At 44.3% G+C, this 288,358-nt stretch overlaps 1 protein-coding gene and 1 pseudogene across 4 annotated transcripts; both read left to right on the top strand.

The window, feature by feature from the left end:
* Window positions 1–76,437: 76,437 nt before the first annotated feature.
* Window positions 76,438–76,677, top strand: LOC132435431 (CDC42 small effector protein 1 pseudogene; annotated as a pseudogene).
* Window positions 76,678–89,168: 12,491 nt separating this feature from the next.
* Window positions 89,169–288,100, top strand: SPTBN1 (spectrin beta, non-erythrocytic 1). 4 transcript variants are annotated; one of them, XM_060026609.1, is made up of 36 exons: window positions 89,169–89,383; window positions 146,096–146,290; window positions 218,996–219,147; window positions 230,647–230,820; window positions 234,589–234,680; window positions 235,918–235,998; window positions 236,377–236,492; window positions 240,207–240,319; window positions 241,121–241,308; window positions 242,356–242,473; window positions 243,939–244,097; window positions 244,751–245,053; window positions 246,889–247,042; window positions 247,740–248,610; window positions 248,701–248,838; window positions 249,666–250,422; window positions 251,379–251,581; window positions 256,395–256,485; window positions 261,317–261,463; window positions 262,175–262,438; window positions 263,613–263,837; window positions 264,464–264,553; window positions 264,728–265,006; window positions 265,665–265,795; window positions 266,993–267,197; window positions 267,581–267,955; window positions 271,602–271,846; window positions 272,977–273,115; window positions 274,102–274,186; window positions 275,998–276,194; window positions 277,307–277,419; window positions 278,137–278,200; window positions 282,504–282,742; window positions 284,202–284,375; window positions 285,893–285,935; window positions 286,762–288,100. In XM_060026609.1, exons 2-36 carry the CDS (start codon window positions 146,143–146,145, stop codon window positions 286,978–286,980), a joined length of 7,092 nt encoding a protein of 2,363 aa, XP_059882592.1. In that variant the 5' UTR covers window positions 89,169–89,383; window positions 146,096–146,142; the 3' UTR covers window positions 286,981–288,100. The 4 variants fall into 4 exon arrangements, with proteins under 4 accessions (XP_059882592.1, XP_059882593.1, XP_059882594.1 ...); XM_060026610.1 differs by lacking the exon at window positions 89,169–89,383 and adding an exon at window positions 89,625–90,094; XM_060026611.1 differs by lacking the exon at window positions 89,169–89,383 and adding an exon at window positions 92,006–92,262.
* Window positions 288,101–288,358: the final 258 nt, after the last annotated feature.

Raw genomic sequence — 288,358 nt, 5'->3', positions numbered from 1 at the left:
CACATCCCCTGCACTAGAAGGCAGATTCTTAACTACTGGACCACCAGGGAAGTCCCAAGAAGGTATTTTTAAAAGTTAAGCTGTAAAGGAAAAAGTCCTTTGAAAGTCCGTCATGTAGCCCAGGATGTCTAGTATACAAAATTTTGTGTATAGTAATTCTTATATACACTAAAGTATCACTGAGCTATAAGGACAAAAGGAAAATCCCTATCAGATGTCTGCCTGCCTTAAGGGTTTCCTTCATTCTGTTTTTTTAAATTAGGATTCTATAACCCTACATGTTTGTGTAGTGAAGGATTAACCTTGCCTAAAAATAGGACTGGGCTCTCCTGTAAGGTCACTTCTAAGTGACCTTGGAATATCCTGCCTGGTAAGAGTATCTTTGTTGACCTGGGAACCTTGGGCCATGCCAGATGGTCTATGCAACAGTGTGATTTATTGAGGGGTGTCTTGGGCTATGCAATATTAGTTTGACCTCTGGAGGGGCTGGAGACTAAGGTCAGCCATGCAGGCAGTCAACAATGGCTATATGACCAAGCTCAATAAAATCTCTGGACACCAAAACTCAGGTAAGCATCCTAGGTGGCAATATTTCATATGTCTATCATGCAGTACTGATAGAAGTTAACACTATCCACAACTGCACAAGGAGACGACAACTGGAAGCTCATTCTTGGATCTCTCCTGGACACTGTCCTATGTGCCTCTTTTCTCTGCTGATTTTAATGTGTGTCTTTTCACTGCAATAAACTATAACTGTGAGTATAAGAGCTTTTAGTGAGTTCTGTGACTCCTAGCAAATTATTGAACCTAAAGGTGATCTTGGGGACCACTGAACTTGCACTTAGTGTCAGAAGGGAAAGTGGTCTTGGGGGCTCTCAAACATTGCATTGCTGATTTATTTGTTGTGAGGATTAAACAAGGTAAGTCTATAGTGAAACTTCTTGGTAATGTAGAACCTCTCACTACATTAGGTGGAGCTGGAATGATTGATAGAAGAAGTTAATAATAAATTGCATTTGTTTAGCTCTAAAAATATTCCCAAGCATTTTCAACCAAGAAATTCTGAAATTTTAAAGGACAAAGTATTGATATTACTACAACTAACCTCCGTTATGGTATAAGAAATGGCAAAACGAAGAAGAACTCTACATGAGTCGATAAAACTCATTTCTTTAATCAATCCTATCAAAGGTCCTTTTGGCCTTGAAGTAGGAGTCACTATTTCTGGCTATGATACAGCATATGTATCATATTGACTTCTTTCAACTTACTGACTTCTTTCAACTCTGCCCACAGCTTCCTAAATAATCCCCTTATTCTCCACATTCACCCTGTTTGAGTGGCCATTATTATCTAGCTGGACCAGACTGATACAGTGATTGGCACTATCACATATGATCACAGAATCTTCTCAGCACTGAGCTCCAGGTTGTAACTATGCATTGATTAAAGTTGACATTTGAAATGCATTTGTCATTCTTAGATTTGGGATGATATTCCTCTTGGTTTGAGCCTCCACAAGAAACATGAAAACCATGCCTTATTACTGGACACTTGATGGCTCTCTCAATTTCAGTTCACTGAGGAACAACTTCTAGTTAAACCACGTCTCAGGTACACCACTCTATCTGTGGCCTCAGTAATAGGAATTTTAGCCCAATATATCTGTCTGTTAATATAACCTTGACAACCACCAAGATGCCCTGTGACTCAATGAACTTCTGCATCATACCTCTTTGTTTGAGTCACCTGCCTCTATACCTCAAATGTCCTCAGAGACCAGGCAGGTAAACCAAAATAAGGCAGTGGTATAAATAAGAGACAGTTCTGATTTCTGGTATGTCAGAGAAAAGACTTCAGAAAATCTATTCCTCTATGAAAGAAATGAGAACACTGGCAAAAGTGGTTAAAATCAACTATTTCAAAACTCTGAAAATTAATCAAAGGCTTACAATAACTGGAAGAGCAGTCATTCAATAAAAATGACTGAATCTCTGTGAGAACAGTGAGCTTTGTGGTGTTTTAACTCACTCTATTTCCATCCCACTCTCAAAAAGAATAAAACACTTAGGAATAAGTGTATCAAAAAATTGCAAGTCTTTTAAACTGAAAACAATAAAATATTGTTGAAAGAAATTAGAGGATCTAAATAAGTGGAAAGAATGTGCATGTTCATGGATTGGTACAACTGATATTGTTAAAATGCAACACTCCCCAGACTGGTTTACAGAGTCAACACAGTACCTTTCAAAATCCCAGGTGCCTTCTTTTGCAGAAATCTAAGCTGATCCCAAAATTCATATGGAAATGCAAGGGGCCCAGAATAGCCAAACAATCTTGAAAAACAAGAACAAAGTAAGTACTCACACTTCCTAGTTTCAAAACTTACCACAAAGCTACAGTAAATCAAGACGGTGTGGTACTAGGATAAGGATAGACATATAGACCCATGGAATAGAATTGAGATTCCAGAAATAAACTTACACATCTATGGTCAATTGATTTTCAAGAAGGATGCCAAGACAATTCAAAGGGGAAAGAATAGTCTTTTCAACAAATGGTGCTAGACAGCTGGATAACCAAACGCAAAAGAATGAAGCTGGACCTCTTTTTTACACCTAACAAAAATCAGTTCAAAATGGATCACTGATCTAACTGTAAGAGCAAAAACTATAAAACTTGTAAAAATACAACATAGGTATAAATCTTTATCGCCTTGGATTAGTCAATGGTTTCTTAGATATGACACCAAAAACACAAGGAACAAAAGAAAACATAGACAAGTCAGACTTTATCAAAATTTAAAGCATCTGTGCTTCAGAGAACACCATCAAGAAGGTAAAAAGTCAACCCACTGGAGAAAATATTTGCAAATCATATGAGAGACTTTCATCCAAAACATAAACAATTTGTAAACTCAACAATAAAAAAAAAAGGCCCATTTAAAAAATGGGCAAAGGATTTGAATAACTATTTCTCCAAGAAAGCTATATAAATGGCCAATAAACACATGAAAAGATTCTTAACATCTTGGGTCATTAGGGAAATGCAAATCAAAACCACAATGAAAAGCCACTCCATAGCCCCTAGGATGGTAAAATCAAAAAGAAGACAAGTGCTGTTGAGAATGTGGAGAAATTGGAACCTTCATTCATTGCCAGTGGGTTTATAAAATGGTGCAGCCACTGTAAAAAATTTGGCAGTTCGTCAAAAAGTTAAGCACAGAGTTATCATACAACCCAGCAATCCCACTCGTAGGTATATACCCAAGAAAACTGAAAACATGGCCACACAAAAACGTGTACACAAATGTTCCTGGCAGTGTTATTCATGAGGCAGAAGACAGAAACAACCCAAATACCCATCAATTTTTGAATAAACGAAACGCCGTACAGATCTTCCTTGACTTACAGTGGTGTTAAGTCTCAATAAACCCATCTTAAGTTGAAAATAAAAGTCGAAATGCATTTAATAAACCTAACCTACCGAATATCATAGCCCAGTCTACCTTAAAGGTGCTCAGAACATTTACATTAGCCTACAATTGGGCAAAATCATCTAACAGAGCCTATTTTATAATAAAGTGTTGAATATCTCATGTACTTTATTGAATGCTGTACTGAAAGTAAAAAAAGAATGGGTGTATGGGTACAGAATGGTTGTACATGCATTGGTTGTCTACCCTTGTGATCCTGTGGCTGATGGTTTCTGCTGAATGTGTATCACTTTCACACCACCTAAAGTCAAAAAACGCTTAAGCTGGGGGCCATCTGTATATGCACCCAATGGAAGATTTATCAGCCGTAAAAAGAAATGAAGTACAGATACATGTTACGGCATGGACAAATGTTGAAAATATTATGCTAAGTGAAAGAAGCCAGACAGAAAAGGCCACAAGTTATTTGATTCCATTTGTAGGCAATGTCCCAAATAGGCAAATCCACAGAGACAAAGAGGAGATTAGTGGTTGCCAGGGGCTGGGGCTGGGAGAGAGGGAGTGAGGACTGACTGCAAGGTAAGAGGTTTTTTCTGAGGTAATGAAAACGTTCTGCAATTAGATAGTGGTGATCAACGCACAGCACTGATTTCTACACTTTAACATGGTGAATTGGGGGTGGGGGGGATAAATTAGGAGTTTGGGTTTAACATATACACACTATTATATATAAAATAGATAACCAACAAGGACCTACTGTGCAGCACAGGGAACTATACTCCATATTTTGTAATAACGTATAAGGAAAAAGAATCTGGAAAAGCATATACACACATATATATATGAATCACTGTGGTGTACTTCTGAAACTAATACAACATTGTAAATCAACTATACTTCAGTTTTAAAAAGGTGCATTTTTATTGCATGTGAATTATATCTCAATGAAGTTGTTATTACAAAAAAGACAATAGGCAGTGCTTAAATCTACAGAAAGCTCTGGAGTTCAGGTCCCTTCTAAAGATATAATTCAGAGACATTAAATATACAGGGCTCGTTAAATAAAATACAGACTCATACTTGAGCCCCAAGTAAGCATCCTCTAAGAAGGTCTTTATCTCATCACACCAGCCCTCTTAGAGATTCTGGCCTCTCAACTGGGAAGGGGAGAGGGAGGGGTTTCCCTCTGAAGTGAGTCATCACCTCTTGGCTGTCATCCCCTTTGTCTCCCACACGTGGGACCTGGTCAGGAGAGCACCAAGAGTGAGCCTGAGGTGTCTCCCTGTCACGTTACTCCCTTCTTTGCTGCCCCCTTGCCCACCTGGGATTACTGATTCCAGCTCCAATAGGGTGGCTCAATCAAATCTAGCCCAACCGTCCTTCTAATCTTCTGGGAAACCTTGAACCTTCTCAAAACCAAGTCCCAGCTTCCTCAGGAGCTACCCAATCACTCTCAGGTTCCTTATTGGCCTGTGGAGCCTCGTACCTCAGGCACGTGAAGCACAACTGGCCACGAGAAACTTCAACTGCCATACCAGCTCGCGGAATAATGCTCCTCTCATAATAAGCACTTACATCCTCAGTTTACCAAAAACTAGAATTAAATTGACACAGGCAAAATGTTCAAGAATTTGTGTGCTGTGTGTCTGAAGTGAAATGATCCTAGACTTACAGACACTTTGACTAGAATCATCTGACAGTAATCCCTTCTCAGAACGCTAAAAAAAAAAAATCCTGAACATTTCTGGGGAGGCAGCTTGGACCAAACCTGAACCAAATGCCGAAAAACCTGATTTCTAACCAAGGCAGGTCTTGGAGCAGGTTATCTCATCTATATAAACATCAGTTTTCTATTCCATGAAGTGAGAACAATTATATTCAGCTCTGCCTAAGTCACAGGTGATCTTGCGGATGAAACTGGAAACAAAAATTGATTGGAAAGTGCTTTAAAATTCATAAAGCGGGCTTCCCTGGTGGCTCAGTGATTGAGAGTCCGCCTGCTGATGCAGGGGACACGGGTTCGCGCCCCGGTCCGGGAAGATACCGCATGCCGCGGAGCGGCTAAGCCCGTGAGCCATGGCCGCTGAGCTTGCGCGTCGGGAGCCTGTGCTCCGCAATGGGAGAGATCACAACAGTGAGAGGCCCGCCTACCGCAAAAAAAAAAAAAAAAAAAATTCGTAAAGCATCAGACAGATGTGAGGTTTCATGACATCTTTGAAGTCATGATTCTATGAAAATTTTAATAGGCAAATAAAAATGGTTGTTTAAATAACTAGGACAATTCCTTGGTTACAGTGAAGCACTGTTTTAAAAGGAGAAAAAAGAATACTACTGAATGCACTTATTTTCATATATATATGAAATACATTCCTTCCTAGGCCACAGGGTAGTTTGTAAGTCAGTGTCATGCTGACATTTCTCATCACACCAATCACACCTAAGTTGCTAGAGTCTAAAAGAATTCAGTGACAGCAACGAAGGGTGTCCCGCTGCCGGATGGTCGAGTGGGAAGTTCCTTTCTTCATCCTGCTTCTAACATTATAACCAGTAAATTCACACAGTACAAAAACACCTGGTAATTCTCTGCTCCTTTAGTCCTATATTATAATTCAGTGCTGCCAGCTATCAAAAAAAGTCAAAATTACATTTTCAGAGAAGGGAGAGGGAAAGGAGGTAAAATTTCCTACTACCTGTACAAAAATGTTGTAGAAATCATGAGAGGTTAATTATTAAAATAACTTTGCATAGTCCTTTAAAAGTACATATTTCTTTTCAAAATATTAGTTGTTATTTTAGTGCTTTGTAAAAAAAAAACCATGTAAAGAAGAGCAGCAATTTATTAACTCAGACCTGTTGCTGCACAGCTGATGTTTTCTGGGTTTGCCATCCAGGATTCCACCTCTCAGAATCTGAAGTGGGCTGGAACCCAAGTAACTTGTTGGAAACACACAATCTGTGAGAGAGTTCTGCCTGGTGACCCCTCCTAGGCAGCTTAAACTGTGGGGAAAGGTGAAGTAGCCCCACTGGGCTTTAGAAGAAAAAAAGTTCTGTTTCAAAGGCCCTTTCCCTTGTGATGTGGGTGGAGAGGAAGCCTGGGTGGAGGTTGGGCTGGGACTCAGCAAGACCAGACAGGGTTCCTGACGTTCTTGGGAACTTCCTGAAAGCCTTGAGAGGTGAGGCCCAATCCCTAGAGGGACAGTCCACCGGTCAGCTCTGGCCGTACCCAGGGCCGCCTGCCAAGGGAACTGTTTTTATTGTTACCAAATGTCACTCCACCCAAGGCAGGATTTTCAAAGATTCCTTAGATGAATGGAAACTTCTGGTTGCTCCTTGTTTTCCAAAGTGTGTTATGACAGGCATTTGATCTGTTCCTCCTTTGTAATTCAGGAAAAATTCCTCAGGGCCTAGAGGGTGACCTTTAACAGAAAGCAGCGGACATTGTTATTCCTTTCCCCACGGTTTCAGGGTCTCTGCTGGGCTGAAAGATTCATTTTCTCACAGATGCATCCATGTTTTAGGCTATTCAAGGAGGAAGAGAAAACCCCTCACTGTTCTGAATATTTCCTTGTCCGATTTTGAGCCCTCCGAATAGGAAGATGGGGTGGGTGGAGACTGGGAGAAGTATAAGCTGGGCCGCAGCCCCCAGGGAGTGAGAGGTACCACCCCGCTGCGACCACCACTGGGGGCTGCCAGCCTTCCCCAGGGTGCTGGCTTCTGTTGGGTTTTTAGGGGAAAGGCAGGCCTATCTTATTCAGCACCCCTAACCTCCATAGCCATCTATGCTTGGAAAGGGGTCAGGGACACCTGGGCCTGGCATCTGCTCTGGTGCTGGGTCCGGAGGGAGCAGAGAGTACGTGGATGCGTCCAATCCCCAGTTCCTATTGGCTTCACCCCACCCCCATGCCAGAGCAAATGCGACAGTCTGGGAGTTTCAAGCAGGGAGGCCCGGTGCCTGCAGGAGCCACACCTGCTGTCACAGTTGTCAGCTTCTCGCCTCTAGTAAATTTCAGACATGCCGGTGGTGGGCGAGGGCCGAGGTAGCCACGGCGGCGTCTCCCGGGAGGACGACATCAGTGCCAGAAACACAGTGGCTTTGCCAGGAAGTTAATCCCACAGTGTGGGTGGGCGCGGGAGTGAGCTCTTACTTGGGGAGCAGCTGTGCTGGCTGCCGTGGGAAGAGCTGAGTCTAGGGAAGCAGCAGAGCAGGTTTCCGAGTTCCAGCTCAGTCACCTTCCAGCTGTGTGACCTTGAGAATGTCACCTAACCTCTCATGCCTTCATCTGTTAGATGATGATAACCAAACAGCTACATCAGATGGTCCTAGTGAGGAATAAATGAGATGATGCATGTGGAATGCTTCAGGCTTCTAAGGCTAGGTCATGAAAGGCCACTGTCCACAGTAAGCCACCATGTAAGAAGTCTGACTTCCCCAAGGCTGCTGTGCAGGGAAGGCTGCATGCGGGTATTCCACCAGCCTGGGCTGAGCCCAGCCTTCCAGTCTTCTCCACTGAGGTGCCAGATACATGAATGAAAAACTCAACTTGGAAGCGGCTCCTGCCACTCTAGCTCTTCCTGTCCCAGCCATCTGGAGGGCGTCCCAGCCTTCCTGTCCTGAGTCATCCCCAGTCTCCAGCGGAGGCCCCAGATAGGGAACAGACATGAGCCATGTCCACAGTATAATAAAATGATCACTATCGTTTGCCACTAAGTTTGGAGTCATTTATTGTGCTGCGATAGATAACTGGAACACTCATCATGTCCCAGATCAGACTCATCCCTGCCTCCTATGTTCCCCCTCCCTTATTTCTGCCTTTAAGTTAATGGATCATAGGTTACCCAATGGGTCAGAAACTTTCATGTTCCATCTCTAGTTAGTCACCAAGTTCTATTTCATCCATCTGTTTCCTGTTTTCTATTTCCATTACCTCTGCCTTACTTAGCTCAGGACTTAGCACTCACTCATCTACAGGCAATGCTTTCTTAACTGACCTGCCTGCCTTTAAATTCTCATACCCCGTGCACTCTCTGCACTCTGGCCAGATTTGGTCTTTGCAGATTCACCTAAGTCTGAGCAGTCTCAGCCTTGCTGAAAACCCTCTAAAAGCTCCCCACTGCTGCCAGAAGGCCTTACAGGATCTTCGCAGCCAGGCCGCCTCTCTCCAGCCACCTAGGCCCCAGCCCAATGCCCTGTGCTCACACCTGGAGCTACTCACTCTTTCCAGCATATGCCAGGCATGTTCATGCTTCTGTGCCTTTATCCACACTGTTCCCTCTGCCTGGACCGCCCACACCTTCACACCTCCCCCACGTCTGTAACATTTTTTTATTCTTCCAAGGCCTAGCTCAGATATCACCCTCTCTGAAGCGGCCCCTCAACCAGCCCCCAGCAGAACAAACTGTTCCTTCCTGTACATCCCATTGTTTCCCAGTTTGCATGTCACTTTGTAGCACGCACTTGATGTTTGTCTCTACACTCTGCATCTCCAGGGCCCACTGTGCAGCCTGCCTGGCATACAATATGTATGTATCAATGCTTCTAGGATATCCACTGCTGCTGCCCTAGTTCAGAGAATAATCTCCACCCTGTCTTCTTAAAATATAACCCCCAACAGGCCACCTTCCCCTCAAAAATTTAGGTGGTTCTCCACCGAGTAGAGACAGAACTCCTTAGTATGGCATCTGCGACCTACACCTATGTCTATGGGCTGGAGGAGACTCAGTATAATGGTCAAACAGTTCAGGTTGCCCAATAAGTTGGGTGGGTGGTGCCCACCTCTGGGCTGTTTCTGACCCTCTCTCCCCTTGTCTATACCCAGATATTCTCCAGCACGGTCCTGACCTCAGTTTTTGAATTTCTACTCATATATTTATCTTCCTAATAGTCTCTGTCTCTTGGACAACGTTTATCCTTCCATTCCTATCATCGAGTCTCCACATCAAGTCTCAGGAATGCCCATGAGGTCATACTTAACTCTGGGTGCCAGACAGCAAGTTCACTTTCTTTATTGCCCATTGTCTAGGCAATGGCATATAGACACCTGGCATCAGAAGTATTGGTTTTTTTGCTTCCTGTCCAATTATCTTAACTTGTATTTTACTATGCAGCCTGCCTCCTGCAATGCTCTTTTTTTCTTACCCTCAATACTCTCCGTAGTAACTGCTTTTACAGTCTTGTCTGAGCATTCGTTGCTCTACACTGTAATTCTTACAGATGGGATCCTAAAATGTTGAAAATGAATGTTTTTTTCTTTTCTTTTTTCTCGTTCTATTATGAGATATTTCAAGCAATTATATACCCATGTACTGGGAGTCCTATTTAAAACAAGGTATTCTGAATAATTAGATTTGAGTTATCTGGTTGAGGAACGATAGTTAATAATTGCTGGTACATTCACGGTTGCTTTGGTCATTGATGGGAGTTCAAGTAAAAAGAAAAACTATCTCAGGGCAAAAGGAGCATACGGATTTAAATATTTTAAGTAAAGACAAAATAATGCTTAGAGAACCAATAAACATGCCCTAGGTTTCTCAGAGAATGACTAATTCCTTCCAGAAAAACAGCATTGTTTGTTTCCATTTAAAGAACTTAAGCCGCAACCAGCTCCCATTTTGGTCCCTTTAGAGGAATGTTGTACACATTATTCTAAACGTGTGTTAGAAAGGGAAAACTGGGATAGACCTGGCCTTAAATATAGTGGCCACTTTTCAAACACAGAGCACTTGACAGATTTCTAATTCTCTTTCTTTTCTTTTTACGTGGCAAATAAAGGCAGAGTAAGCCAGTGCTAAATTTTGGCTCCAGAGCGAATGATGAAACGCGTACATCAAGGCACCCTTTCCGTTTCCCATTTACCTCCCTTACTCCATTCCCATACATGTTTACAGCAGCTTTCTACCCTGCATCATTTTCTTTCCTGATCTGTGAAAATACATTTCTTAATCTTACTGGAAAATCATTTTTTGAGGTTTTGCTTCTGCATATAATAGAATATCTAGTAAAGTATTAAGTAAATGCTAGTTATTATTTTTTGACATTAATTAGTCAGACTTTCAAGGCTTCTCCTTAAGGCTTTCCCTTACCTTATCAGCCTTTAAAAAATATCCAAAACAAGACCCCCAAACCCAGAAGCCAGAAGGAACAGATCAGATTTTTCTACAAAAGAATGTTAACATGGCCAAAAATATAGCTCTAATAAAGTTAAAAGATAAACGGAAGAGAGAAAATATTTGTAACATATAATGAAATATTAATATATTCCCTAATATATAAAGATCTAAAAAGTTCTATATAAAGAACTCATACAAATCAGTAAAATAAAGTCATTCAAATAAAGAGGAAAATGGGCAAAGGGCATGAACAGGAAATTCAAAGAAGAAATACAAAAAAATGTGAAAACAATGTCAAATAATTATAAAATAAGTACAAGATACAAGTTTTCACCTGAGTTGGGCCAAAATTTAAGATTGTTCATATAAAGTGTTGGTAAGGATGGGGGAGGAAAGGTACTTTACTATAAGGTTGTGGGAGTATAAACAGGTACAACTCTTTGGAAGGGCAATTTGACAGAATCGAAAGTGTAGATGCACATACTGTTTGACCCTACAATTTTGTTCCTTGGTAGCTGTCCTACAGACATAGCTACACAAGTTAACAGGAGCGTATTATAAGGATGCTTATTTACTATATTATTTTAGTTGCAAATCATTGAAGAAAACGTCAATGTTCTTCAATGGAGAGCTGTTTAAATACATTATGGTACGTTGACACAATTGAATTCTCTAATGTACACCCAAAGCATGGGTTAGATCTCTAAGATATGTTGTGAACTGAACAAGGCACCGAACTATTTATACAGATAGTATGATCCAAATTTTTACCTAAAAATTTTCAAATCATGTAGATGAGTTTGTGTGTGTGTGTGTGTGTGTGTGCGTGCGTGTGCATGTGTGTGTGTGTGTGTGTATGTAGATAAAGTTCTGGAAGGATACACATCATTGTGATTATCCCAGGAAAGTTGGGATAAAGAGGCAACTCCCTTTTTAGCTTTATAATCTTGAATATTGTTTAAAATTTTTACAGTGACATGAGTCACTTTCTAATATTTTTTTTTTACAAAAATAATTGAAGAATACAAATAATATCCAAAGAAATCTTACCTATATTCCTGTCATGGGTATTGACCCACCAAGTTTGAGATTCCCTAAGACCATATTTACCTTAAAATTTCAAACTTACTTTATGGTTCCTTCTCTTGGCACTAGAGTAGAGGAATGATTTTACATTTGAGGCCATGAGTTTTGTTTCTGAACCTCTTCCCAATTATTCTGAATTACTCATTTCCAGATACCTTATTCCCATGAAGGTAAATCTGACCTTTTGTGAAGGTTGCCTAGAATAAAACAGTGTACACACCCTGGGGCAATGGGCTGGCAGAGCTCAGAATCAGGAATCATACAGAGTGAGTTAAAGAAAGCCAGCCAGATACCATGTTCCACAACCTGCTGTGTGTGTGTGTCCACACACCTCACCAGCCCGGGCTGCCCTCCCTTGGCCATTAGCACTGAGGCCCAGGAAGAAGAGTATTCTGGAAAAAGCATTAGACACATTCCAGGGCTTCTGTCACTGTAAGCACAAGAAATTAGGCTTGGTTTTCCTTGAGGGCAAAGGCTGTACCTTTCAGGGTCACTGTCAAGCTCACACAAGAGGCTTTGTGCCACAATTTTGTGAAAGAACAAGTCTTTACTACTCAGCCCACCAACATTCCAACAGACTTTCTGTTTTTTCTGACTTCCCAACCAAGTCTCTATTGAGTGGCTGGCACTAGTGGGCTTACGGAAGATATTCATTAGTCCTTGCAGATTGTTTATTTCATGACAACATCTGTATGGGGACTGCCCAGCGGTGTGTTGGTGAACGTATAACAACTGGAGAAACTATGCCCTGGTTGGTAATATTTACTGATTTCCACAGTGTGGCTACAATTCCCATGGCCAAACTCAAACTACCAACAAAATGTCACTGAATGTCAGTTGGAAGGCAGTGTACACAGCAGCATACTGTTATACAGTATTTCTACCTCAAAGTGTAAAGTAAAGTGTAATAAAATATTAGGAAGCACTGAGTTGTAAGAATGACATTTGTTTTAATAAAATTTAATTAATTGTAAGTTTATATATTTCTAATAATGGCTGGGCTTAACAACAAGCTCACAAAATTCCTGAAAATTTAACAACCGACGCTTGCAAGCCAGTACAAGAAGGCTCCAGCACATTCCTGAGACCACCACATTGCAAGATTTTATGCATATTCTTTCTGGAAAACTCAGTCATTATTTCCTTAATGAGAGCTCAGATCTCCCAGTGTTTTGGACAATACATATGTCTGTTTGTATGTAGACAGGTGTTTGTACACTGATGCGTGTCTGTATTTGTGCCTTCTTGGGCTTGGTGTTGGGGCTGAATAGTGCAGTAGATGAAGAAAGGCATAGACATTGGAGTCAAATAGATCAGTGACTGCTCTGTGCCAATGTGCAATTTAATTAACCTTTAACTCTTAATTTAATAATATGTATTACCTGTGGGATTGTTGGAAGAAGAAAGAGGAAAAGGAGGTAGAGAGTATACCTAAACACAGAGCAGCTGTGAGGTTTAAAGACTGACATTTGTAAAACACTTGGCACATAACAGGAGCTAAATACATGTCAGTCCTTTTTCTCTTTAACAAGTGTCTCCACGGATACCCAGGTAATTGACCAGAGCACTTTCGGGAGACCTGCAGAGCCAGGCAGCCTCAGGACACAGACAGGCTGAACTTGGCTCTCTTTTTCTTTTTACCTGATTTGAGAATCAGGCTGGGAGACACACTTTATCATTCTGGTGCCTGGTAACAGTCCGTAGTTTAATCCTGTCAATTAGGGTTGTCATTGTGGGGCAGAAAGTTCTAGAGATAGAACTCTCCTGGCTTTGTGGTGATAATATTCCTCTGGGTCACCAAGGTTGGATAAACAGTGCGACTCATTCTTGAGAAAAATCTCAGCCTCACATGCTTTGTGGCTGCACAAGCTTATCCAGCAGGCTAGGCCTGTACCTAGCCAAGCCTGAAAGCAGTTTAAAAAGTTTTTAAACAGGAAAACTATGTATTAGAGCAATTTTAATTCTTCCTTAATTAATTGATCACATCAGATGCTTCATACATGCTAATGGATTTTTTTTTTAGAACATCAGAAATTCATTCTGAAATGTACTTGGGAAAATATGCAGGTGAAATTACCAAAAAAATTGTCTAGAAAGAAGAAATAAAGGAGTGCCCAGCTTTCCCCCAAAATAGAATAGATTATAATTAACAATAAAGTTTGAATAACAACAAAATGTAGTAACACGTCTAAAAACAGACTAAAGGATATGTGATAACTCACAAAACAATACACAAAAAAGAGGTACTCAATGAAAGGAGAAAGCTGGAATGCCCTCCTCCTGCTCTGTCAATTCAAATCAAACCCCCTTTTCAAGTCCCAACCTGGTTGCCAAGGGCTCCAGTAAACCTTTCTGGACCCACATCTCCTGTATTCCTGCAGCTATAGAACTTGTTACTTCTACTGCCCAGTTTATACTTTCCTCGCATTCTGTACTGTTATCCTTTGTAGAGATTCAAATTGTTACATTTAACATCTGTTTTTGAGTGCAGAGAACACGTACATGATGTAAGCTTCATGTAACAGGCAATTCATTTCATGAATGAATACATGAACCAATCAAGCAACAAATGAAGGAACATCTATGGATTTGGGTAAAGCACAATTTCCATGGCCCTCAGTTTCCTTGGCCTTACACAAGAAGATTACATTGATTCATCTGAAAAAGCAGGCTTTTGCTATAAATGTGGTTTACTGGCCTCAGGCCACTGTGACCGACATCTCTGGAAAGTAGTCTGGCTGCTCCTAACAACCCCTCCTCATCCACCTGGATAATAAAATAGCCAGAAAAAGACCCCTGCTATTCATCTGAGATCTTATCCTTTGACTTCTATTTTCTTCTCTAGTTCAATGTCCTCCAGGACAATGTTTTTCAATGTGTGGTTGTCCGATCAACTCATCAGATCACCTGTGGCCCTATTTAAATATGCTGATTTCTGGGTCCTGTTTGCAGGCTCCTGGCTCAGATTCTTGCCGGTAAGGCAAGGCCTGCATCTCCCAGGCGGCTTGTATGTTACTCTAAAGTTTGAGACTCTCTTATTGACAAGAGAAGAGAGGGAAGGGAAATAAATGTGCTGTCTCCCACATGCCAGATGCTTCCTTTGATTCTCGCAACACCACTAAAGGTAGATTTTAGCATTTCTTTTGGTGATGAATCTCAGACACTAATGTATTGACGAGACAAATGGCCAAAGGCCCCACAGTGAGTTAGTACTAAGGCTGGATTCCAAAGTCCATCTGACCCCATGTCCTCAGTTCCTTCCATGACAACACACTGCCTACCCCATCCCCACCCAGGACACCTTCCATACGCACACATTCAAGATCCCAGAGTCCAGCTATTTCCTATATTGACCCAAAATGACCTCTGAGATGCTACTCCACAGCTCATTTGCCATAAGAGATAAAGCTCAAAAAGCTCCTCAGTTTAGTCCCAACCATCAGCACTGTTTATACATCCTGACCATGGCTTAGAGAGTACAATTCAATTCAGTTCATTAGGTCATTGTTAGGCCTGCCAAGCACTGGAATCCAAAAGAAGCAGGATTCCACTAGGCCTTGCGGATGTGAGGAGAGAAGACCTTGGCAGGGCGTGGCGCACCTCAGAAGGATCAGAGCAGTCACCACCAAGCCTGCTCCAACAGTGGTAGACATTGTGGGCAGCCTCTGAGATGGCCCCCAAATGTGGAATCCCCTTTCCCTGAATGTGGTCTGGGTTTAATGACTCACTTCTAACAAATCGAACACAGCAGAAGGGATGGTATGTCACCTCTGAGATTAGGTTATAAAAGGACTGCTGCTTCCATCCAGGGTATGAGAACACAGGACTTGGTGAAGCAGAAGGAGGAACATAAACAATGTCCAGGTTTTTAGACTGAACACCTGAATGGATGTGGTGTCATTTACTAAGATGCTGAAGATTCGATTAAAAATCGGTTTAAACTCAGTCATAAAAAAGAACGAAATTATGCCATTTGCAGCAACAAGGATGCAACTAGAGATTATCATACTAAGTGAAGTCAGAAAGAGAAAAACAAATATCATATGATATCACTTACATGTGGAATCTAAAATATGACACAAATGAACCTATTTATGAAACAGAAAGAGAATCACAGACTTAGAGAACAGCCTCGTGGTTGCCAAGGGGAAGGTGGTTAGGAGAGGGGTGGAGTGGGAGGTTGGGATTAGCAGATGTAAGCTATTATATATAGAATGGATAAACAACAAGGTCCTACTGTATAGCACAGGGAACTATATTCAATATCCTATGATAAACCATAATGGAAAAGAATATTTAAAAAGTGTATATATATGTATAACTGAATCACCTTGCTGCACAGCAGTAATTAATACAACACTGTAAATCAACTATACTTCAATAAAAAATAAAAATTAAAAAAATCAGTTTAAGAAGGAAAATGTTCTTAATCATGATTTGGGATTTGGATGTGAAGTTTGAGGTGTCTGTGTGACATCCAAATAAAAATGTCTGCTAAGCAGGTCAGATTTAGATCTGGAGCTCAGAAAAGAAGTGTGGGCTTGTGTGTAAATTTGGGAGTTTTTCAGAAGAAAAAGAAAGCCCCTGGGGAGTCCTCATCCACCTGTGGATACTACATGGGGCCATGTTCTTATACTCTCCCTCCCAACTGCAACATCATATGAACTAGGTGTGGGTCGTCCACACCTGCCCCCCCCAACACGATTATGCCCATGCCTCTGGGTGTAATCACCCCTATAGACATGTGCTGCCATGGGAACGCGGGCACAGAATACGTAGCTGGTTCCCCTCTTTCCCTTATAGATATTTTCAAAACAGTGTTTCTTTGGTGATATCTTTTTTAGTCTCCTTGTTTCCCTGACTACAGATTGAGAACGATGAAAATCCTCGGGTGCTTTTTAGTAGATCTCTCTCCACTGAGCATGGTGGCTGAATGACCGTATTCCTAGTCCTGATTCAAAGTCTATTGTATTAATCATTCACCTATTTGCAACCAAATCTCAGAATACGTTTGCATAAACCACCACGCTGCCCGAGAATTAAGGCGCTTCGATCTCAAGCTCCTCTCCTGCTTTCAAGGGCTGCTATTGCCCCACCCTGCTCTGCCCAAACCCTCCTCTGCCACCTCTGGTCCAGGCCCAGGTGATATTTCTGACCTCTATGCCTTTGTTCATGTGAGGTTCTTTATATTTATCTATCTATTTATTTGCGGCTGTGTTGGGTCTTCGTTGCTGTGCACAGGCTTTCTCTAGTTGCGGCAAGCAGGGGCTACTCTTCGTTGCAGTGCATGGGCTTCTCATTGTGGTGGCTTCTCGTTGCAGAGCACGGGCTCTAGGCATGTGGGCTTCAGTAGTTGTGGCATATGGACTTCAGTAGTTGTGGCTCGGAGACTCTAGAGCGCCAGCTCAGTAGTTGTGGCTCACGGGCTTAGTTGCTCCACGGCATATGGGATCTCCCTGGACCAGGGCTTGAACCCATGTCCCCTGCATTGGCAGATGGATTCTTAACCACTGCACCACCAGGGAAGCCCCTGTGAGGTTCTAATGTGAGTTTCTAATCCATTTCCTAACTATTGGGTTGGCTGAAAATTTCATTTGAGTTTTTCCATAACATCTTCACGGAAGAACCCAAACGAACTTTTTGGCCAATCCAATAATTTCCTATGTTATTTTGAGCAAGTTGTTAAAAACTCTCTCAGCCTGTTTCTTCCTTCACCATAAAGAGGCTCCATTGATCCTTGGAGCTACCGTTTGCTGCCCTAAATATTTTATGCATGTTTTCTCAAATCCTCCTAATACCCGTTCAAAGGGATATAATTGTTCCCACTATACAGATGAAGAAACTGAGACTGAAAGGGATTAAGTAAATTGCCTGAAGATACACAACTACTGAGGAGCAAAGAAGGAATTAGAAGCTTGTTTAGAATTAGAAAACTTGTTTTCCTCTACTTTACTCACAGCTGCGACCATGTGTGTGGGTTTTATCCCCACACCAACCAATTCTCCAACACAGCTGGGCATCGTGCAATTTGACCAGTTCTGACACCATCCACCTGGAGTTAGCATTCAGTCCCACAGACTGCCCTCTTACTTCAGATACCAATTGCATGTCCCCAGTTATCACCTGCATTTCTGATGGACTGGCTATAAATTGGGGTTCTCATGACCTCCTCCTCGGGTTTGATAATTTGCTAGAATGCTTCATAGAACTCAGGGAAACACTTACTTACATTTACCAGTTTATTATATTATAAATGAAATAGATGAATAGACAGATCAAGAGATACATAGAGCAAGGTCTGGAAGGGTCCCAAGCATAAGAGTTTCTGTCCCCATGGAGTTGGGCAGTACCACCCTCCTAGTACATGGATGTGTTCACCAATCAGGAAGCTCTCTGAACCCCATACTTTAGGGACTTTTATGGAGGCTTCTATCATATAGGCATGACTGGTGATTAACGCAACCTCTAGCCCTTCTCCCTTAACTGGAGGTTGTAAGGAATGGGGCTGAAAGTTGGTTCCCCTGGCAACCAACCCCTCATCCTTAGTGGCTTTCAAAAAAACACCACATTAAAAATTAAAATAAGCTCAGGTGTGGTTGAAAGGGGTTTCTTATAAATAACAAAAGACACTCCTTTCACTTTTCTCTGCTCTCATCACTTAGGAAATTCCAAGCGTTTCAGGAGCTCTGTGCTCTATATATATTTGGTCCACAAATTCTTCAATACTCCTCCTTTCAAGAACTGGAGCTTAATTCCTCTCCCCTTGAGTGTGGGTTGGACGGAGTGATTCTCTTCTAGTGAACAAATATAGCAAAAATGGCAGCATGAGACTCCTGTGACTAGATCATAACAAGCATTAGGGCTTCCTTTTGTTCTCTCTCAGATCCCTGGCTCTGGGGGAAGCCAGCAGCCATGTTGTAAGAACACTCTGACAGCCCAATGGAAAGGTCCACATGGCAAGGAACTGAGACATTCTGCCAACAGCCATGTGAGTAAGCTGTCTCGGAACAGGATCCTCCAACCTCATTCAAGTCTTCTGATGACTGCAGCCCAGACAAATCTTGACTGCAGCCTCATGAGAGACCCAAAGCTAGAACCACCCAGGTAAGCTGCTCTAGAATTCCTGACCAATGAGATTATGAGTTGTTTTAAGCTGTTTAAGTTTGGAGCAATTTGTCACACAACAATAGATAACTAATAGACAAGCCTAGCTACAAAACATCCCAAGCAGTATTTCACACACACATCCTCCTTTTTCCTACTCACCTTCCTACTTTCTTTGTCCTTTTTCCTACATACTTTGAAGTGAATGATACTGAAGCTCTAGAAGGCTACAAGATGGAAGGAGCAAGGATCCCTGAGGCACTTGGAGGAAAGGTAAACTCAAAAGTCATCCCTACCATGTTAAACCACAGGCTTGGGGCTTGTGTGTTACAATAGCTAGCATTACTTATTCTGCGGATACACCCTCCTTTCTACTTCTCCTAGCATGTGTGGCTCTTTACCACCTATGATATAATTATGAGCATAAATGTCTTTTTTCCATTCTGGTCTACAAATTGCTTTCTTTTTTAAATGAACATCAAATGAGCAATGAGAAGATGCTTATGCTTGGTAGTATGTGCTTTGCCAGCATATCTCAACTAATTCTCACAATAGCCCCATAAAGTAGATTCTGTTATTATTCTGATTTTTCAGATGTGGACTCTGAGGCTGGGAGAGGCTAACTGACTTGCTGAAGATCACATAGCCCAGAAGGGCAAAGCGGACAAGTGTTCGGATTGCCAAATTTGAACTCTTAGCCACTCTGATCTCCCTCCCAGGGACCCCTGGATCTCACACTGTGCCCAACAAAGTCTCTTGCATACCGTTGTTGCTTAGTTAATGTCTGCAGCTGCATGAGTAAGTCAATAAAAAATTGGTAATATGTTAAGAGGGGAAATGTCATGCAAGTTCACAAATAATAAAAAATTCTGCTGTCCTGAAATATTTTGTTCCTCATACAAATGTCTCTTTTTGCTTGTATGCCTCTGAACTTCAGGGTGTTAGTGGCTGGGACACATAAAGAGATTCATTCACTGGATGAAAAGTATGCTTTAGAGAATGATAAGAAATTCTTTGTAATGTCTACATTTTCAGATAAAGAGCCACAAGTGCTCAGGACATCAAAGACATTCAGGACTTTTCTGAAGAGCAGACTCATTAAGGAAAGTGGCTGAAATCCACAGGCACGTCTTAAGGAGAGGACAGGAACTACTGAACAGCTGGGCCCCCATTTCACCAGAAACCCGCGTCCATTCACGGACCTCAGCAGCAGGACAAAGTCCGGATTGTTCTCTCCAGAACAACCCGATAGTGCAGTGGAAGAGTGGGCGCCCTGTGTACTGAGGAAAAAGGCAGTAAATGAGCCCCTGGCACTGCCACAGCAGGTCAGCCTTGACAAAGACGGGACAGAGCCCTTCGCCAACAATCCCATCTCAGCTAGCTCGCTCTCTGAGAGAAGACTTGATCAGATTTAAACTAAAACCAGCTGAATTTCCAAACTCTGCAGCCAGTGCACCATGAGAAAAAGAAGACTATCCATTCCTAGGGAGGGTAAGTAATAAATAGCCTCAAACTCTTTTAATGAAAGCAAAGCCCAGGCCTTCCTTTCTGATTTGTTCGGAAGTGGCTTTAGCTTCAAGTCACCCCCCGCTGTTTCCACTACTAGTTGAAACTTTTGTCTATTCCAATTCTCCCAAAGCAAAGCTTAAATTTTCCTACTGTAAACTTTTTTTTTCCTGAAATGAAAAATCTTGAAAGTGGTAGGCTCTGGGAGGAGAAAGGGAGAGGGGAACAGAAAGAGGGAGATATTTGTTTTCTATTTTTACCTTCTGGTATTCCTTTCTTTATGGTATTAATTATTTATTTTATTACTGTTAGACTTCATCAGAGTTAGGATTATGACCTTTTGGGTCTTCATTTTTTTATTACTTTGTTTCAAAAGAAGTCAAATAGGCTTTCGTGTAAGTTTTATAACCACAAACCTCTGCCCAAAAACAACACTTATTATACCCATAAACAGAAGCCTTGCTTCTCAGAGAAAAGTCCCTTCAGTCTGTGTTTCTTGCAGCAGAATGTTACAGAACACCTTCACTGAACAACAACAACAAAAAGTGGTTATTGGGTTTTCTGTCATTTTAGTATTGCTTAAGGTGGCATAAATATATATTACTCTTTTATACAGATTCATGGTTTCCAACTCAGCGTGATTTTTCCCCAGAGGACATTTGGCAATCTAGAAACAGTTTTTGTTGTTGTAACTAGGGAAGTGTGTCCTACCGGCAGCTGGTAGATAGAGGCCAGGGAGGCTGCTAATATCCCACAGTGCTCTGGACAGTCCTCACAACTGAGAACCATCTGGTCCAATATGTCAATCGTGCCCAGGTTGAGAAACCCTGATATAGGTATGATGACTCCACTGTTTAATATGTAGAAATTCACCCTAACGTTGTGCTCACAGAATAACTGATTAGATTGGGGTGGGGAGGATGGTGATCTCCTGTTTGGATGACACACCAAGTGTGAGGTTGAGACTGACCAGAGTTAGGGGCAGCTGTTTGTGTCTGATAAAGGCACTCAGTAAATGCACATACAAGCCACTTGATAAATTCTTCAAAACAGAACTGAATCTATCCTTTGTTCTTTATTCATTTATTTAACAAATATTTGTTGAATCTCTGCTATGCTATCAGGTAGACACAGCTTATAAGGGAAATCACACTCCAACTAGGAGTGCATCTGTTCTTAATAAAATCTAGAAGTACCCAGGCCATGTCAAAATATTACAATCAATATTTTGGCCAAGATATGTCTTTGAAGAACTGAAATGAAATGAGAATGAAACTGACATGCTTAAATATCTTATATATTAAACGTGCATACGATTAATTTCCAGCACGGCTGATTTTGTCTTGCAGTCATTAAAAATAAACTCCTATTCCTTTAGAAAAGCCAGAGCCTCAAAAGGCACCAATTCAGGGAGGCTAAAATAGGCTGAACAAGCCAAGTAAGAATTTAAGCCTGAGACATGGATGGCAGGAGCTTCTGGTACTTTCGCTTTGTATTTCTGACTGGTCCCCACCCTAACCAGTTGTACAGGCGGTGCTCCTGGACTGCCCTCCGCAGCTAGAAGAGCCAGAAGGACATGACCGTGTGGTCCCAGGGGCTGGACTTGTCTCCTCACTCTGAATGGAGTCATTAGGAAAGTTCCTGAACTATGCCTCCCTAAGCAATCATAAATCCACACTTATTTCTCCCCCATCAAAGTAAGCCTCATAGGGCTTCCCTGGTGGCGCAGTGGTTGAGAGTCCGCCTGCTGATGCAGAGGACACGGGTTCGTGCCCCGGTCCGGGAAGATCTCACATGCCACGGAGTGGCTGGGCCCGTGAGCCATGGCCGCTGAGCCTGCGTGTCCGGAGCCTGTGCTCCACAACGGGAAAGGCCACAACAGTGAGAGGCCCGCGTACCACACACACAAACAAGTAAGCCTCATAAAAATATTCTCCCTTAAAGAAACCCCAGCAGGATGAATTCTCTCAGAAGTCGTAATAGTTGTAGCATTATTGATCCATGAACAATTGAATTCTTTGAATTTGTGCCTAAGAACACAAAAGACGACGCTGTATTTTTTCACAAGTCCCTGTAGCATTTCTCATTCCAATAAAAGCAAGTTACACTTTTTTTGTTAATTTAGCAAGCACTATTTCCAACCCAAGTAACCACTTAATATAGGTTTTTGGCTACTTACAATTCAGAAATGTTTTATAATAAAAAAGAAATGCAGCTAAAAGGTATTAAGATCAGAAAAAATCTATTTGCAAAGTATATATTGCAAATACAATTTTATCCTATTTTTGGTTACCTTTAAGGAAAACTTTAAGATAGAAGAGCAGCAGCGACACCAATTCAACTGGGTCAAAACAATAGCTGACCCAGAGTCGGGTGAGCCCACCAAGCTGAGGGCAGAGCAGGTCCAGCCTGACCTCCCTGCTGGGCAGGAGTCTGAGTAGGATTCTCTCTGTCTCAGATCACCTCGCCTGTTACTGCTTCTGATTAACCCTGCCTCCCACCCCCAATGGATCTTAGCTTGGAGCCCAACTCTAGTTCTGTACACGACCAAAGCTCTGGTCAGGGTCCAAAGCCTACTGTCATTCTCAAAGTTCAGGATGTCCCGGTCTGGCCTGGAAGTAGCCTAGATCGTTTGGGGCCACAGCAGTGGATGCTGGGTCCAGGATGAGCCAAGCAGTCCTGGATGAACCTCATAGCTACTCAAATCCAAGCATTTTGACTGGAACCAGAAAAAATATGGGGAATGCAGCAAACCATCTGTCTGGCTGCATTCAGCCCTCTGGGTCAGTCACGATAGGTGTTCAGAACCCCCAGTCCCGTGTAATCAATCAAAGACAGACAACTTCCACTAAGAACTAAAAACCTGGGCAGGCTGTCTGGCTTTAAATCATGGCTTGTGTCACTTTGGAACTATGGAATGAGTTAAACCTCAGCATGCTCCTGTGACTTTTAACTCATTCCAGTTTCTCAAATGAGAACAAAGAAAACATGAGAATGTATCCATCAGCAGCACGATAGGCTCCACACTGGGCTAAGCACTGTATTTTCACCCCTAACTCAGAATTTCCTTTCACTCACAGATTTAATGCAAACCCTTTGTTTTGTTAAACGGTGGCACACGTATTTGTTTTTATTTACTGTGTGCTCAGAGGTGTCCTAAGTGCTTTATAAACATGAACATATTTATATGTATTTATATATGTACATGTACATTTATCATAAAATGTACATATCGTGGGGTTGCATAAATTCCAACAAAGGATGCACTTTTTAAAGTTTTATTTGTGACTGAATTTATTTTTTAAATATTTTTAATTGCTGAAGCAATATGTGCCCATTTTAAGACAGTAAAGATAAGAAAGTTTTATGAAGAAAAAGTGAAAAATCTTGTTGTCCCCTTCTAGATCCATCCTTCCGAGATAACACCAATGGTTAGAGTGGGATAAGCCTTCCAAAAGGGGTACGAGAAAGAGCTTTTGAAGGAAACCCAAGTCTCAAAGCAAACAATTAGCATGAGATAAAGAATGACATTTTTTTAAGTTAAGAAAAGAATTAAGAGATGAAGTGGAACACAAGGTAAAGGAAAATGCTCCCAGCATGGAAAGAGGCTCAATAGCGTAGCTGAGACAAATGGATAAAGAAGATGTGGCACATGTATACAGTGGAATATTACTCAGCCATGAAAAGGAATGAAATTGGGTCATTTGTAGAGACATGGGTGGATATAGAGACTGTCATACAGAGTGAAGTAAGTCAGAAAGAGCAAAACAAATATCGTATATTAACACATATATGTGGAACCTAGAAAATGGTACAGATGAGCCAGTCTGCAGGGCAGAAATAGAGACACACATGTAGAGAATAAACATATGGACACCAAGGGGGGAAGTGGTGGGGGTGGAGTGGGGTGGTGGTGGGATGAATTGGGAGATTGGGATTGACATATATACACTAATATGTATAAAATGGATAACTAGTAAGAACCTGCTGTATAAAAAAATAAAATAAAATTCAAAAAAAAAAGAAATTTTAAATTAATGCTGTTGAGGGAGGAATAGTGAAGAATGGACCATAAGTCAGCAGACCTGGGAGGTGGGTGGAGGGGACAATGCAGGCCTCCCATAATTGATCCGGGAGCTTCTAATGGTACAGAGAGAGTGCCTAGTAGTCCCTTTCAGCAGATATTTCCTTTCAAGAGTTTAGGCACGTGTCCTTTTCAAAACAATCCAGTTACCCCAAGGAGCCCTGGGTTTGCATTTGAACAGTATGGCAATGCAAAAAGGAAATCTCGTCCCTCTTCCCTGGAAAGAGGAATGCAAAGGCCTAAAAGGCAAATCTGGAAAAGTTTGTGCACTTAGACCCAGCATCTCCCAAGAGCCCTCCTTCTCCCCTGTGATGTGTGCAGAAGGCATCTTGGCCTGACCTTCAAAAAGGCTTTGCAGCTGAGGGAAGTTCACAGGTGCCCTGGAGAATGGGATCTCAAGTGGTCAGAGCCAAAGAATCCTTTGTGGAACCAAAACATAGCACAACATAGTGGAGAGGATTTTGAGTCCAGGGATCAACTGGAAAATACAGAAGGTAGCAATCAGGACAGAAAAACACTGTAAATCCTTCGGGGTCACGATTGCAAACCTCAGAATAAAATGAAGGCTTCAGGCTCCAGGGACCACCCTTTCAGCTGCAAAAATGTTACAGACTGAGCATCTTTGTCTTTCAAGAAGACCAAAACAAACATCAAATAATGGAGGGAGTGGGGAGTGAGAATACAGACCCCGGCAGCTCGCTGACCTTGACACTGCATGTGATTTGGAAGCTTTGTTGGATCACATAATAATCGGTCTCTTAGGCCTTTTAAAAATGCATGTGTTAGGGCTTCCCCGGTGGCGCAGTGTTTGAGAGTCCACCTGCCGATGCAGGGGAAGCGGGTTTGTGCCCCGGTCCGGGAAGATCCCACATGCCTCAGAGCGGCTGGGCCCGTGAGCCATGGCCGCTGTGCCTGCGCGTCCGGAGCCTGTGCTCCGCAACGGGAGAGGCCACAACAGTGAGAGGCCCGCGTACCGCAAAAAAAAAAAAAAAAAAAAGTGTTAATAGTTATTCCAAATCTGCATAGAGAACTCCTCTCCCCATAGCTAATTAATAATTCTTAATGAGGTCAGGTGTCTCGATTTTAACTTCAAAGTGTTGGAAATACTCATGGGACATGGTGTAGATGGTATTTGTCCAAGGCCATGGTTCAGCACCCTGGCTGCACGTTAGAATCACATGGAGAGTTTTAAAACGTTGATTCCTGGAATCTACCCTCAGAAATTCTGATTTAATTGTTCTGTGGTAAGGCCAGGTTATCTATATTATTTTTAGAACCTCCCCAGGTGATTTGAATACGCAGGAAGCCATGAAAAACAGGTGTAGGATCATTGGGATCCTAAGCTCTTCTAAACAACGCTCCCCTTCCTATGAGGTACACAGAGAAAAAAACAAACCAAGTAACCCTTTACCAGCAGCTTGGGCCCCAAATCTCACTGCAGCACTGCAGTGAGCTGGGCTGGAGCTAGTGAAGAATGCTGTGGCACACACCTGAACAGCCAGAAACCAAAGCCAGATGAAAAGCTAACTCCTGCTCTCCATCCCCACATCCAAACCCAAGTCTGAGTTGTTACCACTACAACAAGACGGACAGCCACATCCACCAGCAAGAAGCAAAATAAGCACAGCATATTTCCAACTCATATCTTCCATGAAGAAAGGATTCGTATCTCGAAATAGAAGGAAATACAAATCAATAAGAAAAAGGCAACAGCCCAATGGAAAAGTGAGCAACGGGTATACACAGCTAATAAAAGAGGAGCCTTGAAAAACTAATAAATATATGAAAAGATCTTCAATCTCATTAGTAATCAGGGAAATGCCAATGATAATAACAAATGAGATCGATACCACTTTACACTTACCAGAATGACTAAAATGCAAACGTTTGGTAATACCAAAGGTTAGCAGGCATGATGAGGAACAAGAGCTCTGCTATATTACTTGTTGGGGTATAAATCTGCACAACTTAGAAGAGCAGTTTTTCAATATCTGCTAAATAACAATGTAGAAGATGCTCATACCCTTCAAGAAATCAACTTCCCTTTCAGGTATTTGCTGCTCAGACAGATGCAGAAGGAGATACAGCATAAGGTGTCCATTGCAGCATTCTTTGTAAAGTGAATACGTTGGAAGGGTTAATACCCTCCAAGAGTGGAACAGACAACTGTGGTTTCATCATTATACGATGAAATAGTATACTCAGTTACAATGAATAAATAACATTTACATATTCCAACACAGATTAATCTAAAAAGTAATGTTGAATGAAAAGTACAAGCTACACAAAGTAATTTTCAGTGTGACACCCTTTATGTAAAATATTAAAACACAGAAACAATAATATATCTACTCATGAACAAGTATGTAGAAAGAGTATAAAAGCATGAGCAGGAAAAATGTGCATGAAAAATAAATAAGAAAAGTTATTACCTTTGGGGGCTTCCCTGGTGGCGCAGTGGTTGAGAGTCCGCCTGCTGATGCAGCGGACACGGGTTCATGTCTCGGTCTGGGAAGATCCCACATGCCACGGACCGGCTGGGCCCGTGAGCCATGGCCGCTGAGCCTGCGCGTCCAGAGCCTGTGTTCCGCAACGGGAGAGGCCGCAACAGTGAGAGGCCCGCGTACCGCAAACAAAAAAACAGTTATTATCTTTGGGGAGAGGTAATATCTCCTCCCTTGAGATTGGCAAGGCATTTCAACTGCCACTAAGATGTTTCCCTTCTCTTTCTTCCTTCCTTCCTTCTCTCCCTCCCTCCCTTCCTGCCTGCGTTTTCTTATTGTTGTTTTTTAATTTGAAGCAAATGTGGCCAAATGTTAATTCAAAAACCTGGGTATAGGTAAATGTGTGCTGTTATAGTTTTATTTCTATCTTAATATACATTTGAAATATATAATTATTAACTTAAATTTTTTTCTTTCTTATTAGTTTTCTTCTAATAATTAACTTTTAAAAGACTTTCTAAGGGGAAGATAAAGAAGCCATGAATATCTCCTTCAATAGGAGTTTTGGTGTGTTTACTCTCTCTTCTTTTAGTGAGATGGCAAAACAGCTGTGGTAAGGAACCTGCAGCTGGCTGCCAGGACCCATTGGCTGGTGGGGACAGAGACTTCAGGGCTCCCAGGTGGCCCACTCCATAGTCACCCCACCAGGCTCTTGCTGCATCGTCAATGTCCCTTCAGTAACTCCACTTTGGAACGCGGGAGAGATTTAATCTGACTTCTAGAGGGACTCACAAACCCTGGAGCGAAGGACCCTCCTTACTTACATAATTGGTGTTTTATGAGGGGAAACTGTCTTGTATTTAACCTACGTGTGATGTGTTTCAAATACCCTGGTCCCTACAAAGATCAGGTTATGAGTTATTGATGAGCAATTTGAGGGGGTATTGGGAGCAGCTGAGGCACCAGTGCTGCGGAGCATCGGATGGACAAGGGAACCGAGACTAGAGAAACAGTGGGGCTTCGCAGAGCCTGCAGCTGTGCCACTGCTGCAGCCAAGGCCCCCGGGTCCATGACCCCCTGCACAGTGCTCTGAGACCCCAGGCTGAGAAGCTGTCCTTTTTATGGACAGGTGAGACATCCTCAGATGAGAAAACTAGAAAAAGTTGAAACTTCTTGCCTGTTTCTTTTTCTCTGCGTGGTGTTATTTTATTTCTACACTTAAAATTTACAGAAACCATGTGCTAAACGTTTTAGGTAACCAGTTTATTTGAAGAGCCTTAAACTGAAGAAGGATATATAAGAAAGTGGCTTTATACATACTTCTATCATTGCTTTCAACTGTGTCCTGTCAAACCGTCCTTTCTATCACTTAGTGTCATTGTAGGCAGATTTGGTATCTCTCAGGTCACTTTTAGTTATTAAAATTCGTCCAAACTAATCTCATAAGGGATTCAAAGTTCTTCTCTCCTTCCCCAGGGTAGGCTTGGAGTGTGTGTGTGCTTGTGTGTGTGTATGTGTACGTACTGGGCCTGGGGGATAGGACTTGGCTCTGACACTGCCAGCCCCTTGCTTCTCAGGCCCTAGCTTACTTGTTGGGGGCTTTTGAGAGGGACAGGGGAAGCTTAAGAAACGTGCTTCTGTGGCTACTTGTCCTCTGTTGGGGATGGGGGCTGCTGGTGTCACACTGTTTTGTTGTGAATCTCTCTGAAACTAGAGGCCTCTGGTAATTTCAGGGCCACCAAGAATCCATATGGTGCCTAAGCCAATGAGAAACAGGTGCCCCCAGGAAACCTTCTGGGGTGGTGGGGATGTTTTATTCCCACCATCTCTAAGGCAGCCACAGGAATAGTCCAGGGTCTTCAGTCAAGCCCTTCAAGGCCAAGGGTAGCTCAGAGAGCAGATTGCTGGAGAATACCAGCTATACATGCATGGATTTTCTGGGCTCCACGGCCATCCAAGCCCACAGAGGCATCAAGATGCCTTTCCTGATTCAGTGTAGCTGCCAGAAAGAGGCTGAGTCCCTCTCAAACTCAGAAAAGGCCTTGCTTTTACCCTGAGAGGAGTCTGTTCTAATCTGTTAAACTAAGGACTGGCCATTGAATCCTCATGAGTAATTTATCAGCACCTGTATCAATGTTTTTTCAGTGAGGAGTTAGGAAAAGAGGGGAAGAACAATGGGCCTCATCCATCCAGGTGGTAATGTCTAACGGGGAGAGAGGAAGTGTTCAAAGCCTTCATTCCAATAGCTTTTTTTTTTTTTTTTTAGCGGTACGCGCGCCTGTCACCGTGTGGCCTCTCCCGTTGCGGATCACAGGCTCCAGACGCGCAGGCCCAGCGGCCATGGCTCACGGGTCCAGCCGCTCCGCGGCATGTGGGATCTTCCCAGACCGGGGCACGAACCCGTGTCCCCTGCATCAGCAGGTGGACTCTCAACCACTGCGCCACCAGGGAAGCCCTCCAATAGCTTTTTTGTTGTTTGGTTGTAGGGAGGAAGGACAAGAGTGGAGGGGAAGGAAGAACGTGCCTGTTCTAATAAAAAAAAATTTTTTTAAGAAAGAAGTTCACCAGCAAGTTACCTCTGGAGAAAGGGTAATCCCCTCATCTGACCATGTCCGCTCCCTACAGCCTTTACCTGTCCCCCTATCCACTGACTTACTTTAATGAAGCCTTTGGGTAGTGATTCTTTCTGAAGCTGACCTGTGTTTTAGGCTCCTCCATACCACGGGGGCTGTGAGCATTCGACTCCTGAAAGGAAGCTGTCCTTAAAGAGAGGGCCGTCCATACCAAACGGCAGGTCTTCTGGCTCTTTGGACCTTGTCAGGGACCTTTCATTTTGGATGAAATGCACCACATTTTAATCCCTTTCAATTTAGAAACCTTAAGCAGTTAAGGCTCTGTTTCTTATGAGCTCTTATTTAAAATTCTATTTTTAGTGTCAAAACTTTTAAACCTTAGAAGGGTCACTATATGTGTCTCTGGGTAGAAATTGATTTGAACTATATAGATCCTGAAATAATCCATGGAATACTTTGGTTAAGCACTACAATCCATATATTCATGTTATTTCAATATTTTTTCTGTAACTGGGATGTTCCATAATCAATACATGTTCTGTGCTCAAAAGATGTTTCCAGTTCACAGGGGTCAGAAGTTACAGAACTCACAGTCAGTATAAGTTGCACTTACACCTTATAAGTGTAGAGGCCTAGCTTCTATCAAACATTAAAAATAACATTCTGGGTCTTCCCTGGTGGCGCAGTGGTTGAGAGTCCGCCTGCCGATGCAGGGGACACGGGTTCATGCCCCGGTCCGGGAGGATCCCACATGCCGCGGAGCGGCTGGGCCCGTGAGCCATGGCCACTGAGCCTGCGCATCCGGAGCCTGTGCTCCACAACGGCAGAGGCCGCAATGGTGAGAGGCCCGCGTACCGCAAAAAAACAAAAACAAAAAAAAACATTCTGAAGGTAATGCACGATATCCAGGGAGAGATTTTGTTTCTTTATAGGGTCAACAAGAGTCCTTTTTACCAATTAAAACATGTATTTCTTTATTTTTTTCCTCTTAGTTTAAATTTTCAAGACATTAATTTCCCTTTCAAATGTGTAGTCATTATTTATATTTTATGTCATTCGTGTTAGTTAACATTCTCCTCCCCTTAAAATATTATCAGATATAATGCTCTCTGGCTTTCTGTTCAATTTGTGAGGAGCAACCTGGTGTGCAATTCAGGGAGGAGAGGATGAATCATAGTCATCTCAGACGAGAAGAGCGTATGGATCTCAAATACTTACAACGTGGGCAGGTAAAGGGTAAATGCACTTGAGGGTGATTGTATGTATGCAGTTAGCAGGATGCACAGCCTAATGATATATAGAAAAAGTGACAGTTACAAATAACATAAGCCTCTCTAGCTAAATATACATCTTCCAAATGTCTCTAAAACATTTCAGAATGTCTGTCATTAGCAGTGATCACAGTGATGGTTTTAAAGAACTGCCACATCTCTTTGCACGAGTGGCTGGATGTGACTCAAGGCTGTAGTTTCCCATTAGAGAAAATCATGGGGTTGAAAAATGTGTGTGTGAGAGAGAGAGAGGCAGACAAGAATTCCAGGAACCCAATCATAAACCCACCATTGGGACCCCCAAGTTGCTAATACTGGCAGGTCACATATCATGGTGTATTACTTCCCCTGACCCCTTAGGATGATTCAGCAGAGGCACCTTCTCTAGAGATATTGAGAACTGACCCAGGACTGCTTATCAATAGGGAACTTTCCTTCAGCAGGAGTTTTAAAGCAGAGGAACTCCTTGGTTTTCTGTCCTGCACATCCCTGCTCCTCACTCGGAAAGAAGTCAGTGAAGACCTAAGTGTCCTTTCAGCTGCAGCTCTTATTGCTCTTGGCCCCTGAAGGAAACTTCTTTTTCCCCTCAGGCAGTTCATATGCCTTTAGCACTCTTATTCTACTCAAGGTGTCTATTAATTTTCTCTATATCTTTTTATATTTCAAAAAACTTATGCTGGGCTTTTAGTTTTTATATGCTCCATCTCAGACTCTTTTTATCATGTGATGTGAAAATGCTCACATTTTCCCACCATCAATTAATTGATCTGACTACTTGACTGTAAAGCACCTTCAGTGTTCCATTCAGAAACACAAGCGAGATGCTAATATTTTTAGTCTACCCAGCTGCCTTTTTCTTCTCTGTGGTGAACGTGTATTGTGTCAATTTAGCTAAGCTTGGACTACATTTCCCAGAATTCTCCTCCTTACACAGCTGGCTTGGGTCGGAGGAGAAATTTTGTTTGTGATTCAGAAGGCAGGAATGAAGCAGCCATATTCTTTCTGTGCTCAGCAGATTGATGCTGGTGTGGGGTGTGGACGCCCCTCACAGGTGTCATCGCGGATTTGCTGGTTCCACTGGTTGGTGTGGGGCAGCAGCCTGGCCCACAGCTCCTCCAGATCCCACTAAGTCTCCTGGTTCAACTTCTCTGACTCCAGGGCCAGGTCCACGCTTCTTTGTGGGAGAGAGGTACCAACCTATCCTGCAGGTCCCCTGTATCCTAGAGTTGGAGCCTTGTAGGTAGTTGAGAGTCCAATTCGAGGTCCAGCCATTCTCATGGTTTCTGCCTCATGCTCACATGTTCCAGTGTGTCTGTGCTTCCCTTACTTCACACCCCTATTTCCTTCCCGAACTTCAAGTTCTAGTAGCCCCGAAGTAAAGCCTCACAGAGACATTTTAACCAGCTTCCACAACTGAATAAAGTCAAATCCCTAAAATGAATCCCTTATTATTATGCCACCCCTAGTTGTTGTGCTTCTCTGATAAAACCTTGATGTATACACTAACTTTACTTGCTTGGGTGTATTTTGGCGAATAAAGGAAAAAGGACTCAGACTACAGCTCTTAAGGACAAGGTTACCCGTCCCTTAGCCTCACCTGGTTGGGAAATCCCCAGTCACACTTAAACATTTCTATTTGGGTCAAACACCTGGAATTTGAACCAACAGTGCCATCAGCTTCCATTCTAGTACTCAGAGCATTTTAAGGTTTTTGTCAGCAGCTTTACTTTAGGTTCTCTGACATGAACAACCCCAGGATGGGTAAGTGGAGTACTGAGTGGCCAGGGTATAATCTTCACCTTTGGAAGCGTCCTGCTGCCAATCTTCCACCGAGGCTGGGCAGTTCAGGGCACCCTGAGGTCCTCTGATCTGCCCAGTCAGCCTCCCCACATTACAGGATGTGTTAAGAAGAGGACTTCTTAGGGAAAAAAGTAATCTTCTTGGGTAGCCAAGCCGTGAGAATTTATTTGACTCTTCTACATGGGTGGGTCTGTTGATTTTAAAGGATATGTTTTAAATTATGAGACTTACCCCAAAGCCACAAAAATACATTTTGGTTATACGCATGTTTATGCACAGAGAGCTGGTGGGATCTGGAGAACACTTTAGGAAACTCTCAGTATTGTTCCCATGGCTGAACTTTCTTGAATATAATGCCTTTTTTTTTCTTCTTTTATAAACATGAGAGTTTCTTTTGGATCTGCTTAAGTATATGGGTCATAACTTGTACAGGATCTTAACTAATCCCAAATCTAGATGAATAAGAGCAGTTTCCAAACACAGCTGCTTGCCAATGTTCTTTTTATGAAGGGAAGGAAAAGATATTTTCAGAAATCTGTTTTCTTTCCTCCTGGAGTTTGTTTTTCACTCAATTCAAGAATGAAGACTTATTTTTTTGTTAACTCCAAATATCCATCCTTGAAGTAATTTGGGGGTGGCTTTACTGCCTTAATCATCTTTACACCTTACCTAAATTATGCTGGATTCATTTTGTACAAGTTCAAGCAAAAAGATTAAAATCATATCATGTTTAGCTAAGTAAGTCAGAAAGAGAAAGACAAATGCTGTATGATATCACTTACATGCAGAATCTAAAAAATAATGCAGATGAATTATATGCAAAACAGGAACAGACTCAAAGATACAGAAAACCCACTTGTGGTTACCAAAGGGGAGAGGGAAGTGGGGAGGGAGAAATTAGGGGTATGGGATTAACAGATACAAACTACTATGTACAAAACAGATAAGTAACAAGGATATACTGTAGAGCACAGGGAACTATAGACAGTATCTTGTAACAACCTATAATGGAGTCTAATCTGCAAAAATACTGAATCACTATGCTGTATACCTGAAACTAATATAATATTGTAAATGAACTATAATTCAATAAAAAATAAATTAAATTGTTTATGATATTGAAAAAAAAGACTAAAATCAGTCCAGCTGGGCATATACATGTTCAACTACATGATCCTGGCAGGAAAAAGGTCATAAATGGAAGTCAAACATTACCCAAACAAAGGAGACTACAGCTTTTGATGCTATCTTCCATAGTCAAGTTTACAGCGTGGATCATTAGAAACTTGAGTGTCCTCCGGCCGTACCAGGCTGAGGATACACAGGGGTTCATGCATTTAGGGATATTAGGATGTTCATACATACTACCTATCTTTACCCATCTGAGTTCAATAAAAATTAAGAGCTAGACAGAGCTGTCAGAACAATAACAATCAAAATTATCAGCTTTGTAACTGAGAAAGGCTAAGTTAGAGGACACAGCTGAGTTGTGCAACAGTAGGCTTATTCCATGCTGCCCCGGTCACAGGCACAGCTGGATAACCTCCATCCTCAAGCACAGGGTCAAGGGCTGTCCACTAAGCTTCCTGCATGATCAGGAACAGATGAGTCAGGAGACCCCAAGGGAGTGGGAGGGAGGAAAGGAATGAGCTGAGCATGCCCAGTTCCTGCCACCAAAATCCCCCACCAGAGAAATCATTACTCCTCTCATACAGAAAATGGAGTAAGGGTTGGGGAGAGAGATCAAGATGTTGTTCTGGGGAAGTTCCTCCACTTGGACATTGCTGCCCTCCCTGAGCTCTGCTGCTGTCTCCCACCAGGTTCCACCATGGCTTCTGGAGCTGTCAAGGAACCCAACAATCTTTAGCAAAGCAGGAGAGAATATATCCATACTTTTTATACTTCAGTGGCAGCATCTTGCTAACAGAATCCCAATCTTGCTCAGGTTGGCAAAGTAGCAAGATAACTATTTTCTTCCCCAGCCCCTTTGCATCAAGGGGTGGCCATGTGACACAATTTGGACCAATGACATTAACAGAAGTCTCCTAAATTTTTCTGTGAAATATTTCATATTTTAAAAATACATATAGGTAGTAGTATCCTCCCCTCCCACTCCCATCTTCCTTGGATTGGAAATGATGGATTTATAGCCATCTTGCAATCACGAAGAGTCAAGGATGAGGAGGAAAACTGGCGCATTAAGCATGGTGCAACAGATACATAGAAAGAGACTAGGTGCCTGGTGGTACTTTGATCAGCTGAGCTAAACAAGCATCAGACTACTTCTGGGTTTCTTGTTATGTGGGAAAACAAAATCAAAATAGAAAGACATTTGTATAAGATACTCTGAGATGGGTTTTCTGTTACTTGCAGATAATTGCAGTCTGAACTGATAGCAACTCTGTTTCCCCAGGCAGCTTCTTCAGGAAGGAATTCTGTGAAGCAGTAAAGGAGGAAGGAGGCTCCTCACGCTTCCCCGCTACCGCTCAGCCAGCCATAGCACCCAAACCAACACGGGAGACCACAGGGATGAAACATGTTATGGCCATTTCACCCCTACCCAATCCTCATTTAAATACACTGTGGGGCAGAGCCAATTTCTTCACTCTTATCACCCATGTGCTATTTAAATTCCACTCTCACTGCCTATACCAAGCCACCACCTCACTGACAATAATCACAGAGTCCATTCTCCTGGCTTTTTTGTTTAATCTAAAGGTCAGTTAACTTGCTAAGTCATCTACCATTTAGAAAAAATAGAAAAAAAATTAAAGAAAATATAAGTTAGAAATGTGTTTCTAATAAAGAGTCCATTTATAACAAGCTATTTTGTCACCAATGTCTCCAGCTTTTAGACAATCAATTCCTTTCTCAGCCAACCCCAAAACTTATTATCTTCAAAACCAGATTTGTACTGAGTAGAGACAGAGGCTGAGTCGAAGAGATTCCCGATACTAGATCAATAGAGAAATCATATCTCATCCCCTAGATGGTACATCCTCAAATCCCAGGGAGCTCCATCTTACACAGTTGAGTAGTATTCTATGCTAGTCAAAGAGGTCGGAGTATATAGGGAGGGAGAAAAACCACCACCATATCATACCCTCATAGGCTGCTTCCTGACACATACAAACTTGAAAAAGATTACAAGCCAAAAGTGTCTGGATGCTTGTTTTATTTTAGTCAGAAATATAAAGTAATATTTTTTTCTACCAGGAAACATTAACAGATCCAAGGAGCCGTGCAACAAATAAATTCTTACTGGGTTATTGGTTTTTCACTTTCTTCTGTAAAACACTTTTCAAATTAATCTGTGTATTTGTTGTGATGTTTCCTGTCACTTTGTGGTTTCTATACATTAGATAGGTCTTGTGTGCCAATAAGTTTTGGGTTTGTTTTGTTTTGTTTATGAATTTATTTTATTTATTTATTTATTTTTAGCTGTATTGGGTCCTCGCTGCTGAACGTGGGCTTTCTCTAGTTGCAGCGAGCGGGGGCTACTCTTCGTTGCGGTGCACAGGCTTCTCATTGCAGTGGCTTCCCTTGTTGCGGAGCACGGGCTCTAGGCACACAGGCTTCAGTAGTTGTAGTACGCAGCCTCAGTAGTTGTGGCTCGCGGGACCTAGAGTGCAGGCTCAGTAGTTGTGGCGCATGGGCTTAGTTGCTCTGCAGCATGTGGGATCTTCCCGGACCACGGATTGAACCTGTGTCCCCTGCATTGGCAGGTGGATTCTTAACCACTGTGCCGCCAGGGAAGCTCCAATAAGTTTTATTTTTGTCTGGCTGCATCAGTTAGAATGCGCCGAGCTTCAAGTAACAGAAAACCTAATAGTGGTGCAAACCACAAGGACATTTACTGTTTACTTATCAAAAAGTCTTGAGACAGTCTGTCCTGGAGTTCGTCCAGTGACTCGGTGACGTTGTAGACAACATCATGCACTAAGGCTCCTTCTATCATCCAACTCCGCCCTCCTCAAAGAGCTGGTGATGACTCAAAATGGCTGCCACAGCTTCCAGAATCAGTCCTCACAAGCAAAAAGACAGAGCAAAAAGACAAAGGCAAAAAGGATTTTCTTTACGGGTCTCACTTCTTTATCAAGGAGGAAACTTCACAACAGCACCCCAACAGGCTTGCTATTGGATTTCACTGGCCAGGAATGGGTCACATGGCAAACACTGGCTGCAAAGGGGGCGGGGAAATCCAATATGGCATTTTCAACCTTGTGCGTAGGAGACAGGCAAAGTGGAAGGGCGTTGGGAAGAGCTGCTGAGTAGGCCATGAATATCTACCACAGATATAAACTTTTAGAGATCACCAATTCCATATTTTTATTTGCTCTCTGTGTCCTTTTGTAAAAACAAAAAAAAATCAAAACAATAATAACAGTGAATATATTCAAACGGTACTGTGAAAACAGAAAAAAAATCACCTGTAATTCCACCCCATTACAAAGATTTCTTTTTTGTGTATTGTTTTCTATTCACTGTCCGTAGTCCATATTCATAAACACTTTTTACCTATTTACAAATTAATTTTATATTTTTTCACTTAACGTCACATAATTATTTTCCTATTTTTTCTATATATTTTTCATAATTATAACTTTTAATGTAAAAATAATTTTTTATTAAGATTTATATATCACAATTTAATTAACCATTTCCCTATTATTAGGGAACTCAGTTGATTTTCCATTTTTTGGCTAAAATAGATTATACTACAATAACATCTTTGTGTGTGGAAGTTTTCTGTGCAAGTAGATTAAGTGCAAAAAAAACTATGAAGTCATAGGGATGTAAGGTACGGCATGGTGACTATAGTTAATAACACTGTAGTGCAAATTTGAAAGCTGCTAGGAGAGTAGATCTTAAAAGTGCTCATCACATGAAGAAAAAGTTTTAACTATGTGTGGAAACAGACGTTAAGTAGACTTACTGTGGTGATTATTCTGCAGTACATACAAGTACAGAATTACTATGTTGTACACCAGAAACTAATGGTGTATGTCAGTTGTACCTCAAAAAAACTATGAATATTTTTATAACCTTTAAAATATTGTCATAATCTCACACAATCAGAATGACAGTTGCAGTTTAAACTACTACTACTCATATATATGCAAATTTCATCACAACCTCACTAGCATGGTGCCATCATTATTTAGACGCTTTTTTGTTCGTTTGTCTGCTTGTTTGCTGATTCACCAACGATATACCGTTGCATTATATTTTATTTCCATTATTTTCCTTTGTCCTGGCAAGGAGACCAGAGGACTAAACCAGCCAGGGAGGATCTTCGATGACTACAGTTGGGGCTGGATAGTTTCTTATGCAGAGCTAAGTTAAACCAAAATGCTAATAATCTTTTGAATCTTTCAGAAAAGTATGTGAGGGAGATTTTGTCTGATTTTTATTTTCTGCCTTGTTTTCTTCTAATTATATATACATATATTGAATAGGTATTACTTTGATAATGAGTCTAAAGCAATTACAATATATTATTTTACTTTCAACGAGTTGAACTTTGATAGTACTGGCATAGGTGTGTTAGTAAAGAAAAGGGTCCAAACAGGTCATCGGAACATGGAGAACCTAAGACAAGCATACACAGATGGATATACAGCCAAGGCTTGGGGAGTCCACGGAGACTGGAGTCTGGAGCAGCATGCCAACTGAGCAGTCAGGAAGCTAAAACAAGGGCTTAGGGACAGCTGCTTCTCATGAGCCCCTGAAGCAAAGCAGGAGACAGACCAGACCTTTAGACAGTGGAAAAAAGAGCAGATTGTATCTGTGATTACTGCCAAGGTGTCTTCTTACTGTTAACTGTTCTTGAGTGAATTTGTCTATTCACATCCTAAAACATGCCTTTGTAATTATAATGGTCATTCATTCCACAAATATTTATTGAGCACCCACTCAATAAATATGTTACCAAGCATTGTGGTAAGCACTGGGATGCAGCATTAAACGCAGTAGACAAAGTCCCTAACCACAGAGGAAGATTAACTGTCACAAAGAAAAGAAAAGAAGGATAAGGGTATAGAGAGTGTCTGGGAGAAGAGGGGACCTCTCTCATGTAGCAGGTCCAAGAAGACATCTCTGATGAGGTGACGTTTGAATAGGACCTGGATGAAAGGAGGAAATAAGATATGCAAATATCTGAGCAAATGGTTTTCCAGACTGAGAAAACAGAAAGTAAAGAGGTCCTAAGACCTGAGCATACTGGAAGTGTTCAAAAAAAGAACAAGTTCAGTATGGCTGGTGGGTAAAGTGAGGGAGAAAGTGTTAAGAGATGTGACTGGAGAGAAACCCAGAAGCCACATCCCAGAGGCTTTCATAGGCCAAGGTAAGAATCTGAGATTGTGTTCCCAGTATGAGAAAAGTAGCTGGGTTTGCAAAGAGTTACATTTTAAAGGAACCACACCTTGTTGTCTGGAGACTAGATTGGGGGTGGGGCATGGTGAGGGCAAGAGTGAAACCTGAGACTTATTGGGATAGTCTAGGGGTTTGGACTGAGGTGGAGGCGATGGAGCTAGTGAACAGCTGTCAGATTCTGGAGAGTTTTTCAGGATGGAGTTGCCAGAATTTGCTGATGGAGTAAATGTGGCCTGTGAGAGAAAAGGAGGAACCCAGTGTGACTTCTAGATTCTTGGCTAGGTGAATCTGTAGTCCTTTGTACTGCATTTTGGAACACTGGGGAAAGGGCTGGTTTTAGAGGAGAAAATCAGAAGTTCAGCTCTCTTAAGTTTGAGATTAGGTATTCAAGTAAAGATGCTGAGTTGGCAATTGAATATATTTATTTGGTGTCCAGGGCAGAAATTGGGATTGGAGGTTTAATTTTAGAAGCATCAGGTATAGGTGGTCTTTAAAGCCAAGAGTCTGGATGCGATCACCAAGGGAGTGATTACAGGTGGAGAAGAGAAGCAGCTCTTTGTCAGGTGGGGACTGGGAAGTTGAAGAGGATCCAGCCAAGGTCACTAAGGAGTAGCCAGAGATGTGGGATGAGAACCAGGTGGGTTCAGGGTCCTGGAAGCCAGATGAAGACATTGTTTCAAGAACTGTTTCAATTAATCATGCCAAATGCTACCAAAAAGTCTAGTAAGATGAAGACTAAGCACTGATCTGCACTTATGCTCTGGCGCTTGGTAATCTTCCACATGACCAAGGTGGATCAAAAGCATGTCAAGCAATCCCAGCAACGATCTCTCTGTGGATGCTTCCAAAGTGACACCGGCAGGATTTGGATCTGTCTTTATGTAAGGAACAGTCAGCTGGTAGCTGGAAGTTCCACAAGTTGTTGTAATTCCTTGTTGGAGATGAATGCTCGGGTATATCTGAAGTTATTCTGAGAAGATTAAATGGGCAATCAATGCAAAGTATGAGGCACAGGTCTGGCACATTGTAATTACTCAACAACAACAGCGTGAGCTCTTATTGTAACCCTAGTGAGTCTCATTTAATGTTTAGCTCTAATTTCAGGCTGTTGCTTAGCAGTGTTCCAAAGATAAACACTATGTTTTCTGTAAACAACTTAAAGTAATCACAATGCCTTACAGCTGAAAGGAGTGTATGGATTAATTGCTCCATTCTCTTCACTTGATAGATGAGAAAACAGAGATCCAGCAAGATTAGGTGACTTTCTCAAGGTCACCTACCAAATTTGTGGCAAGACTCAGACCAGAACACAGGTCTCCAAATGGCAAATCCTTGAGAATTGGAGTAAAGTTCACCATTAGAGAACTGAACATTCCATTCCAGGGAATATCTCTCAGGTAACTGAAGCTTGTTCTTTTTAACCACTGAAACTTACCAACAGTCATTAGCATGATCATTATCACTCTTAATTAAAATCTTCTACTGCCTTTGATTAAAACACTTTAGCACAATGGAGTTATTTTAGTCTAAAAGGTTTGAAATCCTGAAAGGCAGCTTTTCTTGTTACCTCATTTCTTTACCAGCTGCTTTAAGCTTTGCGCAATCCCTTTGACTTGTAAAGCAAGTGACTTCATACGATAGTGTTACAATATTGTCAGATTGATCACTTGATATTTTCTGAAAAGACAGAAATCTAAGAAGTTAAGAACAGAAAGCAGCACATGACTGCATCTAAGAGGATCCATGATTATGAGTACATTTTTAAATATTATATTCAATATATGCATGTAGAATTGTAAGTGTATTATTACGGAGATTTCAGTGCACAACACAGATCTGAAACTCAGAGAGAAATTAATCTTAAATGAGTCTGTGTTATCGTTCCTTCAGTTTTTCAGAGTACGCATGAAGCTCATATATATTTAGTTATTGAAAGAATTTGTGTCTCTGTAGCATTTTTCTGTAGAGAAATTCTGAATATCACTTCATTTAACACCTAAATACTCCTATGAGGGATGAGGAATCAGATATTACTATTCCTGTTCTAGAAATGAGAAAACTAACATCCTCAAATGTTAACAGGCCCAGAGGACCTATATGAACAAGAACAAAGTCCCTTTCTCCCTTCGCCTTCTCACCAGGCAATCTTTGAGTCTCATCCAGGAGTCTGAATTTAGCCCTCAGAATTTTCAGCTGTTCCAGGAATAGACCCTGTCAGAAAATAAAGCCCACTGATTCCTGGTGCTCACAAATCCAACCTCGACTTTCCCCATCGCTAGTGACCTCAGGCTCAGCCTCTGCCTGCCTCTGAGGTCGTGGGGTCTCTGCTGCTACAACAACCATGAATCCACCACATTTCACTATTACAGGTAAACTGCCAGTTACATTCTGTCCAGTCTTGTGAGAGCAACAGAGCTGAGCATCTCTAGAGTGGATAGCAAATAACAGACCAGCAAAGGATCCCTTCTCTGCCTATTTAGATTTTGGTGCCTGTGAGTGACGAGAGATATTGGGCATGTGGAAAGTTCTGGAGGAAGAGATGACATATGGATAATTACAAGGTGGTTGAAAGGATTAACATTAAAGGAGATAACACATGCAAAGTGCTTACTAAAGGGTCTTGCTGAAAGAAAATGTTCAACAGATGTTAACAGTTGTTACTATTAGTATTTGTAGGTTAGCTGGTAGAATTTGGGAAGAGCTGATAATCATAATCATGGTTGCCATTTATTAAAATAGACTTAAATTTCACAACAAGGTTACAAGGTGATTATCATTTTTCCCATTCCACAGATCAGAAAGTTGCAGACTTGGGATCTCACAAAGGTTTCTCTGATTTTAGCAAGCTTATTCATTCATTCATTCATTAACAAATACTAACTAAGCTACTGTGTACCAGGCTCTGAGCTAGGCAAGGAAGTGAACAAGACAGACCTGGTCCTGTCCTCACAGGACATGGAGCATAGGGAGGAGTACAGTCAGGTGAAACCCAGTGTCATCATGTCCCAATGCCCACCCCCATTCTTGCTCTGCCACCTTGAATGTAAATCTCTGCCCTTCTCTTCGTCCTATTCTATTAGGCAAGGAAGAAAAGGATGTTTTACTGAAGAATGCAAAGGGGAAGGAATTTACACTTCAAAACACATAATTTCTGGGGCTTCCCTGGTGGCGTAGTGGTTGAGAGTCCACCTGCCGATGCAGGGGACGCGGGTTCGTGCCCCGGTCCGGGAAGAACCCACGTGCCGCGGAGCGGCTGGGCCCGTGAGCCATGGCCGCTGAGCCTGCGCGTCCGGAGCCTGTGCTCTGCAATGGGAGAGGCCACAGCAGTGAGAGGCCCGCGTACCGAAAAAAAAAAAAAAAAAACCACATAATTTCTATCCATAAGTCCCCCATAAACTCTTTGTTTTTCCCACCAGCTCAATCCTTAACCTCCTCACCCAACCCTACTCTACCCCCAGGCTCCCAGCCCAGGGACAGGCCCCTGGCCCAGGGTCACCCTGCAGGCCATTCTATGGCTCTTCCTTCCTTATGCAGACTATTTGTCTTACATCTCAGGTACAAATACAGGTCCTCTCATTAGCAAGATAAACTTCCTTATAAGATGGCCAGGGCGTTACAAATACATTATTTTTTTCTGGTCCCACAAGTAAACAGGCAGATCTACTGTGGTATAATCCCCTGTGTTAGAGGATCACAAAGACGGTCTTGGAACTTGGACTTAGGAAAGCCGTTCAGGAGCCCTGGGAAAAGTAACATCTAAAGTGTGGTGGACGGGGCTTCCCTGGTGGCACAGTGGTTGGGAGTCCGCCTGCCAATGCAGGGGATGCGGGTTCGGGCCCTGGTCCGGGAGGATCCCACCTGCCATGAAGCAACTGGGCCTGTGTGCCGCGGCTGCTGAGCCTGCGCTCTGGAGCCCATGAGCCATAACTACTGAGTCCGTGTGCCACAACTGCTGAGGCCCGCATGCCTGGAGCCCGTGCTCTGCAGCGGGAGAGGCCACCGCAATGAGAAGCCCGCATCTGCTCGCAGCAACTGGAGGAAGCCCGCACGCAGCGGCTGAGACCCAGTGCAGCCAAAAATAAATAAATAAAATAAATAAATTTATAGTGTGGTGGACGTATGGTTGCCTTCTCAACATCAGTTGTTCAACCCTTGGTAACTGCTCTAATTTGGTGGTAGAAATTGGAGTGGAGGGATACTTGTACCTCCTACATGAAGCCCACAAGCCTTGGGGGGAACAATTCCAAACCCCCACCCAAGTCTAAGCTAAATAGCATAATTTCATCCCCGCCCACCCGACCTTGCCACAGTTGGTTCAGGGGCGAGCGAGGACCTAAGCTTAGCCAATAAGACTGAAAAAAGAGGTTGAGGAAAAGAGAAGGGGAGAAATGCGGGAAGGTCTAGAAAAGAAACAGTATCTTTAACGGACATAAATAAGGAAATGCATAGGCTTAATCATTACAGTTGGCCCTCTGATCACTACAAGGATCACCAGCCTCAGCAGGAAGGCTATGTGGCCCAGCAGAGTGAAGAGCTAAAAAGAGATTAAACCCTTCGTTACCTGGTAGAGCTGCCCAACTAACCTCAGTGTTGTGAGCCTCTCTTGTGTAGGGCAGTTTTGGCTTGAGTTTTCTTCTACCTGCAATCAAAGCCAGCCTAACGGACACAGCTGAGATTAGATCAACAAGTAGGCAGGCAAGTCCCAGATCTACAACTTAAAGTTCATTTCAACAAAGATTGGCAAACCTGTGAGGAAGAACTTTTTTCCTTAAAACTTTATGAGGAATGGTAAAGAAAGAAAAAGATAGATAAATTCACATATAAATTTTAAACTTCTATACAATAAAAAATAGCAAAAACATAAAAAACAAAAACAGAATATGAAAACAATCTATATCATATGTTACAGACTATTGGGTCATAAATAAAATATAAAAGGAGCTTATTTAAATTTATGAGCTGTATTTCTTCACTCTGATAGATGAATGGGCAAAGAACATGAAGCAGCAATTCCCCCAAGGAGAAAAAGAAACAGTAAATAAACACCTGAGAAAATGTTTGGCCCTGGTAGTAATCAAAGAAATGCAAATTAAAACAACCTTGAAACGTCATTTGACACCTACTAAATTAGCATTTTAAAAAATGAGGGGCTGGCAAGGTGACGGTGATATTGGCACACTCATTTATTTCAGGTGGCACGGCAAACTAGTACTGCCTTTGAGAAAGCACTAGGCAACATGGAGAAGCATTCATGCCTTTTGACCCAGTAATTCCAGTTTTTGTAATTAGCGCTAAGGAGAATAATTTGACAGAAGCAAAGAGACACAGCACCATTCTTCAGAGCCTTGGCCAATTCAATGAAATGCACTTAGCATATATTTTACACCTTCCACTGGCCAAGCAGGGGTAACAGGGACTCAGAAATTAGTAAGACACTGTATCTGACCTCAGGGGCCTCACAGTCTGGCAGAGGAGTCAGGTAGGTAAATAAACGCATTACAGAATTGTTCAGTAAGTTCAGCAAGAAAACCACAGATGCAGTCAGATGAGTTCGACTTTTATGATGGAGGGGGTGGGTAGGTGAGCCGAGAGCAGGCAGGTTGACAGGAGGCTTACGAAGGGGACAAGGTGAAACTGTAGTTGAAGAGGCACAGAGAGTTAAAACAGGGACAATGAGTGTCCGGTACTGTGGGAACAGGGATTCCAGGAGGAAGCTGTGGAAAACCAAGATTTGTGGCAGAGTGGAAAAAGAATTTTATTGCCGTTGTTTGACATCTATAATAGCAAAAAAATGGAACATTCTTAAATCACCAACATTGGAAATACCTCTTTATGAATTATGATACACAGTGGACCATTATTCTACCATAAGAATGAAAATTATGAAAAGTGTATGCTTCCCTGGTGGCACAGTGGTTAAGAATCCGCCTGCCAGTGCAGGGGACATGGGTTCGAGTCCTGGTCTGGGAAGATCGCACATGCCATGGAGCAACTAAGCCCATGTGCCACAACTACTGAGCCCACGTGTCACAACTACTGAGCCCACGTGTCACAACTACTGAAACCTGTGCCTAGAGCCGGTGCTCCATAACAAAAGAAGCCCACGCACCGTAATGAAGAGTAGCCCCCACTCGCCGCAAGCCTGCAGGAGGCAACAAAGACCCAACTCAGCCAATAAATTAATTAATTTAAAAAAACAGAATATGACACTTAAAAACATTTATGGGGCTTCCCTGGTGGCGCAGTGGTTGAGAGTCCGCCTGCCGATGCAGGGGACGCGGGTTCGTGCCCCGGTCCGGGAAGATCCCACGTGCCGCAGAGCGGCTGGGCCCGTGAGCCATGGCCGCTGAGCCTGTGCGTCTGGAGCCTGTGCTCCGCGAGGGGAGAAGCTGCAACGGTGAGAGGCCCACGTACCGCAAAAAAAAAAAAAAAAAAAAAAAAAAAAAAAATTTATGATATGCGGGCAGGATACCTGGAGGAAGAGCAGCTGACCTTAACAACCCTGAGCATTGCTCCAAAATTCCCCTTTCTCCCTTTTTCCCTCAATTTTTTTTAACTGAACTATAATTCACATGCTATAAAATTCACTCAAAGCATACAAGCCAGTGCTTTTAATAATATATTCACGAAGTTGTGCAAAACTCACCACTAATTCCAGAACATTTTCATCACCTGAAAAAAGGAACGCATTAGCAGTTACTCCTCATTCCTCCCAGACTTCGGCGACCACTAACCTACCTCCTGTGTCTGTAAACTTGCCTATACCTCACACCTTGCCCTTTGAGAAGCCTCCCAAACCTCTGCTGTCCTCCCCAGGCCTGGGTAGGTGGGGGCAACACCTATTCGATGCTCTGGCCCCAGCGTAGCTACTGGCCCTCCCCAGAGTGTAGCTGACTGAATTCAAGTAAACACCACCCATTAAAGGCTCAGAGAGAACACAAGAGAATTCAGCATAGACTCAAGTGAAACTGGAGACTCTGCTACAGAACAGGTAACTTGCTCTGTGAGGCTCTCAAAGTCATGCTAACTTGAGGCCCACCTCCCTGAGGTGAGCACTGTCTTGGCCCCCACCCCGCAGCTTCCCTCTTATATATTGAGAGCCGAGAGAGCAGGACCAGTGAAATCCAGCGTGAGGAGAAAATGAGGGCAAGGCAGGAAGCACACCGTCCTGGGCTAACACACGCAAAGGAAACCTGGGGGTGAATTTTCACTTTTCTACTATGACGCTTGCAGGAGGCGTGGTTCACGTGGTGACTTGGCCTCTGGCTGCCTTCACCAAGTTGATTAACTCTCTTCTCCAGCCTTATCTACTGCAGGACACTGTTTTATTCCTTTCTTGGGGACATTGACTGTAAAAGCTCTAGTTCTCTATGGAAATGACCGCAGGTGAGTTTCCTTGCAATTTGTGTTTGCCGCGTTTTCCTGACCAGTTAAAGAGGATACTGCACATTTGATGGTGAAGTTTGACTTTTTTGTCACCACAGCACATTTTCTTTGGTGCTCTCAGGGGTTAGAAGACCTTACTCTTCACAAACAAATAACAGTAATAATTTATCACCCCATTTCTCCCGGCCTCCTGATAACTATGAAGTGAAGATGGGATTGAACTAAAACATCGTGTCGCAAGTGCAAACACAGGCAGCCTGGTGATGTGTTAGGAGGAGCACTGACCAGGAGTCAGATGGGTTTGGGATTAACCTCTCTGCTCTTGGTTCCTTCATTGATAAAGTGAGGGTTGGAATAGAAAGAGGCCCCAGCACTTGCCACTAAATAGAAATTCCATAGTTTCTCTAAATTAGTAAGGTAAGAACCAGGTCTCATTGTTTAGGAGATGTCTAGTCTCAGGGCCTTGTGAGAGAAAAAATGGGGAAGGGAAGGAGAGTAGGGGGCAAGAAACAAGAGAGGAGGGGACCTACGGAAGGGAGGGGAAGTTCAGGAGGTGATGGAGGGGAAGGGGACAAGAGGGGATGGGGAAGGACAGAAGGGAAGGGAGGGGAGGGGAGGGAGGGAGGGAGGGAACAAAAGGAGGGGGGAAGGGAACAGGTGGGGATGAGAGGAGAAAGGAAATGAGGGAAGGGGACAGATGGACAGGAGGGGAGAGGAAGGGAATGGAGGGGAGGGAGCAGAAATATGGAGGGGACAGGAGGAGAGAAGAATGGCAAATGAATGAGACTTCGTTGGAGAGAAGATGGGAAGAACGGAACTAACATTTCTGATGTCCTATTAGATATCACTTCTCAAAATCACCTCCGAGGTAGAATGCTGACACTGCTCTTTCACTAATGAGGACCTGAAATTTCAAATTCTTCGGTACCCTCTCCTGTATGTTGGATGAGCAATACCCCTCTCCTCCAAGAGATTTCAGTGCAATTGGACAGGCTCTGCGACAAGATGGGCTAAGTAATTTGCCCAAAGTCTTACACTGATGCTGGAATTCAGACTCAGGTCTAATCCAGTTCTGAGACATTGCTCTTTCCACTCTACTAGGCTGAGAAAAGAAAACACAAAGAGAAGTGAGGAAAGGTTTCAGAGTAGATACCTCTCCATGCACGTAATAAGAAAGGAGCTAAGAAACCCTCTCAATAAAATCCACCCTCAAAAAAAAGGAGGAAGGAAAGAGTAGGCTAGTAAATTCTATTCAATTCAAGGGAACAGATTTAAGATAAAGTCTCAGAGGCATTCCTGGGACAACAGACTTTTTCCATAATTAATACGTCTCCCTCTGCACTGGGCTGGCAATAACTCTTACTGCCTATTCTTTAATAGTAATCTTGATTTAACAATAATGCTTTTCATTTTACAGCAAATTCAGAATCTTTAAAACACTTTCACATTTATTACTCCTTTTGACCCTTAACATAATAATAATTATAATAGGCAGAAGACCTATTTTTGGAATAAGACCTCAGTTTGATTGTCATCCCTGAAACTTGTGAGCTGTGTGACCATAGGCTGATTAATTAACCATTCTGTGCCTCAATCTTCTCTCCTATCATATGGAATAATAAAAGTGCCTATCTCATAGGGTTGTGGTTAGCCTCCAAAGAGATAATACATGTCAAGGGTTGCTCAGCAGTGTCAGTGCTTAAGAAACGCTAGCCAACTTTTTTTTTTTTTTTGCGGTACGCGGGCCTCTCACTGTTGTGGCCTCTCCCGTTGCGGAGCACAGGCCCCGGACGCGCAGGCTCAGCGGCCATGGCTCACGGGCCCAGCCGCTCCGCGGCATGTGGGATCTTCCCGGACTGGGGCACAAACCCGTGTCCCCTGCATCGGCAGGCGGACTCTCAACCACTACGCCACCAGGGAAGCCCCTAGCCAAGTATTATTGTTATACATGTTTGTCAGAGAAATTATCTGATATTTGAAAATAGGCAGAGAAGATTACTGGGCCTTCTTTCAGTGCAGTAATGGGATTGATTTTCTACTGTGCAGAGGCTAACTTGAAACTTTTTGTCTGGTGAAGATGCAAATAATTTCTGTTTAATAGAACAGAGAAGCACAAAGATTACAGTCTATTGTCCTGTGGGACATTAACCAGTTTTGTATTTAACTTGGCAATCTTATTTTTTTTTAATTGAATTGCATATACACACATCTCTAATGCTCTTTGGGCCAGTTTTAACATCTTGATGTTCCCCCCAATAAATAAAATCTTTGACATGTATTCATATTATATTTGCCAGAGAGATGTGATTTTACCCTTTTATATTGTAACATATTAGCTAGTACAGATAGGCTTGCCCCATTTACCTGAGGAACTCTGAAACTCAAAGAGATTTCAAGTTGCCCAGAGTTAGGAATAGAAATTGGATTTCTCAAATTCCAGTCCCATATTTTTTATTCTACCTTACGCCTTTGCGCAAATGATATACGAAAATGGAACAATAACAATAAAGAACATAAGGCCAGGGCTTCCCTGGTGGCGCAGTGGTTGAGAGTCTGCCTGCTGATGCAGGGGACGTGGGTTCGTGCCCCGGTCCGGGAGGATCCCACATGCCGCGGAGCGGCTGGGCTCATGAGCCATGGCCGCTGAGCCTGCGCGTCCGGAGCCTGTGCTCCGCAACGGGAGAGGCCACAACAGTGAGAGGCCTGCGTACCACAAAAGAAAAAACAAAAAGAATATAAGGCCTCCTCTTCTCTTAGGCTTCAGCAGTTTCCCAGCTATCTACACAGCCATCACTCAGAGAGGAATGGGAGAAACGTCACGTGGAGATGCTTTGAAAATGTTCTGCTTCTCTAAATATTTTTCAAACACATAGGGGAAACGAACCCTCTGTAAAGACAGCAATGGTCTAGAAAAGGGATGAGGTGGGGAATCCAATAGTTCACTAACCTAGTTAATGGGAAATCAAAACTATTCTATGCAAAATAAACTTAATCTATATTGATTAGGTAGAGGGAGACTGGGTTGAATCTATCTTGGAATTTGAGCAGACTCAGCATCTCTGAAAATTTTATATTCTCTTTTCTCAGCATGAGAGGAAAGTAAGCTTTCAGAATTAGGGGATAATTAATAGTGATCCCTGTTCCAGTGGGCTGAACTTGCTGTAAAGCCCTTAATGCGGAAAGTAACCAAACCTAGCATGGTGCTCAGAATCCAGCAGGACATTCTGTGAGGCAGAAGCAGCAAGCGGAGCAGAACAGTAGGCAGGTGACTGCGGAACCAGGGTTAATTTAAATGAAGCAGTGCCTGAATCGAGTGAAAGGAGCTCTCTGTACATTTACTACAACTGGGGGTTTATTTAAATTATATAAATGAAGAGGGGTTTTGGTATTTTAAAAATTCTACCAACACAGCATTTTGGCACAGTTGGCCGCTCACTTGTGCAATTCTTTTGTCTTCAAATTTCCCTGGATTTCCTCCTACCTCTCTAGCTGTTTCTTCTCAGTCTCCTGATTGTTCACCCTTAATTCCTCAATGTCAATTCACACAAGAGTCATTCCTTCCTTGGCCCTATCTTCTCATCCCTGCCTGATTTAAAAGTCATCCACAGACTGACGCTCCCCAAGTGTTATCTACAGCCTCAACCTCTTGCCTGAACTTCGAACTAATACATTCTGTTGCACATGTGAAATCCCCATCCGATGCCAATGATCAACTTAAAATTAATATGTTCAGAACAGAGTTTTGATTCTGTCCCCTAAAAGAACAAATTCCAGGTTAGGGCCTTTGCACAAGCTCTTCCCTGGGCCTGGAACACTCTTTGCCCAGTCATTTCATGGAAGGCCCCTCACTGTCATTCAGATCTTGTCCAAACAATGCTTCCTTCATGGAGCTGCCCCTGAGCCCCCATCTGAAGCAGCCTCTCCCTTCCCCAGCACCACCAGTCTTGGAGATAACCTGGAAACTGCTCCATAACCTCATATTTATCACTGTATTTATCCACTATATGGAATTCTATTACTTAAGCGTTCACCTGTTTCCTGTCACCCCCACCCCGCAGTTCTGCCCCCCACCCCAACAGAAAATGAGCCTCGCAGGAGCTGGGACCATATGTCTTAGTCTCTGCTATTCCATCAACACCTAGGCGCTCAGCAAATTGTTATTGAATGTGTACATACATGCACAAATGCATCTCTGGAGGTCTGTTTTCCTGTATAACCCAAGGGTAATTATCACAAAAAGCATGCATGATGACTGGGAAGGAAGAAGATACCAGTGCAGGCATGACCTTGAATTTCTAAATTGATTCAGGGTTAGCGAATGCCATTGGGATGGTGAGGAGAACAGAGGATGTGTGTAGGGGTTTGGAGGGGTGGGGGGAGGAGGGGGGAGCAAACAGAAGAACACAAGGAAGTGAGTTGTTTACCTTCCAGACTTTGAGATTCCAATAATTCCTAAATGTCCAGAAAAACTAAGAGGTTGACATAGAATAATCATTTTATTTTTATTTTGCCAAGTAAAAATACTAAGGGGAAAAGTTATCACCTACTGTCACCATCACCATCATAAAACAAAGAACATTTAATTTCCAAAAAGTAGAAAAGATGTAAATTTCACAGTGTTTTCAAACTGAATAAACTTGGTTTGATGTAAACTTCCTATATTGACTTTATTTCTCTCATTGCTCTATGGTCCTTTGGAAGTGTCACCACTGACACTGTGAGAAACCATTGACTTAAATGACAGTTCAAGGTCAATGGGCAATCACTGGGAAGTCTCCCAACTCTGTACTTCTCAACATGTCTATGGCCAAGTAAAGCTCTCTGATAAATATTCTCTTCTAGGGTATTGTAATGCACATGTGTCCTCAGAAACTTGACTTTGAAATGTTATTTAGAATTTTTCTCATACATTAACCAATGATAAGGCCAGGCATACAAAAAAAGGTAAGATATCTGAAATAAATAAATGAATACTTGTGCTTGCGTGCATGGGTGTGTGAGTGTGCATGTGTATGTATCATGCACTAAGGAAGAAACTGGTGGTGGATATTCAATAGAGTTGTATTATGTAAAAAAGATCGGTAGTACCTACTGAAAATAATGACCAACATATCTCGTATCATGGTTACATTACATAAAATACAAAATAGAATTTCCTTTCATTTTACTATAAATTGTTTTAAAAATAAATATTTTTTAAAAGAATAAGATTAAAAGGTACACATAACAGAGACAACTGAAAAAAAATGTGTAGTCTCTTGGGGAAACTAAGAAACAAAACCACGTGAGGTGGATGACATCAAGGGTTATTCACAGTGACTGCTGAACCGATTTCTTCAGGAATAACACCCACATGAGAAGGGGAATATATTTTGAAAATGGAAATGGGAATAATTTCCTCAGATGACTTACTTCATATGAAAAGAGAAAAATCTGCTTGCAGAGAATACGCAGAACACAAGTGACAGTGAGTAGAAACAAATTGTAAAGGGAGGAGAGAAAGATCTGGGCAGAGGAGGCATCAGCCAGCCTGTATGTGAAAGAAGCAGGGGTGGCTGAGACAGGCTTCACCGCCCATTAGATGCCACTTTAAGAAATTAATAATTCAGGGCTCAGGGGGAGCATTGGGTGACTGTAGTCATCCATATAAGTAAATAACAATAAGGACAAAGTGCTCTGGTCATTTCAGCGACCTACGGACTCCTGGAGGGCAGTAAACAGGGACTCGGTGTCTGGCTCTCTAGATAAACAACAATAATAAGAGGAACCAATAATAAGAGGAATAAAGGTTCCAATTTGGAACTCTAGCTCTGCAGGGGGCAGCCACATAATCCACTCAAGTCAAGAAGCAGGAAAACTCAATTAGCAGCTCTCTCCCCACCCCCTCTGATAAGGGAAAGGAGTAAAATTTTCTCCCACACACTCTCTAAGCTGTAGGGGTGTCTTTTGAGCTTCTGAACCACACAGGAAAAGAGGCTGTTCAGTAAGTTGATACTGTGAACCACAGGTCCCCTGAAGAGATTACGTGGAAAATAATACTAGTAGATAGATTCAAATTCCCAGTAAAACCAAAGCTATTCTTCCTACTTAGTTCTAGTAGAAATTGTCATATTTTAAATAAGCACTGCACTACATTTGTGATTTAGAATCAAATTCAAACTTACCTTTTTGGGCTTCCCTGGTGGCGCAGTGGTTGAGACTCCGCCTGCCGAGGCAGGGGACACGGGTTCGTGCCCCGATCCACGAAGATCCCACATGCCACGGAGCGGCTGGGCCCATGAGCCATGGCCGCTGAGCCTGCGCGTCCGGAGCCTGTGCTCCGCAACGGGAGAGGCCGCAGCGGTGAGAGGCCTGCGTACCGCAAAAAAAAAAAAAAAAAAAAATCTTACCTTTCGATGCAACAAGCAGGCAAGCCTTTTACTGGTACTCTGGACAAACCTGGTACCAAGTTTCCCGGACCAGACAATGTCCACCCGACACGCTCATCTTGGAACCATCTTGAAAGCAAAATGGCTCCCAGACCCTCCGGTTTCCCTTGGTTACGGCAGTCAGAGCCCTTCATGGGTGAAATCCTGCGACCTGTTGGAGATATATTCCCAAGCAGAAGAGAAGAGACCCAGGGACCCTGATTTATTTGAATATTAATAAAAAGTTTGCAAAGACTCCTATCGTTTTTTGCTTCAAGATTCATCTCAGCTGAACTCAGGTTAGTCTTTCACTCTCAGGAAGAGTCTCTGTGGGGAGGTGGGGATGGCAGGAGAGAGGAGGTGTCGCGAGACCTTCCGACCGCCAGCTGCGTGTTGGTGGTGGTCACGCGGTGGTCACTTACCTTCTCTGCACTTTCATTTCCTTGGCTGGATAATTAGGGTGTTGATGATCTTTAAGTTTCTAGTTCCAAAATAATATGATTCGATATTTATAACTCAGTGTGATTGGACACAAAGTTTGAATAGGTCTGTTGCCCAAGAATAAACTGGTGATACCATTCAGTTATTTGAAGTGACCAAGATAACTAGATTAAAATAATTGCTTGGCTAATTATTTCGGCAACCTTAACACTGACTGGCTTGACCATGAAGCAATCCTTTTGGTTGCTTAAAATAGCTTTAAAAAATAAGAATAGCCATCCATCCTTTGGTCTCTGATCTTGTTTTTGGATATCTTGAGACATACATCCCACAGGGTTATTTTGTAAACTCTCCCCTATAGCACATTTTTGCTGCATCCTGGATGCTTCTTCTTGTTCTATTTTACAACTTGTCTTTCTCTGCCCACTCCCTAAATGTTACTTCCTTAGCACTCCTCAGAAATTTTCCTCTTACTGTATTTGCCTTCTTTGGATGATTTCACCCTCAACCCACAAAAAGTGTGTGGTAAATGTTAACAAACAGCTCTTCCAGGGGGATTAAAAAGCCCAGATTTGTAGTGCTTGCTGATTTCTGTGGTGTTATGTTCTCACCACTGTTGATTTCAAGCTACCAATCCTTGTGGAGTTGGGAATTGATGCACAAAATCAGCCCTTACCAGCTGTATGAGCCCACAGCAGCACACCAGTGCACCCACCACTGCTACTACCACCTACAGGCTGAAATTCCTCCTCCCTCTCCCTCCCTCTCCCTCCCTCCCTCCCTCTCTCTTCCTCTCTCTCTCTCTCTCTCTCTCTCTCTCTCTCTTTGCACCAAACTCAAATCTACTTGAATGTCATATCTTCTCAACATCATCAAAGGCAAAATGGACACATGATCTCCCCATATACCTTTTCCTGTATTCCCAGTTTCTTACGGTAACCATGGATAAGAGTGATCTACCCAGCCTGTGGGAAATATGCTAACCTTGAACTATTGTGTGAATGCATCTTCTGAGCAATAGAATAAGACTACAGGCTGGTGGGTGGATATAGAGTTTTTCCCAGCAGAGAATGGATATTTCTGCTCTGTCGTCCTGTGATGTGGTTTCTCCTGGGACAGAAATTGGGGGGCGGAGGGAGAATGCTCTAAACAGGAGGAGGACAGAAAGATCTAGGGCCTAAGACCAACTGAGTCTGAACCTCAGATACAGAGGAGCCTAGAATCGTTCTACTAGCAGAGTAACTGCTTCTATCACATGGAGGCAGTGAATGGTAACACCAAGTTTCTGATCTAGCAGCAACGTGGTGGCTGGAAAAGCAAGGCCAAAAGAGAAAGAAAGGGTGGGGGTTAGAGTGGGGGGTGGGAAGCAGCTCTGCAGATGCCAAACTGAGGCAGCAAATGTGGACCTGGTTAGTCCCTAGAGGGCACATCCCGTTTCCGAGGCTGGAATGGGGGTCCAGAGGCAGCAATACCCGTAAGTCATCTGATCCCCAAGAGCAGGGATCTCAGATGGCATTAACAGTAGCAGCAGCAACGAAGCAGCAAGATTAGGTTAGAGGGGAAGAACCCAAGGAACTTGCTCTGTAACTCAACAGAGACGCAGGCGCTCTAAGATACAGTCAGAATTAACAAACCACACACTGACAGGAGCTGGTTTCCAGCAAGTAGTTCCAGTGCAGGCTCTGTGCTTAAGAATTTAGATAGACTAGGGAAGAATCACTTTCTGTCGTAGTCACAGGCTAGTGGGCCCAGGGTATTCCATCTGGATTACACGTATTTCCATCTAGATCAGACCATTTACCCCAATGCCTAAGCCTGAGTACGAGGAGTCATTCTGTATTACCTGACCTACCCTGGATAATCAGTCACACAGCACTGTCAGTGCCATCACCCACGTTTTCTTGAATCCATTTTTTTCTTTTCATGCTTACAGTCATTCCTTCGATTCAGGCCTTCATCCTTTCTCATGTGGATTTCTCTGAGAGCCTCCCAACTAGTCTCCCCAGTTTCTGCCTTGCTTCCTGCAACCAGCCCACCTACCACATTCCTACAGTGTGATCTTCAAACAAAAACTTGTTCAAGTCACTCCTTTGCTTAAAATCCTTCAGGATGAAATCCAGACCCCTCGGGATGGTATATGAGATCCTTCATGATCTTTCTAAGTTCAGCTCATTCTCCCCTCTTCTTACCTCCAATACACAGAGTCAGCTAGGTATGGGAGGATGCTTTGAATCTTTTCCCTACCTCTTTTTTAATCTTAATAACGTGGTTTTAAACTCTCATGCTTTTTATTGTTGGTGGGAATGCACATTGGTACAGCCACTATCGAAAATAGCATGGAGATTCTCAAAAACTTAAAAATAGAACTACCATATGATCCAGCGATCTCACTTCTGGATATTTATCCAAAGAACACAAGACACTAATACGAAAAGATATATGCACCCCTATGTTCATTGCAGCATTATTTACAATAGCCAAGATACAGAAGCAACCTAAGTGCCCATCAACACATGAATGGATAAAGATGTGGAGTATATACATATGCCATAAAAAGATGAAATCTTGCCATTTGCAACAACATGGATGGACCTTAAGGGTATTATGCTAAGCGAAATGGGTCAGTTGGAGAAAGACAAATACTATGGAATTTCACTCGTGGAATATAAAAAACAAACAAAACAAAATAAATGAACAAATCAAACCAAACAAAAACAAACATGAAGATACAGAGAACAGAGTAGTGGTTACCAGAGGGGAAGGGGTGGTGAGTGGGAGGGTGAAGGGGATCAACTGTATGGTGACAGATGGAAATGAAATTTTTGGTGGTGAGCACACTGTAGAGTATACACACCACTTACAATTTGACTTTGCAGCTTCTTCAATCAAGAGCTGGTGTGTATTTCGGAAGTAGAAATATAGTGTTGTACATGTGAAACATATAATGTTATAAACCAATGTTACCTCAATTTTAAAAAATTGAAAAAAAATGAGGGCAAAACTCTCATGCTTTCTTCCATTATACCACTCTCTCTGGCTTTCTTCTTACATCCTTGGTTGTTCCTTCTCACATTCTTCTTCCTCTACCCATCCCTTAAGTGTTGATTTTCCCCAGGTTTCTTTCCTCAGATCTTTTTTCTCTCTTCCTGGAAAATGAAACTCATTTCTGGGGCATCTGCTTCCACCTAATACTGAATTCTCTTAAATCTTTGCCTCCAGATCAGACTGTACTTCTCAACACCTCTACGCTCTGTCTCTTAGTTATATTAAACTCCACATGTCTGAAACAGAGGTCTCCCACCTTCAGATGGGCTTTCCCTCCTATATTCTCTCCCCCAGTCTATGTCTCTGTTTGGAAGTTGTATCAGTTATTTACTGCTGCCTAACAAATCACCCTCAAATAGTGGCTTAATATAACAGTCATTTTTTATTGCTCACACGTCTATGGGTCAGCTGGGCATTTCTGCTGACCTGAGCCAGACTCAGCTGATCCTGGCTGGGTGCTCTTCATGTCTGAGCCTCAGGTGGGACAACTGGGCTAACTGGGCACATATGGTCTCTCACCCTCCACCAAGTTAGCCTAGGTTTATTCACGTGGCAGAGGGGCAGAGTTCCAAGAAAGAAAGCAGAAACCATTCAAGACTTCTGGAAGACTAAGATGGGAATGAATACACTATCACTTTCATTATATTCTATTGGCCAGAAGTCACAAAGCCAGCCCAAGCTCGATGGATGGAGAAATACACACCAGCTCTTGATTGAAGAAGCTGCAAAGTCAAATTGTAAGTGGGGTGTATACGCAGGGTGATGGAGCAGTGCAGTGATTTTTGCAATCTACCACAGAAGTAGTCCCAAATACCTCCATAATGATAATGTGCTGCTGGTGGGGGTGGTGATGATGGCAGCCAAGGTTTACTGAGTGCCTAGCACGTACCTTGCTCTGAGCTAATGTCAAGGGAAAGACAAATCCTGCATTGTGTTCAAAGTTATTCATTAAAATAAACTTTCATTTTATTTATAAAAGAAAATCTCAACTTTTTTTTTCTCCCATTGCGGAGCACAGGCTCCGGACACACAAGCTCAGTGGCCATGGCTCACGGGCTTAGCCGCTCCACGGCATGTGGGATCTTCCCGGACTGGGGCACGAACCCATGTCCCCTGCATCGGCAGGTGGACTCTCAACCGCTGCGCCACCAGGGAAGCCCCAGAAAAAATCTCAACTTTATGATATGATATAGGATACACGTACATTTAGTCAAATTATTTCATAAGGATTAAATCAAAACAAAATACTTGTCATTTAATGGTACTTTTGATTTACTGATTCCTTGTCCTGGACTGGACTAACTATAGCTTTAAAGACTTTCTGGGTATTTTCACCTATACTTTTCATCAGCTAAATATGGGCAAGTAAAGCTGAAAGATGTAATCTTGTTGTCATCTTCAATAAAGTACATTTTCATATTTGCTAAAATATTACATTTAGAATAGGATGCAAAATTTATATGTATTGCACAACTATATGTATTCACAAAGAAAATAATGGAAAATAAGTGCTCAGACTTTTTTTAAATGTCCTCATTCTTGCAAGTTTAATAATAATAAATACATTTTAATAATAAAGAAATTGTAGCCTCCGGTTTCAACTTTAATCAAGGCTAAATCAAATATATTTGAGATTTATATTAAGTTTTTTCAAAATAGGTACTTTTCATTATCTCATTTCGTCCTCACAGTAACTCTAGAAGGAAGTTATTATTTTTGTCAATTCTTTAATTTATAGTTGAAGTAATAGAAGTTTATTTAGTATGGTAAAATGTGAAACTCAAGGTCACACAGCTAGTAAATGATGGGGTCAGTGTTTGAGTTCACATAGTCTGACTCCAGTGCCTCTCAGACGAAATGCTAAATTGGCACCTCCCTGTCTTTACTCCCCATTGATCTGCCAATTCTACCTCTTTCTCACTTATTGACCTAACCCCTCCTATCCAACCCACTGGCCCTGAATTTGTTCAGGCTTTCTTAAACTCTTGCCTAGATTATTCCTTTAGCTTTCTGATTAGTTTCCTTATTTCTAGTCCTGCAGCTAAAGTACAAATCTGATAACTTCCCTCTCTTATTTAAAAGACTATGAGGAATAACACACAAATTAAAACTGGAATATGATTCCACAACTCTATTAGTCAGCTTGCCCTGCCGTAACAAGATACCACAGACTGGGTGGCTTCAACAACAGACATTTGCTTCCTCCCAGTTCAGGAGACTGGAAGTTCAAGATCAAGGTTCCAGCAGTGTTTGTTTCTTATTGAGGGCTCTGTTCCTGGCTTGCAGTCAGCTGCCTTCTCACTGTGTCTTCACATGGCTTTTCCTGTGTGTGTGTGTGTGTGTGTGTGTGTGTGCAGAGAAAGAGAGAGGTCTCTGGTGTCTCTTCCTCTTCTTATATGGACACTACTCCTATTATAGATTAGGGCCCCACTCTTATGACCCAATTTAACCTTAATTACCTCTGTAAAGTTTCTAACTCCAAATACAGTCAGAATGGGGGACTAGGGCTTCAGTATATGAATTTGAGGGTGAGGCAAAATTCAGTCCATAACAATTACGTACACACACACACACACACACACACACACACTGGAACGGCTAAAATGAAAAGGACAATATCAATTGTTGGAAACTGGAACAGCTGGTACTCTTATACACTGCTGCTGGGGTTTTAAATTAGTCCAATCACTTTGTAAAACTGGCAGAATCCAATAAAGCTGAATATATACTCAGCTTATGACCCAGAGATTTCACACCTGGGTATTTTAGCCAGTGGAAATGTACACATATACTTACCAAAAGACAGGTTCAAGAATATTCACAGCAGCAGTATTCATTATAGCCTCAAACTGGGAAGAACTCAAATGTTAATACATAATAGAAAGGATAAATAAATTATGGCAAATTCATACAATGGGATATTGTACAACAGTGAGATTGAATGAGCCACATCTCCATAAGACAGAATAGACGGCGCTCAGAAACATAGTGCTGGCTGGTAGAAGACACAGAAGACTACCTGTTTTACAATTCCACTTGAATAATGTTCAAAACAGGCAAAACAAATCTATCATGTTAGAAGTCAGGCCAGTGGTTCCCCTTGGAGAGGGAAGTAGTGACTGGAAGGGAACAAGAGGGGTCTTCAGGGGTTTTTGCGGCGGGCCGCTTCCGACCAGCAGAATAACGAGCCGCCACACGCAAGATTCTTCTCGTATCACACTTTATTGGAGCACAGCTTGGTTGAAGAAAGATGGAAGGAAGACACCGCAATCCTATAGCAGTCTGCTTATATAGGGATTAAGTACATGTGTCGCTCTGTGATTGGCTTTCGCCGATGGTGCGACTTGTGAGCCAGCATCGGATAGGTCGCTACTTTAAAACCTCATTAGTATACTTAGCGCAAGCGCAGTGGCCACAGGAAGGATGATTCAGCTTACTTCAGCTTCCTGCTGCGTGGCAGTTAGCTGACCGCGCCCTACAGGTTTTGGTTACAGTATAACCTAGTTTCTAGCTACACAGCTATGATCAGGTCATAAATATTCATCCGGCTGAACACTTATCATATGTGCACATTCCTGCATATATTTTATACTTCAATAAAAATTTTTCTTAAAAAAGAAATATTCTGAAGACTCCATATCAACCCAGAATAAAGTTTCAATACTTTAGCCTGGCCTAAAGTCCTTTGTGACCTATTCCCAAGCCAACCTCTCCAGCCCTATCTGTACTACTCCTGGCCTAAACTCCAGCCAAAACAAGCCATCACCAAGACCCACAATGCATCATGCTCTTTTGCTCTTTTCATGCTCTTCCCCTGCCTGCATACCCTCCTCACTTCATCTACCTGCTTAACTCCTTTCTCAACTGTAAAAGTCTGCTCAGACCTCATTCTCCATCAGGAAGTTTCTCCTCACCCCACTCAACCCAGGCTGAGTTAGGAGTCCCTGCTCTGTCCTCCTTCAACAGTCTATGTATTGTATTTATACCCTTAGTATATCACACTATTTTTGGTTGATACATCTGTTTTCACTGCTGGACTGTGAGTGTGATAAGGACAAGGACTGTATCCTTTACCTCTGCTTTTGCATCATCTAACGTAGTGTCCAGCACATAGTACATCCCCAGTGAACAGCAAATGAATTAATAAAGGGATTAATGAAATTCAGCTTGCATCTTGATTTTGGCACAGAATTTTTCTTTAGTCATTCTAACAAAAAAAAAAGAGAGAGAGAGAGAGAGAAACTAATTTGGCAGCACAGATTATACCTTACCCAAAATTTAGTTTGCAATGAGTGTTTTGTTCCCCCTGAACATTAATGTCAGGAAAAGCAAATACACATTTCTTAAAATATGTAATAGTAATATTGCCCATTCCCTAAAGACTATCCAACTGTACAAAATGATTGCATTCCTCTGGAATATGGGTGAAGTGTTATTGTTCTTGGTTCACTTGAAACTCAAGAAATTCTTCTGACATCTAGATTGGCCATGTTTCTTGGTGAACCTGCCAAAAATTCCTCAGATATCCCAGTCTGGGATTTATGGACTGAGACGTTTATGATATTTTAGAGTGTAGAATAGGCTATTGTTTTACATATTAGACAAGTCAAGTAAATGCAGCAAAAGCTGTGATTTGGCTGGGGGCCCAAAAAATGAACCAAGTTGACAATAGTCATTTTCTGTGCAAGTTTCAAGTAGGCTTATACCAGGCAAAATGCTAAGCAGTCATCATATTGAATTCTCAACAATGTTTCTTCCTACTTTGAGTTTGGGTGACAGATATGGCTCCATAATAGAAAGCCAGAAAAGGTATTAATGATGAAAGGTGGGATGATGAGGATATTGCCATGATGATGACTCATGGTAAATAAGGGTACACAACATGCAACAGAACAAGCACAGATGTGAGACCTGACCTCAAACTGCTTATCATCCAAAAATGTTAAGGCAAAGGTAGCTGCTAAAGCTAAGGTAGTAGTCTAACTGTTTTAAATATGTGTACAACCTGGGTCGTGAACCTATGCCTACCTTTGGAACAGGGGTCCCTACCCCCTGGGCCACGGACCACTACCAGTCCGTGGCCTGTTAGGAAACGGGCTGCCCAGCAGGAGGTGAGCAGTGGGCGAGCGAGTGAAGCTTCATCTGTATTTACAGCCGCTCCCATCGTTCTCATTACCGCCTGAGCTCCACCTCCTGTCAGATCTGCAGCAGCATTAGATTCTCATCGGAGCGCGAACCTTGCTGTGAACTGCACATGCGAGGGATCTAGGTTGCGTGCTCCTTATGAGAATCTAGTGCCTGATGGTCTGAGGTGGAGCTGAGGCAGTGATGCTAGCACTGGGGAGCGGCTGCAAATACAGATTATCATTAGCAGAGAGGTCTGACTGCACAGAGACCAGTTGCTTGCAGACTCATACCAAAACCCTATCCGTGAGTGGCAACTGACAATTCAGCTGCATCTGGTGGCAGACTTTATAGTGGCAAGTGAGTTGATGTACTTCAATTGTACAGCTGCATCTGGTAGCAGGCATTAAGTCAGAATCCGACACTTATTTTAGTCTGCGAGTGGCCCGCCCATTATTTTATTTACCACTTCCATCTTTGCCTCTTTTCTGCACTGCACACTTGCCTCAGTCACAGTTTTGCTAAGCCCACATGCTAACCCTAGCCAAAATGAGTAAAAAAACAAATGTCACTTGAGAGCTTCTTTGAAAAGGAGGATAGACCCAATGATGAGGCAGCAGAAGATTCTAAGGCTGCCAACAAAAAAAGGCTGCATTTAAAAGAAAATACCAAGAGTCCTACTTAAATTACAGGTTCATTGCAACAGGTGATTCACATCCTCCAAACCCACTTTGTATAACATGTGGCTAGCGGTTATCCAATGAAACCACGAAACCTTCAAAACTGCTTTGTCACGTGGAGACACAGCACCCTGCATTAAAAGACAAGCCTCTGGAGTTCTGCAAAAGAAAAAAAATGTAAACACAAAGAACAGAAGCAATTATTGAAGGCCACCACTTCATCAAATGTGTCTGCACTGAGAGCATCATTCTTAGTGGCCAACCCCATTGCTAAAGCTAAGAAGCCCTTTACTATGGGTGAAGAGTTGATGCTGCCTGCTGCTAAGAACATTTGTCATGAACTTTTAGGAGAGGCTGCAGTTCAAAAGGTGGCACGTGTTCCTCTTTCAGCTAGCACCATAACTACATGAATTGATGAAATAGCAGAAGATATTGAGGCACAATTATTAGAGAGGATTAATGAGTCACCGTGGTACACAATCCAGGTTGACGAGTCTACCGATGTTGACAGCAAGGCAACAATGCTTGTGTTTGTGCGATATATTTTTCAGGAGGATGTGCATGAGGATATGTTACGTGCACTTTTGTTGTCAACCAACACCACAGCTGCAGAACTATTCAAGTCTTTGGATGATTACATATCAGGAAAACTGAATTGGTCATTTTATGTCGGTATATGCATGGACAGAGCAGCTGCCATGACTGGATGGCTTTCTGGTTTCACTACTCAGGTCAAAGAGGTCGTTTCTGAATGTGAGTCTATGCACTGTGTCATCCATAGAGAAATGCTGGCTAGCCGATAAGCGTCACCTGAACTTAATAACGTTTTGCGGGATGTGATTGATATAATGAACCACATTAAAGTAGATGCCCTTAACTCACATCTGTTCGTGCAGCTCTGTGAGGAGATGGACCCAGAGCACACACGTCTTCTCTCATACACAGAAGTGAGATGGCTTCTAAAGGTAGATCACTGGCCAGGGTTTTTGAGTTACGAGAGCCGCTCTAGAGATTTCTTTTAGAAAAACAGTCACCACTGACAGCACATTTCAGTAACACAGGAAGGACCGCAAAACTTGCTTACTTGTGTGACATATTCAACCTGCTCAGCGAACTCAATCTGTCACTTCAGGGGAGAACGACAACTGTGTTCAAGTCGGCAGATAAAGTGGCTGCATTCAAAGCCAAACTGGAATTATGGGGGCGACGAGTGAACATTGGGATTTTTGACATGTTTCAAACATTAGCAGAGATTTTGAAAGAGCCAGGGCCTTCTTTCTCCCAGCTGGGGCATGATCACCTGTCTCAGCTTTCAAAAGAGTTTGAGCATTACTTCCCAACCACAAAAGACCCCCAGATGGGGAAGGAATGGATCCACGACCCGTTCGTGAATAAGCCAGGTGAATCGACTTTGTCCATGCTAGAAGAGGATCAACTGCTTGAGATCACAAATGACAGTGGCCTTAAAACCATGTTTGAGACAACTTCAAATCTCCATACGTTCTGGATTAAAGTCAAGGTGGAATATCCTGAGATTGCCACAAAAGCACCGAAAAGCCTGCTTCCATTTCCAGCATCCTATCTTTGAGAAGCATGGTTTTCTGCAGTGACAGCAACCAAATCGAGATTACGGAGTAGACTGGACATAAGCAACACACTTCGGGTGTCACTGTCTCCCGTCACCCCCAGATGGGACCATCTAGTTGCAGGAAGACAAGCTCAGGCATTATGGTGAGTTGTATAATTATTTCATTATATATTACAATGTAATAATAATAGAAATAAAGTGCACAATAAATGTAATGCACTTGAATCATCCCCAAACCATTCCCCTACCCCACCCACCATCCGTAGAAAAATTGTCTTCCACGAAACCAGTCCCTGGTGCCCAAAAGGTTGGGGGCCACTACTTTAGAGCATTTGCCCACCCCCTCTTCATGAGGACTTCGCACCCACTCCACCCCAAGGATGTGACCTGCAGGTTTATTTGTACTGTCCCAGAATCTATCCATCCTCTTTAGCCACAGCCAATTGGACCAGACATGGGCGCCTGACTCAGGCTGGACCAATCAGATGCTCTGGATTTGGAACTGAGCTGCAGTTAAACCAGAGCTCCAAACCAGAGGACATGCAGTGCTGCCTGCCCAGCTATTTGGGGTGCAGAGGAGTGGGGAAGCAGAGAAAAGTGGATTGCAGGGAGAAAGAAGTGATACAATAAACTATCGTGGCGGGATAGGGGTTGGCAAGAAGAAAGATCAGTTACTGGTGCCTTTCATAATTCTGTTTCCAATCCTTTGGAAAGATCTGATACATTCCCTGTCAAGTCTGGCCTGCTCTTTATGACAAAACACCATGTTTTGTTCATGTTGCTTTGGGTGGATTTCTGAGGTTCCAGGACTAGGACACAAGGGCCCTGGTATTTGGGCACGTCTGTCTTCACTCCCCCAGTGCCTTTGGAAAAGCAGAGAGGGTGCTAATGAGCCCAGCCCTCGGATGAGTGGAAATACCCTGCAGCAATCCGAATCCACGGGCATTGCCCACTGGAGTTTCAGCTCTGAGTGCCGGGGCTTGCAAGCTGCTGGTGTGTCAGGGTGTTAAAGTGGTTCTTTAAAAAGGCAGCAAGACACCGTGAATGATGATATTTGAGTGTCAACAATACAAAATTAAGCCTGTGGAAAATTTTAATTATGATAACCAACACAGGAAATTGCTTTTATGTATGGAAACTAAATTTAGAAGCCTGGACAGATTGACAGGCTCCTTCCTAAAACCCTGTAAATAGCCCATGCCAGGTGCCAGGAAGTAACTGCAGTAGAGGGACTGGCTAGGCAAGCCTTTTGGCTGTGCTGAAGTCTGAAGAAAGAAAAAGGGCTTTCTCTAGGTAAATTATTTTTTCAGAAGTGTTATCTTCCAGGGTTAGAGAGAATTAACAGATTTTTTAAAAGAAATATTTTCGAGGCAGTGCCTAATCTTTCTTTCCCTGCTTTGTGTTCGTAAACAAGGAAGGGTGTGGTCAGGATTTGGATTTGCTCTGGGCCGTGTTTATGCAGCCTGGCCAGCTGCTAGAGGCAGGACCCAGTGGAAAAGGGAAAGTGTGAGAGTGGGTGAGGGGAAATCTCTGTGCCCCCTACTCACAGGGTTCCTTCCTTCCCACAGCATTCCTCTTCAGCTTCAATTTCCAAATTGGGGTCAGAGGCAGAGGGGTGACATTAATGGTGGTTGAGTAGGGCAAGGACATTGGAGTCAGGCAGACATGTTTGAAGCCCTGGTACTGTGACCAGTGCCACTCTCAGAGCCAGGCAACTGGGCCCTCTGCCCTGGGCCATGAGCTCCAGAGGGTCCCACTGCGGCCCTCTTCAAGGCGTGCTCCACCCCATGGAGTGAAGGTCAAAAACCAGGTCAGGGCTTCCCTAGTGGCGCAGTGGTTGAGAGTCCGCCTGCCGATGCAGGGGACACGAGTTCGTGCCCCGGTCAGGGAAGATCCCACATGCCGCGGAGCGGCTGGGCCCATGAGCCATGACCACTGAGCCTGCGCGTCCGGAGCCTGTGCTCTACAACGGGAGAGGCCACAACAGTGAGAGGCCCGCGTACCGCAAAAACAAAACAAAAACAAAACCAGGTCAAAAAACATGCCCACCAGAGCCCATATCCCTCCCCCTAGACCATAATAAGACACCAGAATTCCCCTGTCAGTAGCCCTGAGCCTGCTTCCAGGACCTGTGCAGGCCACTCCCAGGTGTGTCCTCCCCGGGATATGCATACCCTAGGTTTCAGGGTGGCTTAGGGCAGCTATTTGTAGAGAGTATGGACAGGAGTAGGTCATGCACACTAGAGTTTCTGGATGTGAGTTTCAGGGGTGAGAAGAGAAGGGTACTGGGCCAGGGACTGGGGTATGACTCTCTGTGCCCCACCTCTTCTGGCTCAGACCAAGAAGTCTGAAAATTCTAAATGTGAATCTGGTCTTCCAGGTTGTTTTGAAGGTATATTCTTCAAAACAACGGAAGAGAGCACATTTTGTTTAACTTGAGCTTGATGTAAAAGTTTTGCCATGGACTATGGGTCTCTGTACTCTTGCTCCAGCTCCCCCAAATGTTAGGGGTGGGCCATGCCACCACTTCAACACTGTGTGACCTTCGATATATTACTTGCCTCTGAGCCTCAACTTCCTTCTCTGCAAAATGAAGGTAATATCAGTAGTAGTTATTTTGAGAATTTAAAATGTAATTAATTCAATTATTGTTATATGCCCTTTGCAAGTTACTTAAACTCTCTGTGCCTCAGTTTTTTCATCTGTCAAGTGGGAGGATACAAATAGTACCTGTCTTATAGGATGTTATCAGTTAATGCATGTGCAAGTCTTAGAACAGTGTCTGGTGCATAGTAAATGCTATGTAAATGTTAGTTGTTGCTGTTGTTATTATTATCCACTGCCCACTATCACCACCTGGCCAATTGGATTAAAGGAAACAGCATATGCTATGTGTAGGTCACAGTGAAACACACCCCTGCCACATATTTTAGTTACTTTGAGACTTGTCTCATACTCCAGACTCAACCTGTGATTTCAAAATCCCTACCAGACTTCTTAGGAAACATGAAGGCTGTTCCTGCTTCCAACTGCGACTGTTGCTTTGGCCAAGTATAATCTGATGAATACAGACTAAGAGTCCTGTCCTGGGATAACCCTTATTCTTGCCTGTAAAGGGCTTTGAGATTCACTCAGAAAGGTACAAAATAAATCTTAAATCTCTGGGCAGAGACACGATGGTGGCAACGAGTTAAGAATGCAGATGGGGCATTGGCCCTTCTCTTGAGATCCACTGATTGCCATTCCTTGCTGTGGAAGGGTTTCTGCAGCCCTGTGCACTGGCAGGCTCTCAGGGGTGGGCTGGGTTTGGGAATTAACTTGAAATGTTAATTTTGTAAATATCTAGAGTGGGCTGATGTTCCATAGGAGGAGACTTGATCATATAGGAATAAGCCACAGAAAGCTACAAAAGGGTTTGCCATCCACAAGTCGCATTTCTTTCTGCTACACAACACTGCCTCTGTGGAGCAGCAGTTCTTCTTTCTGCTCAGGACCCAGGCAGCTCACTCGGTTTGCTGCAGCTTTGTACGGGGTCACCAGCAGGCAGCTTAGACACCAGTGCTCTCCATGGGAATGAAAGTTACGAGGGTTCCGAGGGCGGCCATTAGCAAAACATCAAGCATCAAGCCCTTAGCTCCTCACCTTCAGGAGCATCCTTTACCCAAGGGTTCATGGCAGGCAGGTTCTTCCTACATCTCCAAGCTCTGTGGATACTTTATCTTAGGAACATGCTATTCCTTATTCATATTAAGACACGGGTAACTAAGAACAGCATACAGTATTATACCTCTCTCAAATATTTTCATTTTAAAAAGGCGTATCAAAGCCCTAAGCCAAAGAAATAAGGCAATTTCAGACAGCATTTAGCAGTTAGAGAGGGTTTTATCAGGATGGTAGTCCCGGGAACCGTAGGCCTATTCCAAAGTCCTTCTCATCTCAGGATCCATTTACTCAGCCTAGACAATTTGCTACCTGTGCTTTTAGGTATGATATTAGGGATCAACTCCACAAGGTCACTGACATCACTGTGGTTTGGGGCCAGTCATACAACTATTCCCCAGGGCCTATGAACAGTGACCACTAAATCCATGTGGCCGTGGTTTCCAGCGAAGCCTTTGCTTTGGAGTTCCCTTCTCCTATGGTCAACAGCTTTGAGTGCTACGGACACTCATGGAATGGTGCCTGTGCCAACTTTTACTTGTGTTTTGTGGTTCTGACCACATATATGCACTCCTACATCATAGGAATGGGATTATTTTAACGTCTAGAAAAATGCTAGCGTGAGGAAAAGCAGAGCCATGGGGTTGCCAGTAAGGGTGCCTACTTTGATTGGCTTGAGCAGTGCCTTTAAGATCCTATTTGATGCTGGATGTAAATATGTAAGTTGATTTGTATGCTATGCTGAACAAGCCCAGCAATAAATTATAAACATCCTTGTGACATTTCTTAAAGGAAGTAGTTGCTATGTGTGATGTGACTAGTAACCACTTTTTCAAGAGTTAAGCATCTGAGCTATTTAAATTCCTCCGCAAAGTATGAAAAGCAAATTAAGTCATCATGGCACAATCACTCAAATCAGAAGGCTGAGGAGTGCAGTAGTTTTGTTTTGTTTTTTTTCTTTCTTCTAACTGGTGAGGTGGTAGGGAACATCAAATCTGATTGTCAAAATTGAGTCAAAATCTCTAGCAATTAAAAGTTTTTAGGAGATACATATCCCTGACAGATGACTAGCTAGGATGAATATCCTTGTGGTACATCAAATCAACATGTATAATTTTTGAATGCTAACTGTTCGCTGTGTACTACAGAGTGTGTGTAAGTCCAGGGCATGGGGAGACCATTGTATGAATGTGTTACGGGTGTGTCCATGAAGCAGCAGAAATATTTTTCTCAATGTTCTATTTATGAAGCCTAGTTCATTGGACAGCTGCTGAGGAGTCCACCCAAAGGATATGATCGTCAGTATGTTTCATCCATAAGACCTAATTTGAACGAATTTAACAGTGGTACAATAAGCCATATACTGTGCCAGCTCTTTTCTGTTCAAAAGAAAACAGAGATATCGCTAGGTTATTTCCCATGAAGGAAAAGTTTTGATTCAATCCTGAGTGTACCTTGGTTTATTTGTAGAGCAATTTCCCGTTTTTCTTATCAAAATATTTCAGCTGTAGCTTAAATTCAGAAGGTATTGGTGGCTCTATCCCAACCAAGTCAGATGAGTGTGTTTAATAACAGCTCTCAAGCAGATCCACTATGTTAGCAAGTAAAAAAAAATATAGGGAAAAATATTTTTATTCCAGTGAGTATCTCCCATGGGAAAAAAGACAGATGGAAAGAATAGCAGTGACGAGACAAAATTAATATATCCATATTATATAACAACCCAAAAAGCCGCCATGTAACATTTCTATGTTTTCTTTTACAAATAATGTGCATTTTTTTCTTTAAATACACGTTTATGCTTGAGTGGACAGCAGTCAAGCCTTAAAGGCATAGGCTAGATGATTGATTTCTGCCCCTTTAAGGAGATTTTACATATCTCTGCCCAGGGCCATTAAGCGTTGATTTCAGAGTTTATCACTCAGAAAGTATGCTTGTTTCCTTATTTCCTATTTCTTGGCTGTATGTGTTTATTTCCTATTTCGTGGCTGTTTTGGGGGCTGGGTGTTGACATCTTACTTTTGCCCTCATGAACCTCATGATTTCACATATGTGAAATCAGATTCGGCGGTAATGTCTTCTAACCCCCTCGGAGCGACATACGAAAATGTTTTATGATCAGAGACTGAATGTATTTCAGATTGCTGACAGATCCAGCTCTGAGCTATCAAAAGTTAGAGACTTTTTTCTCTCTGTTTCTTTCTATAGAGGAGTCAATAGTATTAAACAAGAAAGAACTGCATTATTTTTAGGGCAGAGGAGTGTGGGCAGCACTTAGAAGTAAGAGAGTTAATCATGCGTCCTACATGCAGCTGGCGGCCATGTACCTAGTGCATCCAGTTAACTAATCTTTCATTTTTGTACTGGGCACAGAGCCAGCACATCCAGGGACCAGGAGAGATGATTAGGGAGAACGTTGTAAAACTGCTGAACGTAATTCCCTATCACCAAATATAGACGTCTCTGAAGCTGACAATCTTATTCATAGGAAATGCAAGGACATGGTCCAAATTGTGAGAAAAGGAATCCAACTTGGTTGGGATAGGAAAGGAAAAACGAAAACAACGAAACTTTGGCCCACAAGTCCTTTCTGTTTGGAAAGATTTCTAAAGAGTGAACTTAGGCCTGCAGTACACCTAACAGCGCGATCTGCAGGCTGCTAGCGGGCCACCACGCAACCAAACCCAGCAGCTCAAGGTGGGAGAAAATTAAGTGGACAGAGTCTACCTTCCGAAGATGCTCTTTTTGTCAGAGCTTCCTGAGACCTTCCAGAGTGATGGGTTCCACATTATGTCCAGTCATTGCGGAGGGGGAGAGGGGAGATTTGGCCACCTGTAGACACTGGGTTTAATAATCTACAGCCTATTTCCAGCCTCAGAACAATTTCTGCTTCTACCTTATAACCCACCACAGCCCAATTTTCAAGAATCTTAATGTGGTTTATTTTTTTGAAAGAAAATGACCACAGAGAAAACATTTTTTAAAACAACCACTTTCAAATTATACATACAGTGTATGTATATGTATGAATACATATATTTTATTCACACTAGAGATTTAAGTCAAGCAGGTGTTCTGGCTCTTTTCCCTATATGGAAAGTTCAAAGAGGAGGATCTAAACATGGTTTCTTCCTAAGTTAGGCAGATTCTTTGGAGCACATTTCACAGGATGTTACTTAGGTGCTCTAATTAGCTGGACAAAATAATAATTACAAGTACAAAAAATAAATGGTAGGGCTACCCTGGTGGCGCAGTGGTTGAGAGTCCGCTTGCCGATGCCGGGGACACGGGTTCGTGCCCCGGTCCGGGAGGATCCCACATGCCGCGGAGCAACTAAGCCTCTGTGTCACAACTACTGAGCCTGCACTCTAGAGCCCGCGAACCACAACTACTGACCCCAGTGCCACAACTACTGAAGCCCACTCGCCTAGAGCCTGAGCTCTGCAACAAGAGAAGCCACTGCAATGAGAAGCCCACACACCGCAATGAAGAGTAGCCCCTGCTCACTGCAACTAGAGAAAGATCTTTGCAAAGATCCAATGCAGCCAAAAATAAATTAATTAATTAAAAAATTTAAAAAAATCACGAGGGGGTATTCCCTGGTGGCGTAGTGGTTGAGAGTCCACCTGCCGATGCAGGGGACGCGGGTTTGTGCCCCGGTCCGGGAGGAACCCACGTGACGCGGAGCGGCTGGGCCCGTGAGCCATGGCCGCTGAGCCTGCGCGTCCGGAGCCTGTGCTCTGCGACAGGAGAGGCCACAGCAGTGAGAGGCCCGCGTACCACAAAAAAAAAAAAGCACGAGGAGTTCAAGCCGACACTTTTTTTCTCCCTAAGAAATACAAAAGAGAAAAGTGCCCGCTTATGGAAGGTAGATAACAAGAGTCCTAAGTCCTTTACTATCCTCCTGATAAACATCTCCCTCACAATGTTCCCAGCAGGCCTCATCCCATGTGGTAGAATGGTAGGAGAGACAGTAAATCTTTTATCCTTTATAAAAGTTCTGTACCTCCTTCTTGACCAGGAGTCCAGATTTACATCCCCTATTTTATATTTCCTTCTGAGGATAACTCCTGCCCTACACGGTGAATTTAAGGAAATCAAAACCCCCTGTCTGTAAAATGATTTCTCTGACTGGTTCATGCTGATTCCTCAGGGGCCAGTAGAATGTCCTATAGTGGTGACAGTGAGAGTGTGACTTCTTGTAGTGGGGCAGGTACTGGGGGTGGGGCCGGCAAAGGGCTCTAGAGGACACAGAGCACAAAGGTGAACAAGGCTAATGTTTGCAGAGGGAAGCCCAAGTCAAATAGCTGGAAGAACACATACGATGTCAAGTCAGGAGGCTACTGAGACTGGGGTTGCTCAGTTTGGGACTGAATGGAAATGGGCTCGTAGGACAGACAGTTTAGAGCCAGGCAAGGTCTCCTGGAAAACGGTCCCAGATTCTAGCTGGCAGATACAGCTCACCATTTGTGGCTGTCAGGGCCTGGTGTCTTGAAGCAACCAGGATCATGTGAACCCAGAAGAGCCACTGGTCAGTGAACAACAGTAAGAGCACCAGGGCCTGCATTAGGGTCTGGAGTGAAAAGTGGATCCCCACGTAAAAGGAGGTCAGCAGGATGTAAAGTCAAGGATAAACGCATTGTTGCCCCAGTAATCTAATCAAGGGAGGAGCCAGAATGCAAGCATGAAGCCCAAGATAGCAGGCAGCCAAGGTCAGTCTTGGAGGAGTCCATGCAGTGCTGAGGTGGGATGGGCTGGAGTGATGCCAGGGTCAAAGGGTGGGTGGTACAGCCACTTTGCATTCTGTTCCTACTGCTCTGAATGGGATGTGTCTTGTGCCATCCAAGGTTCCATCAAAAACTTTGTTTACTCTGTTTCCTTGCAATTAACTGGGAGTATGAAGGAACAAGGAAATGTTTGCTTATGGGGAAGAGTGTGTTTATGTTGACAGGAAGTTTGTTGTTGTTGTTTTTTTTTTTGCAGTATGCGGGCCTCTCACTGTTGTGGCTTCTCCCGTTGCGGAGCACAGGCTCCGGATGTGCAGGCTCAGCGGCCATGGCTCACGGGCCCAGCTGCTCCGCGGCATGTGGGATCTTCCCGGACCGGGGCACGAACCCGTGTCCCCTGCATCGGCAGGCGGACTCTCAACCACTGTGCCACCAGGGAAGCCCAGGAAGTTTGAGTTGAAAGGAACCCCAGAATTTCAATCCTGCAGGCATTTCTACTGGAATTTGCTGGAGCAGTAGGAAGGGGGGAATATGGCCACAGGGACTGCACCATGATCAGCTACACCGAGTTCTCCAACTGACTGGTTGGGGATCCATGGGTCAGGCCAAGGTGTTCTGTTTAGAAAAACTGTGAGAATGCACTTGTTTTGGAGAGAGTGGGTAACATTAGCACACACTCAGCTAATGAAACATTTTAACAGCTCAGCTAATAGACATTTATGCTTAAGCCTGGAGAGAATGGAACGGAGGAACCTTGGGTTCTAGGGAAGGTGAGGTTCCCAGCATGGAAACCTGAGGACATAGGGCACCAGCAGGGCAGGGAACAAAGGGAGCCTGCACCCTGAGGGTGCTCCAGGGCCTGCTCAGAAGAGGGTAGAGCGTAGGGTCCAGCTGACGGGATGCCAGTGTACCTACCTTTACCACAACTTCTACCACAGTAGGCCAACCTTTATTTTGCACATAGGATTTCTGTAATTTTCTTTCACTTGGCTTTAGATCACTTGAAAACCACCACCTTATACCAACAGCACTGAGTGCTGTCCGTGTTCTCACCTCTGTGTTAGATGCTTTCTTGGTTATTCATGTAGGACCCTCTTCTCAAGGAGTTTACAGTCTCTCTGAAAATCCCAGTTTTATCTAATGGCAAAAAGGAGAGAACAGGACTTCCCTGGTGGCACTGTGGTTAAGAATCCGCCTGCCAGTGCAGGGGACATGGTTCGAGCCCTGGTCCAGGAAGATCCTACATGCTGCAGAGCAACTAAGTCCACGAGCCACAACTGCTGAGCCCGAGTGCCACAACTACTGAAGCCCGCACGCCTAGAACCTGTGCTCTGCAACAAGAGAAGCCACCACAGTGAGAAGCCCGTGCACCGCAACCAGAAGTAGCCCCCACTCGCCGCAACTAGAGAAAGCCCACATGCAGCAATGAAGACCCAACATAGCCAAAAATCAATCAATAAATATATAAATTTATTTTTTAAAAAAGGAGAGAACAATAGGGTAGCACTTAAGTGCTAAGTGTTAGGGGCTAGAAGTGAATCACAATTGCAAGGAAAGAGAGATCCCTGGGTTATGGCGGTGAGGGGCCATGTCAAAAAGGTATGGAAATTTCTACCCAAAAAAGTGGCATTTGAGTTGAACCTTAAAGGAGAAGAGGATTTGGAAAAGTGAGGAGGGTATTCTTAGCTTTGAGAACAGCATGAGCAAAGGTATAGGGCCTGTTTGGAAAGGCCTGTTTGGAAAATAGTAGATAGAGAAAACATATGGATGACTGACAGTGTTTTCCATTTTCTAAATTACTTATTCAGACTGTATCCTGAGCAACAACAATTTCCCGTGGTTTATAAATAGGTCCCAGTTATTTTAGTAGAATGTAACGCTGATGATCATTCATGGAATGTTCCACAGAGACTTCAGTTTCCCAAGGGCCAGGAGAAAATATATAAATGTGTAAGACACGGTGCAGCACGTGAAACATCATACATTACCATAGGTTCATCAAGCCTAGCACAAAATTTATGCAGAAACTTAGTGCTACTAACCAGGTAATTGTCTCTCTGTCTCATTCTCCCTCCTGGATTTGTTCCTGATTTACTATGCAAAGTGCGTAAGGCTTCAGATGACATGTACCTCTGGATACAAAAGAACGAGAATAGAAATTGGGAGATTAAAAAAAAAAAAAACAGGCACAAGAGATGAAGCCATTTGTCTGAGCTCACAGGGAGGGGGGTGCCAAGGTTACAATTCAGGATGCCCATTGCAAGTTTCCTTTCACCCAAGATCTTGAAAACAGAATTCCTACCCATCTCCATAAACTGAGAAGTCACCAGAATTGGACTGAATTCCAATTCCCATGATTCCTAAGACGAGGAGCTTTTCACAAGGCAGGCATGTTTCTTGGGGGCTGGGGATCCCAATTTCCTATACTTGAGAAACATTCCATTGCGTAAGTACACGTTATATGGTGTCCAAAAGAAAGAAGATATTTATATTGGTAATTGATTAGTTGAGGGATGGATCTGTATTTTGTTGCAATTAGCATTATCCTCAATGTTCCTATTCTATTTTCCAATATGCTTAAAAGGGATCACTACCGAACATTCCCCAGACTATGAAATAACACTACAAGTGATTCTAGAAGTTTTTGCAAAATTTGGAGGCTTCACCCACACACCGGCGCTCTAAATAAGAACAAGTGTTATTAAGTAGCCCTTTCATTCTTAAAATTAGGTCATCTTATTGAGTAATTAAAACCACCACCAATAGCATTTCTGGTCATTCCAATAATCCTCCCCCAAATTCTTAAAATACTACCAGAGTTGAAAAGGAAGTTCCACCCAACTTACCAAATGTAATAAAAACTGCCTGAGAAAAGTCCTTTGACAGGCAGAACTCGTAGCCAGTCAAAGAATATTATTTTCACACAGTGTTTAAGATTTACAGAATCCTTTCTTTTTTTAAAATTTATTTAATTTTTTGGCTGCGTTGGGTCTTCGTTGCTGCACGCGGGCTTTCTCTAGTTGCGGCGAGCAGGGGCTACTCTTCATTGCGGTGGCTTCTCTTGTTGTGGAGCTCTGGCTCTTCAGTAGGTGTGGCACGTGGGCTCAGTAGCTGTGGGTCACGGGCTTAGTTGCTCTGCGGCATGTGGGATCTTCCTGGGGCAGGGATTGAACCCGTGTCGCCTGCATTGGCAGGCAGATTCTTAACCACTGCACCACCAGGGAAGCCCCAGAATCCTTTCTTAATGCCTAAGGTTTTACTTGGTCCAGTCATGCTGGGTATAAGTTTTACACTTTATGACGATTTTTGGAAGGGAGAGGGTAAAGGTGTTCTTTTTTGGACATGCTGTCTTTTATAGTGATATGATAGCAACACTGGATTATATATTAAACCACCAGCTAAATATAAATTAAGTTCACAGGCATAATCCAATCAAGCATGACCTACATATATTTTTGGGTTTTGACATCCCGACATCTTAACCTTAGGGTATGAAAGAACTGGACTAGGAATTGGGAGATTGTACCATAGAAATCAAATCAGGTTTTTCCATTCTGATCCCTAAAACAAACGAAGACAATTTATTTGTTTTAGGGATCAAAAATTAAACAAAGACAAAAAACAAAACACACCAGCTTTCCGAGATGTGGAAGTTTAGATAACGTCTTTTCTGTGTAGTTCTCAGGAAGTAAGATTCAAGTGCCCTTTGTTTGTATTTGTAAAGAGTGGCCACACACCCAGGTGATCAGGAAACACACCTTTCCTTCCTTTCTCCAGTATGGTCTATGTAGGCTTTCCCAAACTAGTATCCTCCCAGCACTCTCTCCACTGAATGTGACTTGAACAAAGGGCTTGGGGGTGGTGGGAAAGGAGGGTATCGTGGTACAACTAGCTTTGGAAATGTGAGACGTCCACCTTATGAAGCATGGTAGCCTATTAAAGTCTGAGAAAATCTGCAATTAAATTCAGGTCTGTTTTGGATTATCTGAGCATTTCCCAAGCCAGCTTCACCACGGAACTCCATTCCCCTCTAGGCCGTGCATTCTGTGGGCTACATTTAGATAAGCAAGAACACTAGCTCAGACACAGGTCCTCAAAGGCTTTCTCTGCCACTTGACAGCTTTGAGAATTTGGGTAAGTCACTTACCCTCTCAGAGTCCTGGTTTCCTCATCTGAATTATGTAGAAAAGAAATCTAGCTCTGCCAGCCGGCCCTTGGCTTCACCACCCCACCAAGGAGCGAGCCTGAAAAACCCACACTGGTGGGCCCCAAGCGGGACACCCCCCCCCCCCACCAGCTGCCGCCAGTCGCCTCAATGCCGGAGTAGAGCAGGGTTCCAAGTCTGTGGAAGACATCATCTTGTGCCTGCCTGCCCACCCCACTCTCTGACCTTGCTAGTCTCTCAGGGTCTGAGATGCTGACCTTCACTGCTCAGCTAAGGGCTCCAGAGACTCTACTTTCTCTATACGTGTCCAGCTGAGTAAACCTAGGATGCTGTTACACCTGAAGGGAGTGAGGAGTGGGCGGTCAGGGCACCAGAGTAAGAGCCCTCTGGGGCCTCAGGCAGAGTGAAACTGTAACCAGCAGGGGATGAGTGAATTTTGGCACAAACTGGGCTGCTGCATGGTAGGGAACCCCCAGCTGAAGAAGAAGAGGAGGTGGCTTGACTGGGCCATGATTGGGGAACCAATGAATTTTGTCCACCTGACTCACATTGGCTCTAGGGAGATGGGGGTTGGAGATGGACTGGCCATGACAGGTGCAGTTCAGGAGCAGATCAGATTCAAGGGAGAGCAAGACAGGCTGTGGAGCAATTCTAGGGGCTTGTAGCTCCAATAGGAATGGTTCTGCTGTATGTCCAAGCTTCACTCTGTCCCGCCCAGAAGACATGCTGCCCCTACCAGTTTCCCTCTTAGAATCAGTGACCCCAGGGCCCCTCTTTTCCCTATCTAATAGTGCCTCAAAAGGCTTGGGCGCTGGACTCCCTCTTCTCCCTCTGGCTGTAGCCCCTCCTGGAGATGGGATCAAGGCAGCAGGACTGACCAAGTGACTACTCGTTAGCCAGAGAAGCTCAGCTGAAGCCCTGAACACTCTCAGATCTGAGGGAGGAGTTTTCTTGGACTTGGAATGTGATCCCTTCTCCTGAATGACAGCCTAGGTGCCATATGCTTTTAAACTCTTAGCCTGGAACTCCTTAAATATGGTCGGTAGGTGAGATGACCAAAGCTGAAGCTGGCTTTGCTGAGATGCTGCCTACCTCCCTGCCCTTCTCTTTCCTCCTGGAATGAACTGAAGCAGATGTCAAGCAGGGACTGGGAGGGTGACCCCTGGCTAGTTTACTTTCTCTTTAGATCTCAGACTTTAAACTCACAGTGCCTCAATATGTCTCTGCCAATACCAGGGTCTTTCTCTAGGTAGGCCTCTAACCCTATGTTTCTGTAGCATTGCTGGCTCCCTACAATCTTTCCCTTTTTTAAATTAATAAAAAATTTAATTAAAAAAAGAAAATAAATCTATCTCTCATCATATTTTGAAGACATAGTATGTACTCAGTAAAGACTTGCCTCCTTCCCTTCGCAATCCATGGTAGTATAAATCTTTCTGTGTCGCACCAAGTGTTCCAACGTCCTCTCTAATGTGACCACTTGCTTTTTCCAGTCTCATCTCCCAGTAACAGGGAGAAGTGCTAACGCTCTTTTAAAGCCAGACTCTAGAATGTAAACTTACTAGCTGTGGGACTTAAGCCCAGTTACCTACCTTCTCTGTGCCCAAGTGTTCCCACCTGGAAAATGGGGCTAATAATGGTAACTGCTTCATAGGGTTGTGAAGATTAAAGGTTAATATTGATAAAGCACTCAGAATAACATCTGGCATAGGTAAGTGCTCAATAATCTCATTAAAGCTACTAGTAGTTTTATTTTCTAATCATACACTATACTCCAGACACACTTGGCTCTTGGCTACACAAAGATACCTGATGCTTTCCCATGTCCATGTCTTTGCTCTTGCTGACCTCTTCACCTGGAGTGTCCTTCTTCACCTGTTCAACCTGGTAAAATCCTATGTATTATTCCAGGCCCAACCATGAATGCTACCTTCTTGATGAAGGTTACCTTCTTGATGAAGGCTTTCCAGATTTCCCCTAACCTGGTAGCTTCCTCTTTTATTTATTTATTTATTTTGCAGTACGCAGGCCTCTCACTGTTGTGGCCTCTCCTCTCCCGTTGCGGAGCACAGGCTCCGGACGCGCAGGCTCAGCGGCCATGGCTCACGGGCCCAGCCGCTCCGCGGCATGTGGGATCTTCCCGGACCGGGGCACGAACCCGCGTCCCCTGCATCGGCAGGCGGACTCTCAACCACTGTGCCACCAGGGAAGCCCGGTATCTTCCTCTTTGAAGGAATCCCCTCAGGGCTTTGTAGCTCTCTCCTGGCTCTTATCATGTTCAACTTTGTATCCAATGAGTTTTATACTCCTGGAGGAGCAATACACACACACACACGTGCACACACACACACACACACACACACACGCAACACCCAGCAGTGTGATCGAGCAGGGAAAACTTCAGGCTGGGAACCAGGAAACCTGGGCTCTGGTCCCAGACCAACCACTCTATAATCTTGGGTAAGTCACTTCATTGAGATTTGGTTTCCTCTTTCTTAAAACAGTGGGTTGGATTAGATGAGATCCGAAGCCTCTTCTATCTCTACCCTTCTGTAAGTCTAGTGTACACTCCTTGGACTGCCATATACATGCCTGTGGGATTTCCAGTGAATAGAGGAACAAAGTTTGATCCAGAAATATCTGGTCACAAACCCTTGATTGCATTGTTTTTAAAAGCAAAAGACTGAACAATCCAAATAAATAAAGTGTGGCATATAATGGAATAGTAAGCGGCTGTAACAGCAACAACATAGAATAAGGAAGCTTACCATGTGCTGAGAAGGAGAAAGCTTTAGGATGCATTAAGTGAAAAAAAAGGCAAGATACAGAACAGTGTTTGTAGTATGCTACGTGTTGTATAATAAAGGGAGAGAAGTAATAAAACTATGTATTTGATTTTGTTTATACATGCCTAAAGAGACACTGGACAGGTATCTCTTTTAGAGAAGTGCCCCGTTAGAGCACATAGAAATTTAAAAAGTGGTTACCTATGGGGAATGGAGGTGGGGCTATGAGGTGAGTGGGGACAGGGTGAGAGTGAGAATTTCAATGCATACCTTTCAATACCATTTTGATTATTTACGAATGTGAATGTATTGCCTACGCAAAGAAAAAGCTAAAGTTAAAAGAGAAACCTCTGATGGTGACAGTATTTTTTTTTTTTTTTTTTTTTTTTTTTGCGGTACGGGGGCCTTTCACCGTTGTGGCCTCTCCCGTCACGGAGCACAGGCTCTGGACGCACAGGCTCAGTGGCCATGGCTCACGGGCCCAGCTGCTCCGCGGCATGTGGGATCTTCCCGGACCGGGGCACGAGCCCGCGTCCCCTGCATCGGCAGGCAGACTCTCAACCACTGCGCCACCAGGGAAGCCCGGTGACAGTATTTTTAAACAAAAACATATATTTATCTTGTTGATTTTCAGTTTTCAGTGAGGCTAGGGAAGAACTAAGGAATGATTTACTAATTGATTGCTGCAGCTTTGTACTGGGGTATGAATCCCTGTGGCAATATTGTCATTGGAAAGGTGAAACTGGCAGTTGAGATATTCCTGGAGTTTTCTTCTCAAGCCAGCCACATTGATTCTCCAGTTCATACCACCTGATACAGGTGCTCAGAAACCAGAGGCCTCCATCTGTCTGGGATGTGGCCAGTGATTGTGTGAAAGGCCCCCAACTACAGCATCAGCATCCTTATTCTTTCTGGAGGATCTGGGAGAATTCAGTTGAGGAGGAGGACAGGGGCAGCCTAGCAAATTCTCAGATCCTCTTGGAGGGCAAATTAACAGAAGAATGACTGGAGAAGGCTCTGATTAGCACCTACATTGCCAACAGCTAAGACACAATTCAGAGAATGCATTCGGATAATTTTCCCAGCCTTCCCTAGAATCTACCCCTCAGATAGCATAAATCTTCCCACCAAATGGGTAAAATCCCCAGTTCTTCTCAGATTCAGTTAGCCCACTGCCTTAAGAAACTTAGACCTAAAAATATTTTTGTTCCTACCAGAGCCCTGTAGCAATTAGAAATCCAATATATGATTTTCTCGCTTGCTTTGGTCTAAGGTCCTCTTTGGAGAGAATCCTGAGAGTGTAAATTACTTGCAGCTGAGACAGGCCCATACTTACCCAGCAGGTATTGTATCAAACCCCAGCACTCCCACTCAGCTGCTCCTGGGAAGGCCTCAGAAGAGATTTTCAAAGCAGACTTCATAAAAACAAACACTCCCACCTCTACCCCCATCTCCTGTCCCTTTCGAAAAACAAACAATACTGCTCTGTTCACCAAACACAGGGGGATTTTCTGTTTAAAGTATTTTTTCTTATTCCATATTGGCAGCACTTATTAAGGAGCAGATGACTTTCAAGTTGGGTGAACTTTGAAACATAAGCACATAAGAATCCAGGTGCTTAAAATTTTTTCAAACTTAGACACATCCTTACAGCCCTGAAAAGTATCTTTTTAAAGTTTTATTAAAACTATGTCAGTTTTAAAAAAAAAGGGTGCCTTTGACCACATCTCGAGTCATTATGTTTGCTTTTAAAGCTTGTAGTAAAATGACTAAAATCCTATTTCCCTTTTCAAACTTTTGGAAACAGCTTTGGTGTCAGATGGACCTGAGTTTGAATTCTGTTTTCATCAGAATTCAAGACCTGTAAGACCTCAGGCAACTGACCCAATCTCTTTGCCTCAGTTTCCTCATCAATAAAATGGTGATAATTATGGTACATACCACACAGATTAGCTGTGAGGATTAAATAAATACATGTAAAGCACTTAGAGTGCCTGCATATATATGTAGTAAAAATAATAATATCAAAACAATAACCAAAAATTATTATACATTGCATCTCATTGGGGGAAAATGCTTATTAACTGAAATTTAGCAAATATTTCCTCATTTTTGTGAGTCTTTAAGGGCCCACATTTCAGTCTTAAACAAAGGCTTATTATTAAAATTGAACTCTTGCTTCCTCTAACCTGTGTGTAAAAGAAAGAACACAAGAGAAGAGACCAGCCTGCAAACCATGAGAAGCAAGCAAGGACAGAATTTCATCGCCTCTATGGCAAATGTTCAAATAGTCTTAGTGTTTTTGTCATCCTCTGAGAATGAGGTGTAAAGTTTTGGCTGTGACCACACATCCCCACCCACTCAGTATCTGAGGACAGAGGATGGGAAATGAGGAAACCCCAATGTCAGAAGTATGATTAGAAGACAAGATCCAATCACTCAATCCAGACAGAAGAGTTTCCCTTCAGACCAGCTACATGTTCAACTTCTCTGACCTCTGTGAGGGAGTGGTTTTTCTCTCTGTTTCTCTTTGTTCCTCACCCATCAGCCTATGAATTTTTGCAATTTCTTGAATGAATTCTAGGCATGAATCTAGCCCACTTCTGGAATCCTTTACATAGGCCAGCAAAGTATGTCAAATTGGGGTGGGTGGGTGGTTTATCTTGAGGCAATGGCAAGATGTCATTGCCAAGGTTGTCTTTGGACTTCCAAAAGAATGATACCAGTCATGAAAACATTAGCCATGCCTGCCTTCTGCTCTCAAAAAGCATCTGGCTTGCTGCCCACAGATACCGAGGCCATTGTGATGGAGGCACTATGGGAAGCCCGGGGTTGGAAATGACCTCACCTTGGAGTTCTTGCTTTGTGGCATTTTCCAAATTCTAGGTGCTTTTCTTCTGTTTTCCCAAACCTAAATAGTCAGAATGCCAATGACTGAGGTCCCCATTGACAATGTCAGAAACAGGGTTGTCCAATAGAATTGTAAGGTGAGCCACATACATAATTTTAAAATTTTGCAATAGTTTTACTTGAAAAAAATAAAATAGAAATGGTGAAAATAATTTTTAAAATGTTTTATTTAATCCATTATACCCAAGATAATATCATTGCAATGTATAATTGACATTTTACAAATTGAGGTATTTCACATTCTTTTTTTCTAAACTAAGTCTTTGAATTTGGTGTGCATATAGAGTTCATAAAATTTACAGTTAGAACAAGTAGTTTCAAATACCCAAGTTGTTCTAAACATACTTAAAAATTGTCTAATAACTAAACCAAGATCAATGTTAAAATTTGTTAATTAAAATTAAAAATTCAGGTTTTCTGTCACTCCAGCCACATTTCAACTGCTCACTACCAGATGTGGCCTGGTGGCTACTGTATTGGACAATGCAGGTTGGAACAATGAAGAAAAGTGCACGTTGTTATATGGAGAGCCATCACACTCTGAGCTTTTCCCCTCCTCATTCTCAACTGCTACTTACCAAAGGGAGATTCCAGAAAATTCTTTTAAAAAATTTCTACTTTGGTTTCAACAATAAGAACTCAAATCACTTTTATATTTCTGTAGTGGAATAATGAGAATCAAGCTGCCTGAAAATATGCAAGTGGAATAATTAGCTTATATCTGAGAGGTAAATTGTGATAAACCCTTTCGCAAGAGGAGCATGTAGGAAAGTTTTTTTTTTTTAACATTATTTTCTTTAGTTTTTTGGCCGCACTGAGTCTTGGTTACGGCACACGGGATCTTTACTGAGGCACAAGGGGTCTTTCGTTGCGGTGCACAGTCTCTTCATTGAGGCTCTGGGGCTTCTCTCTAGTTGTGGAGTGCGGGCTCCAGGACACATGGGCTCTGTAGTTTGCGGCACGTGGGCTCTCTCATTGAGGCTCGCAATCTCAGTAGTTGTGGCGCACGGGCTTAGTTGCCTCACGGCATGTGGGATCTTAGTTCCCTGAACAGGGATTGAACCCGAGTCCCCTGCATTGAAAGGCGGATTCTTTACCATTGGACCACCAGGGAAGTCCTGGAAAGTTTTAAAGAACATGCAAAAGTCCGTTTACCTGATGTGACAAGTGGTTGGTTGGTTATGAAAAAATGATGTTAAATGACAAACTAATAAAAAAAAGATTTTCAATCTTGAATTGCATTTTTAAAATTGAGATGAAATTCACATAACATAAAGTTATCCATTTTAAAGCAACCATTTCAGTGGTATTTAATATATTCAATATGTTATGCAATTACCGCCTCTATCTAAACATTTTCATGACTCCAAAATAAAACCCCATACTCATTAAGCAGTTATACCCCATTCTCACACAGCCCCTCACTCCAGCCCCTGGCAACCACAATCTGTTTTCTATCTCTATGGATCTACCCATTCTGGATACTTCATATAAATGGAATCATACAATATGTGACTTTTGTGTTTGGCTTTTTTCACATTATGCTGTGTACATATGCTAAGTGTACAATGTACTCATACATTGTAGAATGTATCAGTGCTTCGTTCCTTTCATGGCTGAGTAGTATTCCATTGTATATATCTATCACAGTTTGTTTATCCATCAATGGATGGACATTTGCGTTGTTTCCGCCTTTTGGCTATTGTGAAGAGTGCTACTATGAACATTTGTGCACGTGTTTTGAGTACCTGTTTTCAGTTCTTTTGGAAATATAGCTAGGAGTGGAATTGCTGTATTGTATGGTAATTCTATTTAACTTTTTGAAGGACTGCCAAACTGTTTTCCACAGCAGCTGTACCACTTTGTATTCCCACCAACAGTGCATGAGGATTCCAATTCCCCCACATTCTTGCCAATACTAGTTATTTTCTGCTGTTCCCCCAGTTTTGTTGACATATAATTGACATACAGCACTGTATAGGTTTAAGGTATACAGCATAATGATTTGACTTACATTTATTGTGAAATGATTACAAGTTTAGTTAACATCCATCATCTCCTATAGATACAAAATAAAAGAAAAACAATTTTTTTCCTTATGATAAGAACTCTTAGGATTTACTGTCTCAGCAACTTTCACATATATCATACAGCAGTGTTAACTGTTGTCTTTGTGTTGTACATTATTTATCTTATAACTGGAAATTTGTACCTCTTGACTATGTTGTCCACCCTCTCCTCCACCCCCAACATCTCTGGTAACCACAAATCTGATCTCTTCCATTTTCTTGTTTTACTTTTTTTTTTTTTAATTAAAGCTACCCTAGTGGGTTGCATTTCCCTAATGACTAATGATATTGAACATATTTTCACGTGTTTGTTGATCACTTGAATATCTTCTTTGGAGAAAATTCTATTCAACTCTTTTGCTTATTTTTGAATGGGGTTGTCTTTTTGTTGTTGAGTTGTGAGTTCTTTATATATTCTGAATACTAGACCCTTATCAGATGTATGATTTGCAAATATTTTCTCCTATTCTGTATATTTTTTCACTTTCTTGATACTGTCTTTTGATGGACAAAAGTTTTAAATTTTGATGAAGTCCAATTTGTCTATTTTTGTTGTTGTTGTTCATGTTTTTGGTGTCATATCTAATGATTCATTGCCTAATCCTTGGAGCACATTTCAAAAGAAAAATAAAATTATAGCTGTATATCTGGAAAAAGACAAAGTTTTGTTTTACTTGAAACATAAATTTATATTCACCTGTTAATCTGTTGAAAAACAAAGTGTTTCTCTGAACATGTTTACTGAGTGAAAGGTCACTTCTCTTTTGCAAAAGCCACAGCTATTTGATACACATTTTTGTCTTCTCTTAAGTTGATTAAGAACTTAGAGACACCTGCAAAGCAACCTGTCTCCTAATAGTTCAAGGTTTTTATAATTTCCACCCTTTCTAATTTTTTACTGTTAGCTTGGCCATGCATAATTTGATGGCAATATTTTTAGCCTTTCTTGAGACATTTCAAAAATACTCATATTTAATTGGTGTATGTAATGCTTAATTATAATAAGCATAATTATTAGGTATAATAAGTATAACTGGCATAAACAAATTTGGGGACAAACACATCTGCCTTGGGAAATATATAACACAACTGGTAGGAGCTGAAATACACAGATGTAGAAGAGTATAGTCTACCAGCAGAGTATGTTTGTTGTGCCTTAGACATCAGTGTGCTTACAACACAGAGCGAGTGAACAGTGTCATCCAACAAGTGGGCTAAGTGAAGAATCATTAAGAGAACGTCTACTCTACTATTCCAGAGGTTTACATTCAGAATTACTTTAAGAACTTTAAAAAACCTGTGGTAACATATACATAATATTTACCATTTTAACCATTTTAAAATGTACAGTTCAATGGCATTAGTTCAGTCACACTGTTGTGCAACCATCACCGCCACCCATCCCTAGAACTTTTTTTCATCTTGCAAAGAGAATTACTTTTTAATAATTAACATGCAATGCCCAGGCATACAGCTCTGATATACTAGCTTCCAAGTAGATATCATTGGCACTTAGTAGCTGTGTAAACTTGGACAACTCAACCTACCCATGTCTCAGTTTTATCGTTTGTAAAATGGGGTTGATATCTACCTCACAGAACTCACAAAAGGACAAGATAGTATGGCATTTGCTAAAGCACTTTAAAAACTGTTAAGCATTTTATAGTTGCTACTTATGATCATTATTATTGTTAACAGAAAAATTTGAAGAAACTTTATAGAAAGCTGAGACTATTCTGATCATGTTACAAATATTATTTCTAAATATTTACATTACCATATAGTCAGATTGATCATCATACATATGTTTTACTTGCTTATTGATTGACTGTACCCCCTACTACGATGGAAGATTCATGAAGGCAGTGATTTTTTACTGTTTTGCCCACTGCTCTATTTCAGAGCCTAGAACAGATTAAGGCATACATATTTCTTGAATAATGGAAAGAATGAATTATTTTATTCAGCAGTAAGTGTGTTATTGGTGCTCAAAAAGTATTCATTCATGGTAATGACAGTTTAAACATGTAAGTCTTTAGGTGTCCCCAGTGCAAAATTAATATGTGTAAATCACCAAATGGAACATTTCTAATATGAGGAGACTTCCCAGACTAGTTCAAGGTTAAAAGGAAGTCAGGTTTAAGAATATTAGAAATGAAAAACGTTATTCAAGTTTTCAAAATGTGTCCTGATTTTAAAATTTTAGAGTACTATTATTATAATAAAAGATGGGCTTTCTTTTTTTTTCTTAATTTTTATTGTGGTAAAATATATATAACTTAGCATTTATAATCTGAATTATTATTTTAGTTATAAAATATTGGCTATATTCCCCACGTTCTACAATATATCCCTAGCTTATTTTATACATAATAGTTTGTATGTATATGGGTATTAATTGTGTTAATATAACCAAGGAAATAGTTAAGGTACCATTCTCTCTTTTCTAAATAAAACAGGTAGTGGCAGACAACACTATTGCTCATTCATATCTGATTTCAAGTGTAGCCACATGACTTGCTTTGGCAAATGAAATGTGAGTGGGGAGGAAACCTTGTGTCATTTCTGGGCAGAAGTATTTAGTTGCTGGTACTTAACCCTCCATTACATTCTTCCCTTGCAATGGATATCGTGGGAGTACCCATTGACATGAAGGTACCATAGTATTAAAGTATTCTGGAATGTTGAGCTGACACTTGGAAGACAGGTTCCCTGGAGAGTCTCTTGGAACCACAGTTGCTTTGTATAAGCAACAAATTAGTTTTTGTTGATTTGGAAAGTGCATATTATACTGAGATTTGGGAACTAGGTGTTATCGTAACACAGTCTATGGTGTTATCATAACAGTCTATAGTGACTAATGCATGTTGACAAGATTTTCCCCTAAATTTTGAATGGAAAGTTAAAATAACTATTTATATCTCTAAAATTTTGTAATAAAGTATTATTTCTATGGGAGACAAAGCCATATATACTCACATGGTTTTAAAAATGGAGAGTAGAATGTTACAGACAGGAAACCAAGGAGTTTAACGTTCCTTTAAATCAACCTTGATTCTAATGTGAGGATAAACTTCAGCAAAGTTGCTTCTGAGATATTTGGGAATAATCCTCTTGAGTTACCATCATTATTGCCTAAAGTTTTTTCTTTTTCTAGATTCTTTCTTTCCACAGAGATATGTGTCTTCTCCAATAATCTCTCCAGATTTAGACTTTTTTTTTTTTTTTTTGACTTGTTAATTTTTCTTGGTCGGTGATACACTGGGGTCTCCTGGGTGATGCTTCCCCCGGCCCCCTGCTCCCCCGCCAAAAGGTAAGAATTTGAATTGCTAGTCAGGTATTTATAGTGAAACTCTGAATCCTTGTCTTTCACATGTTTGGAATACTTACTGCCACTTTACTAAAGTATCTTGCTAAAGTTATGTGTGGCTTTCCTTTTTGAAGGAAAATTTTAAAACTAAGTGGGAGTGGAATGGGGTAGGGGAGGTGACTCATGCATCAAATGCAGATTTATTCCAGTACTGTTATCTGTGATAAAGGAAGCAGTTAAGAGTCACAATTGCAGAATAACATTGAAAGAATTTAAACAGGCATTTCTCAGTACTGCCATTGTTTTCTTTGGTATTTCATTAACACTGTAGGTGGGGAGGTGCTGGGGGCTCTGGCACAAAATAAGTGAAAGGGAAACAACTTTTATTTCTAGTGGGTTTCCAGCATTACCTAACAAGGGCAGCCACATACATGTTGATTCTGTTCAACAAATATTTTTTGAGTACCTTTTAAATGCCTGCTATGTACTAGCAGTGAACAGAGAACCCTGCCTTTTGAGAGTTCACCAGGCTGTGTTGATCAACCTTGTGAGAAAAATGTTAAATCATTTGCCTTCCTCAATTTTTTTCATATAGATCAAATATAAACTTTGGTCAAACATTCAAACTGATGGCGAAAGCCTAAAAGGAAGAATCATCTTCACTTTGCGGAGACGATTTTGTTTAGTTTTATTTTAAACTATTCATGAAAAATACATACAAAAATATAAATCCATCATGTCTACTGATTTGAGACATAAGCACGATCCTAGCTATTTGACTATTATCATCATCATTATTTATTTTTTGAAAAAATTTTTATTCAGGTATTGAGGGTCAGATCTTTAGGAGAAAAGCCTTAGGGCTTTTTTTTTTTTTTTAAACAACGGAGAAGGCCCCTCTTCCCTCTGAAGGCTTACAGTGCCGCTTTGGGCACTTACAGAGCACGGAGAAAGTCAGTTTCTCCAGGCTGTTTAAAAGAGCGTTTCTATTCGTGGTCCTGGTGATGACACCATCTTTTCTCCTCAACAGTGGCAGTTCCAGAATTTCTACATAGCTTCGGGTATTGCCAGGGTAGGCAAGCTGGTTGAGAATCGGCTCTAGCACTTGCCAAGTCTCCAGGAAACGTCCCGTGTCCATCTCACGGTACATAGGTAGGGGGAGAACTCAAGCCCTCAGGCCATCGCGTCCCCACTTCCTAGGAGTGGCTCGGGAAGGGCACCCGAATCAGGCTAAAGTGAGCCGGCGTTAGGGCGAGAGAGGCAAGAGTTGCGCGAACCACTTGTAGGGCCTATTACCAGCTACCCCGAGGGAAAGGGTGAAAAATCACTCATAAAGGAGGAAAATCTTGACTTCGCCGAGGAACAACCGCCTTCCCTCCATCGCCCAGGTTTCCCATGGAGAGGTCACCACCGGTCTTCATCAGGCTGGGCAGAACCTATAAGGCATCACCACCTAGAACTAAAACTAAACCACCAAACGACTCTCCAAAGCCTCCCTCAACACGCTCCCTCCATTGCGTTCCAAACGCAAACATCGGGGGCAAAAGGAGGCTGCACGAGTCACGTAGAAAATTAGGCTGCCCTTTTCCATGGCGATAATCGAATTAGCCTCAAATTAAACATGAAATTGGCCCTTGCCGGCCGTGGGGACAAAGCCCCCATTGTCCCTTGGCTCGGACAGCGCGGCGGCGGTGCCCACCCTGCCCAGGCCAGCCCCGGCCAGTCCCCGCGGCAGGGGACAAGGTCGGCGCTGGGCCAGGGCAGAGGCTGCGCGGGGAAAGCGTGGACGCGCCCGAGGTTCGGGTCGCGCGCGGAGCAGGCGCCGGGTGGGCGGCTGCGGGACTCGCGGCGAGCGCGGAGGGCTGGCGGGAGTGGGAAACCGAGGAGGAAGGAGCGCGGCAGAGCAGAGGAGGGTGTGCGGGAGAGAGCGTGTGTGCGCGCGCGCGTGTGCGCGCACCCGGCGCCTGCCCGCGTCCGCGCGCTCCCTCTCCCCGCCCCTCGCCCCCTCCCTGCAGCTCCCTCCCCTCCTCCCCCCGCCCCGCGCTCCCGCCCAACCCCCGGAATCAGTGCAGCTGTTGCCGAGCAGGCTGCGGATTCCTCCAGTCCCTCCCTCTGCCGCCTCTCCGCCCGGAGCGAGCGCGCAGCCCCGCGCAGCAGCGCCCACCGGTCCCGTCCTGTGAGCCCCGGCCCCAGCCGCGGACAGCCCCGCGGAGTCGCCTCCCGGCCCACCCGCCCGGCCGCCGAGGAGCGGGAGGAGGACGGGACCCCGGCGCCCCCACCCCCCTATCCGCGGGAGGTAGGTAGGGGGCCTGAGGCAGGAAGATGCCAACTCACTGGGGCTGTCTCCCGGGCTGGCTCCTGGGCGGCGGGAGGAGGGGCGCGGGCCCAGGCCGGGAGGACGCGGCTGTCCCGCCTTTGCTCTGCGCCCGGGGAGCGGGGTGGGGGCGGGGAAGCTGTACAGCCCGGTCAGTGGCGTCGCGGGGAGCCGGGTCTCCAGTGGCTTCTGAGTACGCGGGCTGTGCGGGGCGGGGGGCGGCGGGCGGTGGGCTCCGCAGTGAGGCGGTCGCAGAGCAGCCGTGCGCACCGCGGCCGCCCAGCCTCATCCGTGGACGCATTGGGGCCGATTCCTTCCCCGCCTCCGCCGCCTCCTCCCTCCAGCCGGGCGCAGCGGCCCCCGGCGCGAGGGTGGTTGCGAAGTGGGCAGACGGGAGGGTGTATTTTCGGGTGCCCTCTCTCTAGCCCCGGCTGGTGGCGAGCGGGGGCGGTGTTGACAGGGCCGGGCTCTGCGCGTAACGGTACGGGGGATGCGGCCAGGCGTGGTCCCGGCTGCGCCGCGCTGCAGCTGAAACGGAGGCGGCGTCCCGGCGCCCCCACCCCCGCCCATCCTCGCGCCCGCCCCCCGCCCTCCCTGCCGTCCCTGCTCTCCCAGGGCTGGGCGGGAGCCGCCTCGGGTCGCGGAGCCGCCGCTGCGCCCGCTCTTCAGCTCCTGCCACCCTCTCTTCAACAGGTTTGTGCCAGCGCGGGGACCCTCCGGGCTTGCCTTTGGGGTAGTGGGCTGGAAGCCCCTCTGGTCATCAGCCCTCACACCACGCCCGCGGCCCTCTTTTTGGGGGGAGCCTTCCCTTTGTTTTTGTGATAGGAAAGATGCCAAGTGCCTGCCGTCAGATGGGGAGGGGGAGTGTTGTGGGCATCGGTACACAAACCGTGTCCGTTATTTTTCCAGTCAAAAGCTGGGCCAGATAGTAAGTGAGGAGAGGGCGAGTATGGGGGTGCTTCGGCGAAGGAGAAAAATGGATTCGGCGGGGTTTATCTGGACGGGGATGTGATTTTTTTGGCAAGATGGATGGCTCACGGTGCCCTCGCCGTGATGCAGCACAATGCAGCAGTATCGCAGCCTCCCCTGGTTCTCGCTGGCGGGGCTTGGCAAGGCCACTCGGCGCCTGCGGCCCCCTCCGGGCCCCACCCAGGCCCAGGGCTGCCCTTGGCCGAGACCCGGAGCTACTTCTACCTTGTCATGCAGCTTCAGCGGGATGTGGCGTCGGGAGGACCAGGTCACCTAGTTGTGAGGTGGGGGAGTCTTCTCTTTGGGTAACCCCCTCCTGCCTAGTCTGTTGGGCCCTGCTGGGATGAAGGGGTGTCCTGCAGTGCTAATGCGGGCAGAGGGAGTCGGCCTGCGGCTGCGGACCGGAATCTGATCTCCGACCGAGGGACCTGAGCCGTAGGGAGGGGCTGGCGGGAGGACCGGGCCCAGTGGTGTGCGGAGGCAGTGGTGCAGTCTGTACTGGGAGTCGCAGCGTCTTTTCACCCGTAATCCGTAAACCACAGCCCAACTCTCCATCTATTTCATCATGTGTGAAAGTTGATGTTTATTATTTGGTGCTTTACAGCTACGGCATTACGGTACCTCTGTCTTTGATCAATACTAAGAGTATGAATTTTTCCTGTAGGAAACCATTTTTTGAAATGAAACCATTGATATATTTTAGTTCATATGTCCCTGAGACATTTTAAAAAATATTAACATTCAGTAAATTGTTTTAAAAAGAACTTATATATGTTTTTGATGGCTGGTAAATGATTTCTTTAACCTGTATTTGCTTTGTTTTCATTGTTTGCGTTTTCTGTAATAGAATACAATTACATATTCGGACTCTTTATTAAGGATTATTTGGTAAATGTGTCGTGGTTGATGGTAAATTGGTATTCAGATTGGCTTTGATAGCCAAGTTAAGTCTCCAGTCATGAATAATGGGATTGTGGTGGTAACTGACTGCATTTGTTTGTTTATATGTATGTGTAGTTTTTATATACATATATTTTGCAGATGTGGCTGGGGAGGGGATTGTGAAGGGCAGACCACCAGGGCCTGTGTAGCTGGTATCTGGTCAGAAGGAGATGTTCCAACATCTTCATCTATTTAGTCTGGGGTAGTACCCGAGGAATTCCCCTTCTAAATGCCACTTCTACAATTCAATGTGGGATGGTAAATGGGATACATTTCAGATTTCACCCCAGGCTCTTCTAGAATGTATAGGTGAAAAAGGGGATTTCAGTATGTTAACTGGAAGGGAAGATCAGTGTTTCAAAGCAAGGTGTGTCTGCTTTTATTTTTTAAATCTCTAATGAGCCCAAGTTAGTGGCATTTGATTTTATGTGGCTCTGCAGGATAGAATTGGCTGCAGAGTGTGTGGTTTATGTGCATTATTTTCAGGGCCATTAAAATGTAGAATTGTTTAGATTTGGGCTAAACCTTTGTGCTGGTTGTATAAAATCATGTTGCATTCTGATGTTTGGGAGTATTCCTTCCATGGATTATCCAGACATTTTGGATTTATTGTGTTGTAAGAAAATACCCTGTGTTGATGTCACAGGAGGTTTAGCTGTTCTGACTTACCAGGTGCAGAATTCTGTTAGGTTAAGCTCTTTGTAACTCTGTTTTCTCTGGATGGACCAAAACTTTCATCAGAGAGAATGAATGAGAAGTACTGGGGCAGGGCAGAAACTGCTGTCACTTGGATGTCTTCTGATGTGCAGGCTTTCGGTAAAGAGCATCTCTCAGATGAGAGTAGTAACAACTGTCTGTGATGTTGCAGGAGCAAGCGACAAGACCTCACTCTACTAGTGACACATCCTTAGCAGAGACTTGGCATTGGCAGAGTTTCCTTGGAAGAGTATGTGAGTGGTTATTTTGTCTTGCTGTATGAAAGTATGACTTTACATGTAGAAGTACTATTTTGAGATGGGAGGATTTTACTACTTCTAAACAAACATAGGCCTGATGAGTGGAAATTATTCGGTGTGGTTTTTGTTGAGATAATAAGCTTTTCGTTTTAACAGCATATTCTTAGAATTTTAAAGCCCAACATATATATTTTTTACATGCAGTGATGGGATGCTCCTTTAATTATGTGGGCCCCCCCACCAACATCTGCATGATAATCAGGCCTTAATTAATGTTTTGTGAATATCTTAATGGTAGTCCTGGTTTCTTCCTTTGAGACTTTTGGGAATGTAAACCGTTCTTCCATAAGGAAAGGGCTAATCCCCCTGCTGGAAAAGCTATTTCTCTAGGTCTGTGCAGGTGAGTAAAACCTCTCCTGGAGTTCTCTTGTAAGTTTTCAGTCTTTGCTGTTTCTCAAAGCACCTTTTCTTTGCAAAAGACCTAGTTTAGTACTCTTGATTTTTTTCTGATAACGAGTGTCCTGTATCCAAGTTTTTATAGTGTAGGAATAACGTCATCAATCTCTACTTTGGGGGAAAATGAAACGGTCTCAATTAGATACTCTCATATTTCTATTTTTAAACATCACCAGAGAAGGCATTTTCATGATGTCTCTTGCTACCATAGTGAGGTGAGGTTCGTGGACCAGCAACATCAGGACAGGATCACTTACCAAGTGGGAGCTTGTTGTATATGTAAATTCTTAGAGGCTCAGTCCTTTCCAATCAAAATTTGCATTTTAACATGACCCCTAAGTGGTCTGTATGGACATGAAACTGAGAAACTGCTGTACTCTTTCAGCTAAAAGACCTCCATATCAAAATGTTCTTACTAGTATCTTTTGTCTTTTGCGGAAGTATCAGCATATTTTTTCCCCTTACATCACTAAGAAATTGATGCATGCATTGTAAGTTATTTAATACAGAAATATTAAATAAATATTTAATTTAAAGTTCTATAATCTTTAGGTGGAAGAGCTTTATTTACTGTGTTTATTTAGATTAATCATTTTTTTATGATCTTTGCTAAAACACCTCTAAAGTTGAAAAAACAATCTCCCCCCACCCCCCAGAAGAAGGCATTAGTTTTCAGATAGCAGAACTGGAGTCCAGGAAGCTAAACCCCTGAGCATAGGGTCCCCTCTACTACCTCTGCTCTCCTCTGGCATCTTGTTCTCTGTCATCAGCTATTTTTCCTGGTGTATTCAATATCCTGACCTTCTGGTCCCTTTTTTCCCCTTAAAGTTGTTTTTTATTAAGTGATTTGTATATACAAAACAATGCTCATAAAAGATATGTTACAGAATCACAAACCAATGAACACTCAGGCAGCCACCACTTAGTTCAAGAAGAAGAGCCTATTATACATTCAGAGTCTCCTCTGTGCCCCTCTGTCATCCCATCTGAAGCAACCACGGTCCTGAATTTTGTGTTTATCATTCCCTTGCTCTTCTTTATGGGCTATCCTTTTAAAAATTCTTATTTATTTTATATGTTTCAGAACTTTATATAAATGAAATTACACTTTACATATTTTTCTGTGACTTGTCCTTTCAGATTAACATATTCCCGAGACTCATTCATTTTGTTGCTGTAGTTCATTCATTTTCACTGCTGTGTAGTATTCCACCATGGCTCATTTATTCTTTCTACTGTAGATGGAGATTTGGATTGATTTTAGTTTTTTGTTTTTCTTTTGCTATTATAAAAGGGCTGCTATGAATGGGTCTTCTACATGTCTTTTATTATGTATGTGGGGATACATGCACATGCACACAAACATATTATTTGTTTTTCTCTCTCTCAGGAATGAAATTTGCTGGCTCATAGGGTGTATGCATCATCAACCATACTAGATAATGCCAAACCTTATAGATAATGCCAAAGAGATTGTATTGATTATATTCCTACTAGAAGTGTACAGATGTTATAGTTTTTCCACAACCTTGCCAAACTTCAAAATGTTGTCCAGTCATATTTGTGAAATGTTATCTCATTGTGCTTTTTATTTGCAATTTCCCTGATTATTGAGATTAAGTATATATTTATAGTATTGACCTTTTGGGTTCCCTCTTCTGTTAAGTCCTTGTTTAGTCTTTTGTCTGTATGTCTTTTAGATATTTTTCTTATTGATTGATTTAATGTAGATTGCCTAATAATCCCTTGTGGATTATATGTGTTGCAAAAACTACCTCCCAGTTTGTGGTTTTTTTTTTTTAAACTCTTTGTGATTTATTTTGATCAACAGTCACTCGTAATTTCAGTAGAGTCATAATCAAGTTTTTGTCCTTTAAGGTCTGTAAGGATGATTATGTTGTAGAAAATTTTTCCTTGGTTTGGAAAGAGCTTGGGTTTTAGAGTCAAACAGATCTGGGCTCAAATCCTAATGCTATTGTATACTAGCGATGTGGTCACGTCTAGGTCCTTGGGTTAGTTCATTACTCTTGGAATCATGATTTCCTCATCAGTAAAGTTGAAATAATAATACTTCCTCATACAGTTGTGAGATAGCAGTGTACAGTGCTAGGCACATAGTAGGCGTTCAGCTGATAACAGTTCCATTCCTTTCTCTTTGGACTACCCAAGCTATACAAGCCACTGACCCCTCTTGGAGTGCTTTCTTAAAACTACCTTAACATTTTTATGTCAAAAGAGCTGTTATTCTTTTATTTTTAAAAATTCTGTGTTACCAATGGAATTTTTATATTGATTAACAGAGGCTGCTCAAGACCACTTAGTGGAGACCCTTTGTCAGTTCATTTTCCCGTTCTTGAAAGTAGTATAATTATAGTTCTTTTACCAAGAAACATTTATATGAACGTTATTCCTTTGCTGCTACTCTAAGATTACTTTGCAGTATGGTTTTTAATGTAGTAAATAACTATTGGGTACCTCCTGTAGCCAAGGCTTGTCATTGGGTTAGGATGATGGTGGTGTGGGCTGGCTTAAAGCTGAATAAGAATTAGCTCCTGAATCCAAGGACTTTATACTCCTAATGTATAGAATATACTCTATATGTACACGGAAGATAAAGATCTTTTACTGACCAGGTGTGTGACTTCAGCAAGCCATTAATCTTTCTGGTCTCAGATCTAAATTTATCAAATGAAAAACTTAGATGAAACCCTAGTGGGGGTTAAAACCTGGCACATGGGCACCACTCCCTGTGTCCCTGGGAGGCATAGAAAATCAATCAGGGCACTCTTTCTGCAGAGCTGAGATGGGGCCCCAGGAACACCCTCAATACAGTGTTTGAGTCAGGAACTGCCAACTGATCGGATCTTAGGTTTCAAGATCCCGTACACCTAAAATTCTGTGGTGGTATTTGAGTAACACAGCGCTTCGGCAGTTGTTCAAAACACAGTGGAACAGGAAGAAACTAGAAGCAAGGAGACAGGAAAGAGGTGATGGTGAAGGTCCAGAGATTAAGGGAGCAAGTGATGGTGGAGGCTGAGAGAATGAGGAGGAGGGGAGAGATGGGAGAAAGGTGGTGAAGACCCAATCCTTTGCTGACAGTTTGCATGGTGACTGGATGGGAGTGGTCCTGAGTGGATGAGGAGCTAAAATAAAGGGTTCAGGTTTGAATAATGACAAAGAGCATGGTTGTCACCATGATGACGGAAGTAGACAGGTTAAGGGGAAGAGTGGATATCTGGTTGGGAAGAGAATCAGTTTTGTGTTTAAACATGTTGAATTTGAGGTTCTGGCAGAACCCTTCGTGGAGATAATACTCAAGAAGTTGAAGGAGACAGGTCAGGGCTAGGGTGGCTGAGGAGAGGCTGTTGGGTGCAGGAGTCCCGAGCCTTAGGCTCTGGAATTACTCCACCTTGTCACTCCATGCACTGGCTGATTGACCTTGGGCAAGCTGCGTTGAGCTCTCTGTGAGCCTCAGTATCTTCATCTGCAAAATGGTGGTATGACAGTTTCTGTCACAAAGGATTATGAAAGCTAAGTGGGATAATCCAGTGCCATCACAATACGTTTTAACTATCATAAAACGTGGAATTTTTGCTTAGTGTGTCTCACTTTTATGCTTCCTTTCAAATAATTTGATTTATTCAGAAAAGATACATTCCAGTAAACAATACCATCATGCAGATAAATAATGCTAAGTCTATATTAAACTTGTCCCTATGTCTAATTAGTAGGAAAAGCAAACATGATTAATACTTATTTTTAATAAATGAGAAAACGCCAAAACCCTAGTGCTTAGGGAAAGGATAGGAACAGTTTGTAAAAGAAGATAGCATAGAAGCCAATAACCGTATTCAATTGTTCAAACCCACCAGTAATATGAAATAAGAACTAAAACAATTAGATTAACTTTCCACTTAAATTGGTAGGTAATGCTCTCTGGGATGCTGTGGGTTTGGGCCTCTGCATCACCTGTTGGGAGAATATTTGGATTAATACAAACTGAGTAGAAAACAGGGGGTCCTGTATATATAACAGAAAACTTAAATGTTTATGCCTTTTGGGCTGAAATTCCCCTTGTAGTTCTGTAATCTAAAGAAAGAATTAAAAGTAAGGACAGACTTTTAGGCAGGGATTTTCTTAGCAATATTAACAGTGGAAAAGCAAATGTGGCATAGTCAAGTAAATCATGGCACAGGCATAGTATGGAATTCAATGTACTGCTTAAAATAACGGTTAGAGTATTACTGAAAAGGGAAAAAGCTAACAATATAATATTCAGTGGAAGTATCTGTATGCAAAGCTGTACAATATGGTATAACTCGAGTTTTGTTATATTAAAGACTGGAAGGAAATACATTAAAATATTAATGGTTTGCTTTGGATGGTGGGTTGATGGGTGATTTCCTTTCTTATATGAAAGGAAATTCCTATGACTTAATGTTTCTCATTTGGAGTTTTGAAATATTTTACAAATAGAGAAGAGTACAGTAAATAATATAATAGACTACTATGAGGATCATTTTTTAAGTAATAAAAAAAGCAATCAACCATTTAGTTTTTAAAAAAGAAATGAAAAAAGTAAGCCTGGCCAATTGTAGATTATCGTTAGGGGATGGTTTAAGATTCCCAAGGGTTGTCATATCTGTCCTCTGCACTTATCTAGAGCAGTGGGAAAACATCAGCATCTGTAAGTCACCTTCTGAAGGGTGTGGATCTGAGAGGGGTAGAGCATTCAGATGTAATGGAATGATAGCTTGACACCACTAATCTGGGTCAGCTTAAAGAGTGGGGAAGAAGAGGTTTCTTTATTGTTTCCAAACTGCACACTTGTGTGATGAGAGCAGTGGAATTCTGTGACGTATTAGTTCTCACTTGTAGAAGCCCAAACACTGCTGCTGGAACTAATTTTGTAACCATTAGACCATCAGGTTTCATTGGTATTGGTCAGAAATGTAGATAAAATTACAAGTGAAATACCATATGCTAACACATATATATGGAATCAAAAAAAAAAAAAAGGGTTCTAAAGAACCTAGGGGCAGGACAGGAATGAAGACTCAGATGTAGAGAATGGACTTGAGGACACGGAGAGCGGGAAGGGTAAGCTGGGACGAAGTTAGAGAGTGGCATGGACATATATACACTACCAAATGTAAAATAGATAGCTAGTGGGAAGCAGCCGCATAGCACAGGGAGATCAGCTCGGTGCTTTGTGACCACCTGGATGGGTGGGATAGGGAGGGTGGGAGGGAGACGCAAGAGGGAGGGGGTATGAGGATATATGTATACGTAGAGCTGATTCACTTTGTTATACAGCAGAAACTAACACAGCATTGTAAAGCAATTATACTCCAATGAAGATGTTAAAAAAAAATTCTGAGTGAAAATTTTAAAATAAAAATGACTCCAGATTTAGATTACTTCCAATTAATGGTTTCTCAGCATTTGGGAATATTCAGGCTAAGAGTGGGAGGAATGAATTTTAATTTCTTATGAAAAATTCTTATATGTTATATATGACATTTATGTATGCATATAATGATATCTATTTTATCTATTACATAAATGAGAAAGAGAGATGTGTGTGATTGAGAAAGCTCCACCATGAAGGGAGACAAAGGGCTATTTTAAGACTTTTTAAGTGGGGAATTTTATAGAGATAGTATTTTGAAGGAAGGTGAATCCCAGGAATGAGTCACTTTGTCCTTAGCCGGTGAGGGAAATGTTTGAGAGGAAATAGTACTTTCTGTTTTATGGTCCACGTCCTCAACTGTATTGGTACTTTGTAAAATGTAGCTTATAAAAATGAACTAATTTACTTTCAGGAATTTTGTATTTTTTCTGCCATGAACTTTAAATGGTTGATTGAGAAGGGGTTCAGGTGAAGTGTGCTTTGAGATATGAAAGTAAGATGTTATAACTTCAAGATTGCTTTAAAATTGGCCCTTGTATATAGGCATCATAATTCGATTCTTAGTGAACTCTAAAGAGCCATTTGACAGCTCCTTGCTGGTTCTGATCTTTAACATATAAACTTGAAGCCGTTACTTAGGCAGTAAAATCTGTATGAGAATATAACTACGAATTGTTTACTCAACAGATGAAATAGGATGAAATTTAGAATGACATATAAATAGAATTTATTCTTTTGAAATATATATGTTCAGTGTTTAATTTGTATAATTAAATATGTCTCTGCTTAGTAAGTTCATTAGCCTAACAGTGGTTTATCTCTGGGTGATGGGATTGTGGAGGAGTTCTAATTTCATCTCTCCATATATTCCAAATTTTTTGAAAATACTTACCAATAAACTTTTGATCTTTATTAAAAATATTCTAACACTCACCATAACAAACGTCATTTTAGCTGGATAAAAACTAATGAGTGAAATGATTAATCAGCTAAATATACCCTCTGCTGTTCAATTTTTTTTCTACCAGGACTTTCAGAAAGGCAGCATTAATAGTACTGAAGGTGTAAAGAATGCCGAAGTTTTGAAAAGATTTTTCCATTCCTCATTTAAATGTGCAGTTTGTTAGAGCCTTGCCATTTCCGTGGAGTGTGGGAAAAGATGTAGAAACTGGGCCACAAGGGAGCCTGACAGAAGCATCATCCGGGCGGAGACCAGCCTCAAATGGCTACTGCCTTCGGTTCTGGATGAAATCTCTTGTTGTTTCCCTACCCTCTTGGATGGCTGTTTCAGGGATAATTTTTGTCCTGGTGTGTTTGCGTCAAGGCCAAATCTAAATGTTCAAGGGCTACACATTTTTCCGGAATGTTCTTCACCAGCTGTACAGAGTCTTTGGGGTGGGATAATGCATATTTTTATCACGGTCTAGGGCTTTCCCCCCCCACCTTTTATCTTATTTAAAGGGGAAGAAAAACCTAGATTATTCCCCAAGACAATACTTATTATTTTTCTCTGTGATGTTTAAACATTTTCCATTGTATTTTTTAACCTGTAGCATAGGAGTGCTTTTATAGGGAGAACAATCATCTTAAAAGTTAAAAATGTTCATTTTCTTCACCTTTTAGAATCCCTGAATTTTTGACAGTGTCTGCTACTGTATACAGTATGTCAGGTTTTTTCTCAATAGTTTATGTAGAATATATACTTTCAAAAAGGTATAAATTAGCATAAAATCATCATAATGTAACAATTTCAAAATAATATTTATTACCAAAATAATAAATATTGTAGAGCATATGGAAAATAAAAATGAACACAAAGAAGAAAATTAAAGTCACTGACCCCATTCAGTGACCCCAGAGACATGCAGTTATCATTTTGATGTTTGTCTTTTAAACCTTTTTTCCCTCTGTACATATTTGTTCGTCTCATGAATAAGGGTCAGTCCTCAAATCTCAAGCTAAAGATGTAAAGTTTTCATAGTCTGAATAATCCCTCAATGTTTATCACCCTTCCAGTTGGTACACGTAGCATGACAGAACATAATATCTTATTACTACTGGCCATATTTAAAACTGTGGCTTATGGATACTGTCGGTTTCCTTGAGTTGTTTCAGTGGCGGGGTGTTAAGGAAAAGGCAAAGATTGAGAGAACCCCAAATTTGCTTATTGTAGATACTTCTCTTCTTTAAAAAAATTGTTTTATAGTGGAAAAGTACCAGAAATTAAGCTATCATTAGATAATGTGTGTTTTCTATTTGTTTTGAGAGGAATTCCCGTCAGAGTTGCATTAATTCCCTTGAGAGACATCTCCGTATGCTTCGGACAACATCTGATTTTACTTTTGTCTTCAGATTTCAGAGTCTTTGGAACCAGCTACCCTATAAAGTGTTGCAAATGGAATGGATGTGGTTATTATAATCTTGGTTTTAAATGTAATAAATTTTACTGGGCTGGGTTTGGTTGTAATTGTTGAAAGCATACAGTATAGCTCAGCTTTCCTAGGGTATTTGTATCAGCTGAACTCTTTAAAATTCTGTCTTCGGATCTGGGATCTATTTCAAGGAGAAAAAGCAATATACATGTTCGATTATGCAAACCAGTTTCTTACGCCGTGGGACCTCAGATGGTTGGATGGGATGCAGGTGACTTGCTGGCACGTCTTTGTTGCCTTAATTCTAGTATAGTTGGCCTCTTCCTGAAGAAGGTGCTAAAATGGCTTCTTCATGTGTTGAGGGAAAGAGGGAGTGGCAAGAGGGGAGAAATACCCTTTCGTTGGAAGAGAAAGAAAGCCCTTGCCAGCAATTTCTGTGAGGTACTTTGTGGTTGTTACTGGTCTCACTTGGGTTGGTTGGCCACAAGGAAAAATGGCAAATGACCTTCTTCCCAGGTTTAAACACTAAGGCCAGTGGTGGCTCCTTGCACAGTTTAGAGGGGAAATCTGAGCTGGGCCTGGTGATGGATGGAGCTGGGCTGGGTGATGGATGGAGCAGGGCTGGGTGATGGAGCTCAGGTGCACTATGTGGACTTCCTCTCTCCAAATGAGGGATTATTCAGAAACTCCCAACCTGGTGGGAGTCATTCTCTTTGAGGGTGGCCAAAACCCATCAAGGGAAATGTTTGATGGTTAATGTGCCTGGGCTGACTGAAGCCTGGAGTAGGGAGGGATCTCAGCTTGACCTACAGGCAGCTGCAAACGTTGAGTCTTGGCACCTGGGGAGGCACTGAGCTGAGGCAGTGCCCAGAGTCTGGTCCCGGTGCCCCAGGTTAGGAAGAGCAGGAGGCTTGAACGTAGCCTTATCTGGACCTTTGACTGGATGAGCACACCTGTCTCTATTTTAGGAGGCGAGTGGTTAGAGGTATCAGTCGGGTAACTTCTCTGAAAGGGGCCTGGTCCTTCTCACAGCGAGGTTGACAACTCTGTGCTGCCAGCTGTCCTTAAATACCTGACTTATCTCCTGGGGCGGAGTCGAAGAAGCACCCTGATCCTGGAGCAGAGACATTTGTGTGCCATTTGAGCAGAAGAGAAACCAGTGCACACTTTGTGTTTTATTCTTTAAGGTAGGTTTTTTTGTTTTGGGGGGGCGTTTTTTGGTCTGTTTGTTTTTAAATCAACACCCACTGCCAGAAAAATTCCTGAATTTCCCTGATAATCAGGATGATTTCTCATTTTGAAAGGCTTGTTTTGCTTTTTAAGTATGTGTTCCTGACATTAAGAACATCAGCTTTCATCCTAGTTCTAAAAATCTTTGATTCAGAAAGGGTGAAAGTTTAGACAGCGGGCTAATTTATTGTCTTGTTCCTGAGGAAGACTGTTCTTGTCTGTCGGTTGAATTTTATGTATATTGATATATATAAATATATATATATATATATTTCCAGTTCTGAAGAATGATTTTGTTAGTGTATGTTTGCATGAATATTTTATTCTTAATTATAATATATCTTCCTTTGGACTATACCCTTGTTAAAGGAAACGTTCACGTGAAATAAATATATCTTTAGTGGGTCGTGCTTGAGAACTGCTTCTCAGTCCTCTCAACTTTTGAAGTCAGTAGTTTTTTAATGTAAAGAGTGTATCGATAGCTGGCCCATCACTGGAATGTTGTGCAGCTGTGCAGACCATGAGGCGCAAATGTGCTAATTAAATATATTTTTTTAGCAAGAATGGAATGTAACAGCATGTGGTTAACCATTCCAGTTTGTTTTTGAAGAGGACTTTTTTTTTTTGGCCAAATATTAACAATTAGAGAGTACATTGACTTAGAGGACGTAATGCTATGTTAAATCGTTCTTTTCACGGAGGTAATGTGACTCATTAAATCCTGAGATTATCCTTTAAAATACACCCTGATTAATAATCTGCCTCAAAATGTAGGCAGTGGCTGCATGACTAGGGTCTAGCATCTGTAGTCGGGATTTGATCTTGTTTTTTTCCCTCTGTATCAGTTCTCCTTCCTTGGTTGGTGAGTATTCAGCCGTTCTCTGGGCACTGACACACAGCATTTCCTCCCAGTTTGAACGGTATTCTGATACTTGTTTTGGGGACCCATGTGAATTGGATCATTTGGATTAAGCTGCATCCACACAGATGGCGCTCTGATTTTTTTTTTTTAGTCAGACATTGTTCAAAGTGAACGGATGGGAATAAATGGCAGGTTGGTTGTGTAATGTGGCAACATCTTACTTAGTGTGTCTTTAGAGATAAGTGGGGTGAGATTCCAGCAAGGCTGTGCATAAAAAAAATTAGAATGTGTTGGAGAACTGCCAAGAGATTGGGAGCAAGCTGTGTGACAAGCACTGATGCAGCTTTGTCCTGTCTTAAAATAGCTACAGTTTAACAAAATATCTTGAAACTTGTCATTTCACTTGAGCAAAGAATTGGAATAGAGGTGGTGGCTTTCCTCTTTAGCAAGGTTTATTTTTATTTATTTATCTTTTTGTTCCAGTAATCTTAAATCTTGTGACTATATGGAGGAAAACACTTCTGTGTAATATCAAATCTTGCATGGTTTCACCTGGACTAATGAGTAACGCGTTCTCCCAGACTTCACGTGGAGGTTCCCCTGCCCCACCTACTCCACTCACTGCAAAATATGCAGTCTTTGTGGTTTGAATGAAAATTGGGGCCCTGAAGGTTTAAAAAAAAAGTCCTATATTTTATAAATCTGACTGTCATTTGTATATGAATTATTGATGGTTGGATGCCCAAACATTGTAGAAGCAGAATAAAAGGCATTTGGTTACTGTCATGCAAAATCTTATTTTTTTCTTTGCTTACTCACTTTTTGACTTCGTGTCATTGGCCATTTGTCTGCAGTACTTGATTCTTGTGTGTAATTGGTTTACTTCCTGACTGTGGTCTTTCAAAATTGTTTTTAATTGCAAGGCTTGTTTTTTTTAAGTCAGCATGGTAGAAACAAGGGGGGGGCGGGGCTGTGCAGTCTTTAGGAGGAGTCCTGTGCGGCACGCTGGGAGCCTGCTGGGGACATGAACAGTGCCGGTGGGGTTGGTGGCTTGGGTGGCTGGGTGGAGGCAGGGGCTGCCTGTGGGGATAATCCAAAGAGTTTGGGTTCTGTGAAGATGAAATCTTTAAAAATGCAGTATTTGGATTACTGAGTGAAACTCAAATAAGAACAGAGGATTTAGATATTAACTATAACAGGAAAACAGTGAGTGAACCTTTATCTTAAAGCGCTTATATATAAACCAAGTTCCTAGTAAGAATTTTCTGAAAGTTGGTATTAACGGATATCTTAATTATCCTCTAATTTAAAGTGTGTTAGAAGTTTGGACTTGGACTAATTGCAATAATTTTATAGCTTTTTAGAGTGCCCCGCAAATGGCTTTGTTTCTTTTGTTTTGCTGTCTGCAGATCTATAATATTTTGAATTTTGCTTTGCCACTTTTTGTGTCTTACATATGTTTCAGAGGGCTTCTCCTTGTATGGAAACTATTTCTGGCTCTATGTAAGTGCCTCATACAGAGATTTATAGTTTATAATTATTAGGTCTTTGGCCAGTAAAGTTAAGGTTACTTTTCTAGGTGTGTTTTCAGAATCTGTAAAAAACATTTTGTTTTTTTTTTACAACATGAAGAATATTTTGTAGAAAATGTGGAGATACTTAGCTTCTCAGAAGTATTAATCTTTTTCATTCTTAAATGGCAAATGACTTCTCTATGTGGTATGGTTGATGTATTGGAAAATTTCTTTATGATTTCCTAAACTTTTAAAATTACGCTTCTGCCTTTCCCTTCTTTTACACATTCCCTGTTTTTTAAAACATACTCTTGGATAGCCATGTTGGTAAGTTGAATTCAGAAGGTGTGAACTGTGAGCCAGAGCCACCAACCAGTTCCCTTTTTACTTAACACACCATTATCTGATCTGCTTGTGAAACTTGATTTGGGGTTATTTTCATCTCAGACCATTCTTTTAATCTTGCAAGAGAGTTCAGTCATTCAGTGTAAGCAGTGAAAAGCAGGCAAAAAGTAAAATATTTGAATGTCCCTTTTCTGGATTATTGTCTAAATTAGAAAATCATTCATTTTAATTTTATACATGCATACAGCATAGTATCTCTGTTTGTATGCCTTGTATTGCCACAAGCTTATAAGACTAGGAACAAATAAGGTTAGCATTTAAAATATTCCAGACATAAAAATTTACCGAATTTGCTTATATATGTTGGGGGACACACAGAACAGACCCAGGGTTTTAATTGGCTCTTTGTGCCGGGTGAAGGCAGATGGAAACGTTACAGAAATCTGCTGCAGATGGCAGTGGGGTGGACTGGTCAGGACCACATGGAAGTTCATACCAGGGGTAGGTGGAGCAGTGAGTTGGTTTATGAAATGCTAGCTGTCTTAGATGTTTCTACAGCTGTTGTCAGCTAGCTGAAAATAAATTGAACTTGTTAAAATGGTAAGAGTTTTGCTGTCTGAATAGGTTTAGATAAAATATTGCCTCAGATGCCTATAAAGATGTCTTTTGTTAACATTGTTATTATAACAGAAAAAAAATTGGTAATAACCCAAATGTCCATCGTTGGTAGGTTAGAGGAAGAAATATTATGGAGGCAGTACAATATAGTGGTTAAGAGTGCTCACCCAGGGGCTGCCTGGGTCTGGATCCCGACTCTCCCATGGATTCACTTTGTGACCTTGGGCAAGTCATTAACCCTACTCTGTCTCAGTTTCCTCATCTGTAAGATGAGCACAATTGTAAAACAGGCCTTAGAGAGTTATTGTCGGGATTAAATATGTTAATGTAAGTAAAGTGATTAGTCCAATACTTGGCAAATATATAACTATTAGTTATTATTCTACTGATAAAAATATTATTATTATTGAAAACCTAATAACATAGAAAAGTTTTTAATATAAGGGGAAAAAAGCAGAACACAGGATTATATAAATGGTATGATCTCAACTATGTACAAAAACAAAGAAAAAGAGATAAGAAAATACTCCAAATATTAATTTTGGGAGAGAGTGGTAGTTACTTGTGATTTTTATTTTTGTCTCCATGCTTTTTTGTATTTTCCAGTGTTCTACAATCAGTACGTCTTACTTTTATAATTTGAAAAGATAAACTTTTTTTGGAAAAGTGAATATTATCCTTTGCAAGCAATTAGTATGTTAATTATAAGAACATCCTGTTTATTCTTTAAAAGCTCCAGGTCTTCCATTTGGCCAAAGTTTGCCCCCTTTTGATTCTACAATACTTTCATATTCTTACAAAGTGCATTAGAGTAATGACACTCCAAACTATTTTTTAAAAAATTTCATAGTTCAGGTGTTTCTACTAATTCAGACTAATGGTGTAATAAAAAGAATGTAGACAGGTGTAGTTATATGAAAGCTGTTTATTAGTGGTATGATCTTACACAAATTATGTAATAGAGTTTTGGTTTTCTCATGTGAAAGGGAGATGATGCCAACAGTTATCATCTACCAACTATCACAGTGTCAAGATTAAAAGCAGCAATCTGTACACTTTGTTTCTCAGGGTCTGGCACATTATAGGCGCTCGGTAAGTGTTGTTGCTACCCTCGCTGCCCACCCGTGCCAACAAACTAAACTGCAAACAGGCTAAGCTTGGCCACTTCAAATAGTCGATACCATGGCATTTTAGTTTTAGCTCACTCATCTCTAGATCTTTAAGATTCTGTAGACCAAAGTGGCCTTCTTAAAGATGCATTCTTGTATGCTTATTCTGCTATCCATCTCCCCGTCCTTCAAATATTTCTATCTCTATATTTATTTTGTCCCTTCAATTTATATTGTCACTTTAGTCAATTTGTATTCATTTATTTAAGAAAATTTACCTCCATAGCATATCAAGCAGGTTAAGCTGGTGCTGCAGTAACAAACATCTCCAAAATCTCAGTGGCTTAAACCCACAGAAGTGCATTCCTCATTCATATTTTATGTCCATCATAGGATGGCAAGGGGCTCTCCCCCATGATTTTCTCCCTTAGGAACTCTGGCTGATATAAGTCAGTGGCGAGAGCTAGTCACACGACCTTGCCCAGCTGCAGCGGGGAGCAGGCAAGTGTAATCTACCCATGTGACCGGAAAGAGAAGAGACTGGCTATTATGAGCATTAGAAGTTTCTGACCAAACGTAGATGATGGTATAGGTAATATGGTCTAACTTGGCATTTCTTTTCAAGTTTTTTGAAGTACTAGTTTTGCAGTATGTTAACATGTGTTATTTAAAAGAATGCTAGGTGAAGTAAAATGTAATAGGTCTCTTTAGTGAGGGACTTCTCAGAGCCTTTGTAAACCGATAGGCATTGTAGAGGGGAGAGTGATGTATGTCGTTTCCCAAATTTAGCTGACTTTGGAATTCTTTTTTTTTTTTTCATAGCCTCTCTTAGGCCAGGGTTTCATAGAATATGCTTTGGGATGCCCTAGTCTAGTCTGTTCTCATACAAAGCAAAACTATTAGAATCACGTTTTAATTATTACATATGCTGGGAAGAAGCTTTGTTTTCATTGTTTGCTAGAAGAATTGATTATTTGAAGAGTCTGGTTTCTGCGATTATGAATCAAATTGCAGGCAACGTTGTTTTAAAATTTTAGTCATTGGTTACATGCCTGTGTTGAATCCATGGGATTTTGTCTTCATTTAGTCGCTTTTGTGTTCTAAACTAACCACTGAAAAGAGAGAGGTAAACAAACCAGGACCGCACATCTTTGTGATGATAAAAGACTAAATTGGTTTGAGCAGATGGCCCAAACACATATAATTGTTTATTGGTTTCTGCATTTTTCTTGATTCTCTCTGACCTTCCATAACAAATTTTCTAGAAGTTTTGACGTTACTGAAATGAGGGCTCTGATAAGGAGCAGAGGGACAACTTTTGTCAAGAGGTATTACTTATTTCTCTGCCAGAAGGCTTTGGATTTAAACGTGATGTTTGTTGCCAGGGATTTATGCCTGCATATGTAACAAATCTCAATATGGAAGTTTTCACTGAAATGTGGCTGTAAACTTCATGCAGTAAAGCTTTAGGTGAGAAGGTAAAGTGCTTCTCCTGTTTCATAACTATGCATGAGTAGAACTTTATCATGACTAACTCCCAGACCTTTGAGCTTACGGCTTTTTTTGTTAAGTGATGAATTCAGTTTCTGTGAAAAATAATGTGAAATCCAGGCTGAGAATTCAGTTTTCATTTTCTGTCTTGTTTTTTTCCTTTGTGAGCGAAAAGACGTGAAGGGCCATTGCTGTTACGTGACAGGAAACATACTTTTAAACTATCGGTTAAATCAGCAGCCCCAATCCCGCCCCTTTCCCACTGCTTTTATAATCAGGACCTGACCAGCAGTAAACTTGCCTTGTGAAGGTGACTTGTGAGGATTTGAGGCAGGAAAAAACCTTCTTTGGAGCCATGGTTCCTAGTTTTGTCCTTTTTGTTGATTTTAGTGTCATTGTAGAAGAAGCATTCGTGACCCATCACAAAAATAAACAGTAAAAAACATTTTTCACATGGCCTGGGGATGACAGGAGTCAAACTTAGTATATCAAGGAGTGTGACAGACATGAGGATATCACTGTTCACCGCAGGGCTGCTTCTGGGCCAGGTCACAGGACTGTTGTCTTTCAAAGGTCTTTCAGGTGTTCGACCACCTCAGATGCTTGTGTTGGCTTTCAGTAAAGGTAGCTTTGGTGTAAGTCTGCTTTTGAGAGAGGAGCATTGATTTCCTCACCTTTGGGGACCTGGAGTGGTGTCCTTCCGTGGACCACCCTTGTGGACCAACCAGCTGAGAAGCCAGATGTTAGGAGGGTTTGTGGGGGAGCCGAGTTTTCACATTGTAGGCTGCAGTGCGTGGTCAGGAGGACTGTAGGGAGGATGTAGAATTGGAAGTTTCAGGGCCAGGCAGGACCCTGTAGACCTTAGTCCGTCCACTCCATCGTATAAGGAGGAGATAAGCTAAGAGAGACCAGGTAAAGTCACTCAGCCTCAAGTGTTAAGGGCTGAAATTACCATGTTAAGTGGGTGACACTTCCTTCTGAAGCATTTGCAGATATGTGGGAACACTTAGTCTGCTTGTGACAGTTTCCTTGTGCTGAACCTCGAGAGGCATCTTACTTCTTGGACCACTTGTGATGCATTTCATAATTATGTGTATGAGGAGAGCCTACAAGTTAATGCTCATGTTCTCTGTCTTCATTGCTGTCAAACTAGCATTAATGTTTATTGGGAAACATTTATTGGGAAAATAGTGTTTTGCCAAAGATTTTTTTTAAAAAGGAGAGAGGTTTTTATTATAGGGAAAGAAGGAAAGCTCATTGTGTATGGAACTAAAAACCAGCACATACAGCATGCCCACCTTTGTTTTAATATAAATAGCAACAACCAAGCCCTGGCTGCCCAGAGCAGGCTGAAGGAAGATGAAGGTCATTCCAAAATAGAAGAGGATCTAGTTAAATATTACTCTGATTAGTCGAGTAAGTTTAAAAATTTTTAGATCCAGTGATGTGGATATAGGTTGGCTGAGGAATTCTCGCTGCTCACAGATGATTTGTGCTGTGTGTTATCAATGATTTTAAGGGAGATAAAGGACAGTTCTGAAAAACTGGACCCTCACCTACCCCTTGCCTTCAACCCACTTTGATTTGTAACCCTGCGGGATGTCTAGTAAAAAGGTTAATCTCATCTCCTTTTGGAATCCTCTTCCTGGAATGTAGGACTTGGGAGGGAGTATGTTTCAGTGACTGGCTTCTGTTTCTGGAACCACACTACCTGGATGGAGCCCTGCCTCTGCTAGTTATTGACTGTGGGTCCTTGGTAGGTGACCATGTAATTTATCATCCAAACTGGGTAATTCATGAGCGTGATGAAAGGGGGTGCTTTTAATAATTGTACCAGGACAACAGGCATAAATTGGGACTGTCCGAGGCAAACCAGGAAATATGGTCCCCCTAGTCTTATCAGATTACCTAATCTCTGTGTCTCAGTTTCTTCTCGTTGTAGAACGGGCATGATGGTAGTACTCACTTCTTAGGGGATTAGGATTAAGTGCAATGAAACATGTAAAGTGTTTGGAATGTCATTTGGCGCGTAGTAACTGTTCAATAGAGTTAACTCTTTTAAAAAATACTATTTAGGATGCTTAGTTCATATAATAACCCCTTATATATTCAGTTTACTGTCTGTTGTCTTCACATTGTTTCTCCATAGCAAATTTTGCTTTTAATTTTATTGAATAAATAATAACATTTACTAATGACTTCTGTTTAGGGTACCTACTCATCCTTAATTGCTTGCTTTATCTGAGCCCTTTACCCCTGGCACTGAGTTATGTAATTAGCATCTGTGGTCCAGAGAAGAATGGGCATTGGGGGCTGTTGTTTATCAGATGGTGGCTAATTAGTAGCCACACTAGAGGGAAGAGTTTTCACAGTTGACCTTGAGATACAGGAATGGTTGGGTGGTTGCTAGACTTCTTCCTTGCCTCTCTCAACTTGGATTTTCCTAGCATACTGAAATGGAGGGTTGCCAGATTTAGGAAGAACAAAGAAACCAGGATACTCCATTAAATTTGAATTTCAGATACTTATCTGAAATTTAGCATCCCTTTTTTAGTGGAAGTACGTCTCATGCAGTATTTGGCGTGTACTTTTGCTAAAAGTTTGTTTATCTGACATTCAGCTTTAACTTGGCATCTTGTATTTATCTGGCGATTCAGTTATATAGTCGAAAGAGACTTTTTATCCTATAACCCACATTCAGATGTATATACAAAAGTATATCCAGTTCCTGTTGTAAGTACTGTGTTACCTGTTAAAAAGTCCACGCTTTTTATCCACCATTGCAATGGACAGTTGAGAAGTTGTTACTGTGTAGCTGCTCCTGGGTACCCACTAAGGCCAACACAAAATGGGCTTCAGTCTTCAGTTGCCACAGCAGCAGAGCTTACATTTGCTCCATGAGAACCTCTTGTCTGTGAGTGTGGATGGACTCAAGCCAGCTCTTTCTCTCTGAACGGGAGTCTGTTGGTTAAAGTGACCTATTGAAGTCTTGGCTGACTCGGGGAGTTCTTGGTTTGAGATTGAATTACTTTAGTAATAATTTGGGGAAGGGGATTGAATTTTGGATGATTTATATTTCACTTGTCAACATAGAGGCAACAGCTTTTACTGTCATTAAGAGTGACCTTCACATACTCTTCCCATTAAAATCTCTTCTTCCTGTTTTGGACTTTCAGTAGTGCTGCTTAGAAAATGCTGGTGAAGTTTTTGCCTCAGTCTTGGAACTCTGTCAGCATTCAGCCTGAAGGGCACTGCATGCCTTTGGGAAATGCTGATTGGAAGATTAGAGGCCACGGAAACCTGAGTGTCTGTTTGCATTTCTTACACTCTGGGTATGATGCCTCGGTTGAGCCAAGTCTTGGAGAAAAAGCTTCACCCCGTTAATGATACACTTGGGGAAATTAGTAATGGCAAGTGAAGGTTGCCATTGTGCCTGCTGGAGAAGAGTGAGCCAGAGAGAGCGGGTTTTGGACCAATGCTGGCTTTTTAATTGCTGCCATTTAAGAAGTTTAATGTACCCAGTTGAAAAAGCACAGGTTTCAGATTATCCTTTGAAGAAAAATGGGCATGGTGAGAGCTTACTCTGAGGCACAGATAGTGTGCGAGTGGATTAGCCAAAGGAAAAAATCCGGTTAGAGCTGTTTGTTCAGAGTATCTAATTTTGAGGTGTATTTTGTTGTTAACTGGTGGCTTTCCAGAAAATAACTCATTTCTATGTGAGGGCTCATGCTAGCCAGGCTTTGGGTGCCGATAGTTATTTCAAAAAACTCTTCCTTTCCTTTCTGAGGGTCTCCTTGTCTCCTCATTGCTTCCTTTGGTGGCCCTTTGCCTTTGGACATGAATTGCTCCTCAGGCTGTCACAAGCCTGAGGTTTATCATAGTGTTGTAGAATTGATTTGCCTGGTGGGTGGAATATTTGGCCTAGTTGTTTAAATGGCTTAGTACTTGGAGGTGTCGGGTTGGATGAGGATTGGCTGTTTATCCATGGTGGAAATTTTCACCTTTTAGAGCAGTGATTCTCTATCTTGGCAGCACTTGAGGAGATTTTAAAAATGCAGATACATGGGTCCCACCCCCAGAGAATTTGGTTTAATTATCTGGGGTACCAAATGGGCACTGAGACTTTGAAGAGCTCCCCAGGTGATTCTAACCAAGTTTGCACGTTATCCTTTGGTGTACTCAGAACTATGGCTGTAGCCTGTGCTGTTCGGTAGGGAAGCTAGGAGCCCCATGTGGCTACTAATATTGAAATTAATTAAGGAAAACTAAAACCTGAGATCCTCAGTGACACTAGCCACATTTCAAATACTCAGTTCTCACATAAGACTCATGGCTACTGTATTGGATTTTGCAGACACAGAATGTTTGCAACATGGCAGAAAGTTCTGGTGGACAGCCTACATCTCGGCTGACTGTAGGATGTCAACAGAACAGGGTGGGGAGCCGTGAACATTTGAGAAGTCTGACACAGGAAGGACAGGCTTGGAATAGAGCTAATCCAATGGGACTTGCCAGTACCAAATTGCCACATACATTTCTAGCAGCCCCTTTGTCAATGGTCTTTTGGCCCCAGAAGCTCTGCCGCAGCTGGTGCGATGGATTAGGTGTCGCATCTTGTTGAAAGGCCCCGTTTAAAGCAGGCCAGCCTGAAGGGGGTGTGGTAAACTCTGAGGGCAGGAGAATGAGAACCCCGGGAGTCCAGGGCCAGCGAAGGGGAGAATTAAGCTTTATTCTTGCAGAGCTGAGGAATGCCCTTTTAGGGACTGAAGCATGAGATTTGGGATGAAACTAGGTAGAGCAGATTCTGTCCCTTCTGTTGAAGAGACACCTGCCTCAGTCATTTGCCTCTCCTGGCTCATCTCTAGTGTGTGGGAGAGAAGGATGGTGCCGGCACGTAGTTCTAGTGAAATAAAGTTCCATGTAGGCCCCTATGTTCTTGGGGCATTGAGCAGATAGGGTTGAGAGGATGGGAACAAACGAAATCTTTTTTTTTTTTAAAGACGTTGGGGGTAGGAGTTTATTAATTAATTTATTTATTTTTGCTGTGTTGGGTTTTCATTTCTGTGCGAGGGCTTTCTCTCGTTGCGGCAAGCGGGGGCCACTCTTCATCGCGGTGCGTGGGCCTCTCTTGTTGCGGAGCACAGGCTCCAGACGCGCGGGCTCAGTAGTTGTGGCTCACGGGCCTAGTTGCTCCGTGGCATGTGGGATCCTTCCAGACCAGGGCTCGAATCCGTGTCCCGTGCATTGGCAGGCAGATTCTCAACCACTGCGCCACCAGGGAAGCCCCTAAATCATTTTTATTCAGACATCTCACTTAGGCAGCCAAGTTGGGTAGGGTCATGGAAAAGAGGAAGGATAGAGGAAAAATGAAGTATGCTAAAGGATGTGGCTTTTCCAAAGGACACTCCCCTCAGGCAGGTCCTCTGCAGGAGTGAGAAACCCGCAGGTGGAGAGGCTGTCATGAGGCTGGCACTTGAGTCTGTACCCTCCAGGCTGAACCCCCTCTCTCGCATTTCACTGGACATTAGCACCTCCCCAGGAACAGATTTCCATTGGTTTCTCTGAGCCCACCAAAAAGAAAACGTGAAGTGTTCATGGGCACAAGGAGAGCGCGGGAAGAGCTCTGACAGTGCGTGAGTCAAAAGCATGTAAGTGGTCCAGGGGTGTGTGTCCCAGCAGCTTAACAGGGTCTGTGAGTCACTTGAGGTTTTTCCTATTTTGTCATTGTCTGCTGTTAAATCGGGTGAAGTGTAAATGCCTGTTGCAGGCCTCGTTTTCTCATTTTGGTACCCTTTTGGCCAGTAAGTGTTCTCAACAGGGTAGTATCTAAATATCTGTACTGACAAATAATAATCACGCAGCACTGCCTGCTTTGCCCTGAGGAGTAGGTGATCAGGACCTCCCCGCATCACTTCCAGTCTGCTTTTTTTTGGGAGGGGGGTAATATTTTATTTTGTTATTTTTAAAAAGTAATTAATTTTTTTGGCTGCACAGTGCGGCTTGCAGGATCTTAGTTCCCCAACCAGGGATCGAACCCAGGCTCCCAGCAGTGGAAGCACAGAGCCCTAAGCACTGGACCACCAGGGAATTCCCTAATATTTTTAATTTAAAAAATTTTTTAATTTTTATAGAAGTATAGTTGATTTACAGTGTTGTGTTAGTTTCAGATGTATGGCAAAGTGATTCAGTTACATATATATGTACATATATATTATGTATATATTCTTCTCAGGTTTTTTTCCCTTATAGGTTATTACAAAATATTGATTTTAGTTCCTTGTGCTATACAGTATCCCTGTGCTATCCTTGTTGGTTATCTGTTTTGTATATAGTAGTGTGCATATTTTAATCCCCAAATCCTAATTTATCCCTCCTCACCCATTCCTATTTGATTAGCATAAGTTTGTTTTCTGTGTCTGTGAGTCTGTTCCTGTTTTGCACATAAGTTCATTTGTATCGTTTTTTTAGTATATTCCACATATAAGTGATATCATATGATATTTGTCTTTGGCTTACTTCACTTTTTATGATAATCTCTAGGTCCATCCATGTTGCTGCAAATGGCATGTTTTCATTCTTTTTTATGGCTGAGTAACATTCCATTGTGTGTGTGTGTGTGTGTGTGTGTGTGTGTGTGTGTGTGTGTAGTATATACCACATCATCTTTATCCCTTCCTCCATCCGTGGACATTTAAGTTGCTTCCATGTCTTCGCTATTGCAGATGGTGCTGCAGTGAACATTGTGGTGCATGTGTCTACTCTGCTTTTGACTGTTGGAGAAGAGGCATATTTTCTTTTCTTCCTATTGTCAATAAATTTTATACATTTTGTTAATACCCGTCTTTATTGAATTACGTTGAACACTTTCATTTTGCCTGATTTTGTATATTCTCTTTTCTCAAGCTCAGAGATCTAGATAGGAAATGTTAACTTTTTTTAAAAAGCAGGAAATTGGAAGATTGGAAAGGCCAAAAAGAAATGCTAAGGAGAATAATATGAAAGCAAGCATTGACTCATCAATATCTTGTGTAGTAGGGAGCAATCCTGGTAACTTGAGTGCAGCTGGTCCTCTATTGCTTGTGGATTTCGGAGGTCTTTATAGAATTGAATTTTAAAGGGCGAGTAGAAAACGTACCCTCAAGCCATTGAAAATCTGTGTTCTGAAATACCATAAGCTTTCAGTTTTTAGTATAGTACACAGAGAAATCCTCTAGAAATAAATAGACCTGGATTCTCGATGGTGAGGTTAAATTGCAATGAAAAGGATGAGGTGGTACTTTAGAGATCATCTTGTTTGGTGGTTTCCAGACATGTACATCAGAACCACCTGAGGGACATTTTTAGAATTACAGGTTCCAGCCACATCACACCCCTGTTGGATTAGAATTTCTAGGCACGGGGTCCAGGAATCTGTATTTAAAATTCCTGGGTGATTTTGGTGAGTAGCCAAGTTTGAGAACTACTTGCTTCAGTTTTCAGATGAGAACTGAGGACTAGGGAGGTACCGTTAAAGGTAGCCAGAGGAGGACTAGACCAGGGACCTGCCTAAGTCGTCCACACCTCCCCACTCCCCTCGAGAATCAGTGACTCTCTGGTTTCACCTTAGACAGATGTGATGTCTACCTCACTCGTTAGTCTTCTTTCTGAAATTGACATCATTTTATTTTTTTATTTTGGCTCTGTTGACTTCTCCCATTTCATTCCCAGAGTCCTTTTTTTTTTTTTTTGCTTCATTTTAAAGGGTGGCATGTCACAGGTCCTGTGTGGTCACACTAGCTTGTGTGAGCTTTGAGGGTGATCTGTGGGACCTCTTTTCTCAGATTTCAGTGTTGTGTGTTGTCTCATCCTAGTGGCTTCTTTGTGATTTACAGTTTCTTTCTTCCTCTCACCATTAAAAAAAAAGAAGTCCTATCTCCTGATGTATTTTTGGCTGCAGAATAACTCCAGATGGTACATTTTGTATAGGGAAAAAAATAACAGAATTTTTCACACTTTCCCATGAATTATTTTCCTACTTTCAACTTTAATGAAGCTATTAATCTTACAAAGGACTCATTTTGTAAAGAGACTAAGCACTGAACAAACACAGTTGTGTACAATATTTAATTCCACTGTTAACAATTAAGAGAATTGTTACTCTTACATCTTTACATCATTTGTTATTCTTTTACATCTTCAACACCAGATGTTAAAATAACAATCCAATTTTCTAGATTTAGAAAATTTAGAAAAAGAACTTTTAATCCTTGGATTTGACATGAGAAGTGAGTGCTGAAAATGCGATCAAATAAAGTGATGTAATTGAAAGTACTTTGAAAAATACATGGCACTGTACAGATCTAAGTTACTCATTTTTAAAATCACAGTTCTGACTTGAGAGCTGATCAGTTTCAGATGATTAAGAGCTTTTGCAAAGAGCATGCATACAGAAATCCCTAATTGGGAATGTTTTGCAAAATATTACTGAGTATATATCTGGGTTATTTATAGAGAATGTTCTTTGAAATGATCTTTTCACTGTGATTTTTAATTAGTTGGATTTTTCTGGGATCAAGGAGAGGACCTGTGATCTGTTCTTTGAGCCTAAAATATTTTTAATCCTAGCTGTGTGTTTCCATAGGAATAGGAGAGCACCTGAGCCTTAATCATTCATGCTGATCTCGCAGAGCCACCCCAAGTCTGTTTAATTTTGCTGGGTTGATGATGCAGAGGATAGAAAACAACTTTTTGGAGATTTTATAAACAGATCTTTTTAATTCTGAAAGTATTTAAAGGGTCTTTTCTGGTAATGCTTTAGGTAGGGTCCTAAGTTCAGGAAGGGTCCACCAAAAAGGGAAAATAGGACATTCGAGCAATCTTGAAATCAACACTGAAATGGCGAAAAGAGCATTCTCTCAAAAGGCAGTCTCTCCAGAAATTTTGGATTAAGAATAAGTTATTTTAAAATAACTGGATACTTTGATGAATGACCATGTCTGGGTTTCCCCTGAGTAGCGGATGTGTTTTATTGGACTAATAAGTAGGACCACTGCCTCACTAGCATCGATGGGTGTGGAGCTTCAGTCAGAATGTCAAGTGCTTCCCATTGCTGAGCTCTCTGCGGGCACCAGGGCACAGAAATGAGACAGTTCTGCCCTCGCTGGGCTAGCGTTCAGAGGAGGAAACAGGGAACCAGTGACAAGTCCTTGTCACAATTACTGTAAACTGTGGGCAGGTAGATAGATGATGGTTGCAAGGGGATAGGAACACCTTTCTGAAGAAGGATGATGCCTGAGATGACTCTTGAAGAATGAATGGTGTTAGCTGGAAAGATTAGGGAGTGGGAGTGTCCCAAGTAGAGTGAACAACTGGTACAAAGCCAGGGAGAGAGAACAAGATGGTGTGCTTTGGGGGAAGCGTTCTGTTATGGCCAGAACAGAGGGAGCATGTTGAGGATGAAGGGAAATGAAACAAGGCGTAATGGCGTGTACCCCTTCAAAGGAAGTCTTACCCAAAAGATGAAGGGGGGAGGGTGGTGAAAGATTTTAGGAGAGTTTGTGTGTTTTTCAAAGCTCACTTGAGCTCCAGTATGGAAGAGAGTGAATTTCAGTAGGGCATAGTGATGGCAGAGTAAGCAATAATTAAGTCAAGAAACGCTATAACCAAAGTCAAGTTTATAGTTCATAATTTTGGGGGGGATCCAGAGAAATTGCTAATAATATACCTGACTGACAGGAAACACTGCATCCTAGGGCATCATGGTCCACCACTGTGAGGATTTACTTTTTCTCCCACATAGTCATATATTGTGAAGAGTCTCCAAATCCATATTCAGAGGTTGAAGATTTGCCCACGTTATCAACAGGACTGTATAATTTTCAAATGTGTTCTCTTTTGATTACAATTTGGTAGAAAAAATTTTTCATTACCCACTGGATATTATGATTTGAACTGTTTTGGTAGTCAACATTCGTGGTGAAGGACTGGTCAGAAATTACTGGTCATATTATGTAAGAATAATTTTTTGGAGTCAGTATATTCCTGAAGAGTTGCATGTGAAGTAAAATTTTGAACATTGTATTTTAAGGGCCTTCTAACCATATGCATCGTTTAAATTAATCTTTCTGAAACGTCTGTGGTTTGAAGAATCACTTTTATGTAATTTACTTCTTTTTTTTCTCTTGTCTAAATCCAGATTTTCCTATTAGCCTTTGTTTATAGGCCGTTAAAGAAAATAACTCCTGATTATGAGAGTAATATAGTCCTGTAATCCCAGGGTAACTCTTGTTAACATTTTGATATACTTCTTCCTGGTCTTGCTTATTTGCAGTTGCACACACACATACACTCACATCCTTACATTACACTTTTTAATATAATTGTCCTCACTTTGTTACATTATGTGTTGTATTCATGTTAAAAATGTTTTTTGAAAACTTTTTTTGTGGCTGTGTAAAGTACCCATATAGTCCCTTATTACTGGGCATTTAAGTTGTCTTCAGTATTTTTGCTGCTATAAAAAGTACAATGATGAGAGCATTATTGAATTCAAATTTTTATCCGAAGTCACCTTTTCCCGTAGATTTCTAAGAGGGGAGCTGCTGGATCTAAGGAGTTTCATTTAACACCTGTTTCTAAGGCTGTGCATTCCAATGACCTCCTTGCCAGGTGTCTTACTTAACTGCCTTGTGTTGGCTAACTGACTCCTGTGGCTGATGTCTTCAGACTTAGGCTGGTAACATTTTATATGGGATTTGGTTTTTGTTACTTAAAAGGTTTGCTTCTGGAACATTTATGTAAATCACAGCGGTCTTCAAGCTGAGGACACATGGACATGTGTCTTATGTCTCAAGCAAAGATACTCCTAGCCTACAGTAGAAATGTAATTGACTACTGGGTAGATTTCCTTTCTTTTCATGTGGAATAAGAATGAGATTTATTGGCTTGTATAAACTAGAGCAGAAAAGTTAATAGAAATAGTAAGAGCTGTCAGACTCTGTTTAGCTCTTTTATGCTTTTATACACAGATTCTTTTAAAACTATGTTTAGAAAATCATGTGCAGTTTAATGTACAAGAATATTGAATACGGTATTTACCAGAAAGCCCAATCCTTTGAAGTTTAGACAGAACCAAAGAGCACTTTTCTCATAATCTCCCCGATGTCCCAGATTACTCATATTCTGTAAACTGTATGCTTTTATGTGTTCTGAATTTAAATAGGTTTAAGTTGGAGGTGAGGGTCCCAGCCTAAGTGTCAAGATAGAATATTTCCATGTAGAATTGCTTTCTTTTTTCAGCCCATGTCGTATTTACTGCTGAATAGACCTCTTAAACAGAAGGCCTTTTCAATCTCACCTCTAATTTCGGGTGCTGATAGGGTGGCTATCAAAAGACACGGAAAGTGAATATAACTCCCCCGAAGTCACATGAGCGGGTTACTGTCTTTTCTTGGAGCACACACAAAGAAAGGATCCTTCTTCAAGACTGATATAATCACAACATCATGCTCTTTCTCACAACACCACTGTAGAGAATGCCAGAGAGAGAAGCAGTTAAGTGGTACCGTCCAAATCCTGAAAAGAACAAGGCTCAGCGTAGGGGAATTGGGCAGTGGAGGGAGTACAAATTTTTATGTAACTGTAATTAATATAGGCATGACTCATTTGATGTTAAAAAAACTTGGTATGTGAAGATTGAATTTTAAAAGTCACAGAGAATGATTATTCACACTGTAAAATGACTCATCCCTTATAAAAGGATTTCTTATGTTTCTTTAAAAAGGATATTCCCCTGGTGCATTTGGGTACTTGTCTGCTCATTGTTTTTTGGTTTTTTTAAAAATTTTATTAGGATGTCCCGTGGTTCCGTTTCTTAAAAAGAATTACCGTATGACCTATGATATGACCCAGGTGTTCCTAGGCATTTACCCAAGAGAAATGAAAGCACGTATCCACACAGCAACTTGGACACAAATGTTCACAGCAGACCTATTTGTGGTAGCCCTAAACTGTAAACAGCTCAAATGTCCATCACAGGTAAATGGATACATAAACTGAGTTGTATCCATACAATTGAATACTACTCAGCGATAAAAAAAGAATCAGCTATTGTTATATGCAGCAACATGGGTGAATCTCAAACTAATCACCCCGAGTGAAGAAGTCAGACAGAAAGAGAGTTCATACTGAGTGATTCCATGTATATAGAAGTTACAAACTAATCTATACTGACAGAAAGCAAATCTGTGGTTGTCTGGGGGTCAGGGATGGCGATACGTTGATGTGGGCCAAGAGGAGTGGACTACAGAGGGGCGTGAGGAAACTCTTTGGAGTGATGGATATGCTCATGTTCTTGATGGTGGTGATGGTTTCACAGGGGTATACATATATCAAAACTTATCAAATTGTGTAATTTATATATGTGCACTTCATTATAGTTATTACATGGCAACTCTCCCTCAAGGAGCCCTCTCTCCACTTGTCTACTGGCTCCACCACTCTGCTGTAACCTACCCAATCCACTCACAGTCAAGAAGGTGGGCAGGAATGGGCCAACGATTGTGGTCCAGTGTGCAGAATGCTGTCTAGATATGGGGCCAGGGGTACCGTGAAGCCCCCCTGCAGGAGATGAGGTTGAGCTGAGTGTAAACTAGGGTTTACACTCAGTGTGTGTGCAGAGTCTGGGAACTGCGAGAGCGTTGAGCTGCCTGGAACTAAGGGTGTGTGGGTTTGGGATGACACTGGGGAAAAGCAGGGGCCTTGTGTGCTTATCAGATAGTTTGAAGCTTTGTTTTGAAAGCCTTGGGGCATCATTGGTGGGTGGTAAGCAGGAGAAAGACAAAATCAACTCGGGCCCTTTGCCCATGTCCAGGAGGATGTGGGGAGGTGGCAATCTCAGGTTCGGAGCTCAAGGAGCCCTGATGAGACGCCACTCCCCAGTCTGTCCACAGAATGTTCCTGCTGGAGAGAACCTTGTTATCCAAGAGGGACTTGTCTTGCCAGACAGCTCTGCTCTGTCCAGGAAACTGCACACTGCACTGGAATCCCACCTGTACTAATACTTAAAATTTCTCATTTCAAAAATAAAGTGTTCTTTGTAGAAACTAAGGGAAACATGGTTTTCTTTAGAAAATAAGAAAATTTAAATTGCCTTTAATAGCACCACACAGTGCTAATAACTACTTTTAACATTTTGGTATATGTATTATTCCTGATAAAAGTATGTTTTCAAACAGAAATAGAATTGTCATATGCTTATTTTGTTACCTGTTATTTCATCTGAGCATCATCCTGTTTTACATGTACATATAAAATATCATTGTTTTTATTGATGTTTGAGAGTCTGCATATTATATATATATTGTGATTTATTTAACTAAGCTCTGTTTTGGGATTTCTTTGTTGTTATAAAATTTTGTTATAAAATTTTTAAAATTCTGGAAAAATCAGAATTTTATTAAAAGTAAATCCAAGAATGTACAACTTATTAAAAGTTAATTCAAATGTACTTTTGTTTATATTACAGAAAAATAGTCTTGGTCTAGTGGATATTATAACTAAATGAAGGAGACGGAGGTCTACTTCTATAGAATTACACGTGGGTACATACAGTGGTTCTTTGTTACCCAGTGATAATAATTTCATCTGTGCTGTTCAGAAAAAGTAACCACCAAGGTGAACTTTATTGTTTCAAAGGAAGATTTCTTCCTTACCAGAAATAAGTTAAAAAGTATAAATAATAATAATAATAAACTTTTTGAATGTTCCATGAATTGTTTTAAGCATTTTACATGCATTAACTCATTTAATTCTCAAAACAATGCTATGAGATATAGGTTCAATTATTATTCCTGTTTTACAGATAAATAAACTGAAGCACAGAGAGGTTGGTAATTTGCCCAAATAAGTGATCAATTTAGATTATGAAAACATATTGACGGTCACATCACTAGTAAGCAAAGGTGTGCAATTAAAATAACAGTGAGATGTCACTTTAGAGATATCTCTTTTTTTTGTAGTGATCTTAACCTACTTGGTGTGATCATGGTGGAGGGGAACCAGGCCTTCTCCTGCAGTGCTGGTGGGAGGAACCATTTTTGTAGGGCAGTAAGTTTCTGATCTAGAAATTTACCCTAACAAAATAATGGACAAGGTTACAGAGATGCTACCACATTCATGAAAATATTATTGAGAATAGTGAACAATTATGTATCTTATAGTAGGGACTCGGTTAAATAAAGTTATGGTACGTCCATAATGTACAGCAGTGCTCAGCAGCAATTGCGGACAATGATTTGGGCATACGGTTATGGAAATAGTTGTTCGGGAAATTGTATTCTCATCTCTCGGTATCCGGAGGGCGTTGGTTCCAGGAACACTCTCCTACCCCATACAAAAATCTGCAGATGCTCAAGTCCCTTATATAAAATGGCATAGTACAGGCGGCCCTCCGTATTCATGGATGCGCTCATGGGTGTGGAGGGCCACGTGTAAACGGGGAGAAACATACAGCGTGGAACATGAAGATCCAACGTCTGTCCACGGTCTGAGCTCCTGGTTATAGGTATTCAGCCCCCCAGCAGGAAGCCAGCATACTCGGATCCCGCCTCTGTTTACTGCCAGAGACTCTTGTCATCTGTTGACCCATACGATGCGTGTCTGGTCAAGGAACCCCTAGGGTTTCTGTGGGGAACCTCTGGGGTTCTCTGAAAGTAAGCATCATAAAAATGCCTTGATCAGAAGAGGGAGAGAAGGAATGAGTATATTTTGTTATAGATCTTTTTTTTTTTTTATTTTTTTTTTATTTTTTTTTAACATCTTTATTGGGGTATAATTGCTTTACAATGGTGTGTTAGTTTCTGCTTTATAACAAAGTGAATCAGTCATACATAAACATATGTTCCCATATGTCTTCCCTGTTGCCTCTCCCTCCCTCCCACCCTCCCCATCCCACCCCTCCAGGCTGTCACAAAGCACCGAGCCAATATCCCTGTGCCATGCGGCTGCTTCCCACTAGCTATCTACCTTACTGCGTTTGTTACTGTGTATATGCCCATGACTCTCTCTCGCCCTGTCACAGCTCACCCTTCCCCCTCCCCATAACCTCAAGTCCGTTCTCTAAGAGGTCTGCGTCTTTATTCCTGCTTTACCCCTAGGTTCTTCATGACATTTTTTTCTTAAATTCCATATATATGTGTTAGCATACGGTATTTGTCTTTTTCTTTCTGACTTACTTCACTCTGTATGACAGACTCTAGGTCTATCCACCTCATTACAAATAGCTCAATTTCGTTTCTTTTTATGGCTGAGTAATATTCCATTGTATATATGTGCCACATCTTCTTTATCCATTCATCCGATGACGGGCACTTAGGTTGTTTCCATCTCCGGGCTATTGTAAATAGAGCTGCAATGAACATTTTGGTACATGACTCTTTTTGAATTTTGGTTTTCTCAGGGTATATGCCCAGTAGTGGGATTGCTGGGTCATATGGTAGTTCTATTTGTAGTTTTTTAAGGAACCTCCATACTGTTCTCCATAGTGGCTGAACCAATTCACATTCCCACCAGCAGTGCAAGAGTGTTCCCTTTTCTCCACACCCTCTCCAGCATTTATTGTTTCTAGATTTTTTGATGATGGCCATTCTGACTGGTGTGAGATGATATCTCATTGTAGTTTTGATTTGCATTTCTCTAATGATTAATGATGTTGAGCATTCTTTCATGTGTTTGTTGGCAGTCTGTATATCTTCTTTGGAGAAATGTCTATTTAGGTCTTCTGCCCATTTTTGGATTGGGTTGTTTGTTTTCTTGTTATTGAGCTGCATGAGCTGCTTGTAAATTTTGGAGATTAATCCTTTGTCGGTTGCTTCATTTGCAAATATTTTCTCCCATTCTGAGGGTTGTCTTTTGGTCTTGTTTATGGTTTCCTTTGCTGTGCAAAAGCTTTGAAGTTTCATTAGGTCCCATTTGTTTATTTTTGTTTTTATTTCCATTACTCTAGGAGGTGGGTCAGAAAGGATCTTGCTTTGATTTATGTCATAGAGTGTTCTGCCTATGTTTTCCTCTAAGAGTTTGATAGTTTCTGGCCTTACATTTAGGTCTTTAATCCATTTTGAGCTTATTTTTGTGTATGGTGTTAGGGAGTGATCTAATCTCATACTTTTACATGTACCTGTCCAGTTTTCCCAGCACCACTTATTGAAGAGGCTGTCCTTTCTCCATTGTACATTACTGCCACCTTTATCAAAGATAAGGTGTCCATATGTGCATGGGTTTATCTCTGGGCTTTCTATCCTGTTCCATTGATCTATCTTTCTGTTTTTGTGCCAGTACCATACCGTCTTGATGACTGTAGCTTTGTAGTATAGTCTGAAGTCAGGGAGCCTGATTCCTCCAGTTCCTTCTTTCGTTCTCAAGATTGCTTTGGCTATTCGGGGTCTTTTGTGTTTCCATACAAATTGTGAAATTTTTTGTTCTAGTTCTGTGAAAAATGCCAGTGGTAGTTTGATAGGGATTGCATTGAATCTATAGATTGCTTTGGGTAGTAGAGTCATTTTCACAATGTTGATTCTTCCAATCCAAGAACATGGTATATCTCTCCATCGATTTATATCGTCTTTAATTTCTTTCATCAGTGTCTTATAATTTTCTGCATACAGGTCTTTTGTCTCCTTAGGTAGGTTTATTCCTAGATATTTTATTCTTTTTGTTGCAATGGTAAATGGGAGTGTTTTCTTGATTTCACTTTCAGATTTTTCATCATTAGTATATAGGAATGCCAGAGATTTCTGTGCATTAATTTTGTATCCTGCCACTTTACCAAATTCATTGATTAGCTCTAGTAGTTTTCTGGTAGCATCTTTAGGGTTCTCTATGTATAGGATCATGTCATCTGCAAACAGTGACAGCTTTACTTCTTCTTTTCCAATTTGGATTCCTTTTATTTCCTTTTCTTCTCTGATTGCTGTGGCTAAAACTTCCAAAACAATGTTGAATAATAGTGGTGAGAGTGGGCAACCTTGTCTTGTTCCTGATCTTAGTGGAAATGCTTTCAGTTTTTCACCATTGAGGATGATGTTTGCTGTGGGCTTGTCATATATGGCCTTTATTATGTTGAGGAAGGTTCCCTCTATGCCTACTTTCTGCAGGGTTTTTATCATAAATGGGTGTTGAATTTTGTCAAAAGCTTTCTCTGCATCTATTGAGATGATCATATGGTTTTTCTCCTTCAGTTTGTTAATATGGTTTATCACATTGATAGATTTGCGTATATTGAAGAATCCTTGCATTCCTGGAATAAACCCCACTTGATCATGGTGTATGATCCTTTTAATGTGCTGTTGGATTCTGTTTGCTAGTATTTTGTTGAGGATTTTTGCATCTATGTTCATCAGTGATATTGGCCTGTAGTTTTCTTTCTTTGTTGTTATAGATCTTTTATTGACTTCATTTAACAAACGCAGAAATAGAATTTTACAACTGGGAAGTCCAGCCACAGCAGAACTATGAATTAATTTTGTTTTTCCAGTCTTCCTACTTTCGTTTTTTTTCCCTTGATACTCCACCCAAAGAGTTTTCCTCTTTACTTCTTTATTGTCCTTGCACTCAGTTCTGGGACTTGACTTTTTTTCCTACCAAAGTTTAGCTGTCCTGTGTCTCATTTCCCCTCAAGTTCTTTTGGATTCAGATGTTATGTTGAACAATGACTTGATGTGTTACCCTTCTTAGGCAATTAAACTTTCACAACTGCCTTTTCTCAAAGGTGTAGCTATTTTAGGAGTTGCAGAAATCGTAACACCCACCCCCATCCCACCCCTCAGTGGCAGCTCACCCTGAATCCTCCTCTGAGACAGAGAATTTAAAGGCTGCATTGATACCAAAAACTTTGTTTCCGTGTTACAGAAAGAACCTTTTGTGCTGTGCTTTCTGCATTTTGAAAGAATGTCCGCAAATATTTTGGGAGCTGAATTTCGGGAAGGGCTACCCTCTGGCTGAACTCTACTTAAAAAATCCATAAATCAGGGTTTCTGCCCTTCACAGCAGGACAGGTGCAAGTGTGCACCAGTGACCTAACAGCCAGAGACCATTTCTGCAGACATTCTGTCAGGAGAAGAATAGAACATAACAAAGGAAAAAACCAAGCCAGGCTTTCTTGTTGAGGACGTTTATCGAGAACCAAGCTGCTGTTGACTTGTTTTTCTATACTTCTGCTTAAAGAATGGGCATTAGAGAGTCCCAGTTGGAAAGCCCCTTTGCGTTATGTTTTATTAGGTTGGGGGCACAGCATGGAGATGGGAGTGCAGGGTCTGGAGCCACAGCCAGATGGAGAGGCAGCAGTTGAGCATTGCCGTGCTTCCACTGGGGCTTTCTGCCGTGGTGGAATTGTTCCCCATCTTCGTTTTTCAGTACTGGCGTCCTGATCTGTATGTGGCTTCTGAGTGCCCATGGCTAGTACATTGGAGGCCTCATATTTAATTTTTATTTAATTTTCATTCATTTGAATTTAAGTAGCCTCATGTGACTCGTGGCAACCATTATTAGACAGCGCAGGATACACTCAGAAACCAGACCACTTGGTTTCAAATGCCAACTCCACTAACTTTACCTTTCTGACCTTAGGCAATTCCTTAACCACTCTGTGTCACGATTTTCTCATCTATAAAATGAGAAAGATAAGAGTGGCTACCACGAAAAGGATATTTTGAGGATGAAATGAGTTAAAGCTCTTTGTAAAGCTCTGAGGCCTGGCACATAGAGCTGTGTGTTTGTTAAATAATGCAAATGTACATACATCCATAAAACTAAAAATTAAAGCCAGATCCATGTTATATTTTCTCTCAGGAAGCATTTTTCTGAAAATCCTTCAACACTGTGGAGATCAGAAAAGTCGTTTATTCAGTAAATATTTATGGAGCCCTGACTTTGTGCCCAGTGCTGTGCTGGAGATACACATCGTGGGGCATAAGAGACTTGGTTCTTATCCCTCATCCTAATAAAATAGGTAACAGAGTAGCAGAGTGTTCTCACCTAGTGGTTATGGGACTTTAGAACAGGAAGGTAATTCAGAAGTAGGGTAAATATCCAGGTATAGATGCAGAAGCCTGGAGAAGCTTTGTGCCTGTTCCTGGTCAGCTAGCTGGTTTCAGCTTTCATCGTCTGGCTACTGACTCACGCTTCCCTTTGCACCTGTGGGGCCAGGTGTGTCCTGGGGCGCTCCCTGCCCACTTCAGACGCCTTGATGTAAAATCACCATTTGTTCTCTTCTGCAAAGGATTGATCTTTCAATTCTCAGATTATGATGATGATCCTTCTCCTACTTTGAGCCTTCTTTATACAATAGTGGAGGTATCGGATTGTAGTTTTTCGTGTTTGTTTTAATTTTTACTCCTTACTTAATAAAAGTTAGAAACCCATGTTGGTCCCTCCAATTTTTTTTTTTGCCTTTTAGAGGTTTGCGAGATTGAAAAGTCTGTACTGGACCATACCACTCCATTTGGTTTATATGAACATTTAAAGAAAATAATGTAAGCCCCAACGTTTATGAAGTACTAAAAGTGAGAGGCTTTTGAGCTGTAACTGATTTGACAAGAAATGGATATAATGAAGGAAGGGGACTGGTTGTTGGCCTGTTGATTTGCTTTCCACACTTGCTAAAAAGAGCGAGAAGGGGAGAAGATTGACCAGTTTGCTTTACATATGAAAAATACTAAAATGTCAGCACGGACCAGCCACTGACATATGAAAAATTGTTTAACGTTAAGTCTCTAAACGATGCCCTAAAAACATAACATTTGTAATTACGTAATTAAATTAATAAAGGCTACAGGTAATAGAAGTGATATAGGAGGCATTTTCTGGCAGATAAAGCTTCAGAAACTTTCACATCTGCACACGATTAGGAAGACCCTGTTGTTACTTCGCTTTCTCCCTTCCTTAGCCCACATTTCTCACTATTAACTAATAGTACGTAATAATAAAACCCTGGATGTCGGCCAGCCCAGAGTTCTGGCCAACTTTTAGAGTGTTTGTGAAAGTTGAAAAAGCAATGCAGCTGTTATACTGGGTACTTTCCAACGGAGGATATGTTTTCCAGATGAAAGTGCAAATAGTAATTGAAACGTAATCAATATTTTTGGCATCTTGGTATTATAATTCTTTTCACTTTTTGTTATGTTAATTGTTCATTTCTTAGGACTTGTTTTATGTTTTTTTCTGTGGCCTATAATCAACTGAAAGTGAGGGAGTGAACGAATGCTTAAGTAGTTTTTCATTCTTTGTTTAAAAAAAAAAACCAAAAGAACAATGGCAGGCAGTCTCATTTGTTAGCCGAAGACGTATTTAAAACAACCGCAACATTTTCTTTTAAGATAAGTTTATTGTGAGACTCACATTTCAGGCAGCAGAGGGAAGAAAATCTAAATTCCAAGTACGTTGTCCAAATTTTAGAGCTGACTGGAAACTTCGAGATCCTTCAGGTAGGCTGCAGCCTCAGTGCTCATCAAGCATTTTCAGGGCCAGGTTGGCCCTACTCGGTGATGAGCTCACTTTTTTCATTCCCATCCATCACCCTTTAGGGGGAGGGGTGCAGATGATTTCACAGATTTTGGGGGCTTAGGAAATTTTTGTTTTGTTTAAGGTAGAAAGGGCTCTAGTTGATCAGTTGTTCTCAACCCTTTTACAGATCCTGCTGCCCACCCACACCTGACCCTAATTAAATCACAGAATCACCAAAAATGATGGTGATGTGTACCCAGGGCTGGGAACCGCTGTTCCGCTCCAGTCCTCTCTCTTTACAGACGAGGAAACTGAGGCCCCGAGCCTCTCGGTGACTTGTCCCAAGGCCTCCCCTGGGACTGAGCTGAATGTGGGGTCATCGTTTTCTGGAAGGGATGTCAGAGGCTGTGAGTGCAGATCTCTGGTGATCTTCTCCCCAGAGGCCTGTGGACGGAGTCAGGCCAGGAGGCTGCAGGGAGCAGGACCCAGTGCACAGGATGGAGCGTTGAGGTCCCCACTCCTTTCACCCAGGTAGAAACCGCCCTCTGTTTTCCCACTAGAGCTATCTACGTTCCTCAGTGACAGGGGAGATAAACTGCCTCAGGTGCTCCTTTTTTTTTTTTTTTTTCTCCCCTAGAAACAAATAGGTTTGTAATTAGCTAAATGAGATGGCAGCTTCCAGACCACTTGCCGTTTATCACCAAAGAGCCTTTTGAACAGCTGGTCCCCTCCTGCATCTCTTAGAGGCTTCCTTCTCCCCTTTTAGGGAGCAGTATATATTAATTAGGCACAGTGTTTGGTGTAACTGACAATTACTAATGCTATGTTTGTCTATTAGGGATAACTTAAGCCAATTAAGTGCTAACTTAGCTGGATAGCAAGGTGCAGGTATGTGTTATCCAAAAAGAGGGGCTGGACCGGGTGCACTCTGCATTGGTCATTTCCAGCCCTCCTTATGTCCGAGGCTTGGTCTACGATGCCCTCCTTACCTGTACTTCCGCTGCTTCCTGCTTGGGCAGGTGGGTGCTGCAGCTCGCTGCGCACTGGACAGTGGGACTGAGGGCGATAACCCAGCTCACCCCCTCTCCTCGCACGGGGCACCTGTGGCGCACCCCACCTGGGGGAAGAAGCCTTAGGAGAGGAGATCACAAAGCAGGGGGCCCGGGGAGTTGTGAGAGGAGAGGAAGCCAGGACGTGGAGCAATTTATGTGCAGACACTTTCCTTGAGAAAAGTTGGAAGAAATTTTGGTAAGTGTTTATAGCTCCCTGAAAATTTGTGCTGCAGGTGATGATTAGCATATTTTGGAGCATTTGGTAGAAAAACATTTGCATTGTAAAGCAAGACTGGATTAAAGGGCTTTGGTTCATTTCCAGACCTGCCGTTTATTCTTGTAATATGACAGCATCCGTTTCCAAATGTGAAACTCGGAGAAACGAAGAAAAGAAAAATGTTCGTGTTTTTCTTCTCAGGATGTCAATCAGAGAATTCGCTCATCCTTTATCTAAAATACTCACTGGTCTCTGAAATGACCCTCCATCGCCACCCCCAAGAGGGAGACTGTGGCTGTGATGGGGAAGCTGGTGATTTTCTGCTTTCTGGCCCCGAAGGCCTCACCCCTGCTCTCATCTGGAAGCTGATGGCGAAGGTTTGTTACTCTTGTCAGGAGCCGGTAACAAGGACCTGAGGAATGTAGGCCGCGGTGGGCAGAGGGCATGAACTGAGCCCTGCGGGATGGTCAGACTGACAGAGTGGTCTGGCTTTACCTGCTTACCCGCTGCTCTGGGAGGAGCTGGTTTACATCAGAGAAGGCTGCTCCTGACATCGCTATTTCTGGCAACAGAGGCACAGCAGAGATGGAAGAGACTGCCTGCCGTGTAGAGGAAGTCAGATAAATATTCACTTCAGAGAATGCGTCTTGAGGCCTGCATGTGTATGCATGGGTGACAGCTCCCTGCTGCCTTTTCCTGCCCACGGTTCTGGATGTAAAGATTAACGGGTTTAGCCTGAAGTCCATCAGAGATGTGTTAATGAAAAATTTATCTCAATGGGAAACCAAGGGCAAGCGCTGGCTTTGCTGGCCTTTTTTTCCTTCTTCTTCTGTTTGGAATGTACACTGAAAGCAAGGGGGAGGGGGCTCCTCATCCCTCACTTGGAAAGCCTGTTGGACTGGTTAGCAGGAACTTTCTGGAACTTCTAGAGGGAGGTTGCCGGAGAGTGTGTGAGTCGTGAGCAGTGGGGATGAGGAGGGGCTGTCCCTCATTCAGAGCCAGCCACGAGCCCTGCACAGACTCCTGGGGTAACACAGCAGCCACCTCACCTCAGAGGAGCGCGCTTGACACCCCTGCGGTTCCCTCTGTGGTCACGAGGAAAGAGAGCTGATCCTCCCGGCCTGCGTAGCTGGAGTCCTTCCCGGCACGGCAGTCATTCTGGATTTTACACTAAGAGGGGTTTTAACAACTGGGTACGTTCTTAGTCTTCTAGTAGCGATCCCTAAGTTTAAAAAAAAAATCCTTTTCCTGTGTGGAGCTTACTCTACTGAGCCTATTAATTAAAAAAAAAGAAGAAGAAAAAGGGAAAAAAAGACATTTTGGGACCCTGGTCATGCAGTCTCAACCTGCCCCCAAGACTGGAGTCTCCATTCTGATGTAGTTTACTCGATTTCTTTCCATCTGGAGATATGAGAATGATCTCGCAGGAACTTGGCCAGGCTTTTCAGCACACGATGTAAGCCAACGGCTGCCTTCCTCTGCTCGGAACACTAGGCACAGTGTGAGGGGTTTCTTTGCTCACCTGCTTAGGGCTTTTGCAGTCAGAGCAAAACGCTTCCTGTCATCCTTCTACAGGCCATTGTGGGGCAAGATGCATTTTAGAGAAATCTCTTTGACACTGGCTCCCTCCTCCCTCCCTTGGAGAATCTGAGGGATTTAAAAGGATCCAAGGCAAGAAGTGTCTCCATAAGCATGAAAATGACCATCCTTATAGGTCACCGTTTTGATCCATGCTCTCATCACTGGTCTTACAAACAGGCCTTCTCTTTCTCGTCTTTGAACGGATCAATCAGTTCTTTTTGAGCAGCGCATCAATACAGAAAGCATAGGCCCATTGCTATAAGGCAACACCAACCAACTTCTGGCTGAGAAACTGCTAAATGCCTGACTCTTCATCATCCCATCGCTGAGTGTGGTTACAAAGAACGGCTTTCCTGTGTTTTCTTGATGCTTCCAAATGTATCAGTTCACTTTTTGCAGACGTGTTTTGGTGATACCATGATCTGCCTATAGAAAGTGAGCGAGATAAGGACACTTCTGGGAACTGAATTTAAAATAGCCATAATAAAACAAATTCTGCAGCCGGTGTGGTACCTTGTTTATTTGATTTGGTTCGTCACCAACTCATCTTCTGAGTAACCCCGTAGTTATGCCAGGACTAAACTGTAAAATGACCGATGCTGGATATGTGAGCATTGACCTTTAAGTGCACTAGGTGGGACTGATGTGGTCCAGTCCCCTCTGTTAGAGCAAAAATCTGATCAGGAGAATCACAGAGAAATTTCTTTTTTTTTTCTTTTTTTTTTGTGGTACGTGGGCCTCTCGCTGTTGTGGCCTCTCCCGTTGCAGAGCACAGGCTCCGGACGCGCAGGCTCAGCGGCCATGGCTCACGGGCCCAGCTGCTCCGCAGCATGTGGGATCTTCCCGGACCGGGGCACGAACCCGTGTCCCCTGCATCGGCAGGCGGACTCTCAACCACTGCGCCACCAGGGAAGCCCCACAGAGAAATTTCTTAGGGAAACTTGAAATGCGGTCCCCTTCTCCCCAAACTGAAGAAGCAAAGAGAGGTACAGAAGACTTGTGAAGCACAAACTGTTTTATATTCTGATATTCTATGACTTTCTTAGATAAAAAACGTTTTACAGTTTCACATCTATTTAGATAGCAGGAATGTCTCTACTTTTTGTGAAGGACAAAACCCCAGGCTCAGTAATATGCCCTCAAAAATATGTCACATCAGCATAGTCAGTGTTTTCCAATGAAAAGTTTTTTAATAAACAGATGTTTTATTTGCTACCTTATGATATTAAAAAGTATAAACTTAGCTAATAGAATAATTGTTTTGATAATAAATATTTCCAGTGGTACACTTAAAATTAATGTTTTCATCAAAATGTAAAAGCTGTTTTCAAAACTCTTTGCCCATTTTTTTCAGTGGGGTTGTGAAACCCAATGTAAATGTTTATAAATGTTTGCAGAAGAGTACTTTTGTTTTAAAGAGAATGCAAATGTTCTCTTAATACGAAAACACCCCAACAAAGAATGGTTGTAATTAAAGTAATAGATATTCAGTTAAAAATAGAAAAAAACCCCTTCTTTTGGAGTATCATCAGCCCCATGGAAGAGAGTGTGGTGTATACCTTGGGAACCAAGTTGTGGGTACTGTAGTATTACTGCAGTGTGCTGATCAGAAGAACGGTGAACATTTTCTGGGTAAGCAAATCACAGAGGCCTGTTCGTTGGAAGGGATCTTGGAATTCCTGAAGCCCAGCTTCGCACCCAGTGCTCTGTCCTACTGTGGCTGCCCTGTCAAATGATACTTTCCCACCCAGAGTGAGCCTCTGGTGGTGCTGGTGAACTCGCTTGCTCTCGGGTCAGCCCTCTGCATTTTTGGACAGCTCTAGTTGTTCAGAAAGCTCCTTCTAACCCTGAGTTACTACGAATTTGTTACTCACTGCCTGCCAAGGAGTCTGTGCCAGTGCCGACATGAGGGCTCCCAAAGCTACTTAAAGATAGTTGTCTGGTGTCTCTTTAAGACTTTTTTCCCCAGAGGGTCCTAAGTCCTGGCGGGGACTCCCAGGTGTCTTACAGCCTGGCTGCCCCCTTCTGGACACACTCGAGTTGCTCAGTACCATGGGTGGTTACTTCATGTCTAACAATTGCACTGCCTTCTGCTGGTGCTTTGTGTTGAGCTGACCACGTTTTCTTTGCACTGCTGTCAGTTTTCACGACTTCTAACCTTGGGTACTTGAAAATTCTAAATGTAGGACTTGATGTATTCTTAGTCTCTTCTTGGTCCAGGGCCCTCCGTGGGTACTCAGTGTGCTTTCTGAGATCGTAAGGAAGGTGTTGACTAGCTTGGGCCCTGGGTTATGAATTTGTCCCACCACTCTTTAATCTTCAAGTCAGCACCCTTTGAGTATGGCTGTTCAGCCAGCAGTAAAGATTTGATTTGGGAAATCAGCCTCTGTAATTTAGATAGAAATTTGAGGTTGCCGTTTGAAGTTTTTACTTTGGTGACTATGGGAAATCAAAAATTCTGAGGTGGTAAGTAGAGTAGAAGAATTAAGATATAGACAATCCATTATCATTTAGGGGTTTATTTCAGTTTTGTTTGTTTGATTTTGACTGTTTCTAGCTTTAATTTGAACAAACTTACCATTGGATAAACTGGAAAATTTTTCTTCTTGATACAGCTGCTTTGGTAGGGAAAGTGCCTACCATACCCTTGGAAGATTAAAATTGTTGAGTATAAAGTTTATTCATTAAATGTTTACCTATTGCCTGCCATGTGCTAGGCATTATACCTAGGGATATATTGCTGAAAAAGAAATACCTAATAATTCATGGAGAGTATGGTATATAAAGTGAGATAGTCAGTTAACAATTATACGGGTCATTTTTTAAACACTCTCGGTACATGCCACGAGAAAAGATTGCAACAAGAGCGTATATATAGCAGGAGGCCCTGGGCTGGGAGCTTCAGAAGAGCCTTCCTGGAGAAAGTAATGTTTAGGCTGACCTGTTTCTTGTTTATCTGTTGTCCCTATCTTTAAAACTCACCAATTATTGAGAGAGAGCAGCTCCACTGCTAATGAGAATAGAAAGCTTTCCTAATTGATACTTTTTGGGTTGGAATTGGCATTTAATGGCACGAAAGACAGCTTTAGGGTTCACTCAGACACCACTAAAAATCCAGCCACTGCTGGGGTGCCCACCCCTTGATTTTCTCTCTCTACAGAATCATGGGATGCTAACATAATTTGATTCCCCCCAGTTCTCTAAATTGCCCCACTGTCCTGTTCATTCTCACTCTTGCTGAGTCTGACAAAAGAAACAGCTAACTTCTTTGAAAGTGTTTGGAGGAAGGAAAAACAAAGTCCGTGTTACGTTGTAGATATTTTGGGAAGTAGAAAACTGGTTTATTAATAACATATTTCAAGGAGATGAAAACGCAGGCTTGATTTTGGTCAGGCAAGGACTTCAAAAATACAGTTTCCAAAATCCCATCACGAGGGAGCTTTTAAAGAAGGAAAGTCAGAGCAGTCTGGGTGTTCTGGTTCTTGTTCTTTAAAGCCTATATCCCCCTGTTGCGGAGACAAGGAAGGTTGCTGGTTTCCTTTGCTCTCGCGCTCTCTCTCTCTGTCTCTCTCTTTTTAATTTAAAAAATTATTTATTTTTATTCAAGTATAGTTAATTTACAATATTATGTTAGTTTCAGGTGTGTAGCATAGTGATTCAGTATTTTTGCAGATTATACTCCATTTTAGGTTATTACAAGATAATGGCTGTAATTCCCTGTGCTGCACAGTATATCGTTGTTGTTCCTTTGCTCTTGAACCTGATTGAGGACTTTGCCAGCTAAGACCTCATTTTCATTTTGAAGTAATTTGAGCAGTAGAGGGGGAGCCCAGCAAATTTGAATTGCAGGCCCCTGCCCCTGTAGCTTTGGAAAGGCCGTGCTTGAGCCTTTGCCTTTCTTCCAAGCTTGGAGTGCTGGGCTGCTGGGCAGGGTTGGATTATGGCCTGGCCCTGTGGTGGATGTGTGTGCTTGTGTCTGGTCACCTATGGTGAATGTATGCTCATGGTTCTGTATCAGAGAGCTCCTCTGTGATTCTAAACATAGGCAGTATTTTAACCACTGTGGCTCATTTTTCTCGCATGGCAGTGTTTAAATATTATTGAGAGCCAAAGTGAATCTCCACATTTGCCCTAACTGACCTTTGTTACCAAGCTTCATACCGAACACCTATGTAGTCAAGTTTTTAAAAAGTAATGTGTGGAATTCTAATGGATTTCGGCTTGTATATGTTGTTAACTGTTTTTTTAAAAAAAAAAACAACTTTTTTTTTTCAAATTGATAGGTTTAAACAAATTTTAGTAATTTGATCATGTTAAAATGGTAATTATTTGAATGTTTTTTCTGGGATTGATGTCACTTCTCCTTTTCAAGTATCATAGGCCAACCTTCACTCATTTGGTTTATTTGAAAGGTTACAGATTTCTAAATAGTTTGGGAATCATTTGCCAACCATGCAGAGGGGGAAGGCTTGCTGCTGACGTGTAAGTCCAAGCAGTGAGGGTTGTTTGAACTGCTCTTTGAGACAATTTAACTAATAATATTTAGAGCTTTGGAAATTTGGCTACTATTAGACAAGCCTAGGATTTAAGTCATTTTCCAAAGGAGAATGATTCTCAAAATATGACATATTAAAATAAGTATGTTTGTTTATCCCAAATGAGATTGTGAAATTTGTGATTATTCCATTCCTATCCAAATATGACCCTTCATATTTTGTTGGTTGAAAATAAATTTCTTATAACAATTTATCCTTCGCTAAATGAATCTGGGTGAGGAGACTGTTGCCCCTTACATAACAATTACAATTTATCCTGATCCAGGACACATTATTATTTACGCAGAAAGAAGCATTGTGCTTCAGCATTAGAATGCTCTGTTGGTGACGCTGCCCCTGCCACCTGCCATTTTCTTTCACGATTGTTTCTGAGCCTCTGCGGTGGCTTAAGTGCTGGTGCTGGGGACATAAAGATGAGCGGGACAGCGAGGATCCTGGCCCTCATGGAGCTTAGCGTGTGTGCCTCGTTCATCGTTTCCTGTAGTGTTGCTTTTCATTGTGGTTTTACATATTTCTGTCATGTGATCATTATTCCAGGAAATTGTGATACGCATTTTCGCTTGGTAAGATTTGCAGAGAATTTAGGCACTGGGCTGTTCTAGGAGTAAAAGTCTGCTTCCAGATAGCATGCTATTGCTCCTCTGTTGTTCAGGCACTCAGGCCTTATAAAAGGCCATGAAGTGCCAAACTCACTGAAAGTCAGGACTGGCGTTTTGGCAGCAGTAACATTAGACCTACACCCTAATGTAATTTAAAACTATTCTGGAAGTAAAGGGAAGACCAACGTGGTGATTTATAGCAGCTCAGAAACCCCACGCTGGCCATAAGACCATGGTGTTAGGTCTGCATTGAGTTAATGATTTCACTTTTAATTGCTTTTCTCTGTTAATAGAACAAAAGCAAGGATAGCCTTTAACTGCCAAGTATATGACAAAGCCTTGTATTTTAATAGGAATTATTTTTAAACGTTTTTGTTTGGTTCAAATTAGGTGATTTTGAGGCTTATAGATAAGTACTGGAAAAGCTGACCTTACTTTCTTGATCTATTTTCGAAATAAAGCTAGTGTTAAAAAATTCTAGGGCTTACAAATTTATATTTAGAATCTAGATAGTATCATATGTAGGCATAGAAAATAAATAAAGTACTTTGTTTAAAATTTTCAAGTACAAATAGTACATAAGGATAAATGTCTATGCCATGTATTAAGAATTTTTCTTTTAAGGCACGCAAATAATAAATCTGTTTATAATTTTACTGTTCATTGTGCAGTTCACTCTGTAAAGTAGAGGGTCAGGGCGATGCCTTGTTATTCCCCCTACGTTCTACTTTTCCTTGTAGAAGAAATGTATTCTTGGTCATACTGTATAATGGTAAGTTCTTAAGCCACCCTGATGTAATCTTTTAAACAGATTGTTTTAAAATAAAACGAATCATAGTCAGTGTATTTTCTGATAGTGAATCTTTTAAAATAAGTAATTTTCTTTATAGTTAGGGTAATTTTGCTACTGCAAGTAGTAGAACCTGGTTTAACCTGCCCATGTTAAAAAAAATAAAATTTGTTCCTACAACTTTATTCATAAAATTAGAACTGGCCTTCCAGTGGCATCTTTGATCTGGGTAGGAAAGAGGTTACTTCCGAATATTGGGAATGAAGGTGTCTTAGTCTGTGTGAACTGCTGTTACAAAACATCATAGACTGGGTGGCATATAAACAACATTTATTTCTCATAGTTCTAGAGGCTGGAAAGTCCACGAACAAGGTGCTGGCAGATTTGGTGTCTGGTGAGGGCCTGGTTCATAGACTGCCGTCATCCTACTGTGTCCTCACATGATGGAAGGGGTGAGGTTACACTCTGGGGTTTCTCTTATAATTCCATTCATGAGGGCTCTGCTGTCATGATCTAATCACCTCCTGAAAGTGCCAACTCCAAGTGCTGGCACATTGGGCGTTAGGAATTAACATGTGAATTTTATGGGGGAGGGAGACACAAACATTCAGTCGGTAGCAGCAGGCTTGTAATGAGTGCTTTAGTCTTTGAGTGTTGTAGGCAGAAGATGGCTAAATCATCACTGCTTCCCTGAAGTACATACGTTAGTGCTAGGGAGGAGTAGCCTAATGTGAGTTTTTATATCAGAGGCATGATAAATGGGACCCATGGTGTATGAAATTCCAGTTCTTTAGTACAGGGAAATGTGCTCTTCATGTTTCTGTCTTCTAAGGCCTGCCTTCAAGTCTTAATTTACCTAAAGGTGGTACACATCTTTCCTTTAGCTTGGTCAATGTTTCTTAACCCGTTTTCCACTGTTCTCTTCCTCCACCAGAAGTCTTTTAGACAGTTTGAAATTTTAATACCCATGAAATTTTAATACTACAGATATACTGTATCTGTGCTTACATAAAAGAAAGTTTTTTTGCCCCAACGCCCAAATGAATTTTCATCCTTTGGGACCAGTATTGCCCCCATTGAGAATACATGGGCTAGGATACCTGGCTGGGTGGGTTGTGCCCTACCTAGTAATTAGGCTTTGAAGGAGGCTAATCTATTATTTGTTTAAGAACCTTGAGTCCATTAGACAATTTTCTGATATGGACTGCTGTTAAAGGGTTGTTCCTCAAAGCACAAGCTCTTTATTCATTCATGGAGTCATACACACTTGTTTCAAACCCTCCTGGCTTCCTCATTTCCTTGCTGTGCCCCCATGGGCAAAGCCTTAGTTTATTCACTGTAGGCAATAATAGTATCTACCTCAAAAGGTTGCTGGGGAAGACTGAAAAAGCGAGTAAAGCACCATGCTTGGCATAAAGTAAGCCAGCAAAAAAATGAAGTTATTTTTAATAGTACTAGAGTTTTCTTTGGTTGTTAGACTCATCAACTGTCTGCATTTTAAAGATTAGACAAGTTATTACGGCTCTGGGTTCAGTGGTGATAAAGTTATTATAGGTGTTGGGTTCATAGCTGTATGACTTGATCCAGTTGTTTAAATCTTCACGCCCCAGTTTCCATATTTTGTTAAGATAGAAAGCAAGGTAAGTTGGTTGAAACTTCAAATATAGCAGTAATCCTAATAAATGTACGTGGGTTATATTTGCCCACTAAATGACAGACTCTTGGATTGAATTAAAAAATAAGAGACATACCTAAGACAGAATGACTCTAGAAGGTTTAAAGAACAGAAAGGGGGTGGGGAGGGACAGGCAAATATTGCTATCAATAAAAATAGAATTAATATATGAATATGGAGGAAATAGAATAGTTCATGTTAACAACCCACCAAAAAGACAAAATAATTATGATTTTGCATGTATCCAGGGCGTTACAAGGGAAATCTGTTAAAACCACAGTCATAGTGGTAGATTTTAACATACTCTGTCACTGATAAATAAAACAGACAAAAGTTAGTATGAATATACAGTATTTGAAGACCACCTTTATTAACGAGGTTTCATTTTAAACAAGTCTCTGAGTACCGTTCCCTGGCAAAATGGTCTGAGTCTATGAATTTTGGCTGGTTTATGCAGCCATATAATGCTCTTTGTATGGTAGATGTGTTCCTGTAAAGCTCCAAGTAAACTAGATAATTGTAAAAGTGAATGATAAACTTTTCTAAAGGACTTTGTATGCGTGTGAGTTTTTCTTATGTTGTCAGCTCTCACACTAGAACTTTTTCTGTGTGTCCTGGTGTTTGTGAGCAGAGAACTTTGAGTGTTTAGGTTAGACTCTTGAATCTTTTTTTTTTTTTTTTTTTTTTTTTTTTTTGCAGTACGCGGGCCTCTCACTGTTGTGGCCTCTCCCATTGCGGAGCACAGGCTCCGGACGTGCAGGCTCAGCGGCCATGGCTCACGGGCCCAGCCGCTCCGTGGCATGTGGGATCTTCCCGGACCGGGGCACGAACCCGCGTCCCCTGCATCGGCAGGCGGACTCCCAACCACTGTGCCACCAGGGAAGCCCCGACTTGAGCCTTTTTATGGAACTGGGTCCGTGAACCTGAGTAACGGTCGGTTAGACAGATTTATTCATCACAGTGGTTCTAGATGTGGTTTCTTGCAGAGACTCCTCTTTATTGGCCATTTACATGTGCTGCAGGTTGCCTCGGTGGCAAACTGTAAGCGGGGTGTGACTCTCTTGCTTTCTGGCTACTGAAGAGTTGAGAGGATTGAGGCAGAACTCTCAGAGGTCCCTTCCTGGAAACTCTCAGACATAGTTTGGTCTCTCCAGAGTCCCTGAGCAGGATCTTTTTTGTTGTTTTTTTTTCTTTTTTAAGGTGACACACCAGCAGTCCAGTGTATGCTTTTTCAAGTTTTTTTTTTTATCAGTGAAGTGGGAGGGTTTTTAAGCGTCTGCAGAACATTTGGGTTTGTGAATTCTGTCGAAGTAATTGTTGGCATATGGTTTTCCTCCTTAAGAAGGGTTGGCAAATGTTGTCACCTTTTTCTTTAATTTATTTGAGCCTTTAATTAATATTGGGTATTAACGAAGTGTGTGTTTGTGCACGTGCGTAGCGCCAGTGAAAATTCCATTTATTTTCTCTTTGTTGCTTTGTTCTCTAGTTTGGACAAAAAATAAATTATTTTCATGGGTAAAAACTAAATTAAAAAGGAAAACATACGTTTTAATAAGTACGTAGAGAAGTACCTTATTAAATATAAGTTCGTGTTCATTAGCAGCCTAGTCTAAAAATGTGACTGCCTTGAAATGGAAGGCAGAGAGCCCAGCAGATCTGTGGAACTTAAAAGGGTGTGTGTTCTGGGCTTTATGACTGATGGCGACGGTACCCCCGTGGCAGCTTGAATTGTCATGGCTCCTGTGGCCTCACCTTCCCATCCTCCATCCAGTCTCCCACCCTCTCAACCAGTCCATAAATAATTAACAAGCACTTAATGTTTCCAGGCACCTTGCTAGGAGTTGAGAAATATAAACACAGTATGATGGGGACATGACCTTAAGAGCCTGTGTCATACTGATGATTAGTAAATAGAAGTTTTGTAATTATGAAACGGCCTTACGATGATAAGTGATAGGGCAGAGGTATATAAGGAGGGAGGACATATGTGGGTCATCTAACTCAGACTAGGTGGTGGTAGTGGTGGTGGTGGAGGGATCAGGGGTGGCTTCTTGGATGAGGTGATACATCAGCTAGGATTTGTTGGAATAGGAGAGAGCTGTTCCAGGTAGTAGTTTTGGAGGTGAGACCGGAACATGACTTTTCCTTCAGGAGCTACAAGAGTTAAAGACAAGAATATTGAAACCAGGCTGGAGAGCTGGGCAGGCCCCTCATGAAGGCGCTCATTTCTCTTCAAAGGGTTCTGGGCATTATTCTGAAGGCAATGGGGATTTATTGTTCTGAAGGCGTGGGCATTGGTGGATTTTAGTCATGGGAATAAAGTGATTAGAATTACATTTTAGAAAGGTCCCTCTGGTGGCAATGTAGGGTTGCGGATTAAAATGAGAGGTGAGGCACTGGAATAAGAAAGTATTGCTTGAGCTGATTTATGAGATTTTCAGGAGGTGCAGGCAACCTTGGGGCCTGAATATGGGAGGAGAGAGAAATGAAGGATGACCGCAAGGTTTCTAGCTGAGGTCAGTGGGAGAAATGAGAGTGCTGTTCAGTGAGGGAGTGACAGAGGGAAAACAAGGTTTGGAGGGAGGAATTAGGAGTTTAGTTGTAGACACGGACTTGTTGATCCTTAGGAGACGCTGCCCTTAGCTGTCCAGGGAGTGGTTGTCAGCATAGGGTAGTGGGTAACATCATCCAGGCAGACGGAAGAGGGCAGTGGAAGGAAGCCTGGAGATAAACTATAAAGAACAAAACCCTGTGTGTTGATCTAATAGCCATGTGACAGGGAAAACAGATACGGTACCTTGGAAAATAAACAGATCAAGTGTTTTCCCCCTGGACTTGGCCAGGTGTTGACTTTCAGAATTTTAGTCAATGAAGAGAACTGTCAATAATAACTCCTAAAGCTGGGAGCGGTGAAGCTCCAGTTTTTTTCCCAATGGTTATGACCTTGTGGTAGCATGTGCCAGAGCTGGAGGAACCTCTTTGCCTCTTTGGGTCTATGATAATAGCTTCCTCATCTATTTCTGTCTTTGTCTGTCAGTTTGAATAAATAAAATTGTCTTCTTAATGAAGCAGAAAATGATAAAGCTTTTGGAATGTCTTTGTTATTTTTGGAGAATTACAGTTCATAGGAATTAGAGAGGGCAGAGGATTAGAGAAGAGTAATTTGTGGAGGGGGCTTGGCTTTTTTACGTACTCCTTATTTTTATATGCACGTGCGCGCGCACACACACACACACACACACACACACACACACACAGAGTTAGGATAGAGAAGAGCAGGGAAGCAGTTTTAATCATCTTCCCAATGTCTGGCCACAGAAGACATGAGTATTATTCATATCACATCTGGGATATTAGTGATTTGTATTCACTCAAGGATTATTTAATGGGTTCCTGCCCTGGTGATCAAGTCAGAATTTGGGCCGCACCGAGCCAGCTGGGACAGTGAGAGCCCTTCTCTGGAGCGGAGATTGTCTTACCTCCCACCACCCTTACGTAGTTCTCTCAAGCTTTCCTAATGGCAGCCCCACCACCAGGCCCAGTTCCAAGATGGCCAGCCCTCCTCTCTTGTCTCCTCCTAATCTTCCCACAGCCATCGAAGTACAGATTGCTTCACTGGCCTTTGGGACACATGGCTGATAGCTAGCACCTTGGGAAAATCTAGCCCTTTATAGATAACCGCCTGGGGACACCTTTAGGTGCGATGTAAGCTGCCCCCGCAGCTGGCACCATCCTTTGTTGAGGTGGGTTAGGGGATAATGATGGTAGTAGCTTGCTGGGCTTTCTGGGATCCCTGTGCCATGGCCACGCTCTCGTCCATGCTCTTGCCTTGACTCCGACCGTTCCTTCACCTTCAGGTTCCTGCGTTGTTGCCGCTGAATATCTGGAAGCACCGTTCCACTATGGCCCTGGTGGGGATGTGGGATTTTTTTGCTTTGACATATCCCTGAAAATTAAAAAAATATATATATTCTATCATTATGCAAACTCTACTGTTTGGGGAGGATATTGCCTTAGGACAGAGAACGTTGAAGACAAAAATGCCCCTGATATCCAAGTTCTTAGACGCTCGAGTGAAACAGTCGAATAAAAAGAGTAACTTGTAGTCGGTATTTCTTTTGTATACAGACTCGTAGGAACTTTTGCTCCCCAGTCACCCCTTTGTTTTGAGGAACGATGGCGTTATTAAAGAAGAATACTTAGGAAACATGTGCTGACATTCTCTGAATGACTTATTTTACACTTAAATCAAGGACTCAATGTCTGCTTGTCGAGAAATTTTTGGATAAGTCAGTGGTAGGGAGAGAATCATGGGATGTAGTTGGGCTGACTCTGGAGTCGGGTGACGGAGCTGGAGCACAGGTTGGTTGCTGCGCTGGAGGCCTCGGTGTGGCTTGTTCTCATTGGTCAGCAGGTGGCACCAAATAGCCAGGACGAATCTGGAGAGAGGTATGTGGTGTTTCGATTTCACCTTGGGTTGGGTTAAACATTTTGGAGTTAATAGCACTCTCACGTTTTTCCCCCCTAGAGATGGCATCCTCCAAGGCTGAATTTCGTAGAAGTCTTTGGTTTTAATAGAGTCATAAAACTTAACCATCTCCAAGGTCAAATGGTACATAACAATATTGATTTTCTTTTTTTTGGAGGGGTTATGACTCTGAATGCTAAAAGCCAACTGTAAGATCCTTCTGTAGAATATATTTACTGGCTTCGGTGTCTGAACTTTTTCGTGTTTTTATGAAGTCTTTTCAGTACGTTGCTAATGGAGGTGTTAAAATTGATCTACTGATAAATTTATATATTTTTTGATAGATTTATTTTTATTTTTATTTATTTATTTATTTTTTTGCGGTGTGCGGGCCTCTCACTGCTGTGGCCTCTCCCGCTGCAGAGCACAGGCTCCGGACGCGCAGGCTCAGCGGCCACGGCCCACGGGCCCAGCCGCTCCGCGGCATGCGGGATCCTCCCAGACCGGGGCACGAACCCGTGTCCCCTGCATCGGCAGGCGGACTCCCAACCACTGCGCCACCAGGGAAGCCCCTAGATTTATATTTTTGACCTTGATAATGTCTGCCTGATGGGAATCCAGGATTTTACTCCCATCCGAGATGTTTCTGTTTGAGCAGAGGTGGGTGACTCTGAGTTACAGATGGTGATTCAGTTGTGAGGGGGACACGGAGGATGTGTTGGGGATATTCTTGGATATCTTGTGAGAAAACAGCTAATGACAAAAGAGGGGGCAGGTCTGTGCTTTTGCCCCCAATTACTACACTACTTGAGGTGCAGTTCATTTGTTTCAGCTTAATTTATTGTCCACGGACCCCTGGTTGCGTGTGCCTTGTATGGTTCTGTGCTAGAACTTGAGAAAAAGCTGCCTTTTGAAGCACGATAAGAGGAATGTTTCTTTTCTGCGTATGTGGCTTTGTTTATTTTCTTTGTTTGGTGCCATGTGTGGGGAAAAATGTGAGCTCGAGTGGTCCATTTGTGGTTGCCGGGTGGTGTCTGGTTTGATTAGTGCATGAGCTCCAGTGATTAGGCTTGCTAACTCTGGTCTGTGCGTGCATTCTTGGGGCACGCTGAATGAGGTTTCCATGAAACGAGCATCCAGGTACAAAATCTTATAATTAATTTTTGAGTCTTAAGATGGGGCCTGGGAGAAGGGATGGGAGGGGGAGATGACAAACATCTTTTCCCTTGGGGTATCTTCCTACAACTAAGTGGGGGGGGGTGCATCTTTCTTCCTCCCTCTCTTTTTAATTTACTTAGATAGGCTTGTATATAAAATGTGCAGGAAGTTAACCACACCCGTAGGAATTAAGCACATATCCTTGCCTCCTAGAATCTGTTTTTCACACAGCACCAGGATTGATCTTTTAAAAACATACATCCAGTAATGTCAGTTATTAGGTTAAAATCCTGCTCTGGCTTCCCTCACACTTAGGTTAACAGCCCTTTGTGGACTGGCTCCACCTACCTTTCCAACCTCATCTCCTTGTATCTCTCCCTGCCTATCAGACTTGGGCCACACTGAGCTCTTCATTCCTCCAACAAGCCGTGCTGTTCTCACCTTAGGGCCTTTCCATGAGTAGTTTCCTTTGCTTGGAATGTCATTCCTCTTGATCTGGGTGTGACAGGACCGTTGAGAGCTCAGTTTAAATACCGACTCAGACCTTCCCAGACCACCAGCTCTAAAAGAGCCATTCATTCCTTTTCTCTCTTTTACTTTTAAATTAAGATATAACAGACACATAATACTTTGTAAGTTTTAAGGTGTAAGGTATGTTGATTTGATATGTTTATATATTGCAGTATGATTACCACTGTAGCATTAGCTAACACCTCTATCATTTCACATAATTATCATTTCTTTCTTGTGGTGAGGATGATTAAGTCTAGTCTCTTAGCAGCTTTGAAGTTTATAAGACAGTATGACTGATTACTCACTCTGTGTCACATCACTCCAGTTTCATTTTATTTTCTTTTCAACTATCTTGTCTTGTCTTTTGTGCTTTTTTGGTCCAGCTCTTCCTAGTAGGATGTAAGCTTCACTAGAGCCAGGTCCTTATCTTGTTTACCGTTAACCCAGCATCTGGAACAGTGCTGAGCATGTACTAGGTCCCCGGAACATTTTGGTTCCGTGAATGAATAATAGCTGTACTGAGGGGAGAAGCTATATATTTAAAGCTAAATGTATCTCTCTTAATTCTCTGAGGGCACTGTGATAAAGACGGCAGTGGGCCAAACGCTGAGGCTGAAGTTCTTGTTTCCCATTTATCCCTGTAAAACATTGTGGCCCTGGTGGGTCCCTGAGACGTGGGTATTGGGGTGGGTAGTAGAATTTGTAATAACACAGTCATATACATAATTTCAGTCATTATTCAGTCATTTTTTGGTATCTGTTAAACACTAGTACTGTCCTTGCTGCTGTATATTTACTATGTCATTTAATCTTAGGCATCAGTTTTCTAATATGTAAATGATATGTTTAGATAAAATGATCTGTTAGTTCTCTTATATCACATTATATGAATTTCTAGGAGAAGCTAAGAGATTATAGTTTATGGTGACACACAATAGAAACAGATTAGTTCGTTCAGAATACCTACCCAAGGTAGGTATTCATTCAGCTCTAATAAAACTTTAAAATTGCAAAGTCTAAACTTTAGAAAGGAGGAAGAAACCCACCCTTTGTTGGGTATCCGTCATCTCATTCAGTCTTCTCAACAACCTGTAGAGTATCTTCCCTCCTTCATGTCTGCGGAAACGGAGGCTCAGAGGTGTTACGTGCCTTGGCCAAGGTCACACACATGTTACGAGGCAGTGCTGAAGTTCCCAACCAGCTTCCATTGACTCCAGAGACCTGCTCTCAGCACGTAGGAGTTGTGTTACCTTCTGCTCACCTTTCCCCAGTAGGTTTTGTGGGGATCGACAGCTTAGACTCCTGACTAGCGTTTCCCTTCTGTTTCTCACAGACCTCTGAGAAGGAGCTGATGTGGAGAAGCAGCTGAGGCGGTCCAGGATGACGACCACAGTAGCCACAGACTACGACAACATCGAGATCCAACAGCAGTACAGCGATGTCAACAACCGCTGGGACGTGGACGACTGGGACAACGAGAACAGCTCCGCGCGGCTCTTTGAGCGGTCCCGCATCAAGGCTCTGGCAGGTAGGGTGCCCTTATGTCCCGTCACAGAGGCCTGGGATGCCTTACAGGTCCCTTTGAAATCATCCACCCTGTCCCCCTCTCAAGATCAGCTCAGCTCTACGTGAACACGTCCCACCAGAGCAAGCCGACTGTTTCATAAGGTGGCCAGTTTCCTATCTGGGGGCCTGTCAGTCCCACAGCCCAAATGATTCAGAGCCCAGGGTGGTTTTTATAGCCGTTCAGAAAGAGATGCCCTAGGCTTGTCAGAAATCTTTTATTTTTAACACATCTTACATTTCAGTATATTGAAGTATACTATACCTTAGACACAAAAATACAGTTTGACCCTGGAACAACATGGGGGTTAGGGGCACCAACCTGCTGCACGGTCGAAAATCCATGTATTTGACTCCCCCAGAACTTAGCTACTAATAGCCCACTGTTGACCTGAAGCCTTATCCATAACATAAAGAGTCGATTAACACATAATTTGTAAGTTATATATATGATATACTGTATTCTTACTGTAAAGTAAGCTGGAGAAAAGAAAACGTTATTAAGAAAATCATAAGGAAGGGAAAATACATTTACTCTACATCTGTATATTTATTGAAAATAAATGTGTCAATGTAAGTGTAAGTGTACCTGCACAGTTCAAACGCTTGTTGTTCAAGGGTCAACTGTATACAAATTAACCTGTTTACTTAGGGCCTGTGATATATAAATTAACTTGACCTGTTACAGTACTTGCTTTGAGTGACCAAGGTTAGTTAGTTTCACGTGCAAAGGTTTTGGATCTGAAAAGCAATAGCTTAATCTGGTGAGGGCACATTTAATGCTATAACAGGTAAGTCTGCCATTGATAAAGTTAACAGGCACACATCCCTTACTTCATGATTTCTCACTCCCTTGTTGCTGTTGAATACTTAGGGCACACTTTTACCAGGGCCCTAGATGGGGTGGAATTGCCCTGAAAATCAGGAAGGGGGTTCAGTCACAATGAAAACTCAGCAGTATTGAATATGTGTAAACCAAGGGGCCAATGTGGAGTTTATTCAAAATCTTGCCTCTGTACTTTGAGACCCCAAATAAAATGATTTCCAAATGAGAAAAGTGGGTTTATGTATTTTTTCCTAATATCTTTAATTATGACAAGTAAACAAAAGTCATGACTTAAACAAGTGAGTTTCCTGTTAATTGTGAAGATAGCTGACTTTTTTATTACCTTTACAGTGTAATCTGTTTATGAGGCATGTGTCATTTGGAGTTCTCTTGATTGTAAGCAAAAGGAAACCTAGCCCAAAGTGGTTTAAATGACAAAGAGACATGACAGAGAATAGTAGACAAATTTAGCATTTAAGCCAGATTTGCTCCTGGGCTTAGATGGTATGACCAGGATCCAGTTTCTTTCCACTTTTTGGCTTTCCTTGCTGGTGTGGACTTCATTCTCAGGTAGGCTCTTGGGTCCCTGGAGTCCCAGGATGGCTGCCCTGGGTCTCAGATCTGTTTGTAAGGACATCCAGTAGAAAAGAGCACCTCTGCTTGCCCAGTACTGTACTTCCACTATGGCCGTGGAATCAGTCTCACTGGCTTGACTGTGCTTGGGTCACGTGCCTCTCTCAGACCCTCTCTCCACTGGAGTCAGAAGAGGATATGCTGATTGACATCAGCTAATCGGAATGCATCTTGGGGTGCAGGGAATTGCGGGGTTGGGAGTGGCGAGGGGTCAGTCCCACCCAAACAGCTTGGCTAGAAACTTTAGAATACAACAGGAAGGAGGAAGAGGGAAATGGATGTTGAGGGTGCAGGCAACTAAATGCTATGGAAAAATTGTTCAGCTGCCTTAGGATAATTTGTTTGTTGAGTGGTGGTGATTTGTAGGTCTTTCTCGAGCTTGCCTGATTCGAGGGCATAAATGATTAACCAGATAGTCACTCTAGAATTAGAGCTTTAGTTTCTAGCTTATTCATTAACATGGAACCTTATGGAAACCATGATCTTGTCTCGTGCTAGTGGATCGATTTGTACTTTAATGTCTTACCTCATTTTCTTGAGGTTTCATTGGAGCTGTTAGACCAGTATGATATTAGTGGCCAGTTATCTTTGATCATGAGTCATTTACTTTCTGGTTCCAGACTACCAGGTACAGTTGACCCTTAAACAACGGGGGTTTGAACTGTGTGGAGGATTGGTGTCCCTCACCCCTGTGTTGTTCAAGGGTCAGCTGTAGTATCGCCCTTTTAAGAATTTTACTCGCAAACTGCAGAGCAGTTCCTTGCTTTGTTCTTTTCTCTAGTTCCAGAGGCGATCCCCAGCTGTCCTTAGGATTAATCAGTTGTCCCTACACTTCCTAAGATGTCTTTCCCTCTGTGTTATCCAGGTCCTTGAACAAATGCTAATAATAGTAAGCATACTTACAGTGTGTCAGGCACTGTTTTAAATGCATTGCATATATTAACAGTTAATCCCATAACAACTATGAGAGAGATTGTTATCTACAATGTATAGATGAGGCAGCTGAGGCACAAAGAGATTAAGTAGCTTGCCCAAGGTCACACCACTGATAAGTGACTGAAGGCAGACTGACTCCAAAGTGTATATGCTACTATTTTTTTGCTATTCAGTAAAATGCAAAATGGTTCAAAGCTCACTGGTGTAGAGAATTGATGATGGGTAATGCAGACATGTTAAAAAGATCTTCAGAAGGCTCAGAAATGCATCCTGTGGCTTGAGGAAGCCGTGAGTAACCACGAGAAGTTACTGAAAAGAAAACATGCTGCCTCCAGGATAAATAATGTGGGGGGGGGGGGGGAAAAGAAAAGAAAAACAAAAAAAGAATTGCTTTTAGTGAATCCAGAAGATACCAGGAAAACCACCTGTTCATGGAAGAAATTATCTTGCTTTATTATCTGACTTCCCAGCTCTGTGGGACAGAAAAGTCTCTGAGCTCTCTAAGAAGCCTTATAAGCTGATAGCGGGAGTAACAGATCAGACCAGCACCGTCTAGAACTGTGGTTTTAGAATTTGAGTGGTCTTCAGAATCACAGCACAGATCGTGGGCCCACCGCCAGAGTTTCTGATTCAGTTAAGTCTGAGATGGTACTTGATAATTTACATTTCTGACAGGTTCCCAGGTGATGCTGATGTGGCTGGTCTGGGGAATCCCATTTTGAGACTGGTGTAGAGTATCGATGGTCATCTGATCTACTTCCTTGGGTGTCTGAGGCCATTTCATCTAGAAACAAAACAAATGAACAAACAAACCGAAACCAAACTCACAGATACAGAGATCGTATTAGTGGTTACCGCAGGGAAAGCGGGGTGGGTATGGGTGAAAGAGGTGAAGGGGGGTCGACTGTATGGTGAATGGATGGTAAGTAGAATTGTGCTGGTGATCACTTCATAGTGTATACAGATGAGGAATTCTATTGCTGTAAACCTGAAACTTACATATTAAAGAAACCCTTTAATCTTTTAAAGAAAGGTAAAAGCTAAACATTTTCTTTTTACAAGTGATGGGTGTTTATGGTTTAGGGTTATATTTTGTGGAATCAACACAAATTAGGGGAAGTAGGAAAAGTAGTCTTTTTAAAAGTGCAACATTTAGCTTGAAAATATTGGTAAAGTAATTAAAATTAATATCTTTATATCAACACTCATAAATAGTGAATTTAAAAAATTAGGAGGCTATGTACCAAAATATTCCATGTTTCTTTCTGAGTAACTTATTTCTTATTTGTATTTGAACTTTTTCCTGAAATAAATATGAACAGTTTTGTAATTAAGAAAAAAAAAACATAAAAACATCTTAACATCTAATATCACATTCAAAAGTTTTGATTAATTTTTCTCCCAAAATAATGGCATAGAGAAGTAGTAGGAGAAAGCCTGTGTATGAATGAACATTTAAAAAAATGACAGAAATTGAAAACAAGATTACTTTGGGAGTTGTCACTTATCAGCATTTATGAGATAAAATTTTGCAGGAGAGCCTTTCTGCTAAGGTACGGACATGGGAAAAGAAATTGACCTTGAGTTTATGTGGTTATGGGGAATTAAGAACAGCTGAGAAACATAGGAAAATGAGGTGAAAGCACCTAATTGTTTCTTTTACATTACATGGATAGAGTAAATAACACATATTAGTGGCTGTATGTGTAAGCCAGATTCCCTTTAAACGTAAGTATTTATTTGCGTGACCAAGAATTTTGGTGGAGCATTTAATCAGCTAAAGCAGTGATGTACTTTAAATGTCCAGATCAGTGCTGTCTGAAAGAAATATAATACTACACATGTGATTTTAAATGTTCTAAGTAAGATATTTCACTTAATCAGACAATCCAAAATATTGTATCAACATGTAATCAGTGTAAAAAACTTATTATAAATGAGATACTGTACATTTTTTATACTAAGTCTTTGAAATCCAGTATATATTTTATTTCCCATGTTTCACACGGTCACTTGGCCAGTGGCTGTGGGTTTGGACAGTGCATCTCTAGTGCCTTCACGTAGATGCTTTTATTGGTGAAAACTTCATAGATCCTGCTGAACAAATGTGGGCTTTAAAATCCCTATCACGAATTTGGTCTCGAGTATAGTTGTGAAGCCATGAGTAGTTGGCCACTTGGCTAAATGTGAATTTAAATTCTGATGAGGAATAACCCATCAATTGAATCATTATTATTATTATTATTTTTTGCGGTACGCGGGCCTCTCACTGTTGTGGCCTCTCCCGTTGCGGAGCACAGGCTCCGGACGCGCAGGCTCAGTGGCCATGGCTCATGGGCCTAGACGCTCTGCGGCATGTGGGATCCTCCCAGACCAGGGCACGAACCTGCGTTCCCTTCATTGGCAGGCGGACTCTCAACCACTGCGCCACCAGGGAAGCCCGAATCATTATTTTTAAAAGAATCACTCTTTATATATGTGTGTGTGCCTTTCACTTCTAAACTTTTATTAAATGGATGCAAAGTAGCAACAAAGGTCCTCCACACTGCTGTTTCCGCTGAAAACTTTGGCGTTGTTCTTGAGCTCGAACACTATTTTTGGATGCAGAAGACTCAATAGCAGACTTGTGTAAACATGCATATTCCAGGGTGTCCACGCTCCCTCCAAAAAATTGAGATTCACTTCAGTGGGAGGGAGCACAGTAATCTGCATTTTTAATGCATACAGTACTCTTTGAGAAACACTTTCCTGTGACATGGTCTAAAGTGTTCTCACTTAATATTCAAATCTTATTATCCTTGAGTGTTCTCACCAAAGTGAAAATCAACTTTTCATCTCTCCTTTAAAATATTAGTCTGCCCTTTCCCTCCAGTAAGTAGGTCACAGTTATGTTTTGATATCTCAGCACCTAAGAAGGCTTAATGTTCTGCCTGAACTGAGTAGAGAGCTGTCTCGTGGCAGGAGGAACACATTCTTGCTGTAATCCCTGCCCTCATTATAGCCCCTGTCTGGGTGCGTCTTCCTGCAGGAGGTGATGGAGGTTCCCCCATCTAACCCCAGCCCCTAGAGTTGTTTGGGCCTTTTAATTTGTAGTCTCCAGGAGGGCAGAACATTTCTTGGGGGCCTAAATTAGCTCTCTAGTGCTAATTAAAATTAGTGGGGACTCTTCAAAAGTTATAGATAAAAAAATTCAGGCACAGGGTTTTCTCAGGAGGAAAAGACTTGGATTCCATACGCTGAGAATTAAAGCAGAACTTGCCGTCTACTTTCTGCCAGTTGACTGCAAATTTCAAGCTGTCATTAAGGTTATATACTTAAATTATTTACTTAATCCCCAAATAGATAGACCTGTGCATATATGGTACTGTAAAAGCTGTTTTAGCTTACCTTTTTTGAGAGATGTCTTATTGTCCTTTCTACCTAAAATCATGAATTTTTAATTAGGTGGTTTAGATATTGGCTTCATATTTTTTAAGATCCCCTGTGCTACGGTGGTTTTACTTAGAAACTTCCCAGAATACGACTGTTAATTCACAATCAATCCCCCCTGCCAAGACTGAATACACAAACAAACAAATAGATGTAAAATATTTTACTTCCTTCTAGTGGAAGTATGGTGCCACCTTGCTATTGAACATGCAAAGAGATCTATAAAACATGGTCTGGAATGATCTAATTAGGAAGATAAAACCTATTTACATGAAACACGAACTAAACTTGTGTGCAAGTGGCAAGAAAGTAGTGCTGCAGTAATTTAGAGAAGGATTGATCGCAAGAGGGAAAAAACAAAGTCATTTTAAGAGGACGGGTCAAGGAATGTAAAGAACATTGGAACTTGGAGAGAGAGAGCGTGGAGCCTGAACCTTGGCGTGGCTGCTTCCGTTTCCACTGCAGCAAAACAGAGGAGGCCTTTCACTAAAACAGAAAGTGCTTTTGGCTTCTCAAGATGAGACACCACCTTGAGCTTGGATTCGTTCCTTGAAAATTTTAAGCTAGAGCTTTTCTTATGTGCATACTCATCACCCTGTTCAGATGGAACACTTTTATGCCCCAAGGGAAAGGCTTCTTGCATGATGGAGTGGATTTTTATAGTTAGGATTAACAGATTCAATAGCTACCCCATCTTTTCCCCCATCTACTCTTGAGGCTGTTTGCCTAAATTATGCATTATTTGGGATTATTTGTGAGAACAGGCATGGTCCCTAGTGCCACTAAATACACCACCCATTAGTTGTGAAATCTGAATCTGAAGGAGCATTTCATATCAAAGAGGTTCATGCAGGCTAGTGAAGAGAAGGTCTGTTTAGGTCATTACAAGTAGTCCTGGATTATACCCTCAATTTATTTTCTGTATACATAAGGCTTCAGTAGTTTCCTGACTGTAGGACTGCAGGAATCTTTTCTTTCTCTTTTGGGTAGAGCTTCCTCAGATTTCCCTCCCCTCTCTTTCTTCTTACTGCTGTAGATGACGCCCTCCTGACTTTTGAAATCAGCTTGGATTTCCGCTCCTGTGCCTTATATTCTTCAGATTTTCTTCTCATCTCAGCAATGGCTGAAACTCCATAGCAGCTGAGATGAATGATCCTGGCTGGGAGAAACAGCCTACTATTCCTCTCCTTCATCAAACCTCTTAACCACACACCATTCCTCTTCCTAACCCAGCCCCCATTCCTGCCCTTCAGTCTCTTTCAAGTTTCATTCCTTAGGTCAGAGAACTTCTCAATCCTCATTCCTTTACTCATCTCTTACTGCACCTTAGCCTTTGTCTTAACTTCTCACCCCACCAGAATATTTTCCTTAAGTCAGTCCCTGACTTTTGAGGAGCTCCAGTCACCATTTCTAGGGGAAAATCCCATATACTTTATGCTTGATTTGTGATTGAACTTAGGGAATGTGACCTGTCTTTTGTTGGAGACTGCCTAGGTAAGCAAAAGAGGAAAAATTCATGATTTTTCTCCTCTCTTCTACTTTTCCTGGCCCTCTCTGCATATGTGTACCCTCCACCCGCCGCCATCTGTCTGTCTTTTAAATATCAGCTTTCTTGAGATATTATTTACATACCATAAAATTCACCCCTGAGAAGTGTACAATTCAGTGGTTTTTAATGTACTCACAGAGTTGTGTAACTATCACCACTAATCCCAGAACATTTTTATCACCCCCCAGAGAAGTCGCATACATATTAGCAGTCGCTTCCCGTTTTCACTCCTCCCCAGCTCCAGGCAGCCACTGATCTAGTTTCTGACTGTGGATTTGTCTATTCTGGACATTTTATCTAAATGGAATCATACAACATGTGGCCGTTTGTGACTGGTTTCTTTTACTTAGCAAAACATTTTCAAGGTTCATCCGTGTTGTATAGCATGTTATCAGTACCTCTCTGATTTTTTCCCTCTGTTCTCTTATGTGAGTAATAGTGGTAGATTAGTGAGGAAGAACAGAAAAAATTCTATGAAAGTTACTGACAGGATAATACTATGATTTTAGCCGGCAGTTGCCTGGGAATAGATGGCAAATACCTCGTAGGCATCTGAAAGTACTGTAGAGTTAAGTACTTCTTCATTTACCTGGATGTGGTCATCAGATAAGCCTCCTGGCGGGTGTTCGGTCATCTCATATGGTCGTCTTTGTTCCATCTGTTAAATTCACTTCTACCGTTTAACTCTTTTGCCAGTTTTCTATCAAAGTGGACCTGTGAGCAGGTAAAGAAGAAAATATAAGAAGGTAAAAAGAAAATACATCATTTACATACAGGGCATTTATAAAGTCCTGTCCCCTTTAAAAACAATGTCCCACAATGAGAGCAAGCTAAAAGTGTCATGAAGTAGGTTTTATATTAACAATGGCAATTCATATAGCTAAGGTTTTTATTTAACCACCATCTGCGGCAGTAACATTCAATTTAATTTTCTAATTTGTAGAGAAAATTGATGCTGGGTAGATGTTAAATAGTTTCTTAAATTATGTTTTGATGTTTGACACCAAGTTGATTAAAGAAGGTGGCTTTGATTATTAAACTGCGTATTTGTCGGTAGTTTTGACACGATCACATAAATAGTAACCCAGTGGGAGGGTTCTGGGTAAGAAGGTAACAAGGTGGTTTGTGTCTGCTGATTGGCTTCTCTGGAAAGAATTCTGCATTCACAGTTATTTGGGGTTAGTCCTTTCTGGTTTTCAGGAACAGGGATTCACTTGAGTGTCTGAATAAAGATAGTGTGTGGTGGAGTGGGGGTGGGGAGGTTACTGCAAAGTTTCAGGTGCATGAGCCCCAGGAATCCATTAGTGACGGAGGCTGCTGTAGGGCTGGAGGTGATCTTCATCTTTCAGGTAGGGCGGGTACCTCGTGGATGGGAGCCCCCTGCATAGTGCTGGTATCTGCTCATCATAACTCAGCTCACTGATGGCTTTGGTATGTTATGGTTCCAACTCGACCTCCTGCCCATCTTTCTTTTCTGACGTCACTGCTAAACGACTCAAAATCCTGGCCTTCTCTGGTTCAGATCTCTGTGAGGTTGAGTATGGAGTTGGGGCTCTGATTGGCCCGGATAATTTTTTTTTTTTTTTTTTTTTTGCGGTATGCGGGCCTCTCACTGCTGTGGCCTCTCCCGTTGCAGAGCACAGCCTCCGGACGCGCAGGCTCAGCGGCCATGGCTCACGGGCCCAGCCGCTCCGCGGCATGTGGGATCTTCCCTGACCGGGGCACGAACCCGCGTCCCCTGCATCGGCAGGCGGACTCTCAACCACTGCGCCGCCAGGGAAGACCCCGGATAATATTTTTATACCAGGTCATGACCCACTGGTTACTTACGAATGATTACCTTTAAAAGAGTTACCCAGAACATTGGTGAAGAGCAGGAAGTCATATGTCTAAAACATACTGGCTGCATTCATCCACGGATTAGAGGGGATTTGGCTGGCAGTTGGAGGCTATGGTTGGCATTTCTAATGCAGCATTGTGGTGTGGTGGGGGAAGGTATTTTATATTAGGCCTTTGGGGGAAAGATATTGGTATATCTTGTGTGATCAAGGGAAGAGCTAAGCAGCCAGTCTGAAGGAAAGGCAAAGTGCAGACAGGCTCCGGAACAACAGAAATTAAGGCTTTCCGTCTCTCAATCTCTTGATTTTAGCTTCTGTCTCTGCCCCTGCAGGTGGTCTTCCAGGTAGCAGGAGGTGTGGTTGCCATGTGCCCCTGGACTTTGCTATTCACCACTTGTCCCATTTTTCTAGTTCCAGTTGGAAACGTTGGGGCTGTTTGCTAAGGAGGATGTAATTTATGGGGCTTTGGTCACGGGGTGACTCCTGAACCGGTGCACTGTGGTGTAGGGTGTAGAGGCACGTAAGAACACAGTAGCTCTCCCTGGAACCGCATGGAGGTCCTCCTGGAAAAGGGAGTGGGTGTTGGGCAGACGGCAGTACATAACAGTAAATGTTCATGGCATGTTTTCAGATAGATGTCCTTGATTCAGAGGGAACACTTTTTATAAAAATGGCAAGCTGACCATCACCACTGACTAATAGCTTCCTTAAAACAAGGCAACCAATAACCTTACAGCTTCCTTTAAGATCTTGGAAGAAGTAAACAAAGAGAAATGAACATTAGCGTGTCAGTCTTTAGAAAATGTCTTATTAGAATAAGCTGTTCAGTCTGTACCTAAGTTAATTTGTGAATTTGCTTGGTGATTTAGTGACTTGGAAACAGTCTATCCCATTCTTTCTTCTGGGGCCTCAAGGACCAGCACATTCTTAGAGTATGACAGGTGCCCAGTAATAGAATGTCATTCCAGATATTTTAGCAGTAGAGTGACGTAAGTACAGTATTAGCATGTTCCTACCGACATGTAATCTATTTCGGGAAAATAGACTGTATGTATAAAACAGTCAGTGCATGCGACAGTATTACACAAAAGTGTTGTGACACTTCCCCCAAACCTGAATCTTGGTCTCTTCATTTTCTGGTTGTTAGAGATGTCCATTTTCCACAATTCTTATCTCTTCTAGAGTCTCATTAGGTAATTTTCAAGGGAAGTTTTAATCTCTTTCTTGCACACCTGTGAATTTTCAGAACCCTAAGGTAGTGACATAATTGGGTGATGGGCACATGTTACTGGGTGAGGCTGATAAAAATTTTGTCACATAGGTTTAAATTTCTGCAGACTCCTTTGATTTCTTGAACATGCATGTGAAATTGCTTTATCAGCCACATCATTGTGTCCGTAGGCATCATAAGGAAGGACTGAAGTCAGGGAGATGCTGGGCCATTTGCCAGGTCCCTGGACCCTCCCTGCCTTGCATGTTACCGTTTGGATCACCCTGTAAGTCTTCAGCAAACCCAAGCCCTCTCCACTGGCTCCAGCCTGAGCCTTATTGATTTTGTGTGTGTGCTCAAGGTGGATGTATCCATACTTTGTCTCTCTGGCTGACTGCTAAACTCCTCAAAGCCAGTGGCAACGAGTAACGTTTTCTTTCGGCATTCCTCACATAAGTCAGAATGCGATTATGTACTTTTACTTGTCAGACTGAAGAACTGATTCATGATCAGAACTACTAAGTATCACTTCATTTGGGGAAAATTTCTCCCTAATTTCTGTAATACCATTGAAAAATTAGTTCTACGTATTTAAGAATTTTACATTAAAATATATTATAAAATAATGCCTTGCATTGTATATTGTATGTTACAATGCATGCATTGTTAAAAAAAAAGAAAGAAAGAAAGAAAGAAAGAAAAGTCCGAACACTACGGAAGTAGACAGTGAATGTTTCCCCTTCCCCAAACCTGTCTCCATCCCTAAAGATAATTCCTTTTAAAAGTTTGATGTATATCTTTTGGGATATTTTCCATGTAAAATTATTATAAACAGTAGCAGGACCAGTTGATTGTTAGAATCTGGAGTTTAGTCTTTTCCCCACCAAAGAGGGGACTGTCTTAGATTTTCGTTCTTGGCAGGAGCCGATCTCCGTACTGCATTGTCACCTGAAGAGAGGCTTTTGGAAGTTTGGGGCATTGTTTGGAAGCTGGTACAAACCATTCTACAGTGGATCAGACATCCTTCCACGATGCTCTCAGGGTGGCACCTGCCCCCTTTTGTGCTGCACATGTCTGCCCCTAGGGTTTTATTGCTTTTTGGCCAGAAGAGCTAAAGCTAAAGATTTCTTGATTTGTCTTCTCCTCTTTCATGTCACTGCAGTGTTTCTGGACCTCTTCTCTCCTTGTCTCTTTGCCTTCCATGTTTCTGGGATACTAGAGGTGCTCAATGGGGGCGGGCATCTCTAAAGAGGCAGTCACTCCTGGGTGGGCCCACAGTTTGCCTGTGTTCTCCTGTGTGTCACATTAGCCTCAAGTGGGTGCCGGAAGTTGGAGTTTGATAATTTAAGGGTTCATCACAAATTTGTAAATGCTGGCCACAGTTTTCCTCCTGGAATACTGTATTGTGACTTTAAGGACATAGGGAATTTGGCGAATATGGTGGCCACACACGACAGAGAAGGAATTGCTATTATTGTAGTACATGGTTCCTAGAATATTTCCATTTTGCTTCAACAGCCAAATCTGTTTCCCTTATCTGTCCCCTAGACTAGGCTCCAAGTGGACTCGAGTGCTGTTGTCATGATGGTTGTTTTCACTGATGTATAATTTAAGCCTTTTCTTCTGTGGCTAACAACAACAGAAACAATCTAGTAACTTTCTGAATCCATGGGGCTAGCGGCCTGTCATTTATCCAGCTTGGGCCCGTGGTCAGTTTTTACCTTCTCTCTAGCCAGGATGTGGGTTTGACAGTTCCATGGATTGATAGTCCTGAAGCTGTGTTATATACTGATGTTGGAGAAATAAGTTTACAAACCACATCTTTTAGCCCTTTGTGTGTCTCTACTGTGAAAATACAAAGTTTTGTACCTGGAACTGGTCGTCCTGCAGAGGATCAGTGTGTACCTCTTGCTTTTGCCCTGAGCCCCTAAACGCACCGTCCGTGGAGCTGTCTCCATGCATTTGAGGGAAGGCTGGTATTAGTAGGGATGCTTGTAAATAATGGAGAGGTATTTAAGACTGCCTTGAGAATTATGGGATGGAGAGGAGGCAAGGCTGGAGAAGGCACTTGATACTAATTTGAAACCCAAAACCCCTGACACTGAATTAACAGGTGTGCTTGTGCTTTCTTTGTGCATTTAATCAGCTGTAATCTTCAGGTGTGCCCACATGTAGGTTTTTCTTTTTTCTTTTTGATTCCCTCACATTCAGGGAGCCATTTCAATTGGCACACCCAACACCGTTATTATCTGAACTGAATTTTATCATGAAGGATGAAGTTTTCTATGTTTTTTAAACTGAATGGAGGACTTTAGAGTAATCACGTTGATCTAATCTATAACTGACTTAAGATTTTGAAAGAAAGAAATTTGAGCAAAATATCAGTAAGAAATATAATTTACCTGGCAATCTAGTACACACATAAATGTATGTCCAGATCTTCATTGACTTACGATAAGGTTATGTCCTGATAAACCCATCAGCAAGTTGAAAATGTCGTAAGTCCAAAAAAATGCATTTAATACACCTAACCTACTGAACACCATAGCTTAGCCTTGCCTACCTTAAACGTGCTCAGAACACTTACATTAGCCTGAATCTAACAAAGCCTATTTTATAATGAAGTGTTGTCCATCTCATGTAATGTATTGTTTATGCTGTACTAAAAGTGAAAATGAGAATGGTTCCAAGTGTATTGGTTATTCACCCCTGTGACCGCCTGGTTGACTAGAGCTGCTGCCCAGCATCACGAGACAGTATCGTACAGCATATTGCTAGCCCAGGAAAAGATAAAAATTCACAATTCCAAGTATGGTTTCTACTGAACATGTATTGCTTTTGCAAAATCGAGTTGAACCATCGTAAGGAACTGTCTGTATGTGGGTATGTGTGTGTGTGTGTGTGTGTGCACCCACATTTCAATTTCACAAAGTAGTGTTTACGTGTATTTCATGAGATGCTCTGATATTTTTCGTTCTATTTTTTTAAAATGCTAGTATTGATCCGCTAATTAGAGTTTATAACCAACAGTGTTGGAAAACCCTGTGATAACAGGTCCATTTGAAAGAATATCTAAGTGGTCTCTCTGCTTTTAAGCTTTATGAATCATGATTATTAGAGTGATTATTTGATGTTTTTGTTTCATTCATTAGTGAGTGAATGAATAAATGAAATCTTTATTGAGCACCTCCTATGTACCAGGCACTGTGATTAACATTAGAAATGCAGTTGACCCTTGAACAATGTGGGGGTTAGTGATGCCGACCCTCTGTGTCAGTGAGAAATCCGAGTACTGTATAACTTGGCAGTTAGCCCTCTGTATCATGGTTCCTCTGTATGTGTGGTTTTGCATCTGCTAGATTCAACCAACCGTGGATCATGTAACACTGTAGTGTAGTATCTACTGTTGAAAAAAATACACATAGAAGTGGACCTGCACAGTTCAAATCCACGTTGTTCAAGGGTCAACTGTGTAGAGATAGGTTATGAAGTGAAAACAAGCTTGTGGCCAGCAGAAAAGATTTTCAGTTCTCGCAGAGGAGAGGCAATGTCAGTAGATGGAAGGGAGTTACAGGCTGAACAGGTGGTGCCCGGAATGGCACGACAGTACCCGGCTGTCTTGGGCAGCCATACGGAAGTGCAGAAGGAACTAGAGGGAGAACCCTAGAAGTGCGCGAGGAGGGCCTCAAATGCCCTGCCAAGGAGCTGTCTTTATCCTTAAATTTAGCCTGTGGTTTTCAACATTGAGTTTGCGAGAATTTTTATTTTTAAGTAGACTTGTATTTGCTACCTCAATATGTAAAATGGCAAACTTGGAGCCACTCTGGATGAAACAGAGTGGCCTCACCTGGATTTCTACCCCCAGGGGTTCTGAGCCTTCTGGTGACTTAACCTCAGAACCCTTTGGTAGGATGGCACTTGGGTGTCAGCAGGAGCCCTCTGGGGACACCATGGAGGAAGGCCTAGGAGGAAAGCTAGATAGAGGGAAGCCATTTGGGGAGACTGTCCTGTTTGTCTGGAGGAGATGAGTAGGAGGCCCTGAAACTGGGGCGGTCGCCAAGGGTTTGAGAGAGCAAAGACTTAAGCCGTTAATCAGAATCCCTAGGACTTGCTCTCCAGTGGGCTGTGGAGGGGATGGGAAAGGAAGGCGGGAGGAGCATGAATTTGGTTTTGGTTATATGAAACCTCATGCTACGTTTTTTCTTCTGGGTTCCAGATGCTTGGGGTGTCTTGAGAGCTGTATGGGGTATTTTGGTCACAAATGTGCAAGGCAGGCCACTGTTCAGTATTTTGTTTTTGTTTTTGCTCTATCACGTGGCCTCTAGTTTTCAGGATTATACCACGTTTTCCTTAGCTTGTATTTGCCTATATTCTCCCCAGCCTTTGGAAAACACATGGGCCCCGAGCTCGCTCGTCTGCCTCTCCACATGCCCATGTGCGGGTCCTCCTAGGACCTGAGCACCCGGCTGTTCCTAGGCTTGGATTCAGGCATCCAGGACCATCCGTCACAGGGCTGATGCTGAGAAAGGAAGAGTGGCTTTCGAGGCCTGGGGTCTGAGATTAAATCCCTGCTCTGCTACTTACTAGCTGTAAGGTAGTGGGGCAAAGTCACTTCTATAGGATGAGAATCATAATATCCTCCCTGTGGGATTGTTGCGGGAACTTTAATGTGGAAGCTGCCTAGCTCAGCGTCTGCACAAGGTAGGCATGCGTGGGAGGTGCTAATTATAACATTGCACTAGGAAGATAAATCTTCTGAAGAGAGGTCTCCTCTCTCCTCCTGCAAGGAGGCCTTCCATATTAAGAAATGCTACATTAATACATGGTCGGAAGATCAGAAGTCAAGGTGGGAAAGCAAGAACATTCAAAGGATGCCTGTCTGATGGCCTAAAGATAGTGCCAACCTGTGGCTTTGTTGCTGTGGTGTTTAGCGGGCATTTGTGATTCCACGCCGCCTTCTGGGGAGTAGGAAAAGCATCGGAAAAGCCTCCTTTTTAACTAAAAAAAAAACCCTAATATGTTCTTCGCATTTGCATCTTCTCTTGCTGCATTTTCCTGTTTGGGGTTTGTACTCAGTGCACATTAAAATGATCAGAACCCTAAACATTCATTGAGAGAATGATTTAGGGGAAAAGTTCCATAAAAACATTTAAAAACTTTTCTTGGAGTGGAGGTTGAGAAATTTATTTGTTTTTTTCCCTGCAAATAACCAAGATTGGAGGGAGGGAGTGATGGAGATGGGAGTGAGAGACCTGTGTTGCTTGGAGGGGGCGGGGCGAGCTCAGTGTAGAACAACCAAGTCGAGTAGGCCAGCACTTGCTGGGAGAGGGTTGATCCTTCATGGGGGTTATTAGGTTTGGTGCTCTTTCCTTCTTGTTGAGACAGCTGTAGTTTGGTATCAAGGGATAATAAAGAAGAAATATTGCTAGATTTTCAGGGGGATTATTTGTAATACTTAAAATTTGTGTATCATTTTCATCTTGGGGAAGATTATAAAAATATTACTTAAATATTAAGAGCAGTCTTCAGTAGGGGGCATTAGCCCCCATTTCACAGATTTCAGTCTGAGATTTTCTGAATTAGGTTGTTATTTGCCCCAGCCTTCCTACTTCAGTAGTAATATAAATCAGAGGCCCCTGCGTTCCAGGGCGGTAATTGAAAGCCTCTGATGCCTATCTTTGACCTATCTTCTCCAACTCTCTTGTAAATTGCCCTCCTTCGCCTAAGTATTTGTAGGTATCTGAATGCCTTTTAATTCATGAAAAAAAAATCTTGTACCTCTTCCTACAGTTACTCCATATCAGAGAATTATGAGTAAGACTCTGAGATACCTTGCATAAACTTAGAAGATTAGAACTGCTGGAGGAACAGAAATTAGAGCAAAGTTTTTAGAGTTTTTTTTTTTTTAAGTAATGAATACTCATTTTATGACATCAGTGGTGATTGAGCTTATTTTAAAACCTTTTCTCATAGAGCCAAACGTTACCTATGTTTAACAGGACAGCTGAATCAAGAATCAGATATTTTACAGAGTTCTTTCTTCTGATTGTCACGCTCAAGAGAAACGTGACCAGTTTGAAAAGGGAGGCCTATGTGACTTATTTTTAAAAAAGGTCAAACAATCTGTGTTAAATAGTATACTAAAAAGTTATGGTGGTATGAATTACCTTATAAGGCATGGAGGTATAAAAGATATCCTAGATATGACTGTTGGTAGATTGTAGAAACAACTTGAAAAACATTTTTAGAAAAGGGGTATGTTTATATTTAAGGAAGGATGAAATTAAATAAGTGAAGGTATCCTGGGATACCTGGGCACTTTATTTAACGTGCCTACTATTGCATTGCTCTTCTACTGTTAGAGAAAAGCCAGGCATTAAAGATGGGCATTATATTCTAGGGAAAACTTTTTTTAGGTCCCAAAGCTTTTCACGGCATTGACAGAAGGGCTTCAGCTGGGAGGCTGTTGTCAGTATTGTTTTTGCAGTCAGGAGATCTATCGAGGTGCTGCTGGGCTTGGCTGGTTGAGACTTTAGAGAAATCATGCAGCCTCTCTCAGCTTCACTTTCATTTGAAAAAGGAGGGACGAGGGACGGGATGGTTAGGTATTCTAAGGTCCCATAGGCCTCCGAGAGTGTGTGTGGGCTCCTGAGGAGTTAGCAGGCTGCCTTCCTGTGGTTACCAAGGTGAGTTTTTGGCCTCTTTTCCCAGTGGTTTCTGTGTACACAGTGAGATGCAAACTGTGTTTAGGGATGATAGCAAACTTTGTCCTTCTCCAGGAAATGATAAATGCCATGTGACTCTGACTCAAGTCCTAGTCTCTTGTTAATTTTTTGTAAACTTTTTACGTTTGATGAGTCAGAAATGCAGGCTCTTGTAGAGTGTTAACAAGACTTTGATTATAATCGCTTCAAATTGCAGGCCCTTCTCCTGTGTAATGATTTTTGCCATTTGCCTTTCCATAATCTTACATAGGCAGGATAGAAGGACGCTTTGATCAGTAAGAACTGTGATCTGTTGCTTCATGAGCCCTCATTACACTAAAATTATTAACAGAAAACTATGTGCACACATTAAGAGGATATCAGCAAGTCTGAATATTTCATGAGAGTTGATGCAGTATCACAGAACCTTAGGAGTACAGAAAACTCCTCTGTTCATATCGGCCAAGGTGATCCTGTGCACATGTGCGCCTGCTCGTGGACGCACACACCACACCTGCATCCAAATTGTATAGATGTGTGCATGCCTGCTTAACTACGATGTGTTGCTACTGACTCTTCCTAAACGACCAAAAACTACTACTACAGATTTGTGCTTTGGGGATTCAGTCTCAAAGAGGCTGACGGAAAAAACAGCTTTTGAACAATTTCATGAAGGGTGGGCTTGCAGAGATCAGAAGGCCTGACCCTAGGGGTAACTGCAGTACCTGGAGGTTACTCTACAGCACTCTGTACACAGACGCGAGGCTTGGAGGCAATTTGGAGTCAATAAGTACTTTATTGGGACTTTTGTTGTAAAAATGAGAGTTGGCAGGATTCCAATACAGTTTTTTTTTTTTCCTTAAGAGTTGAAGAGAGGACTTGGAGGGATCAGTGTGTTGGTTGATAGCATTTGAGAATGTCTTGTTTGAGTTTGGAGTCATAGATGCATAACATGGCCTAAGATCAGCTTTCCTTCCCATACCCAGTAGTGGATTCCCACAGAGTCAGTACCAAAGCTTTTAAATTTCATTTAACTTTATTTTTAATTGTGGTAAAAAAACACATAACATAAAATTTACCGTGTTAACCATTTTTAAGTGTACAGTTCAATAGTGTTAACTATATCGACATTGTTACGTAGCAAATCTCTAGAACTTTTTCATCTTGCAAAACTGAAACTCAATACCCATTAAACAACAACTCCCCAATTCCCCCTCCCCCAGCTCCTGGCAACCTCCATTCTACTTTCTGTTTCCTTGAGTTTGACTACTAGATACCTCGCGTAAGTGGAATCATACAGTACCCGTCATTTTATGACTGGCTTATTTCATCGTGTCCTCATAATGACTTAGCAGAATGTCCTCAAGGTTCATCCATCTTGAAGCATGTGACAGGATTTCCTTCTTTTTTAAGGCTGAATAGTATCCCACTGTATGTATGTACCACATTTTCTTTATCCATTCATTCATTCGTAGACATTAGGATTACTTCTACCTCTTGGCTCTTATGAATAATGCTGCAGTGAACATGGGTGTGCAAATAATGTCTTTGAGATTCTGCTTTCAGTTCTTTTGGATAAGCCCAGAACTGGGGTTGCTGGATCATATGTAATTCTATTTTTAATTCTTTGAGAAACCATCATACTGTTTTTCACAGCAGCTTCACCATTTTACATTCCAACCAACGGTGCACAAGGGTTCCAATTTCTCCCCATCCTTTACTGAAACTTTTATTGTTATTAAGATAAGATGTAGTGGAAAAAGATACCATCGTGGTCACAATTCGTGGTTTTCCTGGTGGATGGTAATTTAAAAGGGTGATAGAAATGGTAATAAAAAGGTAAGTGGAGAGGTGGTTATAGGTGAGCATGGCAAGTTTTAGAAAAACGCTTAGTCTCTCACTTCATTCTTTTTTTTTTTTTTTTGAGGAACACGGGCCTCTCACTGTTGTGGCCTCTCCCGTTGTGGAGCGCAGGCTCAGCGGCCATGGCTCACGGGCCCAGCCGCTCCGCGGCATGTGGGATCTCCCCAGACCGGGACACGAACCCGTGTCCCCTGCATCGTCAGGCGGACTCTCAACCACTGCGCCACCAGGGAAGCCCTCTCACTTCATTCTTTACCTGTCGTTAAAGTGCTAGTTATAATGAATAGATTCATACATCAGATGTGTTTTAAAAAATGCCTCCTGAGTAAACTATTCCCTCTGAACATCATAAGAATAATAGAGGACTGCCCTGGTGGCACAGTGGTTAAGAATCTGTCTGCCAATGCAGGGGACACAGGTTCGATCCCTGGTCTGGGGAAGATCCCACATGCCGCGGAGCAACTAAGCCCATGCACCATGACTACTGAGCCTGCGCTCTAGAGCCCGTGAGCCACAACTATTGAGCCTGTGCGCTGCAACTACTGAGCCCACGTGCTGCAACTACTGAAGTCCACACACCTAGAGCCCGTGCTCTGCAACAAGTGAAGCCACTGCAATGAGAAGCCCGTGCACAGCAACGAAGACCCAATGCAGCCAAAAAAAAAGAATAATAGAGAAAAATCCAGTGAAGAAAACCAAGAGAAAGGGGGTCTTTGAACAGCAGACCTTGGGATTCAGTTTGTTTGGGGCTGACTGTGTGTTTGGGTCTCTGCTGGGCTGGGAGGGTGAGATCAAAGGGGCCAGTACCACAGTCCGGGGTCTCTCAGCTGGTACAAGTTGGATGTCAGAGAACACACAGAAAGATATGGGTCATCTGCCACTTAGTACAAGTCTGTCGGCTCCAACTTGGTGTTGGATCCTGGAAGGGAGGCGGGAGAGGGGATGAGGATGCCCTTTCTCTGATTTCAAGCCCTGGGCCCGCTTCACTGACCGAAGGGCTCAAGAAATGCATGCCACTGCCTTTGTCCTCAGCCCATGATACCTTCAGGTTTTCCCTGGAAATGAAAGAGGCAGCAGGAATTCAGAAGGCCTGCTTTCTGATTGCTGGTGTGCAGTAACTTACTCTGTGTCTGTGGGCATGCCGCTCTGTGCTTCATTTTCGTTCTCTGTAAATGAGATGGCTGGCTCAGGTGGGTGAATTTTGAAAAGGACCTTCTTGACACCTGTTCAGAGTTCTAGCTCTCATCACCTTGTGAAGGATTAAGGTATGGATGGGGGGTGTTACATAAGGTGGAACAGGCCCTGCGGTTTACCATATGGTGTCAACTATCTCACAGAGCCCCTGCTGTGTTCAGGCTTCTGTTCAGTGTGCAGGCTTCTGAAATGCCTAAGTCGCTTTTGAACAGTTGTTTCTTAGAGGATACTGGGCTAGGTGTGGGGTGAAGGTTATGTAAGACTTGCATCTGCCCTAAAACAGATCATGATGTATTTCCAAGAGCATTATATCCAGAGGACCCTGGAGGTTTTCTATTTTAGATCTCTTCGTTTTTAGGGAGAGCATTTTGAGAAGCCAAGGGCCGGGCTCTGGGTCAGCAAAGCCAGTCAGTGTCAGAAGCTGAGGCTGGAGTCCACTTTTCACTTCTCTTGAGTCTGTAAGGGGTGCATTCTCCATTATTTTAATTAGGTAGATAAGACTGGTGCCCAAGAAGAGATAAGCAGTACTCCAAGGCAGCACACAAAAGGTGCCAGACGATGCGGGGCTGACAGTATGGGTATAGGGTTTCTGAAAAGGAGCAATCATTCCAGCTGGGATAATCTGGGAAGCCTTCCTTGAGGAGGGAAGTTTTGAGCTGGGCTTGAAGGATGGGTGGACTCTAGCCGGAGAGGGAGAGGAGAGGGGAGCTCCACGAGCAGAGGCGTGGAGATGAGAAAGCCCGAGACAGGAGGTGGGGATCAGTTTGGCTGGGGCGGAGAGACAGGAAGGAGGAGGGGACGAGGACTGACATTTATTGAGCATGTGTCTGGCGTCAGGCATAATGTCTGGCCCTTCACCTGTGTCGTCTCAGCATGCTGAGTGGGGGACTGACATCCTGACCAAGCGCTCACCTGAGGACGTCACTTTCTCCCCTCCCCATCTGTACTTGGGACCTGTCCTTCTTAGAGTAAAAGTCGGTTACACTTTGATCTGGTGGGAAAGTACCTGGTTTCAAATGGGGAGAAAAAGAAAACTGGGAAGGATTGTCAGGTTCTGTAAAGAAGTCTCTGAGACCGTTGATAGTATTTCATTCTCCTACTGTAAGCCTGGAGGCTGCCTCCCAGTTAATGGCAGCTGGCGGGCCTCGGCGCTCCTGAGTGACTGGGCTGACCATGAATTATTCAGGGCCTGTACCCAACGAGTGGCTGCCTGGCCAAGCCCTGTGGGAAGGAGGCTGTGCTATATCATTGAGGGATCAGCAGAGGCTCAGGTGCAGAGGATGAAGAAATGACTGCACCCTTAAAATATTTCACGCTTTAACATGCCGGGGCTGCGTGCACTGTTCCATGGCCCTGCAGCTGGGTAATCGGGGCCTGTTTTTCAGAGTGAGAAATCACGTCCCCCACGCGCAATTAATACGTGCAGTAAGCTACACACTCGTGTTAGCATGGCACGTGTTGTCAGGGATTTGGTGAGAAGCCGCATTAAAATTGCAGATAGGATGGTATGGCAACAGAGAGCATCCGGGTGGAAGGAACCCCACTCTGCTCTGTTTTTTTCTCAGCCAAGGAGAAGAATGCTGTTGTTGATCCATTCAGAGTGGTACTCACACCAGCTCTCACTAACCTCACTTGTCATGCGTTACCACATCTTTGCATTTGTGTGTACATGTCTGTGTGCGTTTGTGTGTCCTGTTTCCTCCTCTGGGCCGAAAGTGCCTGCAGAGAAGAAATCACCTCTTATGACGCTGTGGGTCCCTCAGATGGCCTGAGCTGAGAACACGGTAGGGCTGAGAACTTGTTGGGTGGGTTGGCTTTTGCTCTGTGCAAACCAGGAGCGGTGGGGCCTGTGTCTTGATGATGAGGTTTGCATCCCTCACTCCCTTCCTTTTCTTCCTTTCCTCTCCAGGTGCCTGTTCAACCTGGCTCTTTTCACCCTTTCTCATTACAGCCGGTCTGTGTTAAGCCCCTGGAAAAGATAACCTGGGTGTGGATACCTGTGGGCAGGGTCCAAAGGCCTATTTTCACAAAGAATAGGTTTGTATTTCCTCTTTTCCCATTTCTTTCCCATGAGCCGTGCTACCAGGAAACAGCGTCTTGTCACTGTTCCATCTGCCCCTTTGTAAAACGCTGGCCCGATGGCTCTGAATCCCTGTGTGTGTCAGCCTTTTCCCTCCAAGTTGGAGGTGGGGAGCGGAATCAAAACTCCTGGGCAAGAGCAGACCTGGCCCCAGCTGCATTCCTCAGATGTTCTTTCCTTTGAACCATTCTACCTGTGTGGAGGAGCCCAGCCTTGGCTGTGGCTGGTGTTACATATTCACAGGCATAGCAACACCTGTTTGCCAAAGGTGGGGCCTCTGGACTGGAGCATTTCTTTTGCCTCTGTGGGGAAGCTTTGCATGTGCAGATAACAGATGAGATAAGAATGCAGGATAAGGTTTGGCTGGGGTAGAAGGTTCAATAAACTGCATTCCTTCCTTCCCCTGGGACCTTGGGTGCTTGTTACTGAGTGTAACTTGCCATTTTTTCTCCTTCTCAGCAGAGATGTCAGTGCTTTGTATTCAGTTCTGCTGTGACCAGTGGAACAAGAAACAGGAAAAGGATATGAATAAAAATTAGATTTGCCCCGGTATTTCAGCCATAAAACTATAAGATTTTGTGGGAGGGGTGAGAGAGAGAGAGAGAGAGAGAGAGAGAGAGAGAGAGTGTGTGTGTGTGTGTGTGTGTGTGTGTGTGTGTGTGTGTGTGTAAAGAGAGAGAGATCCATTTGTCCGTCCATCCATCCATCCATATCCTCCAGGGCACCTCTGTGGTGGCTGTTGTGGATGGTGAATACCTTTAGCCTTCCCTTTAATCTTTGTTCTACTTACTCTGAGTCCCAAAGTATCAAATCTGATAGCCCCACCTCAAACAAACATTGGCCTCTCTAAAAACATAGGCCTTTTATAACTTGTTTCATAGTGAGTATTGTGTTCTTGCTATCTCTGAGATATTATTACTTTTATGACTATAAAATACGATTTTGAATATGCCTTTCCCAGTGCATAACGGGGTGAGTTACAGAGAGGGAAGGGGTTTGTGAGTACTTCCCAGGTGGAGGACTGGCCTTGCTATTCCGAACTGTCCTTGTCCCAAAATCCAAAGGGGCTCCCAGCCTGAGGACAGTGGTTCCACGTGGAACCTATAACACCCTCCAGCTGGTAGCCTCCTTGGGGAAGAGGTGGGGCAGAATTCGTTTTTGAGATCTCCTCTATGAGAAGTTTAAAGACTAGTAATCATAGCGGCTATGATGGTGCTAAGATCTTTCTAAACATTTCAGTCAATTATAGAAAAACTCTTTGAGGTTGGTCGCATTACTGGGCCAGTGTTTCAGGCTCAGAATCACAAAGTTTTCTAGAAAGTGGCAGAGCCAGCTTCCTAGATTCCAAGTCTGTTTTGTAACCACCTTTCCTCCTCTAGCTTTGCATTTCCAAACCCTGACCCAGACACTCAGTGGGCAGTGCTCTAGGGGAAAATATGGGGGTGGTCTCAGCCCTGATCTAGGAGTCCTGTGGGTTGTGAGGGGAGGGGAAGTACTGCCGACTGCTTCCAACCGCCCAGGCCGTAGGCCCTGAGAACGGAGACATTCTGGAGAGCTTGGCAGGCACAGAAATGCCAGTGTCACAGATGTGTCTGCCAGTGGGACATTGTGAAAATTGTTCTTCGGGGTGGGAAAAGGAGGTTTCAGAGAATTTCTTGTTTTCTGGTTTTGGCTGGATTTCGTGGTTGTATGCTTGGTTGGTTGGGTTTTCTGGTAAGTGGGGCCGTTTCCATTGAAAAAGGGATGGATTCTAAGAGAAGATGCATCCTGAGGCAGGCTTTGGGGAGTAAGGCCAGCAGTAACTAGGCAGTTATCGGGTGGGAGGCTCTCCAGGCATTATGTATAGTAAAAGTAGAAGGAGAATGATCACAGTTAAGGTTCAAGACTGGGGGAGGTGGGCAGGAGGCTCCTGGAGGAGGGAATGGGTGGGCCAGAGAGGGAAGACAAAGAAAACTGGGGAGACGAGACAGAAGGATAATGTAAGTTTCAGCTGCAGGGAGCATGAACGCAGCAGTACGGTTTGGAGCCCGCTTGTCTATTTGGCCACATGGGTGGAAGAGGATTATTTTAGTAGTAGTATTTTGGCTTCCTATAAAGAAAGGCTCAGGAGAAATTGGCTGTGGTCGTCCAACTGTCAAGGGATTTGACCGCGATGAACACGAAAGGCAGATGTGGAAACAGCAGTAGAAAGCGGCAGAGAATTTGGCAAGATAGTTTGTATGTGAAACCTTGTCGTTTCACTCCCTGTTCCTACCACTTCCTTCCCAGCTCTTTGGGTTGGCTTGTCAAGTCCTTGAATGTGTACAAATCCCATCGCATCTTAGCATTTTGGCCATCCTCTCCCAGACATTTCAGTCTTGCTAATGTTCAGATGTTCAGGAAATGAACACCCCACGGTTTACCCTTTCAAGCTTGCTGTAATGCAGGAAAAGCAATCTTTTTTTTTTCTTCTTTTGACCTCCCAGACTACATAAAGCCTCTTGGAACAAACAGAGGTTTAATCTCGCTCCCTTAGTGTTCCCCTTCACGTGCTACATGCTAAATCATACAGAATCTTAGTTACAGGTTCACCAAGTATGACAAAAGGAACAAGACAAGACCAGACAAAACCCATTCGCAACAAGGGAACCCTCCACGTAGCAACTTCTGTGTGAACCAGCAGAGAACATGCCTGATCCTGACCCAAACTCAGTGTTGTCTAGGTTCGTGTGGAGGCTTGCTTGGGTTTTAGGTTTACCTTGATACCATTTATCGAGTCTTAGGGTTTTTCTGAAAAGCGTAGACACCATTAGTAAGCTGATAGTATACTCTGAGTACATAGGAGAAACATCGCTAGACCGGTAGGTCTGCCGTCCAGGTGTGTCTCTGCCTCAGCGGCTGTGCGGCCCTGGGCAAGACACTGTATCTCTCTGAACCTCTGTTGCCTTGTCTGCAAAATGGACACAATACCTACCTCACTTGAGAAAATGTATACGAAAGCTACAGGGTGCTGTAATAATGTGATGTTGTTATTGTGGCCATTCAGTTTATGTGGAGATGAACTCAAATCACTCAAATCACTCATACATTTAGAACCAGAAGGAGTTTTTATGACCAGAGATTCCAACCTGTTTGATTTGTGGGCGAGGATTGCAAGGCCCAGGGAGGTAAGGCACCTGTGCAGTTACTTAGCTCCTTGGTGGCCCTCAGGAGTTGGGGTGCGCCTGAGAACCTGACTGTGGTCTTGAGTCTTTCCACCACACCACAGCACTTCTGATTTGTGCTGTCTACAGATAACCATAGCAACCTGGCTTTACCTTTCTGGCATCACAAGGATAGCAGATACATGTTACTTGGGCTTCAGTTGCTTCAGTCCCATCGCTGACTTGAGCAGTCAATCGTGGCCATCTTTCGTTACGCCTTGGAATCATTTTCTATTTTTTTGGGGCTGTGTCGTGCGGCTGGTGGAATCTTAGTTCCCTGACCAGGGATTGAACCCGGCGCCCTTGTCAGTGAGAGCACCAAGTCCTGCCCACTGGATTGCCAGGGAATTCTCACGCCTTGGAATGCAGCTTGAAGGCAGGCACAGCCACTTAGCAGGGTTGGCCACGTGTGTTGATATCCGAGATGGCAGGGTCTGTTTCTGGGGGAAGCTTGAGTGTTGAGCATTCTGAGCCCCGCCCCCCGCATTAATGTTCCCATTCACACGCTGCGTGTTTCTGTCATAGGTGTCTTCAGGATTCTCTTTCTCAGATCACTAGAAATAAAACTGTGCCTCGGACCCCTGGCCTCTTGCCCTATTGAGTTAGAGCTGGGCAGGCTCCTTTCAATTCCTCCTTTCCTCCTCAGCACGTCTCCGTCCTTGCCCGCCTGCCTCTGAAGGTTAGTGGGCCTCCTCTTGGTTGAAGCTGCCTGTGCCAGCCACACCGGTGAGCCATTGCCCACCGGCCTTTTCCTGCCCGTGCCACCTCGGGGCTGAAGCCTGTGTGCGGAGGACATGCCGGCTCGGCCCGCCCCGCGAACCCTTCCCTGGTCCTGTAGCTCCCTTCCCTCATCTGGCCTTCACCACCTCTACCTTCTTGTCCTCCATCTTCTGTTTTCTCGTTCTCCAACTCCCTGTGACCTCACTTGAGCTTGTATTATCCCCGTGACCTCCTAATTCACACACTGGATCACCTGTTCTCTGATTGTTCTCTGTTCCCTGTTCTTTCTGCAGCACGCGCTGCCATCCGGCTACCACCTTCCCTGCTTGACTATCTCTCCCCTCTCTTGAACTTTCATTCTATGAATCCCTTGGTGTCTCCACTGTTGTTTCTCCTTCCTCCCAGATGCTGGCCTTCCCCAGGGCTCTCTGCTCGGCCGCTTGCCTCCTACATCCCTTCCTAGGCTTCAGCCCACTGCAGTCTCAACTCTCAGTCTGTGCACGGGCTGTATCTTCAGCCTTGAGCTCTGTTTCCAACGTCCCTGACTGCTTCTGGACATGTCACCCTGTGGAGTTGCAGCCTGTCTGGAAGAAAATGTTCATTCCCCCCCGCACCCTACAGCCGGCTCTAAAAACCCCAGAGTCTGAAGCTCACCCCTAGCCTTTGAACCTCCCAAAGACTTTGAAGTCCCACAGGACTTGAATTTGTTACCAAAGTCCTATGGATTAACTCTTGCATCATCCCATTCCTTTCTGCTCCTATTGCCGTACCCTGACTAGCCCTTTGACCTGGACAACTGCAGTGACCACCTTGCTGCCTTCAATGTCTCTCTCCTTTCAACCCATTCTAATCTACCACTGCCAGATTAATCGTCCCTAGAGCCCAACCCAGAACCCGTCCTCCTCTGGCTCAAAAATCTCCAGTGGTTCCAAGCCTGCCTCTCTCGGCTTTCCTCCCGCCTGACCCTAGTTCCTTACGTTTCAGTCAAACGGTAGCACCCGCTGGTACTCTTCTCCCGACAGTCCAGTTGGTGCCTTTACTTGGGCTGCTTTCCCCCAACGAGGAGAAGAGCTTCCCCCTCATCCCAGACTGTTGATAGTCTACCTGTGCTTCAAGGTCTGGTCAAATGCCACTCCCTCCTGGGGTTGTTCTTCCTGCCTGCCTGTGCAGCTCCCCTACCTACTCCTCACTCTGTTCTGGTTTTGGACTATTGGCGTATCTGTCCCATCTCCTTTGGCTACCATCTCTCCCAGTTATCTTTGACTCCTCCAAAACACCAGGCAGTGTGCCCTGCATACAGTTGGCATCCAGGAAATACTGTGTGGAACAAAGCATGAGCGCTCTGGCCGTCCTTTACCTCCTCCCGCTGCTGAGGTGGAGGTGGTCACGTGAGCCATCAGGGTTGGGTCCTCTTCTTCCCTGGCCCCATCACACCACAGCATTCCCACGTCTCACCCCCTGCCCCTGTGGGGTTATTAAACCCTTTCCTAGCCTCAAAACCTTTCTTTCTCATATTTACATGTGTCCACTTCACCTGGCTTGTTCTAAGTGTGCTCTTGAGTATCCAACGTGGCTACACGAGCCCCAGCCTCTCCCTCCATCACATCGCATGTAACCTGGTGAATTAGAAAGCTTATTTTACCAACTTTCCTGTACCAGAGGGAACTGAAAGGGAGACTAAGAGTGGTGACTCATACTCTGTTCACTCAGTGGCTTAAAGATTAAAAATGTGTTGTAAATTGTCAAGCACTTTGCAGTCTCATTTTGTGTGCCCATAGCTAGACACTTAGAGACTTACATATCACCAGTATATTTAATAGTGAAGAGGGGCCCGTTAAAAAGATCTCAAATGAGAAAATTCTCCATTCTCCTCTTTGTAGCCTTGATGTGATATGTGGGGGAAAAATCAAGAAGAGGTGCATTTTGCAAAACATACTTCTAATTTTGGATAGTATGACCATTTTTAGGGCATTTTCACATCATCCCCTCAGTAATCTTGTAGGTAGGCATGAATTATCCCTGTCTGACAGCAGAGGTTTAGAAAGAATCCAGGGTTTCTTCTAAGGTCATAAGTGATTAAGAGGCTTGGCCAGGACTAGAAAGCCAGGTCTTGGGAATCCTAGTCAAGTGCTTCTTCCAAGACCCTGCATTTTGCCACCTTGCTGTCAGTGTTTTGAATTGCAGTAGAGGGGCTTTAGAAAGTGCTCTATATCTTGGATGTGGAGAAATATCTTCGAATCCTGGGCCTGGCGTTAGAAAGCTCAAGGTTGACACTGGATGCATTAAAAAACCCAGCGGTGTGGATGGAAGGAGTGGGGTTGTTCCGAGTTGAGCAGTTAGCTAGACTCTGGGTTTGTTTTAACTTTAGCCCCGAACAGGATGCAGTTGCTTGAATTACAAGTGCCCTGGGGACTAAAGTAAACCTGTGGTGGAGGCCCATCTCTTCAGGGCAGATTGGAATCCCTTAGGAATGAAATTACCTTCTTCGGTGAGTATGGCTGCAAGGCTACACACTTGAAACGCTAAATTTGTAATTTGTTGTCTGCCTGTAGTTACTGAGAAAGAGGATGGGTGGGTGGGTGGGTAACTAGGGTCAGTTATTTCCCAAGAACACATTTTGATCACTGTTATTGTCTATGTAGAGGATTTTGTTTTTGGTTGAGGCTGGTGGGAGAAGTTAGGGAGGAGAGTTTTAAATTTTTGAAGAACTCAAGTTTAAAGGCTTTGTTTTACAAATCACAGTAGGATTTCAGGGTGATTTCTTTTCTCTCCTCATTGGTTCCTGAAGTCATCCAGGTCAGGGATCCTGGAGGTGTTTACCTGTGTACCTTTCTCCCACAATGCCTTGCAAGTCGGTGCTCCCGTAAAGCTTGCATTGAGTTACTGTTATAGGGCCGGTGTTATCCCGGAAAACCGCCGTTTAACGTCTCGTACTGGCAGCGGCAGGTCGGCTGAGAATATCCTTCCGTGAGCCTGAACTTACACGCCCCCCCCCGCCCCCCTCGCTGTGGCCTTGCCCAACGCCCAGGGGGACTTTTACTTTGATCCGCTGGCACGGCCGGGCCGCCTCCGCTTGGTCGGTGCCCGCGCGGTGAGGACGCTGAGCGCCCAGGTGCGCGGCCCGCATGGCTGCGTGAGCTCCTGAAGCTAAATAGTGGAGGAGCCGCCCCGGCCGGGGACCTCCGGGGCGCCTTACCCTACTGGGCCGCCTCCTTTTCACGAGATAGTAATCGGAGACTTTTCCGTTACGTGAGGCTCTCAACAAAAGATTGTAATTCCAGCAGCTTTGTTTGGGAAGGTACCACCGCGGCAGGCGCGTCCTAGGCCCGACCCGGGGGTCGGCGGCCCCGCGGCGGCCGGTGGGTGGGGGCCGCGGCCGGCCGGCCTCCCCCGCGCCCCTTGTGGTACAGCCTGCGTTTCCTCTACAATGCGGTTATGCTAATCAGGTGACATCACCGCCCAGCGCACGGCGAGTGGCTCCCGATTAAATTACAAACCGGCGGCCGCCAAGGGCAGCCGGGAGGAGGTGTGTGCGCTGTGCCCGCGAGCTCCCGGGCTCGGCGACCGAGGCGTGTTTAGGATTGGCCATATTTTTAAAAAATTTTAAGTAGGACTGCGCCTCCCTCCCTCCGCCCTCCCGCCCCTCCTCGGTAATTTATTTCAAGCCTAGAGCCAAGGGCCACAAAAGGAAGGAAAGCCACAAGGAATTAGATGCGTGAGTGGCCGGGCTAAGGTGGACTCTCCTGCGGCCAACTTCCTATCAGATCTGCCTGCTGGACTTTCACACCGGGATGGGGCTTGCCTAAGGTCCAGCCCTTTTAGCCGGGGCCGGGAGCCAAGCGTTGCGGAAGCTGCTGCGTGTTGGATGGGGGTAGGAGGGGGCTGGAGCGGGATTTCCACCGTGCAGCCCGCCGGGGCGTTACGCTGGGCATAATGGAATTGCAGAGGACGGCTAGCATCTCCGGGCCGCTGTCGCCGGCTTACACGGGGCAGGTGCCTTACAACTACAACCAGCTGGAAGGGAGATTCAAGCAGCTACAAGGTAAACTCCCGTCTCAAAGGCCGGGCCTGCCCGGGGGCCGTGCTGCCTCCAGTGGTTCTGAGGGTTTATTTGTGCCATATGGTACGTGACCCTAATGAAGACCGGCGGCCGCGCGCCCGGCCCCAAAGCCTCTGGTTGGCTGCGAGCACCCCATTCACTACTTAAAGGAGACAGTTTCTCACTCTTCACTCCAGAAAAGCCACCATTTGGAGTCTCTATCTCCAGTTTCCCTTGGGCTCTCTTGGTTGTCAGGTATCTGCTGCCCACTGCACACACATTTTCTCTCTTTTTAGCTGTCTTTGCATTTTAGTAGATCAATGATAATAGACCTATTAGTATGCAAGTATTTGATTCCGGGTCGCCTCCGTCTCCCAGCACCCAGCCTTTTACCTCTGGGAAGCCTAAAGGTGTAAAGTGCACTGCTGGACACCCTGTAGAACAATAGCAAAGGGAAGGAGGGAGTGGTCTTTTTGTTCCTAAGCCTTGGGTAAATTACAGTTTTGATTCCGAAGCTTCGTTTTAACCCTTTTGATGTATTGTGTTGGGATAGAGCCTTGCCATCAATTTAGTGAGCTGTGTAATTTATAATGAAAACCAGTTATTGTCATTCCAGTGCTATTGGGTTAGATTAGTTGGATCAATTACAGGTTTCTTGGAGTCTGTATTAATCTCAAACAGTTGAATGAATCTAATATTTTTATGGAGAGCAGTGTGTGGGGTGATGGGCCTGCAGCCTGCGGCCGAAGTGGCCCCTGCAGCCCCCTTCCCTTGGCTGTCCCTGCCCAGCCAGCAAGCCTGGCCGGTGGTGTCTTGGAGCTTATACACGAAAAAGGATTTGTAACTGAAAACAGAACTCCTTCCGTTAGGAAGCCCCTGGAATCGGTAATAGGCTGGGAATGATTCTAGTGCTGTGAAAAAGTAGCCTTTGCAGACGGTGTATGTTTCTTATTTTAACTCTTCTTGGTGCCACAAATGTGGATCCTGGGAGGAGGAGGAGGAAGGAAGGAAGCAGCTCAGTCTTAGAATGTTTTCACTGGGGAGACGGGGAGGCTATATTTCATTCACAGGTTTATTTGTCTTGTGAAATAGTTGACAGTAATGACACTTTTCTGGAAAACAAGAGGCAGAACAGGACATGATTTTAAACATTTGCTAGGCTGTGCTGCATTCCTCGGGCAGTTAGCTAAGAGGAAGCTCCATTCTCTCTAGGGAATGGTTGTGTGTCTGCTTCATCCCTCCTGAGCTCTTCGAAGGTAGAATTTGCTTTTATGGAAAACTTAGGGGGGGCCAGAGCTGGTGGCGGGGTGGGGACTTGAAGATGGTAAATAGAGGAGTGGGGTGTGTCCATTATCTTCTGGGTGTGTGGTCAAAGGCCCACAGTTTGAGGTTTGAGGTTCTGAGAATTCAGAATGCACCTCTTCTTCAAATGACCCAGGCTCCTCACTTCATTGTATCATACTGCCAAGGAGAAAGCACCAAGGAGGATCCTTGATCTGAAAACCTATTACTGAGGTCCAGTCAGCCCCCTCCTGTAGTCTCAGAAGAAATGAAAACCAAGGAGAAAATACCAGAAGGTGTGGGGAGCAGTGTGCCCACAGGCCCACCCATAACAAAAGGCTGTTACTCTGAAAGGTTTGAGGACGGTTGTAAAACTGCTCACTGAGGAGGGTGGAGCTTACACACAGGAAATGTCTTAAACTGTCCTCTCTGGAAAAGTAAAATTTAAATTAAAAAAAATCACCGCGTGCCTTTGATATTTTACCTCGTGTTTCCCAAGGAAATTCCTTCAAAAGGAGTGAGCTCCACATTTTTGTGTGGTGATTTTCTTAAATGACCTTTGTCCCCTAATTTGGTTGCAGATAACTTTCTTATTTCTAAATATTGCGGTTTAGAAGTTGCACAAGTTTAGTGTTGGTATTTCTTCTATAACAGAAAACCACCCGTGTTGGGGAACTGAGCCAGGGTGAATTAACTCTCAAGTATGGTGGATCCCAGGAGAATTACAAACAGTTGGCATCATCCTTAGTTACACATGGAATTGATTGCATTTTAAAAAACTTGAGGAATATTTTTGATAAAACCTTTTCCCATCCCCACCTACCCCCGACCCCCGTCTGGTATTTGTTACTTACTGTTTAGTATTTGTAGTGCTTCCAGTCATCACATCTTTGATAACATATAGATTGTCTGCTGATTTAATTTCGTACATGCCTACTAAAGCTGCCTTTTTCCTCTTTTTAATCCTTCCTAGTACTTATAACCCAATACTGGCAAACGACACCTCTGAATCTGTATCGATTTTTTTTTTAGTGCCTCTAATATGAACTTATTTATTTAGCGTCTACACCTTAGAGTCTGAGAGTACTGTGATTTTTAGGAGATATTTCTGCAGTTTTCTTGGTTTCAAATATTTTCACCCTGGATCCTAAAAATCTCAGGAGGGGGCAGAGTTTTAATGTTCTACTTAAGGGAAATACAATGTTAAAGTGAGTCTGGTCTTTTAGATAAAATAGTTTATAGAGATTTATCAGTAAGTAAATAAGTGTGATTAGAAACAAAACCTCACTGAGGGGCCGAGGTGCAGCGTGATGTCTTTCACACTGATGCTCCTGGTGTAAGAGATAGGACCTTCCACCTCTGATGGCTTCAGACATTAACCACTGACGCCCAGCACACACCTGACAGGCACACACCTGACAGGCATATCCACTGCGCGCTCGAGATCTCTTTCGAATTTCACCTGCAAGATTAAGTTACCACCTTCCTCAGAATCTGTTCGTGTATCTTACACAGTTAGATTTGTTGTTTTGTTTTTCTTTTTTAAATAAGAGAGGACTGCTGAAACACAACAAAACTCAACCTCACATGTTTTTAAAAAATGTGCTTGTAGTAACGGAGAAGTTCATGATGATACCTTTTCTCCAGTTTCACCTCAGCCAGCTCCACCCCTTATCAGACGGTAGTCCTGCCCCTCCTCTACTCAGAGGCTGTTGCGCCTGCCTCTTGCGTAAATTAAATTCCAGGCTCCTTAGCCTGGCATTCAGGACCCTCCCCCAAATGGCCCCAGACACGAAATTCCTATTCCAGCTCTTTACATTCCAACCAAATAAATCTTCCAGGTGGGCAGGCCTGCAGCTCCTCATGAAACCCAGCCCTGGGTTTTTCCTTCATTGTCTACCTCATGCCTCAAAGGCTCTGCCCTTCCATTTCACCAATAGGAATCCTTCCTACAATTTTTTTTTTTTTTTTTTGCGGTACGCGGGCCTCTCACTGTTGTGGCCTCTCCCGTTGCGGAGCACAGGCTCCGGACGTGCAGGCTCAGCGGCCATGGCTCACGGGCCCAGCCGCTCCGCGGCATGTGGGATCTTCCCAGACCAGGGCACGAACCCGTGTCCCCTGCATCGGCAGGTGGACTCTCAACCACTGCGCCACCAGGGAAGCCCCCAACAATTTTTTTTTAAGACTGTGCTTACATTCCATTATTCCAGAAAGCTTCTCCTTGTCTCCTCTGTTGGGTAGTGGGAGAAAGATTTCATGGAGTGCTCACCATGCACCAGACGTGTTAGTGGGAGCTTTGTCTATATCTCATCTTGTGTTCATAGCACACTTAGGAGATTTTTTTTTTAATTGAAGTATAATTGATGTACAATATACGTTACAGGTGAACAATATAGTGATTCACAGTTTCAAAGGTTATACTCCATTTATAACTACTATAAAATATTGGCTTATTTCCTGTGTAGCTTATTTTGTAGCTTATTTTACATATAGTAGTTTGTACCTCTTAATCCCTTGCCCCTATATTGCCCCCCACCCCGAGGTTTTAAAGATGAAACGGTAGAGAGTCAAATAGCTTGTTTCAGGTCCCAGGCACTGTGTTGAGCTCAGGTTGAACATTGTTGTTCTCGAACTGTCTCCTCCAAGACTTCTAGATATTAATATTATTTTATTTCTGCAAAAAAGAGAGAGAAGGTGACCTTGTGAAATGCCAGCCCCAACCTGCTTCTCTCTTCTTCCTACCTGCCCCCTCACAGCACTGATTCTATCAGTTCTGGCAGTGGAGTTATAATGAAGACAGAATCTAGTTGAAATACACCAACATGAACTTTCTCTGCCTTCTTTGCAGCCTGACCCTGACATCTAGCACCTGGTGTTTCTGGAGAAGGTGCTTTCTCTTAGCTGTTCTGGCTCAGTTCTGGAATCATGGAGTCACCTGTCTTCATTGGGACATAGAAGGAGACTAAAGATTTGCAGGCTGTGGGAATGTGTTACACTCAAGTTTATTACGTGCTCTCTCAGGGTTGCCTCCTTGAATTTCTTCATTTTTTTGGTTTTGATTTCTAAACTGTTAGGGAAAGAATTTTGCTGGTTTTATACCCACAGATCATGGGGAAAATGCATTCTTAAGTGTTTAAAAAGAACTTTCCAGTTTGTTATGGTACCTAGATGTTTGTCTTGTGTAATTTCATAAACCACAGAGAGAGAAGATTGCTGGGTTTACACCTGCTTGTCATGAAGAAAACTTTAAGTTCTTAGATATAAAGTAATAGCCTTCAAATGTTTCCCACTGTGGCAGTGAAAAGAGTTGGTGACAAATGATAACCCTGGTTTTCTTGGGGTGGCCAAGATTTATAAGAACATTTTCTGGGTTCTGGTCTGGATACCTGCCAGTGCTGTACTATGATACTATAGATTTTTCTAAGCGCAGATAACTTTGTGGGATAAGTCACCAATTTAAAAAAAAACTCTTTTCACCAGTTTACCACAGTTTCAGCTCAAAATTTAGAACTTCCAAGCAGATTTGTGAATTAGAATCTTTTTTGAGTGATGTGCTACTATTAATTATTATTATTAATATTTATAACACTTAACTTGAATATGTACCATCTTGCTTGATTAACTACATGAGATTATCCAGAGTACCCAGCATGGGAGCCAGTACTCAGTAGGTTCTAAATAAGTGGGCATTTCCTTAGTACTAATAATAATCCTGTGGAGTATTCGCTTCCTTTTTTATAAAGAAATAGATCATTGGATTAAGATCAACCAGTATGAGGCTTCCTCTCCAGAATCCAGGTTTTCTGACTCCAAACTTGATCTTCTCCTATAGGACCACAAAGTGTAGGTTAGGTATGAGCCATCATACCCCTTACCCAGATATCATGAATACATTCTGGCGGCATGGAAAATTAACGAGCGCAGAACTGCTCAGATTTCTGGACATGCGGTGCCCTCAGTGTTTGGTGGTCTGGAGCACCGACAGTCAAGGGAACACTGATTCTTTTAGCTTAAGTCCAATGTTTGACTGGGATGACTGTAAAAAGGACTCTTGGAGACCAGTTAGGAAGAAGAGGAGGGAGATAGTTACTCCGTTTGAGCAAAAGATACCACTTAACGGTAGTGAAAGAATGGGACTCTAAACCGTCCTGGCTACTGAGGAAGCTTTCTAGATGATTGTGTTCCCAATTTTCATCTCTTCTCATGCCTTGGGCCTAGGAAGGGGTCTGTTCACAGCCCCACTGCTGCCTCCTCTGTGTTAGTCTCTCTCCGTGGTTTCCTAATGCCCCCCTCCCCCGCATGCAGCTGCCCCAGCCTCCCTAAATGCAGGCTCTGATAAGAGAGCTCCCTGCAAAAACTTGGGATTTGACTCCAGCTGACCTGCCCACCTCCAGCTCCTGCTATCCCTTACTCCACGGTACTTATGAGTCCCTAAACCTACCCTGCATTTTCCTGCTCTCCTGGTTTCTTCCCCCTGGGAATTATTTCTTGTGTCAGGATCTTTTTTTTTTTTTTTTTGAGGTTCAGTTCAGATGCCACTTAATTCAAGGGAGAGGTGATCAGAATCTCTGCTTGGATTCTTTTCCTTTAAGATTTAAAGTTTAAGCCCTTGGTCAATCTCCTGTGATTTTCACATCCTGCCTTTGGTTAGAGTTTGAGTATCTGCCTCTCTGCTTTCCTTACATTTCACAAAGTCTGGGAGCATAAAGACAAAAATCTGATACAGCCTGTCTTACCCATAGAAGTCACTAAGCATTTATTAAGGAGTAAATGAATGAAGTAGTATTATGGAATACTTTGTTTCAGTGGTTCTCAGAATGAGGTTCCTAGACCAGTAGCAGCATCCTGACCTGGGAACTTGCTCTAAGTGTAAATTCTCGGGCGCTGCTTCTGACCTACTGAATCAGAAACTCTCCGGGTGAGGCCTAGCCACAGGTTTTTAACTAGCATGCCTGGTGACTGTGATGTACACTCAAGTTTGAGAAACGCTCCCTTATTGGATCATTTGTACCCTCTTTGCAATTTGGGGGTGGGAGGATTTGGGAAGAACAGATTGCATGAATTGCTCCCAGATAGGAGCAGATATTGTATCTGATTTCTTGCTGAAGAATGAAGAGATAGGGAAAAGTATGTTTTAGAACAAAATTGTGTAGTAGTGGAAAAGGTATTTAGCCAGTCAGGAATGAGCTCTACCCTGCTAAACTAGAGGAGCCATTTAACATCTGCAGGCCTCAGCCAACTCCTGACTGCCAAATGGGGTCAATAATCTGTCAGAGCTTCAAGTTTCCAGTGAACCAGAGCTTCACAGCCATTCATCCGTTCCTACTGGAATCATACTTGTGCATATTATCAAAAATACGCCAGGTAGATCCCAGCCATTTTTAGATCTTAGTGCCTCTTCTCCCTTTTGCCTGACAAGTTTCTATCAACTCTTAGAAGCCCCAGCCATGAAAAACTAATGACAGGGGGAAATAAATGATGGGGGCGTCGTAAAGCCTTCCTCTGACTTCAGTATTCTTTGCTTGATTGGCTTACTTAAAAATCTGGCAGTTGTTTGTATATCATGGGTGCAAAGGACTTGGCATTCAAAAGCTCAGTAGTTGGTTACTAATCTAGGCTATTTTAAAGCGAGAGGACTCCTAAGAAATAAAATGATAAAAGTGTTTTAAGCAGTATAGGACATGCTTTCTTGTCCTCTTTGTTTATTAACACATATTTATTGGTCGCCTGCTTTTCAGTAAGCAAGCTGTCCTCTGGTTAGGAAGTGTGTGAGTAAGCGTGGCTCCGCTATGCTACCGAGCTGACTGATGAGTAGAAGCAAGTGGAGAAATAAACTTGTTCCAGGTGGGGACCCAGGTAGGGGAACTGAAGCAGGGCCAGGGTGGCCGGAGCTTAGAGTCCAGAGTGAGGAAGTGTCGGTAGGAGGGGTACTAGAAGAGAGAGTAAACAAAGGCCAGAGGATGCACAGTCCTGTAAATCAAGTTAAGGAGTTGGGAAGGCAGTGGGAGGCTACTGAAGGATTTTAAGTATGGGAGTGACTTGTTCTGATTTTTTTCTCCTTAAGGAAGGGCCAGTCTGATTCCTGAGTATAATGATTGTTTTGGAAGGTGGGTGCTGGTCAAGAGAAGAGGCAGGAGACCACTTAGGAGGCTGTTGCATTTGTTGTGATGAAAAACAGAAACAGCATAAGCTCCTTGAATTCGGAACTGCAAGGTACTTAGAAGCTTATTACTCAGTGTGGTCTGTAGATGACCTGGGAGTTTGTTAGAAATGCAGAATCTCAGGCTCGCCCCGAACCCACTAAGTCATAACTTCCTTTTAGCAAGATCCCCAAGTGGTTTGTATGCACAGACAAGTCTAAGAAGTGCTGCCTTGGAAATAATCTCTGCCTGCTCCCCTACCCCTTGAGCCGAGAAGGAAATAGTCCTAAAGAGGCTATGACCTTTCTGAGGTTTAACGTTTGTGTTTCATATAGAGTCTGCTTTAAAGGAAGGAGGGGTGTGTGTGTGTGTGTGTGTGTGTGTGTGTGAAGTAAACTGGATCGTTTTAACTGTAAAAATAATATAGTATCCAAATGAGTAATAGTTAATTAAAGAAAGTTTAGCGTTACCCTAGGAGATTACAAGGGCTTTAAAGCATGTTTGGTTAATTCCTAGCTTTATAAATCTTTGTAGAGTTTGGCTAGGATTCTCTTACTTGCTAATCCTGCAGTTCTAGAAATTTGTGAAGTTAAAAAAACACAGTTTCTTTTCATCTATCCATTTGGTATTAATGGAGAATTACAAAAATACTCTGGGCTACTTTCTCTTAAGTTCTTCCAGAATTTCAACATGGTGTCCTGGGAAGTAGAGGCTTATTAAGTCCATACTTGCTTCGTGACTTAAACCTTTGATATACTTTTAAACTATTTTTTAAAGCAAAAATACCCCCTCCTCCCCACACTCCATCTTACTAAAATGATCCTAATTAAATGAATGTTGGTGTTCTTGCAGTTGGTTAGACTTCAGTCCGGTTTCATATATATCAAACTTACCCAGCAAGTGCCTTCAGGTTTTGGTGTTAAAGCTGGATTTGAAATACATTAAATATCTGTTACTTGATAAGCGCTCATTTCCTGTGAGTCTGCAGGTGAAGCTTTAAAATTACTGGTTATTGATTAGGTAGGGGAGGAGAAGCACCTGCTGAAACTTGTTGGCCAGAATTTTTGGCCCCTTAGAAGAAAGAAAAGGGGTGGGGAGATAAGTGACTTCTGTTCTGACTGGCATCAGTCCAGAACCTTTCTGACAGGGGAAGGGGTGTGGGTAATGAAAGCAGTAGTATTCAGATGGTGTTCTTTCAAAGGCAAGGTTGAAGGTTATTAATAGACAAGAATTAAATTTCTAGCTGTTCTTTGTATTACTCCAACATTTTTTATATTTATTATTTCACAGCCGTATCAGGTCATCTCCAGAATAAATAAAAATGAAAGAATAATTCATGTAAAATCCCGCAGTCCCCACAAATCTTAACTCTCTGATAGTTCTTGTTTATATACAGTTTAACAGTGTTATAGTCATTATATAGATTCAGTTTTGTCTTGGCATGTTGTTTTTATTTTTCACTTAACGTTATATGACAAACATTTCACATGTGGTTATTTTCTGTGCCTCTTGTCAAATGGCTTTCCAGATCCGGGCAATTTATTTACCAACCTGAACCTGCTGTCTCTTCTGTGGGATGGGGGTAATACAACTTCTGTGTAATAAGATTGTTGGAAGAGTAAGCGAGATTCTCCGTGGAAATTGTTCCGGCACACGGTGGGCCCTCAGTAGTCAACAGCAGCCTTTATTATTACAGGTCCTGGTTAAAAGGCAAAGCAGTACCCTGCGGCGGCGGCAAGTCTTTTGAACTTGAGTTGAATGCCTCAACCGCGCCCCCGCCCCCGAAACCTGTTCTGGGTGTGGCTTCCTTCAGCATGTGTAGAAGAGCATTGAGTTTGCCTGAAAATGCACCCAGCCGAAAACACCCCCTTTTATGTTGCGCTTTAGAAAGTACACAGGGTTGGCAGCAGTCACTTGAGCCTGGTGCCTTTTGATGTTGGTTGAGGACACAGTGGTGGTGCCTCTCCCAAGTTCACAAAAAGCGTGCGGAGCACTTAGTGCTGCAGCCACAGCGTCCAGCACGTCGTCAGAAGAGACTACTGTAGCCAGACTCACATTAGCTGCCCTCTGTAGAATGCCTCTACTGTGTTTGCTTTTGAAAGGCCTCTCTTAGCCTTTCTCTCTCTCTCTCCCCCCCAACCTTGTTTTCAAGAGGCACAGGACCTTTGAGTAGCAAATCCAGTAATCACACACAGTAGCATGGAGACACAGGCTGGCCTATATTCGGTCTCACAAAGGCCTTGTGAACGATCCGGCCTTAAAGTCTTTTTTTAATGCTTAAATGATGCAGGTGGAGAGTTAATCTGAGGATCACTGAGGCACGCTTCATTCATGAAGAATGTGAGCAAAACATAAAACGTCCGGAGGCTCTGTTCTTCTCTGGTGGCAAGGAAATTACATAGGCTGTGTCATTATTTGGGTGAATTTTACCCGCCCCCCCCCCCCCCGCCCCCGCTGAGAGTGCAGTTGTGTTGGAATTTTGAAGTGAGAGCTGTGGGTTTAAGCACGACTAGTTGCAGGAGTGGTGTGTGTGTGTGTGTGTGTGTGTGTGTGTGTGTGTGTGTGTGTGTGTGTGTTGCCTGAAATCCTTATACAAACCATAGACATTATTTTGGCCACACTGACAAGCAAATGGTGGTTATCCCTTGGAATGTGGCCTTGGCATTTTGAATTAGGTTTGTTTTTTAAAGAGAAACTTTGAAGGTCTGGTTTAAAGTGGATAGAGCCTTTGAAAATCTGCCTAGTCTGTTTGAACTGTTAAGTGCCAGTGAGTTTCTGTAGATTGCTAGCTTGATTGTATAGTAGTTGAGAGGTGAATACAAGTCTAGTGCAAAGTGTGTTTCTGGTGCTTGAAAACGGTGCCCTGATTTCTATTGAGGAAGACATTTATTCCTACAGAGGTTTAAACGACTTGCTATCAAAAAAATTCAGTCTTGCAGTGGTAGAGGGAGATTGTGTATTATCTGCGAACAACTGCCAAGCAGGTGAAATTCCAGCTGCACAGAGTTTGTGGTGGAGAGTGGGTGGCAGTGACCAGGGGAGCAGGGAAGCAGCAGGCGGTCGTGAGAAGGGCTGTATTCAGAATTAGGATATTTTATCTCTCATTTTAGAAACTCAACGGTGGTGGAAAGTTCATGGGCTGTGGATTCATATAAGCCAGCATTCAAATCCTGGCTCCACCATTGACCTCACTGAGCCCCATTTTCTTCATCTGTACGAACTGGGAAGGATAAATAGCCCTTGGGGAGTGGTTGGGAAGCTTAAATTCGTATGTTGTGTAAATAGGGTGACCAACTCATCCTGGTTTGACAGAGACTTCCCCAGTTTAGCACTGGTTGTCCCACATCCAGGGAATCTCCCAGATTCTAGGAGAGAGAGAATCTCTCTTAGAGTACCAGGCAAGCTGGGCGCTAGGTCACCCTAATTATATATGAAAGCACCTGTTACTGTGTATAGAGGACGGAGATGATGTCTGTATGTGTTAGTTCACCCCTGCATTCCTTCCTAGTGCTTGGCACATAAATAAAAGTCTCATAAATAAAGGAGTGTATGAATGAATGAGTAAAGTAGTGAAGGCAGTAGTAACACATACAGAGTTGTTTTAAGGTGACTTAGCGCCTCTTCTTCCTTGTTGGCTCTCATTCCCTGAGAAGAGGTGGCCTCACCAGCCACATGGTAAATAATGTGCTGAATGAAAGAATGAATCACTCATGATAATGATTTTGGCTTTATGATGTGGCTAAACTTTAACTTCAGGAAGAGCTTATCTGAGTCTGTCTCCTTTTTTGATAACATGAAATTTTGATAGGACCCTAGGGACCTCCCTCATGTAGTCCCTGTACCCTACAGGGCACTGGGGAATTGACTTCACTTTGGTGGAAAGGAGAGGAGAGGGGAGCCCACGGCATTACGGTACTTGCAGAGAGAGGAACCGGTCCTTGGAAGTTAATTAGGCCCGGGTTGTCTCTTCATTTTTGTTGCTTTTCTTTTTCCTTTGAGTGGGTGGGCAAGAGTAGTTGGACCAGGAGAAAAGTTTAAGGGTGACACTAGGACATAGCTAAAGAGGTAAAAGTGTACCCCGTGAAACTGCAATCCATTCTTCTAGGTGTGGTAGCCATTCAGAGCTTTATATTGTGTGGCTGTGAATAAAATGAATGAGATTTCTCTAATGTGAATATGCGTTTACTCAGAGTGATGCCGCATGAGTAATGCTTTTCTGGAAGCCAGGCAGTTAATAATACTCTGAGCAAATAAAGGCACAGCCTCAGAAGTTTAGATACCAGCTAAATGTGCAAGCTTGGTCTTTTAAACTGAAGAAACAGCCATGGAGAAAACTAATTTTGGCTCAAGAACTACTACTTACCAGCCCTCAGTGCCTTACAGTCTCCAACCCCAACACCCGCCCTGCCCCGCCCCCCCCCCACTTTAAAAAAAATCTCTGGGTTTCCTCTGCAAATGTATATGATTTCAATTTTGAGATGGGAGGTTATTTTTTCGCTTGAAACACAAGGAAACAGTTTTTTAAAGTCATACTCATTCCGCAGTGGGCTTGACTGTAGCTGGACTTGACTAGGAGTTCTTGGCCACAGAACCACATGCACTGTTTATCAGGGTAGTAAATTCTGATGGCTTTTGGGGAAGAGAGAGGGTTGGAGTTGAGGGAGGGGCACTAGAGCTGGGCCAGATCTGGCGCTGGCTGTCTCTGTGAGGGTTTGCCCCTGGCGTGCTGGGGGGTCAGATGGGAGGGCGGACCCAGATGTTCATCTCAGCCATTGTCATCCAGGGATTCTGAAATGACCTTTCTTACCTCGTTTTCCTACGAGCTCATAATTGTCTGCACACATAAATTGTGTCCTGGGTCCTGGCTCCCTCTTTGTTTGATCAGGAGCCGCTCTTCGGCTCAGTGCTTTTTTGGGAGAGTAAAGCGAGGCCCAGGTCATTCTGTGATGCAGCAGTTGATTTGGGATCTTCTGTCTTTGTTCCCCCTCCCCCAGTGGGAATTCACACTGTAACTCATCTTCTAAGGTTCCCTGCCTTAAAAACCCACAAACAAAACTCCTATTGGAGTAGGAGCCCTGATCATTGGAATAATGAATGGTGTTACTCAACCCCTGTTGAACATTCTGCCTGACGGAGGGCCTCTGTCTGTAGCTCTTTGCTAGGCACTGGGATACAGTTTCTTTACCTGCCTCAAGAAGCTCACAAACAAGTCAAGAGACAGGAAAACAGTTTTTGTAATAGGGTTTGGATGGGTATATATGAGGCGGGGGGCTGCTTTATACACCTGCACAGTGAGGAACGCCGGCCCTCGCCTCTCTTCCTGGTTTGCTGTGACAGTCGGTTACATCATGATTCGTGAAAGCCCTATGAAAAATACAAATTCATGATCGATTCTAAGAAGTTTTTGTTGGGGAAACAAATGGCGAGGCTGTGGTTGTGCTCAGGTACACTCAGCTGGTATGGTGTTCACTGAGGAAGGAAGCAGAGACCTTTCAGTAACAATAGCCAACGTTTATTCTTCAGTACCCGACTCTGTGCCATTTATTAGATGCATTACCTCACTGCATACTCGGGAGAATGCTAGAGATGGGCACAGATCTGTTTACAGATGAGGAAACTAAGCCTTGGAGAGAGGAAGCAACTTGCTCAGTGGCAGGCGGCTAGTAAGCGGTGGGCCGGGCCTGGCAGTCGCGCCTGGCTGTGTTCACCGAGCCCTGCTCCACACTGCCTCTCCTAGATGCTTATCTTCCTGGGAGGATCTAGGTGTGGCTGGGTGTGGAGGGAGCAGTTGGACCACATCTGCTAGCAGCAGCCTGCGCAGTGTCTTGTCTGCTTTGAAGCATCTCCCTCAGCCCTAGCTCCTCAGAAAGCATCCTCCCCTCTGGGGGTGAGATTTATGATGTGGTTTCCTTCCTCCTCCCTCTGGAGGTCAGCTCTTCTCCCCCAGGGTCAGAAAGCCCCTTGGTTGCTGGTAGCCGGCCCTGCTGGAGTTGCTGCCCGCCCTGTGTTCAGGGTAGGTCATGCTTGTGTCACCACGCGGTAAGCCGGGGGTGCTGTGAGGGCCGGATCAATGCGGTCTGGTTTGGAATTGCAGGTCACACCCTTTCCACCACACTGCTCAGGAAGCTACTGATGCCTGTGTGTAAAAGTGAAACCACAAGCTGCTTTCTCTTGCCCTGAGCGTGACTTTTAAAAAAGTTTTTGTGGGCTTTCCAGCCTGAGCTCTAGGTATAAGTCAGGTACCTTCACCTACATATGATTTATCCACTCAGTAGCCCTGTGAGGTAGGTGGTATAACGTCTGCTCTGTGGATTGAGAAACCTGAGGATCAGAAAGGTGAAGTAAGGTGGCAAGGTTCTTAGCCAGCATGTGACAAAATGGGTGACTTTGTGAAACTCTGCAGCAGGGAGGGGCCTTTTTCAACACTTCTTTGAACTTAGACCATGTGCTTTTTCTAAATAGGTGGAGGCATGTAGTGTACGTGTCTGTCAGCACATGTGTGGATTGCGTTGATTTTAATTTTTGTTTTAAATTTTGTTTAAAACGTGTATTTAATTATTCTTATTTGACGTCTAGCCAAATTCACAGGTGTTTAAAAGTGTACCATCTAGGGACTTCCCTGGTGATGCAGTGGTTAAGAGTCTGCCTGGCAATGCAGAGGACACAGGTTCAAGCCCTGGTCTAGGAAGATCCCACATGCCGCGGAGCAACTAAGCCCGTGAGCCACAACTACTGACTGAGCCTGCGCACCTAGAGCCCGTGCTCCACAACAAAGAGAAGCCACCGCAATGAGAAGCCCGTGCACCACAAGGAAGAGTGGATCCCGCTCACCGCAACTAGAGAAAGCCCGTGTGCAGCAACAGAAACCCAACACAGCCAAAAATCAATGTTAATTAATTAAAAAAAAAAAAGTGTACCATCTAACCTAGCAACAAATTGAATACACGGCTTGAAAATGGAAGGCTCACCAATAGGTTTCTCACGTGCCAATTTCTGATAAGACTGTTGGTATTGCTGGGGAAATCCTTCCATTAAAAACAATGCAATCTGCTTATTTGCTTATCTTTGATATTGCAAGGGGCATAATATTGTGGGGATGGGTAACGTATCTGCGTACCTTAAAGGACAGAGCAGACGTTCACCCACATGTAGATACAGTGTTTGGTAAATGCAGTTAGGCTATTTGGGGGATGTTGAGCCATGTAATAGCCTAAATTCAGGTGATTTTGAGCCTTGGCATATCAGGATCCTTTGGAACGTAGTTAACAGACATGGATATAGATCCACTGCTAATACTGTGAGGGCGCTGGATCCCAAATTGTTGGAGATATGAAATACCTGCAGCCAAGCATCTCTCTTTTTTTTTTTTTTTTTTTTGCTGTACGCGGGCTTCTCACTGTCGTGGCCTCTCCCATTGTGGAGCACAGGCTCCGGACGCGCAGGCTCAGCAGCCATGGCTCACGGGCCCAGCCGCTCCGCGGCATGTGGGATCTTCCCGGACCAGGGTATGAACCCCTGTCCCCTGCATCGGCAGGCGGACTCTCAACCACTGTGCCACCAGGGAAGCCCCGAGCATCTCTTGATGCAGTGATGTGGTGGTGACTCAGTGACAGCCAGCCTGCTCGGCTTCTAGGTACCAACGACTCATTTGAACGTGCCCTCAAGCCTCTGAACCAAAAGGAGAGGGAAAATGTGCTTACCTACGTTTGGAAAACTGGGTCCCAACACACCTCTGCTTAGGCCATCATGAAAACCTTGTCTTTTTTCCTTTATCCTGGGTGAGACAGGAATTAACCTGTAGCACAAAAGAAACATGTTTGGGTGGGTGCTTAGGGCAGCCTCCAGAATCTGCTTCAGTGTAGTTTATGGCAGCACAGTTAGAGGGAAAGGTGGGTACGGTGATGGTCTGTGTTAATTCCTGTCATCACCCAGATCTGTCTCTTACTTCTGCTGCTCCCGTGGCTCAAGTAATGACTTAAAGCTACAACGTTGATGGGAGGTGTACGTAGGCCCAGTTTCTTCACTGTTGGTTCTAGTTTCTTCACTTCGGTGATAAATATTGTTATCTAGAACTTGTCTTCAAAACTCAACTGTCGGGGGACTTCCTTGGTGGCGCAGTGGTTAAGAATCCACCTACCTGCCAGTGCAGGGGACATGGGTTCGAGCCCCGGTCCGGGAAGATCCCACATGCCGTGGAGCAACTAAGCCCATGCGCCACAACTACTGAGTCTGCGTTCTAGAGCCCGTGAGCCACAACTACTGAGCCTGTGCGCCACAACTACTGAAGCCCGCATGCCTAGAGCCCGTGCTCCGCAACAAGACAAGCCACCGCAATGAGAAGCCCGTGCACCACAACGAAGAGTAGCCCCCGCTTGCTGAAACTAGAGAAAGCCCATGCGCAGCAATGAAGACTCAACACAACCAAAAATAAATAAATTTTTAAAAACTCAACTGTCAAAAAATCTGGAAGTCAGTTGCTTATAATATGCTGTAGTTGATTTCCCAGTTCATATTGGCTGTTGGACTAGAATAGCCTGCACCTCCTCAGTAATGAAGAATAAGTGCTGTGGGTGAAGGCAGGGTATGTGTTTAGAATATCTTCATAGCTCTAAGATCTCTAAAGGAGCCATCAAATGTGTCCACCCATGCAGTCGTTCAACAAGCACAGGTGAGCAAGTTGCAATGCTAATAAGCACATCAGAAACACAGAGGTGTAACAGGCAGCCACTGTCTGAAGTTACATTCTAAGAGAGAATACTAGGTAGAAAGTGGCAGGTGTTCTAAGACATGCACATAACATTCCTGGGTTGTGGGATGTGAGAGAGGCTTTTTGGAGGAGTTGACATTTGAGCTCCAACTTTAATAAGTGTGACCAGGATTAGGTAATGAGATGGTAGGTGCCTGGGGGTGGGGATGGGATATGACCAGAGGGGGCTGCCGAACCGTGAGGGATGCTGGGGGAACGGCTAGACTTTGGCTAGGATATGATGTATATTTTTTCCCTTCCATTTCAATTATTAATGCTTATTATTATTAGTTGGGGTTTTTGCCTCCTTTTTGTTAGCCAGCATTCAGCTAGTGTTGGCATAGGTACAGGGAGTCAGGTGCTGAGCAGCTGATGTTGGTGAAATGACCTTGCACAAGCACCTTGTATATCACTTCTGTTACCTGTTACGAAGGGTTTTTAGATCATCATTGGTTGCAGATTTAAGGACCTCTTCAAATAAATGCATGGAGGGTACTACTGGCCATCTTCGGTAACTTTCATTTCACCAAACGCTTCTATGAGATTCTGCTGGGTAGATGCCCACTGCTAAAAAAAATGGCTCCTCTGTTCTCTGGGCTCACAGAACCAGTCCTGCGGTGGAACTAACAGGCTAGCAAGGAGAGGGAAAGCAAAAGAGAAGCATGTCCTCATGCAAACAGAGAAGGAAAGTAGGTCCCTCCTTAAACTCTAGCCCAGAAGTGGTAGTGGCTGTAATAGTAATACAGCTGAAACTTCTTGATACTTAACCCTGGGCCAGTGCTGTTCTAATGCTCCTCACAACATCCCTGTGAAATAAGAATTATTTCCATTGTGGAGGTGAGGAAACTGAGATACAAGGGATGCTTTGCCCAAGAACACATAGCTAGTAAGTGGTAGAGTCTTGGATCCCAACCCAGGCAGGCTGCTTCTGGACTCTGAATCCTTAACCACTTTGCTGTGCTGCCTCTCAAGAGTATTTCCCACAGGATGATGGCGGCCTGGGTGTTTGTAGATCTTGGATTAGCATTTTGTTAGGACCTGGGAAACCTTGGTTTGGTGAAAGCCATTGCCGAGAAGTGGAAATTCCTGGTCCTATTCCAACTGTAATGGATTTGTTGACTTTTGCTCTTAATTGGCAGCTGTGGTGAGGGGCAGCATGGTAGATGCGATGTAAAATTCAAGCCTTGCTTAATCTTGGAAGGCTTTGTTTCCTTTTCTTTGATGGTAGTTTACTTTGGCAATTCTGGCAGAATAAGGGACTGAACTGACAGTGCAGACTCTGATTTTTTTCCCCAGTGGTACAAGTTATTTGTCACCGTATCGTAAACTCACCATTTCTGTTCTCGCAGTATTGAGTTTTTTGTTGTTTAGATATTTTGGTTTTGGTAGTGGTGTTTTTGTTTGTATTTGCCTGGTATCTTGCTAGTGTATAAAATTATCTGTAAAGGAACTTTGAGAATGTGGAATGAAGGGGACCAGCCCTGAAGTAGAATTTTGGAGTTAGAAGTCTGATCTTGACTCCTTGGTACAGGCTATACAGAAGGCAACCCTGGAGCAATTTTCAACAGCGATGGCATTACCTAGGAGCATGGAGTTGAGCCCAAACCCACGTTTTAAGTTCACATTGCTGGAATTTGCTGATTTTTCTTGACTTTAAACATTTTCAGCTGCTGGAGCATTTGCTGCTGTATTTAGGCCAAGTTGCCTTTTGTTCTGTGATATCCAACGTGTGAATAAAGTAGATAATCCGTGTTCCTGGTTCGGCTGCTGCCAAGAACATGTGAAGACTTCCAGCTGCTATTCAAATTTTTTTCCAGGCCACCTTTTGAGTTTACCCGTGGCAGATAGATAGAAAAATAGGTTTTAAGAGGGGCACCTGTTCATCCTTACTTGTTGTTACACCCTAAAAAACACAAGCTTGATTTTGTTTGCCATCTATTGTGTTGTGAATTTGGCATCAGAGAAGCAAGTAATTTATGTTTGTTTATATCCCATTTCGTTCGAGAAATGATTTAATTTGGCATAGGCAAGTGTCTCCTGATGGTTTTGTGTGCATGTGTGTGTGTTGTGCTTGTGTGTGTGATGATAATTCTGCTGCGGCAGAGTCTGGAATCACAAGACTCGTCATGGGATCGTTGGGTTGGTGAACTCTAGCTTTGTTCTCTCCCTGGGCGCCTCTATCTAGAGAAATGTGAATGTCTTTCATCTTTCTTGGGAAGGTCTGACATTATTAGACTGAAAGATGCCATGTCACTGCTACGTGTTTTCCCCAAGAAATTTTCTGTAGAGGGTACTGTAGAAGAACCTTCCTTCATGGTGAGTGTGTATGTTGTAAACTCCCATTCTGATCTCTTTTGAGAGTAAAGCTTTTTTTATGATTTTTATAGTTCGACTGATCTCTTTCACCTCTTTGAGCTGCAGTGTACTTAAAATGTAGAAGGAGCTTGCAGTCAGAATGAATTTTCATAGCTTCCATTCAGCATGGGGTGCCTCACAGCTATAAGAATGTCACCCAGAGGGAGAGAATACAGGATTATCAGTTACCATTTTTTGAGATTGATTCTGTGGAGTTGACAGCCAGTGTGTTTGTGATTGTGATTGTGTTTGTGATATTATATGCTGTATGGGTAGACCACATCTTATTATCACAAACCAGAGTTTCTGAAAACACCTAACCCGCCATCTTTCACGTTTCACACGGAGGGTCTGTAGCACCCAAGGAGGGTTGCTGCTTCTCTTTACAGTAGGAACAGCACGGTAGACAGGAAACTACTGCTCTCTTAATACCAACACTCTGGATGGAGCAGATCCTCACTGGCTGGGTCACATCAGGGGAGTTGAGGGCTGCTGCCCAGTTCTGCTTTTGAATTGGGAACACGTATCTGCTGTGTGGGGTTCTGAAACGCACCTTTGTGAGTCTCTCTAACTCCTGACTGTTGACCTTTGGGTGTAGATAGAGTGTCAGTCTGGGAGGATTGATGAGAATGTCGGGACCATTTCTGGCCACTGCATGGAGACTTAATGACTGTATTGTGTGTTAGAGCTTTTGAGAAAATACAGTGTGACAGAGATCCTAAAACTGGAAAAGTAAATAGCCTCAAGCAGTTTAACTGTATTTAGTTTGGAAACAGGTTATAAACCCAAAGCTCTGCTGAACGAATGAGAGTTTCTTTCTTCTTTCTGGGCCGGAGTAAAAGCTGCTGGCGAGACCTGCTCTCTGGTGTCGCTAGGACAAGCCTGTGTGACCTTCTTCATGTCAATAATTAACAGTGGAATATTTTCATTTACGCGACGGCCATATATGAAAGTGGTTTCCAGGCTGGTTCTGACAGCCTCTGGCCCAAGGGGAAAGGAAGCTAATGCTGAAAAAATTGCAGGCTTCCCCCTAGAATATCCTCTTCATGGCAATGATGGCTGCAAGGCTTCTTTTCTTTGAAGTAAAAACCCAGCGTGTGAAGGTTATTCTGGGGTGACTTTATTGTTACATAAGGAGTAGATTTTTGTCTCTTGCTGGTGTGCTGAGTGGTGGAGGTTAAAGGTAGAACTTTGTGTGGAACTAAAAGGCACCTGAAACTTTTAGAAAACCGGCAACATCTGGAGGCTTCTGGCCCACTTTGGCTGGGCACTTTTCACTTTTAAGGCCTACACTGGCTCTTCACAGCCTATTTCTTGAATACGCACAGAGCAGATTCATCCACATTATTGGGAAAGCAATTTGAAGCACAGGCCTTGTCAGTTGGGAAGATCAATCTTATTGCCATCAGCTGCTTATTTGTGTGTTTGTGTGGAGGGGAGAGATTATAATCCCAGTGTCGTCAGATTTCTCTTTGAACAGACAAACTTCTCTCCCTCACGGTTTCTTGACAGAATGAGAAATTTGCTGCCAGTAACTAGTTAATTCTGAAAGAATTTGGGTTCCTACCGTGCAGTTCGTAAATGATGATCCAAGTGCAGGATGCAGAGCAAAAAGAGTTGTCCTTTGTCATTAAGTGCTTCTCCTTCATAATTCATAACCTTCTAAATATTCTTAGTATTGGGGAGGAAGGGATGCTCAGAGCTGAGAATTCTCAGTAAGGTCTTCAGTGAGACACAAGATGGTGACTGTCCAGCTTGCCCAGGATGTGGTCATCCTTTGATGCCAACAGAATTTGGTGTTGCTCCTCAGGGAACCGTGCTGGCACTGAGCTGCCACAGCCTCTGCGCCCCCACAGTTACTCCTGCTCAGCTGGAAGCCAGCGTTCATGCGTTGGTTTCTTTGCCTTTTTTAAAAAAATTTTATTTGCCCTGGGACCACTTGGAGGCTTTTCAGGAATTTTCCTGGGGGCACAGCCCCACCGTTTAGGAGAACTGTCCAAGGCCTGAGCTCATAACAAGAGTAAAACCCTTTTTCCCTTGTCATTACTGCTTCCTCTTCACTGACTAATTAGCCAGCTGCTGCAGGTCTCATTACACTTCATTAATCCTGAGCATCATCTGTCTATTGGAACTGCCTCAAGATAAAAAGGGGACACTCAGCTAAACATTTTTGGTGCTGCTAATTACCCCAAGCTATATATATATATTTTATTAATTAATTGCTCTACTTACTTTCAAATCTGAATGAAGATTTTTCCCCATGCCAGACAACAGGCATTTCACTCACCCCTGGCAGCAGAGGCGCTGCTCTGTGGTTTGGTACATGGAGTGCCTGTAATTATCAGGGCCAAGGATAGAGTGGCTCTGGAAACCAAGGTAAAAGAAAAACATACCTGGCAGTCTGGCTGTGTATAACCTAGGCTTGTTCAAAGTTTTCAATTGATATTGATGCTTTTTTATAAATAGGTACAATCTTAAATGATCTCATCTGTTCGTTAAAATACGTGATGGTGAAACAATTACAAAGCTAGTTTTCTTGCCTCAATGGTTCCAGAGTCTAAAAAATAATCTAAACGGGGGTCAGGATAGGAGAGAGTCATGGACATTTCTATGCTGTGGCTAAAGGTGATGTCTGAGAAGGAAAGTGTTGATCTTGGGTTTGGACTGGTGGTGACTGGGAGCAAGGTGAATTACACTTCTCCCCGGTGTGAGGCAGGGGAGAGGAGCACCTCCCTCGATGGGACTTGAAGAGAGACCCTGATGGAATTGAAAGAACAGTTGAAAAGCTGGAGGGCTTTCTGACGAGGCCTTCTGCTATCACTGAATTATAAGTAAAACTCTTGGTTTTGGAATTGTCAGGAATTAAGGTGCTTGGAACTAAGAGACTTAGTTCCACGTGCTCCCTGTTCAGGCTTGAGCCCCGTTTCATATCAGTTGCACCGCAAGGTCCGTGCCAGTGTAGAATTCTGTTTGGAGCAGTAGGGGCTGTGGCGTCAGACCTTGGGTTAGACTTCTGGGGCCGCGCTTGCCTTGTGGCCATGGCAAGCCACAGAACATCTTGGAGCCTTACCGTTTACTCTTAGGCAAGATACGTGTGACGGCAAGAGTGCCTGCTGCACAGCGCAGTTGTGGGAATTAAATAAGTTTGGGTGAAGTGCTTAGAAGGGTGTTGGCCCCTTCTAGTAAGTGCTCCATAAACTCTTTTTTTTTTAATTAATTAATTTATTTATTTTTGGCTGCGTTGGGTCTTTGTTGCTGCGCGCGGGCTTTCTCTAGTTGCGGTGAGCGGGGGCTACTCCTCGTTGCGGTGCTCGGGCTTCTCATTGCGGTGGCTTCTCTTGTTGAGGAGCACGGGCTTGAGGCACGCGGGCTTCAGTAGTTGTGGCTCGCGGGCTCTAGAGCGCAGGCTCAGTAGTTGTGACGCATGGGCTTAGTTGCTCCGTGGGATCTTCCTGGACCAGGGCTCTAACCCGTGTCCCCTGCATTAGCAGGTGGATTCTTAACCACTGCGCCACCAGGGAAGCCCACTCCATAAACTCTTAAGTATGCGGGTGGGTATGGGAGATGACGCTGGAATTCCCATGATTCAGGGTCCCGTCCGTGGAACTTGCCACTTTGTGTAGCTGGAGTACTGGTGGACCAACCCCAGTAGGCTCTGATCCTCTCCTTGCTGCTGATCCATGATGTCTTCTTGAGTCAAATCTCAGCTGTGAAGCTTTGACCGCTTGACTCACCTCCGCTTGGTCGATCCGTCTGTGCTTGGCTTGTTCCTCATTACCACGCAATATAATTACCTGTCGTCGAGGGTGGCACGTCATTAAACTGTAAACTGCTTCAGCATCTCTCTATTTCCCATCGCTTAGTACAGCGATTTTACAAACATGTTTTGAAAATGGAATTTGTTTTTCCCCTAGATTAAATCTGAGGTGGGATTCCAGTAAATACAGGGTGTAAAATGAAGTGTTTCTGACCAAAGTACAGGTGACAAGGTGGTACTTGGAGCCTGACCTCCAGGAATCTGGTTTGAAAACTGCTTCCCTAGACCTCAGTGTTTCTTCAGTGATTGTCACTTATTTTTGTATTAATATCCTCAGTTCCACGTCTATTGAAAGGAAGTATTAATAGTCGTTTGCCTTATTTTGCTTATAAGTGTTGTATAAGGTTAAATACTGATTTAATATTCTCCAGAAGAAAGACATGAAAATTCAGGGTGACATTTTATTTATTTTAGAGTACTCATTGAAGACAGCATTTCACATATGACCTCTTGTGGTGCCCTGGGAGACTTTGTTTTCCTCCAGTGAGTGCCCTTTTTATTCGTGCTCATCAATCTCAGACCCACTGGTGAACCTTAGTTCTCTTATCAAATAAAAATGAATTGTGTGTTTTCCCTTCAAATAGAAATGCCCTTTCCATATTTAAAAAATGGTATGTGCTCATTAAAGAAAAAAAAACAGTAAACAGTGCAGAAATACAGAAGCGGAAATGCCTTCTGCCTCTGCTCCTACTCCCTTGGGACAATTAGAGTTTATAGTTTGGAAAGTAGCCTCCTGTACTTTTTTATGCGATTACTTACATTTAAATAAATAAATAAATATTCATAGGATCATACTAAATATATATATATATATACACACACTATTCTGTAAGTAACTCTTTATTCATTTCCCTTACTCTTTTTAGAGTGTACGCACTGTTCTTTCATATGAATGCATCTTTTTTTTTTTTTTTTTCCCTGCTGCTCCGCATAGCATGTGGGATCTTAGTTCCCTGACCCGGGATCAAACCTGTGCCCCCTGCAGTGGAAGTGTGGAGTCTTAACCACTGGACTGCCAGAGAAGTGCCTGAATGCATCATATTTTAATAAATCAGTATATTAATATATTTACTCATTTCCAGTCTTTTTATGTTGTTTTTGCTATCCATTTTTTACAAGTATTTTAAAAATCTGCACTTCATATTCTGTACTTTTTTTTTTTTAAGATTTGGTGCATTTTATTGAATGTGGGTTATAATTCAATTTTTAAAAAAATTTTTTTTTCTTTTTCAGGTGATACCTCATTGGTTTTTTTTCCCTTGGATTTTATTTTATTTTTTATACAGCAGATTCTCATTAGTTATCCATTTTATACATATTAGTATATATATGTCAATCCCAATCTCCTAATTCATCCCACCACCACCCTCCCGCCCTCCCCCCCTGGTGTCTGCACACCTGCTCTCCACATCTGTGTCTCTACTTCTGCCGTGCAACCTGGTCCATCTGTACCATTTTTCTAGATTCCACGTATATGCGTTAATATACGATATTTGTGTTTTTTTGCGGTATGTGGGCCTCTCACTGTTGTGGCCTATCCCATTGCGGAGCACAGGCTCCGGACGCGCAGGCTCAGTGGCCATGGCTCACGGGCCCAGCCTCTCCGCGGCATGTGGGATCTTCCCGGACCAGGGCACGAACCCGTGTCCCCTGCATTGGCAGGCGGACTCTCAACCACTGCGCCACCAGGGAAGCCCCGATATTTGTTTTTTTCTTTCTGACTTACTTCACTCTGTATGACAGTCTCTAGATCCATCCATGTCTCTATAAATGACACAATTTCATTCCTTTTTATGGCTGAGGAATATTCCATTGTATATATGTACCACATCTTCTTTATCCATTTGTCTGTCGATGGGCATCTAGGTTGCTTCCATGACCTGGGTATCGTAAACAGTGCTGCAATGAACATTGGGGTGCATGTGTCTTTTTGAATTACAGTTTTCTCTGGGTATATGCCCAGTAGTGGGATTGCTGGGTCATATGGTAATTCTATTTTTAGTTTTTTTAAGGAACCTCCATACTGTTCTCCATAGTGGTTGTATCAATTTACATTCCCACCACAGTGCAAGAGGGTTCCCTTTTGTCCACACCCTCTCCAGCATTTGTTGTTTATAGATTTTCTGATGATGCCCATTCTGACTGGTGTGAGGTGATACCTCATTGTAGTTTTGATTTGCATTTCTCTAATAATGAGTGATCTTGAGCAGCTTTTCATGTGCCTCTTGGCCATCTGTATGTCTTCTTTGGAGAAATGTCTATTTAGATCTTCTGTGCATTTTTGGATTGGGTTGTTTTTTTTTTAATATTGAGCTGCATGAGCTGTTTATATATTTTGGAGATTAATCCTTTGTCCATTGATTTGTTTGCAAATATTTTCTCCCATTCTGAGCGTTGTCTTTTTGTCTTGCTTATGGTGTCCTTTGCTGTGCAAAAGCTTTTACATTTCATTAGGTCCCATTTGTTTATTTTTGTTTTTACTTCCATTACTCTAGGAGGTGGGTCAAAAAAGATCTTCCTGTGATTTATGTCAAAGAGTGTTTTTCCTATATTTTCCTCTAAGAGTTTTATAGTGTCTGGTCTTACATTTAGGTCTTTAATCCATTTGGAGTTTATTTTTTGTGTAAGGATGGTGTTAGGGAGTGTTCTAATTTCAGTCTTTTACATGTAGATGTCCAGTTTTCCCAGCACCACTTGTTGAAGAGACTGTCTTTTCTTCATTGTATATCCTTGCCTCCTTTGTCATAGATTAGTTGACCATAGGTGCATGGGTTTATCTCTGGGCTTCCTGCACTATTCCATTGATCTATATTTCTGTTTTTGTGCCAGTACCATATTGTCTTGATTACTGCAGCTCTGTAGTATAGTCTGAAGTCTGGGAGTGTGATTCCTCCAGCTCTGTTTTTTTCCCTCAAGATTGCTTTGGCTATTCAGGGTCTTTTGTGTCTCCATACAGATTTTAAGATTTTTTTGTTCTAGTTCTGTAAAAAATGCCATTGGTGATTTGATAGGGATTGCACTGAATCCGTAGATTGCTTTGGGTAGTATAGTCATTTTCACAATATTGATTCTTCCAGTCCAAGAATATCTCTCCATCTGCTTGTGTTACCTTTGATTTCTTTCATCAGTGTCTTATAGTTTTCTGAGTACAAGTCTTTTACTTCCTTGGGTAGGTTTATTCCTAGGTATTTTATTCTTTTTGTTGCAGTGGTAAAGGGGATTGTTTCCTTAACTTCTCTTTCTGATCTTTCATTGTTAGTGTATAGGAATGTAAGAGATTTCTGTGCATTAATTTTGTACCCTGCAACTTTACCAAATTCACTGAATAGCTCTAGTAGTTTTCTGGTGGCATCTTTAGGATTCTCTATGTATAGTATCATGTCATCTGCAAACGGTGACAGTTTTACTTCTTCTTTTCCAATTTGTATTCCTTTTATTTCTTTTTCCTCTCTGATTGCCATGGCTAGGACTTCCAAAACTATGTTGAATAATAGTGGTGAGAGTGGACATCCTTGTCTTGTTCCTGATCTTAGGGGAAATGCTTTCAGTTTTTCACCATTGAGAATGATGTTTGCTGTGGGTTTGTCGTATATGGCCTTTATTATGTTGAGGTAGTTTCCCTCGATGCCCAGTTTCTGGAGAGTTTTTATCATAAATGGCTGTTGAATTTTGTCAAAAGCTTTTTCTGCATCTGTTGAGATGATCATATGCTTTTTATTCTTCAGTTTGTTAATATGGTGTATCCCATTGACTGATTCGTGTATACTGAAGAATCCTTGCATCCCTAGGATAAATCCCACTTGATCATGGTGTATGATCCTTTTAATGTGTTGTTGGATTCTGTTTGCTAGTATTTTGTTGAGGATTTTTGCATCTATGTTCATCAGTGATACTGGCCTGTAGTTATCTTTCTTTGTGACATCTTTGTCTGGTTTTGGTATCAGGGTGATGATGCCCTCATAGAATGAGTTTGGGAGTGTTCCTTCCTCTGCAGTTTTTTGGAAAAGTTTGAGAAGAATGGGTGTTAACTCTTCTCTAAATGTTTGATAGAATTCACCTGTGAAGCCCTCTGGTCCTGGACTTCTGTTTGTTGGAAGATTTTTAATCACAGTTTCAATTTCATTACTTGTGATTGGTCTGTTCATATTTTCTGTTTCTTCCTGGTCCAGTCTTGGAAGGTTATACCTTTCTAAGAATTTATGGATTTCTTCCAGATTGTCCATTTTATTGGCATACAGTTGCTTGTAGTAGTCTCTTATGATGCTTTGTATTTCTGAGCTGTCCATTGTAACTTCTCCTTTTTCGTTTCTAATTTTACTGATTTGAGTCCTTTCGCTCTTTTTCTTGATGAGTCTGGCTAAAGGTTTATCAATTTTGTTTATCTTCTCCGAGAACAAGCTTTTAGTTTTATTGATCTTTGCTATTGTTTTTTTTGGTTTCTATTTTATTTATTTCTGCTCTGATCTTTATGATTTTTTTCCTTCTGCTAACTTTGGGTTTTGCTTTTTCTTCTTTCTCTAGTTCCTTTAGGTGTAAGGTTAGATTGTTTATTTGAGATTTTTCTTGTTTCTTGAGGGAGGATTGTATTGCTATAAACTTCCCTCTTAGAACTGCTTTTGCTGCATCCCATAGATTTTGGATCATCATGTTTTCGGTGGCATTGGTCTCTACGTATTTTTTGATTTCTCTTTGATCCCTAGTGATCTCTTGATAATTTAGTAATGTATTGTTTAGCCTCTATGTGTTTGTGTTTTTTATGTTTTCTCCCCCACTGTAATTGATTTCTAATCTCACAGCGTTGTGGTCGAAGAAGATGCTTTATATGATTTCAGTTTTCTTAAATTTACTGAGGCTTGGTTTGTGACCCAAGATGTGATCTATCCTGGAGAATGTTCCATGCACACTTGAGAAGAAAGTGTAATCTGCTGTTTTTGGGTGGAATGTCCTATAAATATCTATTAAATCTAGCTGGTCTATTTTGTCATTTAAAGCTTGTGTTTCCTTATTAATTTTCTTTCTGGATGATGTGTCCATCGGTGTAAGTGAGGTGTTAAAGTCCTGCACTATTATTGTGTCGGTTTCCTCTTTTATTGCTGTTAGCATTTACCTTATGTTTCGAGGTGCTCCTGTGTAGGGTGCATATATATTTATAATCGTTATATCTTCTTCTTGGATTGATCCCTTGGTCATTATGCAGTGTCCTTCCTTGTCTCTTGTAACATTCTTTATTTTAGTGTTTATTTTATCTTATATAAGTATTGCTGTTCCAGCTTTCTTTTGATTTCCATTTGCATGGAATATCTTTTTCCATCCCCTCACTTTCAGTCTGTACGTGTCCCTAGGTCTGTCATGGGTCTCTTGTGGACAGCATTTATATGGGTCTTGTTCTTGTATCCATTCAGCGAGCCTGTGTCTTTTGGTTGGAGCATTTAATCCATTCACGTTTAAGGTTATTATCGATATGTATGTTCCTGTTACCATTTTCTTAATTGTTATGGGTTTGTTTTCATACATCCTTTTCTTCTCTTGTGTTTCCCACTTGGAGAAGTTCCTTTAGCATTTGTTGTAGAGCTGGTTTGGTGGTGCTGAATTCTCTTAGCATTTGCTTGTCTTTAAAGCTTTTGCTTTCTCCATTGAATCTGAATGAGATCCTTGCCAGGTAGAGTAATCTTGGTTTAGGTTCTTCCCTTTCATAACTTGAAATATATTGTGCTACTCCCTTCTGGCTTGTAGAGTTTCTGCTGAGAAATCAGCCGTTAACATTATGGGACTTCCCTTGTATGTTATTTGTTGTTTTTCCCTTGTTGCTTTTAATAAGTTTTCTTTGTCTTTAATTTTTGTCAGTTTGATTACTATGTGTCTTGGTGTGTTTCTCCTTGGGTTTATCCTGCATGGGACTCTCTGCGCTTCCTGGACTTGGGTGGCTATTTCTTTTCGCATGTTAGGGAAGTTTTTGGCTGTAATCACTTCATAATCTCTTCAAATATTTTCTCGGGTCCTTTCTCTCTGTCTTCTCCTTCTGGGACCCCTATAATGCGAATGTTGTTACGTTTAATGTTTTCCCAGAGGCCTCTTAGGCTGTCTTCATTTCTTTTCTCTTTATTCTGTTCCGTGGCAGTGAATTCCACCATTCTGTCTTCCAGGTCACTTATCTGTTCTTTTGCCTCCTTTATTCTGCTATTGATTCCTTCTAATGTATTTTTCATTTCAGTTATTGTATTGTTCATCTCTGTTTGTTTGTTCTTTAATTCTTTTAGTTGTTTGTTCTTTAATTCTTCTAGGTCTTTGTTAAACATTTCTTGAATCTTCTCGACCTTTGCCTGCATTCTTTTTCCGAGGTCCTGGATCATCTTCACCATCATTATTCTGAATTCCTTTTCTGGAAGGTTGCCTATCTCCACTTCATTTAGTTGTTTTTCTGGGGTTTTATCTGGTTCCTTCATCTGGTACATAGTCCTCTGCCTTTGCATTTTGTCTTTCTTTCTGTGAACGTGGTTTTTGTTATACAGGCTGCAGGATTGTCGTTCTTCTTGCTTCTGCTCTCTGGCCTCGGGTGGATGAGGCTGTCTGAGAGGCTTGTGCAAGTTTCCTGATGGGAGGGAATGGTGGTGGGTAGAGCTAGGTGTTGCTCTGGTGGGCAGTACTCAGTAAAACTTTAATCCGCTTGTCTGCTGATGGGTGGGGTTGCATTCCCTCCCTCTTGGTTGTTTGACCTGAGGCGACCCAGCACTGGAGGCTACAGGCTCTTTGGTGGGGCTGGTGGTGGACTCCGGGAGGTCTCACACCAAGGAGCACTTCCCAGAACTTCTGCTGCCAGTGTCCCCATCCCCACGGTGAGCCACAGCCAATTCCCGCCTCCACAGGAGACCCTCTAACAACAGCAGGTAGGTCTTGCCCAGTCTCCTATGGGGTCACTGCTCCTTTCCCCTGGGCTCTGATGCTCACACTGCCTTGTGTGTGCCCGCCAAGAGTGAGGTCTCTGCTTCCCCCCGTCCTGTTGAAGCCCTGCAATCAAATCCCGCTAGCCTTCCAAGTCCGATTCTCTGGGAATTCCTCCTCCCGTTGCCAGACCCCCCAGGCCTGGAAGCCTGACGTGGGGCTCAGAACCTTCACTGCAGTGGGTGGATTTCTGTGGTATAAGTGTTCTCCAGTTTGTGAGTCACCCACCCAGCAGTTAAGGGATTTGATTTTATTGTGATTGCGCCCCTCCTACCATCTCATTGTGGCTTCTTCTTTGTCTTTGGATGAGGGGTATCTTTTTTGGTGAGTTCCAGTGTCTTCCCCTCGAGGATTGTTCAGCAGTTAGTTGTGATTCTGGTGCTCTCGCAAGAGGGAATGAGTGCATGTCCCTCTACTCCTCCATCTTGAACCAATCTCCCTTCATATCCTGTACATCTTTATGTGCAAGTATTTCTAGAAAGTATCTAAGGTGTGATTGGTAGGTGGAGAAAATGCATTTTAATAATTTTGATATTGCCCACTTACCCTCCCACCAGCTACATACTAGTGTGTCCATTTCTCTGTGTCTTCAGACAAAATAGTTTTCCAAATACAAGGAACAGAGTTTATTTTCACCTACTTTCACCTAGTCCTGGAAGTGGAACTTCTGCTGTCAGATGCCCCAACAGAACCTCTCTGGGCCTCCAGCCCTTCCTGCTCAGTTCCAAGATTATCTTTATAGAGGCTGTTGAGGAGGAACTGCCAAGGACTTTATGAAGCAATAAAATGTCCCAAAGAACAAATCAGCTATAGCAGTAGGCTTCCCAGGCCACGTCCAGGTAATAGGAGTAATACTTACCCTGTGACAGGGCCATTTCCCTACAGACAGGCAAAACTACAGCAGCCAGGGACTTCCCTGGCAGCCCAGTGGTTAAGACTTTGCCTTCCAATGCCGGGGGGTATGGGTTTGGTCCCTGGTCGGGGAGCTGAGATCCCACATGCCTCAGGGCCAAAAAACCAAAACATAAAACAGAAGCAGTATTGTAACAAATTCAATAAAGAGCTTAAAAATGGTCCACATCAAAAAAAAAAAAAAATCTTTAAAAAAAAAAAACAAAACAAACCCTGCAGCAGCCAAGTTCCACACACCTGTTGAAAGCTCCCAGTTTTGTGGAGTGAGAGTTAATGCCTTGTTAGTGGGGATGGGGGCCTGCACGGGGGGGTTTGTGCTTTGGGACATTATAAAGGTTCTGTGGGAAGACACTTACGTTTAAATTAAGCGGCACTGTGCAGCAGGTTTAAGTTTCTAAATCAAACAGAACAGCAGAAAAACTGATCTCCCCATTTACGCCCCCTTTTTGCTTTTTCACTTGAAAAAATTAAATTAAGGTAGATGACCAGCTGTAAGCTAGGAAGATTCAGTGTGATACAGGGCACACCTTGTGCATTAGCTTCTGTAAAGGTATGCTTAAATCTTTGATGAGGGTTCCCATCAATGAGAAATAGGGACTGATTTAAAAACAAAAATAAAAAACTAGTATCAACCGTTAATTGTCCTGCCCTCCTTAGATTAGTGTGAGGGCTCCTTCGGGGCCACCCGCCTGTTGACTAGGTCATTACAGGGGTTGACTCTGAGGTCATTTCCTCCTCCAGTTTTTCTGTCCTCCTTTATTAAAACAAGGTACTGTACATTGTGTACTTACAGAATCTGCCCGCCAAAACTCTGTGCCGTTGGGCTTTGTAAGAAACCATTTATTCTATGTGTGGGGTTGAGGAAAGCCACAGAGGAAGTTAGCAGAATTGTTGCGTATTTGATGCTCTGAGTGATAACTTTCTCTTCATTTTGACACCTTAAAAATAACTAAACAGTAGTTGAGTATGGGTATCAATTATCTACTGCTGTGAATTTTCAAGGAATTGAAAATTGCTGGTGAACTTTTTAAAACTGAAATGCAGTTGATGTACAGTATTGTTAGTTTTGGGTGTACTACATAATAATTTGACATTTGGGTATATTATGAAATGATCACCGTAAGGTAAGAACTCTTAATGCTTTTAGGTGCTCTTTCCAATGCCTTCATACCATTTACTCAATAAATGGTTGCTCATTGGTTGATAGATGATCCAAGATGAAGAAAAGGACAGTAGACCTGTGTGGCTGAATGTCAAATACTAGTGTGTAGACCATTTGCTCTTCTGTATGGAATCAATTTCCAGTGAAGCAGTTGGCTGAGTTACATATATAATCGAGGATTGGGTCCGAATTTATCATTCAGTAATTACTTCTTGGATGAAGGATATGCATCGTGAGAAGTGAAATTTTGGTTTGGTGCATTGTGATATCATTTAGAAAGTAGTGCTAAGCTCTAACATTATTTAGTTCAGTCCAGAGGGCAGCTCATCTTTATAACATTGTGCATTTTGTATTTTCATCTTGGCACAACTGCTAGTTATTTCTGAAATCCAAGTGGAGTTTGGACACCTTTCTCCCAAACACACATGAAAGCTTGGGCTCATTTAATTTTGGAGTTTGGCACTGAAACTGAGAGACAGTCTTACCTAATTTATTCTGCCATTTCAACCCTCATAGTTTTTGTGGTGCATCATGGTTATTGGCAAGAAGGGTTTAGGTGACTAATTTGTAATGCTCTCTAGGGCAGAAGCCAGTTTTAAAATTCTTTTGTTTCATTTGTTTTTAAATATAATTTCTTTTCTCATTAAGTGGAACCTTGTCATCATTATATAGATCCAAGTGATAACTGGGCATCACCGTGGCTTTCTTTGTTCCAAAATGCCAATCCTTTGTAGATTAAATTTACACACATAGCCTTATTTGGAGGACTTCCATGATATCTTAGATTTTCTTACATAGGTGCTTCCATAATCCATTCATTCAGAAATGATTATTTTAGTAAACACTATCCATGAAAAGCAGACAGCTTTAGGGTGACTTTTTTTTAGATCTTTGACTGCTCCTTCCTTCTTGTTTGTGTGTCTTTCTAGTTTAAAAAAAGAGTCCCTTGGATCTGAGCTTTTTGGACTCAGTGAATTACAGTTAATTTGGACAGCCTCATTATACAGGAGAGTCATCAGGAACTGTCCTGAGTGGCTGCAGTTGGTGCAGTCATCTTGTTGGCCGCCTCAGCCTCTTTGAAAACATTGAGTAGTAAGTGTCCTCTTGTATCTTGAGTGTCTGACAGTAATGTGACTCTAGTGTATGAAAGAGAGTTCTGTTTTCCTCCCTGCACTGTTGACCTTAAGAATTCTGGAAAACTGGAAAAGATAGAAGAATCATAAACAAGGGCCAGGGCACACACTCTTTGATTTTTAGTATACTGGTTTAGACCAACTACATACAGTCCACAGAACAGAATGCTCCCTTTTTTGTTCATTGCACGAAAAAAGAGGCATAGGAAACTTCTCTCTCACCTCACCACCTGCACTTAATCCCAAGACTCCTATAATAAAAACCTACCTTTAAGCCCTTGAAAATGAAATACAGGATTTTGTCTTTACCAGTGAATTTGGTTGCCACATAATAGTCTGGTTTAGAATGTATTATTTACTGCTTTTTTAGTTGTTGCTTAGAAAAAGTAATACCACACAGACACACACCTTCATATGTTAACAAAGTACTTTCATAAAGTCTTACCTTTAGTGTGCCTATTATATTTGTTGCCCCTCAAAAAATTCTGTCCTAGTCTGTATTAATGTGAGCATTCTGCCATGTAAGTTTAATAATTAAGGATATGGTATCTGTTTAGGGCCAAGCCTTTTCCATCTTTTGAGGATATGACAAATTACCCTCAGTCTACCTTGACTTTAATAGTTTGCAGTTTTCCTTCCAGGGAGGACTGGGGAGGAGAGGTGGTGGCGAATAAAATGTCCTTCAGGGTAAGAATTGAGGACCTGAAGCTTGTGTACCTGGAGAGGCGGGTGGGGAATCTGGTCTCCGGCCTCCTGGCTCTCCCTCATCCTTTGAAAGGGAAGAGAAGGTGTGGCCTTGAGTTGCAGGAGCCTGTGGTGCTCATCATGCTTTGTCCCTCCTGACAGCTGGGGTGGCGCCGTTAATCCTGTTGTGTCGTGGTAACCAGATAAATACCCCTCAGCTGAGAGGGCCCTGAGCTGTCCCCCACACCACCCCCTGCCCCTACTGACCTGACATGTGGGCAACGTCCTAGTGAAATAACTTAAAAAAAAAAAGCGCATGTGGCTGTAGCACGTCACCCTGACCTCATGTCCTTGAAAATGGAAGCTAAGAAATAGGATGTGGGACCAATGACATTATGTTTTAAGCCAGGACTTGACAAACTTTTTCTGTAAAGGGCCAGATAGTAACTGTGTTAGGCTCTGCGGGCCACGTGGGGCTCTCTATCTTATCTCCTCATGCTCCGCTGATGCCCCTCCCCGACCCTCAAAAGAAGGAAGAACCCTCTAGCCCCCAGCCTGTACAGAAACAGACTGTAACGCCCGAGTTTGCTGATGCCTGTTTTAAATTTCAGTCATGAAGAAACTGGGCTGAGATGGATGGCTGTGATTTCTGTGCTGTGTGGGGAGGTGGCACCCTGTATTCCGCAGGCACTGTGGGATGGGATGTGCGTAGGAGCCTCGGGATCCTTCAGGGTTCGGCTCCCGGGTGGGCCTTTGCTGGCTGTACGCCCTCAGGAGAATCCCTAGAACCTTTCTGGGCCTTGTCTAGTTAGAACTGACGGCCTCCACCAGTGCGTAGGAGCAGAGGAGGACTGACATCATCCTTCGTCCTCCTGATTCTCCTTGGCTGCGTTTTCAGGCTGGTTCCTGCTGGCCTGTGCCACAGCGGTGGAGAGTAGCAGGGCAGCGGGCTCATGGCATGGTTTCCTGTCTGTGAAGGCATTTTGAAGCATGCCACCCATTTTCAGGCAAATGGAGCGGGCGGTTTCTGAATATTTCTTTCTGAGGTCCTGACTCCGTGTTTCAAGGCACTTAGTCTCCCCTCCTGGTCTTGGCATTGTGCGCTACTTCCTTCAGCCTCGTTCTCATCGCAGAGGGCTCAGTGCTGTTGCTCTGCCGTGTGCTTTGGGAGCTGGCCCCCGTCGTTACCTACACCCCCTCCACGGCCTCGGCGTTGGTGGTTTGTGACCTTGAGGAGATAACCGTGGCAGGGGCGGCGGGGGCCCTGGAATGTGGCTTGCTTTCTCAGTTCATCACTGCAGGCTCTCCTCCAGAGCTTCCCCATGCAGTGCCTTGGTTTCCACACTGGCAAAGCAGGGGCTGTGCTGCTCAGAAGAAAGACCCTCTGGAAGCTGTGAGCCGGGCCTGCTCAGCTGACGTAAGCCGTGGGTGCCGGGTTACAGGGAGTTCATGGTTGTTTTATAGTCTGCACATCAGAGTGTTAAGTACTAGCAGAGAATTGCATACTTGCTGCACATGCATTTAGAACAGATGTTTACATGTGTTTTGTCCATGAAGCTGGCTAAACTGTTAGGAAAAGTATTTCAACTCAAGTTCTATTTATATACAAATCAGCAAACATAAATTAAAGGCCCCCAGACTAATCCATCACAGGGCCTTCAGTCAAAAGATTAGTTTCCTTCCTTTTGCTGCCTCAGGATAACAGTTTGATTCTCTATTATCAGTACAGCCAGTTGCCTGTTTCCGGTTTCCTGTTCTGTGTGTTTTGCATGTTGCTCTTGGGAAATGATGTATTTATTTTTTCAAGCCAAGGCACATATGGGGACTCCACCCTACTGTATTCTTTTGTTTTGAATTAGAATTCTTTTTTTTTTTAACAACTCAAGAATTGAGCTTTAATGGATAAATTGTTAAAATTAGAATAAATTAAGTCTTGTGACTATTGGCTTGTTTGGGTCATGTTAAAATAATGTTATAATTACACCCTTATATGTTTTGCAGCTTCACTCTTACTGTATGGGCCTGTGGTGGCAATTGCCCCCAAAACAAAATAAAAACAAACTAAATTTTGTGAAACTTTTCAGGTTAGCTTTGGACCCCGTTGAATCTGAAAGACAGTACCACAAAATTGCATTTTTATCATTTATCAGACCCTGAAGAGCAATTACAGTTCAGGTGTTAAAAGTTTTTAGTGACATGCAGTGATAACGTTTAACTGCTTAGGGCCTGTCTCTGTGATTTGGAAAATGTCTTTCTTCGTTAGCAATGGGGGCCACCATCAGCAGCAAGACTTACTGAGAGCCTGTTTGTTGGTCACTGGAGGTTTGTTTATTCATTCAACAAACGTGTGTTGTGTTGTGCACCCGCCCCCCGCCCCACAGTCCCCAGGCACATGCTGAGGCCCTAAATGGATATAGAATTGGAGGCGGTTACAGGCTAGCTGAGGAGATAGGACACAGGATACATAATAAAAAGATTAGAGGGACAGAGACCTCATTCCACCAAGTGAAATCCTCTTGGAAGAACAACTCTTGGCCTGGGTCTTAAAAGAAGGGCGAAAGAAGAGCAAGTACAGTACGTTCCAGGTTAGGAGAATGGTGTAAGCAAAGGTGTGAAGAAGGAATGTGCAAGGTGAGAGTTGAGAACATGATGAATAAGAAGATCTGTTGGGTTGGATTGGAACACAGAGGTGGGTGGGTGTCAGAGAAGATCCCAGACGAAGCAGGTGCCCTGGAGGAGGCTGCTGAGGAACCTTGAACACCAGGCTCAGATTTGGACCCTCTTGTAGATGGCTGGGGTCCTTTGAAGGTATTGGTTCAGTGGTATAACTTTGAAAAACCACTGTTTGGGGGAAGACGACTATGGCAGTGATGTTTAAGCAGAATAAGAATGGGAAAGGCACAAGACCGGGGATTTTAGTCACTGTTGGATGACGGGACCTGAAACCATCCTAATTGTAGTGAGTTTTTTCTTCCAAACACCCAAAAATACATTGTTGAAATCATTCTCTTGGCACCTAATCCTGTACTGCTTTGTAATATCTTTTGTTATTTATTTAACTTTCCATGTAGAAAGTTTCCCAGCTAGACTTCTAGTTCATTGAGTGCAGGAGAGCTTGTCTTACACAGAGAGTTCTGCATGCAGCATATGCACTCTGTAAAATGTTGGAATATTGTTGATTTAAATCGCCACTTGTGGGGATGTGTTCATGGGACACTTGCTTTGTCATCTCCTTTTGATGTCTTTTCCGCTTCCATCCTTGTACCTCCTTTCCTTCTATGAACCCAACTCTGTACCTGATTTAGCTATGTGTTTATGTGGAGAAAAAAGTAAGGGATTGCCAGCCCTTACTTAAGATAGGCCATTTACCTTAGCACAATTGAGGAAGATCCTGATAGAAAACATTATTGGGTTTTGTCAGCAGGTTCAGACTGTTTGAAAAGTAGAAGAGAGATTTGCTCTCTTCCGCCAGGTATAAATTCCGTCTTTGAGGGAATAATAAATGGGGTCATTGGTCAGTTCCCGTTTCTGTATTTCCCTTATTTTCCATCCAGAGATGGTTACATGCCTTCAGGCCTTTCTTCATCCCTGGCCCCCGTCCCTTTCCATAGCTGGAGCTGTGGCATATGGTGAATGTGGTTATGTTTAGCATTCTGTACAGAGGGTGTTGCAGAAAGATACTGTACAATCATTTCCATAACACAATGCCCTTCTGTTCATCAGTGCTATTTCTATATCCTGTAGCTTAACTCATGCTAACACAATGTTCATTTTTCCAGTTACAGCCAATTCTCCAGAGTAAGGAAGTTTTGAGGTGTTCCAGCCTTTCAATATTGATCATAGTCATTCCCTAAAAAGAAAGGAAGTTGATTATGTGCTTCTAGAAGGGGAGGATGGAGAGGATATTCACAGCCCTTTGGTTGATACTGAGCAAGTACGGTTCTCTGTTCTGAATATCTCCTCCTCTTTCTGTAAGACGTCTTCTGAAAATTTCAAGTTATGTGTCACAAACAAAAGGCAGTGAGTCTAGATACTCAGAGGAAAGGATCCTAATCCTGCTTAACCTAAACAGTGGAAGAGACAGAACAACACCCAAAGACATCCAGCCAGCACTCCCAGTGTCACTGCTGGCTGGTGACACTGAGCAGCCCACCGCCTCACTAAGCCTTGGGCTCTGCTGGAGGTCACACTGGTGTCCCACCTCCCTGATGAGGTTGGTGTGCAGATCTAGTGAGCTTTGAGATAAAATTCTGTTTTCGGGAAAGAGCACCATAATCGAAAACCATTTATAATTCAGTCCTTCCAAGGAGAAGCCAACGCAGATGTTGTCACCCATTCAAGGTTGGGTTTCTTGTTTGCTTCCCAGTGGTCCTCGTTGACCAGGTGGTTGGCTAGTTCATGTCTCAGGCTGTGGAGCTAAGAAGACTTCATTGGCTGGGTCTTCACACTTGGAACCGCGCTGGTTCCTAGGTTCTTGGGGTTCCACGGACATTCTGGTAGAAATTGTGGTTCTGGCAAACTTATTTTTGAGAGCTGCTTTAAGAGCCCTTCCTGACTACCACCCCTGCACTGACACACAGACTGCCTCCCCAGGCTCCCTCCCGCAGAGGGCTGCTGGGTTCTTTTTGCCCTTTCCTCACGTGGTTCCCCACTTTTGTTGCCTCCGGACGGCTGCTGCTACGGCTGCTGCAAGTCCTGGCTTGTATCGGTGAGGTGTGCAGTAGGTAGGCTTGTATCGGTAGGCCCCCAAGAGGTGGCTGTGTCTTCAGGTGCCATCTTGGATTCCACGCTGCCCACCACATTGTGACAGTCGTGCAAAGAGGGGTCGGTGAGGAGTGTTCACGCCTGAAGGCCTTTACGTGGAGGAGCGAGGAGACCTATTCTCTGTAGCTTCAAAGGTGGAGCAAGCTTCCTCGGCAGGCCCCAGAGCCAGATCTCGTCTCGATGGAGACAGCATCCCAACAATTGGAGCTACCCAGTGATGGAGTGGACCCTTTCACAAAATAAAGACTTGGGTTAGGGTGGTGAGATTAGGGGTGATTCTATATGTTGTCATTGAAACTTTTTTTTTTTTTTTTAATGTTGTGGTAGAGACATTATTGCATAGTGACTGAGAACCTGGGCTTTGGAGCCAGCCTGCCCTGGAGAGTTAACAGATCCTAACTAATGGAGCAGTTAGGAGTGTAAAGCACACAGATCAGTACCAGGGACGTAGCAAGTACGCTGTGTGTGCTATTATTATTTTAATAAGGAAGAACAAGTCGTTTTCTTTCCATACAACTATTAACCTCCTGCTGTGTACACACACAGTTCCCCCCCCTCCTTTTTTGGAATTTTAAAATAGCTGGTCCAGGTACAGTAGAAGGGAGGTTTTGCTTTTGAAAGAAAGTTGATTCCGATGACTTGTAAAGCCTTGTTCCACCCCGAGATGATATGATTCCATGATCCCTCGTAAGTGTCTTGAACAGTTTGAGTTGTTGAAAGGGCTGCTTTGCTGGGCAAAGGGAGAGGGAACCAAGGTATGAGAGTTACAACACGCCGGGCGCTTCGATGTCCTCGCATTGAATGCCAGAGCAAGCTTTAGGTGAGTCCCTCCACATAAGTACAGCTGAAGGGTGCGCACAGGGAGCAGCGGTGGGGTCCCTGTTCCTTGGAGGCACCGCTGCTGAGTTTGGGGCAGAGACGGGTGGGAACCTGCCACAGCATCAGACTCATCCAGGTGAATTCTCGGGAGGAGATGCGGGCGTGCTTTGGCTTGATTAACAGCACTACAAGGCCCCGAAAGGGAAAAGGAGGACAGAAATGGAACGGGGGACAGAAACGCCCGTGTCACACGGAGCCCACCCCTGCGGTTGTCCTTCCGCCTTGCAAGGAAGGAGCCAGCTCTTTGTGGAATCGAGTGGGCCTGAGGGCAGGGAGTTTCTGCTGCCGTCAGCCCACTAGCACACCATCCGGATCAAAAAGCCTTTGATGCAGGCATAGGGAGGAATGAATGTACAGTACCCCAACGCGGGTGTCCTGATGTCAACTCCAGGATGTCAGCCCAGAACGTCTCAACCAGGGTTTCCCAGCCCAGCGCAGGCACTGCTGACGTTTGGGGCTGGCTAACCCTTTGTTGGAGGGGCCGCCCTTTGCGCTGTCGGGTGTTTGGCAGCATCCCTGGCTCCTATCCACTATGTGCCAGTGGCACCTGCCCCCCACTTGTGACAGTCAATCAAAAATGTCTCCAGACATTGCCCAGTGTCCCCTGGGGAGCAGAATTGCCCCCAGTTGGGAACCACTGGTCTAAATAACCGGATCACGTGGAGCCTGTAAGGGCTCCCAGAGCTGCTCATACTTGTAGAACTAGAAGTGGGCGCTCTTCCCTCAGCTGCTCCCACCACCTCCTCACATAGCTCGGGCACAGTGACAGCAGCTTGAAGTTGGGAACACGCCTCTGGACTGTCTTCCATTGTCTGCGTCAAGGGCCTCCAGCTCCTCGGGCAGGCGTCTGGCCTGGCCTCCCTGGGTTGGGAGTGCAGGGGTGATGTCACTGCGCCTTCCCAGGAAGGGTGGAACAAAGGACAGAGTCCCCAAGGACAGGCAGCCTCATCCTCAGCTGGCCCGCTGGGTAGGTTTTTTCCCTCCCTTTCCCTCCTTCCGGTTTCAGAAGTGTTTGTTGTCCACCAAGTGCTCCATTGTAAGAGGACACGTTGAGTTGGCTGGGCTTTGTGTCTCTCGACTGAGCCCATTTCCTGCCCCTTGTGTGTCGTAAGGGTGTTGATTCTGGTCCAGTCCCTGGATGGAATCTTCCATGCCTTTTCCAGTAAGCCCGAGGAACTTGAGCCCTCCGTGATTTTTCTAGCATGCTCACGCTACCTGGAGCCTGCTCCTGAGGCCGGGGGCAGAGTAGAGAGCTGGGGAGCAGGAGAGCAAGCTCTCATTCCTTGTTTAAGTTTAGTTTTGAACTTCTCTTCCTTCTCTTCTTTCCTCCCTTCTTCCAGGAGGTTCTGAGGACCCCAGCAGCCTTGGGGAGCCGTCCCCTCACAGATCCTCAGCGTGTCCTATTTCCACTCAGTTCCCTCTGCTCCGCCCGTAACCTCTTTGTTTGCTTGCGTCTTCATGGGGAGGAGGGTTGGAGTTAGCCTCCAGCTCTTCAGGACAGGGTGCTGTGGGAGCGCACTGTCTTTAGGAGGAGATCCTCGAATCTCCTCGTAAAGGAACCTGTTAATTCAGAACCTGAAAGAAGCCGGGGGTGTTTCTGTAATGTGAGATTCACCCGAAGCAGTGACAGTTGGCTGGGGACACATTTGGTACTTGTTTAAATAACTTAATCCAAGCAGGTTTTCATTTGGACCTTGTTCCCGTGATAGGCTGGGTGTGGTAGTGATTTGGAGCCCCAGACCCTTTAATAACAACCTAGGATACCCATCAAGGGCTTTATTAGAGACATTTCCAACTGGGTAGCACACAAAAGATATTATAATTTAGAAAAAAATTAGTTGACCCTAAATGCACCTGAACCTCGAGTTACTCGCCATCTGTGACTTGTCCCTAGGAGAAGCTTCATGTGTCTCTGTGTACTCTGCTCTGGACCTGCTCTTTCAAAACAGCCAACCTTCGGCCAAAAAATACAGCTTCTGTGTCGCTGTCATAAAGTTACCGTCCATCATGATGATTGTGTGATGAATAATGCATGGGATCTTTTCTCTGCGACCGATCACGATGTTATTGGTGCAGGTCGTTTTTCAGTCTGCACTGTGCCCCTCACTGCCTTTTTCCTTGTTCCCCCTATTCTGCCCTTTCTGATCCCTTGCTTTCAGTTGGCCTTTGTTGCAAGGCAAGGCCCTCTTTCCCTCCGGCGGGCTGTTCCCTCAGGGGAAAGCTGGGCCAGGAGGAGCTGCTGGCTTCGAAGGTGGGCGGCTGTCTTGGCAGGTGGCCCGGTGGCCTCACCTGCCAGGTTGGCAGCGGTAAAGGCTCATCTCTTGTTGAGCTCACCTCTGCCTCATTCCCTCTCTGTGGTGGGTGGAGGCCTCAGCAGAGCCTTCCAGGCAGATATTCCCAGGATACCCTGGCCAGCCTGGGAACCCAGTACACCCAGGCCACCAAGTTCGTGCCCCATCAGCAAGGGTGGCTTTTTAGTTGTCACTCAGTGGCTGAAATACACAAAAAGTTGTTGGAGTCTGCTCCCTTTTTTGTAGATTGGCTCATAAACATCTTGGTGGGTTTGGGCCTAACGCTGAAAGGAGGAAGTCTTGGGTCCTTTTTAGGACAGATTTATGCTGATGGAACTGGAAGTGGGGTGAGTATGTGACCAAAGGGTAGCTCAGTAGAGGACAGTCAGGGAGTGTGAGTCGGTGGGTCCAGGGCACATTCGGTGGATCCCTGTCGAAGACCTTCAACAGCCTGCATTTAGAACATTCTGCAGAGGCAAGAAGATGGGAAGCCTATTTGTATGAAATGTGAAGGGCCGGTTCTAGGCACATGTGTCTAGGGTTTTGTGCTTTGAATTGGACAGAACTTGATCCCTGAGGCTTGGAAAACTTAATACTGTTTCCTGGATGATTTAGACGTGCAACTACCCCACTTTGGACCATAAACCAGCAGTTGCCTTTTCAAGGAACGGTTGAAGTTTGGAGATGATAGTCGTCCACTCACTTTACGGAAGGGGATACTGAGCCCAGCGTCTCAGCACGTTTTTGACGAAACCTCAACCTCGGGCCCAGGCCCTGCTCTCCCGGTGCCTGGCCAGGCCTCCTTGTACTCTGCTATGCTGCCCACCATTTTCTCTGCTGTTCACTGAACATCCCACTCAGCAGATCAAGGTCATGAGTGAATTTATCTCATCAGGTGTTGCCTGATCCTTTGTACCTGAGGGAAGCAATTTCTGGCTGTCTCCTGAGCTCTTCTGCCCCAGGTCCTTCTGTGTACTGTGTGCGTCCCCCACACTGGGGAGGAATAATAGCTGACACCCACGTTAGAAACTTTACCAGTCAAGTATTATACTATCGGGCAGGGCTGCAAAGGACCCCACCGTGACCTTCTCCGTCGTGTTGCCTCTTCAGCAGAGGTGGGAGGAAATGAGATGAGTGTGAGCAAAGGATGCTCTGCTGGTGGTTGTGCTTCAGGGGCTCCAGCGTTCAGGGGTTGTATGGTTCCTCTGTTCGCGAGTTGTTGACCGTGCTTTAGAGGAGCTAAGGTTCATTACAGTTGACTTTTGCTCTTCTTCCTTTGGCCAGGGTCTCATGCCCCCGCTGGCACACGCCCACCACTGCCCAGGCTGTGGTTGGTGGTAAAGCGAGCTCTCCTCTGCTTGCAGATGAACGTGAAGCCGTGCAGAAGAAGACCTTCACCAAGTGGGTCAACTCCCACCTCGCCCGGGTGTCCTGCCGGATCACAGACCTGTACACTGACCTCCGGGATGGACGGATGCTCATCAAGCTGCTGGAGGTCCTCTCCGGAGAGAGACTGGTAAGAGGGGATGTGAAGTGTGGGGCGCTGTGGGCGGGAAAATGTTTTTTTGAAAAGTCACGTGTGGACCTGTCTCCTGTTGATTTCTGTGGTTAATGGTTGATATTTTTGAGGAGGAGACTCTTGATAAGTGAGATGAGTACACTGGGGGAAGCTCCAGGGTGACATTCTGAGTCTGGGTGGTTTTCCTGAGCTGTAATGAAGAGGCTTCATTCTGGTTATTTGCAAGGTCACTGCCTTTGGTCGGAAAGATCTTGGCTGAACAGGGCACGGTGCTGGGAATTTAAGGGCTGGCCTTGGGTGCTGGCTCCAGGGTGTACCTGTATCCCTTGAGATCACGGAGTAATTTTAAATTTGTGTCTTACTGATCCTCTGGAAAATCTGAGCTGCTGTTTTAAGGTGGCAGGAACTGACTTCAGTGGTCCCTGGTGTATTTTTGGTTTCTTCCGTGCACACTTTTTGTTTTGAGGGTGGAGGGAGGGGCTGGTGCTGTGTCTCCTTGGAGACTTGGAGCTTTGATGAATTCCTCCAAGCCTTTTTGGGCAGGGGAGTTGTCAGCCTCCACTGAAACCGTTCTCCCCATTCTGTTTCCCAGAGCTGCCGTGGCTGTCTCTGATGTGGCTTTTGTCTGTGGACCTTAAACTGAGGAATCTTAAACCAGTCATTGTAACTGACCCAACAGGTTTTGTCTCGCCTTGGTGTGGAAATGGGTGCTGTCATCTGCCGGAGCACAGGCAGTTCCATAGGTGCTGGTGGGGGCCCAGCCAAAGGCAGGCTGACGCCCAGGGATCGAGCCCACATCTGCAGTGACATCACCGGGAAAACATGATGCTGGTGGTTGGCAGGGCTGCCAGAAAGCCTTACTTTTAACTCGAGCTCCACCCTGTAACTTGACAACCGCGGTGGGTCTGCATGCAGACCAACCCACACACCTCCGACCACAGGCAAGGGGCTGCAGTTGTACCCTGTCCTGTCATTAGCCCACAGACAGAATGGCCCCTTTGAACCCGGGTAAGAACAGTCAGGTTTCCCTTTCCCTGCCCCTCCGTTCAAGAACAGCCTCCTCTAAGAGACAGTGAAGCCCCGTCTCATCCTCAGTGCCTTTTGTCCACATGCTCTTTGTTCCCTGAGCGTGCACGTTTTGTTGCCTCGTCTTCTTGAGAGGCTGTGGGTCAAGCTAGACACACTGGATAAACAAAGGAGGCTTCTGCCTCCACGACTGTGATGCCTCCCTGAAGGCGGTTTGTAAGGTGGAAGTGGGAGCAGTGGGTCCACATGGGGAGGGCCGGTCATTTTGGTTTGTTTTTTGACGTGAGTCTAGGCCAGAATTATTGTGATATTCATCTTTAAATACAATTTTGGTAACCAGACTTTCTCAACCGCCCCACATTTTTTTCCCTTTTAATGTTTAACCTAGTATGATTGTCTATTGGTTTTTTTTTTGAATGATGTTTTGAAAGTAGCTAAAAAAAAAAAAAATCATTAAAGGTCACCTGAAACTAGAAATTAGTTTGAACATTAATTTTTGTCCCAACAGGGTCCCGTCTTCAGGGCTGTGGGGAGTAAATTGTTCACCCTGGAAGGTCCCTAATTCTTTCATACCAAGGAGATTGTGTCCTTGATAATGTCCACATAATAAACGGGATCAGACCCTTTGCCCTTTATTCTGGAAAGGGCAGCAAAAGCATTAGGGAGAAAAAAAGCAACCAGCAAAGCATAATTCTTGGTTGTTTGCAGATACCTCCCACTCCTCTGTTTATTTGCTGCCAGTGGTCTGTATATTTATATATATATATATATATATATATATATATATATATATTTTTTTTTTTTTTTTTTTTTTTTTTTGCAGTGACCCAGAGGCCTGGGAGAGTAGAGATGGAGAAACATGAGAGGGCTGCCATCTCCATCCTCTCAGGCAGTCAGTGGCAGAAGCTGTGTTTAGCCATGACTTACCACTTTGTAAAACCCCAAGAGCCTTGACTTCTTTTATTATCCTTTCCTCACAGCCAACTTGTGACTATACTTTGGGCAGTCTGATTAATCTTTCTTACTCCAAAAGTAAGGATACCATAGATAGAGTGAGCTACAGCTCATGTTCATTTGTCCTGGAGATTTTCGGCCTCTTTGGCCCCGTGGTTTATTTGGTTCATGGAACCTTCTGGAAGGGACACAGACCACACTCTGCTGTTGGCTGCAGAGGCTGCCAGGGACTCAACGTTAAGAGACCCTCCCTGCAGGAGAGGACATCCATCCATGAGGGCTTGCCCCAAAGGATTCTTGCATCTTCAGATTCTAAAACAAATGAGGTTGCTAGAGCTTCCAGGCCTGGGTAAATTAATGTCCACAGCTAAATGGTTGTGTCATCAGATAACGTTCAGTCAGCGCTGGGCTTTCTGCACCAGTGATCCAAAGCCCTGGGTCACATAAACACTTGCACTCCATCTGGAGCCATGTCTCCATCGGCATTTCAGCGCCAGCATTTACCACCAGCTTGACAGTAGGTAGTAGATAAATGTTTGAGGGACTGCAGTATCTAAATTTATTTTATTAATAGATTCTTGGAGGCAGCTCATCCCTCTTTACAGAGGGGGAAATTTGTCTTATTTTTACTGAGTGAAGTTCAAAGAAATACATTAGCTTAATGATCCAGAGCATTCCACCCTAACCCCGCCCTGCATTTCGGCTTAATAAAATTTGAGTTAGATTTGAGCAGGTTTTGGGTAGGCATTTTGGGTTATCAAGGCACTTGATTCCAATGTACTGGGGAACATGAGAGAGCAGGAATCCTCACGTCTGGTCCTGACTTGGGCGGGATCTGTGTCCGGAAGTTGTCGCTCTCTTTGCCGCAAGGTATGTCAGATCCTGGAGCAGTGAGGAAACTCTGGCTGAGCCCGGAAGCTGCTGCTAATCGGGATTGGGTTGATGACAGAGAAAACCTTTCCTTTCCAATGTGTTACTCTGAAATTACCATGTACTATAAGTTCATAAATGTCTTGCTTTAAAGTTCCATAAAGAATATAGACCGGGGCTTCCCTGGTGGCGCAGTGGTTGAGAGTCCGCCTGCCGATGCGGGGGACACGGGTTCGTGCCCCGGTCCAGGAAGATCCCACATGCCGCGGAGCGGCTGGGCCCGTGAGCCATGGCCGCTGAGCCTGCGCGTCCGAGCCTGTGCTCCACAACGGGAGAGGCCACAACAGTGAGAGGCCCGCGTACCGCAAAAAAAAAAAAAAAGAAGAAGAAAAAAGAATATAGACTACCCTTTACAGCATCAACTGACCAGGTAAAAGCGGTCACTGTGCTGGTCCCTTTGTCCTAGGCCCCAGGGCCAGATGAGAAACGGGACTTGAGGGGTAAAGTCCTGCACAACCCACTGACATTTGGAGGGAGTGGGGCCTCTGGACTTCGGGGGTGAAGTGGAGCCCACGGCTCCTCATCCAGGTTCGAAGTTGGCCAGTGCCTGCCCCCTTCCCTCTGTGGGTCTCAGCATGAAGGATGGGTCTGAATAAGACAGTTTCCTGCCTTGCTCCTGCCAGACCGAGCCCTCGCCTCTGACCGAGAGGACAAGGTTTTCTGAACACTTCTACCCTCCCCCCAGCCCCTGCCATTTCCAATAGCAGGTATCACTAATTTGGGGTTGCTTGATGTTTTCCTGATATTCTGTCTTCTTATTCTGTTAATCAATCTCAAAGAAGACAGTGCAACAAAAAGAGGATTTTTTTTTTTTTTTTTTTTTTTTTTTTTTACCACCGTTAATTCCAAAACAGGCTGAGCTAGGTGGAGACGATAGATTTACCATGAGATTTGCTAAGCCTTAAGTAAATCCTATGTTGAACTACCCTGAGTGCGTTTTACCTAGAGCCTTTGTTAGGAGAACATGCTGGCATGTATTGTTGTAGAAACGGGGTTTTATGAACTGGCCACAGAACCTTCCTGTTGTTTGTAATGTCTCTTGTGTGGGAGAATTTGCTTTTGTTCTAAACAACCAGACACAGAAGAATGCCCCTGTTAAATTCAGGTCTAGTTGCACAAATACTAAAAGTAAATTAATAGTAACAGGTAATAGTAATACCATGTGATAAAGTACTGAATGAATGGCTCCAAAGCCCTAGAGTTCAGAAGGGGAAACGGGCCTTCTGGATGGGGTGTCAAGGAGGGGCCGCGTGTCAGCCGTGAGGAAGAGTGAAGAGAGCGCTTGGGGGTGGGTGGCAGGAGGAACAGGCGTAGGGAAAGCATCCTGGCTGAATTGGAGTTTGTTTTTGGAAGGAGTGATGATGGTCAGTCACTTTTAGTGTTTTCTGTCACACGCATAATGTGTTTAGTTCTCACAGTCTAATCACGGGGACAACTTACACTTTATAGGAGAAACAGGCAGTGAGTGACCAGGGCCTCGCCCAAGGCCAGTATCACTACTGAGGAATATAACTTGGACTGCAGCCTACTCTCCTGTCTGTTGGTCCCCTCCTTTCTCATTGAGCCCTGCTAAAGGAGAAGATTCTCCTTGGGGGTGGGTCCCAAACAGGAAGGAGACGGGCAGGAATTAATGGAACAAAGTATGTTGTTTCCTGTTTAATTTTAATTGGGCAAGAATCGTTTATACTATTCTTAAAGCTCAAAGTGTGATATGTAGGGAGGTGTTTGGGGACATAATGTGAAATGAGTTTGGCTGTTGTATCAGAGGAGATTTTGGAGTTCCTATCCCCAAATCCCTCTCCCATCCTACCCTCTGTATTAAGTAGAGGCGTGTGTGTGTGTGTGTGTGTGTGTGTGTGTGTGTAGCAAACACTGATTTTTTATTAAAAGACAAAAATATAAGCAAGTATCCATTGCTCTGATATACTGAGACCAGTAGTGTCTTTTCTCTATTTCTTCTTCACCTAAACGAGAGATCAGGAGGCACTTTAGAATTCACCTGGCATGCTAGTGAGTCTTTCACCCTGCAACACATAGGTTGTATTTCATAGCTGGAAGGGACTTGAGTGGCCACTAAGTTAGATCCCTTTATTTCATAGGTCCTGTAGGCCATCAAGGCCATCCAGCTGGCATATGGCAGTCGGCCTCTCCCAGTTCCCAGGATTGGTGTTCTGTCTACCCTGCAACCCTTGGAGAGCTGTTGCTCCAGGTGGCTTCAGGGTGGCTTTGGATACCCATGAAGAAAATCAGAAGGAGTGGGGCTTACCAGGGTAGAAGAGTGGCCCAGCTCCCCAGGGTCCCCCCAAAATACCCTGCCAGGAATCCTCCCTTATGTCTTCCTCTTCTATTCAAGGAGGCTAAAAATGGCTCCAGGAAACATTTGCTTTTTCTTTTCCATCTCTAGACTCTGGCAAAAAGCCTGCCATCATGAGTACTCCACAGTTCTGCAAATCCTGATGCCCCACAGCGTGTAATCGATCCAGACTCCAGGCTGAGTGACAGTTGCGGCAGAACCGTGGGGGGGTGGGGGTGGGGCAGCATCCAGCTCCCTCCTTCCTTTCTAAGGGCCTTGGGCCCACTTGGCGAATTTGCCCAGGACCACACCGCTTCTCAGGGGCAGGGCTTGGACTAGCTGCTCTAATAAGCAATCAGGATTATATTGTCAGTTTCTGGAGGTTGGTTAGTTAGCCCTGTAATTCCCACTCTTCCTTTGGAGTTGGAAAGAAGATGGGTCTGGAGTAAGGCCCAGATGGGTTAGAGCTGTGGTTGGTAAAAGATTTGGGACTAGAAGGGACCTTGGGAAGGGGAAACAGGAAAAGCACCCGCAAAACACAGGCCCACAGGCCCTGGTGCGGAAGAGCAGGGACACTTGTTAGATTGATTTGAAGGAGGATCCGTAAAAATTGGCATTTCCTCAGAGGAGCCCACGCCTGCAGAGCCCCCCTTGCTTGAGTTGCACACGAGTCTGGTATTGATCTTTGCCTCCTAAGTGGCATCTCAAACTGCCCCATCAGAAAGGACCCAGAGGACAGAAATGCGCATGTTACCGTGGGAACGGACCTGTGTCGTACTAGGAACTTGACAGTAATTCGTGGAGATGAGACAGGGAAGGTTCCTTTTCTTGGCAGAGCGAGCCACTCTTGGGGCGTGGCTTGTGTTTATCCCTGAGCGACGCACCCCTCCCCCAGGTGCACTGTGTTCCGTTCTCTCCATTGTTATCTCTTCTTCCTCTGGAGAAGATGGAAGTTGAGTAAAATAAAAATAGCTCTTTTAAAAAAAAGGGAAAACTGTCTGCCAGATGGGAACCCAGCCTCGTAATTTCCTTTCACGTAGACGTGTGTGTACTGCCCTCGGTTCCCGGTGTAGCAGGAAGAGGACGCGCTCTGGAATCCCGGCTCACCGCACACCAGCCAGCCGTGCGCCATCACCTCACCCCTCTAAACCGGCATGTTCTCATCTGCAAAATGACAAGAATAGTAATAATTATTGCTGTGCAGTGTTAGTGTGAGGACTAAATGTAAACCACCTAACAGGTTAACATAGTGGCACAGGAAATGGCAGCTAAGAATTTTTAGATCTTGGGAGTTTTGCCATTTAGATGGCCCAGTGTGTTTCAGTGTATATAGTTCTGTGCAGTCATTAACCCTTCTAAAATAAATTCCCTGTAGTGATTGCCCCCTAAACTTGCCGAGGTACCGTGCCTTAAAACACTTCGGAAGCCCTCTCTGAAGCAGATACAACATGAGTTCCAGGAGTTGGTATTCTTGAGTTTTAGTCTTGATTCTTACTCCCCCTCCTTGTGCTGCCCGTATATCATCTAATCACGCCACGTCTGGTTTATTCTTTTGGCTTAAAAAGGGGTTAATATGCCACCGAAGATGAGTGAGCTTCAATTGAGATGAAATGTGGGAAAGTGTTTGAAAAACAGAGAGAGGAGAGGTATAGTGAGGCAGTGAAGCAACTTTCACTGCTCAACATTTAGCCTAGTTTGAATTACTAGCTGCGCAGCATAACAGTAATGTTTAAAATATCTCTGTAAATCATGCTTTCCAGCCTTGTTTCCTAGTAAGCTCTGAGTCATAGAGGTCTTACTGTGTATAGAGGCCTTAAGTGTTGAGGTTTGGGTGTTTTCACATCCTTTCCGCTCTCTCGTCCTATCTCCCCTCTCTCCAGGCACCAGCCAGTCATAAATTTTCTCTACCACCTTTTCCTTTTATTTCTGTCCAGAGTTTAATTTGGGGTGTCAGGATTAGAAGAGTAATATCATTACCATTATTTGGGGGCACATTTCCTTCTGGTATTAAATTTGCCTTTCAGCTGACGTATACCAACTTCTCTGCCTCTCAGTGGGAGAGTTCTATCTAGACCCTGAACATTTCCTGTTGTCTAACAGAGAGGTGTGTTATTTCTAAACAGTTTTTTTTTGTTGTTGTTTTTTTTTTTTTTTTGCGGTACGTGGGCCTCTCACTGTTGTGGCCTCTCCCATTGCAGAGCACAGGCTCCGGACGCGCAGGCTCAGCGACCACAGCTCACGGGCCCAGCCGCTCCGCGGCATGTGGGCTCCTCCCGGACCGGGGCACGAACCTGTGTCCTCTGCATCGGCAGGCGGACTCTCAACCACTGCGCCACCAGGGAAGCCCTATTTCTAAACAGTTTGAAGCCCAAGTGGTATGGAGAGGGGGAGCCCCCTCTTTTAAGTAGAATCGTTGGGAGGAAAATCCTTGAGGCACCCCTGTTGGTAGACACACTGTGGGTTTGAGAACACCATAATCATTAGTTCACCATTTCATTTATGTAGCGGCCCTTTGAGATAATTATTCATATTATCCCCATGTTATGGATAAACAGACATTTGAGAAGTAAAAGTGGGGAAATTGTAACTTAAATGTGGGCATTTTAACATTAACATCATCTTCTACACTGAATTGCCCAACAAAAGTATATGCAGAGATCCAGTTTGTTCACGTTTTATGTTTTAAAAGATATAAAGGCCAGGAGCAGTAGGAAAATTAAAAATAAAAAAACTTTAGGGGGAGAAGAGCAGAGTATCATCCCCCCAAATCTTGGTTTGATTTTTGGGAGAATTGCAAAAAAAACCCAAGTGGGGTGAGGGGGTCTCCTGAAAGTTTGCCATTTCCTCTGACTTTTGGAAATTGGTGAGGTTTGTTTTTTAACCATTTGAGAAGTCTGATCATTTACCCAGAGATGTTTCTTTGCCGTTTTTATTTTAGTTCCTTCCTTTGTGTTCCCGTGCACTAGTGTTTCTGATGGCTGGTGCTGGAGGGGACTTACGTTGTGTCCAGGTCTGGGGTGAACCATCCTCAGATCCCACCTGGCATGGCCAGTCAGCATCAGCACGGCGCCCCTGCCACGTGGCGTTGGGCTTTTCGAGCCTGCAGGATAGCGTTTGGACCCCTCTCACAGCCCTCCCCCTCCCACACCCTTGCACCCCATACTCACGTGGAAATGAACACACAGTCGGCTGGGATTTTGTAACGAGAGAACAGAGGCTTGAGCGGTGTCTCACGTGCGTTTGAAGTTGAGTTTTTCAAGATGAAGTCTACGAGGACCAACTGTAGAGTTATGCCTGCTGCAACCTGGGAAGGTCCTGGCAGCCCCCAGCCTATTCCTTGTTCTCCTGTTGCTCAGGCCCTTCTGTCAGATGACAGAACTAAACAATTTAGTAAAGAGTTTGATGTCCTTTATTCAAGGGGACATAGTCCGTGGACAGAGGCGTGCAGTGCCTCACAAGTGGTGGAGCATGCTTCCCTAGGGATTTGGGGCGAGAGGTTAGAAAAGGGGCAGCGCGGGAACAGGGCGTGACTGGCTAGGAGGTTGGAGGTTTCCTTGGGAGGCGAGCGGGTCCTGTTTTCTGGGGCGCGGTGAGCTGGAGGACTGTGATGGGTGTGTGTTGGGGCTCCTTGACAGCTGTTTCCCTCAAGGGCAGTCTGACTTAGGTTTGTGACGTGGGCCGAGCCCCTGGGGTGGCCTCTCTTTTGTGGGTCCTGGTACTCAAATTAACTTTACCAATTCTAATTCCATCCACACTGTTCCTCTCACACTCAGTTAGGACAAAACCCTTTCTGGCCTCGCAGATACCTGCTGCCATTAGGAGAACACTTCCATCCCTGTTGCTCTGCAGTCCTGGGCGTATGGTGCCTGACACACGCTGTTTGGTCACGGGCTCGCTGGTCAGGGCACAGGCATTAAAGAGACAAGAGGAAGAAGCCTCTGTAGAGCAATGAGAAATGTCAGGAGCCCCTGCCCCAGAATTCACATGCTTCCTTAGAGGCAGTTAATCCCCACCCCTCGACTCTGAACAGAGTTTCAGCAGGAGCCACCTGGACACAAGAAGAAGGAACCGCTGTGGGTGGTCACTTTGTCAACCTCAAGAAATGACCGCCGATCCAGAGAAAATGAGAACCGAAAGCTGGCCCGTGAGAACCAGGTGCCGAGTCCGGGGACTTCTCCCCTGAGGGCTCTGGGCACACCCCCCTCCATCAGGGCCATCTCCCCTGTTAGGAGGGGACCCATGGGAGGAGGCTGCTGGGCGCGCCTTGGAAGAAGGGGGCTCCAGTGTCGGCCTCAGGCTGTGTCTACACAGTCGCTCACGGAATCTTAGATGGAGTCCACCGCTTTCTGTTTTAAATATCTGGCCTTTTTCTTACCTCGCCATATTGCTTGATTTTGATGTAATGTTATCACTTGACCTAACATGAATAACAAATCCTAGCATTTCTGACATACCTGAAATGTATTAGTTGTGACGTTTCTGAGAGACGATGCCTTTTCGCAGGGTGGGGTGGGGGGTTGGGGGGGGGTTGGGGGAGGTTGTAAGTAAACTTATAGTGCAGACTTCCCTCGATACCTGAAGAGGGATTGGTTCCAGGACTTGCCGCGGGTATGGAGGGCCGACTGGAGCGTGAAAAGCTTGACTTTTAGAGACATTTCTTTTTCCATTGCTATTATTTGAAAAAATCTGCCACTTGTGGTAAGGCCTCTGGCCATAATCTTATTTCCTTGGGGTCAAGGCACATTCTTGTATGCTTGCCAGTCCTTTCTTGTAGAAGAGAAAGTCAAGAAAAAAAATAACGTAATCTGAGACTGGGTACTTAAAGTGGTCACTTGTTAGCCAAGTTATCTTCTCTTTAAATGTTTTCCGTCTAGCACTTAACTGAGGATCTCAGCTACAGAGGGTAAAGTGGGAAGCAGGCAAGACCTTACTGTAGGACTAGCTACGCCCACACCTGCGTGTGCTCAGGTTGCTGCACACCGGGCTGCCTTTCCTCTGTGAGGCCGGCTCATAGCACACACCGTTGTCCAGTCCGTCTGTGGGCGTTCAGGTCACTCCATGTAGGCCTTGGGCTCTGAACCGAACCAGAGGCCACCGAGAATATAGCAGGAATATAAAGCATTATCCCTGCTCTCAAGCCAGTAGTCAAGTTGGAAGTAATAAGAACAACACATACGAAATAACAGCAAAAATATAAGATATGTGATTAGTTCCTGAACTCTGTGGTCCAGACAGAGACCACAGATGTATAGGTTTGGGGGGAGGGGAGACCTGTGAGAACTGGAATGGTTGGAAATGACGCCTAGAAGGAAAGATGTACCTTGACCTGAACCTTGAAAGGTGGGTGGGTTACAATGAGTTGGCTGAGGAGGTAGGATGGCAGCCAGGCCGGGTTCATCTTCTGGCCAGGGGGGTGTGGGCAACCTGGTGGCAGCTTTGTGGAGTAATGAGATCAGCCGGAGGTGCACCCTCAGCTAGAAGGGGGAGTAACGGGCGATAGAGAGGAGGGTGGGAAGGATGGAGGCGGGCGATGGAGACATGAGCTTGTTCTTGACACAGGAGATGATAGAGACCCGTTGAAAATTTCGAGTGTGTGTGTGTGTGTATCTTTACCTATTGCTTTGTTTATTTAAAATGCTCACCTTGAAAATGCCTTTTTTTGATTTAGATATAACTGATTAAAAGGAATAGACATTTGAGGTAGTCAAATTAGACTACTCTCATATTTTTCTTACTTTATCCTTTCTTTCCAGTAAGTCACACCCTTTTACTCAACCCCCCTCCATCACCCTCACAAAACCAGCACTTGAAAATTCTGCGGATTTGGTGGAGTGTCCCCCCTTTTTCATTTTGAGCCAACCTTGGGAAACAACCCGAACCAGCAGGTGGCAAGCCTGTTTTTACGTTTAAAGCAGCTAGAAAATCCTCAGAGGTGTTTCGCTGTGCATCTGCAAAAATTATATGGGTGGCAGTAGTAGCTCTGAAATTCTTTATGAAAATTGGGTTCCTTTTTCTCTAAGCTTCCAGCTTCTGTGCTCATTTGTAAATTGTGTCACTTCCGTGATTAAACAAAAACCTCTGAAGAGTGATCGGTTACCATCCCTTAAGTAAACTTTTCTAAGGCTGTTAGATAAACTCTGTCGTTGGACTGAATGAGCACGTTTTTTTAACGTTTTGGTATGGGTCGGAAAGCGCTGCATGAATGGGCACGTGTGCACTTTCTGGGCTGTAGTTCTGAGCTGGTTTCTGCCCTCTTGGATGATGTGTTTCCACCTTCTGCTCATCTGTTTTAGCCTAAACCCACCAAGGGACGAATGCGCATCCACTGTCTGGAGAACGTGGACAAGGCCCTTCAGTTCCTGAAGGAGCAGAGAGTCCATCTTGAGAACATGGGGTCCCACGACATCGTGGATGGGAACCACCGGCTGACCCTCGGCCTTATCTGGACCATCATCCTGCGCTTCCAGGTAAGGGACTTGGCCTGGCGATTCGGCCTCCCTCCTGGATGTGAGCATCCCTGTGAAACTGGCCCCCCCATTCCAGAGGGACCAGGAAGACCAGGTTGAAATGTCGTCTCAGAGTCAGGTGTGCAGAGCAGCGGGTCACATTTGGCTGCCCTGTAGGCATGTGGCAGCTAATCACATCCTCCTTCAGTTCTGCCAGCCCCTGAAAGTCTTGACTCTCCTGGCAAATAAGAGGGTTTCCTGGGCTGCGTCTCGGCCCACCACTTCACCGACACCTACTGTAAACGTCTGGTGTCTGCTGCTCAGCTCTCAGGAGCAGAGGTGTAAGGATGTGGTCGATGCTAGGTGACTACCACCGGGCTGTTTGAACTTCGCCAGGTTGTGGCATGCGTCATAGAATATCTTTCGGCGAAGCTGCTTAGGATCGTGACACATGTGTGGGCTCTGTTTTCACCTTCTCCTTCTCCTTTGGATGTGAGGAAGCAGTTTTCAGGGGGGTGTGCAAAAGAGCCTTATGCTTGTTTGACTTGGTGACGATTTTATGGGTTTGTTATACCCGAGCGAAAGGTTCTAAGTATAGAAATACTGTAAGCCAGAAGGTCCTCTCAAGGTCATTTTGTCCAATTCCTTCACTTTCTGAGGGAAGGGAGGAGCCTTGCCAGGGATCACACAGCCAGTCAGGGCTGCTGCGCATGCTTCCGGCCCCTTGGAAGAGAGCGCAGCCTTTCTTGTCTGTGAAGCAGCTCCGGCCTGATTCCTGGTTCTTTCTCCAGGCTGTTGCTTCATGCTCCTGCTTTTCAGTTAAAATCTGAAATTCAGGAAACACTTCTTACCATAGCGTCAGGTTACTCTGCAGACAAAAGTCCGAACCGTCCTGTCTCCACCGTGGCTGTGTTCTCTGTGTCTTCCCTTCCTGTTAAGCCCCTTTGATGAAGTTTGATTGATTTTTTTTTTCCCTAGGCAAATAAAAATCTCACCAACAAAGGGCCATGTCAGAAATCAAATTATAGCTCTCTTTGTATTCTTACTAAAACGCCGAAATCAACCTCTAACCAATCATTTCCCTTGTGCTCCCCTCAGGATCGGGCAGCTCTAGTTTAGTGGTCTGGGTGGGTATCTGGGAGTAGGGAGGGGGTAGGGGACCAAAGCAGAGCTGTACAGAGACACTCCCTGCATGGGGGCTTCCTAAGCCTGGACCTGCCTTGGGAAAGCCGTTTACTCATTCAGGTTCCCTGGTCCCAGGCCCAGCGCTTCTAATTAAATAGGTCTGAGGCTGGGAACCACTGTGAAGGTGACATGTTAGTGGAGATTTAATTGCAACAATCAGTGACTTTATTTTGCACACAGAACTCTTCTGCACGTTTCTGTCATTTAGTTCCTGAATGATTTGAAAACAGAGTGAATACCATTGCGTTCACTAACTATTGCTCTGGGCCTTAGGCCAACAGGACTCTCCTGGAGCATCGCCTCAGTTCTGTAGAGTAAAAAGTCCTATTTCTCTTGCCTTTGGCCTGTAGTAATCAGAGCGTGGAAGGGCATCCTGACAGTGGCCTCTCTTGACAGCGGGTCTTGTGCCCATGACGGGGAGCTGGCACACACAGCCCTTTCCAGGATTCTCGGCATGAATTGAGTTGCATCATTGACTAATTAGCTTCCTGCCAGCTTGCCTTTTTCTGTGCTTGAACCTGTAAATGCCGATACGTAGTTTCTCCCTTTCCTTTGAGGCTGATGTCACTGCATGGCCTGCAGGGTTGGTGTCTGACATGACCCCGCCTCCCACAGCAGTTTTATCAAATCATCCCCCGCTCCACAAACATGTATCGATTCTGCACCAGCCAAGGCCCAGCTCACATTCTGCGTCCTCTGTGAAGCATCCCATGTATCTACAGAGATCTCTCTCCCCACCGCCCCCCAGCTCCTGAATGTGCAACCTTGTCTGACATTTTGTGTGTGTGTGTGTGTGTGTCCAGAGTCCCCAAGACGTGGCCTGCCCTGATGTGTGTAGCAGGTGTGCATTAAATACCGATGATGACAGACAGGTTTTATGCCGCTTTCCCTTAAAAGAGAGTAAAAGATGGTGTGAGAAACTGGAATGAAAGTCGTCGAGTTTGCCTGGTCCACATAGGGAGCTGTCTTCATTTCAGAAGGGTAGATATTGTTTCTGAAAGAACAAGTCTGGAAACAGATTCCCTTCACACTGAAGCATAGGAAAGCTGATGGGGGTTAATGTGTAAAATTCCACCTGCCTTTCCTGGTGGGTCTGTGTCTTACTCTTTGAGCGAAGGTTATTCTTACACACTCTTTGGAGTTTATGCAAGCTCAGACTTCACTTACAACAGTTAAAAATGGAGAATTTTTTTTAGAAGTGTAATTATTTCAATTTCTAGGTGTTTTTCCTAGTTGAAAGTTTCTAACTTTTTAATCTTACATGTATGTATTTTATCCTCCTCCTACCACTTTCTCTTAAAAAGAATTCTGGGGCGTGTTTCTAGATTAAATGGAAAGACCTTTGACAGGGGCCAGGACAGGGAAGCTTGGAATGGTTAGAGCTGAAAGAGAGGCCAACACCCTTTCCCCTGACTCCATTCCACATGTTATCATTATAATCAAGGAACTAAAGGCAAAGGGGTATTTAGAGCATTTGTTTAAAATCACGTAACTGGTAGGCAGCCCGTGAGCCAAAGAGCTGACATGTATGGATCCTTACTAAGAGCCCAGCCCTTCGTACTTTGCATTTGTTCAAGTGTACAGCACGAGATAGCCACCCCTCAGAGGGGAAGCCGAGGAACTCGCCCAAGGACACGCGATAGGTGGGGGAGCCTGGATTCGGACCCAGAGAGTCTGACTTTGGTGCCAGTAGACCAGGCTCTGTGTCCTGTTGAGAATCAGCGGCCTGAGTAGCTGATGAACACAGGCTCTCTTAGTCCATTCAGGCTGCTAAACCAAAGTACCACAGATTGGGTGGCTTCCACACAGTAGAAATTTATTGCTTACGGTTCTGGAGGCTGTAAGTCTGAGATCAGGGTGCTAGCATGGTCAGGTGAGGGACCTCTTCCGGGTTGCATACTTCTCATTGTGTCCTCACATGGTGGAAGGCGCTAGGGATCTCTCTGGAGCCTCTTTTATAAGGCACAAATCCCATTTATGAGGGCGCTACCCTCATAACTTAAGCATCTCCCAGAGGCCCTACCTCTTAACACCATCACCTGTGGGGCTTAGGATTTCAGCATAAGAATTGGTGCGGGTGTGGGAGACAAGCATTCAGACCATGGAAGCACAGCATTTAAGGGCACTCTTTCTCTGAGAGTTTGGGTCCGTTTTCAGGAAATGGTGCACGCACTGTCCTCATCAACGAAGGACTCACTCACCCTGGTGTAAAAAAATCTTTGGTTGTGAGAAAACAAACGGCATTTTTCTAGAGTCTGCTGAGGTTCAAGCCGTATGAACCACCGTTCTAGCTTGTAGTTGGAGAGGACGGGCTATGTTGGGGGTAGAAAAGACCCCTAATCGGTTCTTGGAAGTCAGGCAGGTAACTAGTCTTCACTTCAGTCTTATCTTTGTGCAAAGTAGAGAACCTAGTTCTGGTTGGTGTTTCTAAGAAGTGAACCCTGGCTTCAGAAAGCAGTTCTCATTGACACTTGGTGTAGGCAGTCTGCAGGGCTAGCTGTTGATCTAAAGTTTACTCTTTATGTATATGCAGACCTGTTCTTCTGTGGCTCTTATTAGGAAGCTAATGCATCTATTGGTCTAATATTTCTTCGTAAATCTTAGATCCAGGATATCAGCGTGGAAACTGAAGACAACAAAGAGAAGAAATCTGCCAAGGATGCATTGCTGTTGTGGTGCCAGATGAAGACAGCTGGGTGAGCACAAGCTCGGGGGTTAGGGGCTGCTTCTCCCAGGACTACGTTCTACCAGAGTCATCACTTACAAGGTGTTGACGAGTATCTTCTCCACCACTTCACTGAGACGTCTTGTTGACTCGCAAGCAGTTGGATGCACTGGCATTTCAGCTAGCTCTCAGAACAGGAGTTGATTTATATCCTGGACCTGTCATTTGCACAGTCAGTTTCCCTCTGTTTATGAAGGAAGTTCCAGAGAGAAGTTAATCTTGAATTTTAAAACCCTGAAACCATGTTTAAGAATCTCATCCAGGATATTTGTAAAATGTTGTGGGTTTTCTCCTCTCTTTAATTTCTGTTGCTTTGGGAAGCTCTGTGCAGTAAACTTAAGGGTGGGTGGTCTTTGTACATTATCTCAGTTTCCCTCTCTTTTATTCTTTCCTTGAAATTTCAGTCAAGATATTTTTTAGAGAATTGCATCTTGCTTATTGCTCACTGAAACTTCGGAGCTCCTAGGTACTGAGAATTGGTTTTGTACAGGGTTAATTTTGCACCAAGTCAGGACTACTTGGAGGACAGCTGTCGTTGTAATGGACGTGATCAGTCAGTGGTAACTATGGAAACCATGAAGAGTGTAAGGCTTAGTAAGGGGATCAAGTTAGGAATGAACTTTTAATCAACCACAGGTAGAAAGTTATTAATAATCAATGTGGTGTAGAGTAGCTGATTGACTGCGGGTAAGTTTCAAACATAGGGAAGTGTTTCAGGGAGGTACTAGATTTACAAAACTTCATCCAGTTCAGTGGGATAAGGAAGAAGGAGAGCTGAGTGTTTGAACAGGTAATCCCAGCTACTTCCTCGCCCGGAGTGCCGTGTGAACTCGGGTCTTGGTGTCTGCAGGGTTCTGATAGCTGTGCTGGGGGCGTGGAAAGCCAGTGAAGCAAGGAGGCCTCAGAGGCATCTAGCTGTGGTCACTTTTTTCTCAGTAAGCCTGGTGTTTTCAGTCAAGGACGCAGATCACAGATCGAATTACCAAGAAAGAAAAGCCATGTGGATGTGTGTTTTATTCTTATTTTCCAACAAGGAGAAGTTGAGGCGGATCTTAGCTTGGATTTGATTGTCCTTATTGACATTCACTTTCCGACATTTTCGCAGTGCCTACAGACTTTTTTTTTTTTTTTAAACACTGTGTTTAGCAAAAGCACAGACCTTTGTTTGATGATTGTGTCGCTTTTGTCTTGTGCCTCGTGTTTGTTAGGTACCCCAACGTCAACATTCACAATTTCACCACTAGCTGGAGGGACGGCATGGCCTTCAATGCGCTGATACACAAACACCGGTGAGTCCTTAGAGGTCATGCTAACAATTTGGGGGTGGAATGTTGACATCCTTGTGTAGCAGATCTGGGTGACTTTTGGTCCTCATGTCCGTTGCCCTCGCTGTTGCATCATGGTGGAAATTCCTGCCTTCCCCGTGAGGAAGGTGAGAGAGAATGTGTAAATTCTCCCAAACCAGAGAAACGACTTAACCCATTGTCTTCATAAACTTTGAGGTTGTTTATTCAAAAATCGGGTTTCATTGTTTGATGATTAACTAATATTGTAGGCTTTTACTCTGCTAAGTGGACACTTTTGGAGTAGTAATCGAGTCCCACTGGTCACACGGTGTGTTTTCAAGCCACTGTGATAAATCTTTGTTCCACTGTTGTTCTACACAGGCCTGACCTGATAGATTTTGACAAGCTAAAGAAATCCAATGCACACTACAATCTGCAGAATGCATTTAACCTTGCAGAGCAGCACCTCGGCCTCACTAAACTGTTGGACCCCGAAGGTAAGGACTCCAGGGGTAAGAGGTGGGACCTTCGGCATCTCTAGCACTGCGGAGTAAATATAAAATCTGCTTTGTGTCAGTTTGTTTCATTTGTACAGTGTGCTTTGGGAATTATCTAAGGAAGAGGAGTTTAATTTTGGTGTGGGAGTTACTTGAGGATTTGTGTAAAGGATTACGTCTGAAAAGGCCTTGAGAGATGAGTATGATTTACACATGTGCCAGAGGAGAGGGCGTGGCAGGCAGAGGGATCTGTGTGAGCAAAGGAGCTGCGAAAGAGGAAGGTGTGACCGGGGACTAACAGTTTATTGGGAGTGGTGTTAGCGTGTTGTTGGGAAACATACAACTGGAAAGGTGGGTGGGGGCCCAACAGGTTACAGTCTTTAGAGGTTATTCAGCAGGCACTGGGGAGTCATTGAAGCCTCTTAGCCTCTGTGCTCAAGGAAGCGAACCTGCCTTAGGCTCTCCATACATGCTTGTTGACTGACGTTCATCCCACGGTGGCAAGAGCGTGGTCTGGCCTGGGTAGAGATAGGGGCAGGGGCCTCCTTAGGAGGCTGTGCGGTGTTTGTTCCTGAGCACGAAGAGCTTCAGTGAGGAAGGTGCACCCGGAACGTGTGGGTGGCAGAGGAGTAGCACGCGCAGCCCCTCCTCGTGGCTGGCTGCTTGGCGGCCCAGTCTCTGCACGGAACCAACCTCTCTGCTCTGCGGATCCCTGCAGCAGGACCCTGCAGACTGACTGCGGGTGACGTGGAGCAGACCTGTGTGGGACAGTCCCATAGGTTGTAAATCCCTTGCTTACTAGAATCCTAACTGTAGGCTTCATCTTAGCATGAGCTATCACAGGAACGTCTTCTGATGTCGAGAAGCATTGAAGACGTAAGAGGATTTGTTTGTAGGGCTGGAGCCTTTTAGACCCTCTCAGCTGTTAGCAGATATTAGAGAGAAAAAACTGTATGCGAGTGAAAGTTTAAAGTTCTTATAAATATAGAACAGGAAGTTGAACTCCCCAGGGGCAGATCGAGGTCAGGAGGCTACCAGGCAGGCGTCTTGCTATTTTCCAGTGCATCAGATGCACTGATAGTTTCACTACAGGAAGCCGAGATAAAGTTATCTTTGTGCTAGCCCATTAAACGATTTCTCAATATAAACACAAATTCCTTGGACTGTGATAAATCTTTGTGCTTAACCCCTGCCTTACTCTGGAAAGGCATCCTCCCTGAGCCCGAGCTCTTTGTGCTTAGATAAAGAATCTTCTTTTTTTTTTAATCACTATGACAGAAAGAAATTTAATAAGTTGCTCATTAGTTAATCTTTCTAATCACCACCCACTACGAAAAGGGGATTGATGTTCCCCACATCATTCGAAGACAAGGAGCTAAAAGAAGCAGTCGATGTCACTTACTCTGTGGGTTTGATCTTGATGATTAGTTGTCCTTAGCTGCTATTAGTTGTCCGGTGCCCCAGAGAGCATCAGTTACAATAAAATTGTAAACAAGTTAGAAAAGGTTTTGCTTGCTCACTCCTTCCCAGTTATGTCGACATTTTATGTTTATTAAATTGCATACAGGGATGGCATTTTTTCCTGGCCTTCCTGCAATTCTGTATCCACGGGGCCCACTTTGATGGGGCCAAACAGACACAGGAGTTGGCCACAGGGGCCCTGGGGTGGGAACAGTAGCGGTGGCCCCCTCTGCCATCAGCTGCCTCAGTGACTCTGGGCAGGGAGCTTTCCCGCCCTGTGCCCTGGTAGTCAAGTCTTTAAAACAAGAGAGGCAACCTGCCTCACACAGGGCTGCCAGGAAGGATAGAAGTGAAGGCGCGTGTGCGGAGGCACATTGAAAAAAGAGCCCCATACGTCATCAGAGAGCCATCTGTGTTCTCTCCTCCGTCTATCCCGAGTTGAGTACTTCCCTCAACATTGCCATACCCTGAAGACTGACCACCTTCATTCATTTGCTCCCTCCCTCGATAAATATTTATTGACCACCCACCCTGTATATAGACAGTGCGTTAGGAGGTGGGGAGGCACGGTGGCACAGGGCTTCCCAAGACTGGGTTCCTGCCCTGGAAACTCAGTCTTGTAAGACTAATGAAATGTGCATAAGTAATCATAGGACCTGGCAGAAAGCAAACGATAAACAAAGCCCAAGGAGACAGTCATTCCAGCTGTAGGGATCGGAAATGGCTGTGTTGGAGTGGTGGCTTCTGAGCTGGACCTGAAGGGTAGGAAGAAGGTGATGTGCTGGGGAAGGCCCTTTCAGACAAAGGGAGGCTGTAACTGGAAGGAATATTGGGAATTGAGGGGTGGTAAATAGTCCAGTTTGGTTTAGATCTATAGTGCCTTAGAAGAACCAGTAGGCTGCAGAATGAGAAATGTCTAGAATGGCACTTGGCACTTAGAGGAAGTGTGATAAATATTCGATGGATAGATGGAAGGAAGGGAGGGAGGGAAAGAAAGTTAGGGCAAATTGTAGAGGCCTTTGGGGTTTATACTTTATTTTTCAGACTGCAGGGCACTTCTGAGTAATTTGGGCTTGGGAGGAAGCTGTGCTTCACAGCTGTGCTTCTGGAAGATCAGCTAGGCAAGGTGTGTAAAGTGAATCGAGTAGCAGGGAGACCCAGTGAGGAAGCCATTGCTTCAGGTCTGGTTATGTGACCGTGAGAGCTGGACCCGAGAGTGACAATAAGGATTCCATAAATAGAATCATCAGGTCTCAGACCCGGTGACTAACCAGATATATGGGTAACAAGGAGATAAAGATGTCCATGGACTTAGTGGCCGGGAAAGATTCTGGTGCCACTGGCAGAAATAAGGACCACAGAGAAACACAGACCAGCTTAGGGGTCGGGGAGGCAGGGAGGTGGATGTGGTGTGTCTGGGTGGTAGCCACATCAGTGAGATATCTGACTCAATTCTTACTATGTTCTTCATTTCTGCTTAGTACTTTTGTATATATATTTTGTCATCTCGGTGGCCTGGGGTCCTCTAGAGAAAGGATCATATCTATTAAGACTTTTTTGTCCTTCTGTCATACAGAGTGAAGTAAGTCCGAAAGAGAAAAACAGATACTGTATGCTAACACATATATATGGAATATAAAAAAAAAAAAAGTGGTTCTGATGAACCTAGGGGCAGGACAGGAATAAAGACGCAGATGTAGAGAATGGACTTGAGGACATGGGGAGGGGGAAGGGTAAGCTGGGATGAAGTGAGAGAGTGGCATGGACATATATACATTACCAAATGTAGAATAGATAGCTGGTGGGAAGCAGCCGCATAGCACAGGGAGATCAGCTCGGTGCTTTGTGTCCACCTAGAGGGGTGGGATAGGGAGGGTGGGAGGGAGACGCAAGAGGGAGGAGATATGGGGATATATGTATATGTGTAATTGATTCACTTTGTTATACAGCAGCAACTAACACACCATTGTAAAGCAATTATACTTCAATAAAGATGTTAAAAGAAAAAAAGACTTTTATGTTCTTATTGCAGTAGAAGGCACTTATGAATGTTCATATAATAAAAGAGCCAGGGAGGTGATTTCATCCCTGTTAGTTAACTTTATAATTAACACATCGATGACAGAACTCTCAAGCCCAAAAAAATGAAGATACGGGCCTGTGCAGTGCTGAGCAGCTGTTCCAGGTTGTTCCTGCTGCCTGGTTGGCGGTGCCGTGAGCAGAGTACTGAACAGAATCTTCTCTGGGTTGCAGATATCAGTGTGGACCACCCCGATGAGAAGTCCATTATCACTTATGTGGTGACTTATTACCACTACTTCTCAAAGATGAAGGCCTTGGCTGTTGAAGGAAAACGAATTGGAAAGGTGAGCTCACACCACTTTTGTAAGTTGTGAGACATAATTAAGGTTCACATCTTAATGTGCCGCCACCATGTCCTCAGACGTTTAGCTACTGGGAGTTCGTGGCAGGTTCTCCACACGGCAGGGAAGTGGGCAGCAGCCTCTGGATCCCAAAGAGTACTAGGAGGCAGGAGTGGTGGGTGGCTAAAATACTCAGGAAGGGATTTCAGGGGGATCTCAGACCCGGAAACACCCCTCCCCTCAACCTTGCCAGGAAATTGGGTATTGAAGATCTGATTGAGTTGCCTGATGTCATGGACGTGGAAGTCCTACTTACCACGCTTGGAAAGGCCTCATCAGTGTCACGCTTTTTTCATTTTTTTGTTTGGCTGACGTTCCCCTGCCATATATTTCAGAACACCGCAGATCAGATGACATTGTCTTCTCAGTGCAATGGAATAGAAAATCCGTGGGCGTTCATGGGACAGGACCAAGCAAAATAGAGCCCTTTTTGTTCCTCTAGGAATTTCGGAGCTGAGGCATCAGGAGTCATACAGGATCTGAAACCCTTGCCTGGGGGTTGGGAGGTTACAGAACCAATTACAGTTGAGTTAAGCTGTCATTGCTCACAAATGATAGCCACGGTCTGAGTGCTTATTAGCACATGGTTCTTGGAGTTTTAAAAACTGTTGTGCCAAAAAGTCTCATAGAACCATTTTCAGAGCCAGTGCTGAAGTGTGTGCGGGCTCCCATAGGGCTGCAGTCATGTCTCCCTTACGTAGGGATACGATCTTGTTTTTCCATTTTTCTGACTCTTGTTTACAGGTGCTCGACAATGCTATTGAAACAGAAAAAATGATTGAAAAGTATGAATCCCTTGCCTCTGACCTTCTGGAGTGGATTGAACAAACCATCATTATTTTGAACAACCGCAAATTTGCCAACTCGCTGGTTGGGGTTCAACAACAGCTCCAGGCCTTCAACACCTACCGCACTGTGGAGAAGCCGCCCAAGTAAGATGCAGAGTGTAATGCCTTGCCCTTCTTATGGGGAGAGAGGTGATTGCAGCCGCAGACCCCTGTTTTCTGACTTGCATGGTCTCATCTCGATGAATGCCTCTCGCCAGCGGCTTGTCCTACTCCTTTTAATCCGAGCCTGTGTTGCCGAGATGTATTCCAAATTATACTCTCTGTGAGCCCTTTCTAGCAGAAATGTGCCACTGGTATGTGTGATACATGAGAATCCCAAGAAACGGTGCAGGTCCCCAGTTCCTTATCCAAAGCTCTTGCGCCTAATGTGTTTCAGAATTCCATCGTTTCTGGATTTTAGAGAAGTAACAGGGTACATGCCAGGTGGCTCTGAGGCAGTTAACTCATATCAAGCCTCCTCACATATCTGTAGCAAAACATGTAATTATTCACACTGTGTGAATTAAAAAAACAATAGTTTCATATCCGTTCAGATCAGGTTTTGCTGCCCCCAGAAGTCTGATTTTTCACATATTTTAAAGATACGTAGTTGTCCAGTAAAGATTGTGGCCCTTATCTCTTGCTTATTATGACAAGAGTCATCCCTCCTTTTTCTGAAAACTCCACTTAGTTGTGAATTCCTGGCTGAGGTCTCCACAACCCATTGACAGTGACCCTAGGTGGTCGTTTGAAATGATCCTTGTTGAATGCATTCAGCTGTGCTCTCCAAATGAAGCAAGTTCATCATCCGCGGCTTGGGGTCTAAATCTTGATTGAGTTGATTAACAAAAGAGTAGCATTCTGTGCCCCCGACTGTAAATCTCAGCAACAACAACGAACCACAAGAAAAACCCCACAGTTTGGCACATACTGAGGTCTTCAGTACCCAAAAACTAACCCACTGCTGTTTCTCTGACACGCACGCGTTTCACATAAAAGTCAGACCGGAGATAAATGCCTTTTAAAATTGTGAGGCTGCACGAAGTGTGTTTATTTTATTTTATTTTATTTTTTTCTCTAGAAGTAGATGCATTTTTCCTTTTGAAAGGACAAAATATAGTATAATGTTTATGGCTGGTTTTCTCTGCTTAGATTTACTGAGAAGGGGAACTTGGAAGTCCTGCTTTTCACTATTCAGAGCAAGATGAGGGCCAATAACCAGAAGGTCTACATGCCCCGGGAGGGGAAGCTCATCTCTGACATTAACAAGGTAAAACCGATCCATCTGGCCTCCTTCATGGTCCCTGCCCTCCTGTGTGGGCGCCAGCCTCCTGTAGGTTTTCAGGTTCTATCAGTGGGTCTTGATTGCTAAGAGATCCTGGCCTGCTGAGTTGATAAGCGGCAGTCATTGCTCACATAGTGTTGAGGGTCAAGGGAGTGCTTGTGGTGGTTTGGGGGCAGGTGGCTGGTGGTGTGTGTGTGTGTGTGTTAGATTTTATCAAACCAGGTTCAGCCTGTGTACCTTGTCACTCAGATACATAATCAGTTTACCTGTCATTTGTCTCAGGCAATTGGCTCAAACATCTTTAAATTGCAGAAGGGAGAATTCAAAACCTTATTTCCTGTATCTGGAATCCCTAGAGGTTAGGGCTTAGGATTTTGACTCCTTCCGTCAAGAAGCTGTCAAAAAATTTGTTTCCATGCCTGTTACATCTGCAATTACAGAATTTCATGGTGGGCATTATTTCCAAGCAGAAATCTGAAAAATCTAGAACTGTGGTCAGTTGTACACATTTAGATTCTTTTAAGTGGAATTTTTTTTTAATGTGAAGTAAGATGTATTTCATAGGAATGAATTTATTAATTGGTGAGTATTTTGGAAAAAAATACTCCGATACGTGAATTAAAAATAAGTGACTTCGGGCTTCCCTGGTGGCGCAGTGGTTGAGAGTCCGCCTGACGACGCAGGGGACACGCGTTCGTGCCCCGGTCCAGGAGGATCCCGCATGCCGCGGAGCAGCTGGGCCCGTGAGCCATGGCCGCCGAGCCTGTGCGTCCAGAGCCTGTGCTCCGCAACGGGAGAGACCACAACAGTGAGAGGCCCGCGTACCGAAAAAAAAAAAAAAATAATAAGTGACTGCAGGGCTTCCCTGGTGGCGCAGTGGTTGAGAGTCCACCTGCTGACGCAGGGGACACGGGTTCGTGCCCCATTCCGGGAGGATCCCACATGCCGCGGAGCGGCTGGGCCCGTGAGCCATGGCCGCTGAGCCTGCGCATCCGGAGCCTGTGCTCCGCAACGGGAGAGGCCACAATAGTGAGAGGCCCGCGTACCGCAAAAAAATAAAAAAGTTACTTCAGAGTGGGGTGAATGAGAGATTCATAATAGGATTTTTTAGAAGACGTCATTTATCTTTTTTACATCAGAGCAGTTGAAGATACTTTGCTTCCTCTCAATTAAAGTTAAGGGCTTTGTAACTTAGTTACATTGCTCCATATCTACACTGTTTTGTTTCCCAGATGTGACATAGGATCTTTAGATTTAGATAGGGGAGAGTGTTCCCATGGGGCTCAACTGAGAGAAAATGATTTTTTTCCCAAGGCTTAAGAGTCAGTGAGGTTGGGAATGGGATTTCCCTTTTAAGTTCTCACGTCTTTTTGAGAAGCACTGGCTGTTAACTGCAGCCTAGGATTGTTCCTTGAACGTAGCAGGAAACTGTTCTCTTTCATTTCTGTAGGCCTGGGAAAGACTGGAAAAAGCGGAACATGAGCGAGAACTGGCCCTGCGGAACGAGCTCATAAGACAGGAGAAACTGGAACAGCTCGCCCGCAGATTTGACCGCAAGGCAGCTATGAGGGAAACCTGGCTGAGCGAGAACCAGCGTCTGGTGTCCCAGGTACTGCTCTAGAACAGTGTTCAAGAAGACTGCTCCCAGGGTCCGCTAGAACCTAGACCACACTCAGGGGCCCTAGGACAGCTGTTTGTCAACATCCAGTATCCTGAAGCAGCTGTCAAGTCATCTCACCCACTTCCCATGAAAAGGATGTTTATAATTTCTAATACATTTTCTCTTCTATTTACCTAACTTTTTATAGATCTGGAAGTAGCTCAGAGTTTGTTTAGAGCCAGTGAGTGTGTGTGAACCGTTCATATTTAAAAATTTCTCTCTTTCTCCCAGTCTTTGGCCTTCAAGGCAGCTAGACTGGCCGTGAAATAAGTAAGTGGCTTCTTTTCTACTTGGCTTAACCAAAGCCATCTCCTGCTCCAGTCTTGTAAGTCGGGTGCTACCTATGTGCTGCACCCCTCTGTAAAGTGAGAAGTTGCTGGTTTGCTTTGGGGACAGCATTTGAGCCCAAGCACAGTTCTAAGGGCCCTCAGGAAGGCGGAGATCAGCGGGGGTCGGGACTCGGGAGTCGGCGTTTGGCTTTGGGACCCCCCCGCCAAAGATTAAGGGGTGTGCCCAGGAATCCACCTCCAAATCCAATTTGTTCCAAATTGGATGGCTTTTGAATTTTGTGCTTCTTTTCTTTTCGTTCCCTTTTCTCTTAGGACAACTTTGGATTTGACCTTCCCGCAGTCGAGGCTGCCACGAAAAAGCACGAGGCCATTGAGACGGACATTGCCGCGTACGAGGAGCGCGTGCAGGCCGTGGTGGCCGTGGCCAGGGAGCTGGAAGCGGAGAACTACCACGATATCAAGCGCATCGCGGCGAGGAAGGACAACGTCATCCGGCTCTGGGAGTACCTGCTGGAGCTGCTCAGGGCCCGGCGGCAGCGCCTCGAGATGAACCTGGGGCTGCAGAAGATATTCCAGGAAATGCTCTACATTATGGACTGGATGGATGAAATGAAGGTAAAACGTGCCTGCATGGAGGCCCGAGCCCATCCAGTCAGGCCTCTCTCGTCTGGGATCCGCCCACTAACCCCCCAACACACAGCCATGCCCCTGGTCTGATCGCCCACATATAGCCGGAGAAGGGCCATGTCACCCACGGAAAGGTTGTTAGCTCACAAGTTAAATGAGACGTGAAGTGAGAAGAAGTTGTGACGAAGGTCAGTTCCATAGCTGGAGGGCTGCTGCTGTGACTCAGGTCTGATTTAGGAATATCCCGTGGTAGGGGGTCAATCAAATTTTGGTCTTCTGTGGTTTTAACTTTTTAGAGTTGGGGCTACCTTTCCGTCTCGTTGGTCTATGTGTGAGTGGCTCTGCTTTGGGGAGAGGCCAGGCGGGTGGTACGGAAGAGTAGTAGGCAGTGTGAACAGAGCGCATCCCGGGAACCAGGCAGCCAGCGTTCAGATGGTGAGCGCCGGAGCTTCCCGATCTCCTTGAGCCTCCTTCCTTCACCTGTAAGCGGAGAGCTTACTTACCATCTGCCGCATCTACCTCATCCGGTTATAGCGAGAATTAAGTGCAAGATGTGTGTGTGTATCACAGGACGGCGCGCTGGTTGGAGAGGGCTGCCAGTGCCGATTTGTGCCTCCCCTTCCTTTACTGGCAGCTCTGGGCATGGTGTTCCCAGCTTTCCCCCAACCCAGGAAGAGGCCTGCCGTTGTGCCGTAGTCCTGTGCCTGTCCGTGTCCTCTGATGCAAGCCTCTGATGGAAGCTCATCCGTGTCAAGCAGTTCTCCAGCTGGCAGGCCTTTAGCCACATAGCTAGGACAGAACAGGGCCGATTTCAGGCCGTACCGTGAAGCCTCCTTTATCTCAACACGCCGTGTTCCCTGCCTTGACCTCATGCGAGGGATTTCCTTCCTGGGATGTAAGCCCTTGTCCTTTGCTTACCTCTTGAGCTCTTCCTGGCAGGGGGAGCAAGGTCACTTCATACCATGAGTTTCCCCTCTTATTGTCCCAGGTTTATGATGTTCTCATGTATGGTCTGTCTTGAGCTCTTAAAATAGAAATGTTCATAAAATCTAGCAGAGATGTGCTTTTCATTTTAGAATTCGTCATGCACTTTATAATTCCAATTGGGCCAGAGACTTCCTCATAAGTAAGAATGAAGTAGAAATTCCATCTGGAGAGGATGTGTGATGAGGGCCCCAAATTGGGCTGATGGAAAAAAATGAAAGAAAATATTAGTGGGTCCAAACTTAAACCAGAGATGTTGCTCGGGACCTCCTAAGCATGACAGTCACCTGACCCTGTTCTTATTTGGTTAGAGATGTAGTTTGTAAGCTTTTCAACTAGGTGTTTCTCCCGTGGATTGTGTAAGTATGGCAGAGGTGTACCAATGAGCTCGCAGGTGAGGAGAGCATCCAGTTGAGGGGTCAGCAGCTTCTAGGAGACGTCTTTAAACTCTGACATGAAACAGCTCTGTTACCTTTATCTTATCTTCTTGAATGGTTGTTATTGCAGGCACTTCCTTCTTGGAGGCTCAGTTTATATTTCATACTGGTTTCTCCTCTCTTTTTTTTTTCTTTTTTCTGTTCTTTACTTTTTAGTATAGGTTTGACTTCTTATTCCAAGGTAGATTGGTCATTAGTTTATAACGTCTCTCCTGCTACAGTCTTCTGGGTTTGTTTTGCTCTGGTTTGCATGCCATCATCTTCCCCTAAAGGTATGGGGAGGATGGCCGGCTGGAGGGAGGGTGCAGCTTGGTTGGTGGCTCCCATCCCGTCCAAAGATTATGAGACGCTGACATCAAGGTTGTATTCATGGATGCCTTTTTTGTTGCCTCTTGCGCGCAGGTGCTATTATTGTCTCAAGACTATGGCAAACACTTGCTCGGCGTGGAAGACCTGTTACAGAAGCACGCCCTGGTTGAAGCGGACATTGGCATCCAGGCAGAGCGGGTGAGAGGTGTCAATGCCTCCGCCCAGAAGTTTGCAACAGACGGGGAAGGTAAAGACAGACCGTTCCAGATGTTACCCCCTCGTCACCAGAAGTCCATCTCCAGAGACGTAGATGGGTTATGTGTGGCAGTGGGACCTTTAAAGTTACCTTGCTATCGTGGGTTCCCAGTGGGCCGTGTCGTGGGTATAATGAGATGCAGTAGGGTGGCCTTCCATTATGTTTTAACTCTGTCTTGCCATTCTGAAATGGACCTGTCTTTTCCTTCCGTACTCGAGTGCTGGTTGGTTTTTAGTGGCTTGATGTTGGCCACTGAAATCTGCCAGACCACACTCTGCACACCGATAGCCTGGTGTGTCTCTCAGACACCTCATGGCTTTCACACCTGGCTGTGCATATCTTTGTTTAAAGGATGTTTGGAAGGATTTGGTTTTGTTCTGTTTTAGAAACAATTAAATGCAGCTGCCTTCTTTCTTACAATTTACCTGCTATTTTTGGTTCCTAAGTGATCAAAAAAAATAATGCTTGGGGCAAAAAAAAAAAAAAAAAAAGTAGCAGTTATCCTTGCCTCTCCCTCCTCATCCAGTCAAGGTTTTAGAAGGTACTCCATTGCCCCATAACGTGGCCCTGCCCTTAGCGTAAACTGGTGATCTAGGAGGGAGAACGGGGGTGTAGCCGACTGCCTGCAGACGCACAGGAGCCTGTGCTGCCGCTGTCACACCCACGTGCCCGCCTTGGTGTTAAACAGGTTACAAGCCCTGCGACCCCCAGGTGATCCGAGACCGCGTGGCCCACATGGAGTTCTGTTATCAAGAGCTTTGCCAGCTGGCGGCCGAGCGCCGGGCCCGCCTGGAAGAGTCCCGCCGCCTCTGGAAGTTCTTCTGGGAGATGGCCGAGGAGGAAGGCTGGATCCGGGAGAAGGAGAAGATCCTGTCCTCCGACGACTACGGCAAGGACCTCACCAGTGTCGTGCGGCTGCTCAGCAAGCACCGGGCGTTCGAGGACGAGATGAGCGGCCGCAGCGGCCACTTCGAGCAGGCCATCAAGGAGGGCGAAGACATGATCGCCGAGGAGCACTTCGGGTCGGAGAAGATCCGGGAGCGGATCGCCTACATTCGCGAGCAGTGGGCCCACCTGGAGCAGCTCTCGGCCATCCGCAAGAAGCGCCTGGAGGAGGCCTCGCTGCTGCACCAGTTCCAGGCGGACGCCGACGACATCGACGCCTGGATGCTGGACATCCTCAAGATCGTCTCCAGCAGCGACGTGGGCCACGACGAGTACTCCACCCAGTCCCTGGTCAAGAAGCACAAGGACGTGGCAGAGGAGATCGCCAACTACCGGCCCACCATCGACTCGCTGCACGAGCAGGCCGGCGCCCTCCCCCAGGAGCATGCCGAGTCTCCCGACGTGCAGGGCCGACTGGCGGGCATCGAGGAGCGCTACAAGGAGGTGGCCGAGCTGACGCGGCTGCGGAAGCAGGCGCTGCAGGACACCCTGGCCCTGTACAAGATGTTCAGTGAGGCCGGCGCCTGCGAGCTCTGGATCGACGAGAAGGAGCAGTGGCTTGACAACATGCAGATCCCAGAGAAGCTGGAGGACCTGGAGGTCATCCAGCACAGGTGAGCGGGTGCCGCGGGGACACCGGCCCTCCCGCCCCTCGCAGCCGAGGTGACCGAGCAGATGACCTCCCTGTTGAATTGCCTTTGCAGATTCGAGAGCCTAGAGCCAGAGATGAACAACCAGGCTTCCCGGGTGGCGGTGGTGAACCAGATCGCCCGGCAGCTGATGCACAGCGGCCACCCGAGCGAGAAGGAGATCAAGGCCCAGCAGGACAAGCTCAACACGAGGTAAGCGTGAGACAGGGGGCGGGCCAGCTCCCTGTGAGCCAGGCCGGAATGGCCAGGCCGCCTGCTGAGCCTTGCGGTCAGGAATTTCCTGCACAGGGTCACTGACACTGTGGCGCTGACGTCATGATGTCGGCATCTGCCTTTCGACACACCCTGGTTTTTCAAGAAGTGTCCCTGAGAAAGAGGCAGGGTGGGGGGGAGTGACATCATTCGGGGCAGCCCCTCCCAATGTGGGAAGCGAGGGCCTGGGTGTGAGACCTGTGCCCAGCCTGGTGGATCACGGCATCAAGGCGGCACCTGTCCTGTGTCTTTTAAAATGATTTCTGGAACAGGGTTTTAGCATGTTTGAGACGTAATTGGTGGACGAAAATCCTGATTATCAAGGTGGACCTTTGTCCTGGTCTTATCTTTCTGTTGAATAAATACGTTTGAGTAGGTCGTGGTGGCAAGCTGGCCTTGGTTCTGAGGCCTTTGGGTGTGGGAAACGTTCATTAGGTGCCGCTCGGAGATGAGTAAAATGTGCATCGCAGACATGAATTAAGTGACTCTTTGGGGGACGGGTGTGTTGTCACTGCTGACTTTGCAGCTCCTTTGACAAGTCCCCCCTCTTGTCAGGCTCTTTCCCGATTATAGTGTGTCTCTGAGCTGTTTCGATGGTGATATTAGGTGTCCATATACTGAGGGAGATGATTTTCCAAAACGCATGTAGTCAAAGCAAAGTTGGAGGGGGAGTCGCAGCTTCGACCGTCACTGTTAATTTCCTCGTCCAGCCGTGAGCTTCCGGCCTCTCTCCCACTCTGCTCTCTCCTCCGCCCCTGCACCCACAGGTGGAGTCAGTTCAGGGAGCTGGTGGACCGGAAGAAGGACGCTCTCCTCTCCGCCCTGAGCATCCAGAACTACCACCTCGAGTGCAACGAAACCAAGTCCTGGATTCGGGAAAAGACCAAGGTCATCGAATCCACCCAGGACCTGGGCAACGACCTGGCAGGAGTCATGGCCCTGCAGCGCAAGCTGACCGGCATGGAGCGGGACCTGGTGGCCATCGAGGCAAAGCTGAGCGACCTGCAGAAGGAGGCCGAGAAGCTGGAGTCGGAGCACCCCGACCAGGCCCAGGCCATCCTGTCTCGGCTGGCCGAGATCAGCGACGTGTGGGAGGAGATGAAGACCACGCTGAAGAACCGCGAGGCCTCCTTGGGAGAGGCCAGCAAGCTGCAGCAGTTCCTGCGGGACCTGGACGACTTCCAGTCCTGGCTCTCCAGGACCCAGACGGCCATCGCCTCGGAGGACATGCCCAACACCCTGACCGAGGCTGAGAAGCTCCTCACGCAGCACGAGAACATCAAAAACGAGATCGACAACTATGAGGAGGACTACCAGAAGATGAGGGACATGGGCGAGATGGTCACCCAGGGCCAGACCGACGCCCAGTACATGTTCTTGCGGCAGCGGCTGCAGGCCCTGGACACTGGGTGGAATGAGCTCCACAAGATGTGGGAGAACAGGCAGAACCTTCTCTCCCAGTCCCACGCCTACCAGCAGTTCCTGCGGGACACGAAGCAGGCCGAAGCCTTCCTGAACAACCAGGTAACGTCCCTCCTTGCCTTGGCTCCCTTCCTGTCGGAGCAGGGGCCCTGGCTGCCTTTGGAGGCACTTCTGCCAGGGCTGCTGGTTTCAACCTCACCTGTGGGAAGTGAGAAGAATAATGGAAAGACATTTGTTTTTTCCTGACATCTAAGGCACTGAAACCCATCACAACGTAGTAGGGGATAGAGCTGAAGATGTCCACAGGGGCTATCTTGCCTTGCAGAGTACAGTTCCACTGCAGTGACGGTCGAGGACCTCTTAGTGTGTTCATAGTACGTATGTCCTCATAGTAGTTCGTTAAATTAGCGACATTCTGAGAGGTGTTAATTCAATCTCAAAAGTATTGGGTTGGCCAAAAAGTTCGTTCGGGTTTTCCCGTAATCTTATGGGAAAACCCGAACGAACTTTTTGGCCAACCCAGTATTTTAGGGGATTTTTTTCTTTTCTTTCTTTCTTTCTTTTTTTTTCTGAATGGTTCTGTCTTCGTTGCTCTAGAAAGGTCAGGGACTTGACCCAATGACCCAAGGGCAGTGATTAGAGAGAGAGAAAGAGCTAAGGATGGTCGCCAACATTGTGGTTGATAATCCTTCTTAAAAGATTGGGTTTGAACGTCTGCTGCTGTCACCTTATGGGCACATGAGTGGACCCTTGTGGCTGATGCACAGACCTTTGTTCACGTCCCTCACTCTTCGGGAAAAAAATAGGAGCATTTAACCACTTAGGGAAATTTAGTCACTTGCGGTGTCCCACTGGGATTTTTTTCCCCCGCCCAACTTTTTGTGTTAACTGACTCCATAGATAATTTCATATAAGTGTGACGAAGCAGTTGTTGCAAAGTATGTTGCGTGGAAATGCAGAATGTAGGAAAGAGTGCTTTTTTGTTGTTGTTCTGAAAGCAAGTTGTATTTCGTGATTTCTCACCCTGCTCTGATTTTGTTTTTCCCTTTTTAAATAAGGAGTATGTTTTGGCCCATACTGAAATGCCCACCACCTTGGAAGGAGCTGAAGCAGCTATTAAAAAACAAGAGGACTTCATGACCACCATGGACGCCAACGAGGAGAAGATCAATGCGGTCGTGGAGACGGGCCGGAGGCTGGTGAGCGATGGGAACATCAGTTCGGACCGCATCCAGGAGAAGGTGGACTCTATCGATGACAGGTGCGGCGTCCTGAGGTTCTCAAGGGAGTCATACACCCTGGGGCTGTCAAGCATCTGAGTCCCTGGCCAACGTCTTTGGGGCTGTGGGTATAAATTCCCCCAGTGGGCAGGACGTGGGCACCTAGCAAAATTTAATCTACAAAAGAAAGAAAGCCTGAGACGCCAGACTAATTCTTAACCAAAGACTTAGGAGAGCCAGGGTGCTGAGTAGCGGTGGGGTGTGAGCCTTGCCCTGTGAGAGGTGACACGTAGCGTGTCACCCAGTGGGACCCCGAAAGCCAGACGCTTCCCCAGCCAAGCCCACATTGACCTTCATCCACACAAGACTCCTCTGAGGCCTTTCAGGAGGGGACAGGGAGGAAGGGCAAAGTTGGCTTGTCCTGAGTACCTGGCAGAGGCAAAAGTGAACACCATCAGGCCTTTCTTAGAAAATTGGCTTGGGTGATGCTGTAATAGGATCTTTTTCATAATAAGAAAAAAGACTTTTCCTCCTTTTCTGCCAAGGCCTCTCCAAGATGAGATGCTCTTGTTGTATTTTTATTTATTTATTCATTTGCCGTTCCAAAAGATTTTTCTCCCTGGCCAGTGTTCTCTGTTAGACCCTCACGCCTGCCTCTCAACTCTGCCTTGGTTATTACTGAAGTAGGAGGTCTGGGCAGATCTGGCTTGGTTCTGGACTGGCCACTTCTCTCTGGGTGTGGCCCATCTGGGTCAGTCACTAGCCTCTGCTGCAGCTGATCTTCCCCGGTGCCAGGGAGCCCGGGGCCAGATTTAAGGGCTCGTTGTGAGACTGATGTCACCGAGAAACAGCCTCTTCCTCAAGGGTTCTCCGGCCTTCAAGTGCAGTGAAGAGGAAGAACTTCTTGCTGAGAGCGTTGCCTTACTTACCTTCTTACCATGTCTGAGAGGGTCTCCTGGGACCCTGGGCCAGATGAACGTCTTACAGTGTGCAGTGGAGAGGGGAATTGCTCTTGCCCTGTAAAGACTGAGCTCCTGCCTTTAACCAGTCTGTGCTTTGCACTGATTCGGATCCTAAACCGTATGCTCTCAGGGTGGTACTATGGAATAGGATGTAAGGTATATTAATTATAATTTTGTATCTGTTGCTTCTAAAACAGCTACGAAAAAGAAAAAGAAAAAAATCCCTCCACCAAGCCCTTCTTCAATAAGTGTGAGAAACAAGGATTGGGCAAGACAGGCTTAACCTGGAGGAGAAGGAAGTTCTTTTCTCTTAATGCTAAATCTCATGTTGTTTTGTAAACATGATACACCATGTTCTTCCATGTTAGGTGCACACAGCTGGTTTCCTGAAGGCAGGCCGGGCCACTGGGGACACTTGTGTTCAGGCAGGCGTGCAGCTGCCTGGCAGCTTCCTCAGCGTGTTTATCCGTCCCCTGATGCTGCAGCTGCAAGGGCTTGTTGGAAGCAGGTGACTCTGTCAAGACCGGAGGCTCCTGGATGTGAGGGAATGCTTCAGCAGCTCTCAAGTGCGGCTTAACCTTCCTTTTGTCCTTGACTGAGAGCCTGGGCCCGTGGGGTTCCAAGGCCTCCTGGGGATTTCTGTTGTTAAAAAAGCATTGGGAAGAAGATTCCCTGCTATCCGTAAGCAAGCGTAAGAGAGATGGAAGGGGGACAGGGCTTTCCGGTGATCTGCCCTCAGGAGGACTACATTTTCTTATTTTCCTCAGCACGTGTTAACCGAATTCTGGTTTCACTTTAATATCCCCAGAGGCCTCAAGATCTGAAACTTGACCCCAGAGGACACTGGTCTGTTATAAAAAATATACAAATCTGAGTTCCAGGTGGTGTCAGGGCACATGCTAAGTAAATATCTTAACTCTTCGGATCTGATCCCCGTCCAGAAACATTCTGACGCTCCCGTGAAACTATTTTTGTAGAAAGCAAAATCATCATAACCTGCTTACGTTCTGGAAATCTCGTCGATTACCACTGAAGTTTGTTGAGAAGAAGAAGTACTAGAACAGAGACGCTGACTCTTAACAGATGTGGGTGGGGCATGAGTGGCCTTTAAAGGGCTTGTGACTGGGTGGAAAGGAGCCTGCTGTCCAAGCCTGCTCGGGGGGTGTGAATGGGTGAGCTTCCTGGCTCAGAGGGAAATTCCAGCCCCAGTGCAGTCCTGGGAGAAAAGGAAAAGTGTCCAGTTTCATAAAGCCAGACCTGATCTCACATGGGAAAAAAAGCTTAAAAATCACCAACCCACTTTACTTAGGTACCTGTGGTTCTTTATTTTCCGTAAGAACCACAGTTAAGCCCAGTATCTGCCTCATGTGGTGAGGAGCTTTTGAGTCTCATTATAGGGGTAGGTGGTGAGAGATGGAAAGAAAGCAAGACATTTAACCTTGCCCCAAAGAGCACTCTTAGGAGTGTGGGAAGCTACGGCCAAGTTTAAGAAGGTCCTTCCCTATAATTAAATCCACGATCACCCCTTGAAAGACCTTCCCAAGTTTCGCTTCCCGTGAATACCATTGGTGACCACTAGTGCACAGTTAAGCCGTGCTCACTTCTCTCGAGGGTTTTCTGAAGCAGCAACCACCTCAGCTGCCTGTGTAGCTGTTTTTCGTCCCGCAGAGCACATCACTCAGAGGCCGTCCTCCTGCCCCCCTGATCTGTGTTGTTTGGACCTGAGGCCTTAAATCGCCATTTGGCCTTTCCCTCCTTCATGCACCCACCGAAAGAGGAAAATTGTCCAGGCAGAAGTCCACTGGGCACGTGTGAGTCTTGATTATGTAAGAGAGACATTCAAGATTCCGTCCGGTGGTATTTCTCTCTTAGTAAATTTTCCCAGCGTTTGAAGTTATTTTTACTCCTATTATTTCTACGAGCTTCAAAGTTGCATGTTCTGGTTTAACTGCCCGTGTCTCTCTTTACTCCTTGCCATCGTAGCATTTTTGTGTGACGCCGGGGAAGGGAACGGGAACTTACATTCAAGGCCTTTGGCTAAAGGCAGGACTCTTGCATTTTGTGACTTAACTCCAACTCAAATTACCTTCCTCCTGAAGGTTTGCTTTATTTGCTCTCTTTCTCTTAACCCCCCCCCCTACAAATAGTGACTGGAATTTGAGGGTTGGGAACTTGAAGAACTTTTCTTGACATTCCTTCCCCACCCACATTTTTAGATGACTAATTCCTTTAGTCCGAGATCACTAACAATCTTTAAAACACATTTTAAAAAAATTTTTGATCTTTGAGAAAGGATAGCAATGAAGTGAAGGGGCTTTGGCCTTTTATTTTTTATTATAAAAGCCACAATGTTAAAAATTCGGAGGGGAGGTGGAAACCACTACTTTTTAATCTCACCCTCAGCACATGCCATTTTAGTTTTTGCTTTTCCAATTTGTGCCTTGGAGTTTTATATCATTGGCTGTGCATAAACTCTCTTCATTTAGCATTATATGAGAAGTACTTTTCTATTGTTGTATTTTGCCTAAGTGGTATAAACATATCATAATGAACAATAATACCTGACGGCATTATTTCCATTCATGCTATTGCTGTGTTCTGTAGTCGCCGGTACCCGTAGGAACAGAGGGCATTTCCCTTTGGTCCCCAGGCAAGATGGTAGCTACAGTGCTGCCACTGTCCCTTGTTGCCAGCAGCCACTGCAGGCCCGTGTGACACATGCTTCACTGTAAGGTCTTTCTTGCCCTTGAAGAAGGTTCTTTGAAAGCCAGTTGGCATGAGGTGCTCCCTGAGCTGCCCTTTCTTGGTGTTGTAGAGAATCAGAGGTCGTGTTCTTCCTCCCTGCCATGGGGGCAGGCAGGGCTGGTTGAGAGACCTTGCCCAGGCACTGCAGCAAGAAATCGCTTTGGGAATTGGAATGAAAAACCAAACCTCCCCATCTGCACCCTTCCTTTGCCCTTCCTCGCACCCTTCGCTTTGGCTGGCTGGCGCTTGGGCTCCTTGGGAAGATGGGAGAGCTGTGTTACGGCGATGCTTCTCGATGCTCAGTGTGGTACGGCTCTGCCCCGTGGCAGTAGGACCACGTGGAGGTAGCCCTTTCCGTGGCACTCATGGCACTCACAGCATTCACGTGGCCCTTCTTCACAGTCTGGTGGAGAAGCCCCTGGGCGCGTAAAGGAGGCTCGCAGGGGAGCTCTGGCACCTCCACAGCGTGTGCCAGGAAGCCCTGTGCCCAGCATCCACGCGCCTTGTCGTCCCCCAAGTTCAGCAGCTCCTTCCAGTTCTTTTCAGTTTTTCGGTTACGGTTTTGTGCTTTAACTTCTTTAAACCTTGGTGACCCTTATCTGTTAATGAAGAGTGGGATTGAGTTAGGTGTGTGATGTCACAGGTCTGAAAATTTTCATTCTTGGTTTATTGTTGATTTGGGTGAGTTTTTCTCCTGACGAGAATCTCGTCATCAGGGAAGGTTCCTTTAAGCCAGTTACATGGTTTTGTGCATTTTCTTAGCCATGTACATGGCCTGTCACCCAGGTATGAGTTTCTTAGAGATCAATTTCATATTCTCACATAGTTCCTAAAATGGAGAGCCTCACTCAGCACATGCTCAGGGTTTTTCTCCCCTAACACCAGATTTATGAAGCTCTTTTGCCTGCATCCTGGCCTGTTGTGTGGCTGGGACAGGTGTGATGGTCTCTTGTACCATGACTTACTCATTTGGAGGATGCCAAACTCTCTGGGTCGGGTTATCTTGTCTCCTTGACATGATTGAGAACTGTTAGCAAACTGTTTTCAGCGTATATTGAGACCCAGGAAAGAAGCTGAGTTGTAAATTCTGCATTTCAAGATTCCCTGCTTCCTCTTCTTAAAATTATTTTTATTATCTTTGTAACAGACACAGGAAGAATCGTGAGGCAGCCAGTGAGCTTCTGATGAGACTGAAGGACAACAGGGATCTTCAGAAATTCCTGCAAGATTGTCAGGAGGTGCGTCTCCTTTTAACTCCTCCTTTCCTCTCTTCTCACAAGAGCAGCCGAGCATTTGGCATAAGAGCCCTTGGGATTATAGAACTAACTGAGGCCAGAAATTCATATCACGTATATAATTTGCAGGTGGGGCAGTGTCAGTTCTCCAGCCTACAAGCTACCACTTAGAGTAACCAGATTATTACGATCTAGAATATTGTAGGCTAGAACTGTGCTGTCCAATGCAGTAGACACTAGCTACATGCGCCTGTCTCATTTTAAATCAAATGAAATTAAGAGGGTAGTTCCTCCATCATACTCGCTGTATTTTAAGTGCTCAGAAGCCAACCACCTGTGATTCGTGGCTGCCGTATCACATGAACAATGCAGATGTTAGAACATTTCCATCGTCAAAGACAGTGATGTTCTCAAGTATTCTGTAACCTAAAAGCATCTGATAGTATATTTTAAACTATTTACAATGACGCACATTGAATAGTACAGAAGGAAAGAAGTAAAAGGAACTGCAGTTGGCTACCCAGGTAAGAAGAAGGATTTAAGAACATAGAAACTGACTTTCTTGTTCACTGAAGACCGTGACATATCCACCTTTCAGGCTCCTCAGGTGTCTGTCTGATACGCCAAGAGCAGCAGTAATCCTGATTTCAAACTCTTGAGTTTTAGCATGTGGTATTAATCTGAGGATTCTCAAACTGTTTCATGCTCCCCTGATACGTGCGTAAACAAACTGGGGAAACTAAAGTTCGCCAGAAAAATGCACTCTCTCTGCAAGCTAGTTGGAAAAGAGCATCTAGCTGACTTCACATGGGTGAGATCACGAGCACATCGTCGTATTTCACTGTCTGCCAGAGAACCACAGTGAGACCCGGTCCTCTCTGGTTTATTAGACTTTAAATCCCATTGGAGGCAGACATGGGATGAAGAATATCCAAGTGAAGCTGCAGGGACCTTGGGGACGGGGAGTTCGAGGGGTGGGGAGAGGATCGAGGTCATGTGCTAAAAATATGACTGGACTCACCACGAATCCCTCACGTGCAAACTTATAGCTGTGTGTTAAAAGAAATGTGGCTCTAATAATAGCTGAGTCAGAGAGTCGGTGACAGAAGCGATCCTTCATGTCCATTAAACTGCTGTCTTACTGTGAATCTTAAAATATGCTCTAGTAGCTAAACCTTGAGAAGGAAAGAAAGCCCCTCAACTGTGTGGCTTAGGGTCTGTTGGCTTTCAGGGCCACACTGATGGACCTAGGTCTCTCGGGGTTTGCCTAGAGCCAGACAGGCTGAGGACAGGAGTGCCTCTTCAAGTGACACCTGAGCATTAATAACCTATTTGAATAGGATGCTCATTTAAAGAGGCATCCGCGTCCCCAGACAAGGCATAGGGAAGAGTAATGGGCTCCAAGGTTAGCTGCGTAGAGTTGCATGATGTGCTGCAGTGAATACCAAGTAGCCCTTCAGCACTGGAGGGAGTGAAAGTTGTCAGGAGACGTTTGCAGCCTGGGCTGTGCCTTCCCCAGATCGAAGGTCCCTGAAGTACCTTGATGTTTCCCTTGAAGCACCACCAGTGACTTGTTTTAACCTCAAGACATATTGGAAGTGTTGTGCTGGGGAAATCAGTGGGATTCCATACCCTTGCTTAAAGGACAAGTTACTGAGATGAAATTCATTGACCTGAGCGTGGTGAAACCTGGACTAAATTTGGGGAAAAGAATGCCAGGAAGTGAGCAGGAAGTGAGAGGACGGAGGAACCTTTGAGAGAAGATCCGTTGAAATTTCCAGCCCCCATTTTCCATTTGCATACGTGTGGATTCGAAAATAGAAGTGTGTGGGAAAACTAAGCAGATAAAACGATAGTCCTTCCAAGTTGAATCACAGGAAATAGTTTTAGTAGAGTTCTAGATCTTTGTTAATGCTTGTTCCAAACGAGCATCCTTAGTTACAAGGAGTTCCCTCCTTAACACACACCAGCGACTGTTAGGCACGCCCAGAGGGCTCAGCCCTGCACGATTTCCCCTCAAAGTAGGCAGAGAGGTTTTGACTGGGCTTTGTTGTCCTGGAGATGATTCGCAGGTCTCTTGTGACTGCTCGGCCAAGTCTCCCTGGTTTATCTTTCTCTCCTTGAACCTCATTAAGAGTTAGTACAGCCATAGGATCTGCTGGGGGTACCACATCAGCATATATAGTTTCCGCACAGTGACGGAATTTAGGTCAGGTTTGGGGCTCCAAAACCCTCAGTGGAGCAGTACAAGCAAAGGGGTGATATTATTATTAAGAGATACTGTTCTTGGACTATAAACTCTCCATCATTCAGCCTCATTAAAATACACCCCCTTTTAAGCCAGAACCTCTGAGAATGGAGCTTGTGTGTGCACCAGCCCAGCATTTGAAAACCTATCTATTATTGTGCTGGTGGAGTTTTACAGAGCACCCGGAGGTCAGATTTAATACCATTGCTGGCTGTTGGTATTGTTCAGGGTCTGGAGAATCCAGGTTGTCTCGCTGTCACGCTCCATTCCTCGTGGGTTAGAGGCTAGAGGGGGCTGGGTTGTGAATTCTGCCATCATTGCTACCCGCCGAGAAACACTTCCTGGATGGGGAAATTTATCGCAGCGGTGCCGCGAGAATGAGCAGGGCCCACCTAGTCCCAGTTATAGATAGCGACACAAAGAGCATCATAATTTTTGTACCGTTATTTTAATGTGATATCCTGAAAAATGAATGATTTAAAAGGTACTGCTTTTCTGTTGTGTTCCCTCCCACCATACCTCCTGTTTTCTGAGATTGATTTTTTTTTTTCCCCAGGAGGACAGTATAACTAGACGCAGTGGCACAGGGATAGCGAGTTCAGTGCTTTGCTTTGAGCTTAATCCAGTGATCAAAGCATTTTTTCCTATCCTTTTCCAGTCTGCACAGTGTTCTGTTCTGCAGAGAATGAGTATATTCTTAAATGACCTTTGCAAATGCCCACAAATAATAACTGTGGTTCTGATTCCAGAATGCTGATGGAGGGCTGATAAACTAGCAAGTTCCAAAGCTCCATTACATTGTGCTGCATTGCACGCTGCTTTATCTGTAGGATGATGTGTTCAGCAAAGAGCAGATTTGTTTATAAGCCTCTGATTTTTATGTAGCTCTTTTTTAAAAAATCTCTCTTGGGTAGGTGTTTATGAATAGCGCAAATATGTGAATGTCCTTTGCACTTCGGATAAATGCCTTTTATTGTGTTTAGTGTGTGTGTACAGAGTACAGGGGAAAGCTTTACCATTTGGTTTCCTTTTAACCTCTTTTCTCCTTAGATTGAACGGCCATAGCATTTCAGATCTTAGTTACTCAGGTAACTGGAAGGAAAATAGGTAACGCTTTTAAAGTAGGAAATTTAGTGTCTCGGCTGCTGTGTAACAGATCTATGCTTCTTGCTTACAAAGGGCGTTATGAGATTTACTGGGGTTTTTTCCCTTAATAAAGTGTGACATCAAAGATCTCACGACCTTTTGCTTTCAACCCCACTCCCTCCTGTGTGGTGGGTGAGTATCCTGAGGAAAGTAGGGATGGTGCCTGGGGGTTCATCCATGTGCAGAGCCGGGGTGCTCCCATGACCCGCATCACCCTCCTTGACATTGTTTTCAAAGAACAGACTTTGTATTGTTGAAGCAAATTTACGGGGAAGCCTTTCCTAGCAGCAGCCCAGGGTGCAAGTGAATGGCCTCGGAATTGTTGATTCTGTAAGCGTTTCTGTTGGTTTTATGCACCATTTCTAAACCTTTGGTGATGGGACCATGAAGCAGTTTGGGTGCAGATTCGTCGTGGCAGCAGCTGGTGTAAGCGTGGCTCCTTGTGGTCACATTAGGAGGAAGGGCACAGCCCCTGAAGACGTTTGCTTCTGGTTCCAGGCTGATCCTGCGTTTGTTTGCGTATCTTTCGCCTGGGCAAACAAAAGCTCTCCTGGTTAGTGCTGAGATGGGGTAGGAATTAGGACCCTGGTGTGGCCAACTACAGGCAGGCAGTGAGGAGCCAGGCAAATCAGGATGAGAGCCAGCAGGAGAAGTGTGTCCAGGAGCCAGACTGGGCTGACTCCTGCCCCAGGCTTCTCAGATCTGTCTGTCAGTGGCTGGCAGGCTCTGTGAAGAGGCTTCCTAGAGTTCAGATCCAAGCAAGACATGTTGGGCCTCAAAATCAAGTCCTGTGAAGTGTTTCTTGGTCTGAATGGAAGGTTCTTTACAGACAGAGGAGGAAAAGGCGCAGGTGACTCAGACCTGAAGGGAGCGTTGAGAGGGCATCGTTGCTGCCTTACGCCTATAGTGAGCAAGTTACTTACGCTTTTTGGCATCCCCATAGATAGGCCTGTGAAGGAAAAGGGAGGGATAAAAGAGTAGGGGCTTTGGCTTTTTTAAATAAAAGAACTAAAAGTAAAAGGATTACCGAACAGAGTAGAAGACACTTAATCATGCTTAACACGGTATAGCTGGCACGGCTCTTTGAAGGAGAAAGAAGGTTGTGACTTAGCCTGGTTAGGGCAGAATTTTAAACAAGCCTTTGGGGGAATAGCTGGTTAAGGGTGCCAAGCAGTTTGAAAGCTGGCTCGGAGCACTTTTGTACTCCTGGATTTAATGTTAGATACATAGTCGGGAGCAAGGCTCCGGTACAGTGTCCGTACGGTGGAGATACCTGCTGTGACGGGTCAGAGTTGTAAAGTGAACGTTTGGTTGTCTGTTGACGTGGAAACGTGGAGTGTGTGTAGTACGACATGATGGCTCTTTCCGGGCAGAAGAAAGGCTGATGTCACTGTGATTACAGTCTCTGAAACGTTCCTGATTTTTTTTTTTCTTTCCTAGCTGTCTCTCTGGATCAATGAAAAGATGCTCACAGCCCAGGACATGTCTTATGATGAAGCCAGAAATCTGCACAGTAAATGGTTAAAACATCAAGCCTTTATGGCAGAACTCGCATCCAACAAAGAATGGCTTGACAAAATTGAGAAGGTGAGTTAAGATGTTGGATGGGGCTCCGTCGGGGTGGCCGCGGTGAGTAAACGAACTGGGTGGAAATGAGCTCCTTTGTATTTAGCACGTTTTCCAGCATATTTGAGTCATATCTGACCACATACAGAAGTGTCACAGCCGGGAGCAGTCCCGTGTCTCATCTGCTGCCCCTGATGGACCGCAAGCCCCTGGGGCGGCGTCCTCACTCTGTTGATCATGTTATGTGTGCTGGACTGTGATAGAGACTGAGCGGATCCATGGAACTTAGAAATATTATGTATTTTAAATAATCTAAAATGTGTTGCTTTGGCACAGGGAGGTTCTCTGCAGCACAACAGAACATGAATGTGACATTCCCCACCCACCCTTCTCTTTCTTCACACTCTATATTGTTTCAAACTCTTAACGGTTAAAATAATGTATTACGGTCTCTTGGGGGTGATGTGGAGGGGATGGAGTTTTAGGTTATTGGCCTCAAGTGTCCCTAAGCCCCAGCAGTCACTTGGTGCTCCACGCCTGTGAAAACCACAGTAGGCCAGGCCATTGTCAATTTTGTTGAGCAGTTAACTCTATGCGGAAAGGCTGCGCGTGCGTGCGTACGTACGTGTGTGTGTGTTGAATGAATAAGAAACTCACAGATCAAATATCTCAGGTTTGTTTTTCACAGTGGCACCTATTCTCCTGCAAACTGCATGTATGTGTGTTTTCCAGGAAGGAATGCAGCTCATTTCAGAAAAGCCAGAGACGGAAGCCGTGGTGAAGGAGAAACTCACAGGTTTACATAAAATGTGGGAAGTCCTTGAGTCTACCACGCAGACCAAGGCCCAGCGGCTCTTCGACGCAAACAGAGCTGAACTCTTCACCCAGAGCTGTGCAGATCTGGACAAATGGCTGCACGGCCTGGAGAGTCAGATTCAATCTGACGACTATGGCAAAGACCTCACCAGTGTCAACATCCTGCTGAAAAAGCAACAGGCAAGTGGCTGTTTCCCTGCCGTGGTCCTGATAGTCTTAACTCGCCCACCGTGTTCTCAGACATCCCCTTGGTGTGTGAAGGGATTTTAACCCAGCACAGTGGGCTCTGACAGCATCGTGGGACATTTCCAGAATCACCTGGAAAGACACAGTAGCAGTGCTGGGTGTCCATGCATGGAAATATTCTTTCATTATCATCTTGGTTGATGGATAGTATCACCACTTAACAGTTGAGTAAATATTCATTTCATTTAGTCTGCAGTTTACATGAAGGAAGGTCATTGTGTTTGCATACTTGGCTGTATAACGTCTAGGTATGTGATAGTTACCTGAGTTGTTCAGGGCACTTGATAAATAATAAAAGAAATTTGGGTTTTTTTGCGTCACAGTAAAGCCCATCTAAGGGCCAATGAATTTACTCTGAATTGAGGAGGAAGCAGCTCTGGTGAGGTTGAGCAAGCAGGTTGGTGGCAGAACCTGGCAGGGGCTCCCTGGGCCAGGTTTGCAGTGTGTGGCCGAGTCCTCCCCTACCTAAGAAAAGAGTCGGTTTATTCTCAGATGCCAGCCCTTGTCTCTAAGCCGGCAGTGTGTGGGCTTCCCGGGGTGGTCTTTCCTGAGTGAGAGACCTCTGCTTCTGCTTTTGCTCGTTTTCCTCATGTAAATACACAGTTAGGATGTTTTTAGCCATTATCCAGTGTTTTAAAAAAGAATAATCAGCTTTCTGACTGAAGAAATCAAGAGGAGATGGTAACATTGGCCGTCCTTCTGGCCTAAAAGAACTGGAAGCAGAAGGCCTGACTCCTTCCTGGGGGTTCAGCTGGTTTCCAACGTCGTTATGGCTTCTGAACAGGCAGATGAAGGCTGTCCTTTCCTTTCCCCATAATTAATTCTTGTTTCCCCTGTCATTTGCCTCCTAAGTTCCTGGGTAAACTTGACAGTTGCTCCCAAGTTGAAAAAAAATCTTTCTAGGGATTTTTTTTGGAAAGATCAGCTGACGAAGTGGAGCGCTAATTGCTGGTTCGCTGGCCGTGCGGAACCATTTCTTGGGCGCTCCACTGTATCAGTGAATATTCTTGGGTCTTCCGTTGTGACCAGTGCCACAGGGGAACATTTTACAGCACCCTCCGTGTGTCCCTCGTCTCGGGTGTGAAGGTGGGTCTGTCTTCGCCCTCAGATGCTGGAGAATCAGATGGAGGTGCGGAAGAAGGAGATCGAAGAGCTCCAGAGCCAGGCGCAGGCCCTGAGCCAGGAGGGGAAGAGCACGGATGAGGTGGACAGCAAGCGCCTCACCGTGCAGACCAAGTTCATGGCGCTGCTGGAGCCCCTGAATGAGAGGAAGCAGAACCTGCTGGCCTCCAGAGAGATCCATCAGTTCAACAGGGACGTGGAGGACGAGATCGTGAGTACCTCCCTGCCTGGCCAGCCTGGTGCCCGTGTTCTCACTGCTGGGCCCGACCCACCTTGGTCACGTCAGTGGGCTGAGCCGTCCCAGCCCTGCTCTGTGTATCCACACAAAATGTAACTCTGTTTTTCTGTCGGGTTTTCTAAGCATAACTCAAGGGTTTAATGCCCCTCGAACCGTAGTTTTAAAAACAAATAATGAGGACTCACGGGGAGTCCGGTATTGAGGATGAAATAAGGTCTGGAAGACTGGCCCGTGCCCTGTATCAGAGAAGAAGGGCAGACTCCCCAGGCCGCCCTTCCCAGTGGGATTCTTTTTCTTTTTCTAAATTGTATTAAAGTATAGTTGATTTATAATGTTGTGTTAATTTCCGCTGTACAGCAGAGTGACTCAGTTATACGTGTCTATGTCCTTTTTCATATTCTTTTCCATTACGGTGTATCACAGGATATTGAATATGGTTCACTGTGCTGTACAGCAGGCCCTTGTCGTTTATCCCCCAGTGGGGTTGAACACACTTCCTCTCTCACGCTGGCCTCCCTGCTCTCCCCTCCTGCCCTCGTTTGCATCCAATATTTGTTCTCTTTGAGTGGCCCTGACCACCTATTTACACTTCCTTCCAGTTGTGGGTTGGAGAGAGGATGCCTTTGGCAACTTCCACGGATCACGGCCACAACCTCCAGACCGTGCAGCTGTTAATAAAGAAAAATCAGGTAAGCGTGTCTGCTGGGGGGCTGGCTCCTCCCGCCAAATCGGCGCCACGCGGCAGGGCTGTGAGCGGGGCAGCCCTGAGGGCTGGCGGCTTCCCCTCGGCCCCCGAGGCGCGGCGCAAGCAGCAAGCTGCCGCGGCTTAGCAAGCCTCCGGCGTGTATGCCCGGCTCCCACAGACCCTGCAGAAGGAGATCCAGGGCCACCAGCCCCGCATCGACGACATCTTTGAGAGGAGCCAGAACATCGTCACGGACAGCAGCCTCAACGCCGAGGCCATCCGGCAGAGGCTGGCCGACCTGAAGCAGCTGTGGGGCCTCCTCATCGAGGAGACGGAGAAGCGGCACCGGCGGCTGGAGGAGGCGCACAAGGCCCAGCAGTACTACTTCGACGCGGCCGAGGCCGAGGCGTGGATGAGCGAGCAGGAGCTGTACATGATGTCCGAGGAGAAGGCCAAGGTGAGGCAGGGAGGCCGAGCCCCCTACCCCCACCCCTGCCGCCGGAGAGCCTCAGACACAGAGCCTGAGCTTGTGCACCGCTGGGGGCGACGTCCTTGTGAAACGTTTCGTTGTCGCCTTGGTCGTGGGGGCAGCGTGGTGCATACCGGTGGCTGGAACCTGGCTCTTTGCCCCTCGACGCAGAGTTTTCTTGTTTGAATACCGGTATTGTCGTTAAGACCGGATTCGCCATGCCCTCCGCTTTTTTAAATAGAAATTTGCCGAAGTCTGCCTTTTACGGTATATACTAGATGCTTTTGTTTTGAGACAGTCTGGCAGCATTTGAAAGTATTCTCACCAGGATGCTGTTATCTACATCTGCTAGACCGTGGAGAGGTTTTCAGCCAGCCAGGACACGCTTGGTTTGGCCTGGGCTTTACCTCATACTCCAGCGGGTGCTCGTCACCCTGCGTCATCCTCATGTCCGTCTTTCAGAGGCTCCCACAGTCCAGTCCACATTGAAGCTCGTGGAGCTCTCCGTATTCCAGCGCCCATATCACACCTGTGGCTTTTTTTTCTTTCTGCCAAGTCTTCCTCCGGCCACACCACCTCTTCCGGGGGGTTTTGGGTCAAGGGGCGGGGGGACGGCTGTGGTTGTGACGTCCCCCTCTCTAAGCAGGATGAGCAGAGCGCCGTCTCCATGTTGAAGAAGCACCAGATTCTGGAACAAGCCGTGGAGGACTACGCGGAGACGGTGCATCAGCTCTCCAAGACCAGCCGGGCCCTGGTGGCTGACAGCCATCCCGAAAGGTGAGTGCCATTCCGTGAAGATGAGACTGGTTTGTCAGTTCCTCCCCAGTCAGGGCCTCTTGTTCGAGTAACTGGTAATGTAGATCTTTGGGAAGCATTTTTAAAACAGACCCAAGTAGGCCTGTGCTGAACAGGAAGGGTGAACGGTTGCATTACAGGAGCTCACTCTTGCGGGCTGATTATCTCCTGCTGGCCAAGCCCTATTGAGAGAAGATTATTGGTGTCGTGCGTCAGAAGTACCGATTGACTTGCATGGATATACAGGTGATAAAAGCACCTACCCTTGGGTTTAAAAAGTCACCCAGTTTAGGAAGGTAATTACTAGTTTTAATAGAACAATGGATAAGGATACTTGGGCCTGTACCGAGAAGAAAATGATGCCGCCTCTGAACTCTTATACATTGAGTCCTGAGAATGTCTCGGGAATAAGAAAAAGGAGTGTGTGGTACTCCTGCACTGTTACATACCAGGCTCACACGCTCACTTCAGTGGCAGTCATTTTTGGCTTTCTCTGGAACTGCCTGTTACGGCTCAGGCAGACAACAATCGGCTTTGTGCATTAACCGAGGCCAGTTGGAGATGAGGTCAGTGGCTGGGTTGGTACAGGGGGTCCTTCAGGGGTCCGTGATCAGGACTCCCAGGAAAGTGGCCTTCCTCGTCTCCCAAGGACAGGCATCAAGAAGTCCTTGTCTGACTGCTTTCATGCTGGAAGACTGTCATTCTGGGAGAAGTTGGAGGGAGGGGGTGGATGCTGCACCCCCAGGACCCAGGAAAGGGGAGCCGCAGGGCTCGCCCTCCTGGCAGGGAAGAGCATGCAGCCCAGAGAAGGTCAAGGTGTGCACAGACGGGGATGTTATCTGTCCCTTCGACAACATGGCACCTGAGAACGGATCCTGGGTTGACTTCTAATGTCAGAGGAAGTCCTGACATATGGAGCCAGCAGTGCAGTGTTTTGATTTCTCTCCCCTCCCTCCGTCATCACGGCCAGGATGGCCTTTGTCCTCAATCACTGTGTTTTGTTACACGTTGCCTCTTCATTACTTGAGGTCAAAGTTCAGAGTTTTATTTTTTAGGCTAAATAGGTTAACTTGAGGTTTCCTTTGAGAAATGTTGTAAAACGTGATCTCCTGGCATTTCCCCTCGTTTACTGGCTCCCTGAAGAACATGTCCCCCTCGTCTCCCCCCCCCGCCCCACAGTGAGCGCATCAGCATGCGGCAGTCCAAAGTGGACAAGCTGTATGCGGGCCTCAAGGACCTGGCCGAGGAGAGGAGGGGCAAGCTGGACGAGAGGCACCGGCTGTTCCAGCTCAACCGGGAGGTCGACGACCTGGAGCAGTGGATCGCCGAGAGGGAGGTGGTCGCAGGGTCACACGAGCTGGGGCAGGACTACGAGCACGTCACGGCAAGTACCGCGGGCAGGGCCCGGGCGGCCGCGCGGCGCACGCGGGCTGCGGAAGGCCCCTTGCGCGCCTCTCTGCGAGCAGAGAACGCACCCCAGACTCGAGCCAAAGATGGCGGGGTTTCGTTTCAGCTTGACACTTTGGTCACCGGGTGACTTGGGGGTTGTTGAACTTCTCTGCTGCGCCCTGTCCTCCTCTGGTCAGAGGAGATGGAGCCTGGGCCTTACTCGGTGGCAGTGAGCAAGGAGGAAGCCTGATTGATAAAGAGGCTTTGGAGCTGAGATCTGTTAAGTCAGGCATTTCTCTCCAAAGGACATTCGTGTGATCAAGAAATAAAGTGTTCACAGTAGTCTCACTGATTTCTTGGTGCGCATCCCTGTTTCAGATGCTACAAGAACGATTCCGGGAATTTGCCCGGGACACAGGGAACATTGGGCAGGAGCGCGTGGACACGGTCAATCACATGGCAGATGAACTCATCAACTCTGGACACTCGGATGCCGCCACCATCGCCGAGTGGAAGGACGGGCTCAACGAAGCCTGGGCTGACCTCCTGGAGCTCATCGACACGAGGACGCAGATCCTCGCTGCCTCCTATGAACTGCACAAGTTTTACCATGATGCCAAGGAGATCTTTGGGCGCATCCAGGACAAGCACAAGAAACTCCCTGAGGAGCTCGGGAGAGATCAGAACACAGTGGAGACCTTACAGAGAATGCACACCACGTTTGAGCACGACATCCAGGCTCTGGGCACTCAGGTGGGTGAGGCGCTGCCCAGCGGTGGTGGGAGGGCTTCTTTCCGTAGTGTCTCTGTGCCTCTCGGAGCACCTCTTTCCATTCCTTGGCTCCGCAAAACATGCCTCAGAGAATTGCCCAAATCAAACGGACATGCGTGTGCACACACGTGTATCACACACACTGTTGTAACGCTCCATCTGGGAGAACTTACCAATCCGTAACATTCTCAGTGTGCCACATTTTGCAGACACTGTTGGATGAACAGTACTTATGATTAAAATAAACAACCCAGACACGTACACAGACATTTACAAGTTTTAGGCCTTCTCAACAAGAATTTGAATTACGTTGGCATATCCATCCGGAATAATTTCCAAAATGATACCTCATTATTTTCCATCAACCAGAGTCTGAGTTATGTATCGGAGAAGAGAGAAAACAAGACTCTAACGTTTTACTATGCCCGCTCTTCCCCTCCCCGCTATGAAGTAGTTAACACTAAGGCTTTGTTTAAGAGCTGCCTGGCAAAGTGATAACAATATAACAGTAACGATCTGTAGTATAATCACTCTCTAATTCACACTCTCATTCCTGCACAGTTTACTGCTTAGTCTTATGCCTGTTAGATGAAAAATAAATTGTATCTGTCTTTTCCCTTAAATTTCAAGATCTTAGAGAAGAAGTCCGTTTTCTTAAACATATCAGCCCTCAGGATATCAGGAGGTTTGTTTTTACCTTTTAGAAGCACGTCAGTGATCTACTGCAGGGGTTGGCAGACTTCTTCTGTAGAAGCCCAGACAGTACAGAGTTTTGGTGTTGTGGGACATACAGTCCGTTACAACTACTCATCTCCGCCATCGTAGCATGAAGCAGCCACGGACAATCCGAAAGCGAAGGGCGTGGCTGTGTGCCAGCAAAGCTTTATAAAAACAGGGAGCCCAGGTTTGCCGTGGGCCCGCCCCGATCTAGTGTGCCAGCCTTCTTTGGTGTGCTTTGGGGTTTGTTCTGTGGAAGGACCACCTTTACTGCTGTTGTTTTCCCCTGAATTTGCCCCTTCTAAAAGCAAAGGTAGCGCACAGCTGGGGCTCCATTCACGTTAAGTGGCTTCCCCTTTTCCATCCTTGGGGTAGAAGGTGTGGAGGGAATATGTAAGAGATTTGTGGAGTGGCTGAGGGTCTGCATCAGGCAGAATTTAAAAGCGCCCCCCATGCATTGTGCGGGTTTCCAGCCTTTCCTCCACGGCTGGCGGATTCTCCATTCCAAAGCTTGTCAGCTTCCTGTTCAGTGGCTCTCACTGCATGTAAGGTCCTGGAGCACCAGGTGAGCGTGTAAGGATCCTGAACCATGCAATCTGACATGCACGTGCAGTTAGAGCGCGGCCACCAGAGAAGGGCCGACCCTGGCTTGAATTGAGCCTATCACGCTGTATCGCTGCAAGTTTTAATTTCCTTCCTAAGCTTCGGTTCCCTGATGCTTTAAGGATTGCAGTGTGTATTGTTACAGTTTTTAAAAAGCTTGAGAGAACTTCTGGAATGCCTGGAAGCCTTATTAGCAGCAGGTCTTTCCTCTGCACCTGTAAAATCATTTACTTTTAGAACTTCAGGAGACTCCAGAGATGGTAGAGTTGCTCCTTCATTTTTTGTTTCATTAAATCCCTTCACTTTGTGAGGCTCAGAGAGATGCAGGAGAGCCCACTGAGAGTCCAGGAACGTCCAGGGCAGGAATCTGTTCCGTCAAGCCTGGTAGTCTGCACCTCACCATACCCGCTGGGCCAGGCCATTTCAGCCACAAAAGTATGCATGCCCCTCCTGCAGTTAGAGCAGAAGGGAGGGCTCTCGGTGCAGGCTCCAGAAGCCGATGGCGTTTCCTCCTTGGCTGCTTTACTCTTAATGCCAGCCTGACCCGCCGCCATCCTCTATTCAGTGCGGGAACAGTGGACATGAGGGAACCTGATGATGGTCTGCAGTGACTCCTCAAAGCAGTAGTTAATTCTAGCGGGAATTTCTGCTTTCGCTCTCCTCGTCTACCTTGTTTGTTGTTGTGAGAACAAATTAAAAACAGCTAGAGATCCAGGAAACTTTTTTTTTTTTTTAACTTGTTTGGAAAGATTTGGTTAGTCATATAGGAGATAAGCTTTTCAAATAATTTCCTAGGAACTTGCTTATCGTGATTTGAGTTAGTACCTGAGCCATATTTAAAGAATGTTTCCAAAAGTCTCTTAGGATACGGAAGTCAAATCACCAGGGAAACCAAACCCCATTGATTCTTCTTTGCATCTCTTGCAGAAATGTGTTTTCCTTACCTACCACCACCCAGAGCCTTTTGAGTGATGGGGGTCGGTACACCTCCCCGCAAGCCCCAGTGTCCATCCCCCGCCCCGTGATGTTTCTCCACATAACTCCCCTCACGGACATCTGAAGGCTGCTATCATTCAGGATGTCTGTTGTCTTCAGACTTTGATCAGTAAATGAAGATCGAGTGTGCGCTCCCCATGCACGTATATTTCAAATTAGATGTTGTGCACGAGTATGGCATTACTAATACGCACTTCATATAAAACATAAGAGATGGAAATTTTTGAATACAAAATAAGCCACGGTTATCAGTTTCTCTTGTAAAGGTGTATCTGCCCTCCACCACCACCCTCGCCCCCAACAAAAGGGTGAAAGCCTTTTCTTGTTTTTTTTTCCCTCTTTTTACACAGAAAGTATTGACATTATGTACACTCTCTGTGCTTTGCCTTCTCTACATAGCCGTCATCTTGGCGTACTTCTCATATGAGTACACAGAGCCCTTCCGCATTCTTTTTCATGACTGCATGGGAGCCTCCTGTATGACTGTGCCACTGTAATTTAACCAGTCCCTCCTGGCCGAACAGATACTTTTATTTTCAGTCTTCTGCACTTACAGACATTGGTGCAATAAATGACCTTATGTGTATTTCATTTCCTAAAAGTGCAAGCGTATATGTAGGATAAATTCCCCCAAGTGGAATCATGAAATCAAAAGGCACACGCATTTATGAGTTTGGTGGGTACTGCCTGCACCTTTCTGCAGGAGCTGTAACCTTTTGTCCCGTCAGCAGTGAACCAGCTCACTGACATATATATACATCATCAAGCTTGAATTTTTGCCAACTAGGAGATGACAAATTACGGTATCTCCACGTAGCATATTTTCATAAGGCTCACGGGCATTTCTTGCTCTCCAGAGTTTTTATTGAAGTGTTTGGCTGGTTAAGATTTTCCCTTCTTTGGCATCAGCATTTTCAACTGCATTAAATGCTGCTTTTTGTTTTTCACGTTGGAAAGTGCCGTTGTGGGAGCTCTTACCGGTGATGCGTACATTGTTTTCAGCAGCAGCATCACGTAGCTAATGGAAAAGGTGTTTCCACAGGAGTTCCTGATGGCAGTCTCTCATTCCTGATTTTACAGAGACACCGTCGGTACCATGCAGGAGCAGATTAGGTGTTTATCCTTTACTGTATCTGGGTGCATACCGTGTGTTTCTGTGCCGCCTTCACATCCTGGGCCACCTCCGGGGACCTTTCCCGACCAGGGCTCCCATCAGCGCAAAGGCAGAATAGTGTGCAGAGGGGGAGTGGGAGGCCGGGTGGTGGCGCAGAGGCCCAGCTCCGACCTGTCTCGTCTCCTGGCGGCTTCACAGGTGAGACAGCTGCAGGAGGATGCAGCCCGCCTCCAGGCCGCCTATGCGGGCGACAAGGCCGAGGACATCCAGAAGCGGGAGAACGAGGTCCTGGAAGCCTGGAAGGCCCTGCTGGACGCCTGCGAGGGCCGCAGGGTGCGGCTGGTGGACACGGGGGACAAGTTCCGCTTCTTCAGCATGGTGCGCGACCTCATGCTGTGGATGGAGGATGTCATCCGGCAGATCGAAGCCCAGGAGAAGCCACGGTACTGCTGCCGGCCTCCCGGCTGGGCCCTGCCCCAGAGCTTTGAGGCCAGAGCGGGGGCGGGGAGGGGTTTTGGGGGGAGCCACTTGTCTCCTGCACACGGTTGTCAGGGAACGAGGGGCCCGGTGTAGTCGAGCCCTGTGGAGCCCTCGCCATTTCTCCCCGACCCTGTCCCCCTGGGTCCACGCTCACCCAGGCCCTCCTGCTCTCATCTGTGGGCCTCGTGCCTCAAAGCAGCCGCATACCTGGGACCGGACTAGCTCTACCTCACCGCTGGAATGAGATGGCTTTTCTGAGTTCTTTTTCTATGTCTGTCAGATCAAAACCCACTCTATCCCTTTTCAGACATATTACCAAAGGTGCCTCTTACACTCAGCATCTGCTTTAATGGTGTCTCGGGATTCGTTTTTAGTATTTGTTCTGTGTCTTCTCTTTGGCCACATTTCATGCAGAGCGGTGAAGAGGAGCTCGTGGGTGTACAAGCAGGCGCATAGACAGCCTCCTGTTCACCCCTGCCGGCTCCAGCCCTCACCGTACCTGAGAGATGGGCTGTGCTCCAAAAGAAGAAATACGGTTGTTACATACTTGAAGCAGTTGTGTTTCCTTAGGTCAGGACTCTCCAGTCAGTCGGTTTTGATGGATGAGACGTTCTCACGGCTCTGCCAGTCGCTGATTGCTTGGCTGGTTCCTGCTCTGTGTGTCTTCATGTCTAAATAAGGAGACAGTATTTGCTGCTCTTTAAAACACACATGTCCTGAACCTTCGGCAGCTAACTCACTGGGGTACAACTGGGGACGCCTGTGACTGCCTCTGTACCTTCTTGAAGAGCCTGAGGTGCATTTCAGAGTAAAAGGTTGAACAGAGATCCAGTGGTTTTTCTAGTCTCCACCTAGAAAAATTGTTTCAGCGCACACACAAAAATAAAAGTAGCCTTATTCTCAGTGTTAGGCTGTGAAGCTGTGCCTGAGTTACACCATCGCTGTGCTGCAGCTCAGTGACCCAGCCTGCGCCCAGACTGTGAATCAGATACTGTGCCGCCAGTTTCCTTCAAATTAATTACGTGTTTTGAAACCTACACATTTGTTTGAAAGGCTTGGTCTCCTAAAGGAAGTATTATTTGTGTAATTTTAGGGATGTGTCCTCTGTTGAACTATTAATGAATAATCATCAAGGTATCAAAGCAGAAATCGATGCTCGTAATGACAGTTTCACGACCTGCATTGAACTTGGGAAATCGCTGCTGGCGAGGAAGCACTACGCATCAGAGGAGGTAGGATGCCGCTTACGCTTTGGGGCCCCTGTGGTGAGCGCAGCTGGTGTTCAGATGTAAAGTGACTCACTCTTGTGAGCGTGTGTGTATGTGTGGGGGGGCATATATAGACACACACACAGAGAAATCTATGCTTACATTCACACACACGTATGCACACACTTACCTGTGTTTCAGAACTCCTTGCTTCTTTCCTGTATGTGTAGAATGAGACAGGCAAGTCTCTAGGTATAGAGCCAATCAATCCATGGCACCGAAGACAATTTTTGAGGGCCTCTGGTCAAGGGTTCGTCCTTTCTCACCTCCTCCATCAGTTCTAGAAGGTGTCACCCCTTCTCTGTCACCTGTGCCCTAGATCTGTTTGCTCTTTAGTGGGTGGTTGCTAAGTCGAGTTGGGATGCTGGTGACACAGAGGGGAGTGGTTATCAGTGTGAGGCCTCCGAGAGCTCAGGGCTTTGCCCCTCTCGCCGGCCCCCGCTCTTAACTTGAGTGTGTTCGCCACAGGGAGCCCCGGAGTCTGGAGGGGGCTCAGTGCATTCATTGTTGGCCTCCTCACGACAGAGCAGCTTTGGGTGGAGTCCGGCCTTCCTCCCAGCCCCTTCTGGAAGGAACGTCGCCATGCTTTTCTCTCCTCTCCCAGTACGCAGATAAACTGAGCAGTCTTTAGAGCTTTCCTGCCTTAGTGGTGGTCTCTACATAAAAAGTGTTTTTCTTGGGCTTCCCTGGTGGCGCAGCGGTTGAGAGTCCACCTGCCGATGCAGCGGACACGGGTTCGTGCCCCGGTCCGGGAGGGTCCCACATGCTGCGGAGCGGCTGGGCCCGTGAGCCGTGGGCGCTGGGCCTGCACGTCCGGAGCCTGTGCTCCGCGGCGGGAGAGGCCACAACAGTGAGAGGCCCGCGTACCGCAATGTGGCCCATCAAGGGTCAGACTAGGAGGATGTGATCTACTCTATTAAGATGTCCTTGGGGTCCTCTTTTTCTCACAGATCAAGGAGAAGTTACTGCAGTTGACGGAAAAGAGGAAAGAAATGATTGACAAGTGGGAAGACCGATGGGAATGGTTAAGACTGAGTAAGGATGTACCTAATCTCTCTGTTCTTTTTGGGTCCCCACTGAAAGCAAGCCAGTTTATTTACCTGCTTTAATTGACTTGATATGATGTTATCTCTTAATGATTTTTGGAGTCTTTCTGAATGCTGCTTTTTTAATATCCTGTTTCACCATTTCATGCTAGTAAGTATTTTTAAGTAGTTCCCTGTGACATATTCATTATCTTTCATCTCATGATTGGCCTCAGTGTTGTGAGTGGGGTCTGAGTGTGTAGGAACAGTATGGGGACGACAGGATGTGGCATCCCTCTGGGAGAGTGCAGACAGGAGCCCCTTCTCCGCCAGTTATCTTTAAGGAGAATTGTTACTGTGGAGTCAAGAAGATGGAAAGTTGGCTTGTTAGGTCTTATGAAAGCTTACAACCATAAAGATTTTGCAGTGAACCGGGCATTATTCTAAGTGTTTTATATGTTTTTCTTTATTGGCTTCCCACAATAACCCTCTGAGGTAGAGCCTATTTTTAATCTCATTTTATAAAGGAATATGTGAGCTAACACAGAGTCCATAATATACAGTATCAGGAAGAGCATTTACGATTGGTATGAACTGCAGGGGTAGCCCAACTGAAGCATTATTTACCGTACTTTGCCATTCTGTGTTTGGGGCTCCGGGCTCTGTCCTTATCTTATATTATAACCTTATTCTCAGGCACCAGGAGTGCTTTCTAGAGGCAGAATCCAAGGGGCCTTTTCTGAACGGTGTATAAGAGACCTAGTGGAGGCATCTCAATTCTTCTGAAAAAGAAATCCCACTTTTGATCATTCTTTGGATGAGGGTTTGGTCTGTTAGTTTGGCCAGCCCCCAGGGCAGGTTCAGTTCAGTTCAGTTCAGCAAAACCCAGATTACACTCCACTGTGAGCTAGGCACCAGGTTGCATGCTGGGCATTCCTGATGAGGTGACAAGTTTCTCGAGCAGCGGGGGCATCTCCTTGTGCCGTGTTGGAGGCCACCAGGGTGACACCAGTGCTGCCCGCAGTCGTCTTCTTACCTGAATGACCCCAACCTTTGCTGCTTAAGGTATAATGAAAATGCCAGCCACAGCGCAGGCAGAGCTGAGGTCTGGCCTGCCTTCTCACAGCTGCAGTGGGTAGAGGTCATGCTGCGTTTCCTCACGTGTGGAGGAACAGAATGAATAAAGCAGAAGCCTTAGCCCATACTGTCCCTACTTTCCCTACTGCTTCCAGATCCTTCCCTGCCTCTCAACCCCCCGAAGTAAAACATGGCACTGCCACCCCAGAAAGGGTGATTGGTGAATGGCTGTCCCATCAGAGTAACCTGGTTATATGTAAATTGTGAGTTCTTCAGGGCTCTGGGGCTTACCTCACTGAAGTAGGGCTGAGTGAGCAGAGCATACCTCCTGGCCCTGCATGGCCGTACAGTAGCCACGGCCCACGTGGGGCTTTTCAGAACTTGCAACATGGCTGGTCGAAATTAAGATGTGCTCCAAGTATAAAACACGTGTCGGGTTTCAAAGACAGGAGAAAAAAAAAAGATGTAACACAACTCAGTTAATTTTTATACTGATTAGGTGTTGAAATAACAGCTATATCAGGTTGTCTAAATTATGCATTTGAAATCAGCTTCACCTGTTTTGAATGTGGCTGCTGGGAAGGTTACAGCTGTACACGTGAGGCTCACATGACGTTTATGGGCACAGCGCAGATCTAGACTAGACTGTAAGCTGGTTGTGCCGGCAGCTGCCAGCAGAGGGCAGCACCTCCCTGAGCTCCCGAGTCACCCTGCCCCCACACTCACTCTTGGCTCCCTGTGCAGTCTTGGAGGTCCATCAGTTCTCAAGGGACGCCAGTGTGGCCGAGGCCTGGCTGCTCGGACAGGAGCCCTACCTGTCCAGCCGAGAAATAGGCCAGAGCGTGGACGAGGTGGAGAAGCTCATCAAGCGCCACGAGGCTTTTGAAAAGTCTGCAGCGACCTGGGACGAGAGGTTCTCCGCCCTGGAAAGGCTGACGACAGTAAGTGGGCCCTGGGAGCTGGGGTGCTCTGCCTTGGTTCCCGTGGGCAGCCTCTCCTTCCTGCTCACCTCCTAGGCTAGGGAGCTCAGGCCATCGCTCTGATTTTAAAAGCAGTAAGGATCTTCCTGGAGTTGGTGTTTCTCTTGGTACAGAACGTGGGGAGATGGTCCGGGGCTCCTGCCCCCTCAACCACCACTTCCTGGGCACCTAGGTCTGTGGTCACTTCCTGTCTGGGGATTGATCGATTGGGATTTGCTTTTCTCTTTTGATCTGCTTTTCTTCCTGTACCTCATAGAAGCCGTGGTTTCTAGGGAGCATAGCCTTACAGTTTTCTTCCGATTTCAGGATTAGAATTCCCGTCAAGCACTAGTAGCTCGATCTTAGACCACTGAAAACTCTCCCCAGTCCTGATAATCTCTTCTGCCAAAATAAAGGCCTCAGGACAGGCCTTGCTCAACTGGTCTTTTCTCTCCCAAGACACTTGCACTCCTGGTGGAAAGCTGATTCTTTATGGTGTGCTTCCCGATTTCTACAGTCGTGGGCATCTAAAATGTACCTGGACACATGTGTGTTGAAACGGAATACTTTGGGTACATGCATACATTGCTCATGAAATGGCTTAGTTCCAGTTAGTCTGTCTCCTGGCTTTTATTAACGTGTTATTGAGGTTTGGCTGAACCTGAATCCCTACCGCAGCACAAGAAGCCTCTGTGGGAATTATTGCAGCTCTGACTCAGTGGTGTTGGTCTGACCTCTGATGAGAAGTCCAGCACGGACCCTCATGCTCAGGTGCTTTCTTCCTCAGCAAAGTTGAGAGCTGCAGAGTTCGTTTAGAAACTAAACCCGCTATCCCAGGGGCACACACAACTCGCAGGGCTTCTGCCATCCCGTAGAATGGATCTGTTTCATCACTCAGGCCTCTGTTTCCTGTGGTTCTGGGTTGTAGCTGCAGTTCCTGTCACCTTAACGAGATTTTGCTTAGGATGTCAGAGCTTCTGGTTGTCCCGCGTGATCCAGCGTAGACCACTCAGACGGGAGGGTTTGCCTGGAGCCCTCCCCTTAAAAGAGGTAGAGTTTGGGGTTCTGCCACACATCAGCGTGTTCTCCCTCAGTTGGAGCTACTGGAAGTGCGCAGACAGCAAGAGGAAGAGGAGAGGAAGAGGCGGCCGCCTTCTCCTGAGCCGAGCTCGAAGGTTTCCGAGGAGACCGAGTCCCAGCAGCAGTGGTGAGTCACGGGCAGCCCGCCCACTTCAGTCTCAGCTTCAGTGACAAGAGAGGTTTAGGGAGCACACTTTCTAAGCCCGTGCTGATGTGCCCTTCCTGTTAGTCACTTCTGAAGACTACTGAGACTCCGTACGGTCACCCCTGGGTAACATTTGAGGAGAGTGACTTGTCCACAGTCACACTGCAATGTTGGCAGCGGGAGTGGAATGTCGACAGCAACCATCTCTGCTGTGCACACGTGTGTGTACACACACACACACACACACACACACACACACACTTAGAATTTCCACATGAGTAAATGGATGGAGTGAACTACCCAGATTTCAGGCCAGTGACTGGGTGGTGATGCTTTCTGAAAGTTCTGGGTGACTTTGACACGAAGGGCAAAAATTACTCTGTATTTCTGAAAGGCTGATTATTTTGCTGGGGTCCAAGCTCCATGACAACCCTGAATGCCACCTTTATGGGTAGGGATGCCTGTGGTCTTACTCTCTCTATCTAGAGTCAATTTGAAACAAAGAGTTTTTAGAAAGAAATCACGTCATGTGAAAGAGGGCTGCATATGTTTTCCTGAGAGAAGGGCTCTAATGAAGTTGACTTGTGTTCTCCCCCATCTTCTTCTCTCTCTCCTCCTCTTTTCTTCCCCTCTCCCCTCCCTCCTTCCCCCTTTCCTCCTCTTCTCTCCTCTGTCTTCTTTCTCCCCCTTCCCCAACAGGGATGCTTCAAAAGGAGAGCAAGTTTCCCAGAATGGTTTGCCGGCTGAACAGGGATCTCCACGGGTTAGTTACCGCTCTCAAACCTACCAAAACTACAAAAACTTTAATAGCAGACGGACAGCCAGTGACCAGCCGTGGTCTGGACTGTGAAGTTCACTACCATTTGTCAAGAACCACTCTTTCCAAATCCTGTTGGTTTGACCTTTTGGCTTCCACTTCACCCACAGTGTTAAAAATTTTACTTAATTCATAGCCTTCCTTGGTTTCATATTTGTTTGCGTTTAATTCATGTTTATTTGAGTTTTTTAACTGATGGATGCTCAGTTGCCTGAAAGCAACATACGTATTTTTTGTTTATTTATCGTGAGCTTTTTACTTTATTAAGATTTTGCAGCGAAAGCCTTACGTGAGTAATTGAAATTAAATGAGATTACAGCAAAATGAAGAAGAAAACTAGAATCTGACAGGTATGACACATCCAGCTATACTAACAGGGTGCAGTCCTGCACTATACGTAGCCCCCTTTACAGAGTTATTAACCTGCAGTAGTTTACTAGGAATTGAGGAGGGAGACTTCCAGTACTAAGATTAAAACCTAGAGTCAGCTGTGTAACATTCCATGAAGGATACATTCATTTATTGAAAATGATAAAAAAAAAAAAAAAGGTTGAATCTACTTGGGAAGGTTTTTTTTAAACTTTAGGTGCAGAATCTGAACAGTTTTGAGACCCTCAGATCATTTATTACTTTTTTACAAACCAGGTCCTCTCTTTATTTTTTTCTGCCAAGTCCTGAACCGAGAATTGTAGGCTCGCTTGCAGCAGATAATGCAGCCGGCCTCAGGAGTCAGGGGCCCACTGACTGCTGCCACCGCCTCTGTCTGGGTCACTGTCGGCACCGCCGGAACATGGGATGTGGCAAGTGTGGCAGCGCTTCCCGGCCCGTTGGGGAAGCCTGCCTACCAGACTTCTCCACGCCTCTCCGTTCAGTTGATGACTTCAGGGTGTCAAACTGTTTAAATTTTGCAAACAAATGGAACAAAAGCCATTCTGGTTCACCCTGATTACTTGAACGACGCACTTGGGGGAACCCCCCCAGGAGCTGTTGCCTGCCTCCAGGCTCCAGAAGTCCTTCAGCGTCTCTGTAGTATGTCTCCTATAGATCTTCTGATTCATTTTTCGTTTTCCTAAGTCCTTCTGTGAAGCTCTCTAATAAAGAGTCGTTTAGGGTGACATTTATCAGACCACCAGCAGGGATTTGAAAATGTTTTAACGAAATTCTATTCACCAAACCAAGTCCATATTACATCAAAGCCTTGTGAGACATTCACTTGCTCATTTGCCATATTTAGATGTTAGTGGAATCAGAAAACCTGTTTTGATATGTGTTCTCCATGAGTTAAGTCTAATTTGTCTTTTCATGATGCATGTCTTTTTTTTTTCTTTTGTCAGGATAACATCATATAGCATCTTGTTTGTTTTTTCCTCATTTCTATGTACATATCTATCTACTTGCGACCGTAGATGGGTATATAGATAGATGCCAAGCTTCTTATGTTCTGGGAGTAGTATGCACCATTATTGGGTCTCTGCCTTCAAACTCACCAAAATTCATTTTAGAAAAGAAACTACTGCTTCATCTTTGGTGATTAGGGAGCCCTGACATGTGTTAACTGGCTCCAAATGATATGTGTCATTGATCTATATGTATATATGTGATGTGTCCATATATATATGTTTAAATTTTGTATCATGAGGGCTAATACCCAATTTTATGCCTTTCGTATTCAGAAGACCAAAAACAAAACAAAACAAAACAAAGCCACATAAGCACACAGGAAAGAAAGGAGTGCTGTGATGCTTTCGGTGTTTGTTCTCATGCCTATTTTTATCTAGATTTTTTAATTGTAGCTTGCCAGACAGAGTTTTAATTGAAATTGGATTGTATCAGAAGAAGAAAAGTTCTTTTCGTTCTTCTGAGTCACGGTGCAGAGACTCAAGTTAATGAACTTGAAGGTAGTGTTGCTTCTTGCACTTAGAAAACCAATCAGGTGTTCCTTGTGCTACTAGTTGTCACGTTGCATTTACGTTCACCTCCTGACTGAAGTATCTCAGGTGTACGCAGCCACTAATCGCTAAAGAGAAGCAACGTGGGGTGGGGGTAGGGGTGTATCCACATGTACCCACTGTTTGGTCACAGCACTACGATTTGCTTTTGATGTTTGTCTCTAGTGGCGTGTTGTCTGTTGGCATGCTTAAGCACATGTCCATTAAAATTCATTTTGTTCCTTTTATTTTCCTTGTTTTCTTGGTTAGTGATTCATTTGCATAAACATTAATTATCTCTGCCTACTGGTTTGGGGTTTTCTCTTTCCTTCTAACTCTAAAGAAAAAAATTTTTGCTGCAGAATGTCCCCCAGAAGGGGCTTCCCCTGGCTGTCACCTACCTTGAAGTTGGACCAAGTATGATAAATTTTAGCCTTTTTCCAGTAAACGTTCCTCTATCCAGGTCACTGCTGTCACTAGCAGTTTTTGAGTCACACCTGCAGCACTAATTTTTTTTTGTTTAACCTGGTTTCTATAGACACTAACCCCATGTCTCCCTGGACTCATGCCTGGCACAGGCCTTCCAGACCGATCTCATACTTCCTCCCAACCAGAAGTTTCCTGAAATCTCACACTAGAACAGATGTGTCAGCCTTAAAATCCACTCACTCACTTTTGACTCGGGGGCTTTGTTTTTTTGGTTACTATTTCCCCTTTGTCCCTCCTTTCAAAGGGAAAGGCAAGAGAGATATTTAAGTGGCCTACTCCTTATAAGCACTGGTCGACAGGCCGTCACTTGCAAGGCCAGGATAATCACCATGCATCTCCTCCCTAGGCCATTCTGCCCTAAGAATCCTTTTTCCACGTTGCTGTGTGGATAAAGGGTTCTAATCACAAACACCCTTCAAGTGCATAGCCTCTAGTCTTACCTTAAACCCCGCTGCTGACAGTAATAGTTTGTATAGACAGAGTATACAGTTGACTCCCAGCCCACCACTTAGATAAGGTCCAACGGAGACATCCCAGTTCCTGAGAGTTGACATATCGGATGTTCAAGTGGTGGTGGCCAGTCTCCCACTGATCCTGTTGAGGCTGTCGCTGCTAATTTTGCTGTCACGTGGTTCTGGGCAGCAGAGGTGGGGGACGTATCTAATGAGCGTGCCGTTGACACCTCCGTGTTTGTCCGTGTACGAAGGGTGCAGGTTGTCTGTAATCCACTAAAGCGTCAGCCACACCCAGCTTTAGTAACTCGCTAATCCCACGCCCTGGGTGTACCAAGCCAGGGGCCGCTTCAGTTCATGGTACACAGTTGATGGCACACAGGCTGAAAGCGATAATGAATGGAGACCCTACTGCATTTCCCAAGCCGGAAAGCCATGAGGGTTACAGTATAAGTGAGCTTGGGAAGGAACAGCTCCCGAAGACGTCTCCAGCCTGAAGGGTCAGAGCCGCTGGAAGCCTGGCTGTCTGGGCTTTCTCGTCTCAGTGCAGCAAGGCACCGTGATCAACCAACACGTGATGGGGAAGGCCCTGGTTCTGTCTTTGTTTGGGGGTAAATAGCCGTGTGGTGTTGAGTGACTGTGATTGGCTTTTCCAGCTCCTTTAACACAAACTACAACCCACTCACGATACAACTTCGGCAGATGTGGTTAAATTGATGTTCGTTGACTTGCCTCATTTCCTTCCAGCTCTTAAGTTCCAAAGTCTAACGGGGATGGTAGATGTGAAATGCATGATTGCCGTCCTAATTTCTGCATGTGTTTATGACGATGTGTCGAGGGGTGGTGGGAGGAGAGCCGGAGAGCATTTTCAGAAACCAAAGGTCTTTCTTGTCTGACTTTGGGGGAATGCCGTGTAGTTCTGATAGAGTTGTCTATCCATCTGTTTGTGAATGCCCTTTCGCTTCAACTTCCAGCCCTTCTGGTGGCGTCCTTGGTTGTAAGGTGGCTGCTGTATAACGTCCACTCTCTCATATTTAATATGTGTGATTGTTAACTGTTGTCCTTTTGTTTTAAAGTAACCATAAGAGGAAATGATCTGAGTTCTATTAGAGAAAATGGATTGATCAGAGGAACAGAGTGCAGTAAAACTCATCCTGGCATTTCGCTTTTCTCATTTCCCCGTAAACGGGCGGGTATTAATCCATTCCCACCTTCTAATGTCCTTGGTGTCCAGCTGGCTTTGTGGGATGTGCAATGGTTTTACTGTACTGCCTCGATCTGTGCCAGGCATTTATACACAGCCACGTGTGCGAGTCAGAGCGTATGTGGTCACCCCGGGGGCTCGCAGGGTTAGCTGAACGGCCTCTCCACTGTCCCTAGATGGCAGAAACGGTGGACACGAGCGAAATGGTCAATGGCGCTGCAGAACAGAGGACAAGCTCGAAAGAGTCCAGCCCCATCCCCTCTCCCACCTCCGAGCGCAAAGCCAAGACTGCCCTCCCGGCCCAGAGTGCTGCCACCTTGCCGGCCAGGACCCAGGAGACGCCTTTGGCCCAGATGGAAGGCTTCCTGAATCGGAAGCACGAGTGGGAGGCCCACAATAAGAAGGCCTCAAGCAGGTAACAGCACAGAGGCTGAGGCGGTCCCGGGGGGGGGGAGCCGGCCCATTAAGAGCTGGGGGTGGGCCACTCTTGATCGAAAGGGGAGTGTGTGTTTATGTGGTTGATTTGTTCTGTAGCTTCCCGGGCGTTACATCCTCCTCGGGACTGACGTTGGGAAGCGGCAGTAGAGTGCTTTTTTATTCACCAAGAGAAGGCAGAGTTACGTGTGTGTGTGTGGGAACAGCAAGAAGAGGCCTTAGTAGTTCCTCCTGAGAAGGAATATGGCTAGATTGAGGTGGGGGAGTCTTCCCTAGAGTGAAATGATTTCACTGTGGTTTCCCTCCTGTGGGATGTTTTAAGACATTCACCATTTCCCCTACCTTATCTCCATATCAGTCTTTATATTCATTATCTCTCAGTAGCCCTACTTGTATTATCTCCATTTTACAAATGAAGAAACTGAGGCTCTGGGAGGTTAAGAAAGCTCACTCAGTGTAGCTTCCTAGTAAATGGCACAGCTAGGGTAAAACTCATCTGATGCCACAGCCCGTGTGCTTAACCAGTAAACTAAACTGCCTGGGACCACCATGTACGGTTGTACAGGTTGTACACTGTACAAGGGAATCCCATCTAAGAGCTGCCATCCACATTGGGGACATTATAGATTTATTTGTTAATACAGGCAGGTGGCAGTAAAGTGTCTTGTTCTAATAAAAGCGGTATATTAGGACAGTTTGCTGTACCCTGGGGGGAAAGGCTACCTTATTCGAATTCAGCCAGTGTACCGTAAGTGCTAGTGGCCCTGGGTCTGCCTCCCCCTCCCTGTCACGTTGCCAGGCCACTTCATTACAGAATGAAGCTGAGGTGGAAGAGCTGCCTAAGGACAGGCATGTTTCCAGTAGGGAGCTTGGCCTGTACCCTGTTACCACAAGAGTGTACCAAACACCAGCAAAAGTCTTTCCCGTCAGAGCCAGGAGTACCTTTATGTAATGAAAGAGGGCACTGTGGTTTTCTTCAAACTCAGAGTGAGAAGTGGCCCTCAAAAACCTGCCACTAGGGCTTCCCTGGTGGCGCAGTGGTTGAGAGTCCGCCTGCCGATGCAGGGGACGCGCGTTCGTGCCCCGGTCCGGGAAGATCCCACATGCCGCGGACCGGCTGGGCCCGTGAGCCATGGCCGCTGAGCCTGTGCGTCCAGAGCCTGTGCTCCGCAACGGGAGAGGCCACAACAGTGAGAGGCCCGCGTACCGCAAAACAAAACAGAACAAAACAAAAAACCTGCCACTAGCAGTACGTGTCTTGTCTTGGGAGTCCACAGAGGAATTTTGTTCCATTGCGTATTTTTAGCAGGATTTAGGAAGGGCTTTTTTAACAGGGGATCATGCCGTGTTGTGCGAGGATCATTTTCGTGTTAATCAGACCCTTAGTTCTTGAAGGGAGTGTGGGGCAGAAACTTGAAACTCCTTTCTTTACTACTCAGGTCCTGGCACAATGTTTACTGTGTCATAAATAACCAAGAAATGGGTTTCTACAAAGATGCAAAGACAGCTGCTTCCGGAATTCCCTACCACAGCGAGGTCCCTGTGAGTTTGAAAGAAGCCATCTGTGAAGTGGCCCTTGATTACAAAAAGAAGAAACACGTGTTCAAGCTAAGGTGAGCGTTGCCAGAGAGTGGGTGTGTGTTTATTTTCACTCTGGGGGTTGGTTCTCTTAGATAGATGCTGTGATCGGTTGATTCCCCTCCTCTGCTGTTTAAAAAATCACCAACAAAGTGACAAACTGGATAGGCACACGTCTTGGTTAGGATCTCTGGGCTCTGTGGCCGGTTAACGGCACAACTGAACATGGAAGAAAAGGAACTTTCCTTTTTATAAGCTGGAACTTAGTGTTTCCTGAGACAAGGTGAGCTAGTCACATTTCACAGTTTAAGGGGAGCTTAGAAAAATAGTTTCCCCGTCTTTGCAGCTATTCCAGACCCAGGAGATGCTGTTCTTAGCTCATGACTTATCTGGAGATGGGTCAAGTGAGTCATCCCGGAGCCAGGTGGAGACAAACAGGAAGGGGCGGGAGGGGCCCTGTGCTCCCCTGACTCACCCGGCGGATGTTCCAGATGCCTCTGGAACCATTCAGTTCCAAATGTCTCTACCCTGTACAACACATACGACTCCCAACAGAGTGGATCCAAGCTCTGAAGTTCGGCTTGTACTTGGAAATGGGCAGGAAAAACCCGTTTTTCTTTTAAAAGCATGAAAAGTAAACATGTTAGTGGTTAGGACGATACTTAGTCTGATACTAACTTCATCTGTTGGTTTGGGATTTGAAAAGCAAACTTTGGTCCTCAGTTACACGTGAGCCTCATGCCAGCTGGACGAGGCCAAGGACCACAAACGAGAGCAGTTCAAATGGGGTGATTCCTTGAGCCTGGACGGGCACTGGAGGCAGGCCCCAGGGACCTGGGACGCTTTACACGCTGTAAGACCAGGCGCGGCCAGCCTGGCACCCACCCTGGCTGCACGCCCACTTTGTACTTCCTTGATGCAGCTTCAGAGCGTCGGGATATCGGCAGAGGGCATTTACCTCCTCTGCACCGGCAACACCAGCTTCCTCTCGATGCAGCAGAGAAGGAGGGGCCCTCCCAGCCAGCGTCCTCTCCGTGTCACAGCGATAGCCCGGCCAGGGCAGTTTCTTTTGTTCTGAGAGGTGTATGAGAAGAGAAGTCTAGAAGAACTTTTCTGGGTGTCAGTTCAGAAAGCCTGGTGTTTGTTAATGTGGGGGATGTAAGTCCAGTGGCAGAATTTCAGGAGGGCCCGTGGGTTTTAAAGAGCTTTCTTCTGCGTTCAGTTTAGAGCAGTGATCAGTCATCCCCAGTGGTCTTTGCCACAACAGATCCAGGTGTTGACATGTTCAGAGCTTTTTGAATCCTTCCAGTGATTGAAACACCCACATTACCTGTGCATATTGGCCCAATTATATGACTTCTTGATGCCCCGGGGTGCGGCTGCTGGGCCTGTGCAGGCCCCCGGCACAGTGGGCGACGTGTGCAGGGTTCCCACAGGCATTTCTGGTGTGATTCCCGCGGCCTGCTTGTATCCCACGTGAGAGTTGGGGGATTTTTTTTCTTTTTTCTTCCTTAAGTTATATTGTGACTGAGTTTCTTCCTTCAAATTACAGACTAAATGACGGCAATGAGTACCTCTTCCAAGCCAAAGACGATGTAAGTTTCTAAGTTTCATTTTTTCAGATACTTAGACGTTTGCAAGTGTTGGTGGCCCGATGAGCTTTATTTACGATGTTCTTCACATAAGTCATGATCCAGTGGTGGCTTCTGGCCTCTGGCCTCCACGGTCATGAACGCTGGCAGGTGTTCAGTTCTCCTGTACCTCTCAGAGGCGGTGAATGTCATCTCACTGCCCTTCCGCCGCAGCAGGAGACCTAGTGCAGGGTCCCTTGAAGTCCGCGGAGGAGAACTGTGGGTGAAGCACAGGGAGCAGGTCCCAGGACTGGGTGTGGATCCTGCAGCCCAGTCAGGAGCCTCCCCGTTGCACCCACTGCACCCCACTGCCTTTAACCAACCATTGCATGGCTGTGCTCCTCCTTGAGAGGAGAGAGGGTCAGCCGATGGGAAAACAACACGTATGCAGGGCTTTAAATTCGAAAAAAGCAACTTCTGTTAAATTTATACAATGTTATGCGTCAAATATATTTCAGTTTAAAAAAGGAAAAGAAAAAGCATCTTCTAGGGTGGGACCTGACACCCTACTGTAGACCAGTCTTTCCAGCTCGTCCACGTTTGTAGGGCCACATACTAGAGTGGGGACCTTCAGGTACCGTAAACCGAATTCTGGTGAGCGTTCAATCATGTTCACTACTGTCCTGACAAAGCAGAGGTTCGTTTGGGAACTGCTTTCCCCTCTCAGGCAGACACACCGTTCCCAAGCCTTCCAGCCCACAGAGGCTCACACGGTCACCCAGGTGGACCGAGAGCATCTCATGCCCGTCCCTCCTAGTTGAGTCTCACCTGTGTCCCCTCCTTCATCCAGGAGGAAATGAACACATGGATCCAGGCCATCTCCTCTGCCATCTCCTCCGATAAACACGAGGTGTCCGCCAGCACCCAGAGCACGCCAGCATCCAGCCGGGCTCAGACCTTGCCCACCAGCGTTGTCACCATCACCAGCGAGTCCAGTCCCGGCAAACGGGAGAAGGACAAAGAGAAAGACAAAGAAAAGAGGTTCAGCCTTTTTGGCAAAAAGAAGTGAACTCCTTTCCGTCACCTCCTGCCCTTCTCTTAACCTTTTCAGTGAAATTCCAGCATGCAAGCTCAGAACCAACACATTACTCTCTGTGCCTAAATGTTCCTCAATGTGGTTGATTTTTTTCTTTTAATTTATAGAGCATTTCTCGGGGGTGGGGGGGTGGGAAGGGGAAAATACACCTAAACACTTTATCTCCAAGTTACAAAAAAGCTTGAGGTGCAGAGGGAAGACCAGATTTTTTTTAACGAAATTATATAGATTAGATCTCAATATTTAAACGGTTCCTCAATTTTGTGAGGCTGTGTTGGAAATAACCCGCCTCTAGTGCTGTTGGTATGCAAGACAGCGGTGCTTAAACAGTACTTCCTGTGCTCACCACAGACAAAATGTACCAATTTCCCAACACCATTCTCTTCCATTTACTTCCAGTGGTTACCTTGAGTCTTGACTATTAGAAGTGCTGGGTCTAACCTGGAATAAACAGATTGTGTATTATGATCTCGCTGCAGCCACAGTGCAGCCCCATTGTTAACTCTACAGACCAAACCGTTTGTATCTGGCATCACTTACTAACACACGACATGCGGCTCTTCTGCATCAGCCTGGACGACGGTTAAGAATGTCGGGATCCAAGAAGGAATAGAAAACTGATACTGTTTTAAATAATCTGTAATTTCAACTTCAATTTTTTTTTTTTTTTTTGCTGAAATACATTATATTGTATGTTTGAGATAATTCTAGTACAAAGTATAATAAAACTAGATGTATAATAAACCCTTTAAATCATTGGTAAGTGTACAAGTGGAACTGAAGCATTTACTGGACAAAGTCCTGTTACCCTAATGGTTACTTGCTTGTGCGTTGCCACACTGTGTTATAATTTGCTTCATTACCTTGCTATTTGATACATAGTGTGCATTTCTCTGTCACTGTAACGATTGTAATGACAAATTTTCATCTTACTGCACAATCAAAATGGCATTGATTGGAATGAACTCCAGAGGCTGGGCCTGAGCAGGGAGGTGGTCACTCAGGCCCGGTGCTCAGTTGTTATGACCTGTACCTCTCGACTTTTGCCCTATCTGTTAAATATATGCTACGTCATTAAAAGCTTTTAAATCTAGCACGGTGGGTAATTGTTGTTTTTTCTCTCCTTGCGTGCACGCCATGTAGGGAATTTGCAAAGTGAGAAATAGCAAACGGGAAACATTAGACCGTCCATCTGGGTTCCTATTTTGCATTCTTGTGCGTGTCTGGTACCCCAGCTTTGAAAGTTACAATAAACGGAGTAATAAATATGGAATGTTTTGCAGCTCTACATCCAGATTTTATCTTCTATGTATAAAAAAGTTACCAGAGAGCTCGCTAAACCTGAGCTCTG

This window comes from Delphinus delphis, chromosome 12 (genome assembly GCF_949987515.2).
Source record: "Delphinus delphis chromosome 12, mDelDel1.2, whole genome shotgun sequence".
NCBI classification, from domain to species: Eukaryota; Metazoa; Chordata; class Mammalia; order Artiodactyla; family Delphinidae; genus Delphinus; species Delphinus delphis.
The sequence above is the reverse complement of the archived record's forward strand: the minus strand, read 5'-3'. Positions and strand labels throughout refer to the sequence as shown.

Coding starts and splice junctions, on each gene's coding strand:
- SPTBN1 (XM_060026609.1), top strand. CDS start 146,143: ATGACGACCACAGTAGCCACAGACTACGACAACATCGAGATCCAACAG. Junction 273,116..274,101: donor AGCACTACGCATCAGAGGAG/GTAGGATGCCGC, acceptor TTTTTCTCACAG/ATCAAGGAGAAGTTACTGCA. Junction 276,195..277,306: donor CCCTGGAAAGGCTGACGACA/GTAAGTGGGCCC, acceptor GTTCTCCCTCAG/TTGGAGCTACTGGAAGTGCG.